This window comes from Canis aureus, chromosome 25 (genome assembly GCF_053574225.1).
Source record: "Canis aureus isolate CA01 chromosome 25, VMU_Caureus_v.1.0, whole genome shotgun sequence".
Classification (NCBI taxonomy): domain Eukaryota; kingdom Metazoa; phylum Chordata; class Mammalia; order Carnivora; family Canidae; genus Canis; species Canis aureus.
In genome coordinates, this window is record NC_135635.1 from 34,473,135 (window position 1) to 34,737,260 (window position 264,126).

The 264,126-nt window shown below is 40.4% G+C and overlaps 3 protein-coding genes and 1 long non-coding RNA gene across 16 annotated transcripts; 3 read left to right on the forward strand and 1 right to left on the reverse strand.

The window, feature by feature from the left end:
* Positions 1–3,030: 3,030 nt before the first annotated feature.
* DUSP16 (dual specificity phosphatase 16) lies at positions 3,031–108,213 on the forward strand. Of its 2 annotated transcripts, XM_077871020.1 has the most exons (10): positions 3,031–3,135; positions 5,995–6,110; positions 31,800–31,925; positions 64,645–65,239; positions 66,209–66,347; positions 67,091–67,249; positions 83,501–83,664; positions 96,593–96,752; positions 102,023–102,146; positions 104,437–108,213. In XM_077871020.1, exons 4-10 carry the CDS (start codon positions 65,012–65,014, stop codon positions 105,611–105,613), a joined length of 2,151 nt encoding a protein of 716 aa, XP_077727146.1. In that variant the 5' UTR covers positions 3,031–3,135; positions 5,995–6,110; positions 31,800–31,925; positions 64,645–65,011; the 3' UTR covers positions 105,614–108,213. The 2 variants fall into 2 exon arrangements, with proteins under 2 accessions (XP_077727146.1, XP_077727147.1); XM_077871021.1 differs by lacking the exon at positions 67,091–67,249 and having other exon boundaries at positions 104,437–106,546.
* A 6,357-nt stretch (positions 108,214–114,570) lies between these two features.
* Positions 114,571–224,400, reverse strand: BORCS5 (BLOC-1 related complex subunit 5). 8 transcript variants are annotated; one of them, XM_077871032.1, is made up of 6 exons: positions 224,325–224,400; positions 219,950–220,021; positions 206,397–206,540; positions 140,635–140,792; positions 122,147–122,242; positions 114,571–115,319 (listed from the first exon to the last, which is right to left on the reverse strand). In XM_077871032.1, exons 3-6 carry the CDS (start codon positions 206,506–206,508, stop codon positions 115,089–115,091), a joined length of 597 nt encoding a protein of 198 aa, XP_077727158.1. In that variant the 5' UTR covers positions 206,509–206,540; positions 219,950–220,021; positions 224,325–224,400; the 3' UTR covers positions 114,571–115,088. The 8 variants fall into 8 exon arrangements, 7 of the variants coding, with proteins under 7 accessions (XP_077727158.1, XP_077727157.1, XP_077727156.1 ...); XR_013364291.1 differs by lacking the exons at positions 219,950–220,021; positions 224,325–224,400 and adding exons at positions 118,646–118,929; positions 209,820–210,150 and having other exon boundaries at positions 115,183–115,319; XM_077871031.1 differs by lacking the exons at positions 219,950–220,021; positions 224,325–224,400 and adding an exon at positions 210,157–210,293.
* On the forward strand, positions 163,707–176,635 carry LOC144297214 (uncharacterized). Its single transcript, XR_013364292.1, has 2 exons — positions 163,707–164,340; positions 175,970–176,635. It is a non-coding gene; the product is annotated as an uncharacterized LOC144297214 (long non-coding RNA).
* MANSC1 (MANSC domain containing 1) lies at positions 218,845–237,100 on the forward strand. Of its 5 annotated transcripts, none has more exons than XM_077871026.1 (4): positions 218,845–218,964; positions 224,055–224,377; positions 228,449–228,589; positions 235,637–237,100. In XM_077871026.1, exons 2-4 carry the CDS (start codon positions 224,155–224,157, stop codon positions 236,641–236,643), a joined length of 1,371 nt encoding a protein of 456 aa, XP_077727152.1. In that variant the 5' UTR covers positions 218,845–218,964; positions 224,055–224,154; the 3' UTR covers positions 236,644–237,100. The 5 variants fall into 5 exon arrangements, with proteins under 5 accessions (XP_077727152.1, XP_077727154.1, XP_077727151.1 ...); XM_077871028.1 differs by lacking the exon at positions 218,845–218,964 and adding an exon at positions 219,340–219,484; XM_077871025.1 differs by lacking the exon at positions 218,845–218,964 and adding an exon at positions 219,363–219,521.
* Positions 237,101–264,126: the final 27,026 nt, after the last annotated feature.

Consider the following 264,126-nt stretch of genomic DNA (forward strand, 5'->3'; position numbering starts at 1 on the left):
GCCCAGAGTATTATCTTTGACTTTTTTTGTTGAATGTATGTTTTATTCAAAAGATTCCATTTGTAAGTAGTCATATTTATTGATCTTTTCTTTATGACTTCTGGATTTTTTGTCATACTTAGAAAAAGCCTTTTCCATGACAAGATTATTATAAAAATTCATTGTTTTATTTTAGTACTTTTATGGTTTCATTTTTATGTTTAAGTCTTTTGTGCACCTGTAATGTATTCTGGATGTTCAGAGGAAACTACAGCTCTACTTTTATTTTTTCTAAAAAACTAACCCCTTATCCCAACATAATTTATTGAATATTTTCCCCATTGATTTGGAATGCTCCTTTTATCATAAAAGTTATTTTGTTTGCACCTGGGTCCATTTCCAGACTGTTTACCTCTTTCCATTGATCTGCCTATTTCAGCAGTGTATCAATGGTTTTAGTAGCTGCTTTAGAATACATTTTAAAGCTTAATGGCTTTAAGGCAGTAAAATTACTCTATATCATGTTATACCGATTGATATGTGTCATTATACATTTGTCAAAACTCATAGATGGTACAACACCAAGAGTGAACCCTGAGGCAAAATATGGCAGTTAGGTGATTATGATGTGTCAAGTATGTTCATCCTCGGTGGAAAATGAATCGTTCTTGGGAATGATGAGAATGGGAGAGGCTACCCATGTGTGAGGGGTGGGGATATATGAGAAATCTCTGTACCTTCCCTCAATTTTGTTGTAAACCTAAAACTGCTCTAGAAAAAGAAAGTCTTTTTAAAAGTTTACATTAAAATTTAAAAATTCTAACAGAACTGATTTCCTTTCATCACTCTATTTTCATGTTTATATTTCCAGATGATCTATACTCAAGTGCCAATAAGAAATGTAGTTTTATGCTGTTTGTACTAACAATGGCTAGTAAGATAATCTAATGATTCTTAACAGCCTGTATGATTTTTATTGTTTTCATTTCTAATATAGCAGTGTAAACAACATTGATTCATATCTATTTTCCTGATTTGAGTATATATATTATAATTTTTTTTGTATAAATAAACCTTTGGCTGAAACTACTTGACGATGTCCAGGTGTTAACTGAGCGAGCCACTGTACTGAGCCCACTAAAATGCATGAAATCAGGTAGTACCTATTGAAAATTGGAAACACAAATAATTGGTCTGTGCTCGAATGTGGATAAAGAAAGTTCATGTTCATCATGCTTCACACCCCACAATCCCAGAACCAGCCTTTGTTCATTGTCTTCTCCTCCATACTAGGGTATCTCCCTTCTAAGTATTTGGTTAGAGATGCAACCTTTCAGTCTTGGAAGAAGGGAGATTTTACTAATGTGGAAACTTGGCAACTACAGTCACTGTGACTGAATTCTGTCCTTTATGTGGTTTGCCATAGGCTACATCCTCCCTCTTGAAGCCTGCAGACATTCTGAAGGTCTCTTGAAACATTGGCGAGTTACAGATAGGAGCTCTGAAATACAAAGTGAGAAAGTTCAGAAATTACAACCAGAGGGAAATGACAAATGGCATGTTGGGAAACTTTGTCTTTCCTCATCATCATTTCCACCACCGCTCTGCCCCCCCCCCCCCCCATGAGATCAGGAAATTGAAAGCTAGAGATCACCTCTACAGGACCTGCCAAGAGAATTTCTCAGTTAGGCTTCTAAATTCTAGCTCCCATTCATCCTGAAGCTTCAGGTGAGTACTATTTTAACTACCATCCACACAAGAGACAAAGAGGAACAGACGGACTCCCTCATGAAACAAAATAAGAAGTGATTTTGACTGACTTATGTAACCATGAGGACAGGCCAAAGCCAGTTGCCTTGTGAAGTCATGAGCTTTCCCTCTGATGACCTTGTGCCTGGATGCCTTAGATAGAATTCCTGAATTAGACTAGAAATTGGACTAAGTGATCTTTGAGTTGGGGTGTGTATGAACCATAGAAAGCTTCAAGGGGGATGGCAGCTGAGCCAAATCTAGAATGGGATTCAAATAGGCACAAAAGGAAGAGGAGGAGAAGACAGAATAGCATCCCAGATAGAGGGAAGAGCATAAACGAAGGCATGGATATGTGGTACCGTATAGCAGGAACTACAAAAAAATTCAGTACTTTGTTTTCAAAGCATTGAATGCCAGGTACGGAATGGCTGGAATGATGCTGGAGAAATAATGACTGGCCAGGTCCTGGGGTCAAAAACTTGGGTTTTATCTTACAAATGTTTGAAGGGTTTTTAAATAGATGAATTATATGTGGTAACTGGAATAACCTCCTAAATAAATACCATAATGATGACCTTACCAAGAAAATACAAGACAGTTTTGAAATTAGCCTAATTAATGAAAGCTGGTGGGATTCTTGTTATTTATATGTTAGAGGATCCTCATACCTATTCTAAGATTTTTTTAATTTATTCATTCATGAGAGACACACAGAGAGAAGCAGAGACATAGGCTCCCTTCAGGGAGCCTGATGCAGGACCCAATCCCAGGACCCCAGGATCACATCCTGAGCCAAAGGCAGATGCTCAACCACTGAACCACCCAGGTGCTCCCCTATTCTAAGACTTGAAAAAAAATGTCTCTACCTAGATTCTTAAACTGGGTTTTGACATAGCTGGACTTATATAGTGGATCACCCCAGTAGCCTTGCAGGAAATGTTTTAAGGATATTGAGACTGGAAGTAGGGAAATAATTTAAAGCATTACTGGAATTGTCTAGGTAAGCAATGACAGAAGCCTGAACTAGGGAAGTAGGTAGAGACATCTGTTGAAGACAAAATCAGCAGATTTGCTTGAAGAGATAGTATAACACAATAAGGCAGCAATGAAAATGTACCCTCAGGGGCACCTGGGTGGCTCAGTTAAGCGTCCAACTCTTGATTTCGGCTCAGGAGCTCAGGTTCATGAGATCTAGCCCTGCTTCAGACTCTGTGCTCAGTGGGGAGTCTGCTTGAGATTCTCCCTCTCCCTCTCCTCCTCTCTAAAATAATAATAAATATATAAATCTTTTTTAAAAAGGTACCTCTCAGAAAGAATCACAATTGACTGATACGGCCAGCTTTTGTGCTCTGAAGTCCATCACTGCTTTTTGCTGAGTCATGCTTCCAGCAGGCTGCTTTATTGGTGAGTATGGGAGGGATACCAAGACAGACCCATTTCTCAGAAATGTGGGACTTTTCTGTAAGCAATTTCAGCTCCAGATGCTTCATCAGCTTTGCTGAACTTTCTTAGAAATGAACTGTAGTCTATGATTCTTCCACTCAACCAGCCTTCCCACCTCCTTCCCTCCTTCTTTCCTTCTCTCCTTCCTTCCTCCATGATCCATGTGGGTCAAACCTACATTTTAGTTTGATGGCTCTCTCAGAGGACCTGGACTAAACTTATGGTGGGTAAACTTTGGGACTCTGGAATCACAGTAACCTGAGAATAAGTCTGACCCTGCCATTGCTAAATGTGTGAATTCAAGTGAGTAATTTAATCTCTTAAAAGTACCAGTCTGTTAAATCATGATAATTGTTATGAAGATTAAATTAGGCTTGTAAAGTACTTAGCATGGTATCAGGCACATGGCAAGTGCCTGATAAGTGTCAGCCATTCTTATTATTAAAGATGGGGGATGAAGGAGAGGAAGAAGTCAGGGGTAATTCTGAGGTTTCTGGCTGTTTACAGTATAAAGTGATGACAATATTTCACTCAAGTTAGTTCTCCTCTTGCATACAACAATTCTTTGGAGTACAAAAGAGGTTAGGAAATTCTTCCTTTCCTCCCTAAATTTCTTGCTTCCTCCAGCTTTCATGGCTAATGGAAGATAAATCATTAAATGATACATCAAAATGGACATAAAAAAGACTCCTCCACTCCGGAGTTGAGAGGGTGGCCTTTCACCACATTACCCCGGGCACACCAGTTCCCGATAAGATACAAACTGTGAGAATATTCTTCTGCCCTGTGGAGGAAAGTCCCATTCTAGAGCTCCTTCATGTAACAAGGGAGAAAAATTGTCCATCTTCCCTGAGGACCTACAAAATGAGGTGGGAGAATTAGAAAATTAAACGCTTTTTGTAGAGTTTTATTTAGAACAATTCAGCTATTAAATGTGAGATGGCAAGCATACTGCAAAGTGCACACTAGCAAAGGATCTTCCTCTTTCCCAAATGCCCTTAAGCAACTCAAGACAGGGCAGCCTGATGGCTCAGCGGTTTAGCGCTGCTTTCAGCCCGGGGTGTGATCCTAGAGACCCGGATCGAGTCCCATGTCGGGCTCCCTTCATGGGCCTGCTTCTCCCTCTGCCTGTGTCTGTGCTTCTCTCTCTCTCTGTATCTCTCATGAATAAATAAATAAAATCTTAAAAAAAAAAAAAAAAAAAAAACTCAAGACAGAACCAAAATTCAAACCATAGGCTGGAATATGGAGTTAAAACTTTAAAAAAAAAAAAAAGAAAGGAGTGGAAAGGGAAAATGTAAACCCCTGAACAAAATTTTAGGAAATGTACGATATAAACCTGGGGTGTGGAAAATCTAGCTGAGCAGCATTTATGTGCAAAACACTGTAGGTTTTATATTGACCACTAGCTCCTTAGAGTTGACAGTGCAGTTTGGGCTTTTAAAGAAATGAGTGTAATCCTAGGCTGCATAATAGAAGTACAATATCCTAAAACTGGAAAACCTCAGTTTCCTCAACTGCAAAATTAGGAGCTGGATTAGATGACTTCCAAGTCCCATACAGCTCTATTATTTTATGACTATATGACTATAACTTTCAAGTTCTAAATTTGAATTCTCACATTTGCAGAAAATGACCGTAGAAAAGATTTAGAGGCTTGGTGAAAATAGATAATCCATTTCTCTGGTTAACTTTATAGCTTGAATTATCTCTGGGGGTTGGGGAGGAACTTTTTGGGTGAAGTGACCCACAAAAAGCTCCCCAGATGAGTGTAGCAATGGAACAAACTTGCGTACATCCATTTCACATCATGTCAAACTTAACACAAAACTATTTTTCTTGAGGTGGCAAGCTTGAGCAACCAGTTTTTCCTGAAGTTTGCCTGATAAATCTGTTTATGATGAGCTGTGCTGTCATTCCTCTATCTTGCCATAGCCTTGGAGGGCCCCGCCCAAGCTGACCAGCTGCCTATTGATTTTGATAATCAAGGATTTCAGAGGCAGAGATCAGTCAATACAGGGCAATGGCAGAAAGGACTAGAGAGTTCTAGCACACACGGGTTCCCCTGGAGCTGTCTGATGGTTTTGTGGGTAACCAGTGAGTTTCTCTACTCCACTGCTCCTGCTACCATCTCTACTGGACCCCTAATCTAGCATTTTCAGGCATTTCAAACATCTTTTGAGAAAAAGGGCAGCAGAAGAGACCAATCATGGGGAAAGCAAAGCTTTAATAAAAATAGAATTCCAAGTATTTCAGCTGGGATCTCTTTGTCTAGCTAAAAGAGATTTAGAGAGTGGATCAGAAAGCCTGTGTCTCCTTCGTGTTCTGCAATTAACCAGGTGTATGCCTTTGGGCAAGCCACTCCATAACCTTGGGCCTTGTTTCCTTACTTGTAAACGGGGAGGAACCCTGTGTTGTTAGCTATGTCCAAGACTGTGGGTTCATGGATGACCCCTGAACCAGGACCAAGTTGTATCCTAAGCAGAAAAGCAATTGTGTGTAGGCTTGGAGGTGATGTCTGTGAAGCCAATTAAAAAGACCTAAAACTTTAAAAGAAAGTGTCCCAAAAGCAACATGCAAGAACTGACATCAGGGTACTCCTGGGTTCTTGTCTCATTTTAGTCCCTCCCAGGTATTGGCTGAGTTGCTCTATGTCTCACTTTCTTCATTCTGTCGGGCAGAAGAGGTCACAGAGGGTGGAGCTATGGCCAATGGATCATGCTCTCAATGTTCTGGCAAAAGGACAGAGGGAGCAGAAAGGCCAGAAGAGGAGTTTCCACTGAAAATTGGCCATAATTGACTATCTCATTCTTTTTCTAGATTGGAAGGGGCATGAGAACAGCATAGCTGTGACATCCTTGGCTTAAGTACCTTCATTCCCTCAGCAGCATAGTCACCAACCTGGGCAAGGAAATCACGATCTTGGATATAAAAGGGTAAGTCCCAGAGATGCTAAATTAAATGGGCTTTTGGAAATTTAGGGGGACCCATAATATTTATGCTTCCCTTTTTTATTGTGGTATAAGACATCTAACCTAAATTTTATTTTATTACTTTATTTCACTTTTTTTTAAGATTTATTTATTTATTCATGATAGAGAGAGAGAGAGAGAGGCAGAGACACAGGCAGAGGCTTCATGCCAGGAGCCTGAGCGGGACTTGATCCCAGGACTCCAGGATTGTGCCCTGGGCCAAAGGCAGGCACCAAACCGCTGAGCCACCCAGGGATCCCCCTCACTTTATTTTTTTTTAAGACTTTATTTACTTATTTTATTTTTATTTATTTATTTATTTATTTATTTATTTATTTATTTATTTATTTTTTATTTACTTATTTTAGAGACAGAGAGTGCACATGAGCGTGCAGCAGGGAGACAGAGGGAGAAAGTCTTTTTTTTTAAATTTATTTTGAGAGAGAGAGAACATAAGCCAGAAGAGAGGCAGGGGAAGAAGGAGACTCCCGGCTGAGCAGGGAGCCTGATGTGACACTTGATCCCAGGACCCCAGGATCATGATCTGAGCTGAAGGCAAACGCTCAACCAACTGAGCCACACAGGCGCCCCATAACCTAAGTTTTACTGTAATAATCGGTTTTAAGCATACATTCCAGTGAAGAGGACTTTTTGGATGACTTCAGTTCTCTCCTTATACTATTGTGGATCGTATACTCCTTGTTGCAAAATTCCTGGTTATTCTGCAGGGTCAGATTACAGGGTCTCCTCAATTATGCTGGGTTGGCTCCTGCCATAAGGAAACACTCCAAAATACCAGAAACAGGACAGGAAATTATTCAGTGGTCATTTCTCTTTGATATGAGTGAGATCCCGTTTGTTGTTCTGTCCCTTTAATTTTTTATCTCTTTGCCTTGGCCCTAACAACTTGTCCAGACCTGCGGCTTTTTCTTTTGTTATGCTGCATTTTTGTTCTCTGCTGACTCCTGGCTTATTGACACTATGAAAAACCTATTTTCCTTGGGATCTGACTCGTCTGCCCCCTCAGTGGTCCTGCATAGCTTATTTGTCAGATGTGACCGACAGCTTCTCTCTACCTGAGCTCCAATGCCACATCTCTGTCTACTGGTCATTTCCTCTGGAATGTGCCAGTCATTGTTCTGCCAACCAGATTGCACATGTTCAAAAAACAATCTTCATTTTTTGCCACAAACCAGCTACTTTTATAACCTCTCATTCCCTGTCAATAGTCCATTAAGTCATTTTGGCCAGAAGCAAAGTCCTCTTTGACTTAATCTCCTTTCATTGCCCTCAGCTGTTTAATTCCCTGAGAACGATTGGATTTGGCTTCCAATATTGATCATTGTTTCTGTCCTTCTCCCCCTCCTCCCACGCCCATTTTTAGGTCCTTACCACCTCTATTATCACCTAGTGATCAAATCCAGTCTTTTCCCAATTCAATTTCCTGTGCCAGGCCTAAACCTGTCTTTATCAAACAAGTCATGTCTGTTCAAAACCCTGATGTTATTAACTTGTTATATCACATAGGCTTCTTGCCCTTTTCAGGCTATTAAAATTTCTCCTAAATTGATCCCATTCTAGACAAACTTTCTGCCAGGCAGCTCTGTTGTAATGGAAAATTTAAAGGACTTGGAATTAGTGGGCCTGCTTTCAAATGCCAGTTCTGTACTCAGCAGAACCACCTTGGGCAATTCACTGACTCTTGGGAGCCTTGGATCCTCATTTGCAAAATGTGGATAGTGACGTTTATGCCACAGGGAACTTTATGGGGATTTAATGAGATAATATGTGTGGAAGCGAGTTAGTATTGTGCTTAGAACCCATATTTGAGGTGACTCCTTTTTTTTTTAAAGATTTATTTATTTATGATTGACAGAGAGAGAGAGAGAGAGAGAGAGAGAGAGAGAGGCAGAGACACAGGAAGAGGGAGAGGCAGGCTCCATGCCGGGAGCCCAATGTGGGACTCGATCCCGGGACTCCAGGATCACGCCCTGGGCCAAAGGCAGGCGCTAAACCGCTGAGCCACCCAGGGATCCCCTGAGGTGACTCCTTTGGTTTGAATTGAGGTGTTTCCACTCAATTACTATATGATATGGAGCAGGTTCCTTAACCTCTCTGGGTTTCATTTTTTTCATTTGTAAAATGGAGATATTAACAGTGTGTATGTCATAGGCCTGTAGTGATGGTTAATTGAGATAATATCCATAAAGGCACACGGTAAGCTCTAGTAGGTATAAGCTATTATTATTATGTGCAAGAGACCTAGTACAGTGCTGGATGCCTAATCAGCACTTAATAAATGTTTGCTAACTTTATTGATGAGTTCATCCTATCCATATGATCTTATTTCCCACAAATTCTTGCTAGGCTCATTCTTGCCACCCTTCCTCCGGACAGACTGACTGCCTTGGCTTTCCATGAATACATCTACTTTTCTTGCCTTTGGTTAGAGTATTCTCTTTTCTAGAATGTCATAGTTTCTCTTCCCTTTCTATCCACATTCTTCCCATTCTTTAAGGTTGATCCTAAACCCTGCCTCTATAAATCTTTCCCTTATTCTATATTTATCAGTTCCTCATATTTCTGAACCAGTTACCTTTGATTTAGTATAGAGTACGCTTAGATACTATTTCCCATATATCAGTTTTGTGTCTTCAGCTAGTTTGGCAAATATCCCTAAATCTAGTATTTTTTCAGGATACCCAGTAAATATAGTGAATATTTATTTATTTATTTATTTTAAATATTTTATTTATTTTTTTGACAGAGAGAGAGAGAGCACAAATAGAGTGGCAGGCAGAGGGATAGGGAGCAGCAGACTCCTCACTGAGCAGGGACCCTGACACAGGGCTTAATCCCAGGACCCCAGGATCATGGTCTGAACCAAAGGCAGATGCTTAACTGACTGAACCACCCAGGTGCCCCTATAGTGAATATTTAGTTTAATAGACTACGTATCAACTCAGACCATCTGTTGGGATAGCATTCCCTGATTGTATTTCGGGTAGAATTTGAGGGAAGGGACACACATTTAGTTGTCTGAGGGTGAGGAAGGATCCAGAATTTTGAACCAATTTTTTAGACCTAGAGTCTCTTATCAGTAGAGTACACATGAGGATGGGCATATTGGGTTTGTGGTTATGGAGATAAGAAGTTCTTATTCTCTGGGCCAAAGTGTAAAAGAAATCCCTGGGGTCTCCACAGGTAAGGGCCCAGATGCAGACTAAGAGGTGACTAAGACAGGAAAGTGTCCCCATTCAAATCTGGTTCTTGCTGTGACAGGCTTTGCCTTTAGTTTCTCAAGCTTCTTATACCTTACACAACATTTGCTCTATTGAGAAACTGGTTTTGCTTGAAACTTCCCATGGCTTGAAGCAAGTATCCATGACCGTGTTTGCATACCATTGGGGTTTTGCCCCTCCCAGATGTGCCAATAAAGATGAAGTGACATTCAGATGACATGGTATGAAAGACATCACTGCAGCCTCCCAAACTGAGACTGTTTGAACTATGTGAAAGGTTCATACTAGGATTTCACAATTACAGAGAAGGCCAAGGAAGACTGGTGCAGAATGCAAGGTAAAGAACGTTGTCTTTGCCCTAGTTCTCACGGAGCCTAACCTGAGGACTGCAGCCCGTGTTGACATTGACCTCCTGGTCTCTGGACTCCTGTAGTGCATATTGTCTAGACCACATGGTTTAGTCCTGCATTTTACCCCATCCTCTGAAAATTGCCTTATGAATTGTGTCCCACCTCCCACCCCCCCGCCTAGTTGTAAGTTTCTTGAGAATACAGACTATCTCTACACATCCTTGCTTTCCCCTATGGAACCCCTGAATACCATTTAACTCAGTGTTGGACACAGGAAGATTCTCAATAATGAGTGTTGATGGATTTGTTTTTGAAAATGTAAATTCAGGGGTGCCTAGGTGGCTCAGTAGTTGAGCATCTGCCTTTGGCTCAGGGCATTATCCTGGGGTCCTGGGATCAAGTCCTGCATCGGGCTCCCTGCAGGGAGCCTGCTTCTCTCTCTGCCTATGTCTCTGCCTCTCTCTCTATGTCTCTCGTGAATAAATAACATTTTAAAAATCTTAAAAAAGAAGAAGAAAATATACATTCATAAAAAGCAGCTCCACTAAGGAGAACTTGTTTCATTTTTTTAATGAGTATTTGACAGAGAGAGAGAGAGCACAGAGAGAGTGGTGGGCATTGGGAGTCCCCTCATCATTTGTGGCACAATCCCTAGCAGCGGCCTCCTTACAGAGGTCAAGGAGTTAAGACATACAGGAGGACCTGGAGTCCTACTTCTTTTCCACTTAAGAGAGAAAGACATTCTGCCTTGTGCCAGAGACAGCCCCCCCTCCTGATCTCCTATCCCCTTCCCAAGCATGGAGGCCACATGGTGAGAGTGTGAGGGACCTTGGGAGATTATCTGACTCTCTCACTTTGTAGATGAGGAAACTGGGACTCGGGAAAGCACAGTTGAGGGTGGTGGCAAGAGAATGAATGCGCGTTGAGTCAGGTAGAATTGGATGCTAATCCCAGTGCTGGCACTTTCTAGCCATATGATTATGGAAGAGTCTCTTCATATCTTGAAGCCTCAATTCCTTTCTCTTCGAAATGGGGGTGACAATGCCTACCTATTGGAGTTGTGAGAATTAACTGAGACAATATATTTAAATGTAGTGTTTGGCAATAAGAGATGTTTAATACTTGTTGGTTCGCTCTCCTTGCTTTCTCTTGAGTGTCCTGCCCAAAGCTAGTGTTAGCCTTTCCTGTTCTTCAAGCTAAATATTTTTCCAGTTCCATATCCCATACTAAGTCTAGCCTCCTCTCTAGACTGGAAAATTAGGATCAATGATTAAAAATTTTTTAAAAATTATCATCACTGAACATTTGGACCAACATATCTTGAGCACATTTATATGTGTTGGAGGTGAAAGCTTAATAGACAGGAATACTGAATTTCAGAGTGAAACTCAAAGGTATTGATGTTTTACCCGTTTTTTAGCTACAAGTGTTTGAGGTCCTGGTACTCTTAAAATAGTATTGATGGCCTTTTACCCCTTAAAAAAATTCCATTCTCTGATATATTTACATGCTTTGCCATGCAACCTGATATTTTTCACCTGTCTTTCTTAAAACATACTCTGCTGTCCATTAATCATCAATTGGAGCTAAAATGAAAACACGGCTGTTGAGGTTCTGGTAGAGAAATAAGAAGTCTAGGGGGTGCCTGGGTGGCTCAGTCGGTTGAGCATAAACTCTTGGTTTTGGCCTAGGTTGTGATCTCAGGATCCTGAGATCAAGCTTCATGCTGGGCTCCATGCTCAGTGAAGAGTCTGCTTGAAGAGTCTCTCCCTCTGCCCCTGCCCCCCTCAAATAAATAAATAAATCTTTAAAAAAAGAAATAAGAAATGTATTGGTAATGATCACAGTGGACTTGTGAGGTGGTTTAGTTTCAGAAATGGAATGGATATTTGTATGATTTATAAAATTTAATACTTGATGGTAAACCTTTCTTTCCCATGCTGGAGAAGGTTTATGAGGATCACTATTTTCTAAAAAACTTTTAGTTAATATTCACTGATTTGGGGGCAAATATATCTTTAAGCATTGAGCAGAATCATGATTAGACCAGAAGAAAAATCTTAGCATGAAATGCCTCCTAATTGTGACTATTACAATTATCAATTTGTGATTGATGTTTCATCATTTGGTGAATCAGGTCCTACAAGGCAGAGGGACAAAGCAGGGGAAACCTCCTTGAAGTTTTCTTTGTGGAAGGTGTGGTAAGCAGAATTATGATCCCTCAAAGTCCTTGTCCTAATCCTGAGAACCTGTGAATGTTAGGCTACATAGCAAAGGGAGGGGGAATTAAAGTCATAAAAGGAATTAAAGTTGCTAATTAGTGGACCTTAACGCAGGGAGATTATTCTGCGTTATCCAGGTGGGCCCAGTGTAATCACAAGGGTCCTTAAGAGGAGAAGAGGAGGGATAGAGGAGAACCAGAGAGAGGGTTGGTGATGTAAGAAGAACCCAACCCACCATTGCTGGCTTTGAGAATGGAAGAAGGGGCCATAAACCAAGGAATGCAGGCAGCCTGTAGAAGCTGGAAAGGACAAGGTTGTGGATCTTCCCCTAGAGCCTCCAGAGGGGAACACAGCCCTGCTTACACTTGACTTTAGCCAAGTGAACCCATCTTAGGTGTCTGAGTTCCAGAACTATAAGATGATGTGTTTGTGTTGTTTTCAGCTACTAAGGATGTGGTGATTCATTTAGAGCAGCAATAGAAAACTAATACAGTGGGTTTCTCCGGGGGTGGAGAGACTATCTTGCCCCAAATATGCTGCCTGAATTCAAGGACTTCACACAATCATAGGTAGCAAAGTTCCCAAAGGGACTGAGACACAGGGAGAGGCAGAAGACCACTGTTAAGGGGGGCAAAGTGATCAGCAGTTAGAAGAGAGGGCTTCTCATGTTTGATACCACAAGGGATGGATAAGAAATATAACTCATAACCTCTAGGAAAGACAGGATTCATAGCTATACTTGGCATTTATATGACATCTTTTTAAAAAAGATTTTATTTATTTATTCATGAGAGACATAGAGTGGCAGAGACATAGGCAGAGGGAGAAGAGGAAGAAGCAGGCTCTCTGCAGGGAGCCTGACGCAGGACTCGATCCCAGAATCCTAAGATCACGACCTGAGCCAAAGCAGATGCTCAACCACTGAGCTACCCAGGCGCCCCACATTTATATGGCATTTTATAAACCTTTTATAAAGGGCTACACTTGAAGAATCTCATTTAATCCTCTCATCGATCCTATGAGATAGAAATTGGTATTATTCCATTTTGTAAGTAAGAAAACTGAAGTTTGGAGTGCTAATTTTCTTGAAATCAGACAGTAGTAAGTGGAAGAGATGGGATGCAAACAGATCTGGCTCCAGAGCCTAGGCGCTTCACTACTTTGATATCTGTCTTGCCTGGGGAGCTGCTCAGCCAGGAAGTTAACCCATCTAGGGGCTCTGCATTTGTTAAGCTAATTCCTACTAATAAATGGAGGTTGTGGGGAGAGGTGCAGGTATTACTTTGCAGTGGGCATCCATCCTCCAGGTGCCTGCTTTTCATGAATCTTCCCAAAACGTACCTATGGTCAAAAACATCAGTAGCCAGTGGTGGCTTCTTGTAAATATTTTTAATTCACTGTCCACCATAAACCTAAATATGACATGTCTAAAATGTAGCTCAACCCACCTCCTCCACCCCAATCAGACCTCCAACCCTGACTTTGCTATTTCTTTTAAGAATGTCATCAGTAGGGCTCCTGGGTAGGTCAGTGGGTTAAGGCGTCCAACTCTTGATTTCGGCTCAGATCTTGATCTCAGGGTCATGAGTTCAAGCCCGATGTTGGGGACCATGCTGGGTGTGGAGTTTACTTTAAAAAAACAAAACAAAACAAGAATGTCATTATTAACCAAGTCATCTATACTCAACAGCTATATAAACAGTAATAGCTCACACTTCCTGAGAACACATTCAAGTTATTATTGTGCTAAGCATCTTAGACGTCATCCATTTAATCCTCTCAACAACCCTATGAGGAAGGTACAATTATTAACCTCATTTTATAGATGCGGAAATTGATGCGTATGTAAATTGCCAAAGGTGACACCTTAGCATCATCTATCATTATTCATCCCCACCCTCTGTAGCTCATGAATCACCCAGTCCTCTCAATTCTCTCTCTGTACTATTTCCTGCATTTGCTGCTTTCCTTTTGTGTCTGTTGCCTGTCACCAGTCTTAGCCCTTTTTGACTTATGTCTGACTTGTTTCCAATACCTAATATGATCTCTCTTGTTCCATGATTCCCTTCCTTAAATCTTTCTGATATGCTTTGGTCAGAATAAGCCATCTAAAAGCCCACTTTTACCCCATCCATTTCCAAGTTCAAACTTTTACACTCGAGGAGAGATATCCAAATACCCCCAGGGGCGATCCTTAGTGTGACGGTAGCAACCATTTTTGAAAAATCAAATAGCTTCATTAGATTACAAATAAAGCATAAAAATGTTACAGCTTTAGGTTGAAATTATAGGACAAGACACACCAGAAAGATAAGCAAACATGGTACCTGATAAATGTGTCGCTCAAACTTCATTTATTCTAGCACCTAGGGAGCTCTCATAGGTCATCTGACCATCCTAAATGTGCAATCCTGTGTTTTAGAGGCAAGCCTTTGCATAAAAAAGAAGTTTTGTAAATGTGCTTAGTGTTTTCCAATACATACATGTGCATTTATAAACATCATTAGTATGAAAATAACAAATGTACACAGTAAAAAAAAACTGAATCAAAATAACAGCAAAGGATATAACAATAAAAAAGTTTATCTCTCAAGATTGAATAAGGGGGTTTGTACTTTCTTTACCCATTTCTGTGGTTTACAGACCTTTAGCAATGCACAGATATTGCTTTATAATAGAAAATAAAGCTAATGAAGCATACTTTTAAAAAGGAACCACATTTTCAATCATTCTCTGCTACTTAAAAGCTAAATTCTTTGGCTGAGGCCCTATGTAATCTGGCCCCCAACTGCTTTCCAGGCTTATTATATACTATTCAATACAAATGTTCTGCTTCAGTTAAACTATTTTCAACACATTTTCCCTGCTGTGTCTCCTACTGTGTGTTTTCTCTTCCTGGAATGAGCTTCCCCATTCTCTTTTAATATCCCAATTCAATCTATTGTTCAAGATCTAAGTGAGTTCTATATACAGGCTTTCCTAAAGAGGAAGGAGTCAGTGTGTAGTTGGTATTCATCATGTGGGCTATGCACTATATTGGTGCTTTGCGTGTATTCATTGGAACCTCCCAACAGGTCTTGATGGTTGGCATTAATTACTTTCTCTTCATTATTTTTTTAAGATCTTATTTATTTATTCATGAGAGACACACAGAGAGAGGCAGAGACATAGGCAGAGGGAGAACCAGGTTCCCTGTGGGGAGCCTGATGTGGGACTCAATCCCAGGACCCTGGGACCATGCCCTGAGCTGAAGGCAGACACTCAACCACTGCCCACCCAGGTGCCCCAATTACCTTCTTTTTACAGATGAGGAAAGTAAGTTTCCTTCAAGTCACATAGCCAGTATGTGGCAGAGAAGGAATTTATAGCCGGCTGACTCTTCTCCAGCTCAGAGAGCTCTCATTTGTTCCAACGTTTGTAGCACTTATCTGTGTTAAGTTTGATCAATAATCCCAGAAGTGCATTCTAAGATAGTGGCATTGCTTATAGTATTATTTTGAGCTACTTATATTTGGCATTGTCATCCTCTCAACAAAATCTTCCATAAGAAAACTTGGGTGTGAATTCTAACTTGCCATTTCCTAGCTATATGTCTTTGAGTCAACTCCTTAACCTTTCTCAGCCTCAAGTCAGGTAATAATACTACGCAAGTATTAGGGTTGTCATGAGAGTTAAAAATCCCAGTATATATCTTGTACAAAAGAGCCAATTGTGCATTTGACTTAACGTGGTTATACTGATTTTCAAATTACATTTAATTTTCTAGTTTCTTTATAGTAGTGGTTTGAGATATTCCTAAGACAAGGTGTCCTCAAGAGGACTAGAAATTTTTCTTGAATACAAAAACTAGCTTCACACAAGTAAATTTTATTATTTATTTATTTATTTATTTATTTATTTATTTATTTATTTATTTAATTTGACAGAGAAAGCACAACCAGGGGGAGTAGAGAAGCTGAGGGAAAAGCAGATTCCCCATTGAGCAGAGAGCCCAACAGCAGGCTCAATCCCAAGACCCTGGGATCATGACCTGAGCTGATGGCAGACATTTTACCAACTGACCACACCAGCACCCCTATTTATTTATTTTGAGAGTGCACAAGCGAGCTGGGGAAGGGCAGAGGGAGAGAAAGAGAATCTCAAGCAGACTCCACACCCAGCTCGGGGAGCCCCAATGTGAGGCTTGATCTCATCACACTGAGATCGTGATATGAACTAAAATCAGGAGTCAGATGCTTAACTGACAACTACCCAGGTGCCCCTGCACAGATTTAAAAAGCATTTTCCAATTAAAATTGTATTTTGCTATTTGGTCAGAATATCCCGTTTTGCTGTTTAGTTTAGCTAATGTTGAACAAGAGGTTCAGTTACTAGTTAAAGATTATTCCTAAAGATAATGTTTACATTTATAAACATGAATGTTGTTATTGAATGTTGTCATTTTTAGTCTAGAAAGCCACTGTGAATTTTAAAACTGAGCACAGAGTCCTATATTTACTCAGAAAATGGGAAAAACTTCAGTTTTTCCAAACTTAAAAATTGCTGGGCTTCAAAAACTGACATCATTTTTAAAAAAATTATTCTATCAGAGAAAAAGGACATCACTATATTTATTCCAATTATTTCCCCTTAGGACTAGATGAAAAGAAGCAAAATTCACAACTACTTTCTAGCCTTTTATTTATTTATTTTTACTTATTCCCTACTACCACCATCATCTTTTCCTGGTTATAAAAGCATTATTCAGCCTTTTGAAAAGAAGTACATCTGATGTTAGAAATGATAATTCATTTAGTCTTAAAATCATATTTCACAGTTATTAAGAGACTTGTCATAACAACTCTGACAAGACCCCCAACAGTGTGTTCTACATTAATTGAAAGTAACATTTAGGGTGTAAATAGTAAAAATCCATCTGCAACTTTACCGAGCTTGCAACAAAAAAGTTCTCATTTCTCAGAGTCCTTCTCTAATACCTGTTTGTTATGAATTGTTTGACTAAACAAAACTCCAGTTATGAAATCATTAGGATCTTTTTAGGGTTTAAATATCTTACATCTGTCTGTAGTGAGGTATGATCCTTTTTTTCCTCAACAGTCAAGCTTTTTGAAAGTGTAGTTTCTATTCCACTGTTTCTATTTTCTTCCTTCTTATTCCCTTTTCAACTCACTGCAATCTCGGTTTTGCAAGACTGTCTTTAGTGAAACCACCCTGTCCACAGTCACTTTATTGCTAAATCAAGGAAAGGCTTTTTAGACTTACTGTCGGCGCTTCTCTGAGCACAAATTCATTGGAAGCACACTTTCTGTGCCTGAAAGTCTTTTCTTGACTTTCTTATAACAGCTATGTCCACTGCTTTTCTTTCTACTTTTTCTAGCTTTTCCTTCTCAGCCTCCCTAGGAGCTTCTTTTGGACTGCCTCTTCCTAAAACATCAGTAATTCCCTTGGTTCCCAACATCTTTTTTTTTCCTTTCACTCTCCCCACATGACCTCATCCATTGGCCACGACTAAACTAAAATATGGCTAATGAGGCCCAAATCTTTATCTCCTGCCCAGACATGGCCTCTGAGCTTCAGACTCATAAATGCAACAGTCTATTCCTCTTGAGGTTCCATAGGCATCTTGAACTCATGGGTTTAAGATTCAACTTACCTTTCCTTTGGTGATGTAAATAAGCACTATCATCCACCTGTTTGCTATACTCAGAAACCTCCAAGTCATTCTTGATACTGCCTTCCCCCTGAACAGTTCAGATCTAACTGTTGACTGGTTCTTCTGATTTTATAACATCTCTTGGCTGTCTGTGTCTTCTCTCCATTTATATTTAATTCTCTAACCTGTACAAGTGTCTCTCATCTTGCTTTATGCCTTCCCTACCAAACCATTCTTTACATAGCAAAATGCACACCCGATCCTGTCATTTCTCTTGTTTAAAATATTCCAGTGGCTTCCTCACCACTTGCCTAGAAGAAAATCTGAGCCCTTTGGCATAGCTTAAAAGGCCTCTATGATCTTGTTTCTGCTTAGATGTGTAGGACATGTTATTCAGATCGCAGCTCTTCCACTTACTGTGTGATTGAACAAGTTAACTGTGAAATGGAGGTGATATAATGGTGAGGATTAAATGAGATCATTTGCAGGAAATGTTAGCTATTATTTAAATTACAGTTAATATCCTTATTTGTAAGTCTTTGGAAAATAGTACTATCATTTCCTTAAAATAAATTTTTATTTTTTATTATTTTTTAAAGATTTTATTTATTTATTCATGAGAAAGAGAGAGAGAGAGAGAGAGAGAGAGAGAGAGAGAGAGAGACAGGCAGAGGGAGAAGCAGGCTCCATTCAGGGAGCCTGATGTGGGACTCGATCCTGGGTCTCCAGGACCATGTCCTGGGCTGCGGTGCTAAACCGCTGAGCCACCCAGGCTGCCATAAAATAAATTTTTAAAGTAGAATTGCTGGGTATGCATTTTTAGACTTTTGAAAGCATATTGCCAAATTGCCCTGTAGAATAGTTACAACAATTTATACTCTCACCAGTGACATTGAGAAGGCCTATTTTGTCATACTCTTGACCTCATCCTGGGATTACAAATTTAAAAAAATTTGCTGAATTGATAAGTGAAAAGTCATCTAGTTTTTATAACTTATTGTCTATTTAAATATTTGTTACAGAAAGATCAGATATATACTGATAACACGGTATTATTGCTGTTTGCTCTTTCTTGGTTGTATGTCTTAATTTGACATTGGGGTTTTTTTCTCTTTCAGAGCTGGGATTTTATGTTTTTTGAACTCCTTTACTTCCTTCTTTCCTTCCATTTCCTTAGTAAGGAATGCATATTTGCTTCGTTTAATTGAATGGAATTGATCACTTAATTCCTATTAGACTTTTAAGTCCTATATTTGGTTCAGTTTGTTTTGTTTGTTTTAGAGGAGGAGCAGAGTGCTGTACTGTTAGGAGACCTATTTCTTTTTTTTTTTTTTTTTTCCAAAGATTAGTTTATTTATTTATTCATGAGAGACACAGAGAGGCAGAGACATAGCCAGACGGAGACGTAGGTTCCCCGAGGGGAACCCAATACAGGACTGGATACGGGACTTGATATGGGACTCCATCCCAGGACCCCAGGATCACATCCTGAGTGGAAGGCAGATGCTCAACCACTAAGCCCATAGGAGACCTGTTTCTAATTCTAGTTTAGTCCTTGACTATCTGTGCATCCTCGGGCAAGCCATTTAACCTCTCTGGACCTTCACTTTCTTATATGTAAAGTGAGTGTGATGGTACCAGGTAATATCTTAGGTATCTTCTAGTTCTCACATCACATAAGTAAAACTTTTCTTTCATGAGGTTTCTTAGGAGGCAAACTCTTGGAATATTTCCTTCTACGCTACCACAAATCCTGCTCTCCTCCAATATGGTGTCATCTCTTTGAGGCAAAACTTGCTGCTTTACAGAATGGTGATTCACTTGAATAGTGCCATGAACCCCAGGACAATAGCAGCCACTACTATCCAAAAGTCACAGTCAAGACTTAAATGTAAATTAGGTCTTATTGGTTTTTTTGTTGTTTGTTTTTTGTGCTGGTCCTTTGAAAATATGTTGAAAGCTAGGGACCCATTCACAGAAAAACCCACATAAGGATATATGCACAACATTTTAGGAGTCTCCTAGATCCTCAGAAGCCCATCCATATATTCTCTAGGAATACATGAATCTTAGGGCAAGAGCATTTGATTTGGGGACATTAAAGGGATTCCCAGAGATTAACTAAATTATCAAAAATGCTTCCTTCCTATTGGAAAAGGGAACTGCCAGATTAAATATTTATAGAATATTATTCAAACTCTTTTCAAAACTAAACTATTATGCTTAGTTACAAATACCCCTTCATAAATCAGATCATGTACTAACCAGCTTAAAACTTTTAGGATAGAATCCTTCTGCTTCTACTGAAGTTTCAGAATGACCTCTTTCCTCTGCCCAGACCATGTTTCTAGTTGCCAACTCCCAAGGATGAGTTCAAATGTCCCCTCCTCGTGGAAGCCCTCCTCAATCACCTTTGCCCCTACCCCGATCATTTGCTATCACATCATCCAGCTTTCTCCCTACACAGTCCTATCACACTCCTTGTTTTTAGTTGCATGTTGTCTTCTCTCCCAACTAGAATGTCAGTTCCATGAGGGAAGAGGTCTTGCCTCTCATTTATAATCAAACTCTCAGAGCCAGGCACAGTGCCTGGCACATGCTGGTAGTAGGCACGCAATTACCAATAGTTGAATGAATGATTAAGCTCTAGCCAGGGGTGGATTAAAAACTTAAGAGGGTCTAAGCACTAAAGATTATGGCGCTTCTCCCCCATATTTAACTCTGACTGAAAACAAGATTGAACCACATGCTTACATGTACTGAAATGAAATTAGCTTCTTTCTAGATTGTCTGATTCTAAGACCATGGAGGCCCTGCTTTACTGGTGTCCTAAGTTGATGAGCTCTTTATCTGACTTTGGGGAATCTGGCACTCACTCATCCCTTTAAACGTGCCAGAAGAAATTTTAGGTTTAGCTTGTCTCTGCCTGTAAAAAATCTCCCTGGGGTTTTGATAGGTATTGTGTTAGATCTATAGATCAATTTGGGAAGAACTGACATTGATTATATTGGTTCTTCCAATCCATGAATATAATGAGTTGTTCTAATTAATTAGGCCTTCTTTAATTTCACCAGCATTTTATAATTTTCAGCATCCAGATCCCATACGTGGTTTGTTAGATTTACACCAAAAGATTTCATATTCTTTGGAGCAACTGTAAGTGGTAGTTTTTGTTTCCATGTCTGTTGTTAGCATATATAGGAGCTCTTTTAGTAAAACAAGGGGAAATGTTCTCTTTGGCAAAGTAAACCTGTTCAACACTAACCTGCCAGACTAATAAGCTACCTAACATTCAAGTACCTGATAATGTGCCTCTAAATCTCTTAACTTTAGCCCATTTTTTAAAAAAGATTTTATTTATTCATTCATGAGAGACACAGAGAGAGAGGCAGAGATATAGGCAGAGGGAGAAGCAGGCTCCCTGTGGGGAGCCTGATGTAGGACTCCATCCCAGGACCCCAGGATCATGCCCTGAGCCAAAAGCAGATGCTCAACCCCTGAGCCACCCACCCAGGTGCTCCGATGTAGCACAGTTCTTAATTTCCATACACTGATCTCTACTACTATTGGAGGGTCTTCTTGTCCCTCTTCCGAATACACCTTATTCATTCCACCTCCATGTCTTTGCTCACCCCATTTCTCCTGTAGAATAGTTCCACACCACCACCTTCCCCCCACCCCCCACCAGCCCCCTGCCCTTTTAACCCAAACTAGATTTTAGTTATCCTTTAAGGATGAGGTCAAAGCTCTTCAGAAGATGCCTTCCCTGACAACCCCAGCCTACGCTGCTCTTTTTTTTTTTTTTTTCCTGCTGGACTCTTTTAAGCAAGATTATGTGCCTCTCAATCACGAATTTACTTTCTAATTAGTTTTAATCTATGTCCTGTTTCCCTTATCAGATGTTAGATACTGGGAAGGCTCCCACACTAGCTATTATGATACCACATGCATGGAAGGCACATAAAGAAGGGGAGAAAAGTTTCAAGATGTGCAGTACCTAAAGGTCGCTGAGTCTTTCACCTAGGCAAGATCTGTGCTCTTCTTCACCTGTAGGACAAGGATTCTCTTTTCCTTCCTTCCCTCAAGTTCCAACTCCTCCAACTCAGCAGATTTGAGATGCAGATCATTTTAAACTACCCCTTCCAAGATGTTCTAAAAACAGCAGGTCTATAGTTAGTAGCCCATTTGGGGAGGGTTACTCCAAGAGCACAGGTAATCCCATTAAAGCTGCAGTAACATCTCCTGGCCGCCAGAGGACAGGGAGCAGCGGGAGAGATCGCTTCCTACCAGCAGAAGTCTTAGAGGTCAAAGGCAGAGGCAGAATGTGGGCTCTGCATCTGTGGCCTTCAGGCTTAATTCACTGCCCCAAGCGCTCAGCGGTCTCCCATCTCCAGATGAGCTCCCTTTCCTCCTCTGAAAGCTGAACTGGAGGTTCCCAGAGGCTTACCCCAAAACCAACCGTAAGTGATTAGCAGTAGGAACAAATGCACTTTAGTTGCAGGATTTAAAGGCAGAAAAGGAGTACAGAGCTGTTTTATCTTTCGAACCCACCCCACACCTCTCAGGGCTTTGGCCAGTTAAAAAAAAAAAAAAAAAAGTCCCTCAGGCAGCGTCCAAATGGACATTCCACAACAAAGATTCCTTTAGGGACCACTGTCCCAAATCCACTACATTGCAAGTGGAGTATTTTAGGAGCTAGTTTATTCCTACACAGAAATTCTGGCTTGTGGAGCAGTGCACTCGCAGTGTGCTTTTCCGTCGTTAATCACATCTTTGTTATGTGATATCCACGTGAGTACTTCTCAGTAGAAGCAGCTTCATGCTCAAATGCTCAAAGAACACTGGAATAAAGCTCCGATTGTCCTATTCACTGATTCCGAGTCCTGGTTTGTCACCACCTCAGGTCTCTAGTTTTCCAGAGAGTGTAATGCAATCTCGAAACAGAGCTATTTTGATGAATCCACATAAAAAAAAAAAAAAAAAAAAAAAACAAAACAAAAAAAACGCCACACAAAACGTGTAGCGTTAACAACAGGGGCTTGCACCTCTCAGGACGCAGTAAACCTCTGGTCTGACTTAAAAATGATTCTGTGCCGCCTGCCCGATGTCGAAAACATTCCTGAAGAGAACTTCACGCATCTCGGACTCGTTACACTGGTGAAGGTAGGGAAGTAAACATAAAGTAAAATAAGGGAAGTTGGGAACATTCCCGTGGGGCCTTCCCACGGCAAACACGTGCAGGTAGCTGCCTGCCTGACGACGAACACCGCAGTGATTTTTCTCCAAGTACCTGTAACGTGCGTTTTTCACAAGGACGCCAGTGCCCTGCATTTGGGATTCATCAGAGGTTTTTTTTGTTTGTGTGTGTGTGTGTTTTTTTTTTTTTTTTTTTTTTTTTTGTGAAGGAGGGACTGCGATTCTCTCAAATCGTTGTTTGCGTTTCTTCGCGCCGGCGAGGCAGCTGGAGAGGGCGCGACGGCGAGGTCAGGGCTCGGCGTCTCGGCCCGGGCAGGGGGGCCGGGGGCGCCCTTAACTACCCGCTGGGGCGCAGCCCAGGGCCCGGGCCCGGGTCGGGGTCGGGGTCGGGGTCGGGGCCGGCGGGCGCGCGGGCGCGGAAGGCGGAGGCCGCGGGGCCGCCTCCTCGGGCAGCGGCGGCTCCTCCCAGCGGCGCCTGCGGAACCTGCCTGTGAGTCGCCCAGCCCCGGAACGTGACCCGACCCCGCCCCGAGCGGCCGCCGCGAGGCGCGGAGCCGCGCTGCGGACCCGGGCGGCCGCGGCATGGAGGGGCGGGCGGGCGCGCGGCCCCGCCCGGCGCCCACCGCCCTGCCCTCGCCTGTCTCCTCCTTTCCCCGGGGCTCCGCTGAGTTCATTCACTGGGATTGGTTTCAAGTGACGCCATCTCTTTATTTTTAAACCAATGACCTCATCCGCGCTTGAAGTTTCCTGACCAGCGACTCTTTCTCTTTCCCCCCAACCCCCCGCCCCCCCACGCCTTTCCCCTCTGCCTGTGGGTCACTGTGTGGGGGGCTTTAACCAGGTTTTAAGCGCTTATTCTCACTTCCCCGCCCCCCGCGCTCCCCTCGCGGCCCCCACCGTCACCCCCCCAAGTTCTTCGCTCCTTTCGGCGTTGTTTTCTCGAGGCTGCCTGGACTGTGTGTGTGAGGCGGGGGGTGGAAGAGAAAGGGCGCAGGAAAGTTGCAAACGTCTCCTCTCCTCCTAAGCTTCCCGCCCCCACCCACCCCTCAGAGGAGAGGATAACATAGTGAAGAGAAGAGGCGGAGGAGAGCGCGACGGGACGGACGCGAGCGGGAGCGCAGCCGCCCTCCCGGCTCCGCGGCGGCGCCTCGCAAGCCGGGCAGGCGAGGGGGCCCCGAGGGGAGACGCCGTGACAAGCTTCATCCCCCCGGACGGAGTCGGGAGGTCGGCGGCCCCAAGAGTAAGTGGCCGCGGGCGGGCCGCGCGGAGCGTGCGGGCGGGCGCGGGGCGCGGGGCTCGGGGCTCGGGGCGCCCGCCCGCCCGCCCGCGCCGGCAGCATGGACGCTCCGCGGCGCGCCGGCTCTCGCCCCGCCGGCTCTGCCTTCCCGGGCGTCCGGGCCACCTTTCCGGGAGGCGGGGTGGGGGCGACGGCGGCCCGGAGCCGCACCAGCGGGTCGGCGCGGGGCGGGGGGGGGCGGTGTAGGCCTAGCGGGGGGCCGGGCCGAGCGGGAAGGGGGCGGGCGGGCGGGCGCGCGCGGGGTCTCGGTCAGCGCGTCCCCCCGGCCGCGCCGCGGCGAGCGACCCGGGCGGCGGGATCCCGGCGCGAGGAGCGGCCGCCGCGGGACGCGCGCTACCTTCGCGGGCGGAGCTGCTCACTTCCAGGCGCGACTGTTACACAACACGCCTGCCAAGTGGGGCCCCGGCCTGACTGTTCCCATTATCCCAAATTCGCCTTTGGTGTAAGCGGCGGGGCCACCTGGGTGGCGACGGTGCCGGCTTCTCTTAAACCTCACGGACCAACCGAAAACTCGGTTTTTCCTGCGGGGGCTCGAGTCGCGGAGTTGGGGGGGGGGGGGGCGGCCCGTGACTTCTTTATCTACCCGAGTGGTGGGTAGGTAGAACGTGAGAACTAAGAAAGCCCAGAGGGACAGCCGAGGATCTGCTTTTCATGAGTGGTTTCAGGTAATAAAACACCAGGGAGGAACATATTTATACAAGATTGAGGCTTTCAGATAATGGGTTAATTTCCCTAAAGCAAACAAACAAAAGTCCGGTGATTAACTGGGGCAAATACGAGTAGACCTGAAAAATGAATGGATACTGCAGAATCCTGAAGGAGTTTATGAAACGCCGGCTGCAAGGATCCTCAGGTCTGGCTGTTTCAGATTGTTTGGAGAAAGCACACCTCTCACCAGCCGGTGATGAATAAAGTGGAGAGGAAAAACCTGTTGCATAATCTCATTTGCTGTGGGGCTGGCTGTGCCGTCCCCTTGAACCAAGGGGAAGTGAGTTAAGATGCAGGGTTTTTAAAACTCTCTGAAGTTTTTATTTACCCAGTGCTCTGGCTGCCACTTCTGCTTTAAAAGATTATAAGTAAATACTCTGCTCTTACAAGTCAACCAAACCTATCAAACCTGTTTAGAAAATGACCAGGTATGTTTCTTTTCTTTCTTCCGGTGTGTGTGTGTGTTTGAGAAATGTACCATCCATGAAAGACTTTCTGACTATTTGGGGAATGTAGGCTGTCGGAAAAAGTGTCTCTTTATGCCCCTGATTTTGTGGAGCTGATTGAGAGTGCACCTAGGTGACAACTCTTTCCTCAAAGGTGGTGTACTCTTTCAAACTCCATGGAGAGATTTTTAAAGTTAAGGTCAATTTTTAAAGGAAGGAGAGGATTGTTGCCAGTTTACTTTTAATTATTTACTTTTCTTTGACAATCCTGTATATTGGTGGTCACACAGCTTGGGAGGCAATAATTAATTAAGACTTGTGGAGTTCTCTTATTTGGTGAAGGCAAAAAGCTGGAGAAGTGAATTGAAAAACTAGGAATTTGTAGCTTCATGTAGGTATTTTCATCAGAATGTGACTAGGCACCACGAAAGTTTTTTGGTTTTTGTTTTTTTAAATAAAGTCATAGAATCTAGTGTAGAAGGTTGCTGTTAAAAGAATTGTGGGGGGGGGCAAGGCGGGGGAGGTTAACATTGAATATCTTATATAAAAATTTGGGCTAAATTCACCAGCCCAAAAGTTAGTTTTTGGGTAAAATAATGCATACTTATCAAAGTTCCACATGGGGAATTAGAAATGGTTAATTCTGTTAATATGGTGAATAGTGTATGAAGGAAAGTGAATTCAAGCACTGTTGCCCTACGTTCAGACGTAAAATAACTGAATAGCTATAAAGTAAAGATAGTCACGTAGAGTTGAAGATTAGGGGTCTCTGTGGCCAAAAATTTAATGACAGTAACTGAAAAGGGGGCAAAAGAGAAGATCCTCTTGACCCAGTTCTTTCCCTTTTTCTTGCACATTTTAAAACTTATTTGTAGAAGGGAGGCTGAGATCAGGTCTGAGATAGGTGCAGGGTTTATAGGCTGGGACCAGAAGAAGGGCCAGGGTTGATGGTATATTCTGTAAATGCTTATATTGGGAATTTGATTCTGTAGAGGTTTTTAGTCTACAGGATTATATGCTGCTGAAGCTGATTTACATAGCTGTCCAGTATTAATGCTTTCCTATCTTCAGCCAGTCACAACATCCTACTAAATATAATTTGCTAGAATTACCAGTGTAATTTTCCCCAGAAACCTGACCTTTTCTGGATTATCTTTAAAAAAAAGTGGGATTTTCTATCCTGTGTTATTTGGACTAAAAATTTCACTGAATGTTTAATTGCTTTTTGAATGCTTTGCATTTTTAAGCAAATGCTATTTTAAAATGAAGAAGTAAATTAATATAGAGTAGGTCAATTTGGATCAGAATTCCAAGAAAAGGGAGGAAAGAAATCAGGGGAAACAGAAACCAGATTTTTATGACAGACTTCAACAGGTTGAGAAAACTAGTTAAAAGACTTCATAGGAAAAAACCACAGTTGGTGCTTGATTGGCTTTTTAAAAATTGCATCAAAATCTGAAACCAAGACAGATATCCACTATCATAAAAGAAAATATTACTAATGTTGGCTTAACCAAAAACATAATTAAGAAAGTAAGTCTTGCCCAAAGCCACATGATATATTCCAAAGCCAGATGTCAATTTTTAAAAAAATTTTCTTGTGTTGTGGATAATCTCATATTTTTCTATATTTCATTAGCCTAGATCATCAAGGGTTGGCTAGAGGTGAAGGGATGAAGTTCATAAAGCTTGGCTGGATTTAAAGAAGCAAGCTCTGGCTTTAAGTAGAGGCCATTCTCATACACTGAGGAAAGGAGTTTGAAATTTAATCAAATAAATGACTAGAGGAAACAGGAGTGGTTCAAAAGGAAGAATCCAAGGCAGATTACTAAGGACAGGTACAAAGAAGTAATAAAAGCTTGCCAAGGGTATGATCATTAAAGAAGGAAATGGGATACATCTTGGCATGAAAGAAAAAAGACATAAAGGGAAAAAATACTCTTCAATTCTTCAGCAACAAGAAGGGGGTATGAAACTTTACCTCCTCATTGATTGGGATTAGATACCTCATCATAGGTATCAAAAAGTCACAAGGTTTTTCATGACAAAAAATTTAATCTTGGAGGAAGAGATGGATAAAGTAAATTATGAACATAAGTTTTATGAGAATGTGTAACTTGAAATTGCCGAATGTAAATTTAAAGTAGAGACCCACTGCAATTCCAACTGAGTTATTAGGAAGGGAGGCGTAGGTTATAAAAAGTTGGAACTATTGACTACATTGATTTCTAGATTAATTGCAGATTTAAATCAATCAAGAAAAAACATTTATTAAAGATGTGTTATTTATATATAGTGAGGTGGATACCAAAAGCTGGAGACATGGATCCATGCCTTTAATAAAGGGAGGAGGATTATAAGAATTTTAAGGAAAGGGGATCCCTGGGTGGCGCAGCGGTTTGGCGCCTGCCTTTGGCCCAGGGCGCGATCCTGGAGACCCGGGATCGAATCCCACGTCAGGCTCCCGGTGCATGGAGCCTGCTTCTCCCTCTGCCTGTGTCTCTGCCTCTCTCTCTCTCTCTCTGTGACTATCATAAATAAATAAAAAAAAAATTAAAAAAAAAAAGAATTTTAAGGGAAGTATGCACATTTGTAAAGATAACTACCAGACAGCTGGGAAGTGCCAAATTCATGGTATAAGGTAGAAAAAGATTGGAGCATTGGAGGAGGTAATGGGGAGGTAATATTTGTGGAGATAACAGAATTTTACCTTGGCCTTAAAGGATGGTTAATGTGTATGGAGGAAAGAAAGTCCATCCGTCTGTTCATTCAGCAAATTTATGTGGAGCCTCTACTACGTATTAGACACTGTTCTAGGAACTGGGCATACAGTGGAAAATAAGATAAAATTTTTGTCCTGAAGGGCCTTATATTCTAGTGGGAGAAGACAGAGGAATAGTAAACACTGCATGGAAAATCTGATGACAAATTGTGGTGTCTAGTGAAGATAATAATGGGCAGAGTCCAGGAAATTATAGAGGGCTGATTATGGTTCCACTTACTTTATTTTGTGTATGGTGTCCTGATGAATGTTAATGGTCCAACTTTTTAGTATTTATTAGCAGTCCAAACCAATTTGAGTAGAGGTGTACACCTTAATTAACTTTGACCAGTTTTTTTTTTCTTTTTAGAAACCTACATAATATTTTTTAGGTTGAAGCATGCAAGCTTTGAGTTTTTTTTTTTTTTTTAAGATTTTATTTATTTATTCATGAGAGACAGAGAGAGAGGCAGAGACACAGGCAGAGAGAGAAGCAGGCCTCATGCAGGGAGCCCGATGCAGGACTTGATCCGGGGACTCCAGGATCATGCCCTGAACCAAAGGCAGACGCCTAACCACTGAGCCACCTGGGCGTCCCAAGCTTTGAGTTTTTAACTCCTCATTAAACTGTTTATCTTCAATTTTTTTTTGCTGCCATTTGCTAAGAATCTCGTGTTTTTACAGTGAGGTTAATAGCATTGTTGATAGTATACCTAGGGTTGTGATGTATATGTGGGGCTGTATACTTAGGTCCAATTCTCCATTAGAAACTAATCGTATAACAGTAGTGCTGTAAAATGAAGCTAAATTCCAAGGACAGTTTGTTTGATGGTGCCTTCCATGAGAACACACACAAACAAGAGGTGTACAGACAGTAGAAGTAAACTATTCATCTTAATAACCAGATAGGAGAAATAGGGTAAAGGATGATAGCTCTCTAGGTCTTACCCACATGGTACAGGAATCCAGTGGTAAATTTGGGCTGCGTTGTGTTCTGTGTGCCTTATTATGTCTTCTTAAAAATTGGTGGGGGAGTTAGTAGTTAGTGGTCTCACTGGAAATACTGCTTCAAGTTTAGGGTTTTTTTGTTTTTGTTTTTTAAGATTTTATTTATTTATTTGACAGATAGAGGGGATGTGCACAGTAGGCAGAGGGAGAGGGAGAAGCATGTTCTCCCTTGAGCAGGGAGCCTGATTCAGGGCTCCATCCCAGGACTCTGGGATCATGACCTGAGCCAAAGGCAGAGACGCTTAACTGACTGAGCCACCCAGGCTCCCACTTAGGCCTTTTTATCCTGTTTTTTTCTACAAATAGAACCTTGAAGCAAAATGTCAGTTCTGAAATGGGGAAGTCTGGACTCAGTGTAGTTATCTGACTACCAGATTTGTTATTTATGAGAAGATGTTCTGTATAGTGTCACCTAAAATTTTTTTTTTTTAATTTTCTTTTATTTATTTATGATAGTCACACAGAGAGAGAGAGAGGCAGAGACACAGGCAGAGGGAGAAGCAGGCTCCATGCACCAGGAGCCCGACGTGGGATTTGATCCCAGGTCTCCAGGATCGCGCCCTGGGCCAAAGGCAGGCGCCAAACCGCTGCGCCACCCAGGGATCCCACCTAAAATTTTTTTAGTGACTATTTCATGTTGTTGTTGTTCTTAAAGACTTTATTTATCCATTCATGAGAGACAGAGAGAGAGAGAGAGGCAGAGACACAGGCAGAGGGAAAAGCAGGCTCCGTGCAGGGAACCCGATGTGGGACTCAATCCTGGGACTCCAGGATCACACCCTGAGCCAAAGGCAAATGCCCAACCACTGAACTGCCCAGGCGGCCCTATTTCATGTTTTTAGACAGATTTATGAAGTACTTCTCAAGTATTCTTTAAGAAATATGTTCTGTCCTCTTCACACTTCGTGAAGTTTTAAATGTAACAGGATCTATAGGTGAAATTGAGGTAAAGGATTCTAAAACGGATTTATATTAAGTGTCTATTACATGTGCTTCTGTAGTATATTCTGACATCCTTGGGATGAGCCTATGGAAAAAAAAAAGTTTTCAGAGGAGGTGGGAAATCCTTTAGCATTCCCTTGGTTTCCTTCTAAACATTCAGAGAATTGTAGATATAAATGGTAGGGTCTGTAGTGTGTGTGAGAGGACAATAGAACTCACATTCGTTTTATTGACTGTATGAGGAGTGGGGCAGACTGCAGTTTACAGAAAAAAGATGCACTATAAATTGTAATGGTAAATGGCAAGGTCATTAATATTAAATAATTTTCATTCTTCCCCTTAAAAGTAACGGGGAAAGGCATGCATAGAGAGGTATATGCTGCTTATTGTTTGCATTGTATAAATTTTTTAAAAAAGTACAACTCCTATCCTAGATGGTACCTAGTAGAGTTGTCTTTGATAAATGTTTGCTGAATAAATTGAATAAATTTCACAACTGTTACTTTTGATCATGGTTCCATTATGTCTCTAGCTTAGAGCATTGTTTTTTTGAGCTTTGAGTTGAAACCTGTACAGGGTTGCCTTATAGCCTGGGCACCTGACTTGTTTGAGCAGTATGCTCACTCTAGAACCTGAACCCTGACCTCACCTCTGGCTTGCCTAATGCTGTGGCTGACCTGACCTCATCTTTTTGAAGTGGTGGGTGGTTGTCTCCTATCAACTTCTCTTCCTGAGTAGCTGAGCTGTGTCCTAAATGGTCATGCCTCAGGACACTGAAGTGTTGCCAGTCTGGCCTATTTTATAGTGGGTTTCTTTTATAATTTTTGTTGTTTGGTTGAGAGAGAAGCATATTCCTCAGGAAGATAGTTGTTGACTTTGATTTATAAACTGTACATGGTATATAAAGTATGGTATTATTTCCTTTTCCTTCTTAGCTTTAGCCAAAAATATTGTGTTCGCTTGAAAGTGAACTGGTGAATGACTTTTTGATGATTTGAACCAACTAAAAACTAACAGACATTTTTTTTTTAGTGGGGGGTGGACAAGGAGACAATCGGGAAATTACAACATGGAGTATGTATTAGATGATCTATAAGAATTATAAGCATTAAGTTTTTATTCATGTTAATGGTATTGTTATGTTAAAAATTTTCATCTGTTTTAAAGACACATAAATAAGTATAGGCAAGATGAAATGATGTCTAATATATATTTTTTAAAAACTTCAGGATAGGTACAGACATACACAAATGGGAAGTAAATAAAACAATATTGACAAATTCTTGATAATTTTTGAAGCTAGGTGATGGATTCATTGGGTTTTGTTATTTTCTGTATTTTTATGTATATTTGGAAATACCCGTAATAGTTAAAATATGCATTGCCAATTATAACTGTAGAGGAAAAAGTTTAGTAAAATTTTGTGGTTGGACATTTGAGGTACTTGACTAATCAAGTACCTTCACATTTTCTATAAGTTCTGCTTTTGGTAATGGGTTTTTAAAAATAAGAATTTTGGAGAAATTTGGTCATTAGAAGTGTTTAAAACTCTTTGAGACTTTGTAGTAATAACATGTGGTTTATAAATTGCTTTGACAGGGATCCCTGGGTGGCTCAGCAGTTTAGGGCCTGCCTTTGGCCCAGGGCGTGATCCTGGAGACCTGGGATTGAGTCCCACATCGGGCTCCCTGCATGGAGCCTGCTTCTCCCTCTGCCTGTGTCTCTGCCTCTCTTTCTCTCTGTGTCTCTCATGAATAAATAAGTAAAATCTTAAAAAAAAATAAAATAAAATAAATTGCTTTGACATATTTTTTTCTTTTATCCTCAGGACAAGATATGAGTTATCCATTTTATAGATGAGGAAACGAAGACTTAGACTAAATAATTTATCCAGATCAAAGCAAGTAAGAAGTGGTGCTAGACCTGGAGCTGAGATACCCTGATTCATTTTCAGGTGCGTATTTTCTTATGTACACATTCTTATAAGTGCTCTTTTTTGTGGCACTATAAACCAATGGTTTTTATTTATTTTTTAATTTTTATTTTATTTATTTATTTTTAAACCAGTGGTTTTTAAAACATTGTAGTGTTAGGACATCATGTACTCCTAAAAATTATCGAGGGCCCCAAAGACATTACATTTTGCCACTTTCTCTACTAAGTTAATAGAAAACAATTAGATTTTCATAACTGCTTTTATATTTCAATCTGTTGTGATTGTTTGGTTTGAATTATATGCAGAAAGCTCTCTATACAGAGATACATAGTTGACCAAGGGTGGACTATTTTAATAGCTTTTGTAATTGTGAATATTCTTTGTCACACCAGAACTCAACAAGCGGTAGATTCTTAAAAGGTAGTTGCAATGTTGAATCTGAAACTATACCAGTGAATTTTTATATTCGATAACATTGAAATTCTATTGGTCCATCTTGAACTTTGAATAGATCTTTGACCTGTATGTGATTTTGTAATATCATTCATCAGTCATTTGAAAAATAATGGTTTACAGAGTTATGCAGATCTTTCAAATGTTGACACATTTGATTACACAATATTTAACAAATTGCCTTTATTAATATGACCATTATTCTCATCAAAAAAGTTTTTGAGAGTTGGGAAGTGGTCAGGATTTTGCTCTTGGGGCAGCCTGGGTAGCTCAGTGGTTTAGTGCCGCCTTTGGCCCAGGGTGTGATGCTGGAGACCTGGGATCGAGTCCCATGTCGGGCTCCCTGCATGGAGCCTGCTTCTCCTTCTGCCTGTGTCTCTACCTCTCTGTCTCTCTGTTTCTCATGAATAAATAAATAAAATCTTAAAAAAAAAGATTTTGGTGTTGATTCAAGTTTTCCAAAATTATAAGTTTTTCTTAAAAGCTCAAGTTTTATCATTGGCAACAGATATTGTCAGTTTTTTCCTTGAAGTATCTCGCTCAACTTTTTTCATGTTAGAGAAAATGTCTGCCAGATACCTCAGTCTCAATAGCTATCTGTTGTCTGCCAGTTATTCTTTTAAGCAAAAATAGGATTCTGTGAAAAAAAATGTATAGTTTAGCTCACAACTCCCAACAATTGCATAAATGCTTTTCTTTAAGGCAGCCATTGTATTAAATATGCAGAAGTGTTTTTGTGTACTTCCCATTTCATCACACAGAATATTAAAAAGACCCAAGTTCTCAAGAGTGAGGTGCAATAAAATTAGTAACTCTTAATGTTTTATTAAGGACATTGTGAAGTGAAACTGGCTTTTTAAAAAAAGGAATGGCTTGTATAGTGAAGAATATAATTATTACTAGTACAGTTTTATATCTCTGCCTTGATTCATGCCAAAGGCCCAGCAGTTTTGCTTGCCTTTGCTTTTGTACCATCAGAGCAGATACCAGCATGGTTGTTTCAGGATAATTCATGAGACTCAAAAAGTTATTTAATACTTTGAGTAATTCAACAGCATTCTTATTTCTTTCAACCATTCACATAAAAAAAGACCTTTGATTAGTTGGCATGGATACTGGAATAGTGAAAACAAAACAGTAAGTCCACCCACGTCTAAGGATTTGTCCACTTATAAAGCATAAGTACAGTCTTTAAGGCGAGATATTAACTTGTAACTCATGTTTGCAACTAAATCTTTAATTTGATGAGACAATACATCATTTTTAAGTGGCACTGCTATGATTTCTTTTACTGATTTTTCATCTAGCAGACATTCAGTAGTGTTAACTGTACCAAGCTTCATTGGTTTTTCAGCTATTGAGTGCACTGTTCCAACCAGTGCATTGTGGTTATTTACCATGTATAATGCTTCTGTGGCTTTTTTATTTCTAATATGTGAAGTCTTTTGCTTTTATTTTTTTCTTTCTTTTTTTTTTTAAATATATTTATTTATTCATGAGAGATACAGAGAGGCAGAGACATAGGCAGAGGGAGAAGCAGGCTTGCTGTTGGGAGCCTAATGCAGGACTCAATCCCAGGACCCCGGGATCATGACCTGAGCCAAAGGCGTATGCTTAACCACTGAGCCATCCAGGTGTCCCAGTCTTTTCCTTTAAAGAGCTCATGTCTGGGGGCTGCCTGATGGCTCAGTTGGTTAAGCACCAGCTTTCGGCTCAGGTCATGATCTTGGGGTCCTGGGATCGAACCTTGCATCTGACTCCCTGCTCAGCGGGGAGTCTGCTTCTCCCTCTCCCACTCCCTCTGTGTGTGCTCGCTCATGCTCTCTCTCTAATAAATCTTAAAAAAAAAAAAAAAAAAGCTCATGTCCGTGTTTAAAACATTCAACCTTTTTTTTCTTTAAACACTAAATGAATTCACTGGATGATAATGAAGTTGCAGGGATTATAGCAGATACTACCAAAGATTGCTATTGCTAGGAGCATAGAAGTACTGATAATAGGGATCCCTGGGTGGCGCAGCGGTTTAGCGCCTGCCTTTGGCCCAGGACGCGATCCTGGAGACCCGGAATCGAATCCCATGTCGGGCTCCTGGTGCATGGAGCCTGCTTCTCCCTCTGCCTATGTCTCTGCCTCTCTCTCTCTCTCTCTGTGACTATCATAAATAAATAAAAATTAAAAAAAAAGAAGTACTGATAATACACTCAGCTAATTTCTGAAAACATCCGTATTTGTGCCTTAAATTTAATACCTTAGAGAATTCTAAAAACACAAGAATATATGAGCATATGTTTCACTAGTTGTCAGCATAACACATTATTATCACACACTATGTATCCTCTGATTTGCTATTGTACACTCATGGGAAATCCCCCAAAAGGGTCCATGGACCTTCCACGCGGGGTCTCTGGATCACACTTTTAAGATGCTGATGTAAACTAGCACCATGTCCTAACATTTTTAGAGAAGTCTGACATAGACATCTATGTAAATTCAGTAATGTTTCCATCTTACCTGATTAGCTTATCAGCAAGAAGGGAATATGCTAGTGTGTGGGATGAACCATGTGGGTGGAAGGTCATATAATATCAGAAAGTGGTTGGATAAAGGATAGAAGGGAGGAGTCAGTAAAAGCACTCTGCAACTTAACAAAAAATGAGCATTTGTTTTTTTTTTTAAACTAGAAAAGTACTGAGCCCATATATATGCACATACATAGATATCTGTTCATACTCATATCTGTACTCAAAATCGGGAGTACTAGTTCATTTTTTTCTTGAATGGCAACTGAGAAGAGATGGTTTCATAATTGAGAGGAGGACGAATGGCTCCTCATGGCTATTGTTTGTTCCTTCCAAGTAGGGAGGCTGTTGACCTTTTTTTACTGAGGAAGCCTAGGGATAGAAGATGACAAATGAGGTTAGAAAGAAATTATGAAAGAATAGTGAGTGGTGTAGACTTTGGTCATTATAGGAACTGCTAGTAGGCAGGACTGGGCTGTGGACAGTATGGAGAGAGCACTGGAGGGCAGAGAGGATTGGGGGCACTCAACCAGCTTCTCTTGTGTGCTGGGTGCAAGGAGACTGCGGCCTGGGCAAGTACAGAGCTGGGTGCAGCAGGAATCATGGAGATGAACATAGATTTGAAAGATGTTCATCGGGGCAGCCCGGGTGGCTCAGTGGTTTAGCGCTGCCTTCAGTCCAGGGCCTGATCCTGGAGACCCGGGATCAAGTCCCAAGTCGGGCTCCCTGCATGGAGCCTGCTTCTCCCTCTGCCTGTGTCTCTGCCCGCCCCTCCCCCCTCTGTCTTTCATGAATAAATAAAATCTTAAAAAAAAAAGATGTCCATCAAAATATGGTTAACTATTTAAATACTTGATAGTCTGACTTTTAATGTCTTAGCAATGTTTAAATTTTATTATAACCCATATATTCCATTATAGTAGGAGAAAATAGCAGTACCGTGAGTTTGGTGTAGTGCTGGTAAGCCTCTTTGGTTGTGAGCATTGATGTGTGAAAATATTGACTGGGCCAGGTTTGGGCCTGCAGATTCAAGAGTGAAATTTGAATACTTTATTTTTTTTTTTTTTACTAATGGGATACAGAAGAGTTTAGTTCCAATAGATTTCATTTATCGGTTTGTTACTATATGTGGTACTTATTTCCACAAAGGATTTGAGATGGCAGAAGGAAGGATTAAAGTCAGTAACAAACAAACATGATTCCAAATCATGCTTTTTTCCCCCTAATGTTTTCTTTATTGATGAAATTTAATAGAGTCCTACAGGTGAGGTACTGTAAAGTAACTAAATTAGTCTCAACTAACTATCCAGGAGAAATATAATCCTGACACCTCTTAGATGCATGTAGTGTAAGCAGAATATGTTGTAATGGGAATGAGATTGGGCAGAAAGTCATCGCTTGCTAGAGAAAATGTTTTTTAAAAATTCAGAATTGCTGGGCACCTGGGTGGCTCAGTGGCTGAGCATCTGCCTTTGGCTCAAGGCGTGATCCTGGGGTCCTGGGATCAAGTCCCACATCCTTCTGCCTCTCTCTGTGTCTTTCTCTTGAATAAGTAAATAAAATCTTAAAAAAAATAAAATAAAAATTTAGAACTGCTTTCAGTTGTAGTTAACAGAAATCCACTAGCAGAGGTTTAAATGAGAAGCTGTTATTACACAGTTCCTGAAGTTCAGAGGTAGGTGGTCTGCTGGTGTAGCTGCTCAGCAGTATCCTTGAGGCCCTGGTTTCTCAGTCTTTGACTCTGCTATGCCTTCATGTTCACTTACTGCTGCCAGGTCACAAAATGGCTGCCTCAGCTCTAGGCATCACATTCCTTTACAACGTGAGGAGGCGGAAGGAGACCAAGCAAGCAATCCCTCCCCTTGCGCTTGCCTAACAGAACAGAATCTTTTCCAGAGCATCCATCCCGTTTTCTCCTAAGTCTCATGTGCTTGAACTATATTACAAGACTGCTGCCAGCCACAGGAAAGACCAGGGAAATGTTTATGGCTGAGGGGAATGGGATTACCATGGTTGGCGTATCATTTCCTCGCCTGTGGCACACTGTGAGCAGCCCAGGAGAAACTGGGATTCTGTTAGCAAGCTAGAGGGAAAGCCATGTCTGTTGGATGCAGAAAGGAAAGCCCAAAGAGTATTAAGTAATTTGCTAAAACAACTTCCTTCTAGTCTAGAGGCTGTTTTAAGTATTCCTCCTCAAATGAGACCATGCCCATTTTTTTTTTCTGATTTTAATAGAAGGTTATACAGACCTTCTAATACAGACCAAATAATCCCAATTAGTTGTAGACTAATTTAAAGACTGGTTTCAGTTTTCTCAAGTGTGAAATGAGAATATTGTATTAAGATCATCTCGGGCAGGCCAGGTGGTTCAGCGGTTTAGCGCCGCCTTCTGTCCAGGGCGTGATCCCGGAGACCCGGGATTGGGTCCCATGTTGGGCTCCCAGCATGGAATCTGCTTTTCCCTCTGCCTGTGTCTCTGCCTCTATCTCTCTCTGTGTCTCTATGAATAAATAAATAAAAATCTTTTTTAAAAAATCATCTCAGATATAATCTCCAGTTCTAAGATTCTTGTCTTCTCTCCTTTTTTTTTTCTTGTCTTGACCACTTCACATTTATTACCCCTTTTTAAAAATTTTAAATAAAAAAAGTGGACAAGATTAGAAGATAGGAAAATGTGTGGTGTTTCCCAGTCACCTTGCTAGCTGGGTAATATCTTTAATAAAGGTCTTGCTGGTATAGAAGATTAATTCTAAAATGAGGTTTTGACTTTTGGGCAGTTACTTATATTCTGCCCCCAATTTTCACTGAAAATGGAAAACCAAATTTTTATTTATTTACTTAGGATATTTATTTATTCACTTATTTGACGGAGAAAACGAATATAAGCAGGGGAGCAGCAGGCTGAGGCAGAGGGAGAAGTAGGTTCTCTGCTGAGCAGGGAGCCCGACATGGAGCTCAATCGTAGGACCTGGGATCATGACCTGAGCTGAAGGCAGATGCTTAACAGACTGAGCCACCCAGGTGCCCCCTAAATTTTTATTTTAATGCAGGAACATGTGTGTATATGTGTGTAGTGTGTAATCAAAAACACCCTTGTACAGTGTTCAGAGAAGATGCAAGTTGTCCTACCAGGAGACATTTTAAACCCTATGGTTAAACACCTGATAGAACATCCCCTTTTACTCGTTGGGCATTTGTTCTTGTTTGTTAATACTTGTTGTCACGCATGTTTGCCTTAGATAAAATTAAAGGACAAGTAAAGGAAGGTAATTCCCTTCATGCAGAATGAGGCAGAACCTTTGAGGTTTCAAGTGCCCTTAAATGGGATTCTACTTGTGTTTCAGTGGGAGCAGTGATCTGCTTCCTCATATAAAATCCTGTCAAGATTATATGAATTTGGACATACAGTGAGTTGAAAATCGTATTCCCAACTCTAGCAAATTGCAGAGCAATTACTCTGCTTATAAAAGAGGCTGTTAAACTAAAAAGTTTTAATCTTCTATCCAACAAAAATCTAATAGAACAATCCCACCGCATTTTATTTGTGGTTTATCAGTATTGGGAGACCCTGGAGATTAACATTGTTAACTATGGCATTTAAGAGACCAGAAGGCACCTGCACTTTGGGCTATATTTTTAAGAATAAAATACATGTGTGTATACAAATTTAACAGCTGCTTTAAATGGCTTAGGGGCATCTAATTTCATTACCACAGAATATCCAAATATCAGGAACTTTATCTTAAATGAAACCCTCTCAAGTATGTAATTAAAGGAATTGTTTTCATTTTTCCTTATGTGAGTGACTAAAAGCCTTGTTAATGTAAATATTCAGGAAGCTTGATTTTATTACCAACAATAAAAATCACATACAGCGGAAAATCCCTTCTTCTTTTGTCTCTAGCTGAAAGACAAACTCAAGCATTTTCTTTCCTGGCAGATGAATGAGCCATGTTGAGGGATCTTAGATGCTGTCAGTGGCTATCTCATTATAGAATGTAATTAATGATGTTAGTTTAAAGAGATACATTATTTTTGGGGAGTGGGGGTAAGGGAATTTCCAAGTACAAATGTTAGGCAGTGTGGTATTCATTCACTTGCCAGGAAAAAGTAGTTTTATACAAGTTTTTACTAAAAGTTATTGTGAAATCATTGGAGATTTTTATTATGGAAATGACCCTTCATTCATTCATTAAAATAAGCACTTTGGCTTCTGAGTCTGGTAGGCTTTTTTTTCTGGACAAAAGATCCATTCTTTTTGCCAGTGGTCATCAATATGTCATTGTTATCAGCAAGAACAAGTATTTACTGAGTGACTTGTAAGGGTGAGGTATTAGAAGGGATGCAAGGAAATATTGCACATACTTGGTCATCAAGGAGTTTACACTTGGCATCATCTCTTTATTTTCTACTCTTCATGAGTAGAAACAAATCACCATAAAAGAGTCCTTATTCTCCTCCCTGGTGGTTCTTCAGCTGGGGGTCCAGCACACCAGTCTCCCCTTTCCTAGACTGGGGGATAAAGTCACAATTAGCACTTCTCCCTTCTTGCTTTGAGAGCAGGGTGCTAGCTGGCTGCTTCTGTAGGGTAGTGGGGGAGAAGAAAGACAGGGTCCTGTGGCAGTTCTGGGCTCCTTTAGAATATGAAAGATTGGGAGGGACACAAGCAAGAAAAATAAGAGATCTATTGTCATTCTTTTTCTTTTTTCTTATTGTGGTAAAAACAACATAAAATTTGCCAACTTAACTAGTAGTGTTAAGTATGTTTGCATTGTTGTAAAACATATCTTTAGAACTTTTTCATCTTGCAGATCTGAAACTCTTTACTGATTAAACAGCAAAGCTCCGTTTCTCCCTGCCCCCAACCCCTAGTAACCATTCTGCATTCTGTTTCTAGGATTTTGACTATTTCAGATACCTCATGTAAGTGGAATCATAGTATTTGTATTTTTGTGACTTACTTTACTTAGCATAATGTCTTCAAGGTTCATCTATGTTGTGGCATTTGACAGGATTTCCTTCCTTTTGAAAGCTGATAAATATCATGTTATCATTTTACATGTAACCACACTTTGATTAGTCACCTGTCAATGGACATTTCAGTTGCCTTTAGTCATCATGAATAATGCTGCTATGAACATAGGTGGACCAAGATCTCTTAGAGACCCTGCTTTCAACTCTATTAGATATAATCCAGAAGTTGAATAGCTGTATCATTTGGTAGTTTTATTTTTCAGCTTTTTGTGGAGCTACCATGCTGTTTTGCATAATGGTTGCACTGTTTTATCCCCCTAACAGTGCACAAGGTTCTGAGCATCTTTTATAGACTTATTGGCTGTGTATATATCCTTTCTGGAGAAATATTTAGGTCCTTTGCCCATTTTTTGATTGGGTTCCATTTTGTTTTTATTTATTTATCAAAAAAAAAACAAAACTTTTTTTTTTCATGAGAGACAACAGAGAAGGAGGCAGAGACATAGGCAGAGGGAGAAGCAGGCCCTTGGAGGTAGCCTGGACTAGATCCCCAGACCCAGGATCACGCCCTGAGCTGAAGGCAGATGCTCAACTGTTGAGCCACCCAGGTGCCCCTGCCATTTTGTTCTTAAATATAGATTGGCAACTTAGAACTACTCACAGATCAGGTGTGATAACACAGGGATACAAAAATGGAATGAGTGGAATATTGCAGAGTTGCCTCACCCATCTCTAGTTGTTACCAGAACAGCTTGCTTAGTTGAGGGTTTTCTATTCCAAAGAACATTTGAGGCCTCAGATTCATCTCCTACTCTTCCTCTTCTTCCTCATTACCTATAAAACCATGGGGATAGACAAGATGATAACTGAGTGTTAAAATTCTTAGTTTTGAGAGTATTGCCTTTTACCAGCTGACCTCCAGTGGCTAAGATTTCCTTCAATTCTCAGTAATACTGGCCCGTTAGAGTGAGAAGTCTTTGTTGACGGCTAATAAGAAGCACTCCAGGGACATCTGGGTGGCTCAATGGTTGAGCGTCTGTCTGCCTTTGGCTCAGGTCATGATCCCAGCGTCCTGGGATCAAGTCCCGCATCAGGCTCCCTATGAGGAGCCTGCTGCTCCCTCTACCTATGTCTCTGCCTCTCTTTCTGTGTCTCTCATGAATAAATAAATAAAATACGTAAACAAAAAAAAATAGGAGCTCTCCACAAAAGCTTTATCAGATCTTTGGTTTTTTAACTTTTACAAATTTTACTCACTTTGCTTTTCATACTGTAGTATGGCCCTCAAATCCTGAGCCTAAAGATTAGTTCTTTAATTACTACTCTGTACAGGTCCTTCAGTGGGTATGTTGTACTTTGCCCTGGAGGTACACGGCAGTTGTTTTTTAAAAACCTACTCACATGAGGAAATAGAAGCTAAAGTTCATTGGACAGTGTATTGTTTTAAACTCATAGAGCAAACAGAACAACCAGTCCAAATTCAATACATTTTTATTTCTGTAAAACTAGCTATATTTTTTGGTTAAGTGCTAGCTTTAAAGAAGTATTACCCAACAGATTTGTTTATTCTTTGTGGCTTTCATACTGATACTGTGGTAGTAATTAAAAAGGAGTAATGTGATTGTGGTAGTTGAGGTTGAAGGGTACTGTGGACTATGCTATAATATGCTTAGAATTACTTTTCGATTTTAACTACTTGACCCTTTTTAAAAAAAATATTTTATTTATTTAAAAGAGAGAGAGCACGAGCACTGGGAGGGGAAGGAGGAAGGGCAGAGGGAGAAGGATCATGAACTGAGCTGAAGGCAGATGCTTTATGGAGCCACCCAGGTGCCCCTTCCAAGTACTTGATATTTTTAATTTTTTGTATCTTATGGATACTGTTTGTCAGATGACCAGTCTTCAGGGAGCTCATCTTAGTTGTATGGAGTTATATGTTATCACTATCTGGTGCTATGACTTTAAAATGCTCTAATACTAACAGCACTCTACAAGGTAATAAAAAACAAGTAAAATCCAGTAAACCAAATATGAATGAGTGAGGAATGTGCATGGTGACCCAGAAAGAGGGAGGAGTTGGTAGATCTTGCAATAGAACTCAAGATATCCAGTCCAGTATTGCCTTTGTGCTTTGCTGTCTGTGCCATCTGCATTGCTTTCTGGTATGTTGTCAGATCTTGATGGAACATTACCAGTTTCTTCTTTGGCCAAAATATTGAATAGAACTGAGTATGTGAACAGGGGAGATCATGCAGAAGACTAAGGTAACCTCAGAGAGCTACAGTGTGGGAAGCTGCCAGAATGTTCAGAGCCACCGTAAGTCATTCTTAACCTAGATTATACAGAACTCAAGAATTGAAATGCATTTGATAACATGACAATTTCATTGCAAAAGATTATGTAGGCCCTGTGGGGCTTCTCATCACCACCTCTCTGGTTATGGTGGTCATTTAGTTGTAAAAAAACAAATAACCCATAGAGAACAGGTAAAGTGAAAAGATAAAAGTAACTTGTGGTTGGTAATTAGTAGGTCAGAATTCATTAATGTCATCATTATTAAGAGTGTGTTAAGATTTCCCTTCCAAATGATAGCATTTCATATATTTATAATATATACAACTATTAGATGTTTTCGTTATCTATTTATGTTGCATGGGAAATACAACATTTTTATACTATAATTTCATTTCTGGTTTCTAAAAGTATACAATGTTACTCTTATTAACAACATTAATATCATCTGTAACAGAATTTCTTTTCCCTTTTGGATGCTTCAGAATCCACATTTTAAACATTAAAGTGGTATGGCTCCAAGACTATGATTTGGTTGTAATTTCTCTGATTGTTTTGTACTTGGTGGGGAAAGACTTGCCAAGAAATGTGATGGAAGCGATCCTACAATTTTGGTTAGATAGTAGCTTTCAGAATAGCATTATCCATTTATGTTTTTATCAGAGTAACTTAAAATTCGATCATGATAATAAGCTTTGTGTGATAATAAGCTTTTTCTTTTTTTTTTTTAAAGATCTATTTTTATTTATTTATGATACACACACACAGAGAGAGAGAGAGAGAGAGAGAGAGGCAGAGACACAGGCAGAGGGAGAAGCAGGCTCCATGCCGGGAGCCCGATGCGGGACTCGATCCCAGGACTCCAGGATCACGCCCTGGGCCAAAGGCAGGCGCGAAACCGCTGAGCCACCCAGGGATCCCCTAATAAGCTTTTTCTAATTAAATAGTGAATATATATATATGTAAACATTTTATTTTTTATTTTTTTTATTTTTATTTATTTATTTTTTTTAAAAAGACGTATTTATTCATTCAGAGAGAGCGAGAGAGAGGCAGAGACACACAGGCAGAGGGAGAAGCAGGCTCCATGCAGCGGGAGCCTGACGTGGGATTTGATCCCGGGTCTCCAGGATCGCGCCCTGGGCCAAAGGCAGGCGCCAAACCGCTGCGCCACCCAGGGATCCCTAAACATTTTAATAGTATTCAAAAATCAAATTTAGGGATGCCTGGGTGGCTCAGTGGTTGAACATCTGCCTTTGACTTAGTTCGTGATTCTGGGCTCTGCATCAGGCTCCCCATAGGGAGCCTGCTTCTCCCTTTGCCTATGTTTCTGCCTCTCTGTGTGTCTCGTGAATACATAAATAAAATCTTAAAAAAAAAAAGACAAAAATTTACCACATTACTGTAAAAACAGAAAAATCATGTGACTATCACAATAGACTCATGAAGCATTTGTTAAAATCTATTATCTGTTCATGATGCAAAGCTCTTACCAAACAAAAATAGGGACTCCTAAATATACCAAATTCTGGTAAGGATGAAGAGCAAAGGGAATTTTCATGTGTCGCTGGTGGGAGTGCAAAATGGCATAACTGCTTTAGAAAACAGTTTGGCAGTGTCTTAGAAAGGTAAGTGTACACTTCTCATATAACTCATCAGCCCTACTCCTAGATGTTTACTTAAAAAAGAAAACTTGGGCAGCCCCGGTGGCACAGCGGATTAGTGCCGCCTGCAGCCCAGGGTGTGATCCTGGAGACCCAGGATTGAGTCCCGCGTCAGGCTCCCTGCATGGAGCCTGCTTCTCCCTCTGTCTTTCTGCCTCTCTCTCTCTCATGAATAAATAAATAAAATCTTAAAAAAAAAAAAAACTTACGTTCCCACAAAAACCTGTATTCAAATGGTCATGCAACTTTGTGAGTAATCACCCATAACGAGAAAGAACCCAAATGTCCTGCAACGGGAAATGAATATACAAAGTGTGGTATATCCCTACAAACTATCGATGTATGTCACAAAATAGATGAATCTTAAAGACGACATACTGTGTGAAAGAAGCCACTCTCAAGTTATGCACTGTGTTCAATTTAAGTCATATCCTAGAAAGACAGAACTGTAGGTATGGAGAACCAGGTGAGTGATTGCCAGGGATTGGAGGCGGTGATAGGTGTTTGCCAAGGAGTGACATGAGGGAATTTTTTCAACTTTTCTGTATCTTGGTTGTAGTGATGGTTACATTTGGTCAAGGCTCCCAGGACTGTACAATAGAAAATAGGAATTTTACTTTCTGTAAATTAAGAATAAAACTTTTTAAAAAGTAAGTTCATGGGGTGTCTGGGTGGCTCAGTCAATTAAGCATCTGTCTTTGGCTCAGGCCATGATCCCGGGTTCCTGGGATTGAGCCCCTCGTCAGGGAGCCTGCTTCTCTTTCTCCTTGCCCCTTGCTCATGCTCTTTCTCTCTCTCTTTCTCTCAAATAAATAAAATCTTAAAAAAAAATAAATTCAGTAATGTTCCTGGATACCAGGTCAGTATACAAAATGTGCATTTATGTATAACAGTAATAACCAGAAAGTGAAGTTTTGAGAAAGATGATATTTATAATATCATCAAGAAATTCAAATACCTAGGACTAAATAAATCTAATGGAAGATGTCTATAAAATCATTACACAAGCTGATTCTATATGGAAACACAAACAGCAAGAATAGCCAAGACAATAATATCAAAGAGAAGCAAAACTGTGGGATTTACACTATTGGATATGCAGTGTGGAATTAACAGATCAGTGGAATAGAGACTAGAAACAGACCCGTAAAAATATATATGTGTGTGTATGGAATAAATATATGTAAATATGTACATATATGTGTACATATATACATACATACACTTAATTTATAATTAATGTGTCATGTATAACAATGTGGAAAGAACAATCTTTTGAGTAAATTTTCTGGGTCAATTGCATATCCTATCTATATCAGAAAAAAACAATTTTGACCCCTACTTCATTCACATCATACATAAAAATAAATTTAGGTTAATTGTAGATCTAAATGTGAAAGTTTCCAGAGGTACTCAACATATTAGTCTTCAAAGAATGCTAAATAAAATCACGGTGAATTACCAATACATGCTGACCTGGATATCTAAAATTTAAGAGCAAATAAACATAACAGCAAAAAAAAAAAAACCCCAAAATATCAAATAGCAACAAAGATTTAAGAGCAACTAATACTCTCAAACATTGATGGTAGAATTGTAAATTGGTATAGCTACTCTGGAAATTTGATAGTATTATATTAAAGCTCTTCATCGCACCTCTGATCCAGTAAATCCACTCTTTAAGTGTATACATAGCAGAAATGTGTGGTTTTGTTCACCGAGAGTCATGTACAAGACTGTTCATAGTACAGTTCGTAACAACTCCAGATTGGAAACAACCTAGATGGCCTATCAGGAAAAGAATGGGTAGATACACTGTCGTATATTCAGCGAAATACTATATAGCAGTGAACAGGAAAATTGCAATTAAACATGGGCTCATATATAGTGTTGAACATGAGTTTAGACAAAATGGAATCTGTGGTGTCAGAATTCAGGATACTGGTGACTTTAGGGAGGGAGATTAATTGATAGAACAGTATATGAGGTATTCATATTTGTATGCTTTTTGGTATACATGTTGCATTTGAGTTCTAAAAAGTTCATTAAGAGATATTTTGAGTGAACTAGGAGAGAATGGCATCCAGATTGTATTAGTTTCTTTTTTTTTACTAGGAAAGTTTGTATTATCAGTGTTGTAGGAGAGAAAATTATTTCTGTCTACAAATAAATAACTAGCTTCATGAATACATATATAGAACAGTTTTAAATTCTTTGCTAATTAAATCACATGTCTGAGCTGCTTAGGTTTTAATTGCTTTTGTTGCTAGGGAGAAACTCATTCTTCCTATATCCCTGTTGCTTTGTTGTTTTTTTATTTCACAAAATAATATGTTTTTGAAATAAGTCACAGAGATGACTTAGTAAAGCATAGTGAATAATCAGTATTTTAATAACATATGGTAAAAGATGGTGGCTATGCTTATTGTGGTGACCACTGAGTAATATACAAAATTCTCAAATCATTATGTTGTACACCTGAAACTAATATAACATTGTATGTCATCTATACTTCATTAAAAAAAGAATATATTTGTAGAAATCGTTCTACATCAGTACATATAGACATCTTTCTTTTTAGACAGTCGTAGAGAATAATACTACACTGATATATTCAACCCATTTATTGTTCACTGACATTGAGGTTATTTCTGACTTTTTACAATTATAAACATGTTTTTCAGTGAACAGTATTTTACATATAATTGGTCAAATATTTATATGGGACAAATTATTGGAAGTAGAATAAGTAGAATTTTTGTATCTTAGAGTATGTATATTTTATTTTTTGTATATTGTCAACTTTTTGTTTGGAAATAATTTTAAATGTACAGAAAAGATCAACACTTATTGTTAATAGTTTGCTCCCTTTATCATCTGCTCTCTCTTCACATATATACATGATATATTTTTCCACTTGAGAGTAAGTTGGATGCACCATGGCCTTTTATCCTCAGCCATTTTAGTGGGTCTCCAAAGAACAAGGGTGGTCTCCTACCAACAGTGCTGTCAACTCCAGTGAACCTAACATTGATTTAATACCCCTATCCATTCGATTTTTGTTTGCCAGTCTTGTCAATTAATCCAATAAGATTCTTTGTAGCATTTTTTCCTTCTAGTACAGGATCTAGTTGAAGATCAGATACCGCATTTATTCATGTATCTTTTTAATTTCCTTTTATTTGATATAGTTCCTTGGCCTTTTTTTTTTTTTTTAAGATTTTATTAATTTATTTGACAGCACAAGCAGGGGGAGCTGGAGTCAGACGGAGGAGAAGCAGACTCCCTGCTGAGCAGGGAGCCCAACATGGGGCTCAATCTCAGGACCCTAAGATCATGACCTGAGTCAAAGGCAGATGCTTAACTGACTGAGCCACCCAGGTGCCCCTGTCGTTTTTTTGTTTTGTTTTTATTTTTTTAACAATGTTATATATGTTATATATATATATTTTTTTTTTAAAGATTTTATTTATTTATTCATGAGAGACAGAGAGAGGCAGAGACATAGGCAGAGGGAGAAGCAGGCTCCATGCAGGGAGCCCGACGTAGGACTCGATCCTGGGTCTCCAGGATCCCGCGCTGGGCTGAAGGCGGCGCTAAACGGCTAAGCCACCCAGGCTGCCCTTTGTTTTGTTTTTAAATAACAACTTTATTGGGATATCATTCACATACCATACAATTTACCCTTTAAAAAAATTGAGATCTAATTCATGACAATAAAATTTACCTTTTAAAGTAAAAAAAAAAAAAATCAGTGTTTTTTTAAAAAAATATTTTATTTATTTATTCATGAGAGACACACAAAGAGAGAGGCAGAGACATAGGCAAAGGGAGAAGCAGGCTCCATGCAGGGAGCCTGATGCGAGACTCGATCCCAGGACCCCAGGATCACGCCCCGAGCTGAAGGCAGATGCTCAACCACTGAGCCACTCAAGAGTCCCCCAAATCAGTGTTTTTATGTATACCCACAGAACTAGGTAAGCATCACAACTATCTAACTCCAGAACATTTTTATCACTCCCAAAACACTGTACACGTTAACAGTCATTCCCCATCACCTCCATCCCCCCCCACCCTGGGCAGCCTCTGACAACTATTGACTTGTTTCTGTAAATTTGCTTGTTCTGGGCATTTCATGTATACATATTTATATAATATGTAGCCTTTTGTGTCTGGCTTCATTCACTTAGGATAATATTTTAAAAATTATTCAAATCATAGCAGGGGTGAATCAATATTCGTTTGTTTTTATGGCTGAATGATATTCCATTGTGTGGATATAACCACGTTTTACATATCCATCAATCCCATAGCCATTCATCATATAAATGTTGCTATGAACATTGTGTAAAAGTTTTTGTGCATGTTCTCAATACTCTGTTATCTAAATTCTGATATAGGCTTCATATGTCATTATAGCAGTCAGCAGGATTTTCTTGATCATTGTTTCATTTAGGGTTTCTAATGCGTCATGAGTAATCAGAGACATAATTGTTAGGAAGACATAGACCAGGCAGTTTTGTCATTCTGAAGTGGTCTGTTCACTAAAAAGTTTGAGGACCATAAAGTCTAGGCAGCTAACTTCTATCTCCAGCTATTCTAGGTTGTCCAACTCCTGAGCATTTACATCTTTGGCCTCCCTCACTGGACTTTCCAATAAAACAGACTGATTTTACTAAGACTTCCTCTTTTATTTTTCCTGCTTACGCTTTGTAGAGATGCTGATGGGCAGAAATGTCAGTGTACTCCTCAGTCAGATAACTGTCAGGGTCATAAGACCATCCTTCCCTCTTTACACTTCTCTTTATATTTATGTTGCGGGAGGTGGTGTTTGTCCCTGGAATCTGAAGGAAGGGGAGCTGTCATCCATCTCCCCGCTTTCCCTCTTCTAAGTCAGTGCTGCAAACTGCCTCCTGCAGATGAATCTGAGGCAGGAAGCAGCCAGCCTTGGGGTCCAGCTGAAAAGAAGTTGCCTCCAGAGTTTGTAAAAGAGTTTGCTGGCTAGTAATGTCCCCACTCCCTCCGAATTTTTCTTGGCCAGGAGTTTTTTGTGATTACAAAGAGATTGTATAGCACCCTAAGGAGTTAGGTTAGCAGAGCATCCAGAGTAAATACAGGTTGGTGAGATTTATCATCTCCTTGTTGACTCTCAGATATCACCACTAGAAATTCTTTCTCTTCTCACTCTTGGAGCACTCCTATATAGAGCCTTACAGGTATCTGTGAATAAATTTTATTTCTGTGGTATTGTCTTAAATTCTGTCATCTAAAGATGCCTGGACTAAAAGATTTACACAAAACAGATGTTCAGAAACTGTTATATAAGTGAACGAGCCACAAGTTAGACCCAGTACTCAAGGGGAAGAGTCGAATGAGCGTATTCTAGTCGTGTTTCTTCTATTGTATGTTAATAAAGGTATATCATGAATAAAAACTTCTGACTCTGGCTGAATGCTAATTTCCTTTTTTTTTTTTTTAAAGTAACTACTGGCACAACCTTGAGAAGGTTGGGGGTGTCCTTTATTTAATGTAATATAGATTGTTTGGCTGGAGGCCCAAATCTTGGTTTCCGTCATCAACTTTATTAAATGAAGTTGTACAGGATTGGATCAGAGGGAGGGATTACAAAAGATTGTATGCTCTGTGATTTGCCCTTAGTAATGGGAAATTCCTGGGTGGAGATATTTATTTAACTTGAATTCATTCACAGGTGAACACTGAACTCTGTTTTATCTCCTCTCAACCTTTAAAAATCTTTTCTTGATACCTCTAAAAAACAGTGAAGAAAGATTGGAAACTAGATTGCTTCAACCATAAACTATTTTATGAAGCTAGAACAGGGTTCTGTGCCCCAGCATATCCTTGCGGACTTTTGTTGGGTCTCGTAAGTGAATTGTGGTCTTTCGTTATTTCTGGAATTAGAGAAATTGTGACATTGAGAACTTGGTCTGTTACCTGATGATATGTTCAGGACCCCAGACTTCGAGCAGATATATAACATATACACTTCAGAATGTAGGTGAGGTGGATTTTAGTATTATGTGTGTCGCCCAGTTTCTCCTTTTCTCCTGCTTAAATTCTGCCTTCCAGATGGTCTTCTGCGACCCTTCCTTGGGAGGCAGTAAAAAAAAAAAAAAAAAAAAATCCCCATCTATCTACTTGTGTAAGAAATACTGATGCCTGGGTTCCATTCTCCAGAGATTCTGATTTATTGATCCTGAGGTACATCAGGATATTTAAGAGGTGATTTTCATGTGCAGCCAAGGTTCAGAGCTACTGTGTTAGCCAGCATGCTCCTCCATTAATTCTGTATTGAGTTATTCCCTTTTTAGCAAGTGTTATGATTTATAAAGTACTAGTCTACATATTTACTGTGTTCCCATTTGAGCCAGTGAAGCAGACAAGCTTCTGCTTTCAGGATTCCTTGTTCTTCATGAATGTTGTGTGTGGGTTTATTATCTTATTTTGTTCTCTTCTTACATGTGTATTTCTTCTCTCTTTTTAAAAAAGATTTTATTTTTAAATAATCTCTATACCCAGTGTGGGGTTCGAACCCACAGCCTTGAGATCAAGAGTTGCAAGTGCCCCTCACATGGCTATTTCTCTGCAGCTTCATGGCAGGCTGGCATATTGGTGAGGCCATGTCTCCTCACAGCCACACTAATCAGGTGTTTTAAAAGAGTGTATTTTTTTCTCATCCTTTGAAATCTGTTGCTTTCTATGCCTTTCCAGAGCCTATTAACATTTGTCAAATGTTTGGTAAGACCTTTATAGGGTTGTGGAAAACACTACTCTATGGGAGCTCTAGTTTCTGTTCACTGCTAAGGAATTGTGTGACTGGGCAAGGCCTTACCATTTTATAAAAGGGATATTATTAATCCATCAGAATGCATGTACTAGGAATGGAATGGAATGCTTGCTTCAGCTATGAGATTTGGATTCTCTCAAGCTGACATCTCATTCTTCCCATTATTGGCAATTCCTATTGCCATTTTACGTTCAAATGCAACTTTTGTACCTTTTGTCCTTCAGGTAAGAGAGAGACTAAGAATCGGGAGGTTTTGACAACTGATTGAATGTGAACATTGAGAGAACAAAATGTGTTTTTAGGACCATTTTTTTCAAACTTGCCTGATCCAGAGAACCTCCTGGGACATTTATTAAATGTCACAGTCTCCAGTTAGGACCTCAAGTATCAGTCTCCAGGGACAGGGCCTGGGTGATCATTTTTGTATTTTAAGTAAAGTTTCTGAAGTGATCCTGTAGTTAGACAAAACTGAGAAGTTGCTCTACAGAAAATTGAATATAGTAGGTGGTCAATAAATGAACATGTGTCTTTTCCACTAACCCATTTAATTTTTCTTTTTAAAGCTTTTATTTGAGAGAGAGAGAGAGAGAGAGAACCCAAGCAGGGGAGGAGGGGTGGAGGGAGAGGGAGACCCACTGACCAGTGAGCCTGACATGGAGGCTCCATCCCAGGGCTCCGGGACCAGGACTCCAGATGAAGGCAGATGCTTAACTGACTGAGCCACCCAGGCACTCCCCACCCCCCATTTAATTTTTCTTTCTGGGCTTTTACATTTTAGCTTTAGTCCACAACCCCAGAATTCAGAAGAACAAACACTATTTGAAAGAGAAAAAACTGAACACTTAATGCATTTTGCTTAGAGGGCCTTTTAGTTTCTGATACTTGGTGTTCTGTGTTGCTTAACTATATTGATAGCAAATGGTGATAGGTTTCTTTTGCACCTATTTGAGAATTTGTGCAGTGAGATGAAATAGTGTAGCCTTGTAAGCATATTATTGTTGGAGTCTATGCCATGGACTACATTTTATATGAGAGAGTGAAGCTAGATATTTTGGTATTTAAGTCATTGAACTCTTAATAGACAATATTGTGGGCTGCTTTATACTAAATTTCACTTGTGGCAAACTTATTTGTAATGATTGTGCTTTCAATTTTAATTTTGAATATGTGGTCTTTGGTACTGCAGGTTACTTTTGGAAAAAGGACATTGCCCTGTACTAAACTGTATAATGCTTTGTATAGAATACATATGAATGCTTCACACCTTGAAGCAGTGTTGTCATAGAGTTATGTAATTAAATTTTTAAAAAATCTCTAATTTTTTTTCACACCACTGAGTCACTGTTGTGCATGAATCTCATGATTCTGTATTAAAACTTGTTTTGATTAATGACTCATACAAAATAATTTTTGCTTTTTTCCTCTGAATAGCACAAGCATGACATAAATTATGACTAATTACAATATATATGCTTTAGACTTTTTTGTTGTAGAAGATATATATTTTATACATGCATATATTTATGTTTGTGTATATACATGTGTACATATGTGTGTATAAAGTGGAAATGTTAGAAATTACTGAAAAACATATGGGAAGAAGTAACTTATAATGCCAACATTCAGTATCTGCCTCTGTTTGCTTTCTCATTCTGCTTTACTTATTTTGGCTTTTTCTTTTTTTTAGATGTATTTACTATTCATGAGAGAGAGAGAGAGGCAGACACATAGGCAGAGGAAGAAGCAGGCTCCCTGTGGGGAGCCAATGTGGGACTCATCGGCAAGTGAGTCCCAGGCAGGACCCCGGGATCATGACCTGAGCCAAAGGCAGATGCTCAACCACCGAGCCACCCAGGCGCCCCTTATTTTGGATTCTTAATATGACTAATTCTTCTGGTTTATGAATAGTGACCGACCTAACCAGTAAAACTTGAACCTATACATACTGTTATTTTGCTTGATGCGGGTTCATATGAGGCAGGGACAGAATAGGGTATTGAGATATTTCTGGATGTTTTTAATTGTAGAATAACTTAGTAATGTAGTCTAAATAGCCATTTTCATGGACACCTTCAGTCAGGAAGTCAATTATTTAATAAGGGTATATTTTGTGCCAGCCATACTGCCTTGGACTCTGACTGTCACCAGTTCCTTGGCTCTTTGCTTCCCTGTGAAATTTTAAAGTCACCGTTCTAGGCCAGGCCCATACTTAGACAACTTAAAACTGTATAGGTTATAACTGCTCAGTCCCTTTGCTTCCATTTTACCTTTTTTTTGTTTTTTAAGATTTTTTATTTACTAATTCATGAGAGACAGAGAGAGGCAGAGACACAGGCAGAGGGAGAAACAGGTTCTCTGTGGGGAGCCCAATGCAGGACTCGATCCTAGGACCCCAGGATTACGACCTGAGCCAAAGGCAGACACTCAACCACTGAGCCACCCAGTCATCCTGCTTACATTTTCTCCTTATTTCAATGCATGGAAAGTTACCAGTGAAATTCCTCCAGCGGTGTTCTCATGTTCTGTTCATAAAGCCCACAGTGGCTTAGGTGACTTTAGACTTGCAGGATGCCACACAGCTGGCTCCTTCCACTTCACCAACTAGGTTTGTTACTTGCTGTTACAATCCATGCTCTAGATGGGAATATGTGCACAGGATTTATCCCCCTGCTTTTGCTCATGTATTTTCTTTACCTGGAATTTTCTTTCTTCTCTTTTCTGCCTGGCAGTTCATGCCCCTGTTTTCCTTCAAAATCTCAAGACACCTTCTTCTTTGACTTGCTGTACACCTGCTGCTAACATGTTGTCCTTTTATATTTGTGTGAATGTCAGTTTTCTTTTTCTTTTTAAGATTTTATTTATTCATGAGAGACACAGAGAGAGAGAGGAAGAGGGAGAAGCAGGTTCCCCTTAGGGAGCCCGATGTGGGACTCGATCCATGAACTCCAGGATCATGCCCTGAGCCAAAAGCAGGGCGCAACCGCTGAGCCATCCAGGTGTCCCCATTTTTCAACGGATTAATATCAGGGCCTTCCGTCCATTCTGTTTTCTCCCCCCACGTCATCCCATACTGTTTTGGAAACCTAAATTAATTCAACTTAAGCCAATATAGGCACAGGTATTTTTCAGAGCAGGGAAGTTAAAGGTCCATAGGAAGGTGTGCTGCATATGGCATGCCTTAGCCAGGCTGATGTCACTCCAGAATGCAGTACATCCAAAAGGTGACAGAATAACTTAACTTCTTTAAAAAAACAACCAGATAGCAAATAGGAGCACCATCTCTTACACTTCCATTTTTGAGCAAGTGTTTTCAGGAAAAAAAATTTTTTTTTGACTCCTGGGTATTTATTTTATCCTGTGGATTATATTAGTATTTATTTTGCTATTCAAATTGGGAAATCCTTTTTAAAATATGAACCAGTAGAACTGGGAGCTAAGATAAGGGGCCTGTAGTTAAGTTTTCTGCTCTGCCTTTTCTTCTCTTTGAAGGTCCTTGGGATGGTCTTGTGCTGAAATGACAAGAGAACTAGTGGTTCCCCAGGGAGGATGGTACAGGAAGATGGGGAGAGCTGGGCAGGGACGCTGCAGGCACAGGTGTCTGTCAGAACCTGCCAGTCGGACTTTTGATGAAGACTGCTTCGTCCACATGTGCAGAGCTTCCTTCCTGCTTTAAAAATCTGAGCAATAGATTATAAAATAATTCAGATCTCGTTCATTTTCTAAGCAAACCTAATGTGGAAACATTGAGAATTTGTGTCTTCCTTTGAAGTTTAGAGATGGGTTTTACCTTTAGTACCTAGATCATCAAAACGCTTCTTAGCTCATGAGAATGGAAGATACTAATAAGTTCATCGATCTCTACTCAGTATAGCCATGTGTGAGACATTGACCTGGAGAAGATTTCTCTCTCTCTCCTCTGAAATAAAACTCTTGATTTTACAGTGAGGAAAGATTTCCAAGGTTGATAATGTACCTGACTCTATGGATGACTGTCTCAAAGCAGTCTGGAGCAGTCGTGGGCACTCTTTATCTTTATAATAACAACCCTTATCAGGGGCCGTGGCCCTACTCCTTTCCCCTCACCCCCACCCCACCTCCCACGGAACAGAAAGTGGATTCATGATAAGGGTTTAAGGAGACAAGAAGAGGCTTGGTTATCATCATGAAGGAAGAGATGAAAATTAAGCGGAGAGGGGGAGAAGAGTTAGGGGAACAGCAAAGCCTCTTAGAACAAATAAGAACAGCAAAACTATGGTTAGGTGATGGTATGGAGCCAAATTATGGGAAAAAGATGGACGGTGAAAAGGACAGAATAGAAAAAATAACTCTGGGATGAGGACAGGGAGGACTCTGATTCTTATCATGGCTGCTCGGTCTCCTTGCTGTCCTGTGGTGCTGTGATTCTTCCCCCGGGTCCTGGCCTTGTCACCCACTTTGCCCTATGGTACCGCTTCCTGATGATATTAGCTTCCCAGGCCCCAGAAGGGGAAGCGCGAGGACAGATGCAGTGACTTAAATTAGCACAGCCCAGGAGCCTGGAGTGAACAGTGCTGCCGCCGCCCAGTCTTCCTCTGCCCCTGGCCTCCCTCCCTTTATTTTGTACCTGGTGGAGTAACAAGCCCCAGAAGGGGCTCCTGCATACTATGGGACTGGCAGAGGGAGAGAAGTCACTGTCATGGAGCAAACCTTGGAAATCCCACACCACAAAAGGAATGATCTGGTGCAGTTGCCCTGCTGTTTGTAAGCCCGCTGCCCAGGAGTGACCCATTTTAATTTGTGTGTTGTAGAACACGAGCTGTAACTGCCTAACATGATTACTTCATGTCCTGTTAAACACCTCACTGACACCCAAGATGCACTGACCATGACATCATCATGTTCTTAGTGAAATGGTCTTTAAGATGTTAAGTGATCACAGGACTCCTCCTTTTACAGGTGAGGAAAAAACAGGCTTGGGGAAGGCAAGCGACTCTTGCTATGACATTTTAGTGTCTGTGGAGGAGCTGAAATTAGGAACAAGATCTGAATCCTCTCCTGAGTCCTCTGGTCCACGTTTGTGGTTGTTTTTAAAAAACAATACACCATAAAATCTTAGTTGTTTCTATATTCCCAGATTTGTTTTTGATGTCAAGCGGCAAAGAAAATCATCAGGCCTAGATGGAAGTGATGGGCAGAGAGAAAGAAGCCTGTCATGGAGGTTTTCTGTGATTGTAGAGTCCTGCAGCTCCTGCTTTTACCATGAGTGTTGCTGAGCAAGGGGCCTGCAGCACCCGAGGCCTGGCTGCTGTCCCAATCTTGAGGCCCCAGAGTTATTTTTAGCCTCAGGGCCTTGGAAGCAGGTGTGGTCCAGGCTTGAAGGCCATGCCTGGAATGTGTTCAAGTCTTGTTGTGCATGTCTATTTAGGAGCTCAGAATAGTGACGAGGCTTCTGTATATACTTGGTTAAAAGAATTTGTGCTTTTCCAGTGAGAGGGATGAAAGTCAAACTGGGTTTCATTTGTGATGCTTTAAGCAGGTTTATTTTTGAAACTATAAATTGAGATACGTTTTAAGAGTGTTAGGGAATATATTAATTTTAAAAAGAAAAGTAGCTATAAAATCTTGGTGTATAGAAGAAAGCTTTTGTATTAAGAGTCATACCCCAACTGAACTACTGAAAGTCCAGGTTTGTAGTCCTAAGTGTGTGATTTAAAATTTAATTTTTCTTGTCTCTCTCCTCCTACCAACATTATTGGTATTGAAAATAATTGTTTGTAAGTTCTTTTGTGAAGTAAAAATGCAGCTTTTACCTTGGGTAAACATCAATTTTCCTGAATTGTATTTTTATTTTTTTAAGATTTTATTTATTCATGAGAGACACACACAGAGGGGCAGAGGGAGAAGCAGGCTCCTTGCAGGGAGCCCGATGTGGGACTGGATCCCCTGACCAGGATCACGCCCTGAGTGTGAAGGCAGACGCTCAACCCCTGAGCTACGCAGGCATCCCCCTGTATTGTATTTGTTCATCTTTTTACCTTTCTTGAACTCACACTTTTCTTAATGGTCCTGATGAGGAGCAATGTAGGCAAAGCCACTGGAGCCACTTTAGTGGTCTGAGTGTGTGTCATGCCCTTTTTCTGAGACTTTTTTGTATTTCCCAAGATTGTGGAAAAGAATATAAATATTGCCTTAGTTAGCCAGCAAACTATTGTGACAGTTTGAATGTGTCCCATCACATGTGCATGTGCGTATGTAGGTGTTTTTGCGATTCTGTTTAATCTATTGTTTTGTAACTTGATTTTATTCTCTTCATTTATCAGGACCATCTTTCACTATCAAGAGGTGTGCTTTTATACCATCATTTAAGAATGTTGCATGACACTGTGTTTTGTAGGATTTATTATAATTCGTAAGGTTGTTCCCCTTCTGTTGAACATATAGGCTTTTCCCAGTATTTTTCGTATGTGTTTTAACTGAAAGGTGAAAGTGTTTCTTGTAAGTCACTTTGAAAATATCCTTGTAAGCCATTTTGAAATTATCTTCAGGAGAATATAATTTGACATTCTGTTTTACTTATTTTAGTATTGAGAGATTTAAATAGATAACATTCCCAAATATTGCTGTTACAAACTCGGGCTCAAGTGGGGGTGATGGCAGGTTTGGTATTGATGATTTCTAGTTGTTTTCCATTGCTTGTTCCTAGTACCTTCTGATCTTCTTTGGAAAAATTCAATTATAGCCTCTCTTCCACTAGATTGGGTTCCAAATTGTCCAGATGTCTACACTGATCATAATATCGTTGGTAATTTCACTCTTTGTCAGGAAAGCATACCTTATTTTTAATGTAGTGGAATTTTGTTGTATTGGGGGTGGAGTGGACATGGATAAAGGTTATAAGCTTACATTAGGGTTACCAATCCCTTGAGTAAGTAACCTAACTTACAGAGCCCTTGTGGGAAGTGTTTGATGTATCTTCTGACAGGGAGAACACATTTTTTAAAAATTTTAATTTAAAGATCCTTTAAGCTGCTTCCTTCTTGTCTAGATGTGTTCAGGCACACATCTTACTTAACATGTCTTTGATATTTTACTACATTTTGTGCTACATCTGCTACATGCTACATTCTGTGCTCTAAAACCAAGATTCCATTATTAGGTACAACACATTTGTGGAATTGGAAGAATTGTATTAAATTGATATTAATAGTAATCTTCCTTGTTACAGTCTTTTCATACAGAATTTTCTTTTTATTCATGTGCTAAGGAGTGCACTAATAGAGGAACCACAGCTTCTCCCTTTGTAATTTTAGGAAGAAACGATACTGAACTTGTGTGTGTGTGTGTGTGTGTGTGTGTGTGTGTGTGTGTGTGTGTATCTCATACTGAAGTTAAATGTGTGAGTGCCTGGAAATGCTTCATTTCCAATAGATAAAACCATCTTTCTGAAGAAAGAGGGAGCACCTGCCACATCCTCTCTGAGCACTTGCCCACTTCCATGTTACCTTGGCCAGCACTGTATTCATTGGCCTCGGGCCTTTGATGTAGAGAACCACAGTCTTCCTGGTGTCCACATAGCTCACTCTCACCTCCTCATGGTTTGTCCTTCACCAGCATAGTAAGATCTTCTCTGAATACTGTGTTTAAAATTGCTACTACCTATCTCAGCTCTCCTTCTTCCTTCCCTGCTTGGTTTTCTCTCCACAGCTCATGCATCATCTATCATACAGCATGTTGTATAGTTGCTATTTGTTACATTTCTCATAGCTGAATTACAAGCTGCAGAGAACAGGAGTTCTTACCTAGCTCATTTTTGCTGCATTTCTCCAGCAGTGCCTAGCCCTCACTAGGTGCCCAACAACTATTCATTAGTTGAGCAAGTAAGTGACAGTCCTGACAGATGCTCAAGGAACAACACCAAGATGTTCATGTTAGAGGTCAGATGAGGATCTGACCTCTGTTTGGTTTGTCCTGAATCTTTCCTCTCCTGCCTCCAGCCCACCTTAATTGCAAATACCTTTCCAAAACATTGTCTCCCTGACTCTCAGATTAAACCACTGATCACTTTTTCTCTTGCCCAGATACTTCATCCAAGGATCCTTCCATTCCCATTCCCTTAAGACCACCTCATATACAGGCCCTTCTAGGGGCGGAGTCCTTAGTTGGGTTGAGGTGCCTGGAGAAAGTATTACATGTTAGAGGGGGTAAGCCAGGGAACTATGGGTGCAAGAAGTATGTTTAGAATAGGCACATGGTATGGTGGAAAGAGGGGAGGAGGAAGGGAGGTCTGATGGGTCAGGGAAGGGGAAGCTAGTGAGACAGGTAAGCAGAAACAGGACAATGGAGACTCCAGCTGAGCCAATACCAAGAGTATGGTGCTCTTCTTGAGCAGAAACTTGAGGTTTCTGAAATCCGGACTATACCTGGGCTGGCTTGTAACTGAAGCAAAGGCAGTATATTTAGTCTTTGAAGCATGGCTGCTCTTCCAGCCTTTCTCTGTGGGTCCTTGAGTTATATATAATCAACCTACACCTCTGATTGATTGTAGGTTCTCTCAATGGTGCTGTAAGTCGGTGAGAGATGGCTGGATTTTATGATGCTAACAAGTGCTGTCTCTATGTCCAGTACTATCTAGACACTTGGGCTTCAAGCAGTCTATCCCATTATTGCTGCCACTTGTCAAAATGTATCCTCTATTTTGGGGTCAAGACATTAATAGGCAACTAAAAACACATTAAGTTTATATAGTCTTCTTGGTTTTGGTGAGGGTGTGTTTTGTTTGTTTTTCGTTTTTTTATTGAATATATTTTACCAAATATCAGACTTCAGAATTTCTGTTTAGGATTTACCCACAGCAAAAAAAAAAAAAAAAAAATTTACCCACAGCATTTGAGGCAAAGTTGCTTTAAATCAGTATAGATGGCCTAAGTCAAATATGTTCTTGCTTGTTTCCAGATGTCGTAGCCTGCTTTTTTCCCTTTTGATTTGTTCAGTTTTTCTGTTACTGAAAGTCTATGTTTAAGGCTCTGCCTTAAGGCTGTTTAGTGTATCTTGTTGCCTATTTCTTTAGTTTTATTGGAGGAAAAAAAATTTTAAGACTGGCATGTAGTTTAATAAAAGCAAACTTCTCACCTGACTATATCCTTTCCATAAATTCTCTGAGAACTTGAACTTGAGCCTAACCAAATAAAGCTCAGTCACTTTCCTTGCTAAACAGGTGCTTAAGCACCCCATAGTCAGAGGATCCTTTTCCTTCTGAGATTTCTTTGTGAAAGGAAGTATTCAAAATGGAAATTTGCCTCTCTCTGATGGGGAGCCCCTGCCTCCCCATAGGTCCCACCTTTCAGGCCAGAGGGCATATTCCTAGAGTCCTACCCCTTATCTGCTTGTTGAAGGCCTTGATGTGGGCCTGAGGCCTGCAGTGCCTGGTGACAGAGGAGCTGTTGCTGTTGGCAGAAAATAACCAATGGGTAGGTAGAAGGGGGAAATGGTGTGTGAGAAAGGTTCTCCCTTTTTTCCTGACGGGAAATACAAAGCTTCAGTACGACTGACCTGGAAGTCATGATCTTACCTGGGAAGTTGAAAAAAGTAACACCTTCTCTGAGAACAGGAGGGAGATGCTTCATGGAACCATGGAGTCATTTTAAAGCAAACTTAATCCTTAAAGAATTTTCTGTTGGGGGCACTAGCTTTAAGGCTGTGTTAGGAGTAGTGAAGAAAATCAAAAGAAACAAATTTTCCTTTTAGTTAATTACTTTAGAGGCAAATACTGTTTTTTGTATAGTCAGACTGTACATTGTACTTTTAATTAAAACCGACTCCACTTGTTCACCTTATCATTAAAATAGGCTTATGGATCCTCTGATATAACTAATTCAGTAGTACCCTTTATTTCATTGATACTCTTGCATGGTAGAGTGAATTTCAACAAATAAAACTCCACTAATTTCCATGATAAAATCAAAGATAAATTTCCATAGGTAACCAAATGAAATATAAAATATGAAACAAATTACACACAAACTTTAAAAATTGTATATTAAAGGGAGAAGGTTCATATGTTAATATTAAATATTAAAATATAAAGCAAATTGGTAAAATGTAAAATATACCAAAAATGGCATTTCTTAAGGGGATTTGGCCATTTTGTTCACTGACCTGTATAGTCATTCTGTTACACTAAAATGTTGCCTCAGCCAATCTCTTTCCCTTCATAAATAAAGTTTTTTAAAAACCTTCATTTCTGAAAATGGATTAATTTGCAAATATTTTTTTTTTTTAATTTGCAAATATTTGTTTAGTGGCTCTGGTTAAAGTTACTAGTCTTTGGCATGATAAATACTGGTTTCTTGACCTTTTTAAAATTTTTTTATTTTTTTAGAAATAGAAAACTTTATTATATGCATAGAAAAAGAGTTCTTTAGTTGTCTTCTAAAGGGCCTACCGCCACCCAGATTTCCTTGATTGTAGACTGGGGCATCACATCAATTTCCTCAGAAGAGTCTTGCCACTGCTCTGGCCACCTGCCTCATCTCCTGGGAGTTGGGGGTGGTCCCTCCACAGCCAAGAGGACAATGGGAAAAAAATCAAATTGTAGTATTTTAAGTGAAAGAAAAAAGCAGGGTGCACAAGTGTATATCCATATAACTCATTGAACAAAGGGGGGAAGGGGAAGACTATATATTTGTATCTTATTCTGTATTCATTTAAAAAAAAAAATCTTTGGAAGAAGTCAGAAGAAACTATTCACCCTGGTTTCCAGTAGAGGGCAGGGGGAGGACCTGGGCAGCAGAAGATTTTGAGTGTATTCATGTTTTTCACTTAATATATTTGTTGGAGTTTTGATATTGTGGCAATTTTTAATAGCTTTGTTGAAGTATAAGCATACAATAAACTGTACATATTCATAGTTTGTATACATTTTTAAACCAGTGAATGTTACCTATTGAAAATGGAAAGAAGAGGGGCGCCTGGCTAGCTTAGCAGTGTGTGTGACTCTTGATCTCAGGCTCATGAGTTTGAGACCCACATTGGATGTGGAGATTACTTAAAAAAAGAAAATCTTAAAAAGGAAGGAAAATACTTAAAAATTTAAAAATCGTTTAAGTAAACTGATAAATAATAAAGCTGGTCTGCCCTGGGGTTTTGTAAGATGCATTTGGGCCCTTACGGTCCAATCTAAGAATGTTTATTCCTCTTGACTTCTTGTAGAAATTTTGGGTAAGATGAACTTGGTGGATTTGCCAACAATAAAATGTTCTTTTGTCATCTTCTAAATCTTACTGATGCAAATGTTTTCAAAAACAAAACTATCACAGACATTTTCCTGATCTCAAGGTATTGACATTCTTCAGAATGACTAAGGGAATGCCCAGAAATTTCTAAGTTAGTTGCATCCTAGGATGAGGACTTAACCAGAATCCTCTAGCTATAAATAAAGTTTAAGGCTATTGTTTTCCTACCCTCCCTCACCCCCTTGGTAGGGCTCTGCCTCTCACATAACCTATTTGAGACTACAGAAAATCAGAGCTTGGGCATAAAGGTAGGCTGGCTTCAGTACATGAAAGGGTGTAACTTTATCCAGATTTCACATTCAGTGCTTTGTTTCAATTACATCCTCATATTAAGGTCACTTTGCCCAGACCTTTTCTTGGTCAAGGGAAGGGTTTTTAGTCTGGAAGTCCTGACTCTGGCTCCGTGGGTAAGCATGGCCATTTTCTGCCCAGTAGAACTGTTTGCTCTAGCTTATCTTTGGTTTCGGTGATTTGGGCTTAGGAGATTTGGCTAAAGGGAAGCAAAGATGAGAACTTTCTAATTCAACTTTTGCATGTTTGCTGTCTTCTCCCTCTCTTTGTCCCCTGATCTGCTAACCCAGATAACTGCTTTGTCCCATCCGGATTTTATCATCGAGAGGAGCCAATCAGACTCGGATACCAAGTGCCATTGTTGGAATCAACTTGCTCTTGTTCTCAAATTTCCACTTTCTGTGCCACCTGGGCACCCTCATGGACAAGTCGGCCCATTCTTTCTCAGTCCAGTTTCATTATGGGAACAGCTACTTAGGAAAAGCAGGGTAACCCAGTAGTGGGAGCCCTGGTTTGGGAATCAGATGATCTGGCTACAGGACCTTACACTGCTGTGAACTATGTCACTGAGCAGTCAGGACTCGATTTGATGCTGTATCTTTGGTAGACACCTTTCCAGAGTACATTCGTTGATTAACTAGGACAGATTCTCTGTTCTAGTTTCTTCCATTGAAGATAGAGATGATTTTTGTCCCTCGGTGCCAGTAAGCTGTACTAAAAATAAATATGTTAATATAATGAAGACAAGAACTAGACAAATAGTGTATTCTGTGGAGCTGATTTGTAAGGTGCGGGGCGGAAGAGACTATTTCTCAGGTGCCTTCTAACTCCGTGTATCTCTGGCTCTGAGAGAAAGGGCACAGCTCTCTTGAAGCTGGATTATATGGGAAGGTGGAATGACTGCTGTGTTTATCTGCTGAATGTCTTAGATTCCAGATGCAAGGCAGCTCTGTCCACCATTGGTATCTGTAGAGCGGTTTTCCTCCTTTCTCTATATGTTGAGTAGTTGCATTTTTACTTACTTTAGAGAACTTCGACAATTTTGTCCTCCAAACAGACTTTGTGAGGAGACAAGGCTTATGTTATGTCTACATTTTATAGAAGAGGAAATTGTGGGTCAGAGAAGTGATATGATTTTCTACCATTAAGTAACAAGTAAATGGCATGGCCACTCCTCTTGGTCTCCTTTCTCTACTTCTCCAGGCTTCAGTTTCTCGTCTATAAGTCTGAAATTAGGAATAGGACCCAATGCTGTCTGAAGGTTTTCCATCCTGATTGGAAATGAGTTAGGTATTTATTCAATATCTTAAGTAATTTGTGGAGGATTTTACATATAACAGTGTGAATTGAGTGTCTTTGTGCAAAGCACTATGGAGATAGGGAATAAAATTAAAACCTCTGCCATCACATAGTTTACCCTGTAGAAGGTGAATGCCAGTAGTGGACATCTGGTGCGACGTGGTAGAGGGTTTCCTGTGGCAGAGATGGGCCAGTGAGCTAGGAATATGAGAATATTGAAGGTCAGGGTGAGGTCCAAGCTATAGGCACAAAACCCCTAACTAGTGTCAATTAGGAAGTGGTCAGTTATAGGAGTTTGGCAAGAACAGGGAAGCACTGGGTCTGGTACAAAGGGTTCTGCATGTTTGCTGTATGGTTGTTGACCTAGAGACCCAGGTGAAGATAGGAGATTTTCTAAGGCTGGGAATCAGTGATTCTCTGAAGAATGAGGCACGAGAAGATGAGGGGTAAACCTATTAAGGGTCAAGGAACAGGGCTGGGGTGGAAGATGGACTGTCTTGGTTGGAGCTGGGTACATCACATGCCGCCAGCAGTTAGCTCAGCAGTTGGTCTCACAAGAATATCAGCCATTTTTCTTTTTCCTCTTCCTTAAAACAGAGCTGAAATGTATGAAAAGTTTACAGGGGCTAAGGACAATTTACAGGGGCTGCTATTGTGCCCTAGTGTGTGTGTGTGTGTGTGTGTGTGTGTGTGTGTATGTACACATATGCGTGTTTGCTTGCAGTTCTCAAGCAGAAAAGATTTTTTTGTCCTGATCTTGTGGGCTTGCTTACCTGGTTGTAGGCTGTTGTTCTTTGTGCTCTTTTCAAGAAATTAGCAAATAAAATGAAGGAAACCCATTTGGAAAAAAAAATATTACTTCAAGCAGCTTTTTATAGCTCTTTCAGTCTCATACTATAAGCATGTAGTTCGAGCCTCAGGTCATTATAATTCATGACTATGTCTTCTTTGAGTTTTTATATTTTGATATAAAAGTGAATTATCATCAGTAGGTTTCCTGAAGCCATGCCTGTTTGTCTTTTTTGTTTGTTCAAATGAAACAGTGCATCAAGTATGGAATTAGATTAATGGAGTAAATATTATGAATCATACGCTCTCTCTAATCTGATGCTTTCTTTTTTTTGACCCCGTGTTTTGTTTTCTGTTTGTCTTTCTCTCTTCATGTAGGATTTTTGAGTCCAGTGTAAAGCTGTTGGAGCGAGGAGCAAAGGTAAAGAATGATGTAATGCACTGGCTGCCCCAAAGCATCTTTTGTTGTGGAATGGTTATTCCAGTCATCTCTTTATGAATCAAATGTGAGGGACTGCTTTGTGGAAGGAGTCCTTTGCAAGAGCACATCAACGGGGAAAGAAAAAGGGACATTCACTTGGAGGGCTCTTGCTGAAAATGGGTTTAACTCTCCTTTTGCCAGTCACCACCAGCCTGACCTCATACATTTTTAGTACAATGGAGTGGCTGAGCCTTTGAGTACACCACCATTACATCATCGTGGCAAATTAAAGAAGGAGGTGGGAAAAGAAGACTTATTGTTGTCATGGCCCATGAGATGATTGGAACTCAAATTGTTACTGAGAGGTTGGTGGCTCTGTTGGAAAGTGGAACAGAGAAAGTGCTGCTAATTGATAGCCGGCCATTTGTGGAATACAATACATCCCACATTTTGGAAGCCATTAATATCAACTGCTCCAAGCTTATGAAGCGAAGGTTGCAACAAGACAAAGTGTTAATTACAGAGCTCATCCAGCATTCGGCAAAACATAAGGTAAACGCTTTCTTTTTTCCTTTTTAGAATCAATAGACATCGTAGATGAGGCATCATTTTAAAACAGTCTCACTTTTAAGGGGAAAAAGTAATTTGAGGAAGTTTTGATAGCTTTTTAAACTTTGGTACCTTAGGGATACCTCAAAGTAGTTTACTAACCACACTGTCACATTTAAGAATTTTTCTAAACTATACAGAAAGGTTAACTTGTTTTAATTTAGTCAAGTGCTATGTTTTCCTATTAATGGTTTGCTAAACTTTTTTTAAAAATTTAAACACCAGTAAAGGTTTATAGTTGATAACATATTAGTAACTTAATATATAGTAATTTATACACGTATCAACAATTACTAAATTAATACATTATTCTGTGTTATTTACAACTTACTGAAAGAAAATAATTCTTTTCAAGTGCCTTGGGAAGAAAGTGGAAACTAATTATATTAGAAGTGCTATTTGTTTGTGGGAAGGTACCATTGTTCAGGATTTAGGGATCTTACTTATCTTCGAGGAATGTTATTTCTGGAATTCCATAATGTTGTCTTTGTGGTAGGTAAGGCTATTTCTTTTCTTCAGGAATAAAAATGAGCTCATGTTTTAATTTTACCAAACAACTGATTTCTCTATTATGCAGAAACCCCTATAATAATGTTTACGTTCAAGGATTGCTATGTTTATTTTACATATTTTGTTTTATGAGTTTTAGCCTTTTATAGCATTGTGTTTTAAACCAAGGAGTTTTGAGCACATCTACACAGAAATAACATCAATTTTGCCTCTTGAAAGTTGATTTTTTATAAGCATTTAAACCATTTTGTATGCTAGGTTTACCCATCAGTTTTGCTGCATGTCATTTTTATTTGGATTATTAATTGAGAGAGGGAGGCAGTTATTTGCTTCAGTACCAGCGGCTTCTGGGATGATTTTTTTCCAGCTTCCTTACTTAACAGCCTCACATTTGCACTACAGGTTGATATCGATTGCAGTCAGAAGGTTGTAGTTTATGATCAAAGCTCCCAAGATGTTGCCTCTCTGTCTTCTGACTGTTTTCTCACTGTACTTCTGGGTAAACTGGAGAAGAGCTTCAACTCCGTTCACCTGCTTGCAGGTAAGGCTTGGGGCAGATCTCGTGGAGATCTACCAGTAAGCGGTATTTCACAGAGAGCTCAAAGTACACTAGATCATCACCCAACGATGAGTGTACTGGGTAAACTGATTTATTGATAGCTTCTGATCAACATAACTATTCTATTTCACTTAAGTACTACCATTCTTCCACAGTTGTCAATGTATTTTTTACTCAGCTCAGATGATTCTTCATTTGATATTTGTTAGTTAGAAACGTCATGTAGATCTGTGTGCTGCTTCTGGCCGGGGATTTTTCCATTCGTCTGGGATCTAAAAACACGAAATGCTCTAGCTCTTGACTCTGCTCTCAGTTCCCACCCCCTGTGACAAGAACCAGACCAGCGTCACAGTGTCACATTCATATTAACCAGTTAGAGTTAACAGCAGACTCCAGCAAATCAGCTCACTGTTCCTGGACATGATGAGCAGGGAGGGGGAGAATGTATATAGATTATTTCTTCTAACAATTAGGGAGAGAGTTTAAATACTCATTTAACTTGAATATTTTCGTTTTGTTTCTACAACTGAAAAAGGTCTCAGTTTGCAAATACTAAGAAAGTTATTTTAAATCATTTTATATTTATGGGAGGAACTAAATATTTTATGTCTGTCTGAAAAGGGGAGCAAGTGTGTGAGTTCCATTTCATCAAATTCCAAAGCAGAGTGTTCATCCTTTGCTTCCCCTGTTTTGCAGATGTTACTAAAGCCTTTTCACTCACACAGGCTCACAGAGTGGGGGATACAGTGTGACGATGCACGGTGATCTTCAACACAGATTCTGCCACAGGAAAAGGCAAGAGGGCTTTTACAAATGTGATCTAAGAAAACAGAACATGATAGATGCTATCATTTTCACACCTGCAGTCTTTTATTGCAAGGCAGGTACTGTGAACTCGATGTCATTGGCAGTTGGTTGCTAGGAGTATAAACATTGCATTTTTCAGAGTAGGATTAATCAGTTGTTGGTGTGTTAACACTTAAACTGGGAAGGTTTTGATGAGATTTCCGTACCTCCAGTTCTCGCTCATCGGCTTTTGCTTCCAGTCTCAAAAAGCAGGCAGAGTTTTCCTCTTTCAGATCATCTACTACCACACCTTTTGCTCATGCTGTGATGCCGCCAGATCTTTCTGTTAGTATCCTTTTTTTTTTTTTTTTAAGATTTTCTTTATTTATTCATGAGAGAGAGAGAGGCAGAGACACAGGCAGAGGGAGAAGCAGGCTCCATGCAAGGATCCCAATGTGGGACTCGATCCCAGGTCTCCAGGATCACACCCGGGCCGAAGGCAGTGCCAAACCGCTGAGCCACCTGAGCTGCCCCTCTATTAGTATCCTTAAGTGAAGCTGGCATGTCTTAGAAAGTAGTTTTTGGAGTTCTTTGAGAATGATAATAGTAGGCTCTGTCTCATTGATAGGCACATTCTTTTACTGTGAGTATAACTGTGGTGAATATGATAACTGTTATTGGCATTTACTGAACTAATCTGGTTTAGGAACTCCTTTCATGCTTCTTGTAGGCACTGTGAGGGCTTTACCGTGGTATGCTGTTAACAGGACCAAGATTTTTCTTAAAGAGGGTACACCAAGATGTGCTTCACGGCAAAGGGACTATCCCACCTCCCTCTTGTTGGAGACATTTTTGCTGTGGGGGCTCTGACTTGACAACATGGCCAGACGCTCCTATGTAGGAATGAGCTTGTGTTGGGTTTCTAGTACAGAAGTTTTATTTCCCGGAATATCTTTCCCCCCCCCTTTAACAAAGAGCTCTCCTTAGTTACGTGGGAAGGTTCTTATCAGTCATGTGTCATTGTGGGAGGAGCACTCCTTGGGCAAGGAAGAGAAAGGACTCTGATCAGCTAGATCAGCCTGAAAGTGGAATGACACACTGAATCAGAGCACCTTGACATTACCACGTCATACAGGACATGTTGCCTGGGTCCAAATGAGAATCCTTCCAGGCAGCACTAAGAACCACGCTGAATGTATTGACAGCACCATATCCCTATCCACACTCCAGAATCCTATATATCTTTTAGTTTAGGAGGTGGCTTTGGGGACTAGATTGCCTTGTCTGGGAGTTTCTGAACAGCCAGATCCCTTATGATACCCAAGAGAGGGTTCTGGATGGTTGAAAGCCTCCCTCCCAATCACCCAGAAATTTCTGACCAATTGGAAATTCCCTTGTCTACTCCTCGGAGTAGACAGAAAAATGGCATAAGTGGAAGAGAATGCCAGGGAAGTTATAGCCATTCATACTTGGTAGCCTGTTTTGTTGCCAACGCCCAGCTGCTCATAGGATATTCCACGGATGGGAGACAGAAGAACATAATGACAGGTGTTTCTTCAATATTTTGTTTGTGGGGGGAATAACTGTAGAAAAGCACACTAGCTTCTCACAGGTGTTACAGAAAATAACAAGATAACTGGAGACAGTTTTCACTACAAACTGCCCGCGTTACTTTCAGCAGTTGGAGATGGTTGTCCATCCTCAGGTGAATGTGGTAATAGAGAGATGCAGTGGTTTCTTAGAGTGATTCCTCCTTTGGGTTAGAGCTTTCAGCTACTCTGACATTATGCAGGATGAAAGTATCAGATGTGAGATAGTTTTTATGGTCATTAGATATGGAAGTAAAAAAATTGTGGCCTGAATTCCATTCACATTCTCGGGCTACCTTGCCTGGGGAAAAATGACTTTGGAGAAGGGGGACAGAAAGACATCACCAGGGAACTGATAGAAGAAATATTTTAATGAGCTATCTCCCTCCAACAAGAGGAGACCCATATCTACCTATAGGACATAGTTTTATGGACATAAAGAAATGCAGGGTTTTACTGAAGGAAGCAGGGACTGGGTTTGGGGGAACTATACTGGAATGGGCTTGATTCCTTAAAACAGTGCAGGTCCTTTTTGGGGATGGGGCTAGCCTATAACACTTGTTTCCACCAGGTGACCAGCTTTCCCAAACTCTTCTAAGCCCAGTCAGTATTCCCAACAAAATGATTAATTTAATAGCCATATATTATCTTTAATTATTATCTAAAAATCTTATTTAAATCTTACTATTTATCTTTTCATTTATTAGCTTAACTTCCTACCAGATTCTCTTTTTCAACTTTGTGTCCCCTGTAAGGCCCAGCACTTCTTAAGATCTCAGTAAATATTTGATATCTAAATTAGCTTACATTAGGTTTGTCCAATTTATATTTCATGTGATTCATTTTATTAGTGTAAAACATAAGTAATTAAACAGTGATGAAACTAACCTGAAAGTGTAGTGAAAACTTTGAGATTGTTTTGAACTAAGTGATCTACAAAGTATATTCATTCAGAGCAAACATATAGCTGTTAATAGGAAAAGTGTCTAATATAAAAATGTCTTAAGAGCTAATAAAAATACTGTGATGAAATAAGATGAATCTTTTTTTTAAAAAAAGATTTTATTTATTTATTCATGAGAGACACAGAGAGAGACAGAGGCGGAGGGAGAAGCAGGCTTCATGTAGGGAGCCCGATGTGGGACTTGATCCTGGGATTCCAGGATCACGCCCTGGGCTGAAGGCAGCACTAAACTGCTGAGCCACCCGGGCTGCCCCGAAATAGGATGAATCTTATGTGATCCTTAAATACTGAACTTTGATAAAAAAGCTAACAGCTCTAGAGATCTAGCTCTACTCATAGGAAGATACATGTCCATGAGTCCACATAAACTGAGAATGGTTGTGATAATTTATATATATATTCTTAAAGGTGAATATAAATTGATATTCTTTTTAGCCATTAGGAAGCCTCCCAATAACCAGGCTGAGCCAAACCATAGCATCGTTTCACCCCCAGGGGAGTAAAGGGTTTAATTACCAGTAGCAGCCTCATCTGAGGAAGAAAGAATGAATTTGGATCCCTTTGGGAAGATGTTCACCATCGTTGTTGGATAGGTGATGACAAAACCATCTTTTTCATTTTTTTTTTCAATTTTGAAATCGTTTTTAAATAAGTACAGACTAAAAAGCCATGTATCTTCCCACAGCCATCTGTAAAAACAGGACTTAAGAATTTGAATTAATGGAGTGATGGAATGGATGGCATAAACGTTTGTTTCACAAAAATGATCATAACAGAGTATCCTGGTTGTGAGCCTTGTTGGTTTAATTGATGCATGTGAAACCTCTGTATCAGCTGTCTTCTTTTAAAAGCTGTTATGTTATCCAGGGCGCCTGGGTGGCTCAGTTGGTTAAGTGTCTGCCTTTGGCTCAGTCATGATCCCAGAGTCCTGGGATCAAGCCTTGCATTGGGCTTCCCGCTCACAGAGGAGTCTCCTCCCTCTCCCTCTGACCCTCCCCCATCCTACTCTTGCTCTCTCTCTCTCTCTCTCTCTCTCTGCTCTCCCCCCTTCTCTCTCAAACAAATAAATAAAATCTTAAAAAAAATTTTAAAAGCTGTTTTCAATCTGAGTTAGAAAACAAATAGTTGCCACCATTGACTTACTGATCAACTTATTTGGTCTTGGTAATAGTTCAGAAAACTAGTTCTCTTTAAAAAATAATCTTGTTTCTTGGCCTTAACTTATTCATTGTGTACCACTTTATTCTACTTGCCTTTCTCTATTATATTTCTTAGGGTTCCAGATTGCACATAAATCTAAAAGAGAAAAGGAAAAATACCATAGTTGGACTTTTACTTCTTGCCAAAATAGAGAAAAGAGAATAGATGGGTCATTAGAAGAAATAAAGATCAACTTACAGATGAGAAATACTGTTCTGTTATTTCCCTCTCTTTCCTTACCTTTGTGTTCTGGGTAAAAGCAAAAAGGACCCATAGCAGTTTATTAAGTCTGCAGCACTCGTTTCTCTCCTGTGATGAGGCACAGGATAACTAGCCCTAGAGCAAAACACCACATATGACACACTTCAGCCCTTTCATTGGCAGATGAAGAAAATCACAGAGCCCTGAGCGACTCTCCCACGCTCTCACTCCTACCATGTACCCAAGGCCCTTATCCACAATAATTCCAGAGTCTTCTGGAATTTCATCAGGAGGTTGGACTGAAAGCTCTTCCTGTGGTAGCTCTTTCTCAGACTCTGTGGATTTCAAAGTCGTATTCACATTTTATGGAATGAAGCAATGTATGAAAATATACTATATGTAAAAAGTTTTAAAGCATTAAGTTATTTCAGCGGGAGGTGATCATCAAATAAAAATCTAATTCTTCTGTGCCGAAGGATAGTTCTGAATAATGATAGAAGATACCATTTATTAAGCATTTACTGTTAGGTGCAATGTTAGCAAAGTACTTTTATAAACATTTTGTCTCCGAACCATAGCTATGGTCTTGGTCTTGTATTAATGTTTGCTATGATTAAAAGCCAAATACATGTTTTTTTTTTTGTTTTGAATTAGATGTACTAGTCTATTTAGAACTAGGAGTGAGTAAAAATGTATCTGACTCTTTATACTTTTTCAAATTGACAGTTTCAAATTGACAGGTATCTAGATCCAGTCAGTAGATCTTTGTAATAAACAGAGCTTTGGTTTAGTGGAATCAATTACTGTCCTTCCTAATGGAAGTAGAGTGGGACCCCACTTTGCTGGTTACAGATTTTGCTGTGCACGCTGTTGCTACCATCACTTCTGTTACCTAGTTTGACATTTCTCCTGTCCTTTTGTCTAGAGAAGGGAATCTTCAGTCATTCTATTTCAAATCTTGCAGTAGTTGGTAAAGACGAAGGAAATTAATGGATTTCAGTCAGAGTACTGTGGTTACTCAGGAATTGGCCGTTGGCTTGAAAGAGCGGCCGTGACTGACGGCCTGTAAAAGACTACAAGCGGTTGCCCCTGAGCTTCGGCTTGCATGGGTCTTGCAGGCTGAATCCTCTTTCTCTGGTTGCTCCCTGCCAGTGTGGTAAGCCAGTTTACATGGCTCCTGGCTCCCAGTGCCTAAGACACGACTGTGGCCTATGTCTTTTTAAAAAATGGACTGTAGACCAGACTATAGTTTCTTGGTTCCTCATCCTGATCCCCTGCACAAGCCCATGGACAGCAGCCTTGATGACACCAATGGCCTCAGCCCTCCCTTGCCTGAGTCCTGTCACCTGTGCACTCTGGAGAAGTGCCAGGTCTAGGACTTTCCATCTTGGCTCCTTCTCAAGGTTTCGTGGACACTTTCGTGGTTGGGCCCTGGCTGAGCTACCAGAAAAGCAAAAAGCTTGGCTCAGCCCTGGAGAACCTAGTGATCAATTTGGGGAAACGTGCCTAAAGTGGACCAAAGAGAGGAGCATATGCTCATGCACTGTACTGTGTGATACAGTGCAGAGGGTGATGGGTTGTCATCTGCAGAGGTTGGGCAAGATTTTACGACAGCAGTGGGATTCTAACTGAACTTGGAAGATGAGTAAGATTTGGTGGGAGATGGGCCTTGGCATTCTGACTGTGGGGGAGAAACATGATTCAAAATGTCAGGACTAAACTTCGATTTTTGGGGGGCAATGGGGGGGACTAGAGTGGATTTCTTTTGCAAAGGGGAGAAGGGGGAACTGAGGAGAGATGAAATCAAAGTATGCAAGCCCTTTAAACTATGCCAGCCCTTTAAACTCGAAGGACAAATTTATGAGCCATTGGGGATCTGGCTGCAGTCCCCACCACTTCTCAGTCCCCAGGTCATCCTCTGAGCTCACAGGGTGTCTGCTCTCCTCTTCTGCCAGCAACCGAGTCAAACCAAGATCATCCCTGTCCCTCCGGGTGCTCCAGGAGCCTCTTAACTGGTCTTCTCTTATCCTCTGCCTTGACACCTACAATCCATTGCTCACACTGGAGCCAAAGTGGTATTTCTATTTTATATTTTAACATAATCCAGATTATATAATTCCCTGGTCTAATACACATCATTGTTTTTCAGATAAGTTCTCAGAGCCTTAACTGACTTACAAGGCCCTGTGGCTGGCACCTGCCTACCTCTCTGGCTTCATCACAGGCCGCTTAAGTCCTCAATTTCTTTCAGCTCAGTAGGCCCCATGCCGGTTGCTGCAGACCTGTGGCATCAGTGTCTCTGGGCCTTCACAGGCCCTCTGCTCATGTCCTCTACTTACTCATTCTCATGTCTCCTCCTGGGTTCAGTGTAGTCGTTAAGCCTTCCCTAACTACCGGGCAAAGTTGGTTTTCTCTGTTACATACACCCCTTTGGCCACCTACCTATAATTAGTTAATTATTTGTCTAATTATTTAGTCAACATTTGTCCCACTAAACTGTCTATTCCAGAGAGGGCCTCTATTTTGGTCACCAATGCCCCCATTACTAGTGCTGTGTCCTGCTCATAGTAGGTGTTCATTAAATGTCTCTTTGACCTTCTATGTGATGCCACTGGTTTCTAGTTGTTTGGGTGACTGAATAGGTAGCCCTTTCTTCCTCACTGCATTGTGAAGTCTCCAGGAAAGCACTGCAGTTGACCAGGGAGGACTGTTGATAGAGTGGAATATATAGAAGTGGCCTATGAAAGAGCCTACTACAAGGTAGATCAGAAAGCTTTGAGCTGCATGTAGAAAGTCCTGAGAGATGAGTTATATGGTGATTCACGGACAGTTTACAAGTTAGTCAAGTTTGATGTTTAAGAGTCATTCTCTAGAGACTAGACTCATACCCCTTTTCCTCTTGACTCATAGTTATCTCCTGATTAATAATCTCATTTCACCAAGCCCTTTGATGATCGCTGTAGACCTGTCCAACAGCCACTTCGTTCTCATCTGGGTCCTAATTGTAGTTGGTCTGATTAGTTTCCTAAGGGATGTGCCCTGATTACCTGAGCCCTGGGGGTATTATTGGACCTTCCAGGTCATGGAATTCTGAGCCCTGGGGGTGTTACCAGGTTCTCCAGATCACATGGTGTTCTGAGCCACTTAGGGACATCTGAAAAAATTTCTCTCTCCACATTTCATGTAAGGTCAGAAGCACGGTGAAGATTCAGTGTTGCTTTTCATTGACCAAAGTAGCATTCACCAATTCTACCTTTATTCCTTCAGTAGCAGAAAAATGTTTTTCTTGCCATGTGCTGCCTCTCACACCCTGAGAGTCTTCTAGGGCATTGTGGTCTAGGAATAGGAAGCAGATTCTGGGCCCCCACCCATGCCAACATAGCTTTAGGCTTTGAATGGAATCAGGAAATCCTTTTGAACACCAAAAATATACAAGACTTATGTCCATCAACAGCTATTCATTGTAACAAGGAAGGATTCAGTAAACATTTATTGAATTTCAGTTATGTGCCAAGCACTGTGCTAAATGCTGAGGGGATACAAAGGGGCATGAGACATAATTCTTATCCACAAGCAGTTCACAATGTATTATAACTAGAGAAATAGAGGTCACAACACACACACAAAGGTAATTTACAGTTACCAAATCAATGGCAATAGTTATTGCCAGATAGCTGCCATAAATTTTATGGAAGTTCTAAGTTGGCAAGATCATATATAGATACACTGGTCAGGACACTTTTTTAAAGATTTATTTATTTTGGAGAGAACCTATGTGAGCGGGGGAGGGGCAGAGTGAGAGAGAAGGGAATCCTCAAGCAGACTCTCCGCTGAGCACAGCCTGACAGGGGGCTTGATCCCAAGACTCTTAGATCATGACCTGAACCAAAATCAAGAGTTGGCCGCTTAACCGACTGAACTACCCAGGTGCCCCAGAAAGATTTTTTTTTTTTAATGTGAGAGAAATGTATTGAAACTATCAGAGAGCAACTCAGTAAGGGAAGATAGTATTGTGAAATTTGCTTCTGGGACTTAGCCCCCAGCACTGACTGGAGACCCCTGGCCAGTTCTCCAGATCTCTGAGTGTCTGTGGCTGCCACTGGTATCACCTGTGTATTTAGAAGTTTTTGTTTGTTTGTTTGCTTTTTAAAGATTTTATTTATTTATTCGTGAGAGACACACAGAGAGAGGCAGAGACATAGGTAGAGGGAGAAGCCGGCTCCCTGCAGGGAGCCTGATATGGGACTCGATCCCAGGATCCTGGGATCATGACCTGAGCCAAAGGCAGACACAACCACTGAGCCACCCAGGCGCCCCTCTTTAGAAGGTTTTTGATGTAAAATATATTTTATTGATTATGGTAAAAAAATCTTTGGAATATATTTCTGTAGAAGAGGTATGACTTGTGCTTGCGTGTGGCTTAGGAGGAAATACAAAATGGATTGGAAGAGAGATTAAATTACCAAAGGCTCAAGGTTGGAAAGCACAGGTTGTGTCAGGAAAACAGAAGACCGATATTCCCTTTCCATGTAGGGTGATGGCATGGAAAAGCAGGTAGGACAGTGGGTTGGGATTAGATTAGGAAGGATCTTGAATGCCTGGCTCAATTTTTTATTTTATGCTGTGGGTATTTGAGAGCAGAGACTACCTCAAAACTTTGTTTTAGGATGTTTAATCTGGCAGCAGAGAGGACATGAGTGGGGAAAAGAACAAGTGGATCAGAGAGCTGTTTTACTGAATTTATGTAAGAGTGAGGCATGAAGGTCCTGGAGTTAGGGAGGTAGCAGGAGAATGGAAAAGCAGGACATATAGAAGAGACATAAAGGAAAGTCAGTGGATGTTGCCCAGCTAACTGGGAGGATGGGACTACTGTGGATGGGGATGTGGAAGGAAAGAGGAGGCTTTGACTTTATTTTAAAAATGTCAATTTATTTTTAAATTTTTTATTTTTTGTTTTATTTAAAAATTATTTTATTTTAAAAAATTTTAAAAATGTCAGTACGTCTCTTGAGAAAATGACCTAAAGTAGTTGAAAGTGTTAGATTGGATTTTAGGGCATCAAACAGTACAAGCTTGGAGATCTTTGATTTTCAGGTGAAATGAGCAAGTGTGTTCTCTTTAGTAACCTTCCCTTCCATGCTGATGGCAGTAGGGGTCTCAAATTATTCTTTCTTGGGGAGTCCCCTGACACTGTTCCATTGCCCTCATCTTCACATCTTAATGGCACTGCAGGATCTGATGGGGCTGCCTCTGTGAATCTGGCTCCCATCTTACAGAACTTGATTTTATTTAGGAAGTGGTGGATTCTGGCCATATTCCTTTTGTTTGGTTATTCTGGTTGCACTCTTTAGAATTATCTTTGTTTGAGGACATTTATTAAGGGTTCTGGCTGTGTGTTGTGGGTGTTTCAAGAGGAGGAGTTTCTGGATGTAGCTCCATGTTCCAAATCGGAAAGATCAGTAAAATAGCTGTCACTCTACATCTTCTGAGGATTCTTTGCTAAACATTTCTGGATTTTGCTAATTGTCCAGGTAATATTATTTTGAGGAATAGTAAAACCGAGACATTCTGAAGCACAAGAAATTGATTATTGTAGTATGTGGTGGGGTTTTTTAAATGCTAGTACTTTGGAACTTTAAAATCTATTTTGTTGTCTAGGGGATAACTGTATTAATCCAAAAATGAGATGAGTTAGAATTTCTCCTTCCCTGACTGTGCCAGGTGATAGAGTTGTTTAAAACAGAGTAAGCTTTTTTGGAGGTGTCATTTATAGGAAAAGTTTATGAGGCATAGGCTACTTATCAGGCTCCCTGGATGGTCTCCACAGAAGTGCCTGTCTGTCCGCTTTCCTCTTGTTCTGTGCTTCAATAGATAAGGAGCGGATGGAATAGGAGCTTGAAGTTGGTGCTTTATGATATTGGGGATTTTTCTCATCAGTGCTGCTCAACGGAGATTGGCTGAAAAGGCAACGGTGGAATGCTGCTAAAGTTGTTGAGAAAAATATCCCATGCTCTCTACCCACCCAGAAATGATTTATCAAACGTGTGGGTTGGCTTACCTGGACCAGCCTATATACATTGGGTAGTACAGCTACTTATATATATTTGCTTTCTCTAGGGGCACGAATTATGGTGCCTTCATTTTTGTTTCATTTTGTTTCATTTTATTTTATTTGTATTTTTTTATTGGAGTTCGATTTGCCAACATATAGCATAACACCCAGCGCTCATCCCTTCAAGTCCCACCCCTCAGTGTCCGTCACCCAGTCATCCCAACTCCACGCCCACCTCCTTTTTCACCACCCCTTGTCCTAGAGTCACCACCACATTTCCCAGAGTTATGTGTCTCTCATGTTTTGTCATTTTCTTTAACTAGTTTCAACTCTCCCATGTATACAGTCCACTGACCTTGGAAGAATTGCAACCACACTTGAGTCTTTTTGTAAGCCTAGAGAACAAAGTTGCCTGAATCAGTCACTTCCCTGGGAAACGAAATGTACATCTGCTGTGAAATAACATTTCAACAATTGAAATATACAAGTTAGCAATTCAGTTTTTTTTTTTTAAGATTTTATTTATTTATTCATGAGAGAGAGAGAGAGAGAGGCAGAGACACAGGCAGAGGGAGAAGCAGGCTCCATACAGGGAGCCTGATGCGGGACTTGATCCCTGGACTCTAGGATCATGCCCTGGGCCAAAGGCAGGCACTAAACTGCTGAGCCACCCAGGGATCCCCAAGCAATTCAGTTTTTAATATTAGGGTTGTCTCCTTTGTGCAATAGCAAAGTAGCAGATTTTATTTTCAGGATGGAGAGAACTCTTCTCTACAGGTGAAGTGTATTTCTGAAATCCTCCACATGCACTCTGAAGAAGTAAGTGAATGGGTTGTATTATGTCGCAAAAAGGGAATCTTTAACGAAGGTTAAACTGCATGAAAACTATATTTAAAAACTATGAGATTGTATAAACCATGTAAAAATGATTTAATATGAAAAATTAATTTGCATTAACTCTTTAGAAACATGTCTTTCATAAAGTCGAGCTTAAATACTATTTCTGTATAGAGCTATGGAATCCATTCACAATGAGAGGGGGCAGCCTTTAATTCTCTCTCAGCTCTGTCTGGCTCTGTGGGACATCTATTTGAACTGAAGCATAAGTGGTGAAGTCCTGTGTTTCTCCCTGCGAGAACTATCTTTAACAGAATTGACATTTATCTTTAGTTTGAAAGGTTAGGGAAACCGTTTTTAGAATTTGAGACTTTCAACATTTATTTCACATCACTAAGCTGTAATAAAGTGCTACTTTTGTTTATTACAAATATTCCTTTTTAAGAAAAATCACTATGATTCATAGCTGGTTGCAAGAATCAGAGAAAAGAGTAACTAATTAGAATTGTTTAGTACAGTTGTTTTATGTATTTTATTTTACTTGGGAGGTTTTTTTTTCCCCTCGAAAATTAAATAGTGGTTCACATTGGCTTTTACAGAAAATGGTATTTGTGACTGGAATTGTAAAGGGGGTGCTCTGAAGGAGAATAAAATGATATATAAGTTATGAATGACTATGTACCAAACATTTTCCATGTTCAAAGTAATATATATTTTTTTGTTTATAAGCATACGTTCTGTTGGTTGGGTTTGTGGAAGACCAACAGAAATTGTAGTTTGTCTATCTGTCCAAATCTGTAGAGGCCAAAGGTGTCTGCAGGGTCTACCTACTGGTTCTCTCCTCTGTATTTCTCTGTGGGCCAGGCATGTCTGCATACATGTCTTCCTCTTGAAAACACTTCAGTAAGGAGAAGAGTGGATACCACCATTCCTAAATTCAGGTCTACCTTCGGGGAGCTTGTATGGGTTATATTACTTTGCATTTTCTACATTCCCAGATGACAAACAGCATAAAATCTAGGGATAGGAGAAACATGGTGAGATTGGATGGTGAGTTAAATCCTTGAACAACTTTAAAAGTATTTAAAGCATTTTCAACAAAGGATAATGAACTGATTTGTGTCTTCTTGTAATGGAATCTAACACAGAGTCTAGGGGACAGTGGAGGGTTATGACAGGGCAGATAAGATGACTGTTCTGTATCTGTCAGCCATTTGTAACAAAAGGTTTATGTAGATGAATTATGCTTCTTGTTAGATCTGTTTTGTAAGAGGAAGAAGGACGTTTTAGACATATTTCAAAACTGAGTTGCTGATGAAGCCACAGATAGTTTTTCAAGAGTTCGGGGAAATCAGGCAGTGTCTCATCTGTTGCTAATTAATGAAATGAAACTGGGGTCACTAGAGTACAACAATGAATGAAAGGTCAGTGAATGGAAAAAACTGTCAATGAAGGAGGGTGTTAGCAGAGTGGAACATTGTCCTAGATAAAGATCAGGGAAAATGTACTCTTTGGCTGAGGTAGTGTTTTCTGGAAGTGAGTAGGAGCCATAGTTTGGGACATTTCAGTCCAGAGTGAGCACTAAATGAATGTTCTCATTTCAACGAAATCTTAAATATTTTAAGGCAATTCAGGTTTGTGCCAGAGATTAGTTGAAAAGATAGGTAAGAAAGAAGTTTCTTTTTGTTTTATAATGTGTTCTGCAGTGTGTCATTGCTGTTTTGTTTGGCTTTTTGGTTTTGTTTTGAGGTTAAAAACTGGTTTCTTCCTCTCACTTATTTCTATTCTCTAGAATTTTCTAGAGCCACACTCACTTTTGAGATCCCCCTGAAGTGAAAGTGATGTGGGATCCGTAGTACAGATAAAACTGACCTCAAATATCGGAGGCTGCTGGCGCTGTTGATGATTGTTGCCAAATTGTATCCCCTCTGAGAGTTGCTTTGTGGAGGAGGCCTGAAAAGTGCTCAAGACAGCTTCAGCCTCACCACATCTTGCACACTGTGATCATGAACAAACCCGTGACTGTATCTATATTTTAACTAGTTCATCTATCAGTGCTGTTATTGGCTTCATGTGAAATGAGTACATTTAGAGTCTCTTGTGTCTCTCTCGTCATGTCCACCCTTCTTTCCTTTTTTCTCCCTCAGTGAAGCATTTGAACTCTATGGCTTTGGGGAAGCAAGGCTCTGCCATCAGTTTGGGAGAAGTATGTGGCCATTTTTAGTCTCGTATTGAGACCTAGCAGGTCGCTCGCAGCTAGTGAGGGCAAGACCCAGTAGAAATCAGCAAGGCTGCCCCTGCATCCTGAGAAGGAGTTAATCCTGTAGTATTTGGAGAAGTGATACAGCACAGTGATTGACAGTACAATCTCTAGGGGAGACTGCTGGCACGCATGTCCCAGTTCTGCCAATTACTACTCTGTCTTTTTGAACCTTTATTTTCCTATCTGTAAAATGGGAATAATAAGAATAGCACTCACCTCCTACTCATAAAGATGGAATAAATATTTATAAAGTGCTTAGAGCAATGTTTTTCACTTAGAAAATGTTAGGTAATTCTTTGGCTACTTATATTAGTCGTATATCTGACTACTTATAAACGTAAAATGGAATTCAAGTGGAGTTTCCTTGGATTGTTTCTCTTTTCTCTGCGAATGTTTACTGGAAGATTGTTCTGTTGGATTTAAATGAGAGGCTATTAGATGAACTTTTTTGGAGTCAAGATAGGGGAAAAAAACAAAAACAAAAAAAACAAAACCTGAGAACAGTTCTTTGTAGAAACACCAGAACCACCAAAGTTAGTAGAAGCTAACATTTAAACTCGTACAATTAAATTACAGTCACAATAGTGCCTGTAGATTATTCTGGTTGGGTAGGTATGAGATAGGCAAAGTATGGTGAGACCCTTTAACACTTAGTGTTAGAAGAAATACTTTGGGAAGGAATATAACTGTATTATGCAATTAGACTGAAAGGGAACAGAACACTAGTAGAACTAAAATAATAAATCCTGATCATCAGTGACACTCCTATACATATGCCATCATAGGCTGCCCCTTTCTAGGGATTGTTCTGCTCATGGGTGTAGGAATTCTGACAGACTCCATTTCAGGACTCACAATGGTCCTAGTATATAGCGTTTCCTTAAGTGTGAATTGTCCTAGCTATTAGTAGATTTTAAAGGGGAAAATAGTAGATTTTAGAGGGCAGTCCATGGTCAAATAAATTTGGGAAACTTATTTGAGTTAAATTAAACTTGTTTTCTTGGATATACTTTTTGGAGCCTTTAATATTATGAGGCTTTAATATTGTGAATATCCCAGGGAGAGGTGATACACAGTACTTCTCTTACTTTTTGAAACTGATACCTCGTATGTCAACTTCCTGCCAGACCCCAGTGCTTCAGAGCACACTTTGGGAAATGTAACCTTAGAAGCATTGCGTTTTTCATTTTGTGTCTGGTGAATCCTAACAAGATGTAGCTAAACAGGGATGCCTGGGTGGCTCAGTGGTTGAGCATCTGCCTTCAGCTCAGGACATGGTTCTGGGGTCCTGGGATCCAGATCCTGGGATCGAGTCCCACGTCAGGCTCCCCACAGGGAGCCTGCCTCTCCCTCTGCCTATGTCTCTGCCTCTCTCTCTGTGTCTCTCATGAATAAATAAAATCTTTAAAAAAAAAAGCTGTAGCTAAACAACTGCAGATCAAGGGTGGAGGAATCCTCACAGGTGAGGCTGGGTCCTAATGTATCTGAACTCAGCCTGTGCTCTTACTTTCTCTGCCCACACTAACCATCATAGGGCTTTTCTCTTTGTGGTTTGCTTGCTGTGTGCACATGCATGGGTAGTGGTGGTGGTATTCTTGGATGAGAGAATAGCATCAGAATATGAAATAACAGTCGGTTTTGTGTGCCTGGAGGTCAAGCTTGGAAATGGTGAGCAATGAAGCCATGAACCTGAACAAGGATGTGTCCTGAGGGCCACATCTGTCACATAAAGGAGTTCAGGGGTTCTATAATGGAACCACCTGCTCTTTCCATCAGGTTACCTTAAGAACTTTAGTATAAGCAAGCTGCTGACAAGTAAAAACAAACACTTAGGTAGGAGGCTAGGAATGCGCACTTCAGCATTTTGCAGGTGACATAGTTGTCACCGACTTCCTGTCACCCTAACTTGCTGCATTGTGGAACATAAAATGAGCATAGATGGTAGACACAGCAGTCCAGATTAAACTTGAGTTGGAAATACTATAGGGGATGATAAGGGATGACACTCTCCCCTTCCAGCTCCCTGCACATCTGCAGTTTTTGAGGGCATGTTTTGTGTGCTTCTAGAAGCAGACTAAAGGCTAATAGAATGCAACTCAAGGATCATCCAGACATAAATATTTAAAGAGATTTTAGTATCTTGTTTAAGGCTTGATTAAAGAGGTAGAAGTGGGGGCTGCCTTGTCTCCTAATAACATGTTAATTGTTTTTTAATTAAATAGTACTAAAAATATACAAGTATTTCCTGTGATCCAAATCTCTTTGCTTCCTGCTTTGAACTCAGCAAGTAGTGAGGGTTTGGCTAGGAGGAGATTTATCTGAAAATGTATCAGAATCTTTAGGGTTCTGGGTTTGGATTTGGATAGCAAGGAATATTTAGATGAGAAAACCGGGGGAAGACCTTACCCATTTTTTTCTTTTCCAGAGGAGGTGAGAGTGTGCCTCCTGTGGCAGGATAGGTTTCTGTTCATTATGAAATGGCAAGATTGTGACTTAATGAAGGTAATAGAACAGATCATTGTAAGGACTGGACTAGGAAAAGTGGGATTCTTGTGGGTCTAGGAATCTTGCCACAAGGCCCTGACATACCCTGAGCAGTTAGGGTCTGTCACCACTTCTTCATCGTGTTCAGCAAACTGAACAGCGGAGCCTAGGGATCCGTAGTAATTATGGGAACCTTGATGAACCTTGATGAACTGTCTCCTTGATGGAGAATATTTGCAAGAGTAGGGGTGTGTATATTTGTGATACCTTTGAAATAAAAACCTGCATAGTGGGAAGATTTAAAGTTAATGCTGGAAGGAATTTTTAACTTGATCAAGTTTATTTTGAAGAAATAACATCTGGCCTCAGTTCACGGGGTTTTTATATTCCCGTTTTGCTCCTGTGAATATTTGTTTTGGCTTGGTTATTTGCTACTTATTTTAAATCCTCTATAAGTTCCACAGAAAAGCATTCCTTTGGGGGATGGGGAGGAGGGAGGAAATGTAGGCTATGCGATGTCGGAGAGAGTGAGAATGAGAGGAGTCCTGAGATCGAGAGGGCTGGAGAAGGTGAAGCTTGGGGCCATGCTGGATGCTGTACTTAGCGCTTGGCAGCCTTGGACAGGAATTGCACATGAGTGGTGCCCGCTTGGCATCTGTGGGATTTGATTTTGCTTTTTAAACAGTTTTTTTTGAACAGTTCATGCAGGGCTGATTTTTATCTTTGTACATGGTGTAATTTTGTGATGTTTGTTCTCAGGTGGGTTTGCGGAGTTCTCCCGTTGTTTCCCTGGCCTCTGTGAAGGAAAATCTGCTCTAGTCCCTACCTGCATTTCTCAGCCTTGCCTACCTGTTGCCAACATTGGGCCAACCCGAATTCTTCCCAATCTTTATCTTGGCTGCCAGCGAGATGTCCTCAACAAGGTGGGTGCTTTGAAAACATCCTTCACTGCAGGGTTTCTTGTTAGCATCTGGAGAAACTGCGATTGCCTGTTTGCTATCATTTCCAGCACACTCTGCTTTCAGAAGAGGAAGTATATACCACTCTCCGTGTGGCTCCCTGGGAGCAGTTAGTTGGGTTATCTCCTGGAGAGCTGTTTTGTTTGATGTTATTAAGTAGTGCCACAGGAAACCTGATCTGTTGTGACATTTGCTTGTTGCTTGAAGGTCCAGGAGACCCGGACATGGAGGGTTAGGACTTTTCAAAAGATTAGCCTTATTTTGTTAGAGTCTTAATTGTTCTATAGTAGTAAGTGGACACACTCAGGAAGGCTAAGATTTCCTAGATTTTTTTTCACATTTAGAAATGTATTTACTGAGGTATACTAGAAAGGGACTCAGGTTGGGCTTGGGTTGCAGAAGGACCTCTGGCCAGAAGGAGGGGGTGGGAATAAGATGGTGAGGTCAAGGGCTAAGAGCAGGCATTGCAGGTTGCCCTGTCAGAGGCTTGCTGGAGCCGTTTTATTGAGAAAGAAGAGGGAAGAGCATGGATTCTTGCTGAAAAGGACGTGGGCCATATTGAGCATGGTGTGCCTCACCTATGAACCTGCCCTGACAGAGGCCATTGTATCTAATGGTTACAAGCATAACAGTAGTAGAACTGAACTTTGTCTCCCACCACAGCTCGTCTGCTCTTAACCAGGAGTGCTAGGAACCAGTGCTCTAACTGCCCAGAAAAGGGCTTTTTCTCTAAAAAACAAAACCCCAAAACAAAACGTCTTTTTTTTTTTTTTTTTTTAAGATTTTAAAAATTTATTTATTCATGAGAGACAGAGAGAGAGAGGCAGAGACATAGGTGAAGGGAGAAGCAGGCTCCACGCAGTGAGCCCGACATGTGGGACTCAATCTCGGGTCTCCAGGATCATGCCCTGGGCTGAAGGCAGCGCTAAACTGCTGAGCCACCTGGGACTGCCCAAAACAACCTCTTTTTTATGCCACTTGTAATTGAAAAAGCAGTCAAAGATGTTAATTCACCTATTGGTGATTTACAGGTGCTGCTTTCCTGTGTGGGGGATGATATCCCAACATTTTCTCCTTGGATAACTATAAGAATTGGGCTGACCATAAAGCTAGCATCTTCACTGGCTTGTGTTAGCATGTGAAAAGCAAAAATACCATATCATTGGGCAGTAGTGAGGCAGTCTTTCATTTTCTCTGTTTTGTTTTCAAGATTTTTTTAAAAACTTATTTATTTGAAAGAGAGAGTGCACAAGCAGGGGGGAATGGCAGGCAGAGAGAGAAGCAGGCTCCCTGCTGAGCAAGAAGCTGGATGATGGACTCTATCCCAGCACCCTGGGATCACGACCTGAGCCAAAGACAGACGCTTAACCAACTGAGCCACCCAGGGATCCCTCTTTTTTGTTTTCTTTTGTTTGTTTGTTTGTTTGTTTTCTTTTTTGTTTTCAAAACTCCTGCCTCTAAAATTTTACCTTGACATTGTTATTAGTATGTCTGCTTTTACTGTGAGATATTTGAAATTTGATAGTTTATACTTGTATTGAGCCTTTCTGGTGAGGTCACAGTCCCTATGAACATGTGATTATTATTAATTCTTTTAGAGATAAGCAAATTATATCACAGAAAGCAAAATTAATTTCTTAGAGTCATGTACATCCCTGGGGCAAAGCTGAAGATGCTTTAGTTAATCCTCAGTCAGAAAGTAAAATTACTAGTTAAGGATCCTGTTCAGAATTACTTGCAGTTTAAAAGAAAAAAAAAAAAAAAAGTAACCGGTCTGCAAGTGATTTTACAAATAATTGCATCATAGATCATTTTTGTTATTTTTGACATTTAACATTAAATGGCACATTAATTTTGCTATGTACTGTTTCCAGTTTTAACAAATGTCTCAGTTAATAATTCTGTGAGTGCCTGCTAGATGAGAGCAGTTGAACTGGACCACGGTGTGGAGAATGTGGGGAAAGGATGCTTTTTCTCCTTTAGTTGGCTTCTCAGTGTATACAGAAAAGGCTGTGTACATAGATGCACTGGGAGGAGGTGGTTGTTGTGGGAGGAGTGGATATATGGAAGTTCATGGGGAAAACAACCTGGGCAAGGAATTTCTATGGAAGACTGTCAGGAAACTTCTTTGAAACACACGTGTAGATGAGAGGATGGTGAGAAGTCAGCATGCTTTCAAAGTGGTGAGTAGAAATTCATATTGACCAACAACTGATTCATTGTTGAGAAGAATGGAAGTGCTGAACAGGATTTTAGTGATCATGTAGTCAGTCGTCTTTGATAAAGGAGGAAGCCGATATTCCAGAAATATTAGATGGATTCCACAACATCACCCAGCAGATGAGTTTTGGGACCAGATATGCCTCTATTTCACAGATAGCTTGGACTGATCACACTGTTCAGCTGTCTGATTTAAACTTTACAGGAAAAGTTATATGCTGCTTCTCTTCCCAAAGATGATCTTTTATAATTTTTCCTAATAGTACATTCTTTTTTATTAGAATTTAGAAGCTGAAGTTTTTATTTTTTTTATTTTTTAATTTTTTTTAAAGATTTTATTTATTTATTCATGAGAATACACAGAGAGGAGAGAGAGAAGCAGAGACACAGGCAGAGGGAGAGGCAGGCTCCATGCAGGTAGCCTGATGTGGGACTTGATCCCAGGTCTCCAGGATCACACCCTGGGCTGAAGGCGGCGCTAAACTGCTGAGCCACTGGGGCTGCCTGAAGCTGAAGTTTTTAAAAATAGCAACTAAAGACCATTAATTTTATTAGTTGTTTTTTAATGAAGTGCCACCAAAATATTTTGAAAGCCTATCACAGAAATTTTCTTAGGAGGATCGTACTATTTACTATTTAAAATGCTAGGGTCTTTATATTATTTCATTTAACCTTTATAATAGGATTAAGAAGTAGGCTGACCCTGAATTGTTGTAACTTACCCAAGATTTTGTGTTTGGGAAGTCATGGATTCAAAACTGGTCAGTAACAGAAATCGTTCTCAGACTCAAGCTACTGTTCTGGCTTTACGTCCTGTTTATATAACACCAGAAATACCCATCTTGCCCCTCCCTGTAACAAGCTGTTATGAAGGACTAACGTATCTTGACAGTTTATTGAATCACTGCAGAGACTTTTTTTTTTTAATTTCTTTTATTTCTTTTTATTTTTTTTAAGATTTATTTATTTGTTCATGATAAACATAGAGAGAGAGAGAGGCAGAGACACAGGCAGAGGGAGAAGCAGGCTCCATGCAGGGAGCCCGACGCAGGACTCTATCCTGGGACTCCAGGATCACGCCCTGGGCCAAAGGCAGGCGCTAAACCGCTGAGCCACCCAGGGATCCCTGACTTTATTTTAAAAGATTTTATTTATTTATTCATGAGAGACACAGAGACACAGGCCGAGGGAGAAGCAGGCTCCCTGCAAGGAGCCCGATGTAGGACTCAATCCTGTAACTCCCGGATCACACCCTGAGCCAAAGGCAAACACCCAATAGCTGAGCCACTCAGGCATCCCATTGCAGAGACTTTCTTTCCCTGGTTTTCCTACAGCACATTCTATACCAGCTCTGACCACTTGAAGTGTAATGTAAGCCACATACTTAACTAAAAATGTTCAGTAGCCTTATTAAAAAAGTAAAATAGAACAGGTGAAATTAATTTTTTTAAATATTTATTTGAATGAGAGACTGCACATGAGTGCAGAGGGGAGGGGCAGAGAAGAGGAGAGAAACTCAAGCTGACTCCATGCTGAGCATGGGGCCCAGTGTGGGACGCCATCTAACTACCCTGAGATCATGACCTGAGCAGAAACCAAGAGTGGGTGCTTAACTGACTGTGCCACCTAGGTGCCCCAGTGAAATTAATTTTTATAATATTTTATTTATCACAGTATATCTAGAATATTAGCATTTCAATGTGTAGTGTAGAAAAACTATATTGCTGTATATATATATATATATATATTTTTTTTTTTATTAAGTCTTTAAAGTCTGGTGTATGTTATAATGACTACACACTTGAGTGTGGACAAGACACATTTCAGGTGCTCAGTATCCTCATATGGCTTGTGGCTACCATAGTGGATGGTGTAGGTCACTGCTTTCAGTATGTATTAATTTTACTCTGGTCTTGAAGACGTGGCTCTTCTGTAAAAGATCGTAAGAAGTCATTGGTAACAAAAAGAATGCTTTCGGTTTCTTTTTTTCTTCACAACTACTTTTGCTTCTCACAATCTGTTCTTTTATTCTCTAGTCTTTGTACAAGAGCTAGAACAGGAATGTCTTATAGTACTAAAAGTAGTTTGCTGAGGCCCAATTCACATCTGAACTGAGCAGGATTTGAGTAAGAATCTCCAGTTTCTATGTGAAAGAGCAAAGTTCTTGATTGCTTTTCTGCTTGATCACTTAACATTTCCAGTAGAGACTTTTGTTTCACACAGAAATGCACGAAACAGGGATCCCTGGGTGGCGCAGTGGTTTGGCGCCTGCCTTTGGCCCAGGGCGCGATCTTGGAGACCCGGGATCGAATCCCACGTCAGGCTCCCAGTGCATGGAGCCTGCTTCTCCCTCTGCCTGTGTCTCTGCCTCTCTCTCTCTCTCTGCGTGACTATCATAAATAAATAAAAAATTAAAAAAAAAAAAAAAAGAAATGCACGAAACATCTGATGGAATTACCTTTGGCTCAGAGCTGTATCTGCAGTGATCGGCTTCAGCTTCTTCACTAAATTGGTTCTGCTGCCCCCTCCCTCCCCCACCCCATTTATACAGTGTGCTGTCAGCATTCTTTGTGTTGCTCATTTCACACTTCGAACATGCCAGATTGGTTTTCCTGTCTACCTGGTGGTTCTGCCTGCCCCTGGGATGACTATTTCTCTCTTGTTTTCTTACCAGAGTTAGCCTAGACACAGAATACTGCTTTCCCAGTTTCCCTATGTTCTAGGAAGACAAAAAGATAAAAAATTATGTAAAAATACACCACACAGTGTGCAAGCTGGTTAGACAACATCTGTTCATTCCACAATGATGCATAAGACAAGATGACTGACAGTAGAACTCAACACCAAGGCAGCATGGCATAATGGTGGGGAGCTGGCCTTGGAGGTAGGCATTTCTGAGTCCTAGGGCTCCACCTGGCCAGCCATACCACTTTAGCCAGGTCCCTGAGTCTTGGCTTCTTCACCTACAAATTGTTAATGACTCCTGCCTTCTAGTGTTCATGTGAGGTTCAAATGAAGTGACGTATGCCAAGCACCAAGGACAGTTCCTGGTTCATGGGGACCCTGGTTAATGTTATCAAGGGTGGAGTACGCAGGATGCTAGGGTGAGTGCTGGATACAGTGGGTGTGGTTGGTCGAGGAAGGCTGGATGGAGGAAGTAGAACTTAAGGTCGGTTTTGAAGGCAAAAGGAGTGGCAAATGCAAAATTATTTATTGAATTGATTTCAGAAAGAAAAATTACTATTCTATTATCTGGAATTGCAATGCCTGTGGTGATTAAATGTGGTATCTCTCCTCAGTCAAGTTGGACATGGGAACTTGACCAAATAGAACATTTTTATTAAGGCTGTATTAAGGCTTTATTAAGGCTGTGATATAATAAATCTTGATTTATTATATCACTCTGTGTTCCATATACTACTCCACAGTCTGCATCAACAGATTATAGAATCCATACTTAGAAATCAGTCCAACTACAGGGCAAAGTTTATTTCCTGGTTTAGGAGAGAGAAACTTAAAGGGAAAAAAATTGTGAATGGAAATCCTAAGTAATAATAAAATAATAAAAGATTAATTTTTGACTAGGAAATGTCATTTTTGAAAGTCTTCTTAATTGTATATTGAAGCCAGAATCCATTTTTAAAAATTCTTAGGGGACAATCTCTTTTCCTTTGCAGATGAACCCTTTTTATATCCAGCCTGCTATATTCAATGTAATTGCCCTACTTCAATCTAATTAGGAGAAAGGACAGTTTGAATTAGTGAAAAATGTACACAACATGGTATGAGGGGCAGCTTCTTGAGACAGAATTCATATGCTGTATGATATATAAGGTATTTTTTATTGAGATGTAATTTTACAACATATTACAAAGTTTTAAGTATACAGCGTGATTTGATATTTGTGTATATTATAAAATGACCACAGTAAGTCTAGTTAACATCTATCACCACACATAGTTACAATTTTTTTCTTGTGATGAGAACTTTTAAGATTACTCTCTTAGCAACTTTCAAATATACAATAGAGGAATATTAACTATAGCTGCCGTGCTATACATTACATTCCCATGACTTACTTTATTACTAGAATTTGTCCCTTATAACCACCTTCACCCATCTCCTCCATATATATCCTCTGTATCTATGAGTAGGTTAGATTCCTTTAGATTCCACATATGATATTTTATAGTAGTTGTCTTTCTTTGACTTACTTCACTTAGTATAATGTCCTAAAGGTTCATGCATGTTGTTGCACATGGCAAGATCTCATTATTTTTTTTTATGGCTGAGTAACACTGCATTGTATACATATACCACATCTTTATCCATTCATCAGTCAATGGCACACTTGGGTTGCTTCCATATCTTGGCTATTGTAAATAATGCTGCAGTGAACACGGGGGTACTATTGGTACTAGTACTATTGGTACTATCTGTACCAATTTATGTTGCCACAAGCTATTCTTAAGATAAAGTAAGGGAACTAAAATTTAATGAGACTCTTATATGCCAGTTATTTTATACTCACACAGCTTTACAAAATATACATCATTAGCCCTATCTTACAGATGAGGAAACTATAGCTGAGCGAGGTAAGGTAACCTATCCAAGATAATGCAGGTAATGAACGGTGACGTGCTAGGTTGTACTCTAGTTTCTCTGAGGCCAGTACCCATATACTTCTAATTGTTCCTGCCATACTGAGTTCATCTATGCAAAAGGAGGAAAGGTAGAGCATACGGGTACATGTGCTGCTAGAAAGGTAAATGAAGTTAGTGGAAATTTATAAAAATTTGCTTCTGATTGTTTCACATTTTTCAGTGTCATAGGAAAAGTTGATCCATTGCCTGAGTGGGAAGCTAAAGGGATACACAGAGCATTTGAAGAAAAAGGGAAATGGGTGAAGTGGCATCTGGGAGAGAGGGAAAGTGCAAGGGCTAGGGAAATAAAATGATTGCTGAGGACCATGAATTGGAGGTGAGATTGAGCAGCATTGTTGAGCGTTTTTCTCTGGCTGTATCCAGCTACATGGGTACAGATGCAGACCAGGTGGAGAACTAGATTTACACAGGGCTGCACTCTTGCCGAGTGAATGTGAAGAAGCTATAGTGGGACAAAGGAGTTGAGGGTGGAAGCAAGGGAGTGGTTTATAATGACTGACCACGGAATTTCACTAGAGCAAAGCAGGCAGATGGATATCATGAGGAAAAGTACAGAGAAAAGGACGTGGGATCAGCAGCATGTAGATCCTGGGGAATCGGAGGATCCCAAGAGTGGTGGTATAAGAGGCAGCAAAACCAGAAGGAGAGAAGGAAACATCCCAGAGTGGGGTGTGTGAGCTCGAGATTAGGGCAGGGTGGTGGTTGGTAATGACTGAGACCAGACCGGGCCTCATTAGTGAGTCGTCAAGGTGAGAAGTTCAAAGAACTGAGAGGCCAATGTGTCAGAAGGATATTTGAAGTCCAGGGAAGATTATTTTGTCAGTAGAAAGCACCTGTTAGCAAACTTAGCACAAAGTTGAGCTAAATATTAAACGGCATAACGAGTGCCCTCTGAAAGGTTACAGATTGTGATGTTTAATTATGGGATAGAGTAATACTCAATTGTGTATGTTTTGCACAACATACTAAAACAGAACTGAGCAGATTCCATAAATACCTCTTTATAACATAGTAAGAAGTCCTTGACAGTCATCTGTGAATAAAAGCTATCATTATTCTGTAGAACAGACCCATTCTTCACAATTACATAGTTCCATTCCAGTTCCACTGTCAGAAACATTGACATACGATATCCGCTCAGCCACTTATATGTACCTTTGTAAAAATAATCAGGATAGCAGGTTAATAATATGTATAACTTCATGAAACCTCACATCTCAGAGATTCACCAGCACCTCAACCCTGAGGCCCAGCAGGTGCCGCTGGCCTGTGGCTAGCAGGAGGCACTTCGCTAAGGCCTGTTTGTTTCTACCATTGGGACATGTGCTTACCAGCATGCTTACTATGTTTGTTCTAAAACCTGTTTAGGCTAGTTTACTTATTATAATCGTGCACATTGATTAAAATATTACATACACCCATGAATTATGAATGAGGGAAGGAAGAGAGTTGTTTTTCTATGACCTAAGGTAAATGCTTTGGAAGATTCAGGAAAAACAAATTGCTTTGCATTCTTTTTTTTTTTTTTTTTTTTTCTTTTTTCTTTTTTTCTGTTTAAACTAGGGCAGGCAGTAAGGCAACAAGGCAACTATAAAATACCTGGGGGACGATCATAATTCAGGATTCTTTACTGATGTTTTACAAGTTTTTGCTCTTCTTTAAAGAAATGGAAACTGAATAGTAAATGCGTTTAGCTGTGATTTCCTTAAGAACTCTAGCTAAAAAAAAAAAAGGTAAGTGTCAGCTAACCCCTACAAAAAAAAAAAAAAAAAAAAGCCATGGTCCTGCATTAGAAATTAGTGAATTGTTTTATTTATTTGTTTTCAATTAAAATAAGATATTTCAGGGGCACCTGGGTGACTCATTGGTTGAGGGTCTGCTTTTGGCTCTGGTGGTGATCCCAGGGTTCTGGGATCAAGTCCCATATTGGGCTCCCTGCAGGAAGCCTGCTTCTCCCTCTGCCTGTGTCTCTGCTTCTCTCTGTGTCTCTCATGAATAAATAAATAAAAATAAAATATTTCAAGTGTATATATATCATTTTTAATGATTTCCTCCTTTTAACTGACTTTTCCACTGATGTAGCAACTGCCAATCCACATTATGTATCATGTTTAATAGCAAAATTGTTTGTAAATTTTACATAACATTTTAGGACTCTGTTTGCCTTTTTGCTTTTAAAATTGGCCATGTTCTTAAAAAAAATTGGCCATATTTTATTTATCAGGTCCTATCTTATTACAAAAAGAATTTCAGGGATCCCTGGGTGGTGCAGCGGTTTGGCGCCTGCCTTTGGCCCAGGGCGCGATCCTGGAGACCCAGGATCGAATCCCACGTCGGGCTCCCGGTGCATGGAGCCTGCTTCTCCCTCTGCCTGTGTCTCTGCCTCTCTCTCTCTCTCTCTCTCTCTCTGTGACTGTCATAAATAAATAAAAATTTAAAAAAAAAAGAATTTCAGGGAATATGTAATAATTGACTTAATAAGTAGATTTTTTTGCAATAAAATTTTTATACATAAAGCTATATTTATGATCGAGATCATGTCCTTTTTTTCTCATTTCATTTTGTGTTTAAATTATTTTACCATTGGGCAGCCCGGGTGGCTTAGTGGTTTGGTGGCACCTTCGGCCCAGGGCCTGATCTTGGAGACTGGGGATCAAGTCCCACATCGGGCTCCCTGCACGGAGCCTGCTTCTCCCTCTGCCTCTCTCTCTCTCTCTCTCTCTCTCTCTCATGAATAAATAAATAAAATCTTTAAAATAAATAAATAAATTAATTAATTAATTAATTTACCATCACCCAATTTTAATACATTAATGTCTTTTTTCCCCTTCTCCTTTTGCCCATTGTTTAAAATAAACTACTGGGGCATCTGGTTGGCTCAGTTAGAAAAGGATGTGACTCTTGATCTGATCTCAGGGTCATGAGTTGGAGCCCCATGTTGGATGCAGAGATTACCCCTCCCCAATAAAAAAACCTTTAAAAAAAACAAAGCAACTACTTAAATGCATCTTCTATGGTACATTGTTTTATAAGTGAAAAATAGTTTTTTTGAGCTATTAACAGCATCGTAAGCTGGATTATTGAAGGGCTTCCTTTCATGTGTCGGATTTGTCCAGCATGATGGCATTGCTGCAGTTTGGTGTGTGGCAACAGTGAGCTCAACAGCAGGCACTGTGCATGTAGACAGCCAATCCTCAGCATGCAGCAGGAGACACCAGTGTCAACATGGCAGGGAGGCCAGCACTGTAAATGCTTGTGGCTGCAGCAGAGGTGATAGTAAGGGAAAACAGAGGATGACATAAATACCTTAAGTACATCTCCTCAAAGGTGTCCTGAGTCCCTCTGAGAGTCTGTCTCCTCAGAGAAGCTCAGGGCCAGGGTGGTGCCCCTTTCCTTCCTCATTTATTGGTGATCATTAAAAAGAGCATAAAGAATGAAGTTAAACTTTATATTCTAATACTTCATTTAGTTAAAGAGAATATGTGTATGTAGGCTAGTTACCTTGTTGCTCCATCTAACTTGGTTTAAATGGAACTTCAATTAGAGCATGGCGACTCAGGACAGATTCTGGAGACGAATGTACTTGGATTTGAATCTTGACTCTCTACCACTTTCTTGCTGTGTGACTTTGCAAACATTATGTAATCTCACCAAACGTCAGTTTTTTAAAAATGAGGATAATAATAGTATTCGTGTCAGAGGGTGGTTGTGAGGATTAAATGAGACCTTCTAGGTATTTATTGTTTTTAATTTTCATTCCAATGTAGTTAACATGCTACATTCTATTACTTTCAGATATACACTGTAGTGACTTAGCACTGGCATATATCACCCAGTGCTCATCACGACAAGTGCCTTCCTTCATCCCTATCACCTGTTTCCTCCATCCCTCTACCCACCTCCCCTTTGGTAACCATCAATTTATTCTCTAGAGCTAAATGTCTGTTTCTTGCTTTGTCTCTTTTTTCCCCCTTTTGCTTGTTTCTTAGATTCCACATAGAAGTTGAAATCTATGGTATTTTTCTTATTCTGACTTATGTTGCTTAACATTATATGCTAAGGGATCCCTGGGTGGCGCAGCGGTTTGGCGCCTGCCTTTGGCCCAGGGCGCGATCCTGGAGACCCGGGATCAAATCCCATGTCGGGCTCCCGGTGCATGGAGCCTGCTTCTCCCTCTGCCTGTGTCTCTGCCTCTCTCTCTCTCTCTCTGTGACTATCATAAATAAATAAAAATTTTAAAAAATTATATGCTAAGCTAGCTCCATCCATGTTGCAAATGGCAAGATTTCATTCTTTTTTATGCCCAAATAACATTCCATTGTACGTATATACCACATTTTCTTTTTCCTTTCATCTATCTATGGATACTTGGGCTGCTTCCATAATTTGGCCATTGTAAATAATGCTGCTATAAGCATAGGGGTGCATGTATGCCTTTGAATTATTATTCTTGTATGATTTGGGTAAATACCCAGTAGTGTGATTACTGGATCATAGGGTAGCTCTATTTTTAACTTTTTGAGGAACCTCTATACTGTTTCCCAGAGTGGTTGCCCCAGTTAGCATGTCTACCAACAGTGTAAGAGGGTTCCTTTTTCTCCACATCCTCAAGAGATTGTTTACTTATTTTTTAATGACTACGTATGTGTTTATTAATGAGAGACACAGAGAGGCAGAGACATAGGTAGAAGGAGAAGCAGGCTCCCTGGGGGGCCTGATGTGGGACTTGATCCCAGTACTCTGGGATCATGAACTAAGCCAAAGGCAGACGCTCAACCACTGAACCACCCAGGCATCCCAAGAGACCATATATTTAAATGTTCAGCACAATATTTAGAAATAGTAGGCATTCATTAACTGTTAGATATTATTCTTTTAGATATTATTTTATTAGTATGTACTATGTACCATAATATTATTAAGCCTCTAGCAAAGATACTCAACAAATATTTTTTGATTGAATTTAGGTCAGTGGCCATTTCTATAAATTGTAGGTTATGAGGCGACTTGTCAGAAGTATACATTGTTATATTCTTCCTGTGGGGAAATCAAATTTGACAGTCATTACAGACTTGTAACATGTTTTGTCCTTAGAACTGCCTGTTCTCTTCTGAAACTTCAAGGTCTTCATTACTGAATTGAATAGAAAGCAACGTTACTACTTGCCTTTACCTTTAATGCGATAAATCCCTGTAGTCCTGTTGGTGGATAGGAGAAAGACATGTAAAATGGTTCCTTTAAGGACCATTGGCAAGAAAGGCGTGAAAGCCTCAACTCCAGTGACCTGCTGCTGTGTTACATGGGCAGTACTGCGATTGATCAAATGGTAGTAATCTCAGCATGGAAAAACAAATGTGACCTTTGCTACATGCACAAAAGTTTAAAAGTCATAGTAAACACCATTAAGATCTTCACAGTCTGATTGTTAACCTAACAGAAGTACACGAGAGCATCAGGAGACCAGGGCTCTGGCCTGGCAGAAGGTCATAGTAAACTGCCATGGTTTTATTTTTTATATTTCCACTTTCTCAGTTAATGAAGATACAGAGTTGGTTATAATATTAATGATGTATGATCTTCAAGCATAGTCTTTTATTAAAGATTTATTTATTTGAGAGCGAGAAGGAGTGCATGTGCGTGCGTGCAAGAGTTGGAGAAGGGCAGGGGGAGATAATCGTCAGGCAGACCCCCTGCTGAGCGGGGAGCCTGCCATGGGGCTCAGTCTCATGGACCTGAGATCATGACTGCAGGCAAAACCAAGAGTTCAGTGCTCCACCTACTGAGCCACCCAGATGTCCTCAAGCATACTATTTTCAACAGCCCTTTTTTCCCCCTTAAAAACAATTCTGTTTTAAAGTCTCTAAATGTCACTGTGCTAGGTATTTGGATTTCAACGACCGAATTAACTCCAATTTCAAGGAAACTAGTAATTCTTACCATTAAACTTTACTTTTCCAAAATGATTGTGCTGATATGTTAGTCACTTTAATTGTTCTTTCCCTCCACAGGAGCTGATGCAACAGAATGGGATTGGTTATGTGTTAAATGCCAGCAATACCTGTCCTAAGCCCGATTTTATCCCCGAATCTCATTTCCTGCGAGTGCCTGTGAATGATAGCTTTTGTGAGAAAATTTTGCCGTGGTTGGACAAATCCGTAGATTTCATTGGTAAGTAGCTCCCTCTGGGTCATAGTCCCCAGGTGTACCCCTCCTCCCCTCCCATTTTTTCTCTTTAGAGAAAAGGAGCCTGTTTCAGAGATTTCAGAAGTCTGAGAGCAACACATGATGCTGCTTATCTCATTGAGTGGCCAAGGTGACGTGTGTGTGCCATGCTGTCCCCAAAGGACTGGCCTTGTGACATTCTAGCTCACTTAACACTACCAAGGTTAAACCTGATGGGATCTGTGATAATATATTTCCAAGTGTTTGAAAATCAGTTGAATTTCTGGGATTAAACTTTAGCCTTTTGTTTAGATCCTATAAAAAACTTTTGGAAACTTTGGTGGCATTCTTGAAACTGTTTTTTACCTTGCTGCTCTGTTCTCCCCAGAGAAAAGTTAAATCCTGTGAAAACAAATCCCATTACATTTGGAATCTTTATGTCACGAGATTTGTAAGCCTCAGTCCACGTGCCAGTAATTTCAAGTAGTATGGGATCTCATAAAATTCCAGCGCGTGCACACACACACACACACACACACTTCCTCAGGGTTGGATGGTTGTGACAGGCTCTGATCTGCCCCACGTGGTGCTCTGCCTGCTGGGCCTGTCAGTCCTAGAGTCTCCTGACTCCCAGCTTTGGGTGCTTTGTGCCACTCTGGTGCCTCAGGATCAGGTCTGCTGTGAGAAGTTGGTGATGTGTATTTGAAGCCTAGTTTCAGTGGAGAGTAGCTGGACAGGGGAGATTTGCTATTCACCCTTGAGCAGCAGGATGAGGTTCACTCTTGATGATCCATGTGAGAAGTTTTTGATGTTTTCTTCCTCTAATCACATAAGCTTGAGCATTAAATCCATAACTAAATACTGCAAATTTGTTACTGTGATTTAAAAAATAACTAGTTCCAGGCAGCCCGGGTGGCTCAGGGGTTTAGCACAGCCTTCAGCCCAGGGCCTGATCCTGGAGACCTGGGATCAAGTCCCATGTCGGGCTCCCTGCATGGAGCCTGCTTCTCCCTCTGCCTGTGTCTCTGCCTCTCTTTCTCTCTCTCTGTGTATCTCATAAATAGATAAAATCTTTAAAAAAATTAAAAATTAAAAATTAAAAAAAATAACTAGTTCCCTTTAAGTTGTGAAATTATGTACATTAAGCCCCTTTCATCTGTGAGAGAAATTTCTAGATGATACTTTTGGGACTTTGAGTAATTCCAAAACATTTTTGTTTTTCCTTCAAGATTCCAGATTTCCAGAAGTTTTCATCTTTAATTAGGATGTGTTCTTTGAAATGTCAGAATATAAATGGCTTACATAATTCACATCATAATACTCACAAACAAAATTCCCAGATTAGTCACCCCCACTGTTGTATTTCTAGGAAGCATTCAGTATCTCATTCAGTTTTTGCCTCTTTAAAAGATAACTTAAGGTTAATGTTCCTATTGCGTGTCAAGTCATTCCAAAGATATTTGGCTCTAATTTCAGCTAAAAGTGCAATTTCAGGATCTATTTAGAGGGGAGCTCATCACAATGTCTGTTAGGGGGCGTATAGAAAAGAGAAGATGAATAACTTTGCCCCAGTTCACTTTGTTCTTTCATGGGAGATATTGGGGTCATCCTGCCACTTAATTCAGACAGAAGGAATTTATTACCATGTTCCCCAATTCGGTTAAGCACATCCAAATACATACTATAATTTATTTGTAGTATCTGAAAATATTTATTATACTATTTAGTGTGAGCCAAGTATTTCACTTGCTCGGCCCTACTTAACTAGGGGCCACCGTCCTTCCCACCCCTCCAACCCCCAGGTAATTAAGGGCGAACCCTCCTGCTGCTACTTGGAGCCCAGTGCACACTCACTGCCCTGGTTGGTCACAGCCTAGTGCGCAGCGTGAACACTACCCTCGTGCCAGGGCTTAATAACTTACAGGCTTGTGGGGGTTGTTTCTTTTTACTATTTAGATAAATTTCAGTAAGTTTCTGGGTTTGTTGGAAGGACCACAGTTTTCATGGAGTTTTGTCTTTATTTTTCGTTGAGCTCAGGTTGCCTGCTTGCTGTGGGCCACTCTCAAGGGTCTGGTCCCAGCTGGCTGCTTCCGCGGGCACTCACCCTCCTCACCATACCCTGGGCTCCTGCCCCGCCTCTTGAGTTGTCATGTAAGCCCTACAGGGAGGTGATCAAGGGCATGTACTTTGGAGCCAGACTGTATTTGAGTCTTGCCTTCCCTTGGTTACTAGTTAAGTGATTTGGGGTAAGTTCCTCAGTTTCCTAAAGTGGAAACTGAAGATAATGTATCTACCTGGAAGGGATGTTGTGAGGATTAAAATAGATCGTGGATGTAGGCTACCCTGCAAAGTGCCTAACTCCTAACTGGCTCGTACTAAATAGTAGCAATTTTACATATTATCATCTGAGAAGTTCTTTGGGTTTCATTCTTAGAGCTGTACTCTGTAAGCTCAATTATTGCTGCTTCATTTTTTAGCCTTTATAACTTCTCATCCTCACTGCCCCCCCCTTACCCTTTTCATTTGTTATCCTCTGCCCTGCTTTGACCTATATTTCTATTCCTGAACTGCTGCAGTGGCAGCCTGCTTTTCTTCTTTCCAGTTGTCACCGTCGGTGCTTTTGCTGGCCCCTGTTCAGGAACCTGCAGCCCTTAGCCTGACATTCCCATACCCTCCAGTACCTGCTTCACCTTTGAAACCTTCTTTCTAGTAACCTCCCTGCCCCATGAAGCGTGTGCTGCAGCCATGGTGGACTGGGTATGAGGAACCTGTTCATCCCCACTGTGCGGCCACCTCCCTTCTCCCTGCCAGCTCTGCCTGTATGGAACTTCCTTTGCTTTAAGACAGTTCCACACTCATTTCTGCCAAGAAACATGTTCTGATGATCCCCAATCCATGTAATCACTTTTAAGTCAGATTTTTAAAAAATATTTATTTATTTGAGGGAGGGAGGGAGGGAAAGAGAGAGCAAGCACACATGTGAGCACCAGGGGATGGGAGGGTTGGGGGTGGTGGTGAGAATCCCAAGCAGAGGAGAGAATCCCCTCCAAGCTCTGAGCCTGATGTGGGGCTCCATCCCCTAACTCTGAGATTTGCCTAAGCTGAAATCAAGAGTTGGATGCTTAACTGACTGAGCCACCCAGGTACACCTCAGTCAGATTTCTAAAATATCCTCAAAAGTGTCATGATTATAAAAGCAATATAAGTACAATGCAGAATATTTGAAAAACAGAGAAAAGGAAACCTATAATCTCAATATTCTAACACAATCCGTTATTGTCATCGTTTTATCTCCTTCTAACCTTCCTTCTTTTCACGTTTTTTTTTTTTTTTAATAAAGATTGCTTTTTTAAGGTATGTATTAGCCAGACACTATTTACTGGGTGCATAATGTGTCCAGTGTGAAGCCCTCTGAGGTAATTAGAAGCGAGATTCTTCTAGGTCTCTGTAGTCTTGAGATAACTATTTGAAAGTTTGAGGGTGGTTCAGTCATTAAGTCATGGTCTCAGGCTCATGACATTGAGCCCCAAGGCAAGCTCTGTGCTGTGCGTCATACAACTTGGGTGTGCTTGAGATTCTCTCTCCCCTCTCCCAATGTCCCACCTCTCACACATCCTCTCCCTTAAGCCCCCCCCCCACTTGAGTGCACACACACTCTAAATAAATAAAAAAATAAAATAAAATAAAAAATTGAAACCCAGCCTGCTTCCAATAAGATTTTAAAGGAGCTTACAGTATGAGACTAGGATCAGAAGATAACACACAGTCACACACATACATGTTAAAACAGGATCAGAGGGCAAGAACCAAGTAATATGGGACTAGGAAAGGTACAGTAAAATCTGAACTAGTTACCTAGTTGGCATTGAGTGAAAGTCTCAGCTTTGAGCTTCATAGCAGCCTAGGCAAAAGAGGAAATAGTAAGATTAGTATAAGAATTTTAACATAAGATTTGGTAAACTTGATGGCATCAGCGAAAGTGAAAGCAAAAAGGGAATAGGTTAGCTCCATGGCAGCAGTTTGTGGCTAAGCACACACGTAATTGTTTAGAATTGAGGCTAAAATGTTAGTAGCTGCCATCGGATAATTTCATTTACTCCTACAACTGGGCTTTTAAAGCCCCTCAGCGGTGAGAGATGATAACACTGCTGGGTTGAATGTTCTTGATCCTAAGTGTCTGAAAGTCCTACCACGTTATGCGGAATATACATGATGCAGTCAGTAACTCCTGGATATCCAGGGAAGGTTCAAGTTCCCTTGATCCTCGTTAAAGTGAGCTGCTAAACCTGATTCACAGCAAATACGAGGTTTTCTTCTTAAAATCAGCAAATAAAGGTGAGCCAGTTTATGACATACAGATAGGACACTATAGGAAAATAGGTTTTAAAGGTAGTTTGACCTTGTATCTTTTTGCATTGCAAAGTGATATGGTGATGTCTTTCTCCCTCCTTACTCTCCTGCTTTTTAAATTAGTAATGTATGTCACAGGTGTTTGAAATGAGAAGATATTTTTTAAAACTTTAACACTTCATATGTAGCAAATCATTATACTGTATACCTGAAATACAATGTAATAGGTCAGTTTTATATCAAAACTGAAAATTATCTCTTAAAATTGCAAAGTTTAGTATCTTTTACATAACTAGAATAAAGCTGCAGTATCAGACAACATGGGCAAACAAAATATTAGCCAAATCTTAGGATTTGGGGTGTTATTTTCTTTATGCTTCTCTGTATTCCGAAATCTTCTAAGCTAAACAAGTATAATCACGGGTGCCTGGGTGGTTCAGTGGTTGAGCCTCTGCCTTTGGCTCAGATCGTGATCCCAGGGTCCTGGGATCAAGTCCCACATGGGGTTCCCCACAGGGAGCCTGCTTCTCAACTCTGCCTGTGTCCTGCCTCCCTCTCTCATGAATACATAAAATTAAAAAAAACAACAACACAAAAAAACAAGTAGAATCATGTCATCACAATGTAGGATTTATACTCAGGGGAAGTTGTTGAGAAAACAGTGTAAAAAAACCAGAAATGTCCTGAGTAAGAGATGATTTTGAGTTAGGGACTAATGGCCTACTTACACGTTTGGACCTTCATTGTCCTGTATGTAAATGGTGGGGAAGTGATCTTCCCTCACCTCCCTAAGAAACTGTCAAAAGGAACGATATGTGAGGAGATGAGATTTACTCAGTTATCAGATAAAAGAGGTATGTGGCAACAAGATCTCAAGATTGAACACAGTCGTCCTCAGTGACCCTTGTTGAATTTGACTCCTGCAGAGAAAGCCAAGGCTTCCAACGGCCGTGTGCTGGTGCACTGCTTAGCGGGCATCTCTCGCTCAGCCACCATCGCCATCGCCTACATCATGAAGAGGATGGACATGTCCTTAGATGAAGCTTACAGGTGAGAGCCGGAGCGTGTCTTGTGTGCGGGCTTTTCATCTGACCTGAAGCACGGAGGGAGATGAGGGTGGGTAACCAAATTCAAGCAGATCGGGCCTATTTTAGTTACATGCTTTACAGGTGGCTGGATTTTTAAATGGTTTTTCAAAGACTAGAGAAGAATGCACTTTTACAAGTGAGCATGAATTCCCTTCGAACATGTCAGATTCATCCTCAGCTACTTTTTAGCTTTCAGGAACAACAAATCTAAGCAGTTGTCCATCCTGTCAAGTGAGTTTATACCTTTTCCTAATACTTTCCCTATTAGGGAAAGTAATGAAGAAGCTGTAACAGAATACACATTGCAGATTTCATCCTTCTGCTTCAAACTCTGTGCCTCTGTCCCTCTGTCTGAGGGAGAGGCCGAGGTATAAGACCCAGTAGTTGTCAGAATCCGGTCACTGAGGAAAGTTGCCTCCATTCTAGAGTTGCCCGGATTCTGCGTTGTGACTGGATCGCCCTCCGCAGCCCAGGGCAGAGGGGAGGGCAGGCAGGTGACAGGAGCACACAGGACTTGAGTGTGCTTCGTGGGTGGACCAGAGGCCCCCACATGCGTGGTGCGTACAGGTGGTTAGTTTTCATGTGAAAGAAAGCCAGTAAATACAGGTGCAGGAAGCAGGCCTGTTTTAACAGTTGGACTGTTTTCTCAAATTGGAAAATCTGGAAGAGGGCAGCCCCAGTGGCACAGCGGTTTAGTGCCGCCTGCGGCCTGTGATCCTGGAGACCCAGGATCAAGTCCCACGTCGGGCTCCCTGCATGAAGCCTGCTTCTCCCTCTGCCTGTGTCTCTGCCTCTCTCTCTCTGTCTGTGTGTATCTCTATGAATAAATAAGTAAATAAAATCTTAAAAAAAAAAAGGAAAATCTGGAAGAAGAAATAAGCTACCTGAGCAGCTTCTCATCTGAGGAATGAGCCTGGAGGAGCAGGGTCCTGCCTTTGCTTCAGTTCCCTCGTCCTCCACTAAGGCTTTTCTTCCTCTGGGCTTCTGGCACCACATAGAAACCAGGAGAAGGGCAGCCCCGGTGGCGCAGTGGTTTAGCACCGCCTGCAGCACAGGGCGTGATCCTGGGGACCCCGGATCGAGTCCCACGTCGGGCTCTCTGCGTGGAGCCTGCTTCTCCCTCTGCCTGTGTCTCTGCTACTCTCTCTCTTTGCATCTCAATGAATGAATGAATGAATGAATGAATGAATAAATAAATAAATAAATAAATAAATAAATAAATAAATAAATAAATAAGAAACCAGGAGAAAAGGCACTCTTAGGTCACGTTACAAGGTCTTATGAGGACTCTGCGTTTATACTTGTTTCTGGCTTTGTTCACTTGCTTTAGGTGACTTGATTTCCAAGGAGTTTGTCATTTTTCTATTTCCATATTCAAATACGAATCTTCAGTGTAGTTTCACTCCTGCATCTTGTACGGAGTGAAGGTCAGAAGCCACTGAAGAATTTGTTTACTGTCTCTAAGAGTCTGTGTTTGCACAATTAAACATAAGAGCTGTTTAGTACTGGTTTTTACCGCTCAATGATTCTTTTTTAACACAGTGGTTACAAAAATGGACCTAGACATGAGGCTTGGCTTTCAGTGACTTCGGGCACATCACATAAGGACTTTGTGTCCTTGTGTGATGGGGTTAATACAGCAACTTGACATGGGGAGTTTTGGGGACTGAATGGGATAATACTGTGGCTAATGCATTAGCCCAGTGCTTAGCACACACAGGCCACTGAGAGCTGGTTGTTCTTTCCTGTTGAATACTAAGAGAAGGAGCTCAGGTGTGTGCTTGGTGCTCTGGCCATCTGCTATCCACTTTTCTGGTCGTTAATTAATACATGAAATGTGCTGAGGAAGTGACTGGGGGGAGTTAGAAGATGTGATACTGGGGAACTGAAGCTGGAGAGTGACCGTTCCCCTGGACTCCCAGCGGCGGCACCAGCATGGGGGTGCGGGGGCTAGGCCCCAGCAGTGAGGACAGAACCCTCGCTTGTCAGTTGCATTGGAAACTTTGGGTCCTTGAAAATAAGAAGGCTAAAACTAGAGCTTTTAGGGCCTGGGCCCTGTCTTTCTAGCATTCTCCAGGGACATGTTGTATGTCTCCCTAAACTTTCAAACCAGTCCTCTTCCATAGGTATTTGGGAGGCTCTAATAATTCTCTGTCATATTTGTTCACTTAATATATTTTATTTTCATACTGTTCTTAAGATAAATTGTAGTTGCAAAATTCAGGATTTCTGTTTCTTTCCTCTCTTCATAGATTTGTGAAAGAAAAAAGACCTACCATATCTCCAAACTTCAATTTTCTGGGCCAACTCCTAGACTATGAGAAGAAGATTAAGAACCAGACTGGCACATCAGGGCCAAAGAGCAAACTCAAGCTGCTGCACCTGGAGAAGCCAAATGACCCTGTCCCTGCGGTCTCCGAGGGTGGACAGAAGGGCGAGATGTGCCTCGGTCCACCCTGTGCCAACTCTGCTACCTCAGAGGCGGCAGGCCAAAGGCCCATGCATGCTGCCAGCACACCCAGCACACAGCCCCCGCTGTTGGAGGACAGCTCTCTGGTCCAGGCGCTCAGTGGGCTCCACCTGCCCTCAGGCAAGCTGGAAGACAGCAGTAAGCTCAAGCGCTCCTTCTCTCTGGACATCAAATCTGTTTCATACTCGGCCAGTGTGGCGGCGTCCTTGCATGGCTTCTCCTCATCAGAAGACGCTCTTGAATACTACAAACCTTCCACGACTCTGGAGGGGACCAACAAGCTCTGTCAGTTCTCTCCCGTTGAGGAAGTATCAGAGCAGACCCCAGAAACCAGCCCAGATAAGGAGGAGGCCAACGTCCCCAAGAAGCCTCAGCCTGTCAGGCCCTCTGATAGCCAGAGCAAGCGATTACATGCAGTGAGAACCAGCAGTGGCAGTGCCGGCCCACGGTCCCTCATCTCCCCGCTGCACCGGAGTGGGAGCGTAGAGGACAACTGCCATACCAACTTCCTTTTTGGCCTCTCCACCAGCCAGCAGCACCTCGCCAAGTCTGCCGCTGGGCTGGGCCTCAAGGGCTGGCATTCGGATATCTTGGCTCCGCAGACCTCCACCCCTTCCCTGACCAATAGCTGGTATTTTGCCACAGAGTCCTCTCACTTCTACTCTGCCTCGGCCGTCTACGGAGGCAGTGCCAGTTACTCTGCCTACAGCTGTAGCCAGCTGCCCACCTGTAGTGACCAGGTCTACTCTGTGCGCAGGCGGCAGAAGCCAAGTGACAGAGCTGACTCGCGGCGGAGCTGGCATGAAGAGAGCCCCTTTGAAAAGCAGTTTAAACGCCGAAGCTGCCAGATGGAATTTGGAGAGGGCATCATGTCGGAGAACAGGTCTCGGGAAGAACTGGGGAAGGTGGGCAGCCAGTCTAGCTTTTCAGGCAGCATGGAAATTATTGAGGTCTCCTGAGAAGAGACACACTTGTGACTTCTGTTGACAATGTTTTTCTTGTTCACAAAAAAAAAAAAAAAAAAAAAAAATTCCCTGTAAATCTGAAATATATATATATGTACATACATATATATTTTTGGAGAATGGAGCTATGGTGTAAAAGCAAAAGATGGATCAACACAGTTCTCTCAACATCTGTACTTGAGAGATCAGCTAATATTTCTCTCAACAAAAGTGGAAGGGCAGATTGCTAGATATCCTGCTAGACAGATGAAAAATTGTATGTGGTGAATTGCACATCCTCTTGTTCTTACCGAATCTGGTTTTATTTGGTGTTGGAGGACAAAATGCCCCACAGTTTCCATGTCGTGCTACAAGAGGTCTTGAGTGCTAGTCTGTCCAGCCCCTTCCGTGGTGCACCTTAGTGCTGAGACTGAGCCAGCTCGTGGGTTGGGCGGGGAGACCCCATTAGACACACAGCCTCGTGGTAAACGCAAGGGAAATGACCACACCCAAAACGGATTCACACATTCGAGCTCAGCTGGCCGCCGAGTGATGCGGGCCCTATTCTGCTGCGCGGACCGTCAGGGGCCTTGCCCAGGCCTACTTTAGAGCAAACCCAGTACCTCAGACCAAAAGTCGGGGCTTTTACCACTACCAAGTCTGGTAGCCTTTCTTCTAGGCGTCGTGAATAGGTAGGTAGCTAGTCACACTTTTCAGACCAGTTCACACCGTCTCTGCACAAATTCCCAGTTGGGCCTGGATGGAGGTAGTTAAGTTTTTCTTCTTCTCAGCTTGATGAAGAGGGCAAACCATCTAGGATTCAATTCAACAGCCAGTGATGTGTAGCATAGGTCGGGAGGCTAACCAAGTCTACCTCCCTCCGCGTAAATCAAAGAATTGTTCAAAATGGGGTGGTTAATCCTTTAAATAAAGATTTACTTGGTTTAAGCCAGATGTGAATTTTTTCGGGTTGGTAGCAGAACAGCAGCACCATCAAGTTCTCAGCCAAAGTCGATTTTTCCCATTTCAGTTTCTTTGCACAGATACATTTTGTAAAAACCTAACAGTTAGGTAGACTTTTATAGGAAACTACCAAGAGGGAGAAAAACTCTGGAAAGATTAAAGAAGTAAAATTGCTAAGGAGAAAAGGAAACTCCTTTTTCTCCATGGTTTTATTCCCCTGAGCATGTGATGAAGGGGGGGTGGGGGGGGGAGTTCTGTAATTTCCTTAGACTTTCCAATTTACTAACAGGGCTGAGAGGCTAGTTACATGAGGAGTGTTCAGAATGTTCAGAATAAAACAGTGGAGGAAGGTGAGGGGGGAAGGTGGTTAGGTTTTGTTTCGTTGTGAGCAGAGTGGGAAGCCACAACCAAGCTGTTCTCAGAAACACTCCTTGGCATTTTTTTTAGTAGAAGGGACACAGCAAAATGGGGCGGGACCAAGGTGGTCTCTCGTTTCTGACCTACAATCACTATATGGAATCAATCCTGGCAGCTGAAAATAGGAATTGATTGGAACAAGTACACAAGTGATTAGTACATATCTGCTTTGAAACTTCCTGGCTTGAGTCTTGTCAGCTACAGTAGGGTCCTCTTTTTAAAGCCTTAATTCACGTCAGCAGCTTTTTTTTTGAGGGGGGAGGGGCGGGTATTGTCATTGTTCTTTACTGTAAGTGTAGCTAGTTGCTGACTCATATCTCAGGTTTTTCTGTGTTCAACAAATGGATAGTCCTTCGGCAAGGATGCGACTTCATGTTTCCCGTGATGACTGCTGAAACCAGCACAGGATGAGTGACGTGATTCAGAATGGATTTGCTCATGCTGATTCCAAGCATCGCGTAACATAACTGGTTGTACACCAGTAACGTGCTGCGATCCGGGTGTGAGGTGAAGGCAGGAAGAAAGTACACGGCTTAGGGAGCTCGGTGTTACTCTATTGAAAAAGTGGTGTTAGAATGATCTGAGTTAGTTTTTCTACTTAAGTTTAAATTTGGGATGAACTCAGACTTTCGCCAAGTTTTCACAGTAATTTTTTGATGTGTTATGCAGACATCAGATGTGAAGAGCTCACGTCTTCCAGGGGCTGGTCACAACAATGTAATATTTTTAAGAAATGAAAGCAGTAGCTCCAGAGTTAAGTATGTCGCAGGAGGGTTGGGGGACATCCAGTATTCGGGATTTCTCCCGGCCATGGTTCCTTCCTTCCTGTGACTGTGAGGTAGTCCTGCATGACCACTTGGTCTCTGATTGCGAACGTCACATCATCAGTTCTTGGGATCGAGACGGCTGTGGCTGGGTGGCAAGTGCTGGCACTGCTGGGGTGGGGCGGCTGGCTCCCTTCAGTTCCGAGTCCTAGGGGAAGCCCTGGAGTCTACCAGAAGGATACAGAACGGTGATTTCTAAAGAGCAAGACTAGATTTCTATGTGAGAAATGCTGGACAACGATTTAGGACATTTGTAAAGTGAGGTGGACAGACTGTATAAATGTTTAATATGAATATAGCATTCTTTTGGAGTAAGATGCTATTGAATGGTTAAATCGTGCATTTCTCATTTTGATGTTCTTGTATGTTAATATGAAATAAAATCAAAACTGGTACCTGTTTATACATAAATATGAGAAAGGACCTCTCCTTGCAACTATAAACTTGGGAGAGCAGCATCCGAGTTGTAGGAGGTGGCGGTGGTGGAACGGGTCCTGCTGTCCTCACGTCACAGAGGACTTAGGCCAGAGTAAGGTGCTGAGGGCAGCAGATACAGTGTGTGCTCCATCAATCACACGAAACACCGGATCCTTAGCCAGCAGGTCAGTGCGGGCCTTCGTGCTTAAGTGCGTCTACCAAATGCACACTACAGTACAGAACCTGGGCACGTACGTGGGACTACTCGCTGACTGACCGAATGGAGAATAAGTGCAGGGTAGGAAGGAGGAAGACCAGAGGCACATTCATGGTGCATCATGATGGAATATGTAAATGGCTTCAGAATTCTTACAGGAAAAGTGGGGTGGGCAGTCCTTGTTCTCGTCCCTGCCACGTACATCTTGATGACCTCTCTGCTTATAAATGACACTGCACGGGACAACTTAGGAGACTAGTAGCTTAGTCTCATCAAAGAATTTTATGCATCAGGAATAAAGTTTTTACCTTCATAAATAAATATGCTTCATAATAAAGCATATTACCTTGGAATGACGAGAGAATCATTGAGGGTGTCATTTAAATCGGTTGGGACAGGTTTCTGAGTAGAAGTTAAATTTTAAAAATTTAAAGGCAAGGAGGATTGTACTGGGTGAGCAAAGACTGGAGGAGCTGCCTTGGCCAGGATTTTGCAAAGAATGGGAGGCGCGCAGGAGATGGAAGTTTAAAGGGGTGTCGAATCTTCCAGCTTCCGGAGATGGATGGGGTGGTGTGTGGGAGCAGGTGTGTCAGGGAGAGGCTTCAGATGAGAGGGTGCAGATCTTGGGAAGCCCCGAAGGTCATGCCAGTTACAATTGAAGTGCACAGGTTTGGGGGTCTCAGCAGTCGGAGCAGGCTAGTGTCAGAGGACTAGTTTGGGTCTGACAAGGAAAATTAGCACAGGGCTCAGGCTAAGGGGAGGTGAGGAAGGCAGGAGCGGCAGGGGGGCTGTGCTGCGATTAGGGGACTGGAACTTTTTGCCCTCAAAGCCTTCGCTGTCATTTTAAATACTGTCTGGTTATGCTTTCTGACGCCACGCAGAGATGTTTTAGATCTAGTAAAATTTGTCTAGGTGCTGTTCTCTGAACTTACTCCCCTGTATCTATAAATGGAAGAGGGAAGTGAGTTATTTCTAGCATTCCGTGGGGCCCATTCATCCTCGTACCGCATAATTATCCTCGGTTAGATCTTTAAGGTAATTGCAAAAGCAACTGGGAAATTACATCACTGTCTTGGCAGATGTTTACAAGTCAATCCTGTTGCTGCGGTGTCTGTGCCCCGGCGTCCAGTCAGGTTTATGTAAAACCCAGTTCCAACCCTTTAGCTCCAGCTGGGCCCCCAGGAACTGCAGACCGTGACCTCGCAGGAGCGTGTGGCGGGCACAGGGCCCGGCTGGCGGAGGGCGGAGGGCGGAGGGCGAGCCCCGCTATGCCCTGGGCGCTCTCTGCTCAAGGGAGTCGCGATGGTTTCAAAGGCTCAAGTTCAAGTGCTTGGTGCACCAACGCTTTGAGCGTGAATCCCGCTCACTGTGTAATAAAAACCAAGGCGAGTGGTAGGACTCTGCCTTGGCTGGTGAAGAAGTCGGAGTCTGAATCCCATCAGGTCTCACATGGACACGGATAACCCAGCACAACGCTCCTCAGAGTAGGGGACGCCCAGGGGCCCGCCACGGGGGGGCTGGTTGGACTAGTAAGCAACTAGGTCTAGTTGCCACAGATTTCGAGATTTGGTTTGAGGCGGGTGAGTGATGAAGTTACCTGGTCCCCCTCCCCTCTGTAGCGGGTCATTTGAAAGGGAGCCACTTGCCCGTGCGTGTGCAAGAAACTCGGTGCTCCTCACTATGAACGTGTGAACAGCGATGACCTCTCCGAGGGGCCACAGTAAGCTCCTAACGGAGGGCTGAGTGGGCAGGGGGGAGAGAAGCCAATTATTTCTCTTGGCGTTAAAAACGTTTTACACCCCAACATCCCCCAAGAAGAAAAACTGTCACTTCAAAATACCTTTCAGTCTTTAGTGTTGATACTTTAAAAGTTGTTTCCTACTGAGTACTGTGTATCTGCGCTTAGCTGGGGTATGAACGAGTAGGGAAGACATTTCGCTCACCCTAGAGTGCTCACACATGCTCACTCGCAGCTCACACATGCTCACTCGCAGCTCACACATGCTCACTCGCAGCTCACACATGCTCACTCGCAGCTCTCATTTCTGAAGATCGCGGTGTTGCCTCGGACTTGCTGAGGGAAATGCCCAAGCTAGGGAAGTTCTACAAATGCACGGGAGCCGGCGCGCACGACGTCCCCGAGGGCTGTTGCTTTATGGAGCCTTGGGAACAGCATGTTCGCGATACCCAGCGTGTACCTTTTCCATAGGTCAGTGGGAAAAGCACAGAAATGCCTAGAGGAGATTTTAACAAACCAAAAGCCCCAGCGTGTTCCTGGAGTGCACTCCTGTGTCTCAGGGTATCGAGTCCTCAACATTCCCAATACTGACTGTGCAGAGGACACAGATGACGTTCCTAAGAATGACGAACTTGAAGGGAAACAAAGACCTGGCATCTGTCAGATTATACAGGCTCTCGGAAATCTACGCTCTCAAGCCCAGTTCATCCCCTGTAAACTTCGCTGCGCACAGGCCGTGGGGTGACGGCAAGCTTCTACCAGCTTCCACGTCAACGGGTCCAACAGGTCACTGCAGTTTCCGGGCCGGTTGGACGCTGCTCCTCAATACAGGTGCGCAGACCGGCTTGGCAGAACAGGTTCTCAGACGAAGGGAGCCACCGGATACTTTCTAATTTCTAATCAACAAAAAGAAGGAAACAAGCTCTCTTGGTTGGGAGCTCAGAATTCAAAGTCACGTCCGAAACGCAGGGCCACTGCTCAGAGGATCAGGCCCCAGAAGGGGTATCCTAGAGCGGGAAGGGGCCTGGGCGCCCATCCCGACCAGCTCCGGCCACAGGGAGGGGGAACCGGGCTCGGAGCGAAGATCAAGGCGGAGACCTACGGCCAGGGCCCTGCAGCCAAGGCCTCGAGCCCCAGCAGCCTGGAGCGCCCGCAGGCCCGGCCTCCGGCGACAGCGGTCGGCAGAGGAGCTCTTCAAAGAGCAAATCACTCAGATTCCAGAATCCGTCAGAACGTGGAAGTCCCGAGGCGGGGAAAGGACTGGTAGCCCGTCCTTACCAGGCGGGGCTCCGTCAGGGAGGCAGCAGGGAGGAAGGTACCAAGTCAGGGAGGGGCCGGGAAGGCCCACCTGAAGCCCTTCATTCCGGGCGCGGGTCGGAGCCCGCCGGAGGCGCCCAGGTGGCCCGCGGCCCGGCAGGTGGCTGGGGGAGGTGGGAGTGCGGTTGGCCGGGCCTCGCCTCCTGCCGCGGACGCCCTAAAGGACAAGCGAGGTTCTCACCTGGCCGGTGGCTTGGAAGACCTGCGGGCAGAGCCCGGGGAGCGGGGAGCGGGGAGCGGGGAGCGGAGCACCTGCGCGCGCCCTCCAGGGTGCCCCAGGCCCGCAGACCTGCCACCTTCGCCGGGAAGCGCGGCTGCTGCTTTCCGTCCGTTCGCAAATCCGCCGCGAATGTCTCGTGACACCCTAACCAGAGGCGACAGGAAAGGGCGGCTGGCAAACAGCCCCGCCTGGCCCGGCTGACACCACTGCCAGACCACCCCGCGCCCCAACGCTCGCTGGAACTCGAGGACAAGCGGCGGGCGTGCCTGTGCCTGGGGTTCTCCGCTTCTGCTCAGCAGCGGGTCTAGCTACTGAGGCTCTAAACAGAAGTCATCATATTGTCCGACTTGGTTTTATTTTATTTAAGATTTATTTATTCACGAGAGAGAGAGAGAGAGAGAGAGACAGACAGACAGGAGGAGGGAGAAGCAGGCTCCCCTCGGCGTGAGCTCAAGAGCCGCTCGCTGCACCGACTGGGCCAGCCCCGCGCCCCACCGACTTCTTTAGGAGAAGACTTGGCTGCCGAGCTCTGGGGGTCGGGGGCGAGCGAGCTGAGAGTGTTTTCGTGCTGCGGAAGGTGAGCCCTTGGGGGCTCCCACCAGGAGCTGCTGGAACAGTGAGCGACCCCCTCTAGGCCCGGTCGCAGCTCATCTCCTTCGTTCTCTGCTCTTACTTGTACATTCTATTAAGTGCAGGGACGGTAACAGCACCTGACGCCCTCGTTCTCTGAAAGCTGCAAGCGCGGCCGTGTTCAGAGCTGGGACCTGCAAACTCCAGGAACTCAGAGACCACGATGGCGATGGCGACAGCTTAAAAAAGCCACTTCCTGTCAGTCTTGGCAACGGGAATAGAAATATTCTATTCTTCTTTCATAACACAATTTCTGCCGGTTTGAAATTTAAAAAAAAAAGGAAAAAACGAATGAGCACAGGTGGCACCTAGTCTACTACATCCAATATTAAAATGTATTATGAGGGGCGCCTGGGTGGCTCAGCAGCTGAGCGTCTGCCTTCCGCTCAGGGCATGATCCCAGGGTCCTGGGATCAAGTCCCACGTCAGCTCCCCACAGGGAGCCTGCTTCTCCCTCTGCCTGTGTCTTGGCCTCTCTCTTTTTCTGTCTCTCATGAATAAATAAGATCTTAAAAAAAATAAAATGTATTATGAAATTAAACCATTATGGAAAAATGAACTGCATGAAACGGCAGTGAAAAAGCTTAGTGGATGAGAATATATTTCAGAACTGGCTCCTCAATCATATGGAAACGATGTGGTGCTGCTTGTCAGCAGAGGGAAGGCACAGTACTCAATAAAGGCTGCCACCCTCCCCCCTGTGGCATTTCCTACAATCACCTTAGCTATCCATAGGTTTCTAAGAAACAAAACATTTTTTCTTGATTTGTACGTTCTAATAAATCGCTCTAGAAATGGTTTAAGACCCTGTAAAATCCTGACCATCAAAAGCCATTATAAACACAAACTTCTTTCACCAGTGTGGCCCAACCAAGGTTGACGGTATTGGTTTGGTCCCTCACTCCCCAGCTCATGGCTTCCGAGTCGGGCCACTTTATATCCTCAGGCTGGGCACCCCTGGCTCCGCTTCCTAATGGGGACAGAAAGGTGGAAACGAGATCTGAAGGTCACCCTCTGAAAGAGGTGGATGCCACCTTGGTCTCTTGCCTTGGCTCTGGTGCCATCTTGTCTTTCCAGCTCGGAGAGATGAACAATCCTGGTATTTTCTTGGTTGTTTTTTTAAAAAAAAAAAAAAATCTTGGAAGTTGTTTTTTTTCCCTGTCAGAATTTTTTTTTTTTCCATTTAGCTTAGAATTGTTTCTTCTATCATCCGGTTATTTTATGACCTTGGCAACGGGTTATTCTGGGTTCTATGAATCTTACAAAATAATATCTGATTAAAATCTGAGATTAGGATCAAATTTATTGGAGGTAGGCTAAAGTAAGCAGGATCAATTTTAATGTTATCAATATCCCAAAGGCTCTCTTCAACATCTAGAAAACACCTTCTGAAGTTTGCAGGATTTAATAAAGGGAGCGGGGTGAGTCCTGGCAGGATATCCTGGCCCCAGAGGCTTCCCCATGCCCCCAATCTGCCCATCTCCATCTCTTCCTACCTTTTCTTTCTTCGTGTCTTCAGCCTCTCCTTCTGTGAGGACAGTTAGGATGGCCAAGGCCTGCACTAAGTACTCTTGTGGTTTCTCAGGTGGCTTCCTTTCCTAAACTCCCACAGAAATTTAGCAGCTTGTACGTTTTTTACTCTTCAGAAAAGAAGGGCCTGTATTCGGGGCACAATGTCAGACACATTGAGTGGGCTCAGGAAATGCCCACTGCAGACATTTCCAAAGCTGACCATGTCACAGGTTCACCAGGCAAGTGAAACAAATGTGGATTAAAACCTTGTTAGGGGGGCAGCCCAGGGCGTGGTCCTGGAGACCCAGGATCGAGTCCCACGTCAGGCTCCCTGCATGGAGCCTGCTTCTCCCTCTGCCTGTGTCTCTGCCTATGTGTGTCTCTCATGAATAAATAAATAAAATCTTTTAAAAAAAAGTGAACCTTAAAAAAAAAACAAAAAAAAAACCTCTGTTAGGGGAATTGGGAGTCTTGCCAGTGCTGATGTAATAAAAAGAAACTTAACCACATCTGCATTAAAGGAACCAGTTAGCGGTGGGAGATGAGCCTGGTGAGGGTGTTCAAAGGAAGTCCTCAGTCTCCACTGATGACACACGAGGGACACCATAACCCAGCACACAACAAAAACACCAGTGTTCTGCCTCGGCAGGAACAGGGTGCCCCAGATAAAGACCTGGTGTGACGTCAACAGGGTAGGAACAGTAACAACACCGACACTTGGATTAAATTAGTTCTTTATGTTTACAATTCATACCCCGGAAAGCCTACTGAGTAGGATTTCACGAAGGCATTGAGGACACAGAGCTTCTTAAAATATTTCTCCCCTTCTCTCCATATTTTTACTCCGCAAGCTAGACTTGACAATTCATTCTCAGTTAAAAAAAAAAAAAAAAAAAAAAGTCTAAACAAAATAAAAATTCCTGACATGGAGTTCTGTAACAAATTGCTAACAATTCAAGTGCTCCAATTTCGGTTAGCACCGAGAATTAGTTTGGTTCTAGTTTGGTTCGTTTTGCAAAGGGAAGGATGCGTCAAGGAAAGGGGCAGGTAGGGCAGCATCAGATTTTCAGGCCAGCTGGACTGTTTCACCTCCCTTCAGGGAGCACCAAAGCCTCCCACCAGCTTCAAGATCCAGTCACTTCCCGTGACTTTGGTTCCCAACGTCCTCAGGGTACTGGTGGTGCGGGGCTCTGTCCCCACAGAACAGCCGCCTGGCCGGACAGGAGAGGCGGCGCTTACAGCTTGAGCTCTCGGTCTGGCTTCATGCTAAAGGGCTCCAGCCTCTCCCCCTCGGGCAGCATGCTGTTGAGCCGCTCCATCAGGGGCACCGTCTGGTCAATGCCCATCTGGATGCGGCGGAGGATGGCGGACATCTCGTTGACTTTCTGGATCTGCTCCGCATATTTGGCGTATCGTTTCTGGCGCTCTTGCATGAAGCTAAAGAGAGTTTCTACAGACAAATCCATCTGTAGAGGGAGAAGAGAAGGGAAACACATTAAACCTGGTTGAACCAAGTCCTCTCAAGAGGACAGGTGTGCAGCATGAGCCCCATAGGCCAAGTGGAAGCTGCCCGCTTACAGGAAGTGCTGGTGGATTCAAAAAAGACCCTCATGAGCACAGCGTTATCAACTGCTGCCCCACGATCATTGTTGGAGGGGGCCTGAGACATGGCTATTTCTGGCTCTGTTTTGGGCATGTGAGCCACTTATACCTTGCTGAGACCCTCAGATTGTTCTCTCCCTACATAAAGAATCCTGGGCTTGGAAATGTGACCAGGGTTTGAAATGTGGCTCTGCCACTTGAGTTGATAATACTTATCCTTTCTGTCTCAGGGTCCACGTGTGCAAAAACCACAAATCTGGGGGCTCAGTTGGTTAAGTGTCTGCCTTTGGCTCAGGTCACGATCTCGGGGTCCTGGGATCAAGTCCCACATTGGGCTCCCTGCTCAGCGGGGAGTCTGCTTCACCCTCTCCCTCTGGCTGCTGCTCCTCCCTGCTTGTGTGTACGCTCTCAAATAAATAATATAAAACCTTAAAAAGCAAACAAATAGGGAATGGATTCCCAAACTATAGGGCTGCTGTGAGGATGGAATGAGACAACACATCCAGTGCAGGAGCTGGCATGGCTCCGAGGTGCTCCACAACATGTGTCATCCTTTCCTCTCTTCCTTGAACGGCCGCGGGGTGGCAGCCACTGGGGGAGAACTGCAGGGGACAGGGTGGCTTTCTCTGACAACCAAGGCTCACATCCATATGGTGGACCATACTGCTGTGAGGCAAACTCTCACAGAGACGGTGCTATGGGGCACTCTCTCCCCCGGTTAAACAAACTTAGGCTCTGCACTCCCGTTTTGTCACTATTTCCTTCCCCTGGTGAAATTCTTTGGAAGCTGTCACCTGGATAAAAATAGGGGGAGGAAAAAAAAAATAGGGGGAGGGTACCTCCAGCCTGTCAGGTGCTTTTACCCCCACCCCCCTCCTTGTAGGGAAGCCACAAGCTGCTAAGACTCCCAATTTCTACCCTGAAACTTAGTTCAGATGCTACTTCAGCCCCTTGTTCTTGCCTACTCCAGGACACGTCCCTTGCCCACCCCCAGCCTCATGCAAAGGGCTGGCACCTGATGCACGTTACCAGAGCCTACAGAAATGGTGTGAGGAAAACCAAACCATGGGGTGCCTGGGTGGCTCAGTCAGTTAAGCATCCAGTCTTGGCTTTGGCTCAGATCATGATCGCAGGGTCGTGAGATTGAGCCCTGAGTTGGGCTCTGTGCTGGGTGTGGAGCCTGCTAGAGATTCTCTCTCCTCCTCTCGCTCTGCCCCTCCCCTTTCTCTAAAAAACAAAACAAAACAGAACCAAACCAAACCAACACGAGGAAGCCAAAGCCAGTCCCAAGAAAAAAATAACCAGTTCTATTTTTATACTGTGTTTGTTGGCGGGGGGAGGGGAGGGTGCCGTGGAGAGGTGAATGGTAAGGGAGGTGTTAGAAGAACTCAATGTGTTTTTTTTCTATGTTGGTTCTTTCCTCACTTGTTTTGAAATGCTCAGGGGACAAAAAAAAACAGCAAGCGGGAGATGTGGGAGGGAGGGAAACAACCACCTCCCAATACCGTGGAAACAATTTCTACCTTCAGATGGTTCTCTGCAGCCCTGTTCAGCACTTTGAAGGCAGTGGGCCAGTAGATTATAGCGTTCCTAAGAGTCAACCACTGGGCCTTTTCAGGATGGTAATTCAATCCAGCACCTAGAAACACTTCACCTTCCAAAAGACAGTGGATGACGTGGAGCTCCTCCTAAGAACCAGCAGAACTCATTGACTGCCTGCTCCAGCATTTGGAACCATCTTGAGTCACCACATCTCACTTGGTGGGGGCGTCCTCGTTCTCCCCACACCCAACTCTACTAGACTAGACAAACACCTGTGAAGTTTATCTGAAATGGCCTCCAAGACTCTAACTTATTATGTCTTAGGCCCTCGGCAATCAACCACTTCTGCCCACCCCACCCCACCCCCCCGATTTATAATAGATCAGACAGTGGCATTTGTTCAAATGACCTACACCTGCCCACAGATTTCCACATCCGACTGGGGCCCATGTTTGATGTATTCAGAGCTTTTGTCCAAAGCCATGTCATGTTTAGTGCCTAGGTGGCCACACATAATTCAAGCATGCTGTTCATACACGCTGACAGTTAAGTATGTCTCTCAAGAGTCAATTCCATGACAGTCCATGGAGGAAAAAAACCACAGAAGAGGAAACCTGAAGCAGAGTGACCTGCTAGGTCTCACAGTGACAGAACCAAAACCTGAACCCAGACCTCCTCAGTCAAGCATCTTCCTTTCATCAGTATTCCCTAAGCAAGAGAGTGTACCAATAGTTGGGCATGAGATATTACTTGATGCATGGCATGACATCAAAGAACATTGAATCATGTGATGGAAACATTAATGTCTTTCAAATCCTTCCTCCTCCTTTCTGACTGCTGCAAGGAAAGCGTCACATTGGTGCAAGTAAGACTTTAGCTGGGAGAGTGTAATAAAACTGGTGATGCCTCTTTCTCATGTCCCTGCCCTTTACTCCCCCCCCTACTTTTTTTTTTTTTTTTAAGATTTCATTTATTTTATTCATGAGACACACAGAGAGACAGGCAGAGACATAGGCAGAGGGAGAAGCAGAACTCGATCCCAGGACCCCGGGATCACAACCTGAGCCAAAGGCAGATGCTCAACCACTGAGCCACTCAGGTACCCCAGAGCCCTTCTTTCTTTCTTGAGGCAACACTGCTGCTGATCCCTAAAGCCTACCTTTGTGTGTACCCATATGCCTTTGTGTGAAGCCATGTGTGTAGACTTACTCCAGCACATCTGAACAGACTTTAAGGCAGTAAGTCAGTATCTAATGCAATTCTGAATCTACCATTTTGACAATCTGGAATATATCCTTATTCACCTTTACTGGTTCTATTTTTGGCACAAAGATTCTAATAAGGAAACATATAATATAGTCAACAGACAGATATTAAGTGCTACTATGTGCCATATCATATGCAAGGTCCTGAGGGCATAGATATTGAGAACCACACTATTTGAACTCCACACAGCTTATTGTGTATGTTGACATGACTTTTGTTTTCCACTGTCTTTACATAGCTTTGCAATTCCAGAAAACTCAGGCCCAGAAAGGGAAATGTTGCAAAGAGCTTTGTTTCAGGGACTTTCAGAGAACCATTTAAGTGAAAAAACTATTAGATTTTTTCCAATAGAAAATGACTGTTTATTTTCCACAACTCTTGCCTCAAAACCCACGCCTTGCTCTGACCACATGACTCGGTTCTAGTCAGTGGTACGCATATGTGGAAGTCTCTCATGGCAGCTTCTGGGTATCTTCCTGAAGACTCAGCTGGCACACACTCTCTGCTCCTTCTTCATCCCTTCCCTCTCTCTGATCCTGCTGGAATGCAGACACAGCCCTCTTAGACCACAGGAATAAGTAAGGTCACATCCTAGGGCTGGTAGAGAAGTGAGCTAGAAGTAGTCTAGGTCTTTGAGGACTTCTGTGGATGAGAGTAGTACCATGCCTGGGAGAGAAGAAGAAATTTCCATTCTGTATATGCCGCTGTAATTTTGGCATTACATTAGCTGAACACTGAGAGAAATGAATGACCCCAAATGTTACTCTACACAGGCATATACTGTCTCTGATGTTGGTACATCTCAAAGGACAAGCGAAAAAGAAGGTGAAATTATTTGTGGGTGTAACTGTAGGCTTTATTAAGATATTAGTTATCTATAGAATGTGCTCAAACTTGTTTGAAATACCTTAATTGGACAGTATAGCCTATTTGCCCATCTGGGCAGTCCACTGCCAAAAAACAGATCTAAAATATTAGCAAATCAAACCCAGTAATATATAAAAAGGAAAATACATCATAACCAAGTGAGGATGCAAGCTTTTTCAGCATCTGAAAAAAAATAATTTGCCATTTCAACAGAGTAAGTGTTAGAAGTTATGTAATCATCTCAGTAGATGCAGAAAAACATTTGACAAATTCAATTATGAAAAATTTTGAAAACTTGGAACAGAAGGAAACTTCCTCAACCTGATAAAGGGCACTTATGAAAAACCTACAGCTAACATCACAGTAGTAAAAGATACTTCTCTAATAAGGAACAAGGCAAGGTTTTCCACTCTCATCACTTCTACTCAACACTATCCTAGGGATCCCTGGGTGGCGCAGCGGTTTGGCGCCTGCCTTTGGCCCAGGGCGTGATCCTGGAGACCCAGGATCGAATCCCACATCGGGCTCCCGGTGCATGGAGCCTGCTTCTCCCTCTGCCTGTGTCTCTGCCTCTCTCTCTCTCTCTCTCTCTCTGTGACTATCATAAATAAATAAAAATAAGAATAAAATAAAAAAAAAACACTATCCTAGAAATCTTAGTGCAATAAATCAATAAAAGGCACAGGAACTAGAGAGGAATACATAAAAGGGTCTTCATCTGTAGATGACAGGACAGTGTACTTAGAAAAATCACCAAAAACTAATAAAACTAACAAATGAGTTTATCTGTAATGTTTCAAGATACATGGCTAATATACAAAAATCAATTGTATTTCTATATACTTGCAACAAACAACTGGACAATAAAATTTAAGAATACTACTTACAATTGCATCCAACAATTACTTAGGGAAAAATTCAACAAAATATCCATAAGACGTGTACACTGATAATACAAAACTCTTCTGTGAAAAATTAAAGGTAATCTCAAAAAATGGGTAAGTATACCATGTTCGTGGAATGCAAGATTCAATATTATTAAGATGTCATTCTTGCCAAATTGATCTTTAGAGTCAACTGCAACCTGAATCAAAATTCTAGAAGGAATTTTTTTTTAAATTTTTTATTTATTTATGATAGTCACAGAGAGAGAGAGAGGCAGAGACACAGGCAGAGGGAGAAGCAGGCTCCATGCACCAGGAGCCCGATGTGGGATTCGATCCCAGGTCTCCAGGATCGCGCCCTGGGCCAAAGGCAGGCGCCAAACCGCTGCGCCACCCAGGGATCCCTAGAAGGAATTTTTTCCAGGAATTTGATAAGCTGATCCCAAGTACACAAAATGACCAAAAGAATTTTGGGAAACAACACAAAATAAAACAAACAAAAAAACCCCAAAGTTTGAAGACTTGTAGTACTTGATTTCAAGACAGTATAAAGCATAGTAATCAGAACAGTGTGATATTAGCATAGAAACAGACCTATAGATCAATGAAACTGAACAGAGAGTACAGAAATAGATCTAAGCATAATATAGTTACTTGATTTTTTTTACAATATTTCCAAGGCAGTTCAGTGGGGAAAATAAAGTTTTTCAATAATTTGTGTTAGAAGAACTAGATATCCATATGGGGAAAAAAAATAAATCTGGACCCCTACGCTTTACCTCATATACAAAAATTAACATGAAATGGATCACAGACCTAAACATAATAGCTAAAACTATAAAACTTCTAAAAAGAAAACAGGAGAAAAACCTTTGCTATCTTGGGGTAGGCAAAGATTTCTTGGATAGGTCCAGAGAACATATAATCATAAAAGAAAAAAGGGGTTAAATTGATCTTCATCAAAATTTAAAAAAAATTTTTAGAAAGACATCACTAAGAAAAAACACAAGCCAGAGACTACAAGAAAATATTTATAATATATATATCTGATAATAGACATATCTAGAATATGTAAAGAACTCTTACAACCCAGTATTGAGGAAAAACTCCAGGGACACTTGGATGGCTCAGTCATTTGAGTGTCCGACTAGTGATTTTGGCTCAGGTAATGATCTCAGGGTCATGAGATCGAGCCCAGTGTTGAGCCCAGCATTGGGCTCTACATTCAGCAGGGAGTCTTTCTCCCTCTGCCCCTCCCCCTGCTCATGTACATACTCTCCCTCTCTCAAACAAAAAATAAATAAATCTTTGAAAAAAAAATCCAAATTTGGGATCCTTTGAAGAGTATTGCTCAGGGGCTTTTGTCTCACTAAAGCACTAACTGAATTTCTAAGTAAAAGAAATCAGCTTTTAAGATCTTTAAAAGGAGAATTAAGTCCAGGAAAGTAAGCCTCCAACTGATCAGTTGAACATCAACTGAGTTTATTAAAAAGAAAGGTAGGGGGAGAGGGAGCTGGTGAAGAACCCTCCAGGAGATCATCTGGAAATGGAATCTGACCCTCTTGGGACAAAGAATTCAAAGAGCGTACGAGTAAAACTTTTCTGAAGATTGCACCTATGGGCACTATTAAGTAAACTGGACTACAGATCAGGAGAAAAAAAAGGCACCTAGCTGACTCAGTTGGTCAAGCATGTGACTCTTAATCTCAGGGTTATGAGTTCAAGTCCCACACTGAGTCCAGAGATTACTTAAAATCTTAAGGAAAAAAAAAAAAGGAAAGAAAAAAAAGAGTAGCTAGGTGTTAAGTAAACAGTTGTCTCAATAGAACTCCCTTCCTGAAGCTCTGACATAGTGTGGTAGGAAAATAATTCTACAGTTCTCAAATCACTCTGGAGGCTTCTAGCTCATAACCATATTAACCTAAATCTTCATCCCTTGTCTTTAGATAGTTACTGCTGCCAAATGAGAAGTGGCTATTATGATGTTGCACACTGAACCTCGGGGAGACTTATTTCATGGAAACTCCCATCTTGAATGAGCTGGAATGGCAGAAAAGGACTCCATTACTTTGAGACCCATCAGCTTAAATTCTCAATAGTTCACTTCCCAAAGGTTTAGCCAGAGCTTTTACCTCAGGTGTGAACTGTTCAGACCCTCCAAATGATGTGTAGACATCTGAAGGCATTCCTAAGCTCAAAGTGAGAGTCACTCTGAGAGGAGCAGGCTTCTATGGAAGCAATACAACAAACAAAAAATTAACATGAGGCTGGGTAATCGTTCTAGATTTACAATCAGCTATATATACCTTGCAGAGGAAGGCAGTGGTGTCAGAACTGGGTTAAAATTTTGGTTCTGCATAGGACTGATTACCTTCCCTTTTTTTTTTTTTTTTTTAAAGTAACCTCCATGCTCAATGTGGGGCCTGAATTCATGACCCCGAGGAGCAAGGGTCACAGGCTCTACTAACTAAGCCAGTCAGCCACCCCTACCTTTGTGAATTTGAACCAGTCACTTACCCTCTTTCGAGCCTCAGCTTCTTCACCCTTAAATTAGGCATAATGACAGTACCAATTTCAGAAGGCTGATGTGAGGAGTAACGAGATAACATGTACAGAAGGCCTATAATAGCCCCTAGAAAAACAGAGCGCCATAAATTATAACATATATGTGAACTGAAATAGAAACTAGGTCTTAAAACTCCTTTGACATGACGAATGGAAAAACAAGGTAAGAAATTCAGTAAAGTGCAGGGGAAAAAATGACATTTTGAGGCATTCAAATTGACACAATGTATCTTTGTTGTAAAGGCGGGAGAGCTTATTGTTATGTCTCATCTCTATTAACTATCTCCAAGGCTTACACAATCACTCAGATGACAATTTACCATTGTGTTTTTTGCTGACATGTTTTTTGTTTTAAACTTCTGCTACTGAAAAATCTTACAACGGAGCCACATTACTCATCTCGTAGTTTCCTGACACAAACATTTCACACCACATAATAACTAAAATCATTATTCACCTACAAGTCTTTCCATGTGTTTTTGATTTATATGTTCAGCTATGAGAATGAGTAACTCCTACCAATGTCTGTGATAAAATAAAATGATAAAAATATATAGGTATATATGCATGCATATATATTTTTTCAAAAAATATTTTGAAAGCAAGCAGAAGAGCTTTAATAAATAGTATCTTCTCCAACAGGAGTCCATTCCTTCAAAAAAATTTTGTTACATAAGATAGGGGTGCTCTTGGCTGGCTCAGTTGGTAGACTGTGCAACTCTTGATCTTGGGTTGTAGGTTCAAGCCTCACAATGGGTATAGAGAATGCTTAAAAATGAAATCTTTAAAAAAATTTTTTCTGATAAAATAAGCTTTGATGCTGGGTTGGCACAAGGTGGGTCATCCTATGTAAGATATCTAAATGCTTGATGTAATTTCCTTTTCAAAGTAATGATAATCTTTTCAAAGTAGTGGCACATACTACAAAGGCCTATAGTTTTAAGTTTGATGTATAATACAGTAAGAGCTTCACAAAGATACGGTACATCTTCTAAATTCTAAAATCTTAATTGTAGATATGTACAAGATGGTCAAAAGTAGTTTACTTATTCACAGGTCAAAAGAAAAATGAATGGGGAAATTGTGTACCACAGTTAACAAAACTCAAGTTTATATGATCAATAGACTCTTGCTTTTCCTATCTCTTAGTGACTTAAGTTTTTTAAAAAATGTTAAAAGAGACTGCTTAAGAACTCAATTAAAACTATATTTAAAAAAAAAGTCACGCATCTTTCCCACCCTTTAAAAGTACTGTTTAGCTTTTAATGTGATAATGTCTCTCAGTTAACCTAAGTCTCAATGTCAATTTTTATTTGGTCTCAATAAATAGTTCGCTTTCTTTTAGAACTTATTCTACATTTAAGTTTCTGTTTCCCAAGGAGGTCAATTACAGAACATGGGGGTGGGAAGCAGAGGCCACACAGGGCTAAGGGCCGTCTTGGTCTCTTCCCACATTCCAAATCCAGCCCCAGCTTTGTTCTTCCTTTGGACAGACATCCGTCTTCGGAAATGCTTCAGTGTTTTACATAAAGCTTCACCCTCTTCCATATTCTAAAAGTCAGAACTACCAATTCCTCTCATTGGAGAGCATTCTCATAGCTGTATAAATTAGTACTGTCCCTAGGGCAAAATCTGCTGTTGCAAATTCGTTTCTCCAAAGAAGATATACAAATGGACAATAAGTACATGAAAAGATGTTCCCCATCATTAGTCATCAGGGAACTGGAAATCAAAACCATAAGGAGATACTATTTACACTTACTAGGATGGCTAAAATAAAATGGCAGACAGTAGTGAGGACGTGGAGAAACGAAAATCCTCGTGCACTGCTAGTGGTCACAGAAAATGGTATAGTGCTTCAAAAACAGTTTGGCAGTTTCCCAAAAAGTTAAATTTAGAAGTACCATTTATTTTTTTCTCTTTTTTAAGATTTTATTTATTTATTCATGAGAGACACACATAGAGAGAGGCAGAGACACAGGCAGAGGGAGAAGCAGGCTCCATGCAGGGAGCCTGATGTGGGATTTGATCCTGGGACTCCAGGATCACATCCTGGGCCGAAGGCAGGCTCCAAACCACTGAGCCACCTGGGGATCCCCTGGAAGTGCCATTTAATTCAGCAATTTTACTCCTAGGTATATGCCCAAGAGAACAAAAACATAGGTTCATGCAAAAACTTGCACACAAATGTTCATGGCAATATTACTCATGATAGATAAAAAGCACAAACACCCCAAATGTCCATTAATGGATGCATGGATAAACAAAATGTATATCCCTACAATGGAATATTATTGAGCCATAAAAAGGGCACACAATACTGATCTGAGCTACAAATGCAATGAGCCTTGAAAACATCATGCTAAGTAAAAGAAGCTACACACAAAAGGCCACATGTTATATGATTCCATGTAAATGAAATGCCTAGAACATGCAATCCAGAAAGACAGAAAGTAGATTAGCAGTTGCCAGGAAATAGAGGTTTGGGGGTGACTGCTAACTTATATGGGGTTTCTTTTTAGGGTGATGGGAATATTCTGAAATTACAGGGTGTTAGATGAACAACTTTGTGAGTATACTAAAAACCACTGAACGATATCACTATAAAAGGGTGAGAGGTACCTTTAAATCAAGTTCTCAGCAAACTCCCAGAACCTTCCTTGCTTGTCCTTAAACTGACCCCTTAATGGTCGCATTCTTAATCTTACTCCTGACTGGAGGCACCTTCTTCTTTTTAAACATTTAAATAAAATTTAAATTCAAGTTTTTATTTAAATAAGTTAACATACAGTGTTGTATTAGTTTCAGGTGTACAATATAGTGATCAGCACTTACATACAACACCTGGTGCTCATCTGGACAAGTGCACTCCTTAACTCCCATCATCCAATTAGTTCATCCTCCTCCCATGCCCCCTCTGGTAACCATCAGTTTGTTCTCTAGAGTTAAGAGTCTGTTTCTTGGTTTGCCTTTCTCTCCCCACCCCCAACTCATTTATTTATTTATTTTTTTTTAATTCCACATGTGAATGAAATCATATGGTATTAGTCTTTCTCTGACTTATTTCACTTAGCTTAATACTCTAGCTCCATCTAAATGTTGTCACAAGTGGCAAGATTTCTTTTTTATGGCTCAGTAATATTCCATTATATATACATATACACACACCACATATTCTTTACCCATTCATCAGGTGATGGACACTTGGGTTCTTTCCATAATTTAATGCCTATTATTGATAATGCTCCTATAAACATAGTGGTGCATGGATCCCTCTGAATTAGAATTTTTATATTCTTTGGTAAATAACCTAGTAGTGCAATTGCTATATCATAGCATAATTCTATTTTTAACTTCTTGAGGAACCTCCATACTGTTTTTCAGAGTGGCTGCACCAGCTTGCATTCCTTCAACAGCAGAGGCACCTTCTTCTTAAGATCTTTCATCTACTCTCAGAACCTGGTTCTTAGGGTTAGTTGCTCTAGCTTTCACACATCAGTTATCATCTGAATTTGTCTTTGCCTCACATGTTTAGTAGTCTCCACTTCAGAGAGTTGAGTGCCCCTTGCCACCAGTTTGGCACGTTCTGACCAAGCCTCTATCTTCTATATCCCTACCGCATCTTTACTGCTTGATCTCCACTGGGGATTCACAGATTATGAAAGTTAGTGTGTGCTAGGCTGCGACAAAAACTTTTCTGGGTCTACTCCGTATTTTCTTGAGTTTCTCACTCTCCTCCAGATCATCATTCCCACAGAGGATTTGAGACCTCCCTGAGGCAATCTTCTCTAGGATGCCTCTCTCTTGCACAATGGACACACAATGGAAAGATGTTTTCATTAATTATACCATGGGCTAAATGACACCAATTACCACAAATTGGACACTTTGAAGTAATCCTGTTTCCAAAGACAACAGTTTGCAACAGCTTATAAAAGTACACATTTGCCATTTATCTCATATCATACCTTTGGTCTGTAAATCAAACAAGAATGGAAGTTCCTCTCTGGCAAATCTCAATCTACATGATCTATCAAAACCAAAACCTGAAATCCATGCTAGTGGGACTTTCTGTAATATATGTGCATATTAGGATGATTAGGTAGGCCAAATATTCAGTTATTCCCAGTTGTTTTAATTAATGTAATAAAATAACGTTTTATTTGAAAAAATAAACTACTATTCCAACTATTATCCCTTGAGTATCTATTGAATGTTAGGCATTGTTCTATGTACCACACACACATCTTTGTTCTTCATAAAAGTCCTATAGGGAAAATGTTACTCTCTTACTAGAGATGTGGAACTGGAGACACAGAGATCACAAAATGTGCCTAGGGTCACAGAGCCAGTACTAGCAGTGAAGCCAGAATTCAAACCCATGCTTCTCCACCTAATCTTCCCCTGTCTTTTCCACAGAGCTAATTAATTTGAATATCAATTCATTTCAGTTAAATACATACCATGCTGAACAATGTCTTCAATATTTTTTTTGAAATCCTTAATGGATGAACTGAAATAGTAATCGTGGATAGTTTTCAAGTGGTGTGAAAGAACACACTTTTGTTTCTACTTTAACTACCAAGATTTATTTATTTTTTAATAACCAAAATAACAAATTGCCAGATATAGCCTGGATATCTACAAAACAAAAACTGAGAGGAGACCAGAGGGAATAAATTTGTCAGCAGATAAACTGAAATGACATTTTCACTGGCAAAGTCTGTTTGCACACTTTGGACAGTGACATGTCCCTTGTACAAGCATTTCATAATCCTTGACATCACCAAGGGGCTTTAACACAGAATGCTGGAGCTAGCTGAAAGGGTCCTTTACAGACAAAGACTACTCCAGAGAGCTCAAGCAGCTTTGCGCGAGCCCACTTGGCTGGTATGGCCAGGGCCAGGGCCAGGTTCCGCATCTCCCGGTCACTGCCAACCATCTCAGAAACGAAAGTTGGCCAGTGACATTTCTTTTTCCACAGTTAGTTCTACCTTGTCAAGGGAGTTAAACTGTGTAAAAACTATTACCTAAAGTTTTTCAAGTCACCATTTCTGTCCAAAAAAAAAATCTGTTGTTAATGGATGTCAAAGTCAAATCAAACATCTCTACTCCATTAGGAATAGGAACCTGCTCAGGTGGGCTTATGTCTGCAATTAGGAGGTTATCAGTCAAAATTGTGCACATTTTCTACTTCCTTCTGGAATTACGTAAACCTTCCCCGGGTCCTTATTAGTCTGCCATTTCCTGTTGCGAAAGGAACAAACAATGGGCAGACTGTCACCAATGTTTTCATTAATTACAACACAGGCTGAATGGCATTGATTACCACATAATGGACATTTTGAAGTGACCCTGTTTCCTTTTTTCAAACAATGTATCTAAACGTCTCCTAAAAGCAGCACATTTTATTTGGGTCTCCAAGAGAATTAAGACATACCAGGATCTCAGGAATTTGAATTGCATCACTTTGTTCCAATACTCATTTTATGACTTGCCCAACTTCCCTGACCACCTTCCTACCCTCTGTATTAGGTCTGGGAGGGAAGATAGGAGAAAACTCTCAAGACCTTTAAGCAGTTCCCAATGCTAAATAAATGAAAGTTGGGTCATGACTTCCTCCCTCCACATCCCTCAGAAAAGGGCTAGTGAGTCTCTGAAAGGGAGCAAAGAAAGAAAATGATCAGGGTAAAAAGAAAAGTTTGGGGCAGAAATCCCAGTTCTCCCTCCCCTTGGGAGAGTCTTCCCTGTACATTAAACAAGATAGTAGCTCAGAGCAGACACGATCTGCCTCGAGAAGTCTCTGTTCTGCTTCCTCTCTAGATAGAGCTGCTGCAGTCAGTCCTAGAGGGAGAGTGGGGGGAGCCTCAAACCCCTCAGCATAGGTCTCCTCTTTGGCTTCCCCACCTGCTCCTGTCCCTGTCCACTCTATTACCAGTCCCGCAAGATACTGGTAAAAGGCTCTCTTCTCAAAAAAGTGATCAGCGGAGAGTGTGGAAAGTTAGCGTCAATGAAGGCAGAGTTGGCATTTTAAATGTGTAAATGTGGGATCTTCAGGGTGATTTTTTTTTTAAGTGTGGCTGCATCCTGTCAGGATTGCTTTTGAAATACAAAGTATAGCATGAAATTATGAAGGGAATATTGTAAAGGAACGCTGTGTCAGGGAAAGCATGTGAGCACTGCACACAAACAAGAGGAGGTGGGAAGTAAAAGCATTGGGATAAAGAATGGAAGAGAAAGAAAGAACAGCAGAAAAAACATGGGTCTTAGATCTGGGAGTCCCAGCTCTATCATTTCACAACTGGGTAACCCTGAATGGTTTAACTTTCAGGTCTTTGAGTGTCAGTTTCTTTTTCTGTCCAATGTAGATGACAGTGCATGTAAAATACCTATTCCACACCTGGCACACGGTCAACATGTAAAAAGTGACAGCTTTATTATTATTACTATTACTACTATGTTGAGAGAGAATCTGGAGAAGCTGTGCTGGTAGATGGAGCAGGTGGATGGTGAAGAAAATCTGGGAGCCACGTCACTAAACTGGACTCCTCTTCCAGGACTAAAGGGAAATAAAAGTAAGTCTTGTATGGACCTAAATGACACATTGAATATTTAAAAGCTGAGCTACAGTGACTAAAACAATGTCAAACTGGGTCATGTGCCCTATACTTCCATTTATGTACCCCAACTGACAACACAATCCCTCTTCTGATTCAGAGTAGAAAACAGATCTTAGAGGTGGTATGGAGGTAAATATTTTACCATCAAAATTCTCTACTCTGCATGTGAAGAAAGAATGCAAGAATACTAAGATATAATAATTTGGTGTATCTCAGCTGATGCCAGTGTGCACGCTCCCAAGCACTATGCTGGATGACCTCGTGGGACCCATAGGAGGCCCCCAGCGTTACCCATGCAGAAGGCTGGGGTGACAACTCAGACCAATACACACATTCACCCAGCAAACACCTCCTGAGCATGGGGGAGAAGTGAGGCAGGGGATCTCTTCTCCCCAGGAAACCAGGAATGCTTCCTGCACAGGCTGTTGGCATAGACCGACAGGATTGCTGGATCCCCCAGGAGGGAAGATGGGAGGACACACAGAGTGGCAGTGGAGACCAGAGAGCAACGTGAACATGGTGGATGTGGGAGGATACGACTGGGACTACTACACGATGGAAAGGCAGATGAGGAAGTGCTCAGAGAGACTCTGGGTCTCAGCAAGGATGGAGAGAGCATGGCTGAGGGGCCTCAGGGGTGGGGTGAGGCCATTCTTAAAACTACGCTCTGTGCCACTAATACTCATACACAGCCACATCACTTCCTCCTGGTCCTGCTGCATCTGAGATAATTGTCTTTTACTCCCTAAAATAATCCTTTCATTTACACAGCTCCCTGTAGTCCTGCAGAGTACCTTCACATTCATTATCCCACTTGCTCTGGGCTGCAGGGGGGCTGTCCCCCTTAACTTTCTGTGTAAGCAGTTCCTAGTAATGGTTTGAAATGACTGTAGACAAGTAGAAAGCTCTCCACTCATGTGCAGAATGAACTGTGGGGTAATGCCAGGATGGTATCTAAAGGCTTACAATATTAAAATATAGTCTGTTGGGGTGCCTGGGTGGCTCAGTCGGTTAAGCATCCAATTCTTGATTTCAGCTCAGGTCATGATCTCAGGGTCAGGAGGAAGACTGAGCCTCATATGTTGGTTCTGTGCTCAGAAGGGAGTCTGCCTCTCTCTCTCTCCCTCTGCCCCTAACCCTGCTTGCGCTCGTGCTCCCTCTCTCAAAAATAAATAAATCTTTAAAATATAGTTTGTCAACACGGGCAGAAAAAAGTTAACTGCTGCCTCAAGCTCTAGGAACACATCCTAGAAAATCTTTTGGGAATCCTTGAGACCTGAACGACTTAGCAATATTTTAAAAATGTGGATCTCCAAGTGTCCTCCCAACTAACAACAGAGATAGTAAGTAAGTCTCCAGTTCAGAACATCCAGATAAGTATGACAATGAGCAGACTGTTAATAAGGACAAGAATCTTAGGCAGTGTATCTGTCATTGGTCAAAAAACTTGATAAATTTTAGGTATAGACAGAATTTTGAGGAACAGTCTCCTAGTTCACTCAGTACTAGCCAGATCTTTATTTTAAAAGTTCTTTTTTTAATATTTATTTATTTATTTATTTATTTATGATAGTCACAGAGAGAGAGAGAGAGAGAGGCAGAGACACAGGCAGAGGGAGAAGCAGGCTCCATGCACCGGGAGCCCGACGTGGGATTCGATCCCGGGTCTCCAGGATCGCCCCCTGGGCCAAAGGCAGGCGCCAAACCACTGCGCCACCCAGGGATCCCCTAAAAGTTCTTTTCTTGAAAGGTTTTCCTGGCCCACACAATCTACAATTTCAATCCCACTAACATTTCAAATCCCTTTTCTTGCTTTATATTTTCATTCTTAGTACTTATCTTACATGCTATAGGTTTTACTTTTTTACCTTTATTGTCTGTTTCCCCAGACATGAGGAAATAATTCTATTTTGTTCAGTGATACATCCTCAACACCTAAAACAGAGCCTGGCACAGAGCTAAATGAGTTCATAAGTGAAGTAGACATGTAAAGGCATATACAAACTTCTGAAAGGCAGGTTTTTTTTTTTTAAGATTTTATTTATTTATTCATGAGAGACAGAGAGAGAGAGGCAAGACACGAGGCAGAGAGAGAGAAGCAGGCTCCATGCAGGGAGCCGGATGTGGAACTTGATCCTGGGACTCCAGGATCATGCCCCGGGCTGAAGGCAGGCGCTCAACCGCTGAGCCACTCAGGCATCCCTGAAAGGCATGTTCTTATCTCAGTGAGTCAGAATTCTGCAGCCAGGGAGACAGAACCCTAATAAGACTCATATATTTTGAAGGGGAAAAAAAAGAACAGAGGTAGTCCACGTTGGGAAAAAAGTATGTATGTTCAAGATAGACATATGTCAGACGTTGAAAATAGAATGAAGCAGGCTAAAAACAAATACCACCAATCATCTCATCATTAAAGGGCAACCACAACTAATTGTCATGTTTCCCTTGAATCTTTTTCTTTAAATATATTTAACATAGTTGAAGTCATATTGACTGCATAATGCTGTATTCTGCTTTTTTCACTTAATGTGAAAACCTTAAGCGTTTTCATAGTATCACTTGGTATTCATTGACAGGACTTAGATCAAGTGAAATTTATCATGAAAATTTGCCCTTCTGCATCTCAAATTTGGGCTACAGATGCATCTAGGAATAACAGCTGAAAGAGGACACATGTGTTCAAGGTGTAGCTCAAGATGTAATACAGCCTTGGGTATGCATATAGACTATATTTCCCAGCCTCCTTTGGAGTTAACTGCAGCCAGGAGATTGAGTTCCAGCCAATGATGGGTGACACTTATGGGTTTGGTCCACAGAATCTCCCATCTGTGCTATTCCATTCCCTTTCCTCTTTTACCAAGTGGGTGCCATCAAGAAGTGGTCTTTGGTTGGGTATGGCAGAGCCACAAGATGGGAGGAGACTAAATCCCTGAACTCAAGGGGGGGAGACTCACCTACTAACATCCAGAAACATCCACCCTGAACATGAGCAAGAAATAAGCTTCTGTTGCATTTGAGCCATTACACATTTCTTCATCTATTTATAGCTGCAGTCTAGCTTACCCTACCTAAAACAACTCTCAAACCTTTATTTTCCTTAATAGAATAAAGAAGTTTCTCAGGCACCATGATACTGAAATAATTGAAGAATATATTAAGTTTTTTTATCTAGCAAACATTTATTACATGTCTACTATGTGCCAGGCATTGTTCCAAGCACTGGAGCAACATTCAAATTTGATAAAATTCCTGGTTTTTCTTCACTAAAAGAGATACAGGACAGGCAATAGCTTTTCCCAGCTCTATTTCCAGTTCTACACCCCACATGTCCTTAATGCTGCTTACTCTCTAGCTTACAGACTGCAATTACTCTGGCATTCCAGGGGTAGCACAAGGGGCCTCTACCATTGCCCACTCTGGCAGACTAGAAATGACCTACGGGAGGGAAAGGGACAGGGGCTCTAGTACCTGGCACATGTGGCTAGTACTAGAAAATCTGGCAGCTCCAGGTGTCTAGGGGCATTTCTAGGGCAAGCAAACTATGGGGGAAATAGGGCTGCTGTTCACACATGCTCATATGTCAGTATCCAGAATTAGAATGGAGTTAAATCTTCGAGCAGTCAAATAACTGGGTTTTGCTCCTGCCTCGCCAAAAAATACAAGCCCACATTTCCAAAGGCAAGTAATAAACTAGATTGGGCCCTCTTCCAGGATTTCAGCCTTTTGGCAGGACAGTGCTGGTGCAAAGGAAATGTGGGGCCAGGCCCAAGGAAGTACTGTACGGTATACCTTACAGCCAGACAAACCAGAATAAGCCCAATCCCCCATCTGCATTTCCTGCCACCCAAGGGACCAGTTGTATTTCTTACCAAAAAGAAAGGTTGCCCAAAGGACAAGAATGGGGGAGAACTATAAATATATTTTAAGGTCTCAACTTGAAATTTACAACAGAGAAACTTGCAAAACAGAAAGGAAACAAAAAAATTTCTTTTAAATACCCTTGGTATGTTAGCAAACAGAAGCCTAACATCACAATGATCTTGTCAAAATTTGTAATTTTAAGTAAACACTGCCAATCCATTTTATAATTTGACGTCAAAAAAACAGAAAACAGTGTGAGGGTAGGTTTAAAAAGCAGCAATAGGAATCTAACAAGACTGAAATTTAAAGGAGATTCAGTTCAAGGTTGTACAGAATAACAGCCTCACCTGGCCAATGGTCCACATGAACCAAGTTTTTAATTGAAGGAGCTCACAATAAATGCTAATGCCACTTCAGACACTGATTCTCTGTGCAACACTGTAAGCAATCCATTTAACCTTGACCAGTATCTTCCACAGCCCCCTGGGAGGAAGCATGGTCCAGGAAGTCAGGTCAAACACTTGGAAAATGGCTCCAATTAGGTCTTAAACATTCTAGTACTGTCAACGAAAGAAATCCCTGCCCAGCTCTGTGTGCCAGCCCATGCCTGGTAGCTCATTCCCTCAAACACCAGCTGAGTGTCTATTGCATGAAAAAGGAATAACTAAAATAAAAATGAAAGATTCTAAAGAAGTAGAACATAAGTAGTATGGTAAAGTCGGAAAGAGGGCTGGCGATCTTCTATCATATTTTAATAATTTCATTTTTTAAAAAAAGATTTTATTTATTTATTTGAGAGAGAGCAAGAGAGCACAAGCAGGGGAAGTGGCAGCGGGAGAAGGAGAAACAATACAAGGCTCAATCCCAGGACCCTGGGATCATGACCTGCGGCAAAGGCAGACATTTAACTCACTGAGCCACCCAGGCACCCCCATATCTTAATCATTTTAACTAGAATAAAAATTTGGGGTAAATCCCAAAGAAACTCAGGGACCTTGTTTTCTTTATTTGTGTCATGAAAGGGTTGAATCAGAAAAACTTTACCGTCTCTTTGTAATCCCACGGCTTTCACAGAACTAAAACTTTCTTACCTATTCATCTGAATCTCCACTGAATGCTTTATATTGGTTTGTGCTAAAACAGCATGCTATCAACACATCCAACAATGAAAAACACAGACCAGCAGAATCATAGTACGAATTTAATCTCAAGGACTTAGATCCAGCACACAATAACTAGAACAAAATAAATCTAGTGGTTTTATCTTACTTAAGAGGGTATTCCAGGGATACCTGGGCGGCGCAGTGGGTGAGCGTCTGCCTTTGGCTCAGGTCGTGATCCTGGGATCCGGGATCGAGTCCTACATCGGGCTCCCTGCATTGAGTCTGCTTCTCCCTCTGCCTGTGTCTCTGCCTCTCTCTCTCTCTCTCTGTGTGTGTCTCTCATGAATAAAAAAATCTTTTAAGAAAAAAAAAAAAAAAGAAAGAAAGTATTCCAATCTAGGAATACACTTACTCACTGACAGCAACTATAGTGAGGCAGAAACATGATCTAGGTCAGTGACAAGAGCTGCTCCAAATGTCTCAACTATGACTTCCTGGGACTGTGTATTTGCCACCTGCCCTCCCCTCCCAAAAACCCTGTCCCTGGGGAAGGCACCCTCATTAGGAAGATGAATGTTCCTTTCGATTTTCAGTTAATCCATATTTCCATGGCTGGATATGACCTAAAACTGAAAGTGTCTGCCTGCCAACTTGAACCTAGAAATGATGAGATATCACAGAAAAAACACTGAAATGACAAGAGCGATACATCCGCAGCCTAGAAGCCAAGGACTAATCATTCACTGCCATTCAGTTTCACATTTCTCATGATCCACGTTCCCAGGCACTGGTTTATTATTCACAAAGCAGAATAAACAATTAACTACAAAAAAATCACACATATCACATATCCGTGGCATGAAAGAAATGCAGGGCTTGAGAGATACCAGAGTGGGTAGAAAATTGTGTCTTGCCACTACTTAGTTCTTTATCATACTTGGGTTATTGAGAGTAGAGCTTAAAACAAGCCAATATTCAGGCTGCTGCTGGTATCAAGAAATTACATATAGGCCAATTCATGGCATTAGGGTTAGGCTTTTCTCCTTAGTCATTATTTATATTGAAAACAATGAAAAGAGCCAACACTATAATGTTTACCATATGGCAGACACGGTCCTAAATGCTTCATGGCAAGTAACTCATTCAACCCTCTCCAAAACTTTCTGAGGTGGATACTATTCTTACTTCATTTAACAGAAGAAACTGCAGCTCAGAAGAACTGAGTTACTTGTTCAAGGTCACACAGCTAGTTAGAGGCAGTGCCAGTATTTGAACCCAGGCAATGAGGCTCTGGAGTCTGCACGCAGAACCACTATGCAGAAGTGCCCACATAAAAAAAAAAAAAAAAAAAAAAAAAGAAGTGCCCACAATATAAGGTACACATTATTGTCCCTTTGCTGAGCCCTCCATGATTCCCAGTGCTCACAACTGTACTCCTACCCAGCGGTCACTCTCAACCAATGACCTCCCCTCTTCTTCAGAGGGAATACATGGGCTCCTTGGGTGTGGCTGATCCATGCCAATTATCCTCTTTTAATAAAATTGTCCAAATTCTCACCATTCTCTCAAAACAAATGCTCCAGGGCTCTAAATCCCACCCTCTCTTGCTGCCTCAGGAACCCTGCTCTAAGACCTCTTCTATCCTTCATCTTTGATCTCTTTTGTCTCTTCTCCATCAACCTGTGAACATGTTCAAGTATACTATCTACAAAATAAAACACCAAACCTTCCTATGATCTTCAACCACTTTTCATTCCATAATTTTGGCCACTACCTCACTCTGTGACCCTGGATAACTTGCTCACCCTCTCTACTAGGCTTCAATTTCTGCATCTAAATAATGAGGGCGCTGGACCAGGTCTCTATGGTACTCTGAACTCCCCAATGTTCCATGGCTCTTAATGCAGAGTTAGAGTTTTTTTTTTAACAAGTTTACTTTCTTCACTGTCCCCTGAAGCCTCAAAGTTAATTTTCTTCTAAGACTGCCAAGCTGTTCCTGTAGCAAGCAATGCTCCCTCCTCCTATTTTCCGTTCATTTCCTAAACTTTGATTTCCCTTTATAAGTTAGCTTGAACCTCACCTGCTCCTGATCTTTAACTCGTATAGCACCTCAGTTAGGGACCATGATTTAGCAGTCTCCATCAATAGTGCCCTATCTTTCCTACTAGTGTCCTGCATATCTTTGTTCCTGCACTTAGACTAAGCTCTCAGCAAGCAGGCACTTTGTCACCTTTTTCTGTAACCTCTAAGAAACCTCACACTGAGTAGGTCTGCAACAGTGGCTCAGCAATGCTTGTTGGCTGAGGGGTCACCCAGGAACCAATAAAGAAACTAGTGGTCAGTGTGCATTACAAGGCTCTCTGGGAAGGAAGGCTACCTCTATCTTCTACTCCTCTCTCAGACACACCAATTTGTAAGACAGACTTTTCACTCAAGAGCATCATCCAAATTTAGGAACAGGAAAGCTTAGCTAGCTCCTTGATTTTCTTTTATCTGAATCAGAACAGTTCTAGCCATGTTTCCCTTTGATCCAAACTTAAAGTGACTGCAGGTCTGTAACTTTATGAGTCTCTGGTTGATCCAGGTTCTACACTTCCACTAATACATATTCTCCAAGGTTATTAAGTTCCTTACTTTTCAACACATACAGCATTATGTTACTTCCTCACACTTGCAACCAAATTTCCAGGAAACATCTGGAATAATATTAGAGAGTTGGTGTTATATCAAAACTACATCCTCTGCTTTATTCATTTGGAAGTGACTAACTTCAACCTTGAGGTTGGAAGTGAGCACAGATGGATGTGTATGTTTGAAGCGTTTGCTAGCATTTACCAACAGAGATGCCAAGTCACCAATGAAAACCTTAAAACAGTGCTCATCTCCTTCACCTTAGGAAAACTACCAAGGTACCACGTACTATGAGTACTGTTCTCTGATCTGTAATAATCCCGGGTAACTACTGATCGCTCAAAGTGAATCCCAAAGTTCCTCAAACAATTTTAACTCTGTTAAATTTAAATCTGTTAAATGGCTCTCAGTCCTGGTTACATGTCATCTAGAGCACTTTCATAAATACCAAAGCCTAGCTTCCTCTCTTCCTATTCACCACTCTTCAAAGATTTTTATCTAACTGGTTTAGAGTGAGACCCATACATCAGTTACTTTTTAAAAGCACTTCGCTATGCTGATAAATTAAGGTATTGTTATTTCAGGTATGACAGCAGCATTACAGCTGTATTTGGGGAAAGCCTTTCTTGGTGGAAAAACTGATGAAATTCAAATAAGGTCTCCGCTTAGTTAATAGTGTGGTACTGTGTTAATTTCCTAATTTTGATCATCGTACTAAGGTTCTGTAAAATGCTCACTTTAGAGGAAAATGTGTGAGGGTACACAGAACTCTTTAGATTATTTTTGTGACTTTTCTCTAATTCACATTTTAAAAAGTTTTTAAAAAGAGTCCTTTATCTTTAAAGACACATACTTAGGGGCGCCTGGGGGGCTCAGCTGGTTAAGCTTCAGTATCAGACTCTTAATTTTGGCTCTTGTCATGATGTCAGGGTCATGAGATTGAGCTCCCCATGGAGCCTGCTTAAGATTCTCCCCCCCCCCCAAAAATGATTCTCTCTCCCTCTCCCTGCACCCCCATGGGGCTTGTGAGCTCTCTCTCTCTCTCTCTCAAAAAAAAAAAAAAAAGATATATACTTAAATATTTCTGAATGAAATTATATGCCTCAGATTTACTGCAAAATAGATCAGTTGGAGAGGTGGCAGGGAGTGAGTGTGGATATAAATGAAACAAGACCTTACACAAATCAATGCCTGTAGTGAGTAGCTGGGCAATGAGTACATGAAGGTTCACAATATTTGTCTACTTCATTGTGTGCATGTAAAAATTTTTGTCATATATACTGGAGGTAAAAATTCCCAGGTAATTCTAACACACATTTAGGGCTAAGAAATCCTGCTCGAGAATCTTGGAAATGAGGTATAATAAGATCTCTATCTGGTATAACAAGCTACTAAATACCTGCTCTTTGACGCTGAGCTAGTCATTTAATCTTTCTGTATTATACTTTCCTAAACTACAAAACAATAGAAATGGACTAAAGGATCTTTCAAAAAGAAAATGAGAAGCATTATGAAATAGATTTACTGTTCTAAAATCTTCTAAGAGTTAACATCACAGTTAATTTCTAGCACAATAATCAAAAATGATAAGGTCTTGTGTCTGCAAGAGCAATTCCCAAATAATGTTCTAAAAAACACTACTTTGGGGATCCCTGGGTGGCTCAGCAGTTTAGCGCCTGCCTTTGGCACAGGGCGCGATCCTGGAGCCCCAGGATTGAGTCCCACGTCGGGCTCCCGGCATGGAGCCTGCCTCTCCTTTGCCTGTGTCTCTGCCTCTCTTTTTCTCTATGTCTATCATAAATAAATAAAATCTTTAAAAAATAATAAAAAAATAAAGATACTACTTCTATAAGATATTCCCTACAATAAAGGTTCTTAGGTCAAATAAGTTTGGTACCAGTTTTCTTTATTGTAAGATTCCTAAGAACTTTAAATTTAATTACTTTATTTTAAAAATATTTTATTTATTTATTCATGAGAGAAACAGAGAGAGGCAGAGGGAGAAGCAGACTCCCCACTGAGCAGGGAGCCTGATACGGGGCTCAGTCTCAGGGTCCTGGGATCATGCCCTGAGCCAAAGGCAAGTACTCAACCACTGAGCCACCCAGGCACCCCAATCTAAGAACTTTTAAGATAATAAGCATTGTGGGATGCCTGGGTGGCTCAGCGGTTGAGCATCTGCCTTTGACTCAGGGCGTGATCCCAGAGTCCTGGGATCGAGTCCCACATCGGGCTTCCGGAATAGAGCCTGCTTCTCCCTCTGCCTCTCTCTCTCTGTCTCTCATGAATAAATAAATAAAATCTTAAAAAAAAAAAAAAGATAATATGCTCTGTGACTTTCCAAGGGTGGTGATGGAATATGCAAAAAGATTGACCTTCTTCACATGGGAGTAGTTTTATAGAATTTATTGTGGAAAACAGTGCTCTAGACCAGTGGTTCCCAAATCCCAGGTAATGGAGAATGGATTCAGTATCATTCGGTAAGCTTATTAAAATAATGATTGACAGACCACATCCTAGACCTAGTGGGAGAGGAAAACTCAGCATTAAAACAAACAAATAAAAAACTCAAGAGGTTTTGATACATAGTCACATTTGGGATTTAAATCTCTGTAGAACATAACATAGTAAAGTAAGTTTGTAATGTTTGAAAGGCCACAACAATGCCAACCAATATGAAATAATAATTTGGAATGCTCTCCTAAATAAAAGTATTTAAACCATGAGAGAATCATATATGTATACATTTCATGAAAGGTAAGTAGTAAAATATTTAAGGTGTTGGCAAACTTAAATGTATCAATATAACTAGCAGCAACTTTATAATCTCAAGGATTTACTACATCTGCTATTAACTGTTAATGAATCTGCAGTGATGCTCAATGCTTTACTTGTGTATTTCCTCATATTCACCTTCTCACGCTGACTCAATGACCAGGACTATTTTGTTAAACAACTCTAGGAGGTGCCATTAACATAAGTGATTTCTCCAAGACAGAACTCCTGACCTTTTCTTTATATGATACTACTTCAAAGCATCAGGAATCTCAATCCCTTCTTTATTGAAAACTTTGGAAAATGTATGTACTATACCCTAGTGCTTACAGAGCTGTGCCATGCAGCAGCCCAGTCAATGATATATTTCGGTGTGTGACAGAAGTACCTTTTTTTTTTTATTAATAATTACTAAACATTTGTACCATGCACTTTAGTTTTCTAAGTACTTTCACAGGAATTATCTTGCACCTTCCCTCAGAAAAACTTTGTGGGCTAAATAGGTATAATTGTTTCCATTCAACCAGTAAAAACCACTTAGCTTTTCATGTCCTCATACTGTGAAAAAATAATTGAAAAAGATAGCAAGGTTCCTGCTCTCAAACAACTGATACTCTATTGGGAAACAAAATATATATTACACATAGGAAACCGCTAAAGTCCATTCAAAGATACAATGTTAGCTAGAGCAGATTAGTATGGCAGGACTTTACATACTAACTAAAACGTATTAGTAACTTAATGTTCAATCAACCTTTGGGATAGGTTACTACTGTTTTTCAGATGAGCAAACTGAGACCAGGAGAAGTAACTTATCCAAGCAAATATGTGGTGAACCAGGATTCAAATTCCATGGAGCTGGACTACTCCTTTTCATCCTTAGATTTTACTGCTAGGAAAGACAATCTATCAAGGCAATGGGGACAGATGTCAAGACTAAACCAGAAAATGACTACTTCCTATAAAGCTTGGATCACTGGCTCTACTGCCCAGTAGAAAAGGACTTGGGAGTCAGAGGAAATCACAAAAATGAGCTGGTGATGTTATTTTCCCACACTACATTACCTCTTTGATTCGTTTAACCAAAGCATTCTGATCAAAGGCAACGGCCTCTGCACACTGATGAAGGTGATCCTGATATCGCAGGCAGAGCTGTAACACCTGCTGAGAATCCAATTTCTCCAATTTGGTATTTGTTGGGGAAGTCTGGCCACTCAATAGCCCTTCAAAACAGAAAAAAAATAAAATAAAATAAAATGGAAGTTACTGTGGAAAAAACTTGTTTTATAAGTAACTTAATCACTGAAGACAAGGTAGGAGACTAAAATTTAACCCTGTATCTTTTGTTATACGCTAATGAAAATTATAGCAACTATCATTTATGGAGCATCTATAATATACCAAACGCTCGGCAAAGTGTTTCATATGCAATAATTCGGTACTCATATTTGCCCTGGAAAGTAAGGTAGGATTAGTCCCGTTTCATAGATAAGAAACTCAAGACACAGAGAGATTAAGTAACTTTCCTAATGTCACACAGTGACTAGTAAATGGTTTCTCCAGAATACAGATCCTGACCTTATGACGCTATTTCAAGGTATTAGGAATATAAATCCCTTCTTGAATTAAAACTTTGGAAGATGTATTTACTTAATTTTTTTAAATAATTACATTGATTATCTGACTTTATTTTATTTTTAAAGATTTTATTTATTTGAGAGAGAGAGAGAGAGCCAGAGAGATCACAGAGGGAGAGGGAGAAGCCGACTCATTGCCAAGCAGGGAGTCTGATGCTGGGCTCGATCCCAGGACCCTGGGATTGTGACCTGAGCCGAAGGCAGATACTTAACCAATTGAGTACCCAGGCACCCCTGACTGTCTGACTTTAAAACAAAGACTATAGCCAGAGGCAAGGCAGGGCATTACATAATGACAAAGGGATCAATCTAAAAAGAGGCTATAACAATTATAAATACTGATGCACCCAACAACACTGGAGCACCTGGACACATGAAGCAAAAATTAACAAGCATAAGGAAGAAGCTGAAGAGTAGGGGACTTTAATATCATGCTTACATCAATGGATAAATTATTCAGACAAAAAAAAAAATCAATGGCTTGGGACAACACACTCCATCTAACTGATCCAACAACTACACAGAGAGCATTCCATACAAAGATGGCAGAACACACATTCTTTCCAAGTGTGTATGAAGCTTTCTCCAGGATGGAGCATATATTAGGCCATAAAATAAGTCTTAATAAATTTAAGAAGACTGAAATCTTATCAAACTTCTTCTCCAACCACAATGGTATGAAACTAGAAATCAATTATGTGAAAAGAACTGGAAAAAATACAAACATATGGAGGCTAAATAACATGCCACTGAACAGTCAATGAGTCAATGAATAAATAAAAGAGGAAATAAAAAAAATACATGGAGGCAAATGAAATGAAATGGTCCAAAATCTTTGGGACACAGCGAAAGCAGTTCTAAGAGAGAAGCTTACAGTGAAATAGGCCTACTTCAAAAATCAAGACAAATCTCAAACAATCTAACCTCACATCAAAAGGAATTAGAAAAAGAACAACAAGGCCCAAAGTTAGTAAAAGGAAGCAAAGAATAAAGATTAGAGTGAAAAGAAAAGATTAGAGTGGAAATAAATAGATTAAAAAACAAGAAAAAAGATCAATGAAACGGAGAGCTGATTCTTTGAAAAGATAAACAAATTGATAAACCTTTGGCCAGACTCATCAAGAAAAGGAGAGAAGACTCAAATAAAATCAGAAATGAAGGAGAAGAACTAGCAACTGACATCACAAAAATATAAAAAATTATAAGAGACTACAAGGAAAGCTTACATGCCAACAAATTTGGACAACCTAGGAGAAATGGATAAATTCCTAGACACATACAATCTTCCAAAACTGAATAAGGAAAAATAGAAAATTTGAACAAACCAATTACCTGGTATAAAACCGAATCAGTGGTAAAAACAACACAACAACAACAACAATAACTCCTTTCCAATCCAAGTCCAGGACCAGATGGCTTTACAGATGATTGTACCAAATATTTTAAAGAGAGTTAAAATCTATTCTTCTCAAACTATTGGGGAAAAAAAAAAAAAAAACAGAAGAGGAAGGAAAACTTCTAAATTCATTCTTCAAGGCCAGTATTACCATTACCAAAACCAAAGATCCTACAAAAAAAAAAGAGAAAACTACAGGCCAATATTGCTAATGAACACAGATATAAAAAATCCTCAACAAGATATTAACAAACCAAATTCAACAATACATTAAAAGATCATTCACCACAATCAAGTGAGGTTTATTTCACAGATACAAGAGTGGTTCAATATTCACAAATCAACCAATGTGATACATCATATTAATAAGAGAAATGATAGAAACCATAAGCTGCTTAGAACTAACTAATCAAAAAAAAAAAAAAAAAAAGAACTAACTAATCAATGAGGGGCACCTGGGTGGCTTGGTAGGTTAAGCATGTGCATTTGGCTCAGGTCATGATCCCAGGGTCCTGCGGATCAAGCCCCACCATCAGCCTCCCCTGCTCAGGGGGTAGTTTGCATCTCCTTCTCCCTCTGTCCCTCTTCCCTGCTTGTGCACTTTCTCTCTCAAATAAATAAATAAAATATATTTTTTTAAAAGAATAAATGACTCCAACAAAGCTGCAGGTTATAAAGTTAATATGCAGAAACCTGTTGTACTTCTATACACTTACAAGGAAGTATAAGAGAAATTTTTTAACGAATGAAATACCTAGGAATAAACTTAACCAAGGAGGTGAAAGACCTAAATTCTGAAAACTGTAAGACATTGACGAAATAAACTGAAGATGACTCAAATGGAAATATATACCACATGCAGAGATTGGAAAAATCAGTATTGTTAAAATGTTCATACTTTCCAAAGCAAATCCACAGATTCAGTGCAATCCCTATCAAAATACCAATAGCATTTTTCACGGAACTAGCACAAATAATCCTAAAATTTGTATGGAACCCCATAAGACCTGAAATAGCCAAAGGAATCTTCTAAAATAAGAACAAATCATAACTTCATACTTCAAGATATACTACAAAGCTATAGTGATCAAAATGATGTCATACTGACATAAAAACAAGCCAATGGGACAGGATAGAGAGCCCAGAAACACACCCACACTTATTTGATCAATTAATCTACAAAAGAAGAATCAAGAATATACAATGAGGAAAAGACCGTCTTTTCAATAAGTGGTGCTGGGAAAACTGGACAGCGACATGCAAAAGAATGAAGCTGGACCACTGTTTTATCACCACACACAAAAGTAATTTCAAAATGGATGAAAGACCTAAATGCGCAATCTGAAACCAAAAAAGAAAACATAGTTATCTCTTGGATATCAGCCTTACAACATATTTATGGATATTTCTCCTCAGGCAAGGGAAAGAAATAAACTATTGAGACTATATCAAAATAAAAGGCTTTTGCACAGCAAAAAACAAAGTCCATCAACAAAACAAAAAGGCAACCTAGTGAATGGAAGAAGATATCTGCAAATGATATATCTGAGAAGGGGCTAATATCCAAGAAAGATATTGGAACTTAGACAACACCAAAAAAACTCCACATCAATTTGATTTAAAAATGGGCAAAGGACCTGAATAGACATTTTCCCAAAGAATACAGATGGCTCATAGACACATGGAAAAGATGCTCAACATCGTTAATCATAAGAGAAATGCAAATGCAAATCAAAACCACAATGATGGGCAACCCCGGTGGCGCAGTGGTTTAGCGCCGCCTGCAGCCCGGGGTGTGATCCTGGAGACCCGGGATCGAGTCCCACCATCGGGCTTCCTGCATGGAGCCTGCTTCTCCCTCTGCCTGTGTCTCTGCCTCTCTCTCTCTCTGAATGAATAAATAAATCTTTAAACAAACAAACAAACAAAAAAAACAAAACCACAATGAGATTATCACCTTGCACAAGTCAGAATGACTAGTATTAAAAAGACAAGAAACATGAAGTGTTGGCGAGGATGTAGACAAAAGGGTAGTCTCATGGGTCATAGTAGGAATGTAAACAGGTACAACCACTGTGTAAAACACTTTGGAGGTTCCTAAAAATATTAAAAATAGAAATACCATATGATCCAGTAATTCCACTACTGAAAATTTTCCCAAAGTTAATGAAAACACTAATTTGAAAAGATATATGTACCCTTATGTTTACTGCAGCATCACTCATGATAGCCAAATTATGGAAGCGGCCCAAATGTCCATCAATAGTTGAATAAAGAGGATGTATACATCTAGAAGGCACATGCGTGCGCACACTTGTACACTCATGGGAATATTAGTCCTAAAAAAGAGAATGAAATCTTGCCATTTGTGACAACATGGATGGACCCACAGGGTATAATGCTAAGTGAAGTAATTCAGACAGAGGAAGACAAATAACATGGTTTCACTTACATGTGGAATCTAAAAAACAAGAGAGACACGTATATACAGAGAACTGGTGGTTGCCAGAGGAGACATGGGGGGGAATAAAATAGGTGAAGGCGATCAAGAGGCACACATTTCCAATTATAAAATAAATAAGTCATGGAGATCAAAAGTAGAGAGTAGGAAATATAGTCAATAATATGGTAATAATGTTGTATGGTGACAGATGGTGACTACACTTTTCATAGTGAGCTCTGAGTAATGTATAGAATTGTGGAATAACTATGTTGTACATCTGAAACTAATACAACATTGTATGTCAACCCTACTTCAATAACAATTTTTTTGAATGGTTGTTTGAAAAACTGAGAAACAGAAATAAAATGTAAAGGAGCATGTTAGGAGGATACACAAAAATGAAGAAAGCTGAAAAAGCAAATAGAATGTCAGCTAACGCACCAGAAACCCATTCTTTGTTTTCTTCCAACATCAGTTTTGTCACATAACCATTAAATTCCTTACATTTTATAGGATATTGTATTTTCAAAGCCTCTCATATAAACTTATTTTTCTTTAAGGTATGGTAGACCAAGATAATAAGTATTTATGTAACAAAAAAAAATCAATTAAAGAGGCTAAATGACTTGTTTATATAGTCACATAGTAAAGTGTTGACTAGACCTCAAACGTACCAACTTTTGGCTAAGTACTTTCTGCCAAGCCAAAGATTCACAAATTTTTTGGTATTAGAACTCCTTTACCCTTTCAAAAATTATTGAAGACCCTAAAAAATTTTTGTTTATGTGGTTTATACCAATATTCACCTATTTAAAATTAAACTAAGAAAATTCTTATTATTTTAAAATAACAATAATAACCTTATTACATGTTAACATAAGTAACATTTTAAAAGAAGCAACTATAGTATCCAAAACAAAAAAGTGGGAAGAGTGGCATGGTTTAAATTTTATAGTTTTCTCAATGTCTGGCTTAACAGAAAATAGTTGGATTCTCTTATCTGCTTTTGCATTTAACATGTTGATTTTACAACATGTAGCTTCCAGAAAACTCCATTGTACATTTGTAAGAGAATGAGAGTAATTAGCAAATGTGTAAGTATTATTGTGAAAATAGTTTTGTCCTCAGGAAATCCCTAGCAGGGTTCTAGGGATCTCAGGGGTCACTCTATCACACTTTGAGAACCACTATGCTAGGCCACACTGTTTCATACCAGAGCCAATGACACAGCATTAGGGACACCAAAATAAATATGACAATGAGGCACATGCTGGGCAATATCAGGATAAACCCACCCACAGCAAAGCTGGTCTTAGGAACTCCTTCCCATTCCTGTCCCTAACCACGAATGTCAAACCTTCACTGACTTCCAAGGTACTAGAACTTAAATCAGTCTTTTCCCAGTCCCCTCACCCACACTTCAACAGGCTGTATGGTGGGCTACCCAGCTGGGCTATCCCAGAGAATCTGGAAGGAAACAGCAGTCAGTGTTCTCAGCTCTTCATCTTGCCTGACAGCGCTGGGTTGAACTTGAGGCACTGCTCTGTTCCCCCACATTCCACCATCAGCACCTGGTCCCTGAGGGGTTCCACTGCTAATCCCAGCACAGTAGAGTACCAGTTCCTCTAGCTGAACTGGCCTCCACTAGTAGCTCTTGGTGAAGCTGCTACTTGCAGAAATGGGGATTTAGTTTTTTAATTGAGATTTTTATTGAGATCCTATATACAGGATCTTGTGTACCCTTTTACTCAATTTCCCCCAGAGGTAACATCTTGCAAACCTACAATACAATATCACAACTGGGATACTGACAGTAATACAATCAACTGATCTTATTCAGATGTCCCATTTTACTTGTACTCATATGTGTGTGTGTGTGTGTGTGTGTGTGTGTATGAGCATTCATGAGCATGCACACCTGTGTACAATAGTGGCCAATCACAGTCCAGAAGCAGATGATACTCCTGACATATTGCCAAAAGGTCAGTATAGCCCAACAGTATATAACAATGCCTACATCATTTGCCTCACTTCATCTCATCACGTAGGCATTTTAACATTTCATGTCCTCACAAAAAAGGGTGAGTATAGTACACTAAGGCATTTGGAGACAGCACACATTCATGTAGCTTTTATTACTGTATATTGTTATAATTGTTCTATTTTATTATTAGTTATTATTATTAATCCCTTACTGTGCCTAGTTTATAAGTTAGCTTTTATAATAGGTATGTACATATAGGAAAAAACCTAGTATATATAAGGTTCAGTACTATTCAATTTCAAGCATCCACTGAGGGTCTTGGAATGTATCCCCCACAGATAAAGATGTCTACTATACTTAGTACTATATATTTAGTCAGATCCTGAGCTGTGCCATCACCACAAAGATTTGTGTTGCTTTTCAGAACCACATCCACCTCTCTCTCATTCCCTTCCCCATCCTTAATCTCTGGCAACCACTAATCTGTTCACCATTTTTAAAATTTTGTCATTTCAAAAATGTTTTATAAATGGGATAATATGTAACCTTTGGGGATTGACTTTTTTCACCCAACATAATACATGAGAAATTCATTGAAATTGTTGCATGTATCAATAATTTGTTCCTTCTCATTTCTAAGTAGTATTCCATGGTATGTATGTACCAGAGTTTGTAGCTATCCATCTACTGAAGGGCATTTGGGTTGTTTCCAGGTTGGGGGCTGTTAAAAACAGAGCTGCTGTGAATAGTGCTGCCCAGGTTTTTGTATGAACAATTTTCATTTATCTGAGATAAATGCCCCAGGGCTACACTTGCTGGGCTGCATGGTAATCACATATTTAATTTTATAAGAAAATGCCAAAAAGTTTTCTGGAGTGCCTGAAATCAAGAAATGGGGGATTTTTTCAGGTCACTAAAATCTCCTAACAAAATTATAAGGACTACCCTAAAACTGACAAAGATACAGTCCCAGAAACAGACCTATGGAAGAAGGTACCAAAAGCTATTTGCTGTCAATCCAAGAAGGAGGAACAGAGTGAAGAGGCACCATGGAAAGAATGGATGATTTTGTGCTATCAAAACTGGGCTAGGATAATACAAAGGCCATATGGAAAATTCAGCAGTTTAAAACTCAAGGTTTCACATGGCAAAAACCCACCATAAGCTTAGGAAAAGAAAAAAAAAAAAAGGCCTTGGGAAAAATGTCTGCAACTCCTATCACAAAGAGCAAACTTCCTATCATATAAAGAGCTCCTAGAAATTGGTAAGTAACAAATCAGCAAAAGAAAGATGGACAAAGGGTATGAATAGGCATCTCACAGAAAAAGAAGTATCAATGCTTCAGCTATAAGAAAAGATGTACAACCTTATTCATCATAAGCAAAAAAGAAAGCATCACTGCAAGGCCATTTTCACTGATCACACTGGTAAAAATCAAAAGTATGATAAGAACTCCATCGATGGAACTATGAAGAAACAGGCATAGCTGATTAGTGTGTAAGTCAGGAACACTCTCACAGAGGGGAATTTGGCACAGATCTCAAAATTACAAATCCATAAAGCCTTTGATGCAGCAATTTTACTACTAGGAATTTACACATAAATGAGCACACATGGTAAATTTTGTATAAGGTATATATAAGATTATTTGTTGCAACAGTGACTGTCATGGTAAAATATGAGCAAACACTGCCAATAGGGAGCTTGTTAATTAAATCAAGGTATATCAATAAATATTATATGACCAGAGAAAACAATAAAGGAGCTCCGTATGCATTCACACAGAAAAGTCTCCAGAAGATTTTAGGTAATGACTCTTGCCTAGGCTGCCAGCATGCCATCTAAACTAAGGAAGACCTGGAAAGTTTGCGATCATGTGAGCCAATGCCATGGCCACATGGGCAAGCAGGGGAAGCACCCAGGAGGGTGGAGTAAGCAAACATCATTCAGGTTACTGTGGGAAAGTTGGCATGAGGTATTCCTAGCACCGAGGAAAGAGAGCTTCTGCGCAACTGTCAACCCTGATAAACCAAGGACCTTGGTCAGTGAACAGACATGGGTAAATGCTGCCAAAAACAAGCCTGGAGCTGCTCCTATCATTGATGTGGTGTGATCAGGCTACCACAAAATTCTGGGGAAGGAAAAGCTCTCAAAGCAGTCTGTCACTGTGAAGGTCAAAGTCTTCAGCATAAGAGCTGAGAAGATGAGGGGAGGGTACTCTGTCCTGGTAGCTTGAAACCACATGGAGGGAGGTTCATTAAATGCTAATAAGTGCTTTAAAATAAAGGTATTAAGGGCAGCCCAGGTTGCTCGGAGGTTTAGCGCCGCCTTCAGCCTAGGTCCTGATCCCTGGAGTGTTGGGCTCCCTGCGTGGAGCCTGCTTCTCCTTCTGCCTGTGTCTCTGCCTTTCTCCCTCTGTCTCTCATGAATAAATAAAATCTTTTTAAAAAAAGGTATTGAGTAATAAAAGAAGGTATATAGGATAGTGTATTGAGTAGGCTACCACTGTGTAAAAAATGGGGGTATACGAGTAAATAAAAATCTATTTTCACATTTGCTTACATTTGCATAAAAAGATTCTGGAATGACGAGAGTTAGAAAGATGGAGAGCAAGGGTAAAGAGTACACTTCTAACATTTTTTTTTTTAACCATATGAATGTATTTTCCTTCCAAAAACTTTTAAGTAAATCACTCATTCTAACAAAATGTGGCCCAGGTCTTTCTCATTCTGTAACAGCTTTTTGGGCAGTTCTCCTCTTCCTTTGTATCTCCAACTCCATAAGCCAAAACCAGTTCATCATCTTTCATTCTCGCCAAGGTTTACACAGCTGAATATACCTTAAAGCAGTATCTTCTCCAAGGCAATGAAAAGCCTCATAACAAACTGGGAGCTGGTAGGAGAGAGAGACCATATTTTACTTATCCACTTACCTCTTATGTCTACCATATAGCACCTGGTATATAAACAGTTCTCAAATTAGGTTAGGAGGATGCATTCTACTGTTGAAATTCCAAGCAAAGAGTGAGCTAAGGAAGATTTTAGGGAGAAAAAGCCTCCTCAGGGCCCCTACTCTGTGTACTCCACATATACTTAAGAGTGAGGCCTGGTCTCAGCCTGAATCCGCTCTTCTAAAGTGAATGAGGAAGACTCCCAGTGCCTGAGGAGACTACTGGGAGCAGTGCATATTAAAGAACAGAGAAAAGTTAAGGCTGGCTCAAGCTTCCAGAAGGGCTGAAAGGCCGAAGCCGAGGACCCATAACCCAGCTGTGGCTCACAAAACAAAACCTTTACTCTTCCTCTTTAAAAAATAAGAAAAATGGGAAAAGAGATTTTAAGAAAGCTGCCAAGTCTCAAAAGCACACTTATGTGGTTCAAATTAAGTTGCAGCCAATATCAAAATCAAAGAAATTATATTTTTTTTTATAAATTAATTTTTTATTGGTGTTTAATTTACCAACATACAGAATAACACCCAGTGCTCATCCCGTCAAGTGCCCCCCTCAGTGCCCGTCACCCATTCATCCCCACCCCCCGCCCTCCTCCCCTTCCACCACCCCTAGTTCGTTTCCCAGAGTTAGGAGTCTTTATGTTCTGTCTCCCTTTCTGATATTTCCCACACATTTCTTCTCCCTTCCTTTATATTCCCTTTCACTATTATTTATATTCCCCAAATGAATGAGAACATACACTGTTTGTCCTTCTCTGATTGACTTACTTCACTCAGCATAATACCCTCCAGTTCCATCCACGTTGAAGCAAATGGTGGGTATTTGTCGTTTCTAATGGCTGAGGAATATTCCATCGTATACATAAACCACATCTTCTTTATCCATTCATCTGTCGATGGACACCGAGGCTCCTTCCACAGTTTGGCTATCGTGGCCATTGCTGCTATAAACATCAGGGTGCAGGTGTCCCGGCGTTTCATTGCATCTGTATCTTTGGGGTAAATCCCCAGCAGTGCAATTGCTGGGTCGTAGGGCAGGTCTATTTTTAACTCTTTGAGGAACTTCCACACAGTTTTCCAGAGTGGTTGCACCATTTCACATTCCCACCAACAGTGTAAGAGGGTGGGAATCCTCTCCAACATTTGTTGTTTCCTGCCTTGTTAATTTTCCCCCTTCTCACTGGTGTGAGGTGGTATCTCACTGTGGTTTTGATTTGTATTTCCCTGATGGCAAGTGATGCAGAGCATTTTCTCATGTGCGTGTTGGCCATGTCTATGTCTTCCTCTGTGAGATTTCTCTTCATGTCTTTTGCCCATTTCATGATTGGATTGTTTGTTTCTTTGGTGTTGAGTTTAAGAAGTTCTTTATAGATCTTGGAAACTAGCCCTTTATCTGATACTCATTTGCAAATATCTTCTCCCATTCTGCAGGTTGTCTTTGAGTTTTGTTGACTGTATCCTTTGCTGTGCAAAACCTTCTTATCTTGATGAAGTCCCAATAGTTCATTTTTGCTCTTGTTTCTTTTGTCTTCGTGGATGTATCTTGAAAGAAGTTACTGTGGCCAAGTTCAAAAAGGGTGTTGCCTGTGTTCTCCTCTAGGATTTTGATGGAATCTTGTCTCACATTTAGATCTTTCATCCATTTTGAGTTTATCTTTGTGTATGGTGAAAGACAGTGGTCTAGTTTCAGAATTAATATTGTGAAAATGTCAATGTTACCCAGGGCAATTTACACGTTTAATGAAATCCCTATCAAAATACCATGGACTTTCTTCAGAGAGTTAGAACAAATTATTTTAAGATTTGTGTGGAATCAGAAAAGACCCCGAATAGCCAGGGGAATTTTAAAAAAGAAAACCATATCTGGGGGCATCACAATGCCAGATTTCAGGTTGTACTACAAAGCTGTGGTCATCAAGACAGTGTGGTACTGGCACAAAAACAGACACATACATCAATGGAACAGAATAGAGAACCCAGAAGTGGACCCTGAACTTTATGGTCAACTAATATTCGGTAAAGGAGGAAAGACTATCCATTGGAAGAAAGACAGTCTCTTCAATAAATGGTGCTGGGAAAATTGGACATCCACATGCAGAAGAAATACTTTAAATCACCCTTATAAATTATAATTGTACCCCCCCCCAATCATCCAAAGGCCAAGCTGAGAAAGATGAGGGTCTATTATCATAATGTGCTTTTTTTTGTTACACGAGTCTCCGAAAATCTACCATAAATCTTGCTGCAGATCCCAAAAGGAGAAAAGGGTCGGGGGGGAAAGGAGAAGACAACAACAACGATGATGAGGCGCTACTTTTTCTACTCCCGAAGCTATAAAGCTGTGGCAACAGGGGCCAGTTCTACAGGGGGTAAGTAAAGATTTCCCATCACTCTCAAGCGTCAGGAACCCATTTCCCCCCTCCCTTTTAAAAAAACATTTTATTTATTTATTCATGAGAGACACACAGAGAGAGGCAGAGACATAGAGGGAGAAGCAGGCTTCCCGAGGGGAGACCGATGAGGGACTCCATCCCAGAACCCTGGGATCACAGGGCTGAGCCAAAGACAGATGCTCAACTGCTGCCTGCTGAGCCACCAGGTTCCCCGCCCCCCACCCCCACATTTCCCTCATTTTGATAACAGAACCATTCCTACTATCTTCTGATAGAAGGAGGACAGAGAACAGAAAGCTGAGTACATTTAGAGATGGTCAATTTTATCATTTGTAGGAGGCCACAAACTGCCAGCCCTTCAAACTATTTTCATTTTGAATGCACATTAAAGTTTTTTAAAGACTGGGTGTTTTCAGTGAGCTGCATACTCCTGTGTTCTCTCAAACCCTATCATGTCCTACTGCCTTATGGCCAACCCACTGACCTCATTCACATTCGCTGCCTGGCCTCTGAGAACCTCTAGGGTTACACCTCTGTTTTAATTCTTACCTACCAACGCTAATAAGAACCTAAAACTCTTAGGTAATAGAGCATGAACCATATATTATCTTGAAGTTATTTTTTTGCTTTTTTTTTTTTTTAATTTTTATTTATTTATGATAGCCACACACACAGAGAGAGAGAGAGAGGCAGAGACACAGGCAGAGGGAGAAGCAGGCTCCATGCACCGGGAGCCCGATGTGGGATTCGATCCTGGGTCTCCAGGATCGCGCCCTGGGCCAAAGGCAGGCGCCAAACCACTGCGCCACCCAGGGATCCCTTTTTTTGCATTTTTTTAAAAGATTTTATTTATTTATTCACAAGACACACACAGAAAGAGACAGGCAGAGACACAGGCAGAAGGAGAAGCAGACTCCATGCAGGGAGCCCGGTGGGACTTGATCCCAGGACTCTGGGATCACGGGCACCCTTAACCGAAAGCAGACACTCCACCACTGAGTCACCCAGACATCCCTTTTTTGCACAGTTTTATAAATGTTCTTCATGGTTAAGATATTTTCTTTTCTTTTTTTACTTTTTATTATATAAACTTTCAGACCTATAGAAAATAATTATATATATACCCAAATATTTACCATCTAGATTCAACAACTAACGTTTTATTCTACTTCATCCTTCTCCATTTTTTCTTTTCCTGAGCCATTAAAAAATTATAGCTATCATGACACTTCAGTCCTAATAGTCTATTCTTCTACAAATTTATGATTAACTTTTCATGTTAAAATTTATAAATTATGTCTTCCTTACCATGCAAGACAACAGGCTCATTACCCTCAGTTTCCTAATTCTTCTTTAGCTTTAAAACCGTGATGCACATAAAGTAGATATATTTACTGAGTTAAAAACCTGATCTAATAGATTCCATATTTGCAAGCTGTAAATACTGGCGGCATATTTTAAGGCCCTATTAGACCCTTGTTGAAACTACTTGTTTATACAGGAATGGAGAGTGGCTCCAGGAAATGAATGAGGACCAAGACTGATCATTACACAGAGCCAGCAAACTGCTATCTGTACCTACACCTCTTTGTGTAAAGTGTTGAGTGGAAAAATCATCAGGATTAAAAATTTGGGAAACATTTTGCTGAAAAATCTTTTTCTTTCTGTAATACCAGGTAGGAAAAAAAGTTTTTCTAAAGTATAGTACAGAACCATATAGGTATTAACCTAGGCTATTATCAAACTGAATTCCTTAACTTGTAAAGGCTTAACTGCTTCCAAGACTAACAATGAGTATTATGAGTAGCAAGGCCTCTATTTGAGAAACAGTATCATAAGTTCCATTTCCTGCTACAGAATCCTGAAATCTATATAAGTCTGAATAACATTTGTAAAGGTATAATTAAGTAGCAAATTATAAAAAAAGAAATCCCTCTCCCCAAACCAATAGGGTTTTTTGCTCTATTGGTTATGGTCTATTTCAGAGACAGAAACACATAAGTCATCTGTATTAATATAAACTCTAGTTCTCAAAAATTCTCTTTTAAAGAAAAAAAGGGTCTGAAAATATCAGTTGAACTTGGACAGGATCTTATGATGTATATTGGTGATCAATTCCTTTGAGGTGTTTAGAAAAAGAGTGCCCTCGATGACTGGTTCCTTTGAAAATTTAACCTCCATTCAGTCACCTCAGAGGAGCACCAATCTCATCCAAGAGAAGAACCCATCCAGATAGGCTATCATCATGGTTTTGGTTAAATTATGAGGCATAAGAGATCACAAGTGCAAACAAGCCTGCAATGATAGGCCAACCCACCACAATATTCGGTGTGGATAAAAACAACCTCCTGACAGTTTCCAATAACTACCAGAGGGCCAATAAAGAACTTTCTCATTGACATAGTGCTATAGACTGAATGTTGTATTCCCCCCGCCCCCACGAATTCATATGTTGACTCTTAATCACTAATGTGAAAGTAAGAGACAGGGTCTTTAGGAGGTGATTGGGTCAAGAGGATGGAGCCCTCATGAATGGGATTAGTGCCCTTCTAAGAGACCCCAAAGGGCTCACTTGCCCTTTCCACCATGTGAGGACACAACAAAAACATGGCTATCCATGAACAAGAAAGCAGGCCCCCACCAGACACTGAATCTACCAGCATCTTGACTTTGCAATTCCCAGTCTCTAGAACTGTGACAATTAAATTTCTAAGACAGGAAGCTTAGTCCCTGAAAAAAGCCAAATTCAGCCCTATTATTACTGGCTGTGTGATTTGGATGATTCACTTTAGATCTCTGAGCCTTAGTTTTCTCATATATAAAGCTGGAATAATAGCCACTTCCCTTTTACAGTTTGCCCAGCATACAATAGGATCTTGATAAATATCTGTTCCTTTTACTCTTGCCTTACTTAAGACTCAAAGAGGTAGAGGGCCACTTCAGGGCACTTTGATTTATGGCACCAAAGAAACAAAAGTAGAGTCATTATAAGGTGATCAGTACCTACAGATAAGACATCTCAATGTCTTCAAGAAATCCTATCCATTTTAAGAACTTAATTTAAGCTTTTCACAATTTTCATTTTTTTCTCACAAAGAATGAAGTAAAACATTCAACTCATCATTGTCCTTCAACAATTTTCAGATTCAAAGGCTTGCTTTCTGGTTAAATTTAGGCTAGGGAAGAGAGAGGCAGCATGATTTAAAAAAAAAAAAAACAAAAAAACAAAAAAAAACTTTGGAGTCAGGTAGACCTGAGAATTTGAATCCAGAGATAGTTATTTTTTACTACCTATGTGATTTAAGAGTAGGAAATTAACTTCTTTGAACTTGAACAGATTATCTATAAATTTAATACTATCTACATTAAAGGAGCACTATGAGAATTATAGTTATGTGTATATAAGTTATGCATAGCATAGTATCTGACACAGAATAGGAACCCAATTCATGTTAATTTCTTCACTGTCCCCAACTTTCCAACTACCAGCTGTTGCCATAGTCAAATTAGCAGGTTACAAAATCTGGCCAAATGACCGGCCAACCCTACTATACTACAAGTATTTGCTAGGACCTCTTTCTATATGCCACCAGCACTGCAGGAAATCATAAAGAAGTCATCCCATTCCTCAAGCAGATTACCAGAAGCAGCAGGAGTCAAACACAATGCAGCTGTGAATAAAAGCTAAAATCAAAAAGAACAAAAAGTTCCAAAACCCAATTCATAAATGGGCAGAGGACATAGCAGACATTTCTCCAAAGATATACAAGTGTCACTTAGCACATCAAAGATGTTCAGCATCACTCATCATTAGGGAAATGTAAAAGAGAACCACAATGAGATACCACTTAACCATCAGGATGGCTATTATCCAAACAACAGAAAATAACAAGTATTGGTGAGGATATGGAGAAATTGGAACCCTTGTACACTGGTGAGAGAATATACAATAGTGTTGAAATGACAAGAAAGAAAACAAATATTACATCAACTTAGTTGATAGAGCAGTGGGAGGGTCTGAGAAGACTGATTTCAATTTTGAAAGTTTTACTGTGAGTAAAATACTATTATCAAACAGCCTACGTGCTACAAAGAAATTGTTTGTGAAAGGAAGAATTCGTCAATGCAGCAAAATATTGTTTTCTTATTTTAAGAAATGGCCACAGCTACCCCAATATTCAGCAACTACTCCCCTGATCAGTCAGCAGCCATCATCAACAAGGTAAGACCCTCCATCATCAAAAAGATTATGATTTGCTGAAAGCTCAATTAGCATTTCTTAGCAAAAAGATATTTTTAAATTAAGGTATGTACATGGGGTTTTTTTTTTAGACTTAATGCTATTGGACACTTAATAACTACAGTACAGTGTAAATAGAACTTTTATATGCATTGAGAAACCAAAAATTTCTTGCTTTACTGCAATATTCAGTTTACTGCAGTAGTCTGAAACTGAACCCACAATATCTCCAAGGTTTGCCTGTATGTGGCAAACTGTCCTTCAAAACTGTGAAAGAAATTAAGACATTCCCCAATAAAAGCTGAGGGAGTTCATTACCACTAGACTTGTTCCATAATAAATGCTAAAGACAGTCCTGTAGGTAGAAATGAAAGGACATTTGATAGTAACATTGAGCTGTATGAATAAAGATTTCAGTAAAGGTATAAATACAGGCAGCTATAAAAGCTGGCATTATTATAACAATTGTAACTCCACCTTTTGTTTTCTTTCTTTTTTTTTTTTTTTTAAAGATTTTTTTATTTATTCATGATATACATAGAGAGAGAGAGAGGGAGAGAGAGAGGCAGAGGGAGAAGCAGGCTCCATGCAGGAAGCCTGATGTGGGACTCGATCCCAGGTCTCCAGGATCACACCCTGGGCCAAAGGCAGGCGCTAAACCGCTGAGCCACCCAGGGATCCCCTCCACCTTTTGTTTTCTACATGATTTAAGAAATTAATACATTTTTAGAAATTATTAGTTTATGTTTTTGGACAATGTATAAAGATGTCATATTGTGATAGCAACATCTGAAAGGGGCGAACATGGAGCAGGAAAGGAACAGTTTCTTTAGTTACTGAATTGACATTAATTTGACATGAATTCAGGTTAGACTGTTATAACTTTGGTGTGTTAAATATAATCCCCATGGTAATTTCAAATAAAATAGTTACAGAATATATTAAAAAAATGAGAAAGGAATTTAAACATTTTGCTTCAAAAAAATAAATTCAACCCAAAAAAAGACAGACTGCAGTAAATGAAGGACCAAAAAGGCTATAAGGCATAAAGGAAACAAAAACAAAATCTGAGAAGTCCCTTTTCCTTAGTAATTACTTTAAATATAGATGGAATAAACTGTTTTATCAAAAGATATGGATTGGCACTAAGAATTTGTAAAAAGTGTGGTCTAACTATATGATAACTATAAAAGACTCAGTTTATATCCAAAGACACAAATAGGCTGAATGTGAAAGGATGGTAAAAGGTATTCCATCCATATAGCAACCAAAAGAAAGCAGGAATGGTTATACTATTTCAGAAAAAATAGACTTTAAATCAAAAAAGGTTATAAGAGATAAAGACATTATATATTAATAAAAAGCTCAATACAGCAAGAAGGCATAACAACTGTAAGACATTTACACACCTCATCACAGACCATCAAAATATATTAAGCAAAAATGGGCAGAACTGGAGAAATAGATGATTCTACAATAATAGTTGGAGATTTCAAGACCCATTCTCAATATAGAACCACCAGACAAAAGATAACAAGGAAACCGAGAACTTAAACAACATAGTAAACCAATTAGATCTATCAGACATATACAGAATGTTCTACCTAAAAACAATAGAACACATATTATTTGCAAGTGTACATGGGACATTTCTCAGGACAGATCATTTGTTAGGCCATAAATTTTCAATACATTTTAAAAGATAAATATAATACAAAATATCTTCTCTAACTACAAAAGAATGAAGTCAGAAATCAATAACAAAAGGAAAACTGAAAAATTCAGAAGCCTGTGGAAATTAAACATACTCTTAAGCAACCAATGGGTCAAAGAAAAAAATCACAAGGGAAATTTAAAAATACTTAGAGATGAATGAAACCTAAAATACAATAAACCAAAACTTAAAGGATGCAGCAAAGCAGCACTATGAGGAAAATTTATAGCTCTAAACACTTATATTCTTAAAAAAGGCTCTCAAATCAATAAGCTAACATTACAACTTACAGAATTATTAAAAGAATAAACCAAATGCAAAGCTAGCAGAAGGAAACAGTAATGACTATAACAAAGATAAACAAAATCTCTTAGAGAACAGAAAAAAAAGAGAAAATAGACAAAACCAAAAGTTGATTCCTTCAAAAGAATAACAAAGTGACAAAACTTTAGCTAGATGAAACTAAGAAAAATGAGAGAAGGCTCAAATTATTGAAATCAGAAACAAAAGTGGTGATATTACTACTGAATCTACAGAAATAGAAAAGTGTAAGAGAGTAGTATGAGCAATTGCACAACAAATTGGTAGCCTAGACGCAATGGACAAATTCCTAGAAATATGAAAGCTATCAAGACTATCATAAAGAAATTGAAAGTAGGAATACACCTCTAAATAGTAAGGAAATTGAATCAGTAATTTAAAAAAAAAATCTCTCAACAGCAGCAAAAATGTCTTAGACCTGATGGCTTCACTTAGCAAACAGAATCCAACAGCATATTAAAAAGATTATATATCATGACCAAGTGGGATTTATTCCTAGAATGCAAAGATAGTTCAACATCAGAAATTGATCGTTGTAATACACAACATTAACAGAACAAAGGAAAAGAGCTACATGATAATTTCAATTGATACAGAAAGAATATTTGACAAAATTCAACACTCTTTCATGATTAAAAAACACCCAACAAATAAGGATAGAAGGAAGCTAATAAAAGCCATATATAAAAAACCCACAGCAAAACATGTTCAATGTTGAACCAAAAGCTTCTCCTCTAAGATCAGGAACAAGGCAAGGATGCCCACTTTCACTATTTCTAGTCAACATAGTACTAGAACTTCTAGCAGAGCAAACAGACAAGAAAAAAGTAAAAAAACAACATCCAAATTGGAAAGGAAGAAGTAAAATTATCTCTTTGCAGATGATTTTATATGTAAAAAATCATACAAATTCCACAAAAATTTTTAGAATGAATTCAGCAAAGTAGCAAAATACAGTTAACATACAAAAGTCAGTTACAATGAAAACTCCAAAACGCTACTGAAAGAAACTGAAGATGACAAAAATAAATGGAAAGAGAACTCATGTTTCATGAACTGGAAGATTTAATACTGGAATTTTTAAATTTTATTTTTATATTCAAGTATAATTAACATACAGTATTATATTTGTTTCAGGTAAATTAAAAAATTCTATACATTTCTCAGTGCTCAAGAAAAGTGTTCTCTTAATCCCCTTTATCTATTTCACCCATTCCCTCACTTATCCCCCGTCTGGCAACCACCAGTTTGTTGTCTGTATTTAAGAGTCTGGCTTTTTGCCTATTTTTTGTTTCTTAAATTCCTTTAAGTTCCTTAAATTCCCTATGAGTGAAATCATATGATATTTGTCTTTCTCTATGTCTCTGAGCATTATAACCTCTAAGGTCCATCCATGTTGTTGTAGATGGTGAGATTTCATTATTTTTTATGACTAATATTCCTGTGTGTGTCTCTTCATCTATGAATGGACATTTCCATATCTATGCTACTATAAATAATGCTGCAATCAACACAGGGGGTACATATATCTTTTCAAATTAGTGTTTTCGTTTTCTTTGGATAAATACCCAGAGGTGGAATTACTAGATCACATGGTAACTCTTCATTTTTTGAGGAACCGCCATGCTGTTTTCCACACTGGCTATACTAATTTGTATCCCTACCACTGTGCACAAGGGTTCCCTTTCCCACACATCCTGGCAAACACTTGTTATTTCTTGTGTTTTTGATTTTAGCCATTTTGACAGGTATAAGAGATCTCACTGTGCTTTTTTTAAAAAATTCATTCATTCATTCACTCATTCAGAGGATGAAGTCCAGAGGCAGAGGGGGAGAGAGAGAGAGAGAAAGAGAGAAACTCAAGCAGATTCTACACTGAGCATGGAGCATGACTTGGAGCTAGATCTCATGACTGAGATCATGACTTGAACTAAAATCAAAGGTTAGATGCTTAACCAACTGAGCCACCCAAGCACCCCTCATTGCGCCTTTAATTCCCATTTCCCTGATGACTAGTGATGTCAAGCATCTTTTTGTATCTCTGTTGGCCGTGTGTCTGTCTTCATTGGAAAAATGTCTATTCAGTTCCTCTGCCCATTTTTAATTGGATTATTTGTTTTTTGGGGGGGGAGTTCACAATACCATCCAAAGTAATCTACAGATTCACTGCAACCTCTATAAAAATTCCAAGATTTTTTGCAGAAATAGAAAACCCATCCTAAAATTTACATGGACTCTCAAAGGACTTCTAATAGCCAAAACAATCATAAAAAAGAAAAACAAACCTAGAGGACTTATACTTCCTGATTTCAAAATGTACTACGAAGCTACAGTAATCAAAATAGTATGGTTCTGCCATAATGACAGAGCAGTAGAAGAGCCCAGAAATAAACCCTTGCAGACATGGTCAAACAATTTTGTATGAGGTGCCAAGACCATTCAATAAGCAAAAGACAGTCTTTTCAACAAATGGTGCTGAGAAAACTGGGTATCTGTATGCAAAATAAGTTGAACTCTTGCCTAACAACACATACAAAAATTAACTCAAACTGCATCAAAAACCTAAACCTATAAAACGCTTAGAAGAAAACATAGGGCAAAATGTTCATGACATCAGGTTTGGCAATGAGTTCTTTGAAAGGACACCAAAGATACAGGCAGCAAAAGAAAAAACAGACAAATTTTAAAATTTTGTGCACCAAAAGGCACTATCAATAGAGTAAAAAAACAAACCTACAAAATGGGAGAAAATATCTGCAAAGGGCATATATCTGATTCAGGATTAATACTCAGAATATATAGAGAACACCTAAAACTCGATGTGAAAAAACAGAAACAACCCAATTCAAAAATAGTCAAAAGACTTGAATACATATTTTTCCAAAGAGGATATACAAATGACCAACAAGCACATGAAACAATACCCCGCATCACTAATCACAAGGAAAATGCAAATCAAAACTATAATGAGGGATCCCTGGGTGGCGCAGCAGTTTGGCGCCTGCCTTTGGCCCAGGGCGCGATCCTGGAGACCCGGGATCGAATCCCACGTCGGGCTCCCGGTGCATGGAGCCTGCTTCTCCCTCTGCCTATGTCTCTGCCTCTCTCTCTCTCTCTCTGTGTGACTATCATAAATAAATAAAAATTAAAAAAAAAAACTATAATGAGATACCACCTCACACTCACTGGATGGCTACTATGGGTGGGGGGAGGGGTAAAAACCAAACAGCCCAGAAAATAACAAGTGTTGGTAAGGTTGTGGAAAAATTGGAGCGTCACTGATGAGAATGTAAAATGGTGCAATCACTGTGGAAAATAGCATGGCAGTTTCTCAAAAAATTAAACACAGAGAGTTACCATATGATTACCAGCAGTTCCACTTCTGGATACATACCCTAAAGAACTGAAAGCAGGCTCTCAGAGATATATTTGTACATTCATGTTCACAGCGGTTAAGATATGGAAGTTTAAGCATCTAGCAATGGATGAATAAATAACAAAATATAGTAAATACTTACAATTTATATTATTCAGTCTTAAAAAGGATGGAAATTCTGACATATGCTACAACATGGGTGGACTTGGAAAACAGTATGCTAAGTGAAATAAGGCAGACACAAAAGGGCAAATGTTGTATGACTCCACTTACATGAGTCCACAGAATAGTCAAGTTCATGGAGAAAAAAAAGTAGAATAATGGTTGCCAGGTGCTGAGGAGGCGGGGAGGAACAGGAAGTTACTGTTTAATGGATTTCTAAGTTTCAATTAGGAATGATGGCAAAGGATAGTGGTAATGTTGTACAACAATGTGAATATACTTAATGCCACCAAATCATAACTCTCGAAATGGTACCCTTCTAATAAAGCAGCCAAAAAAAAAAAAAAAAAAAAAAGTGGTCAGTAGGGAACAAAATCTAAAATAAACCAAGAGAAAAATAAATCTTATTTCCTTCTCTGAAAACTGAGTTGAACCACGTTTTCTTTCAGGTCTAAACTTTGAAATTTTCATGTTTCTATGAAGAGGAAGATAAAGTATTATTCTATACTGCTATACTAGGGTGTTTTTTTTTTTTTTTTATGACAGGACCAAGACTAATTTAAAATTATTTGCAGAAAGTATGTTTAAATTCAGAAAACCCTTACTCTGTGTATGAAAATAAAAGAAATGCAGTCTACTACAAACATTCCTAGTTCAGAAGTCACGACCTTTCAACACTGAGAGATGAATACAGAAAGCCATGCTGTCTCACTTGTCCAGAGGTACCAATGCCAGCCTGTTAAAACGGAGGACCTGAGTGAGTCCTCTCTGCGATTTGGAAGCTAGTCTTCACCACACCCTGGTGTTCTCCATTCACAGAATATTAACACCCTGAGACTGCAGCTTTCCAGACAAAATGAGGATGGTTGTTTGGAGGACCAAACAATCCTTCCCTTTCTAAAAGAGTTTGCTTGAGGAACTGAAAGTGTTCTTTCAGAAATTGGCATTTAATACATAACGCTACTTAGAGTGGTTTGAAGTATACACAACTTCTTAAAAACAGAGACTGCAAGGCACACCAAGGCTGACTATGAAAGAGGGGAGGCTATCTTTAGAGTCAAGAGAAAATCACATTGGGGACCTGAAAGTTTTCTTTCTGAAGTTTTCAGAAAGATGAATCACAGATTCACTTGAAATAAAAACAAATGATATAGTAAGCAAAGGACACAACCAAAAAGAAATCTGACATATCAATGCCACAACTTTGCTGCTCATAGGAATTGTCTTTCTGTAGGTTTACCCTGCACTCCAATGGAGAATGGGAAATACAGATAATGTATGGATAATGGATGTTTATACTGGAGAAAACAGCCTGATCAAATGGAAAGTTCTCACTTGTTAACAGCTTAAAATATCATGGCAATTCTGTTGATTGATAAGATAATTACTAAGAACAAGATGGATTTTAGAAAAAAAAAACAACAACCCTGATTTTCCACACATGAAGTGTACTAATAAAGAAAACAATCTCAATTTCTACTCCACTTACACACAATTAGCAGGAAATCTGGAATATTCCTTCTATATACAGAGCATTAAGACCCAAGGAGCTGTGATAAAGCAAGTGATACGTATGGGAGATTATTTGCCTGTTATATAGAGAAGCTGAAGAACCAAGGACTTTTTCCCCACCTGCCCTGCAGCTGGAATACAAGCACAGGACAGAAGTTACACCAATCTCTTCATCTACTCCCTACTCTAAATGGGGAGCAAGTGTTGCAAAACAGGGACCTTCTACAAAGTGCATTACCTGGTGACAGGAGTTTCCGGAAAAATCATTTGAGGCAGCAACAGAAGGAGAACCAATGACAAAGTTCAGTCTACAATGCCAGCCAGCACTGTTTGTAGTACAGGGTGTGTCAAGTGTTTGGCCATGACAACAATAGTGACGTCAATGGGTTAAGTTCTGTAGCATGATTTTGGCCATTATGCTTAGGTAGGTGGCTCAAAATCTGATTCTAGAGCTCTTCTAGAGATTCTGTCCGCTATTCATTGCAGTGAATTCTTTGTATGCTTAAATCAGCCATCAAATCTGACTGATACATTTAGCCTCCATTTCTCTATTAGTGAAAGAGGGGTAATACTATAAACCTTGAAGGTAGCGGAGAGAATTAAATAAGATACTATATGGTTGTCAACCTTTTAAAAGAAAAAAGGTAAGTGATTCAGCCAGCAAAATCGAGCTTATTAGGGAATTAACAGAGGAACTACAATTTGGGACAAGCAAACTATGGTGAACCATGGGCAAGTCTGGGCAACAAAGGAGGAGAGCATCTTTTTATGAAAAAGATGAAGAAAAAAGAGAAGTTGGGAGGACTTGTTTTGAACAAAAGTTCACTGGGGAAAAATGAGAGTCCAAAGTGGAGGTGGCTCCTTTGGCTGCAGGTGGTTGAAGAGGTAGTGATTTCTCACTGGCTGCAAGCAAAGGCAGCTTGCTCTTTTCAGAGAAAATCTTCCTTCTTCCTGCTGTACTATGAAAGTTATGATGAATGGTACGAGCGGTATAAGAGTCCACCCTCCGTGATTTCCTGACTCCAATTTTGAGTTAGGTTTCCTTGACACATTTTCACATGTTAAAGGCCTTGATAAACAATAAGCCACATATTGCTATAATCTACTAAAATACAACTTTGTATCAGGTACCGTATAAAGCATTTTATTTCATGAGTAAGAAAAACAATAGCTAACATTAGTGATGACATTCTCTTAGCCATAAGCCCTGTGTTCCATGTTACATATTTTATCTTATCTGTCAGGATGATTTTAAAAGGCAGATTTTATTATCCCCTACACACAGTAAGTAGAGTAATAGTAACAATAATCATGACAACAAATCATATGATGGAAATATGTACTGGAGTTAACAGAAAAAATGCTGTATATTAACGATTTTTGGTGACATAAGTATTACTATAATTTAAGAGAGATAATACAGTAGCCAAACCGTAAGAGCTAGAGTTGCCAACTCTTGAAATTCTAGTGTCCATAATTTGTCAACTTACCTGAATAATTAATTTAAAATGCCATTTTCCTCTTAACTTATGCTTAAGATAGTTTTGCTTACTTGAGATTTGATTATACTTTGGAATCAAAATGTTTTCAGCAGCAACATAGCTCATTTATAACTGAATCGTACTTTTTATGGGCTAGATCTCTGGAATATATTTAGTAGAAGGTTCATTTCTGGCACTTACCATAGCATCTTTTTGTGTATTATTATCAACATTCCTGTTTTGTCCACAGTTACCTGGTAAGGTCCTTGAGGGAAGAAGGAATCATGTACTTTTGTCTCTGAAAGACTCAAGGCACATAAGCACCTTGTTGCCATACACAAAGTAGTTCACCATAGTTGTTTGCTGTTTCGTATGTACTACTGAGGAATATTCAGATCTGGATGAGTTCAACAACACACAATAGGTGTCCCCCTGGGCCTTGGCTTAGGAACTGTAACTTCTGAAGGCTTAAGTGCTCAATTATTCCATTCCATTTTCTCTAAGCAAGGTCCTGATTTAAATTTATTTCTCGTCAGAGCAAGAGACATTCTGTTCATATCTCTCCAAAGAAATGAACTCATTCCTGTCTCTAAAGTAAACTTACGTCACCCATATCTGAAGATATGGGCTCTTCTTATGCAAGTAGTGAATGAGGCTTTATCTGTAAATCACTTGACTGCAGCCTTTTGAAAATTTGGCAAAGGCAGTTTTATATGAAACTACAAGATAAAAGTGATACCAAAGGTCAACAAAACCAAGGATTAAACTTTGTTCCCTTCCCCTAGCAACTACATAAAAATACACACACAATATATCCCGTCATCATCAAGTAAAACTTGATTGATCTAGGGTAATTAAATCATATATTCAGCAAGTCCACTCCTTGGTTCTCTGACCCTTGGTCTGAAGTTCACAGAGATAACATATCTGAATCCCAATGTGCCCATAACCACAAAGATCCCTATCACAGGCTGACTGCAGAACAGGTTTCCACATTCCAAGTCCATCAGGCATATGCCTTTGTTGTAGAAGATAGTCACGCAATAAAAATTCAAACTTTTCCCACTATCCCTAAAGCACACAGCTGTGAAAACATCCTCCTTTATGGAACATATCAGTTGATAATATTCTGAAAAAAAATTATGTGATCATTTGTTACTCTGTTCTCATTCTGTGCTTCAGTTTCCCCAGAAACAGGAAGGAGCCCTATAGGGCATAGGGAGAGATGGGCAATCAGGGGAAGAAAATTTTTGGGGTGTCCAAACCAAACCAAGAGGAACTGCATGAAAAGGAAGCAAGCAAAAGCAATACAACTCCAAAAGTGACATACATGCTATCAATGGGATACACTCACTGAGATACCCAAATACGTGAAAATCTTTTGAACAGAAATACATCTGATTTTATTCTGAAATTAATATAAGTTAGAGAGACAGATGGGCAAGCCGGTTAAATACAAAATTTTAGAATTAGACCTGAATTTAAATGCTGGCTCAAAAAAAAAAAAAAAAAAAGAAAAGAAAAGAAATGCTGGCTCTATCTTTAACAGCTGTGTGACAGGAAAAGTCTTTAAACCTCTCTGACCCTTATCTGCCAAAAGGAAAATGTATACCCTAAGAAGTTAGACAGAGAATAAGGGAGAAAATATATGTTGACACCTCTGTGCAAAAAAAAAAAAAAAGAAAAGAAAGAAAGAAAGGAAAGAAAGAGACACAGATGGGAAGAAAAAGATTGTTATTATTAGCAGAAAAGTGGGATTGTGTATACTAAAATCACTGCTTATATGCAACTCCTAATAAATAGTAATAAAATGAGAACTATATTCTACAGACACTCCAGAATTTTTCTGTCCACCACCTATACAAATATATGCAAAGCTTTCTATCTTGCCTGTGTTCATATATGAAATTTTTACTACAAAGGTTAAGTTGTACCTTGGAAGAAAGTAAAGACTAAAAGTAGGTCAAACATATGTTTGTTTTCATGTAATTAGGAGCTAATAGATGAACATGTAAAGATAAAATAGCCCCAGAATTATTTTTAGGAGGCCTTTCATTAAAAGAACATATTAAGGGGCACCTGGGTAGCTCAGTCAGTTAAGCGTTGTCTGCCTTTGTCTCAGGTCATGATCGCAGGGTCCTGGGATCCAGCCCGGAGTCCTACTCCCTGACTCAGAGGGGAGCCTGCTTATCCCTCTCCTCCTTCCCCTACTCATGCTTTCTCTCTCTCAAATGGATAAATAAAATCTTAAAAAAAAAAAAAAAAAAAGCAAATGAAAGTTACAGGAAATCTTTGGGTTTAAGTAAAAGAACCACACTCAACTAATCAAAACTGTCCAATAAAGGAGCAAATTGCCTTGTATGACAATGAACTGTGTGGGATTAGATATTAAAGAAGTCAAGGGTAGAAGTCTACTTTAATGAAATATTCCATAAAATACACTCAGCTCAGGGACTTAGCAACTAGAATGACAGAACATTAAACATTCCTTCCAGGGATACCTGGGTGGCTCAGTTAGTTAAGTGTCTGCCTTCATCTCAGGTCATGATCCCAGGACCCTGGGATTGAGCCCCACGACAGGCTCCCTGCTCAGCAGGGAGTCTGCTTCTCCTTCCTCTGCATACATGCTCCCTCTCTCTCCCTCAAATAAATAAAATCTTTAAAAAGCAAAAATAAAAATTCCTTCCAATTCTAAGATTCTATAAGTTTTGAACACTATAATGTACAACCAACTCTCTAGTGTTTATGGTAGGATAAAGTTCACCTCTAACATGGTCCCTAATAAGGGAAGGCTCCCCAAATTCAGGTAAGAAACAGATTTGCCACTCAATTCAAATAAGAGACGTTAAATGAATAAATCTGGTGCTCTCCCCCTGCCCCCAAAACATGTGCTGTTTTCCTCTTTTGACTGCTTTTTTTTTTTTTTTTCTTCTCTGGATGCCCTGCTTATAATCTAGTCAATCTAATTCCATAAATATTTACTGACTTCTAGAAATCTATCTCAAAGAAACAAGCTGTAACTCAGAAAATTTATATACCAAGAATGTTTAATACAGTATTTTAATATTAAAATGTCCTCCAAGGGGAGAATAAATTATAGCACATTTATACAAAGAAATGTTATGCAGCTATTAAATGGTGTTTTCAAATAATATTCAGTGACATGGGAAATACAATTTTAAGTGAGATTGTGATAAATGACAAATTCAGCATGATTGTAAATGCAGAGTGACTATGTATCATATGTTTACACCAGAAGGAAGTACCTAGCAAAATGTTAACAAAGCTATATCCAAGTGGTGGAATTTTTAGTTTTCTTTTTTGTAAATCTCTTCCAAATTATCCAAAATAATATTTTAATTTTATGATTGTAAAAAAGAGATACTATTTCAAAAAATAAATATTTTTAAAAATATTTACTAAAAATTTTTTTTAAAGCTATATTCTTGAATCTGTAACTCTGAAAGCAACAATTCCTTTAAAGGAGGAAGCCCAATATAAAAAAATAGGTTTGCATCTGACCTTGTTTGAGATGGTTGCTATGCACACTGCTGTCTTTAAATTAATCAGTAAACAAGGAACAGCTGGGACACTATCAGTTTTATTGAGGATGTGGAAAAACAGGAACTCTCATACACAGCTACTAAGGATATAAATCAGCATACTCACTTTGAAGAATAATTGGACAGTATCTAGTAAAGCTGAAAATATATGTCCTCTACTAAATAGCAATTTATTCCTAGTTACATACCCTAAAGAAAACTTTCATACATGTGCACAAGGAGACATGTACAAGCACGCCCACTAAAAAACTGTTTAATAGTGAAAAAATTTGAAATAACTCAAACATTAACAGGACAGTGAATAAATAAGCTATGAAACAGTCATTTAATGGAATACAATACAGCAGTGAAAACGAGGTATACATCAGCACAGGTAATAAAATCTCAAAAGTATAAACTGAAAAAAGAAAAAAGAAAAGTTATAGAAGTATATATAGAGAATCCATATAACAATGCAATTTATATAAAGTCAAAACACATAAAAAATTAGATTCTGCTTAGAGTTACATAAAGATGTAGTAGAAGGCAAAGCTATGAAAAAAATGCCTAAATTGCCAGGATGAACACCAGTCAGATCATTTATTCCCTCTGAAGCAGAAGAGAGGGAATATTAGGGAAGGCCACAAAAGGTAGTGAGGGAGCTTTAAGTTATTTGAAATGTTTTTCCTCTGGAGGCAAAAAAACCCCACAAAACTGATACAAATATGGCAAAATATTAAAATCTGACAAAGTTGGTAATCAAGACTCAAGTGATTGATATTTTTGGTATATGCTGAGATATTCCAAATGAAAAGAAAATTTAGGCAATCTCTATTGAGGACAATGTTATCCACAGCAGTAGTTCTTAAAGTCTTCTAGGTTTGAGAACCTTTGCGAGCCTGTTGGAAGCTATGGTTCCGCTTCCCACAGAGGGTTATGACACCACCACAATTCCATCCTCGGCCACCTTAGGGGCTATTCAGGAAAACATGTATTCTTTAGCCATATGGTACTGAAGTAATTTCTACTCATGCTAAGAGTTAGCAAAGCTAGACAATTCTAGGCAATTAGGGAAGGAGTGACACACTGGCTGGCTGCTCAGAAAGATAACCTGTGACAAAAACAAGACTTCCATCCAAGACAGACAAGCAGAGTGTTTGAAGACTAAAAACCTAGTGATATGCATGCAACTCAATGTCTTCAAAACTAATTTAAAAGGTTTGGGAAGCATTAAAAGCAATGTTCTTATATTCAATTAATTGAGCTTTGGTGCAAAACCAAAGTTTTAAGTTAAGCAGTGACTGATAATAAAGAGGAGTGAGATTTGAGTTCCTATTTCTCAAAACTCTTTTTTTTAAAGATTTTATTCATTTATTCATGGGAAACACACAGAGAGAGGCAGAGACACAGGCAGAGGGAGAAGCAGGCTCCCTGCAAGAAGCCTGACGTGGGACTCGATCCTGGATCTCCAGGATCACATCCTGGGCTGAAGGCGGTGCTAAACCGCTGAGCCACCCAGGCTGCCCTCTCAAGACTCTTCTGTTTGCACTTCTTGTTTAATAACATTTAATCTGGTTAATTTGTATGCTAATATTTTAGCATTTATGCTTAGCTTTTCCAATAAAGAGCTGTCTTATTTTTGGAAAGTCCAGATGAATGGAAAAATATGTCACTTTTGGTTAGTGACTCAGTGAACTAAAACTAAAGCTAAGGAAAATGGCTGTTGACACCATGAAACCTATAGCGAAAGCAACAGCTGACAGTACCTAAATTGCCAGCTAAGTACCTAGAAGGACACAGAGTCTTTTGAAGGTAAGGCTTAAAAACTCAAACCTATGAAGGGACAGTAAGTACTGTAATTCGACATGCATGTGGAAGTTGTTAACTGATTTAATTATCCCAGATGAGTTTTTCTCCCTGGAAATTCTAGATTTGTAATATGCAAAATTGTCCCAGAAATACCAATGTTGTGAGCTTAACAATGCCATGTGAAATCTCCAGTTTTCTTTGCTATCACCTTTCGTTATCTCCATGTCTTACATCTTTATATCACAATCCACATCTTTTCTTCACATGTGCCTCTTCCCCCATGTTCCTCTGTCCTGTTATCTGCCCCTACTTTATTTTTTTTCTCCCTCTACTTTATCTCCTATGCTTGTCTCTACTTTTGGGGACATATTTGCTGCCTCTCAGAGAAAGACGAACCACCCGTAGAAATAGGGATCTGGAGGAACAATAATGGGTTAAAGACGACATTGTCATCTCACTCTTTTCTCTCCTGGCAATGTCCTTCCCTGCCATCTATCTTTCTAATAATGTTTTTTAATGAAATCTATTCTGAATGAAGCCTATACTATATTATAAATGCACAACTTCTAAGACTTTCTAAGAACTTTATGCAAAACAAACAGTAAGAAGGAAAATTGTGCTGCTTAATAAAACAGTAAAGCACATATGGGGTCTTCGTTCTGCCCTGGGGTGAGGAAGGGATGTGGAAGATAAGGGCCTCTCTGGCTGTCAGAGATTGAGGGTACTACTGGTATTTAGCAGAAAGGGATGTTAATCATCCTCCAATAAACAGAGCAGTCCCACATAATGAAGACTGGTCCACCCAAAATGCCAGTAGTGGCAGCAACCCACTAGTCCACTCTTGTTATGAAACACTGGACCATATAGATAATCACTGGGAAGATAACTCCAGCTAATTTCACTAAATATTTTGCTAACTTTGACATTTTCTGGCTTTTAGAGAATATGTAAAATCGGCCATTAGGTTGTCCAAACTCCAAATACTGCAAAGAATTCTGGGAAGGGGGAGGTTGGTGGTGGCACATAATTCAGTGCTATTATTACCTTCTAAGTGTTTGGAAATCCTAATTAAAATAACTATGTTTTGGGTTTGATATCATGATGTTCTAGGGACTTCTTCACTTATACTTGATGCATCACTGTGATAGCCAAAACAGCTACAGAGGCCATTTTTCCCTGAAAGTGAGTCAAGGCAGTTACACAACCCTCCACAGGGATCAGCACACAACAGCCTCGGAGTGAGTGCAGGAGACCGGTAAACATCTCTCCCCTTCATCAGTTCACGTTCCAGCTCAGATTCCTCTTGATAAAACAAACATGGCTTTTATATCACAGTAATTCTTTTGTAGCAAGCAACTCATTCTCACATTCCTTCTCTCGCTTATTTTCCCCCATAATTCTTTACCCTTTGCCCGCAGTCCCTCCTCCCCACCATGTTGTACTATTTGTATAGAAAAAAAATTAAGAGTTGCTTCTTGCCAAGTGTGACATCAACTCATTCTTATTTAGTGATGTCCAGCGAGAACTCACTCTCCCAAAACGTTTGCTCATTTTGAAGCAATAAGATTACTAACTGCAGTTTGTTTTTCCTGTCACTCGTTTTTGATGCATTAGTGTATCTTCTGAAACGAGTAACATGGCACCTCATTTCTACCGCCCAAGGAACTATACATGTATACCAAGATCTTTTCAAATACCTTCAGGAAGACTATACTATGCATTGCCTCTGTTGCCAGAAAGGAAAAAGGTAACATAAGGAGAGAAATTAATAATTTTAACCTTCCTGAAAAAGATACCTCCACTTTCAGTGACAAGAAGGAGCTGAAGATGTGAGCCCCAAATTCTATTGCAGGGGAAGAATTTCTTACTTAGGAAAGAAGAAAAAAGAAGAAGAAAAATTAGTGACTATTAAAATAGTATGACAGATATATTATACTACTTCATGTTTAACATCACTTTGGTAAAGCACTACATGATAATTTTCAAAAGCCAACAATTTTACTCCACACATAAAATAAGCTAAAATTCAGATTTTCAGTTAGCTTATTGGAAAAACTGGTGCTGGTATTCTTAATATGCGTCCAACTATGATGGAACTCCTGAACTATGTCAGGTACTAATCCTCCCTTATGAAGTCTTCTCTGAAACGTTTTCTGTTTCAATCCTCTTAATTTAGAAGGCACAAATGGAAACAATATTATTCCCTATTCACCTTCTTTCAGGGAACATTAGCAGCAGACAGACCTTAGTTATCAGAATGCGGGAGTTAATTCCCAGTGTGGGCTGGTCCTAGGCATGAGTAACAATTCTAATTCCAGTATTTGCTAACCAAGATGGCACTGAGAAACCTGATCACATACAGAAGGCCTTGTGAGGAGTCTAACGTTTTCCTGGTTGTTCATCTAGGGTGTCGTGACACTTGGGAGTTTCCAGTGCTACCCTAGAGAAGTCAGTTTAGATCCAAAGCATCCAGACAAACTTTCAGAAGGGTCGCTCGGGGCTCAGAAGTCTTTAGGGAGCTCCTTTTCGGGGGGGGGGGGGGTTCCAAAGTCCTCAGAGACACAAAGTATCAAACTAGTTGAGGAAGAAGAAAGCATATACTTTCTTAGGGAACTACAACTATTTGACAAAAATAGTGCAAAAAATCTAGAGAGAAAAATAAGAAAATCATGTTTGTGCCTCTGGGGTATGTACACGTGCGTGCATGTGTGTGCATGTGTTAAGTCAGCCTGAAAAAGACAAAGGAAAAGGCCTTGAACATTGTAATTATAGAAAATTGCTCAGGTGACTTCATCCCACCCACATGCTTTTGATTTTCAGAAAGTATGACGAGCACTTTTTTAAGTTAGTGTTCCGGAAGGGCTGCAGCTGTTCAGCACAGATTTCACAGGCTCACTTGAGAACATTATTTTATCAATATAAAGGTTAATGGCTTCTAAATGAGGGTAGCAATTTCCAACAGGAGTACCATACATTCATATGAGCAATCACACTGTTTAAAAATACAGACCCAGAAGGATGAACTGGGCCTTGGCATGTTCGGTAACATAATACCATGGAGATCCATAATCTCTTCACCTCAACTCTCATCCCAGATTTTTATTTTATTTTTATTTTTTTAAATATTTTATTTATTTATTCATGAGAGAGACACACAGGGAGGCAGAGACACAGGCAGAGGGAGAAGCAGGCTTCACGCAGGGAGCCCAATGTGGGACTCGAGCCTGGAATTCCAGGATCACATCCTGTGCTGAAGGGATCCCTGGGTGGCGCAGCGGTTTGGCACCTGCCTTTGGCCCAGGGCGCGGTCCTGGAGACCCGGGATCGAATCCCACATCAGGCTCCCGGTGCATGGAGCCTGCTTCTCCCTCTGCCTATGTCTCTGCCTCCCTCTCTCTCTCTCTCTCTCTCTGTGACTATCATAAATAAAAAAAAAAAAATTAAAAACAAAAAAAACAAACATCCTGTGCTGAAGGCAGACGTTCAACTGTTGAGCCACCCAGGCATCCCCTCCCCCCTGATTTTTAGCTTGCCTTGTATAAAATATTACATCTGTGTTTGAGCACATCAGCATAGAGGCATTTGCCATGACTATGATACTGCACTCAATGGACCCACAGCAAATCAAGTCAGGAAAACAGCAAACTTTGAAGAACACCTACCCCCCTTCTACTTGGTACCACACTCCCTATGCCTCACTTCATCCCCAGCTCCACCTTCTTAAGAGTTCTTCTCCATGACAAGAGCAGCACATTATTACTGGTGCTAGGCCAGGGAATGTTCAGTGTACAGCTCTGAAATGACTCCACCTGCTAGCTATGGTTGTGCAGGGTCAATTTAAAAAAGTATTTTCCTGTGAAAATTAATAAATGGAAACTTAATTTAAAATGGAATCAGGGGTGCCTGGCTGGCTCAATTGTTAGAGCATGTACTCTTAAATCTTAGAGTCAGAGTTCAAGCCCCATATTGGGCACAGAGCTTACATTAAAAAATAATAATGGGGGCAGCCCTGGTGGTGCAGCGGTTTAGCGCCGCCTACAGCCCAGGGCATGATCCTGGAGCCCCTGGATCGAGTCCCACCTCGGGCTCTCTGCATGGAGCCGCTTCTCCCTCTGCCTGTGTCTCCTGCCTCTCTCTCTCTCTCTCTATGAATAAATAAATAAAATCTTAAAAAAAAATAATGGAATCAAGAGCCAGAAGGGAGATCTCTCACCCTACCATTAATTGCAGATCCCAATAGGAAGAGACATACTTTGTAACCCCAATGGGAAGAAAACTGTACTTTACTACCCTAGCAGGAGGAAGAAATATTTTCTCCTTGCCCACAAAAGCCCACCCAGTGAGAGACTGTCATTTGGCCAATGCAAAGCTGCTACACTTCAAACTCTCAGTTTCTGCCAATACTTTTTGTTTATAACAGCCCTCCCCACTCCGCCCCCCACTTCCCATTATAAAAGAGCTGTCCTCTCCTTTGTTTCCCTGGCCTGCCTAGAGTTTTGCCATAGTTGCTCATCCCAAATTGCAATTCTTTAATATTCTTGAATAAAACCATTTTCACTGGTAATAAAAATGACAGTTTTATTTTTAAATTTAACACTCCCTTCCCAATTCTGCCATTTTTCTGCTCCTCCCAGCAAGCAACTCTGTAGCTCTTTTCCCTTTCCTTTATTTCCTGCACTCAGTCTGTCAAGTCCTGTCATTTTTTCCTTGAAAATGTCAAATTTGTTCTTCCTTCCACTGTCATCACACCAATCCAGACTTTCATCAGCTCATCACCAGAAAATTCTAACAGCCTCCAAATTGGTGTGCCCATCTCTGACTACTGCCCTACTGATCATCAAAAGACGCCCCCCCCACACATCTTTCAGTGTGTCAATACTCTGTTCCCTATCACAACAAACAAAAAACTATAATCACTTCTTACAGCATCACCTCCAAATTCCTTTCCTTGGCTCTTAAGAGCATCTATGATGTGGCCACAATTTAGCTTTCTGAAATTCCTTCTTATTTTTTTTTTTTTAATTTTTTTATTTATTTATGATAGTCACAGAGAGAGAGAGAGAGAGAGGCAGAGACACAGGCAGAGGGAGAAGCAGGCTCCATGCACCGGGAGCCCGATGTGGGATTCGATCCCGGGTCTCCAGGATCGCGCCCTAGGCCAAAGGCAGGCGCCAAACCGCTGCGCCACCCAGGGATCCCTCTGAAATTCCTTCTTACTCTTCCTTGAGATGTACCCTTCTCTTTGGTCAAGCAGCTTTTCACTGTCTCCACCCCAGCTCCCCAACAGCAGCATACTCAGGTCCACTCTGGTCCTACTACCCCTCCTCCTGAGGAATTCCTGCTCCACCCCTCCTGACCCAAGTCAACACATCCCACCAAACTCCTGGCTGTTCTTTTAGGTCCAGCTCAATTAATAATTCCTCTACATGGTTGTTTTATAGGACTATGGCCCACCTCTTCCAGTGTGATGCAAAGAACTGAGTGTTTGGAATATGACCAATCTGACTTTAAATCTCTGTGGGAGCTGAACAAGTTGTCTAAGCTCTATCACTGTTATAGTGAAGCATTCTTATCTACAAAACGAGGATGATTTAATACCTCCTTCATAGGATTGTTGTGAAGATTAAAAAAAGAAACTACATGGACAGCAACTGGCATAGCACTTGGTACATGGTAAAGAGGCATTCAACAAACGCTATGCTTCTACAATCCTAGGCTTTACCTTAATCGTGTTTTGTCTTTTCTACTAGGTTGTAAACTCCTCAAGAGCAAAACTACTAGTGTCATATCCAACAGCATCTTGCTTATTTAATAATTTCAACTCCCTGGGCAGTCAAGAAACAGAAAAACTAACAGATGTCCTCCAGGTCACCCAAATGGTTATTATAAATTCCATGATTAATGCCTATGTATTTTAGTAACAAGAAGCCCTCAGACTGCCCCAAAGGCCTACTTATTTTTATTTTGGTTTCCAAGGTGACAGGAGCAAATTAGGAGGTGACTGCTATTTTCCATCAGAAAAGTAAATAAGAGAAAAAAAAAACAATAAAAAATATACACATTCCATCTTTACAGAATTGTACACAAAATAAAGTCCAGCAGCCAAAGCCTCTGTTCTAATTGGGGTATTAGCAAGTATTGTTATAAAGGTAAAGTAGCCCTGGCGTTAAAAAATACCAAAAGGAATGAGGTGCTTGGGTGGCTCGTCAGTTAGCACCTCTTGATTTCAGCTCAGGTCATGATCTCAGAATTGTGAGGTTGAGCTCCATGTCAGGCTCTACACTGGGTGTAGAGCCTGCTTAAGTGTCTCTCTCTCTCTCCCCCCCCCCCACTCTCCCTCTCCCCCTCCTTCAAAAACAAAAATACTGAGAGAAATATACAAAGTTAAGATGATGGTAGTCAAAGTCCAATGATTATAATTGCTAAAGCTAGAAGGAGTTTTTGCACAATTACAGCAATTATTTTTGAACCCTTGATATGTACAAGATACATGCTACACATAAGCCATGCTGCTCACATAAACTAATCCTCCCTGAAATAGATATCCATATCCTGATTTTATTGAGGAAGAAAACAGGGCTCAGAGAGGTTGACTTGCCCAAGATCATATGGCCAATGTGTGACATTTTCTATCCCTGAACTAACTCCAAAGTCTGTGCTGTTTTCCCATCATGCCACACTGTTCCTCCACACTCCTTTGAATTACAAGAATTGATTCTAAGTAACAAAAGAGGATCCTTCTGCTTAAACACATGTAGTAATGGAGAGTTCATTACTTTGCCAGGCAGCGCAGTGGTTATGAGCAGAAACTTTTGAGACCAGTCAGATCAAGGTTAAGAACAGCTGTTTGGTTAGGTACTAAAAAGTACCTCAATGAAAAGCCTGCTGCTAGGAGCACATATGAGATGCTACATGAAAAGTTCTTAGCTCATTGACTGATGTATTATAATTACTTAAAAAGTATCATCACTATATTGATTATAGACAGCTCTTTATTCTTCACATCAAACCAAAACTACCTCCCAATAACTTCTTCCCATTGGTCTCAGTTCTGATCACTGGGACTTCCCAAAACCAGTTCTTATTCTATAGTCATTCAGCAGGCATTTAATCTCAAGACAGATGTGTTCCTCTAGGTCATCTCTTCTCCAACCTTAAAATTCCTATCTGCTTCAAGTGCAGATGACATGACAGTTTCCTGACAAAAAATTTCTGGTCACTCTCTTTAGGGCATACCAAGTTAATAAATATCTTCATAAACATGACACCCAGAATACTCTTACAGGTATAGAGTGACCTCCCCACCTCCACTGAATTACTGTTGAGCTAGTTCTTATGCAATTGATTGTTTTTAATCTAAACACAGGACTTGACATTTGTTCCTTTTAAATGCCCTTGTGGTTTTAGCCCATCTTCAAGTCTGTTAATAATTCTGAAACGTTGCATCAGTCATTCATGCTAGATATTCTAACTTTTTATCTGCAAATTGAATTTATATGCCTCTACCTTTTTATTTAAGGTCAATAAACAAATTTTTAAATGAATATCAAGTATGTTCAGAATTCCTTGGTAGGAGCTAAGGCAATTGATACAATGTTGAATAAGACAGAGGTCACAGTCAGAACCCTGTAGCATCTTTCTTGTGATCCTTTCAAGGGTAAATCTTAAAAATTTTTGAGTTTGCAAAAGACAAGGTTGATGGAGACATAATAATAATCTATAAATATTTTAAAAGGGAGCGACCTTTCAAGTGCAAAGTTGGAACCAATGTATGGAATGTTACAGTGATGAATTTTATTATCGCCCCACCCCTTCCTTTTTAAAAAGATTTATTTATTTGAGAGACAGAGAGCACACATGAGTGAGAGAGGGAGAGAGAGAATCTCAAGTAGACTCCTTGCTGAGGCCACAGCCCAACTTGGGATCCCATGCCCCTGAGATCATGACTGGAGCTGAAACCAAGGGTCTGACACTTAACCACCTGCACCACACAGGCACCCCCTCCCTTTTAAAATGCAAATACAGTTGAATCTTGAACATGGGTTTGAATGATGTGAGTCCACTTATAAGTTAATTTTTTTCTATATAGTACACTATATATAATACACTATAAGTGTATTTTCATTATGATTGGAATAACATTTTCTTTTCTCTAGCTTACTTTATGTTAAGGATAAAATATATAATACGAATACAAAGTAGGTGTTAATTGGCTATGTTACTGGTAAGGCTTCTGGTCAATAACAGGTTATTAGTAGTTAAAAGTTATATGCAGATATTTGTGCAGGGTGCTAGCCTCCCGAGCCCCTGCATTGCTCGAGGGTCAACTGTACTTCTTTTTATGTCTAAGCTTCTGGCACCTCTTCTGTTTCCCACAATTCATTAAAGATGACAGTCTAGTAACTTCATCTACAGGTTCTTTCAGTTCTCTGGCTGGAGAGATGGGGACAGGGTGAAGGGACAGAGTGGAGAGATGAGATAAGTACCAGAAAACAATGCATTTTAATCAACCAGTTGCACTTACAACATCTTCCATCTAGAATTTTAGCTGCTCCTTTGTTCTATCACTTCCAGTTAATTATCTTTCTTCTTGACAGAAAATATGGAAACAGAAGAGGTGTTAAATAGTTCTGCTCTGTCATACATTACCATGACCTCATCTGGCACAAGCAGCTGACTACATTTACTTACTGCCATTACTCTGAACATAACTTTTTATTTTTCCTTACATTATTCATACAAGTCCATACTACCCTTTTATGCCCATCCTTGGTTATATTTGCTTCATTCTACACTTAGGATACATACTTTTAAAATAAGAGCATTTGTAATGTTCTCTGCCCAGCCACAGTGCAAACTTCAAACATCTTACTTTCTTCTTTCTCCTCATCATGATTGGCATAAGGATGTATCATGTTAATTTAGAGAAAGTAAAAAAAAAAAAAAAAAAAAAAAAAATGCAGGAGATGGGTTTACATCCCAGTGGAGTGAACTGTTAGAAAGTATGCTCTATAAGAGCAAAGATTTATTTTGCTAGAGGCTCACCTACTAGAACAATGCCTACAGTTCACAGTAGCCACTCAAATATTTGTTAAACAAATGAACACTGAAAATATCAAAGGATGGTAAGATTTTAGTAGGCCACAATGGAGGAGACACATTTCAGACAGAACAGCCTGGGTAAAGACTTGGAGGTAGGAGAGCTTTTGTTAAAGCAGTTCGTTTGTGGTTTAGAGCTCAAGATGCATGCAAGCAGTGGGAGAGGAGGATATAATGACTTCTTGAGATCCTCAGGTCAAACTGAGGAGCAAAACAGGCAGGCTGTATGGAATAACCAAACACTCCAAGCAGGAATCATGTAATTTGAAGTAGGCATAAAAAAAGATTCTGGCAGAGGTATGCAAAATTAATTTAAAAGAATTATAAAATGTTCACTAAAATGTATTTATTTGTATAGGCTTAAGAAAAACCTGGCTGGGAATAGTTCCTAACTTTGTACATGCTTTCTATTTGAACCCATATCCTCTGCCTTAACAACCTTGTCCTGTCCCGGTGTTGAAAGGAGTTAGGAATCACTGAGTATTACTAAAGCAAAAGTAGGAATAAAACAAAGCCAAAATAAAGAGGTCACAGCACACTAGCTTCTTGCCAGAATTTCCTGCAAGTTGGAGGAGAATTGGCTTCACCTTGCTAAAAGAATGGATTAGCTGTTTAACCAAAGGGAGTTATGCTCATAGCTGGGAACATTTTTTTCATTTCCATCTAACAAGTTTAATGTGTAGGGCCACCTTGATATTCTGTTTCAATCTCTTCCAGTATATTGGCAGGAAATGGAAAGAAAGCAGAAAGATAAAGCCTATCTGGCCACAATGTTAATATTAGCCTTCCTCTGGTACTGGTACCAGACTTCCAAATGACTCACCGTTTCTTATTTGTGCCCCTTATGAATCTGGTTTCCTTTCCATAATTTTTCATACTTTGTCCTATTTTCCTCACTGCATTACTACGGAACATTGCCTGATACAATGGTTTTACCAATTTGCCTATTTATTACTGCTCATAGTAAACAATGGATGCCACAATGAAACTTACTTTATCTTCTTTATTTACATATAGATTTCTTTTGCTTTTAGATATTAACTATTCCTGGCTAGCAGTTACTCTTTGGTGATTTCATGCAATCTACATTAGCAGCAGCAATGATACTGCTATCAATTTAGGTTTGAGACAGGTCTTAAAGAAGAATTTTTACTCTCTTCAGTGGTGTCATTGAAGCAACTCTCTAGTTGCTGCCACTATATGTTTTGGAATTGTGGTCCACAATGTGGTTCAAAGTCTCAGAAAAAAACACCTCAACATTTTAAATAGCACTAATAATAAATATACATAGTGGTAATACACACAATCCCACAATAGATACTACATTAATGATATACATGGTAAAATAGTGCTGATTAAAAGATACCTAAATAAGTGTCAATAAACTTTACAATATCGAACATTACCTGTCAGCAATTATATGTAGGATGGTAATCTCTTTATCTCTCAAAATACTAAATAAAAATTAGAAAATAAAAAAATGTTCCTAACACATGGTAACCAGTGATTATGATGTGGCATGAGCTCTCCTTTGGCTCTCTGATCTGCTAAACATTTTTCAATGACTCACTCAATTGTATGTTAATCATAAGGGTCCAAAAAAAGCCTCAACAAGCTAGAAACACAGACTACATCTGACACTGAACTACAGATAATTGTGAAGTCTTTCACTGGAGGTCTAAAAAAACTATCTGGAGAAATACAGGATGAGGGAGCTATGGCTTAACATTAATACATGTGAAAAAGACCTTAGGGTTTTCTTTCTTTAGATTTTATTTAAATTCAAGTTAGTTAACACATAGTGTAGTATTAGTTTCAGGGGTAAAATTTAGTGATTCATCAGTTGCATATAACAGCCAGTGCTCGTTACATCAAGTGCCCTCATTAATGCCCATCACCCAGTTACCTCATCCTCCCACCCATCTCCCCTCCAGCAACTCTCCATTTGTTCCCTATAGTTAAGAGTCTCTTATGGTTTGCCTCCCTCTCTGTTTTCATTTTATTATTCCTTCCCTTCCCCTAGAGCAGCAATGTCCACAATAGCCAAAATATGGAAAGAGCCCAGAAGTCTATCGACTGATGAATGGATAAAGAAGATGTGGTATATACATACATACATACATACATACAATGGAATATTACTTAGCCATTAAAAAGAATGAAATCTTGCCATTTGCAATGACATGGATGGAACTAGAGGGTGTTATGCTAAGCAGAATAAGTCAGAGAAAGACAAATACCGCATGATTTCATTCATATGTGGAATTTAAGAAACAAGACTTTAGGGTCTTAGATAATTCAATATGACTCAACTGCTTGTGGCTGCCAAGAAAAGCAACTTCAAACCTGAGCTGCATTCAAAGAAATAGAGAATGCCGAGCAAGGCTGAAAATCTAGTTCACACTTGGAATACTCTGTTCAGTGCTCAGGGCCACACTCTAAAAGAGCCAAAATAGAGTCCTTACAAGTTTTAGATCAGAGGGCTGGGAACACTAAATCATGTTACATAAGGAACTGTAACTCTACCCTAGAGACTGTTCCACAACTTTTAAATAAGTACATATTACTTTCATAATCAGCATAAAAGACATTTCCATGTTGAAGAAAATAAAATTTAAATAATGTCCAGTGTTGCAGCCCAGGTGGCTCAGTGGTTTAGCGCCGCCTTCAGCCCAGGGCGTGATCCTGGAGACCCAGGATCGAGTCCCATGTCAGGCTCCCTGCCTGGAGCCTGCTTCTCCCTCTGCCTGTGTCTCTGTCTCTCTCTCTCTGTGTCTCTCATGAATAAATAAATAAAATCTTAAAAAATAATAATAATGCCCAGTGTTAAAGTGGATATTATAAAATTGGTATGTTCAGACACTGCTGGTTTTACTACAAATTTGTTTATTAAACCTTCTGGAAAACAATCCTGCCATACATTGTTTCGGCCACAGAACTGTTGCTATAGTAGCTTGATAGGCAAACTATGGTAGATTCATAAGATAGAATACTGATCAACAATAAAAAGGAACAAACTACTGATAGCCTAATGCATTTGAGATACATCCATGTGGTTCTAAGTGAAAGAAGCCAGACTCAGAAGCCAGACTCAGACCTTATGATTCCATTTAAGCGATATTCTAGAAAAATCAAAACCATACAGACAGAAAATAGATCAATGATAGAGGTTGAGGGGAAGAGAGGAACTGACCTGTATAAAAAGAGACATAGGAAGTGTTTCTGGGAACAGTGGAACTATTTTATATCCTGACTGTTGAAGTTCTTATACCACCATACAGATACACCAACACTCACAGAACTATATGTTAAAATAGGTAAATTTTACTACATTTAAATTACATCTTTTTTAAAATAAATATTTTATTTATTCATGAGAGAGAGAGAAAGAGAGGCAGAGACACAAGCAGAGGGAGGAGAAGCAGGCTCCATGCAAGGAGCCCAGTGCAAGACTCGATCCCGGGAATCCGGGATCAGGTCCTGAGCCAAAGGCAGACGCTCACCCGCTGAGCCACCCAGGCGTCCCTAAATTACATCTTAATTTTTAAAAAAGATAAAGAGAAAAAAGAGAACATCTTGAAAGTAGCCAGAGAGGAAAAATATATACATAAAAGAATTATCTTTTAAAATTAAGGAGAAATAAAGGCTTTTTCGGACCAACAAAAACTGAAAGAATTCACCAACAGGTACAGACAACAAGAAATATTCAAGGAAACTCTTCAGGCAAAAGAAATATGATATCAAATAGAAACTTGGATCTATAAAAAGAAATGAAGATCTCAAGAAATGGGTGAAATAAAGGTAAATATGAAATATCCTTTTTTATTATTTTTAATAGTTCTAAATAATTGTCTAAAGCATGGGTCAACAAAATATGGCTCAAGGGCCAAAATCTCACCCACTTCCTGTTTTTGTAAGTAAAGTTACATTGGAACACAGTAACACCCATTCTTTTATGTATTGTCTATGGCTGCTTTCACACCACAACGACAGAGTTGAGTAGTTGAGACAAAGACCAGATGGCCTACAACACCTAAAATACTTGCTATCAGGCCCTTTACAGAAAAAGTTTGCCGCCCCTGTTCTAAAGCAAAAATAGAAATGTATTGTGGGTTTATAGCATATGTAAAAGAAAAACGTATAAAAACAATAGCATAAAATATGACAAGGAAATTGGAGTATAAAACCTTCCTGTGATAAAAACTATGCTAAATATGAAATGGTAATTAACTAAAGATGTGTATTAGAAATGCCAGGGCAACCACAAAAAAAATTTTTTTGAAGATTTCAATAATAAGCCAATAGTAAAGATAAAAATTAGCTCATAAACAGATTTTATCGATACTAAAGACAGAAAAAGTGGTGCTAAAGGAATAAAGAACAGATGGACCAAATAAAAAACAGTAAGATGGAAGAGTTTAATCCAACCACATCGAAATCGAAATTGCACTGAATGTAAGAAGACTAAAGATATCATTTAAAAAACAGATTTTCAACATGAATAAAAAAGCAAGACTCAATTATATGGTGGCTATAAAAAAAAACAGTTTAAATATAAACATATAGGTAGATTAAAAGCAAGTGGATGGGTCAGGTATGACTTCTTGCTATAGCTAAATAAGGCTATCAACAAATCCTCTCCACAAAAAGCAGCTATAATGCTAAACAAAATTCATAAAAACCATTTTGAGGTTTGAGAAATTAACCAAAGGGATACAATAATCTGAGAAGCATTTATGCCTAAAAACAGATAATCATGAATAAGAATTGTAGGAATCTGTGGCATGTGGACCTAGGGCTTCTCCCATCCCTCCTGCCTCAGTTGAAGCAGATGTTGTGCCAGAATGGGGCATGTTATGAGAATAAGCAGTTTTTCTATTGCAGTAGGAAGAGGTTCACTTGATGTGGAGTAGTAGGTAACACTCATGCCCAATAGTGAGGTCAGTAAAATAGACTATCTCAGAGATGGGCAAGTGAGCAGGGCCAAAAGCTCTACTAGCACAAGGTTGTGGTCATGGCTGGTACAGGTTTATTCCTGGCTGAGGCTGCTTGCATTTAAAGCAAAGACCCAAGAGGATTCAACCAGTTACACACTCCTAGCTGACACTGAGGCTATGTGGATGCCAAGAGGAGAGGTAAAAGGGTCCAGCAAAGTATAAAAAATAGAGAGACTTGAAAACAGCCTGAACTCTGAATGTGTTATGTACTCACACACAGATCCACTAACAGATGACACAAAACTTACTGGATCAAGGTGGTTAAGTATAACCTCTGTTTAATCACTGGCTGACTGATAAGCCATGTAGACATAGAGACAACGCCTAGGGACATGGACTTAAAAAAGTTTAAAAAATAAGCAAGACATCAATGGCCATAAATACCAGGAAAGAGACTCCACAGGTGTAGTAAACCTGTTACTAAACAAAAAAACAATGGGGGTGCCTGGGTGGCTCAGTTGGTTGGGTCCTTCAGCTCAGGTCATGATCCCAAGGTCCTGGGATTGAGCCCCACATCAGGCTTCCTGCTCCGTGGGGAGCCTGCTTCTCCCTCTCCCTGGGCCTGCCGCTCCCCTACTTATGCTCACTCTCTCCCTCTGGGTCAAATAATAAATAAAATCTTTAAAAATAAATAAATAAAAATTAAAAAGGAACAGGATATGTTAATTAGCTTGTGATTACTGAACAATGAATATGTATATCAAATTGTACATCTTAAATACATACGATTTTTAATTGTCAAGTATTATTTAAAAAATAAACAAAAACAACGAAATATCCTGGGGAGACCAGAACTCAGAGCTGATAGATTATGCTATCTAAAATGTCCATTTCTCAAAAGAGAAAATTACAAGATATACAAAGAAACAGGGAACTGTGACTCATAGTCAAGAAAAAAAGCAACTGAGAAACTGTCTCTGAGTACCCCAGGGATATTGGCTATATTTGAATAATATTTTAAAACATTCATTATATATAATAAGTTCACAGAACTAAAGAAAATCATAATGAAGGAATTAAAAGGTATGGCAATAATGAATCTACAAATAGGGATTCTTCATAAATAGAAATTCTGGAGTTGAAAAGTACAATAGGGATGTCTGAGTGGCTCAGTGGTTGAGCATCTGCCTTTGGCTCAGGTTGTGATCCCGGGGTCCTGGGATCAAGTCCTACATCGGGCTTCCTGCATGGAGCCTGCTTCTCCCTCTGTCTGTGTCTCTCATGAATAAATAAATAAATAAAATCTTTAAAAAAAAAAAAAAGAAAAGTACAATAAATAAAATGAAAAATTCACTGGAGCATTTCTACAGCAGTTTTGAGATGGCAGGAGAAAGAATCAGCGAACCTGAAAATATAAACTACCCAATCTTAGTAACATAGAAAGAAGATTGAAAAAAAATGAACAGAGCTTCAGAGATCTATGCAATAGCATCAAGAATACCAACATATACACACAGGAAATCCCAGAAAAGGGGAGAGAGAAGCATATCAAATTTGATAAAAAGATATTTAATACACATTCAAGAAACTCAATGAAGTGCAATTAGGAAAAATAAAAAGAGATTGACACCCCGATATGTAATAAGCTGTTATAAGCCAGAATCACAGAGAAAACCTTGAAAACAGCAAGAGAAAAGCGACTTATCTGAAACAATGGAGGCCAGAAGAGGGTTGAATCACATACATAAAATACTGGAAAAAAATTTTTGTCAACCAAAAATTCCATATCTAGCAAATTTATCCTTAAAAAATGAAGACAGGGGATCCCTGGGTGGCGCAGTGGTTTGGCGCCTGCCTTTGGCCCAGGGCGCGATCCTGGAGACCCGGGATCAAGTCCCACGTCGGGCTCCCGGTGCATGGAGCCTGCTTCTCCCTCTGCCTATGTCTCTGCCTCTCTTTCTCTCTGTGTGTGACTATAATAAATAAATAAAAATTAAAAAAAAAGAAGATAAAATATTCCCAGATAATAAAAAACTGAGAAAATTTACTGCCAATGGTTCTATACTACAAGAAATACTCAAGGAAGTCTCTTCACTCAAGGAAGTGAAAGCAAATGACACTAGATGGTGAATAGAAGCCACAAGAAAAAATGAGGATCACTAAAAATAGTAAATATGTGTTAATATAAAAGATTCTGTAAATATGTTTTTACTCATTTCTTCTCTTCCTTGAAAGAGAAACATTTTTTGCAGTTTTTAAAAAAGATTTTATTTATTTGAGACAGAGAGAGCAAGAGCTTGTGCATGCACAAGTCAGGGGGAGGGGCAAAGGGAGTAGACTCCCCGCTAAGCAGGAGTCTGATGTGGGGCTCAATGCCAGGACCCTGAGATCATGACCTGAGCTGAAGGCAGACATTTAACCCACTGGGCCACCCAAATGCCCTAAAGTAAACATTTCTAAAGCAATAACTATGACACTGTATTTTGGGTTTACAACGCAAACCCATTTTAATATATTTAAATAGACATTTAATAATACAACTATTACCATATGTAATAGTAACACAAGAAAGAATGGAGCAAAGCTCATATATTTTACCTGAATTAAGTTAGTATTAATTGAAGTAGATTCTGATAAATTAAAATGCACATTATAATCACTAGAGCAATTACTAAGAAAACAATTCCAAAAAATACATAGTTAGAAAAAAATCAGAAAAATTAAAACAGTGCATTAAAAATATTTACTTAATACAAAAGGTGGCAGTTAAGGAGGAAACAGGAACAAAGCAGACAAGCATAGAACGTTTGTAAAAGAAATAGCAAAAAGGCAAATGCTATGTCCAAAAGGCAGAGAGTATCAGACTGGATAAAACAGCAAGATCCAACTATATGCCTTCTTTAAGAGACATCTTAGATTCAAAGACACAATTAAAAGTAAAAGGATGAAAAAAGATGTATACTATACAGAGAATTAGAAAAATAGCTATATTGGGAACCCTGGGTGGCACAGCAGTTTAGCGCCTGCCTTTGGCCCAGGGCGCGATCCTGGAGACCCGGGATCGAATCCCACATCGGGCTCCCGGTGCATGGAGCCTGCTTCTCCCTCTGCCTGTGTCTCTGCCCCTCTCTCTCTCTCTCTCTGTGTGACTATCATAAATAAATAAAAATTAAAAAAAAAAGAAAAATAGCTATATTAATGTCAGATAAAATACACTTCAAGACAAAAATAGAGACAAAGGATATTTCATAATGATAAAGAGTGACTACATCAGGAAGATATAATAATTATCAATGTATACACACCAAACAATACAGCCTCAAAACAAAGAAAAAGCTGACAAATTTATTTTTTTTAAAGATTTTATTTATTTATGATAGACAGAGAGAGAGAGAGAGAGAGGCAGAGACACAGGCAGAGGGAGAGGCAGGCTCCATGCCGGGAGCCCGACAGGGGACTCGAACCCGGGGCTCCAGGATCATGCCCTGGGCCAAAGGCAGGTGCCAAACTGCTGAGCCACCCAGGGATCTCCAAAGCTGACAAATTTAAAGGAGCAATGGACAGTTTAACAATAAAATTAAAAATTTTATTTTATTTAACATTAAAAATTTTATTTAACAATAAAATTAAAAATTAAGTAAAAATTAACTCAAAACGGATCAAAGACCTAAATGTAAAACACAAAACTATAAAACCCCTAGACAATAACCAGTGAAATGACCCTAGGTGACCCTGGGTATGGTGATAACTTTTTTACATCAAAAGCACAATCCCAGAAAGAGAAATTGAAACTTCATCAAATAGTTAGATTTCATTAAAATTTAAAACTTGTTTTGTAAAAGATACTGCTAAGAGAATGAAAAAATAAGCCATAGAATACCTGTAGAACACATATGTGATAAAGAACTGGTATCCATGGGGCACCTGGGTGGCTCAGTCAGTTAGGCATTTGCTTTCTTTTGGCTCAGGTCATGATCTCCAGGTCCCAGGATTGAGCCCCATGTCGTCAGGCTTCCTGCTCAGTGGAGTCTGCTTCTCCCTATTTCTGTCTCTGCCCCCTGCTCATGCTCCCTCTTTCAAATAAATAAACAAAATCGTTTTTTAAAAAAGGAACTAACTATGAACACAGTAGAAATATCAGTGCAACCACTGGGTTCAGGGAGCAGGGAGAAAGGAATGAACAAGTGAAGCACAGGGGATCTTTAAGGCAATGTATCATACACTGAATGATATGATATGCTGTATGATAACGAATGATGGATACATTTGTTGAAACCTTCAGAATGTATAATACAGAGAATAAACTCTAACGTAAACTATGGACCTTAGTTAACAATAATGTATCAGGGACGCCTGGGTAGCTCAGCGGCTCAGCAGTTGAGTGAGTATCTGCCTTTGGCTCAGGGCACATCCTTTCTGTATGTCTCTCATGAATAAATAAATCCTTAAAAAAAACAAAAAACACAATGTATCAAATTTGACCCATCAGTTGTAATAAATGTGCCACACTAATAATTTTTTTAAAGAATTTATTATTCATGAGAGAGACAGAGAGAGAGGCAGAGACACAGGTAGAGGGAGAAGCAGGCTCCATGCAGGGAGCCCGACGTGGGACTCGATCCTAGGTCTCCAGGATCACACCCCAGGCTGCAGGCGGCGCTAAACCGCTGCGCCACTGGGGCTGCCTGAGAATTTTTTTTAAAGAATGTTAATAACAGGGAAAACTGGATGGGGAGTTGATAAAAGAGTTTATAAGAACTCTTGTACTTCCCAATTTTTCTGTAAACTTAAAACTATTCTAAAAAAAATAAAATCTATTGATTTTTTAAGAAGTGTGCATGGAACTTTTTCCAGGCTAGACCATATGCCAAGCCATAAATCAAGTCTCAATAAATAGGATTTTAATCACACAAAGTATATTTTCTGACCACAATGGATTTAAATTATAAATCAACAACAGAAAGAAATCTGGTAAATCCCAAAATATCCTCAACTTAAACAACATACCTCTAAATCACCCAGCTGGTCAAAGAAGAAATCAAAATGGAAACGAAAAAGTATTTTGAAGTACATAAAAAAAAATGCATATCAAAATTTATGAGATACAGCTAAAGCAGTGCTTAGAAGAAAATGTATTGCTTTCAAATACCTATTTCAGGAAAAAAGAAAAAGGTGTGAAGTCAATAAACTAAACTTACACCTCAAGAAACTAGAAGTGTAAATTAATCCAAACCGAGAAGAAAGGAAAATAAAGATTAGAGCAGAAAGCAATGAAATAGAAAAAAGGGACAATCAATGATGCCAGAAGTTGGTTCACTAAACAGATCAACAAAACTGACAAATCTGTAGCCAGATTTATTAAGAAAAAAGAAGATTCAAATGATCAATTTCTAATTCCATCAGGAATGGAAAAGGGATGTCACTATTGACCTCACAGAAATATACAAGACTAAGAGGGAATATTATGAAGAACGTCGTGCCAACAATAGATAACTTAAATAAACAAATTCCTAGAAAAACAAAACTTACCAAAACTGACTCAAGAAGAAATAGGAAATCTGAATGGACAAGACCTACATCAAGTAAAGAAAACCTCAGTTCCAATGGCTTCATTGTGAATTATATCAAATATTTAAATAAGAAAGATTACAAAAGTCTTACCAGGGCACCTGGATGCCTCAGTTAATTGTCTGCCTTTGGCTCAGGTCATGACCCCAGAATCCTGGGATCAAGCCCCACCATCAGGCTCCCTGCTCAGTGGGTTGCCTGCTTCTCCCTCTACCACATCCCCTGCTTGTTCTCTCTCTCCCTCAAACAAATAATTTTTTTAAAAAAAGATTGTCTCTCTGCCTCTCTCTCTGCTCCCCACTCTCTTTTCTCTCCCTCTCTTAAAAAAAAAAAAAAGTGTTACAGAAAAGAGAGGAAGAAATACTTCCCAACTGATTTTATGAATCCAGTATTACCCTCACACCAAAGGCATCTCAAAAACAAAAACTATAAACTAATCTGTTTGTGACTGGTCAAATAGGTTTGAATATCCTGATGTGAATAGGCAGACTTTTCTTTTAACCTAAACATTTAGAGTACAGGAGTATATATATCTTAAAAGTATGCTTTACTGAAGATTAAAAATATTTCCAAGATTATATGTATATGTATATACATTAGACCCTTGAACAAATCAGGGGTTAGAAATGTCAATCCACCCATCCACTTCAATCAAAAATCCACACATAACTTTTGACTCCCCAAATATTTAACTACTAGCCTACTGTTGACCAGAAGCCCTACAATAACATAAGCAATCAACACATATTCTGTATGTTAAGTATTCTATGCTGTATTCTTTTTTTTTTTTTTTTAAGATTTTATTTATTTATTCATGACAGACACAGAGAGAGAAAGGCAGAGACACAGGCAGAGGGAGAAACAGGCTCCCTCTGGGGAGCCAGATGCAGGACTCAATCCCAGGACCCCAGGATCACGACCCCAAGCCAAAGGCAGATGCTCAACCACTAAGCCACCCAGGTGCCCCTACATGCTGTATTCTTACAAGAAAGTAAACTAGAAGAAAATGTTCGTAGGAAAATCATAAGGAAAATACATTTACAGTACAGAATTTATTGAAAAATAAAATTTAGATGTAAGTAAACCCACACAGTTCAAACCGGTATGGTTCCAGGGTCAACTGTATAAAATTCATGCACCAATTTTAGAACCTAATTATACTCAACACCACTACATACATAAGAGGTGTTCTTCCATTGTTCCTTCTTGGCCCACAGGGTAATCTATGTAAAGGTGATGAAGTATATAAGGAAAGCCCATAGCCTGAATTGTAATAAAGTATTTTTTATTAAAATACAGGGTATGGGTTGATGGTAAAGCCCTGGGAAGCCCCATGAGGTTACTGTGAACATCCTGAGGAAGGGAGTGGGGTATTAAGTAACAGTCTGAAAAGCCAAAGTTCAAGCAGCCTTAAAGGCCAGGTCATTGTAATGTTACACTGTATGTCAACTACACTTTAATTAAAAAAAAAAAAAAAATGTAATTGTGTGTCAACTATACTTCAATTTTTTGGGGGGAAAAAGGCAAGGACACTGGGTAAATTTTTCTATTACCTAAAATATAGAGAGAAGTGTTAAAATCCAGGGTCCTCAGAAATTCTACTTCCCTGTTTTCAAGGGAACTCATTGTTGCCCTAAACTGTCCTAGTAGATGTCTATCCTAAAAGTTAAACGGTGTAGGAGATTCTAAAACTTTTCTAACATCTGAACCTCTCAGTAGAAAACTTATCCCAAATATGGAATTGCAATATTTTCTAAGATGACATTATATTTTTAAACTTTGTTTTAAAGACTATTTTTAAGTAATCTGTACCCTCAACATGGGTCTTGAACTCACAACCCAGGGATCAAGAGTCGCATGCCCTACTGACAGCCTTGCCAGCCGCCCCTAAACTTTTCAATCTTAAAATAATTTAAGAAAAGTTGCATAAAATCTAGAATTCCTATATGCCCTTCAGCAGCTTCCCCTAATATTAACATAGTACTTAACTTCAGTACAATTATCAAAACCAGGAAATTTACATTAGTACAGTACAATCAACTAAACTATACACCTTATCATAAGTTACCATGTTTTTCCACGAATGTCCCTTTCTATTCTAAGATCCAATTCAGGACTCCACATTGCATGTTTCCTTAATTTCCTCCAATCTATGACAATTCTTCAGTCATTCCTTATCTTCCATGATTTTAACTATTATAAAAAACAGGAGTCAGGTGTTTTGCAGAATGTCCACTATATTTTTTTTACTGATTTAATAATTTGATATCAAGAATCATTTATTGCAGGTTTACTAAGTGCCAGGCATTATGCTAAGCCCTCTATCTGTATAATTTATATTAAATATAAATATTTTGGGGATGCCTGGGTGGCTTAGCAGTTGAGTGTCTGCCTTCGGCTCAGAGCATGATCCTGGGGTCCGAGGATCGAGTCCCACTTTGGGCTCCCTGTTGAAGAGCCTGCTTTTCCCTCTGCCTAGGTCTCTGACTCTCTTTGTCTCTCTCATGAATAAATAAGTACAATCTTAAGAAAAAGAAAAATATTTTTAATAAACTTTAGAGCAGAAGCATTCTAAAATTAAAGAGTAATTTTAATTCACCCTTCAAGTGTTAGTGCTTTGTAAATTACAAAGCATTATAAAACACACTATTATTATTCACCCACCCCAATATCCTTTAATGTCCCTTGCCCCCTAAAAAATATTAAGTCCAAGTAGAAGCCTTAAATTCAGAGTCCTTAAACCCAGGACCTTTCTGAATCTCTACTGCCCACATTTTCCTATCTTTAAACTTTGGCTCATTACTTCCTTCACTTGTACAGGCCTTCCCTTTTCACCTCTAAGTAGGCTTTCACCTCTAATCATTGCCCCAAGAGCTACTGATCCTCTGAAATCCCACAGAATTTAATGCCTGTAGTACTCATTTGGCACATACACACTACCCTGAGCTCTAGGTCCATGTTTTTTGTAGATTCTTGTCTCTCAAACGAGATTTTTTGAGATAGAGGACTCACAGCTTATTTCCTTTATGACATATACTATATACTACCTTAATGCTTACTAACATTTACTGAATACCTATCAAGTGCCAAGCCTTGTGTGCTAGGCCCTGAGAAGTTAGAGATGATTAAAACATAATTCCAGCTCTTGAGAAATTTTTGGTGTAATAAATATTTGAGTACAGTGATAGACTAAAAATAGAGTTTCCTCTCCAAAAATATTAAGGCCACTAAAAGTTTCCTATAGCAATAATTTTTTTCCTTTGCTGTCTTGATGAACACCAAAATAACTAATTATAGATTACTCATGTGTCACAAAGTTTGACATAGTTTCCAACTAGCTTGTGTTTGAAGCAAGCTGTGACCTGGTTTTATAAGAAATCCAGATGCCACAGAGTAAATTTAATTAAGCAAAGGCCTTTGCAAATATTGCCACAGGTTGTAGCATTTTCAAGCAGCTTACTAACTGTTACAGTCTAGTGACATCTAGTGGCGAAAGTGTTGTTAAAAACAGACTACTTAAAAAAAAAAAAAAGACTACTTTGAATTCCATAGTATTAAAGGGAGGCCATCTCATGATAAAAATGGCAAAATATGAAAATGAACTATGATATTTATTAGCATTAAATATGTTTTAATGTCTCTCTGGACTATATAGCTGTTTACTCTCAGCAGGATCTTTCTTTTTTCTTCCCTTGAGGCTGGTAAACATTAATATTAGTATAAGATTTACTGAAATAAAAAATACTAATATTTTAACTCTAAGTTAGAGAAAAGTCCTTAGTTAAAAAGGAGAAATGAAGAACCAATGCCCAATTATGATATGCTGTTCCAAAAATCTTGCAACTCAAAACCCCATTTTTGTTTATATGTATTTGCTTACTGACACTTTCTGTGGGTAAACACACTTAGAAATGTGTTAGAATCTTCTGTTAATGATTTTCATTAGCTCATATGAGGCAAATAATTATCTATCCAAATTCATTCTTTAAAATAATACTTTGCATTTCATTGGCTTTCTGTGAAACTGAAATTTTCATGGGAAAAAAATATTTAAACATTACCAAAACCCAGTGACTTTTAAATTCTTCTACAAGTAATGAATTCTCAACAAGTCCAAAATTTAATGAACAGGCATTAAATGTGAATCGGTTTTAACACTGGAGCTCATCTAAAATTAATAAAATCCTAATGACATATTCCAAAATACTCTTGATAACATCTCTTAAAAAATATCTAAAATCATTTAGTTGAATGATCTAACACTTCTGTAATCTCAAGCAGTATTTAAATTCTAAAACAGGGGATCCCTGGGTGGCGCAGCGGTTTAGCGCCTGCCTTTGGCCCAGGGCCCAATCCTGGAGACCCCAGATTGAATCCCACGTCAGGCTCCCGGAGCCTGCTTCTCCCTCTGCCTGTGTCTCTGCCTCTCTCTCTCTCTCTCTCTCTCTCTCTCTGTGACTATCATAAATAAATAAGTAAATAAATAAATAAATAATAAATAAATAAATAAATAAATAAATTCTAAAACATCTAGCTCATAGCTTTGCCGCCTTTTGGCTAAGATCAAGTGCTAAGATCAGTGTTTTCCAAAGTGAATCACCTGGAATGCTACTTTAACATTTTCTAAGTTTGGGGCCTTAAAAATCAGTTTTTAAAAAGTTTCTTCATGTGGCTTTTTTATGCGTAATAGAGCTTTGGAAGTAATTACTATCAGGAACACAAATATAAATTCTTCTAAGTTGTTCTAGTCAAGCATTCCTGCCTCTCAGAATAAGTTATTCTACTCTTTGGATTCCCTAAAGCTTTATACTTTATAAGCACTTACCGTATCGAATCACAATTATCTGTTAAGGATATAGTTTCCCACACTAGACTGTCAGCTCTTCATAGGAAGAAATAATTTTTTTTTGTTTTTGTATCTCTAGCCTAAAAATATCTGATAAACAGCAACAGGGCAATGAATTTGGTTAAATGAATAAATAAATATAACATCTGGTTCTAAAAAGAGTATATGACTTTCACTTTTGCCCAGAACAGAAAAACGAATCTTTCCTATAATCAGTTAAAACTGGGGTGGGGGGGGGGGAATGGAATTTTTTTAAATTCTGGGAACACCTTTAAACCTTGGCATTCCATCAAATGCTAATGCTTAAACGTAAAAGAATTTTTATATGTGATTTTTGGAAAAGTAGAAAAATTGGGAGATGACTAACAGAGTTTTACATTATTCAACTTTGGAATGTTTCCAGGCTGTCACTTAGCAAAAACTACCGACAAACCAGAGCCTTAAAAAGAAATACATACATCTGGGGTGCCTGGGTGGCTTAGTCAGTTAAAGCGTCTGCCTCCGGCTCAGGTCATGATCCCGGATCTTGGGATTGAACATCAGGCGCCCTACTCAGTGGGGAGTCTGCTGCTCCCTCTCACTCTGGCCTCTGCTTGAGCTTTCTCTCACTCTCTATCTCAAATAAATAAATAAAATCTTAAAAAAAGAAATACACACATCTGTTTTTATTGTGATATTCCAGGAGTAATCAGCTAGCTTATCCAGGAAATGACATTGCTGAGAAAGATAAACCCTTGGGTACTAGCTAAAGTAAACCACGTATAGTATACCTTGTTTAAATTCATAATATAACACAAATTAAAAGTTAAAAAAAAAAAGAATAACAGTATATAAAGTAATAGGTAATTATTCCAGTAAGTTAATGTCTAATATGGCTTAAAATTAAAATTAGAATGTAACCTGCATATATATGGGTATCTGGAGTAATAAAAGAAAATCAAAGCAGCACATCCCAGATATAATTTTGGTCAAGAATTGTTTTGGCATCTTCTAATTATAACTTTTGGTTTATATGGAAGATCCTTTAAGCCATGAATCCACATCCCTCAAGCCCAACTCAAGTATTACTTCCTCTGTGAAACCTGCCCCAAATTCCCAGGGCAAGTTAATGATTCTCTTTTTCATGCAGGTCTAATCTTTTGGGCATGTGGCCACTATTACTCAGAGTATATTATTGTAAATTACTTATCTATCTAAATTACTCACAAAACTAAAACTCTAAGCTCCTAAAGGGCAGCAACTGTGTCTTACATTCTTCGATAGCTCTACTATCTGGAACACTGCCAAACACCTGGCAGGTGTTTATCACTACAGTCAACCCTTTGACAATACAAGTGTGAACTGTGCAGGTCTACTTTAGATTTGGATTTTTTTCCAATAAACACAGTGCTGTAAATATATTTTCTCTTCCCTATAAATTTCTTAATTACATTTTCTTTTCTCTAGCTTACTTTTTTTTTTATAAGAATATGGTATATAATATATATAACAAAAATACGTGTTAGTCGGCAATTTATGTTTTCGGTGAGGCTTCTGGTCAACAACATTATTAGGAGGAAAAAAAGCAGAACATTATTAGTAGTTACATTTTGGGGGTGGGGAAATCAAAAGTTATACATCGATTTTGCCTCTGACACTTACACTGTTCAAGAGTCAACTGTAGACTACGGAAACGAATGACCAATGTAGTAATCAAAAGCTGTTGGCATGAAGTGCTTAAGTAAAACAGAAGTGGTGATGGAGAAAAAATAAAGACTACAAAGCACTTTTTTTTTTTAGGATTTCTGCTTCTACTCATGAAGGATTAACTGCTATTGTGCCTTCTCATCATAAACATAACTGCTAAAAAAAAAAAAACTGCTATTATGCCTTCTCATCATAAACAACTAGAAACCAGACCAAATATATGATACATTCTTTTCAGATGGCTGTATCACAGGCAGTGTAGGGCTTTGATCCCTGAGAAGGAAAACAAGGGAGTCCTATCATTTCTCCAGACTATTACTCAAAAGCAGTCTCCAGGATGCAGACCAGGGTGGGATATCCATAAAGAGCCCACTGGACTCTGCATTCAAGAGAGAGAATGTGGAGTTTGGAGAGACTAAGGGATCAGAGTTTATGCAACAGAATCTAAGAAAGGAGAGAGCTCAATAAAAGAGTATTCAAGAACTGCAGAGGGTACCCTGATCTCTGGCTGCACTCTAAGCTGTGAATGTATGAGGTATAATTCCTTCAGCTGGAGAAAGAACTACAGGAAAGCAGGAGGCCAAACAACTTCTGAAATTCACATAAGGTAAAGAACATTTCATATTCCTATCTTCCAGGGTGAAGACTTCATAATATGTGGGCAACAGGTAAAGTACTCAGAAGGGTACTGCCTTAGTAGTGAGGCTCAGTTAAATGTGACTAAAGACTTCCCTGGATAAGCCCTGACAAAACATAAAGGCAAGTCAAAAAGAATTAAGCTGATTACAAGTAACTTTATGCAGAATAAAGTCCAAAATACTTTAAAGGAATAAAGCAAACTCTAGCACCCAGAAACACAAAATATCAAATACTTGGCATACAATAAAAAAATTTCCAAGCATGCAAAGAAGTAGGAAAATGTGACCTGAGATACAGAGAAACTTCATTCAATAAAAAACAGATCCAGAAATGATGGACTAGCAGTTAAAATATTATTATAAACACACTCTTCATGTTCAATAAGTAGAGGAAAGCATAAGGAAATGAAGACTTTTTTAAAAGGCGGGTAGGTACATCTAAAGTTGAAAAATACAATGATCTGTAATTTAAAATTCATTGGATGGAATTAAGAACAGTATAGACAAGACAGAAAAAAAAAATCACTAAACCTAGAAACACAGCAATAAAATTATCCAAAATAAGTACAGAAAGGAAAGAGACCAAAAAAAAAAAAAAGGAAAGAAAAAAAGAAAGAAAGGTTCACCAGTGATCAGACCTATGAAACATCAAGTGGTTTAACATATAAAATGCAGTCCCACAAAAAGAAGGAGTGGGGGGCAAAAAAATACTTGAAGAAATAATAGCCAAAGTATTTGATAAAGACTATAAACCTACAGATCATTAACTTGGAACACATTATTGTTAACTTAGCATTTTCAATATATATAAATACAAAAATACATGTAAGTGTGTATTATGTATATACACATACATATATTTCCTTGCTAAATCCACTGAGAATGCCTTAGACTGGTTTTAAATACTACTCTCCACTATAATAACCAGGTCTCCTGGAGAAATGCCTGATTCTAAGGCTGGGGCCAAGGAAGAGCAAGAAAAGTCTGAAACATTATTTGTGCCAGAAAATAAAAACATGCTCAAATAATAATGAGAATATGTCAAAAGGACACAGTGAGCTACACTAACAATGTTCCAACTGGATAAATTTGGAGCATTTTTTTAAGATTTTATATTTTTAAGTAATCTTTACACCCAACAGGGACTCGAACCCACAACCCCAGGACCAAGAGTTGCTCACACCATTGACTAAGCCAGCCAGGCACCCCTAAATTTGGAGCATTTTGAGATTAAAAATAGTGATTGTCACAGATTATAACTAATCGAATAAAACAAGAATTCGCCATTCCACATAGACTTAAATAAGTACATGAATAAATAAATGGAGAGACAATAAAGTTCTTCCTGATGGCAGAATGCAAACTACTAAATGTAGAAGGAATGATAAAGGTAGAAAAAAATCCCTTTTTGGCAACTGTCTCTGTATAATTAATCCAAATAAGAAACAGCATTATAACCAGTGAAGGAGAAAGTGTGTTGAGAAATGAGACTTCACAGAGTCCCACAGTATCTCCTCAAAAACTTACCCAAGAAAAGGGGGAAAAATTTTATAATCAAACTGGGCAAAAATTGAGCAGAAATTTATCTTTACATAAATAAAAATAAAATTTGTTTCCAGGTGATCTGCACTATAAGAAATACTACAAGAAGGTCTTTATTTTTTTTTTAATTTTTTTTCTATTTTTATTTATGATAGTCACAGAGAGAGAGAGAGAGAGAGGCAGAGACATAGGCAGAGGGAGAAGCAGGCTCCATGCACCGGGAGCCTGATGTGGGATTCGATCCCAGGTCTCCAGGATTGCACCCTGGGCCAAAGGCAGGCGCCAAACCGCTGCGCCACCCAGGGATCCCCAAGAAGGTCTTTAGACTAAAATAAGTGACATCAAAGAGAAACCTGAATCTACAGAAAGGGACTAAAAATTCTGGAAATGGAAAAAAAAAAAAAAAATTCTGGAAATGGTAAATATGGGGAGACATATCATTACATACATAGTTTTTAATTTCTTTAAAAGATATGTGATTTAAAAAAAAAGATATGTGATTAAAAAAAGATATGTGATTGTAAAAAAAAGGTATGTGTTTAAAATATATTATTGTCAAATATATACAATTATTTTACATACTACAATAACAAATTTTGTTTATATTTAATTTATATATAAATATAATTTACTAATTTATATATGGGATTCCTAGCATATGGAGATGCACTAATATGACAACTATAGCACAAAGAAGTGGGGTAAATGGAACCACATCACTGAAAGGGTCTTACACTTCATGCAAAGTGGCACAATATTAACTCTATGTGGACTATGGTGTTAAAGATGTGTATAATGGGGCACCTGACTGGCTCAGTTGATAGAGCATGTGACCCTTGATCTTGGTGTTGGGAGTTCAAGCCCCACACTGGATGGAGAGATCACTTAAAAATAAAATCTTAAAAAAAAAAAAAATGTGTATTACAATCGCTAGAGCAACCACTAAAAAAATAATGCAAAAAAATACAACTAAAGAAGCTAATAGAGGAATTAAAATGGAATACTAAAAAAATTCAGTTCATCCAAAAAGTCAGCAAAAGGGAGAAACCAAAAGCAGACCACACAAATAGAAAACAAAAACCAAATGGTAGACCTAAATCCAACTATATCAATTTATACCCCAATTAAAAGACAGACTGCCAGCATAGGTACAGAAGACTCAACCAAATGCTGTCTACAAGAGATGCACTTTAAAGACACAATAGATAAAAATATACATAAATAAAAGAATGGAAAAAGATACATACTATGCAAACAATAAGTATGAGAAAATATATTAACATAAGACAAAACAGACTTCAAGACAGGAGATAATGCCACAGATAGAAGGACAATTTCATAATAATAAAAGGGTCAATATAATAAACATCAGTGTGTGAATGCCTAATAAGCTCTCCAAAACACAAAAGGCATAGACAAACACAACACAGCTGGAGATTTTAACACCTTTAAGTGGTAGAACTAATTAAATACCATCAATCACACTTTGATGTAAAACATTATACCCGACAATAGGGGATCCCTGGGTGGCTCAGCGGTTTAGCGCCTGCCTTTGGCCCAGGGCGAGATCCTGGAATCCCGGGATCAAGTCCCACTTCAGGCTCCCGGCATGGAGCCTGCTTCTCCCTCTGCCTGTGTCTCTGCCTCTCTCGATCATGAATAAATAAATAAATCTTAAAAAAAAAAAAAAAACCCAACATTATACCTAACAACTGAACAACACATTCTTTTTAAGTGTACACGAATGTGTCTCATTCACCTAATAAAATAAGGTCCTATAAATGCTTGTTGAATAAATGAACCAATACATACATAGGTGGAAGATGGGGCATGCTGAATTAAAAATACAACACTTGCTTGTATTGACCAGTTGGAGAAATGGACAAGAAGTTTGCAGCTGAGGGGCGCCTGGGTGGCTCAGTTGGTTAAGTGTCTGGCTCTTGATTTTTGGCTCAGGTCAGAATCTCAGGGTCTTGGGATTGAGAGCCTCACATTGGACTGTGTGCTCAGCACAAAGTCTGCTTGTTCTCTCCCTCTGTTCCTCCCTCTGCTTGCTCTCAATCTCTCTAATAAATACATAAAATCTTTTATTTTTTTAATTACATAAAATCTTTTTTAAAAAAGCTGAAGCTGATGATGAAGGCTTAGAATCATCTAGATGTCTATATTCTAAAATAAAACTCTTAAGACCTCAATTCTTCAAAAAAGCATTAGGCCATGAGACCAAAAAAAATAAAACACAATGTGGGGGGTGGATCATAAAGCTGAAAGTTTAAGTGGGATGGAAATTTAAATATGGAAAAGAATGGGGACTGAGAAAAACTTTAGGCATGAAAAGAGACGACTTCAAAATAACCTTCCAAAACAAATGTTAATGAAGTATATGTGAGAGCCAGACCATAGAACCTCAAGAATGGAAGAGGTAGAAAGGATGTGGTGACAGCATGTAGTAGCCATGTAGTCAGTAAATCTGGCAGCAGAGATAAGAGAAAGCATGGTAGCAAGAGAGGAAATGGAGTCAAAAGAAGGTATTTTTGTCTCTTCCATTTAAAAGATGGGAAAAATATATGTGGAGCCTGGGTAGGTCAGTCCGTTGAGCATCCAACTCTTGATTTCAGCTCTGGCTATGATCTCAGGGTCCTGAGAGAGCTCTGCGTGGTGCTCCAGATTGGAGTCCACTTGAGATTATCTCTCTCCCTCTGCCTCTGCCCCCAGCCCCAGCTCACTCACGTGCTCACTTACTCTCTCAATAAATAAATTAAAAAAAAAAAAGATGGGAAGAACTGTAAATTGGCACAAGAGGAAAGAGGCTTACTAAGCTAGATGCTAAATTCAAAGAAAGTACAGAAGCAAAGTCTCAGCAAATGGAGAAAAAAATGAAATGAAAAGGCATTAAGTTTCGGAGAAAGGTACTGACATACTCGCTCTTAGATCTGATGGAAAGAAACAAGTATGGATACACGCACAGATGCATAGTGAAATGAGGAAAAAAGTCAGGCTGCTCTTGCAAAATGGCTCTGCCTTCTCAACTGATTTAAGGGATCACTCGCCTAGTACTTCAGCTCTTCTGGCTAACAGCCATGTTTAAAAGGTTAACTGAAGAGGTATTAGATAGACAAATCATCTAGAAGGTAATTGGGAACACATCATCAACTTTTCAAATATAGTATTTGGGGTAAAATAGACTCTCAGGATCAACCCTGGCCTTAGAGGTCACCTTTATGCCATTCAGAGAAGACCAAGCTCGAAAATCCATTCTCCCATCCTCTCCTTTGGCATCCTATTTCCAAAACAGAGATAAGGTCTGACAGCTGGCAGAGACAGGTGTCTGATGAACGCAAAGACTCTCCACCTTTATTTGTCTGGCTAAAAGATGAATGGGTGAGAAAGATGTGAATAAACTGGTCATTTGAAACGCAGCTCCCTCATGTTCTCCTCACCACCCTTTTCCATTGATTCATTCCTTCCCAGCTCCAGCCTCATGCATTAATTCTCAATGTTCCATATGATTTGGGAGACTTCACTGCTATTTCATGAGATTCTGTTCCACCAAGAAGGGCCCCAGGCTTTTCACTGTCAAAATCTACTACACATACATCATGTTCTCAACAACCAAACAAACTCCCAACAAAGCTGCTTAGTATCACTTAAGCATCTACACTGTTTATGTTTGACTTTCTTTGCTGGTAACAAGGACAGTGTCCTCCTTAGGCAGCAGGACAATCTTACCTTATATCCAGAGTCAGTAAAGAATCCTAAGTTGTAAAGAAGGTCATATGTGCGCATACATGCCTCTGTGTGTGTGTGGGTGTGTATGCATATATTCATCATCAGGATGATGAACTCCTGATAATTCTATAACTTTTACATATAAAATATCAATTTTTCATTTCTCTTATGAATATTTCATTTCTATAGACTGACATAAAATCATGCAATTCACTAAAAAATATAAGAGGCTGAATTTCAAGTAAGAGATTTATAGGGCTTGTTTAACCCCAGGAATCTAATTTGCATCAAATCTACATTTTGCTTTTGTGTTCTGTTGTGGCCATTTATTACTACTTATAATTTTTTAATTTTTCATTTTATAGCAAATACTTTACACTTCAAAATAATTACTAATTTAGATATTGCTATGAAAAATAGAAATTCTTTTGGTTTAAATAAAAAGAGGAACAGATATTTGGCACCAGTATACTAGAGCACAAATTATACTCTGGTATATTTATCCAAAAGGGTTAAGACCAAGGAAAGAATCTGCTTGCTTATTAAAAATGCAAACATTACCTCAGTCATACGAATAGCCCCAAACTCGCCCAGCTACTGGGATCTGCAGATCACCCACCAGCATTAGCACTACATCACATGACGTTATGGAACAATAGTGAACTCTGTAATACTTGAATATATTGTTTTGAAAGAATAAACTGTCATTAACTTGAATAAAAAGCTTTCTGAAATCAAACCTGGGGGGTACAGCCCTCACTGTGTGGCCTTTTTACTACTTTGAGAAATAGCCTCATCTTGAAAGCAGTAAAGGGTGAAAAAAAGAGATTAGAGTATAAAGGCAGCAGTGATGAGTGGCCCCTCCAGCAGCCCAGCAGGCAGACGGCAGGCCTTTAAATTACCAGGCAGAACAATGTCAAAGCAGGAGGCTCTGCAACAAATGCTGCACCTAAAAATCCAAACAACCTTACACTCATCACCCTATTTTCTTTTTCAGCCTAGTGATCTTTATAATTGGCTTTGCTAGACTTGGAAACAGTCTTATTCCACGTGCAAAACCAAACAGTTAAAAACTCCATGTCCTGATGCCATCTTTAGAGGGGCTATCACTTAGAGCCATGGGATTCGAGATAATGAATTCTGCTCTGTGGACCTTAATGTTTTAATCTATAAAACGGGAAGAATAACAATATCATGCCAAGGTACAGGAGGGAGAGGAGGGGTTAGATCCTACTATTATCATAATTATACTTATTATTTCCACCCAACTGTCCCCTCTGCCTTCTAATCACTAAGAGGTTTCCTCTTTCACCAGTGAAACACAAGCACTCACTTAAATGATTCCTGGCTTTTTTTTTTTGTTCCCTGCAGTCTGGCTCCTGCCACGTGTTGCCATTTCTATTTTCATGCCACCCTTATCAACTAATTTCTCCACCATTTTTAGCCAAATCCCAAATCACCTCTTAACTGCAACCTGCCCCTCAGCAGTCTTCCTCTCTCTCTCACATCTATTCTCAATGTTCTCAACAACCAAGGTCCAAAAGAGGTGAAAAACAAAGTCAGGGCTACATGACCAGTGGGTAGCCAAGTCCCAATTTAAATCCAGGTATCAATGCAACCAAGTCCAACTGCACTGTAGTCATTCACTTCTAGAGTTCCCAATGATGATTTTAAATCTGAGATTGGGGGCAACCCCAGGGGCTCAGTGGTTTAGCGCAGCCTTCTGCTGGGGGGGGTGGTTTCGTCCTGGAGACCCCGAGATCAAGTCCCATGTGGGGCTCCCTGCATGGAGCCTGCTTCTCCCTCTGCCTGTGTCTCTGCCTCTATCTCTCATGAGTAAATAAATAAAATCTTTAAAAATAAATAAAAATTTAAAAAATTAAAATCAATCAATCTGAGGTTAGTTTCCAAGCCTTCTCCTCGATACTTTCTCTACTAATCAATCCACTGCCATAAAATAAGAATTATTTCGAATGCTTAGAAAAGAAACATTCCAGGAAATGATTAAATATATCTCAAAATGCTGGGAGTTTTTGGTTTTTGTTCTTGCTTGTTTTTAGTCTGCCTAAAGTGAGGACAAATGCTGGTCACATCAGGCCTCACCCAGGACTAGAAGGACTATGGGAGGACATAGCTAACAGGAAGCAGAGGCGTGACACTACAAATCTGGGCAGTACTACATGCATGTCTGGGAGGGCTAGAGCACAAAACACAAGTGTCCACCTCTAAGTTTCTACAGATTCATTAAATCTGGCTGTCTTCTAATCTGATTGTACAGGGACATGTGGAGATGGAAATTTCATTAATGCTGGCTTTTTTGGAGAATCACGTTATCCCTCAAAATAATGAAAACTATTAAGACTTGCAACAAGATGTAATGTGTTTTTTCACATAAGAACCAAAGCGGTTTGCAAAGTCGAACACTGAGGCCTCTGGGAAAAGACTGAAATCTTTTATTTCCTCACCTGGAAAGCAGACGAAGTGTGGGGCAGAATGAGACGATATAGGACTCTGTTTTATTTTTGTTTTTTTAGGTACACTGTGGAATAGTGTAACTAGTATTTGACATCATTGAAGAAGGTTCAAGTTCAACCTCTCTACCTGTGAGGTGTCTGATCTGACACAAATCATTCAAACATATTTAACTATGTAAGGATTAAGGGGATGACATGTGTTTGTATGTGTGTGGAGGAGGGTACCTTCCAATACAAATAGCTGTATAAACGCAAGAAGTTTTATACTATGTTGTACCAGGTTAAGTAAACCAGGACCTTATGTTCATTTCTATTTCCTAATCTTCTGGAGGAAAAGAGACAAAAAGAGGGATTCTTATAATAGAAACCCCATTTAGTTAACACAAAGTCATTGCTACTACTTCTTTAATGTATATGACAACAACATAAGATAAATTTATTAACAAAAACATGTAACATAAAAATATGTAATGAAATTATCATTTACTGCTTTTGATAAAATTTGATAATTAAAAATTATCAAATGAATAATACAATTTATATTAAAAGGTAACTCTGGGGTGCCTGGGTGGCTCAGTCGGTTGAGCATCTGACTCTTGATTTTGGCTCAGGTCATGATCCAAGGGTCCTGGGATCAAGCCCCTTGTCTGGCTCCTCACTCCTCAGGGAATCTGCTTATCTCCCTCTTCCCCTGCCCCCTCCCCCTGCTTGCACATGCTCACATGTGTGTGCTCTCTCTATAATAAATCTTTAAAAAGTAAAAATAGAAAAAGGTAACTCTGATCTCAGTATACACTGATCAATATATGCTAATCCTCTCATATATACCCTCCACTCTCATACAAAATGGTTGTCAGGATTAATTCTAAGTTTATCTAGGATTATAGACATTTTATGGATCTGAACTAGTCAACCCATAGTTCAGACCACAAATAACAGTGAAAAATCTTTTCGTATAAATATACAGGTAAAGGCCAACTCCAACATCATTCATTCATGCAGTTTCTCAGTACCTACTTTATACTATGCTCTATTTCAGGTGCTATGATTGGACAGTGCACAAAACACAGAAAGTTCCTACCATCACAGAGCCCACATTCTAACAGAGAAACACAGACTGTAAACAAATAAGTAAACTATGCAGCAGATCAACGGTGATTAACTATTACAGGGAAAAATAGCAAAAAGGGTTGCAATTCTAAACAGGGCAGCCAAAGCCTTCACCAAGAAGATGCCATTTAAGCAAAGACCTAAAGGAGATGAGGAAGGCACATAGCTCTCTGGGAAGATTAGTGTGTCTACGCAAACATTTCTGGCAGGTTCAGATAAGACAAAAGCCAAGTTCTTACCTTTCAAAAGCGGCTGGAAAGTTGGAATCTCTTGCAACTTGATGACATCAGGATCGTTGCTAACGTTCCTTGAGGGCTGGGAGCCTGGAGCTACAACCACAATATCGTCCATCTTGGCTCTATGCTTCGCTGGAGAAGGGGTCACTGAAAATAAAGTTACACTGCTCAGGAGCTCCATGTTAGTTGCCCCCTCTGTCTCACCAAAGCTGTTTTGAGTACATTCATTAAAAAAATGTATTTTTAGGGGCATCCCAGGTGGCTCAGGGGTTTAGCGCCACGTTTGGCCTTCGGCCTGATCCAGGAGACCCAGGATCAAGTCCCATGTCGGGTTCCCTGTATGGAGCCTGCTTCTCCCTCCGCCTGTGTCTCTGCTTCTCTTTGTGTGTCTCCCATGAATAAATAAATAAAATCTTAAAAAAAAAAAAAAAAAGACACGTATTTTTACACAAAAAGAAATGCTAACTGCACTTATCCCGCAGTGCGGGCTGGAAGGTGGCAATGAATCATGGGAGACCTCTATTTTCGACTAAAAAACCTTCAAACATTACAGGACCCTATAACATGTATGAAATTCCTTTTGTAATTAAAAATATCTTACTGTTCAACACACAAAAATATAGGTAGATTGTTTTAAATTTTTACTTCTTTGGTTCTCCTGACATTGTCCCTATTTTTTTTTTTTCAAATTTGTATTTATTTATGATAGTCACACACAGAGAGAGAGAGAGAGGCAGAGACACAGGCAGAGGGAGAAGCAGGCTCCATGCACCAGGAGCCCGACGTGGGATTCGATCCGGGTCTCCAGGATCGCGCCCTGGGCCAAAGGCAGGCGCTAAACCGCTGCGCCACCCAGGGATCCCCATTGTCCTTATTTTTTTTTTTCATTGTCCCTATTTTACCAATGAGAAAATGAGAGTACAAAATTTGGCTGTTACCTGCCCAAGGTCAACAGTGCTAGAAAAGGAGATGTATAGGATATTGGTGTATGTGGTCCATCCCTGTGAAACTGAGGTTGCAAACTGTCTAGCCACCTTATCACAGCAAGCCAGGTACTTTTAATAGATCCTACTCATGGGGGGAAAAATACTGGTTCTCAACCCTATACGATGGGTCTATTCCGGAGGCACAGACCCCTCACCCTTACAGTTATAGGCATTAGTCGAAAAAGGGCAGAAATAAATAGTAGAGGTCCCTTTTAGGCTGAGGCCAAATTCAGAAATTTGTAGGACTGCTACCAGCTGGTCAATTCCAGGTTCCTTGAGAGAAAGTAAAGCATTGGTAGGAAGGATTCCAACTACCAACAACTTCCTAGACCAAAATATCCTCCTCTCCTCAAATATCTTCCTGGTTAGGGCAAGAATAAACCTTTAAAGTGGTTTACCGGGGATCCCTGGGTGGCGCAGCGGTTTGGCGCCTCCCTTTGGCCCAGGGCACGATCCTGGAGACCCGGGATGGAATCCCACGTCGGGCTCCCGGTGCATGGAGCCTGCTTCTCCCTCTGCCTGTGTCTCTGCCTCTCTCTCTGTGTGTGTGTGTGTGACTATCATAAATAAATAAAAATTTTAAAAAATAAAATAAAAAAATAAAGTGGTTTACCTTCTAGAAGTTAGTATTTGCAAGCTCATTGTAGTCATGTCTCAAAGGTTAATGGAGGGATGCCACAGAGTCCTCCTGGAGGCCAGAGTTTCCTGGGCTTGGCATTCACTCTTTTAGAATCTCTGCTTTTACTGCTCTTCAAGAAGTGCCTCTTAATCTCATTTGGTAATTTACCTAATATTTCACAAATCCCAAGCCAGAAATCTTTTCTGCTACAAATTAAGTGATTTCTTCTCCCCCAGACCCCAGGGGAAAACAGATTTCACTAGGTTCTAGCTAATCTCTATCACCTTACCTGTAAAATGGGGCTATAAGAATTAAATGTGGATGCACGTGAAACTACTTAGCACAGGGGACTCTGCAAATTCTAACCTATGCTATTGGTTAGCATGCTACAGTACTAATTCAAGTTCATGCTGTTGGGTCAGGAGGTGAGCAAGCATAGTAAAAAGATGCCACACTTCTTCCCCTCAAATACGCTTCTAGACTGACACATAGGCAAAGAAATAAAGGGTGACAACTATTACTGTATTTTCTGTAACAGATAAAATAATCTGGGTTTCCCAAGGAAATAGCACAATGTAGCAAAGCTAAGAGATGCCGCTCACCATTAGAAGCTGTGCCAATCTATCCTCCAAATGAGGGTCTGAACTAGTAGTAACCCTAGATCTGTCGGCTTCTACTTTTCTGAACTACAGATCCTACCAGGCAGAGAACGGTTCTGCGTATTGAAAGACAGTTGTGTGGGGATCCCTGGGTGCCTCAGCGGTTTAGCGTCTGCGTTGGGCCCAGGGCGTGATCCTGGAGACCCGGGATGGAGTCCCACGTCGGGCTCCCTGCAGGGAGCCTGCTTCTCCCTCTGCCTGTGTCTCTGCCCCGCCCCCTCTCTTTCTCTGTGTATCTCATGAATAAATAAAAATCTTAAAAAAAAAAAAAAAGAGTTGTGGATTTTAATTCTATCTAGCATCTCTCTTTCTCCTGTAAAACAGGGCCTAAAATTTCATAATATATACAAGTATCAAATCACTAGATCGTACACCTGAAGCTAATAGTTTATATCTAGGCTCCACATTTAATCCCGTTTGGATTAGCAACCCTAGTGTATCCAGAGCGGTGCCAGTTGTCCTAGGATTTGTGGCTTAAAAAAAAGGGTGGGGGGGCATATGATTCTCAAATAGACCTCAGCTGTTTCATTTACTGAATGCTTACTATATTCCCAGCGCAATAATCCTCCCATTCCTACCTCAAGCGCTGGGAGAAATCTTAAAACTACGTAAGCGCGAAGAATAAAGAAAAACACCAGAGCCTACGGTGCTGACCGGTTCCTCCGATATGAGAAAGGGAGTCGAGACACCTCGAGGGAAAACGCAGCTTCTGGAGACGTTCGCTCGCACCCAAGGGTCCGACGCGACTGCACACCTGCCCCACACCCCTGCAGAGGAGCGTCTAAGACCCGCTGTCAGAAGGAACGCGTTCGGAGAGGCCCTGTCCGCGACCCATCCGCTGCGTGAGCCGCATCACCCCAGGCCCGTCCCGAGTACCCTCGCCAAACGTTAACCAGGTCGTCTTTTAAAGAGGAGGCGGAGCTGGGAGAAGCAGCGGGCCCGAGCGCACGGCTGGTTTAGCTCGCGTCTCGGGCACTCGCTCCCATCGCGGGAGTGACGGCCAGGACAGGCGGTGGCCTTTTTCGCTCTTTTCGAGAAAACGAGCAGGGCGGGGGCTCTCTGGGCGTCGGCGTCCGCGGTCCCGGTGCCCACGAGGCGGGGAGGCAGCCCCCTCGGCAGGCAGACGGGGCCAGCTGGAGGAGGGCGAAGTTAGGACACCGACCTGAGGGGTTCAGATCGTTGGGTCGGCTCTCGACCTCGGAGCTCTGCTCACTGCCCATGGTGCCGGCAGCGGTGGCAGCGGAGGAACGGCGGGCCGACCGGGCAGGGGCTGGGGCCAGGGATGCTACCGCGAGGGTGGGCGCCGCCGCACGGCCGGCCACGGACACGCGCGGGCGGCGGCGGAGGGGAGGCCCTACTCGGGGAACAGCCGCGCCGGGAAGCGCAGCGCGGCCGCCAGAAGCTCGCCCGCTTTCTCCGGGGGACCCGAAAGGGAGGAGGCGGAGGACGCCCGGCTTCGGCCGCGCCAGCCGCCGGCGGGCGGCGCCGCTTTCACTCACTCGCTCGGGCGCCGCAAGCTCACTCCTTCCGGGACGCGGATTGGCGGCGCCGGCTGCGCGCAGCCGTCAGTTCCGGGTTGGGAGCCTGCCCCGCCCCCACGCCGGGCCCGGGGGAGGGCGGGTAGGCTGGCCGCGGCGTCACCGCCTTCCTTAAAGGGCCCGACCGCCGCACAGCCACGGCCGCCCGGAAGAGTAAGGCCTTCCCTCGTGTAATGAGGCGTCACCTTTAAGCATCCTCCCTCTCTCGGCGCTTTATTGGCTAAGTAGGATGGGCGGGGGGGGGGAGGGAGGGGGGATTGTTGGTTTGGTTGAGCTGTCATTGACACAGCATTTCATGAGCTTCAGGTGTACAGCCGGTGATTCGGTATTTGTATATATCGCAAATTTTTCGACCTCGTTTACAGATGGAGGAAGAGAGGTGCTAGACAGATCTTTAGGATTAGAATCCACAACTCCCTAAAAGCAAAGCTTCTGTTTCAGTTCCAGAAGCTAGGAGGTGGGCAGTGGACAGCCATACAAAAAATATGGACGGTGAAGGGAGGACCTGGCAATGAGAGAAAAAGGAAGAAATAGAAAATGCTGATTCAAAAAAAAACAAAAAACAAACAAACAAAAAAAAAAGAAAATGCTGATTCACATGTTAGGGTGTGTGTGCATCCTCAGAGGAAAGTGGGTACCCCTAAAGCACTTTCTGGGGACGTTGACAATTAGCCACAATCCATTCCCAAGCCAGCAAAGGTGAGGGTGGAGTACAAGTGATGCAACATGGAATCTGCCAGTTTGGGCAGATCAATGCCACCGAGGAGGTGGGATACTTTGGGGTTCCCAGAACTTTGCAACTCACTTTATATTATTTGCTTCGTGAAATTTCAAGCAAATATCCTAAGATTTTATATTTGTAGTCTCAGAAGCAATGCCAAATGAACTAAATCCCTTCTATTCTATAGCATCATAGACATTTCACTTATGTTACCTTATTTGATTTTCAAAGCAAACCTGAGGCCCACAAATGGGTAACTTCTTCGTGGTCCAAATGGCGGAACTAGGATTTAGGACTCTCTGATTTCAAACCCATGCTCTTTCCTCTACTCGCTATTGCAATACTACGAGGAAAGTGCAAATGAATGTAAATTCAGTATTTGGTGGGAATATGAAGAACTAAAAAATGCCTGAGAGATCAAGCAGGCTCCTAGGAGATGGTGTTTGACTGTAGTCTTGAGCCTTACATAAACCACCAGGCTGATGGGACCACTTCTTCCTGGAGAGCCCCTGGCTCCTCTCCCGGGTCTGCCATCTTTGAGGGCAGCCAAGAGACCAGGGAAAAGGGGAGAGTAGAACTCATGTTCTGGCTTTTCTTTCCCCTTTTCCACATCAAAATATATTTATCTTGTGTTCCATGCCCTAATCCACACTGATGTGATGGTGTTTTTTATGCTTCCCACTGGATGAACAGTTCATTCTAAACCGAACATTGTAAATGTTCTCAACTGAAGAATGAACATATATGTAGAATATAGCATCCTATTCTCTCCTGGCCTGCAAGGTCTCTGCTGAAAAATCTGTTCATCGCCTTATATGAGAGAAAATTTGTTTCTCTCTCTGCTTTAAAAATTCTCTTTGATTTTAGGTAGTTTTAATTATAACATGTCTTGGAGAAAATGGTTTAGATTGAAATTTTGGGTTGACCTATTGGGTTCATAATCTTGGATATCCGAATTTCTCCCCAGGTTTGGATTGTTCTCAGCCATTATTTCTTTACATACACTTTCTGCTTCTTTCTTCCTCTTTTCTCTTTCTGGGACTCCAGTGATATGTACACTATTTCTCTTCATGGGGCGCAGTAAGTCCCATAGGGACTTTCTTTATTCCTTTTCATTCTTTTTTTCTTCATGCTTCTCTGATTGGGTGACTTTAATTGATCTGTCTTCTAGTTTGTTGATTCCTTCTTCTGTTTGGTCAGCTAAGCTCTCAGCTCTGTATTAAATGTTTCCATTCAATCATTGTATTTTTCAGCTGCCCACAAGCAGCTGAAAGGCCCAGGCTGTCAGTGTGCTCTTCTGTGGTTGCACTCTCTCCCTTCAGGCATGGGCACTGCTGTGGAGCCTGGTTATGGGTATCAGGCAGGTGGTGTGCAAGTGTGCAGCTGGAGGGACTAGCTCTGAGTGCACACACACACAGTGCACATCAGCCACAGAGATCTAGCTGTTGCACTTGCACAGCTGCAGAGGCCTCGGCTGGATGCCCTTGTGGTTCCTGGCCTGGGCTGAGGGTAGGAGGGAGCAGCGAGAGACTGAGAGACTTGGGTGGCTGATGTCAGTGAATATGAATGCCTATGAGACAAAAGCTGGTGAGATCTGCAAGGGGTCCGTGGCAGTTGTGCTTGTCATTGGTGTCTTTAGGGGTAAAACCTGCTTGGTTTGACTACAGAGCAAGGCATTTTGAACCTTGATTGCTCCCATTGCATAGCACCAAGGAAGACCTTGTTTCTAGCAGTCTGTATATGTCTATATGTCTCAGCTTTACCAGTGCAGTGAGACTGAGGCAGGATCTTTGTGCACTCTTCTGAAAGTCTGGGGAAGCTGGTCACTCACTCTGCTCTTCCTTTCCTGGCAAGGAGAACTCTTTCTAGATGAGAGGTTTCCTCTTGGTGCTGAGCAGTGCTGTCTTGATGGGATGATGCAGTCAAAATGAAGCTATCTTCTTCCTCCTCCTTCCCATGTGTGATTATTCTTGTTTGTTGTACTATGTTGCTGACATTTCTTAAATGGGCTCCAGAACTCTCCCAGAGCTGTTTTTGTTTGTGGATGACTGTCTAATCGTTGATCTTTTTGTGGGGACACAGGCTGAGATCTCTTACATCACCATTTTTTTTCCACGGGGTAAATAAAATGTATATCCATATAATAGAATATTATTTGCCTCCCACCAACAAATGAAGTGCTAAAATGTACTGCAACAGGTATAAGCCTTAAGAAACATTATTCTGTTGGAAAAGATCCCACCACAAAAAGATCACATATTATAGATTTCATTTATATAAAATATCCAGAAAAGGCACTATAGACACAAAAATAGATTAGTGGTTGCCAAGCACCTGAGTGGCCCAATTGGTTAAGTGTCTGCCTTAGGGTTGGGTAGTGATCTCGGGGTCCTGGGATAGAGTCCCATGTCCAGATCCCTACTCAGCGGGGAGCCTGTTCCTCCCTCTTCCTCTGCTCCTCCCCTGGCTTATGCTCTTTCTTGCTCACTCTCTCTCTCAAATAAATAAATCTTAAAAAAAAAAAATAGAGGAGCACCTGGGTGGCTCAGTGGTTGAGCATCTGCCTTCTGCTCAGGTCATGATCCTGGGGTCCTGTGATCGAGTCCCACTTTGGGCTCCCCACAGGGAGCCTGCTTCTCCCTCTGCCCATGTCTCTGCCTCTCTCTGTGTGTCTCTCATGAAAAAATAAATAAAATCTTAAAAAAAAAAAAGATTAATGGTCGCCTAAAGCTGAGGAGGAGGGGTGTGGAAGGGAAAAGGGGGAGTAACTATTAATAAGTATAGGGGTTTCCTTCTGGGAGTGATAAAAATGGTCAAAATTTATTGTGGTAACAGTTGTATAACTGAATATATTAAAAACCAATGGATTTATAATTTATTTCTAAAAGATTTTATTTATTTGAGAGAGAGAGCATGAGCAGGGTGGAGGGGCAGAAAGAGAGGGGGGAAGCAGGCTCCCTGCTGAGCAGGATTCAATGTGGGGCTCAATCCCAGGACCCTGAGAACATGACCTGAGCTGAAGGCAGACACTTACCCTCCTGAGCCACTCAAGCACCTTTGAATTGTACAATTTAATTAGGTGAATTGTATGGTATATGAATTATATCTCGATAGCTGTTATCAGAGAAAGGATATAGAAATACAAAATGTCTTCATTCCTTGACTCAACTTTTATTGGTAGTCTATAATGTGCCAGGCATTTGCTAGAGGTTAGGAATAAGTGATCCAACAAGACCTAGTCCTTAGCCTTAGGAAGCTTACAATCTGGTGGCAAGAAAATTAATTGGGGATTTATACTTCAAGGATTCTCCTAGAGGGGCTAAACTATGGACTTTAGAGGTAGAACACATTTGGAACCAATGCCTTTTAGCACCTTTAAAATCATTTCCCCATGAACAGCAACCTGTGTGACTTATACACGCAGTAAGTAACAACTGAACAGTCATTTGGGTTTTTTAAGGCACTTTCATAATGAGAGGGAAACAAAGGTGAGAGAAATTGGAGCTTAAATGAAATCTCCTTGCAGCTTGCCTCCCAGTGACAGAGACCTGAAACATGCAGAGTATGACCTTCCATAAGGACCCCATGGCTGCTTTTATGCCTTTATGTTTATGTTTTATTTAAGACTAGAAGTAATCTTAACTGCAGCTGGCCCCTCAAGGTCCTAAAGGCCTTGCTTCCAAATTCCTTAGAGACTTACGCTATTCCCTAACCCCCGCTAATTAAAAAGTATGTAATCAGGGGCACCTGGGTGGCTCACTGGTTGAGTGTCTGCATTTGGCTCAGGTCCTGATCCTGGGGTGCTGGGATGGAGTACCACATCAGGCTCCCCACAGAGAGACTGCTTCTCTCTCTCCTTTTTTTTTTTTTTGTATATATTTTTTAATTGGAGTTCAATTTGCCAACATATAGTACAACACCCAGTGCTCATCCCACCAAGTGCCCCCCTCAGTGCCCATCACCCAGTCACCCCAAACCCTTGCCCACCTTCCTTTCCACTACCCCTTGTTCATTTCCCAGAGTTAGGTGTCTTTCATGTCCTGTCACCCTCTCTGATATTTTCACTCATTTTCTCTCCTTTCCCCTTTATTACCTTTCACTATTTTTTATATTCCCCGTATGAGTGAGACCATATAATGTTTGTCCTTCTCCGATTGACTTATTTCACTCAGCATAATACCCTCCAGTTCCATCCATGTCAAAGTAAGTGGTGGGTATTTGTCGTTTCTAATGGCTGCGTAATATTCCATTGTATACATAGACCACATCTTCTTTATCCATTCATCTGTTGATGGACACCGAGGCTCCTTCCACAGTTTGGCTATTGTGGACATTGCTGCTATAAACATGGGGGTGCAGGTGCTTCTCCTTCTGCCTATGCCTCTGTCTCTCATGAATAAATAAATAAGATTTTTAATAATAATAATAATAAATTTTTAAAGTATATTATCAGTCACTACTCACAATCCCGCTGCAGCTCCTTCTGCCCATGGGTCCTATCCCCATGCTATAATAAAATCACTTTTTTGCACAAAGAAGGTCTCAAGAATTCTTTCTTGGCCGTTCGTTCATGAACCCCAAAACTTCCAAATTTCATCAATAATATTGACCCTGTATGACCTGCCTATAAAGTAGATAACACCTTCTTCATTTTGCATAGAGGTTAAGGAGTTTATTCTTGATTGCAAAGTTAATAAGTAATAAAACCAGGATTCAAATTTTCTGAAACTCCTTATGCATCTATCCATTCCAGACTAGCTCCTCCTCCCATATCTCTATATTGCCTGACACTCCAAACAGCCAGTCTCCTACGCCATAAATCTGCTTATCTCTACCACCACCTCCAACTACTCACAAGTCTGGAGGGTCTCTCTCCTTAATTTCTTTTCTACCTCCATACCCTAGTCAGGGCCTCCTCACTTCTTCTATTTCTAGGAGAGCAGAAGGCCTCCGGCTTCACCTCCTTCAATCCATCCTACATATGGCTGGCAAACAGAATTTTTAGAATATTAATAAGGTCTCTGGACCTGCCACTGCCCTATAAAAACCTTCAATAACTCCCCATGGCTTCAGGACAAAGTTTCAAATTTGGCATGTGAGAACTTACTTGCTCTGACCCCAGCCTTTCTTTCTATTACATTTGCGTACAGAAAAAAAACTCATGCCAGTCAGAATAAAATTCTCTGAATACTCATGCCATTCTCTCTGTCTGGAATATTCAGCTCTTTTTCCTCTACCTTTGGCTAACTGAACTTCATCCTTCAAGGTTAACTTACAGTTGATAACTATGTCCACACAAATCCTACACATGGCTGTTCATAGCAGCTTTATTCATGATTACCAAACCATGGAAGCAACCAAAATATCTTTCAGTATGTGAATGTATAAACAAACTAGTATATCCAGACAATGAAATGTTATTCAATGCTAAAAAGAAATGAGCTATTAAGTCATGAAAAGACAGGAAATGTAAATGTATAATACTAAGTGAAAGAAGCCAATCTGAAAAGGCTACGTAGTACATTATTCCAACTCTATGACACCTGGAAAAGGCAAAACATGGCAATAAAAAGACCAAATGATTGCCAGTGACTTCCAGGGTTTGGGGGGGGGGGGGAGGAATGAATAGGCTGAGTACAGAGGATAGTTAGGGCAATAAAAATACTTTGTATAATCCCACAGTGGTGGATATACATTATTGCACATTTGTCCAAATCCATAGAGTGTAATACACTAGGAGTGAACTTAAGGTAAACTATGGACTTTGCGTAATTATGATGTGTCAGTATAGGTTGATCAGTTGTAGGAAAATGTACCTCTCAGGTGGAGGATGTTGTTAATGGGGAAGGCTGTGCATGTGTGGGGGCAAGGGGTATATGGGAACCTTCCGCTCAATTTTACTGTGAACCTAAAACTGTTCTAAAAAAATTAAAGTCTTGGGGTGCCTTTGGCTCAGGTCATGATCTCAGTGTCCTGGGATCCAGTCCTGCATCGGACTTCCTGCTCAGTGGGGAGCCTGCTTCTCCCTCTCCCTCTCTTTTTTCTCTCTCTCTCTCTCTCTCTCTCTCTCCCCTAAATAAATAAATAAATAAATAAATAAATAAATAAATAAATAAATAAATAAAATCTTTAAAAATAAAAAATAAAAATTAAGGTCCTTTAAAAAAAGATTAAATTTTTCATCTCCTCCCAGAAGTCCAGATGATGCATCCCTCTTCTGAGCTTCCTTAATGTCTTCTATCATAATATTTATTCTTTTTTTTTTTTTTAAAGATTTTATTTATTTATTCATGACAGACAGAGGCAAGGAGCCTGATGTGGGACTCGATCCCAGGTCTCCAGGATCAGGCCCTGGGCTGAAGGCGATGCTAAACCGCTGAGCCAACAGGGCTGCCCTATGTTTATTCTTTACACAATAATTGATTTGTCTGTCTTGCCCTTTGTAAGCATCTTGAAGGTAGGTCTAATGTCTTGGGGGTCTTTAATTTCCCCCTGCAAGTATTTAATACCTATCTTCTGAATAAAATACTTAAAAAAAATCTGCTTTCATATAAATGGGACTTCTAAGGCATCAAGAGAAGAGGATCAAGGATCTTTTCAGGGCAGCCCTGGTGGCACAGTGGTTTAGCGCCGCCTACAGCCCGGGGCCTGATCCTGGAGGCCCCGGATCCAGCCCCACATCGAGCCCCACATCGAGTCCCACATCGAGTCCCACATCAGGCTCCCTGCATGGGGCCTGCTTCTCTCTCTCTCTCTGAATAAATAAATTTAAGAAAAAGAATCTTTCCAGACAATGAGACAAAAAAAGAATTTTATTTCTACCTTAAACACCTAGTTCATATCAGCAGAAAAATTTCTTTAACTATTTTCATCAGCGTCCTCTGTTTGCTGTCATAACTGAAAAAATAACATGTCACCTCAATGATGGGTTCATTGTATAACATCCTAAATCTGAAGCTTCTAAGTGAAGGAAAGGTCTACTTAGTGACTAACGGTACTGTCCTGTGAAGGGACACAAGGAATGTGAACTTTCCTGACCTAGATCCTCAAGTATATCACCCGCAGAAATAAAACGTATTGTTTACATCAGTTTTTTGCTGCAACAGGAAAATTACTCCCATATGAAATCATTGTGGAGTTTCCTTTACTTTGGTAACTCTTAAAAACCAATTATTTGCAACATTATTGTAATTCGGGAGTAAATCATCCTCTGGATGCAACTGGCAAGAGTCAGTTTCACACAAAGGACTTTTGTTCACACCTATTCTCAGTCAACATATGCCTTTGATTAGCTATTGGTTAAAACCAGGACAGCTGTATCAGGCCTAAAATAATAAGCTACAATTGCTTAAGGCTTTAGGTTTGAAAGCTCTTCACACCAACCAGCTGGAGATGTCTAACGTTTGGACCTTTGGCAAGTTAATTATCAGTGGTTTGGTAAAGTTGCATCTGTTGGCAGGTATACAGAGGTGGGGGGTGAGAATGCATGGATCTGAAAACACACTTTTAGGGGCACCTGCGTGGCTCAGTGGTTGAACGTCTGCCTTTGTGATCCCAGTGGGAAGTCTGGAAGTGGGAAGTCTGCCTCTGCCTCTCTCTCATAAATAAATAAATAAAATCTTTTTTTGGAAAGTAAGGAAAGAAGGAAGAAAGGGAGGGAGGGAGGAAGAAGGAAGGGAGATAGAAAGGAAGAAAAAGAAAGAAAGAAGATAGTTCTGTAACCTATGCCCCAGTAGTTCCTTTCCATTCCTTCACTCGACAAATATATTTTAAATATTTACTGAGTACCTATTACATACTAGGTATTATGCTAAATCAGGGGATATGTTTTAATTACTGTGGCAGGCATGGTTATTTTCATTATTAGCCTTACTTATAAAGGGTCAATCCGGGTGGAGTCCGGTGCCTTGGCTAAGGCTTGCCCGGCCTCGTATTCACCTGGAGAACTGCCAACTCTAGTTAAGGACCCTCTGCGCGGCCCGGTGCACACAGGATTCCCAGGAGCAGCCTCGGGCTGAAAGCACCGTGAAATCCTGAGCGGAGAAACGGTGCTCAGGGTGGGAAGGGGAGGGGAGGGGAGGGGAGGGGAGGGGAGGGGAGGGGAGGGAAGCAGACCCGGGCCCAGCGGGGGGAGGCGGACTGTTCTGTCTGGCTCGATTTTCCTCCGGTGACCTCGCGTTCTGAGGCCTCCAGGAGCGGGCGCGGCTGCAGACCTGCGGTCGGTCAACCTGGGGGGGCGGGGGGGGGGGGCGCAGGGGCAGCTGCGGGGCGGGGGCGGGGCGCGGCGGGCGGCTCCTCCCGGGCTCAGCGCGACCGCGGGGCGCCTGGGGCCACCGCTGGGAGGGGCTCCGGGGACCGCGCTCCCAGCGGCGGAGAAGCAGCTCCGGGTTGCGGCAGGAACGTGCCCTTCCCCCCGGCCGACTTTCGGCCGCGGCAACGGAAGCAGGAACTGGCTCAGCGCGCAGGCCGGGGCGGGCGGGAGCCGCGGAGCATCCCTGTCGCCCTCGCCGAGAGCTGCGCGCGGACCGGCCGCTCCCTGCCCGCGAGCGCGGGGCTGTCCTCGCCCAGGTGGGACCCGCGGGGCCCCGGGGCCAGTCGCTGCCAGGTAAAGGCGTCGCCGCGCTCCCCTCCAGGCGGACCGCAGCCCCCCGCGTTTCCTGCGCCCCCCTCTGCCTCTCCCGGAGCGCCCGGGCCCGGGCGGGGGGGGGTGCGGCCGCGGAGCCCTGGGGGCATCTCCAGGCTCGCGCCGCAGCACCTGTCGCAAACGGCATTGGCTCCACGTCGTCATCGGGAGAGGCACGAGAATGCTCAGTAAGCGACATGCATCTCCTCAAAGGAAGGGAGAGAAAACGATTTCCATTATTTGACCCAGTTACGTACAAGTGCATTTTAGTGATGGTAGTAAGCGGGCGTTATGCCCGGGCGCCGCCTCTCTCTCCCACGTGGATCCTTTCCCCCCTCTCTTTCAATAGAATTCAACTTGACTGTGGACCTTTAAGGCCTAAGCCATAATGATTAGAAGAATACCTTTACCTAATAGTTGTTGAGCATCTTTAGCGAGATAAACTCTTCAGTCCCTCTTGCAGTCCAGGCTCTAAAAAGATGCTGCAAAATAAATAAATAAATAAATAAATAATAAAAAGATGCTGCATACAGAAAGCCCAGTTCCTACCCCATGCCCCCGCATAGTTCCGGTTTCTTTGCAAGAATTCAAGGAGACATTCTGTCAAAATCCATTCAAAGTATTGACCTGGTTTTCCTTTTTGGGTCCTGTTTGCTTTCCTTGAGGGCTAGAAAAGAGACTTGCAAAATGTGGCAGCATAAAAAGATAACCTGTGCCAGGGTTCTTAAACTGGAGAATCACAGGTAGTATTTAGAAAGTCTGAGAACTTCAGTGGGAAAATTTATTATTTTAGTAGCCTCAAACTGAAACACAGCATTTCCTCTAGGAGGCACACAGAAGCCACAGCAGAGTCAGAGGCAGCTGTAATTTGCCGCCAGTAAGAATCACGGGTGTTTTCATATCATATTACTTATTACACGGATTTCAAGTATCATGTACATTCAACAGTCCTTCAAAATTATGGCAGTTATTAGGGGAACCTGGGTGGGCCAGCCCATTGGGCCTCTGACTCTTGATTTTGGCTTAGGTCATGATCTCAGGGTTGTGGGATGGAGCCAGGTGGGACTCTCAGAGCATTGAGGAGTCTGCTTGTCCCTCTCCCTCTGCTCTTCCCCCCACATGGGCGCTTGCTCTCTCTCTCTCTCAAATAAATAAATAAAGTCTTCAAAATTATGGCAGTTGTTAGATGCACCACTTGTTCTTTAATAGGCTAATAAAGAATCCCAAAAACAAACAAGGGGTGGTAGAAAAAGGGAGGTGGGTGGGGGTGACTGGGTGGTGGGCACTGGGGGGGGGGCACTTGATGGGATGAGCATTGGGTGTTATGCTATATGTTGGCAAATTGAACACCAATAAAAAAATAAAAATTAAAAAAAAATAAAAAATCCCAAATACCCACAATTATTTCCATTTTTGCTGAAAATGGGTTTAAAATGGGATCTATCTCATAAGAATTGGGAATCTATTGCATTAAGATTCTTGTAAGGATTAAATGACATGACACATGTAAAGTGTTTAGCATAGAAACTGGCACGTGAGAAACATAAATATTATTTGACTTTAAAAAGTTGGACACCAGGACGCCTGAGTGGCTCAGTAGTTGAGCATCAGCCTTTGGCTCAGGGTGAAATCCTGGAGTTTCAGGATCGAGTCTGCATCAGGCTCCCCACGGGGAGTCTACTTCTCCCTCTGCCTATTTCTCTGCCTCTCTCTCTGTGTCTCTCATGAATAAATAAATAAAATCTTTAAAAAAAAGTTGGATACAGCAGCAACGAAGGTATTGGACTTGTTACTATATATAGGTAAATATATGCTTTTTTTTTTTTTTTTTTTTTGCTTTTTCACTCTTCTGTTGTTTTATTACTAACTAAATCTATTTACTTATATTAGGGATCATTCTTATTTTTAAAAAATATTTTAGGGCGGCCCAGGTGGCTCAGCGGTTTAGTGCTATCTTTGGCCCAGGGCATGATCCTGGAGACCTGGGATCGAGTCCCATGTCCAGCTCCCTGCATGAAGCCTGCTTCTCCCTCTGCCTGTCTCTTTCTCTCTGTGTGTGTCTCTCATGAATAAATAAAATCTTTTAAAAAAATTTTATTTTTAAGTTATCTCTACACACAACATGGGGCTCAAACGCACAACCCCGAGATCAAGGATTGCATGCTCCACCAACTGAGCCAGCCAAGCACCTTCTGTATTAGGGATCACTCTTTGTGTTGTACAGTTCTATGGGTTTTGACAAACAAAGACGTGTAACAACCATTACGGTATCATATAGAATAACCTCACTGCTCTAAAAACTTCCGTGTTCCACGTATTCATCCCTTCCTTCCTCTGCCTGATAACCACCAATATTTTTACTGTTGATATAGTTTTGCCTTTTCTAGAACATCATATAGTTGACAAGAAGTCATATATTTCAAACTGGCTTCTTTCACTTAGCAATATGCAATTATGTTTCCTCTGTGTCCTTTTGTGTCTTATTAGCTCATTTTTTATATAGAATAATATTCCATTTTATGAATATACCACATTTTGTTTATCCATTCACCTACTGGTTGTTTCCAGTTTTTGGAGGTGATGTATAAAGCTAAATGTGTATATAGATTTTTGTAGGATTTGGTATTGTCAGCTTTTTGGATTTTAGTCATTCTAACGGGTGTATAGTAGTATCTCATTTTAATTTGCAGCTCCCTAATGACTATAATGTTGAGCACCTTTTCACATGCTTATTTGTCATCTGTGCTATCTCCTTTGGTGATGTTGTGTGTTCAGATACTTTGCCCATTTTTAATTGGGTCATTTTCTGAGGTTTTTTTTTTTTAAGATTTTATTAATTTATTCATGAGAGACACACACAGAGGCAGAGACATAGGCAGAGAGAGAAGCAGGCCCCATGCAGAGCCTGATGTGGGACTCGATCCCGGGACTATAGGATCACGCCCTGGGACGAAGGCAGGCACTCAACCGCTGAGCCACTCAGGTGTCCCCGTTTTCTGAGTTTTAACAATTCTTTGTATATTTTAGCTACTAGTCCTTATCAGATATGTGTTTTGCAAATATTTCTCCCAGTCTGAGGCTAATCTTTTTCTTCTCTTAGTGTCTTGGGCAGAGCAGATGTTTTCATTTTAATGAAATCCAGCCTCAACATTTTTTTCTTTAATGGATTGTGCTTTAGGTATTATATCTAAAGATTTTTCCTATGTTATATTCTAGGAGGTGTTTTCTTTAAAGATTTTTTTCTAAGTAAACTCTGTACCTAACACGGGGCTCAAACTTACAACCCCAAAGATTTTGCTCTACCAATTAACCCGGTAAGAGTCACATGCTCTACCAATTAACCTGCTAAGAGTTTTATAGTTTTACATTTTATATTTAGGTCTTTGATCAATTTTGAATTAATTTTTGTAAACAATGGAAGATTTGTATCTAGATTTATCTTTCTTACAGTAAGATACCTATGGATATCTAGTCATTCTAGCACCATTTTTGAGAAGGCTGTCCTTTCTCCATTGAATTGCCTTTGCTCTTTTGTTAGAGCTCAGTTGATTCATCTATCGTCAACTGACCCAGTAGATCTATGGCTCTATTTCTTGACTTACGATTCTGTTCTATTCTGTTTTTCCTTTCTTTTGGTAGTACCCCATGGTCTTGATTACTATAACTTTATGGTAAGTATTGAAGTTAGGTGGTGTGAATTCTCCAACTCCGTTCTTCTTCAGGACTTTGTTGGCCATTCTGGCCTTTCTGCATTTCCATGTAAACTTTCAAATCAAAACTTTAAGGCATGCCTGGGTGGCTCAGTCAGTTAAGTATCACACACTTGGTTTGGTTCAGGTCACGATCTCAGGGTTGTGAGATTGAGTCCTGCATTGGGCTCTGTGCTCAGTGAGGGGTCTGCTTGAAATTAACTCTCTCCTTCTTCCTCTACCACCCCCCCACGTGTGTGCTCTCTCTCAAATAAATAAATCTTTAAAAAAATCAAAACTTTAAAATTCTTGAGATCCACAAAGTAACTTGCTAGGAACTTTATTGGTATTGCACTGAACCTATAGATCTTCCATCACAGACACTTGTCAGCTTTTAAGCATTGATGGGATAGTATACGTGTTTGTGCTTATTTGTTCTTTACCAAGTTTTTAAGATTGATTTATTTGATAGGGAGAGAGAGTGCACAAAGGGGGGTAGGGGCAGAGAGAGAGGGAATCTCAAGCAGACTCCCTGCTGAGGATGGAGCCCGATGCAAGGCTTGAGCCCATGATCCTGAGATCATGGCCTGAGAAGAAATCAAGAGTTGGATGCTCAACCAGCTGAGCCGCCCAGGTGCTCTTCTTTATTGTTTTTAATGAAAGATTGTCTTGATCTATTATAAAATATATTAAAAGTGAAACATAAACTTGTTTCTGTTTTAGAAATCATGAATTCTTTACATTGACTTGAAGGAAATGAAGTGTATCTTCACTAGATTTATTAAAGGAAACAAAAGTCATTGATGATTTTCTATTTTTGTTCTAGAGAGAAATTCTCTGATCTGTACAATCTTCTTGAAGCAAACTCAGACCAGAGGGAGGATTATCCTTGATGTTTGAAGACTAAGACCAAACTGAAATTTAAAATGTTCTTTAGGGAAGAATGGAGCTTGACTTATACTTTTGTAATAATTTGTTTCCTGACACTAAGGCTGTCCAGCAGTCAAAACTGCCCTACCAAGAGTCTAGAAGATGTTGTCATTGACATCCAGTCATCTCTTTCTAAGGGAATTAGAGGCAATGAACCCATACGTACGTTAACTCAGGAAGACTGCATTAATTCTTGCTGTTCAACAAAAAACATAACAGGTAAGTAATCATCCCTTGGCAACTCTTTATTCCAAGTCTTTTGTGACATCAGTAGCTGGTTGATGTGGTTACGTAATTTATACAAGTGATTCTTTATGGAATAGAAATGTGGGTGAAAAAATCACTGGCAAAATATTCCACAAGTGTATCCTTCCCTCCCCTAAGCTGGGTCAAAGTTACTGAGGAGTGTGTCTGTATATTACCCAGGTGTCTGATTAGAAAAAGGTTGAGAACCACTGGTGTTATGTTCTAATGGGTATCTAAGATGTTTTCAATATCTTAGAAACAAAAGTCCTTAAGGGATATGGGAAGTTGTTTGGTCTAACTCATTCATGTGACACAGAGGGAAACAGAGGCCCACAAGTTTGAACCATACCTTTGCATATTTCAAGTTTCAGACCTATGACTTGAAGAGAAACAGTGAAACAGTGATCATTTTTCAGTTATGATCCTAATTCCCTAAATGAGAAATAAATGAATAAACAACAACAACAACAAAAACCACACAAAATTTAATGAGCACCAAATGCCTTTCTGGATGCTGGAGACAAAAAAAAAAATGAATAAGATGAAAAAAATGAATAAGATGGACAAGGTCAGGCAGCCCGGGTGGCCCAGCAGTTTGGTGCCGCCTTTAGCCCGGGGTGTGATCCTGGAGACCCGGGATCGAGTCCCACGTTGGGCTCCCTGCATGGAGCCTGCTTCTCCCTCTGCCTCTCTCTCTCTCTGTCGTGAATAAATAAATAAAATTTAAAAATAGGTTAAAAAAAAAAAAAAGATGGACAAGGTCTTGCCACTGAGGAGCCTAGTGAACACTGGACTAATGGTTCTTACCTCACTTATTAGCCAACAAATCATATCTTTTCTCTTATATCTTTACTTTCTTTTCTTTCTATAATGGGTATAGTATAGTAAGAAATATATGTATATAATCTTTGTTCCTGATTCCTGGCACAGAGCTCCTAAAAGCTTTGCAACTTCCTAAGCATAGGAACTTTTTTTGTTATTCATTATAAGCCCCTTTCAACCACAGCTGGGTTTACACTAATGAGATGACTCCTGGTAGCTTCAGGATGGGTATTGGTCACTATAAAGACCAAGGCTTGATTAGAAGTTTGGAACCTTCAGCCCTACCCCCACCTCCAAGTAGAGGAGAGTGGCTGGAGATTGCATTCAGTCACCAATGCCAATGATTTAATCAATTATGCCCACATAATGAAATCTCCAAAAATTCCTGAAATGATAGTTTTAGGGAGCTTCCAATTGGCAAACACATCCATGTGTCCAGAAGGGTTATGCATTCCAGCTCCACTGGGACAGAAGCTCCTGCACTCAGGACCCTTCTAGACCTTGCCCTTTTACCCTTCATCTGGCTATTCGTTTGCATCTTTTATAATAAACTGTAAGGGTAAGTATAGCCTTTTCCTGAGTTCTGTAAGTAGTTCTAACAAATTATCAAACCTGAGGTAGGGGATTGTGGGAACCAGAATTTATAGCCAAACTGAGCAGAAGTAAGAGTAATCTAGGACCTGATACTTTTTTTTTTTTTTTTTAAGATTTTGTTTATTCATGAGAGACACAGAGAGAGAGGCAGAGACACAGGCAGAGGGAGAAGCAGGCTCCTCACAGGGAGACTGATGCAGAACTCGATCCCCGGACCAGGATCACACCCTGAGCCAAAGGCAGATACTCAACCACTGAGCCACGGAGGCATCCCAGGACCTGATACTTTTTATTATTATTATTATTTGAGAGAGAGAGAGAGAGAGAGAGAAGAGAGCAGGAGCCAGGGGAGGGCAGCAGGAGAGGGAGAAGAAGAAACAGACTCCCTGCTGAGTGGGGAGCCCACACAGGCCTCAATCCTAGGACTCAGAGATGATGACCTGAACCTAAGTCAGATGCTTAACCAGGACTCCAAGATCATGACCTGAGCAGAAGCCAGACTCTTAACCAACTGAGCCACCCAGGTGCTCCCACTTTCACCCCCCACCTCCAGGACCTGATACTTTTGACTAGCATCTAAATGAGGACAATCTTATGGGACTGAGCCCTTAAACCCATGGAGTCTGATACTAACTCTAATTTGTTTAGCGTAAGAATTGAGTTGAATTGAATTGAATTTTAAGACAATCAGGTGGAGAATTAGTGTGGAAATTATACCATGTATTTGATGTCAGGAAGAAAAAAAACCAAAAACCTCCAGTGGTCTTCTCAAACTTGGCAGTATGTTTTTGGACATTCTTAACGGTATGATTTATGGAAATTCCAGAGATTTAATTTAAATTTCGTTTTTCTTTAAATGTAATCAACATTTATATGAAATAGAAAATCATCGGCAAATGGGACTGAATGCTTTGTGAGTGCCTACTGGTAATACAGGAAACCTTGCATTTTTTTTCAGTTCCATAATGGGTGTTTAGTAAGAAATGAGGGTTTCCTGCCTTATTATACAAACAAAATTACTGTCACTGCTTTTCTGTAAGCAGAGGTAATTGTGGGTCTCATTTAATGGGTCTCAGACTTTTTCCTCATTTATTGAGCAGTGGTCTTTAATTGCTTAGGGCTCAAAAAAGCACTTTGATAATTTGCTTGTAGCCACAGATTCTAGAAAAATGCCTATAAGTACAAAGGACACAAGATTTTTACATACAACTTGCATGAGGGGAGGGCTTAAGGACCCTCCCTTTTACCTATGTGCCCCGCAAAAATGGTATTGTAGAATTATCCCATTTCTGGGAAGGGAAAAGCCTAAAGTGCCTTTTTTGTTGCCTGGGTGGTAGAGAGAGATATGATAAGACCTCTGCAGAAGTTCACCAAGTCTTATTTCCAAAAGTGGAAGTCAAGGTTGATCCTAACCATTGCCTGATTTAAAGACATGGTGCTGATGGCCAATTATGCAGGGTTTCTTTCCCCAGCTTTACTGAGATACATTTGGCATATAACATTGTGTAAACTTAAGATATGTGATGTGATGTGATGATTTGATGCATGTATGTGTTATGAAACAATTACCAAAACAAGGTTATTTAGTACATGATTAAGTGTGTGTGTGGTGAGAAAGAGCATGAATTTTTAATAATTAGCCTATATGCTTTTTAACCTTCATCCTGATCAGAGGTGTACTGATCCTTCAAGGGTCAGAGGCCAAGAAGTGTGACTGTACTAGATTGAGGCCAAAACCAACCGTAGGCCATGATGAATAGAAAGAATAATAATATTGGGCATAAGAGGAAGAGAAAAAGAAGCCAGAAATAAAAGTTAGAGTGAAAAGCCAGAAAGGAAGGAAAATAAAGAAGCAGAAATGATAAAGACGAGTAGCAATGTGAAGGAAAAAAAAATCAAAAGAAGAATGGTATTGATAAAAGTAAAAAATAGACTTTGTGTTCCATAAACTACTCAGATCCTTTGTGGAAGGAAGCATGATAGTTTGATGCTGAATTTAGTGATTCTCCCCAAGAAAGCCAGACTCATGTCTTCATAGGTGTCTGAGATAGGTGTCTGCCTTTGGGATAGGAGAAATTCATGAAATCATTAACTTAGATCCATTTAAGTCCCAATTCAGTTGTGGGTTGTGTAAAGATGGTAAAATCAGTATTTCTGTGTATGTTTTGATGGATATTTTAGCAAATGGAAGGCTTATATAAAGAATTAAGTGTACTATTTAAAGTAGGTTTTGCCAGGGGCTCCTGGGTGGCTCAGTGGTTGAGCATCTGCCTTTGGCTCAGGGCGTGATCCTGGGGTCCTGGGTTCGAGTCCCACATCGGGCTCCCCAAAGGGAGCCTGCTTCTCCCTCTGCCTATCTCTCTGCCCCTCTGGTTCTCTCAGGAATAAATAAATAAAATCTTTTAAAAAAATAAAATAGGTTTTGCCAGAATTACCTTAATTCAGATTTTTAAACCCAGTGTCTTTACAAATTGCTTTACGTGACTAAGGAAGAGGAAATGAATCAGCGGTCAGCAAGCAAGTGAATAATATGAACAAAGGTGTTTGTGTTGGACAGCAGAATAAATAATTGCCTACTCTTTAGAATATCCTATTTCAACATAATGCTTACAAAGCCTTTCATTGCAGGAGACAAAGCATGTAACTTGATGATCTTCGACACTCGAAAAACAGCTAGACAACCCAACTGCTACCTATTTTTCTGTCCCAGTGAGGAAGCCTGTCCGCTGAAACCAGCTAAAGGACTTATGACTTACAGGATACTTAGAGGTAATAAAAACTTTGTTCTTTTTCTTTGGCAATTGGAATTATTTAAGGACGTGGTTCCTGTGAAAGATTTTCTACCAAAGATCTAAGTAAAACTACCAAAAGTGGTCATAAATATAGAGGCACACCAGAAAACTCTCATGATTTAAGGTTCAGTTTAGTTTAAACTTTAGTTTAAACTTTAGTTCAAGTTTCCAATGAAAGATGTCTGAATGTTAGTATTTTGTGTTGTGTCGCTTTTGTTTTTACCTCCCTGAGATAAAAGGCACACAGACCTTTCATGACAACATTTTGAAACGCCTCTTTAGAACGATGTTAAACAACACTGGAATAAGATCTCCAGGGCCCAGGGAGATTGTTTTCAAAGACCTATGTGGGTGTATAAAATTCCAGTATATTTGTCTTTAGGTTCCAATTATTTTATAATAACATTATCTGAAATCAAACACTCTGGAGCTTATTACCCAGACTTGGAGGGAAGTTCATTCAAGAAGTATTTACTGTGCATCTACCATGTGCCAAATTCTGTGCCAGGCATTGGAAATATAGTCTTCCTACTAAGCATATTTGTTCAGAATACAGAAAATAAACAACTGAAGAATAATATAATTATTTGAAAGACACCTGGGTGGTTCAGTGTTTGAACGCCTGCCTTTGGCTCAGGTTGTGATCCCAGGCTCCTGGGATCAAGTCCCGCATCAGGCTCCCCAAAGGGAGCCTGCTTCTCCCTCTGCCTATGTCTCTGCCTCTCTCTCTGTGTCTCTCATGAATAAATAAAATCTTAAAAAAAAAAAAAATATATATATATATATATATATAATTATTTGAGTATGTCTTGGTGAGATTTTGGCTTGTTGGTTTTTCAGGAAGAAATGCTTTGGTATCAAATTTCCTTTTATTTAAACTGTAGAAAGTTTTTGTCATTACACCCTTGGCTATCAGTAGTTTTCTATTAGTTTATTTACTCAATAAACAACAGATGTTATTTAGCATCTCCTATTTGCCAGACATTTTTTTCTGCCCTAAGAACACAAAAATATAACAGTAAACGTGAAAAACAAGGTCCTTACCTCTGGAACTTATGTTTTAGGAGAGAGACAGTAACCGTCATAAATAAATAATCAAGGAAAAGTAGTCACTAGTGCTGTGCAGATGAGCAAAGACGATGTAATAGATGATCACGAGTGGACCCTCTTGATTAGGTGATCAGAGGAAGCATCTGTGATGAAGTAACCCCTCAACTGAGATTTGAACAATAAAAAGATCTGGGAAGACCTTCAGGCAGAGGAAATAGCCCATTCCAATATCCTAAGGCAGAATGGTTTTGGAGTGTTTGAAGAACAAACACCCCAGTCCCAGCTGGCTGACTCATAGTGAACCTCATAAAGAGTGAAATGCAACAGGTTTGAAAAGCACAGAGATCACATAAAGCTTTGCAAACCAGGGTAGGAAGTTCTTATTTGAGGTGTGTAAATGGGAAGCCCTTGGAAGTTTTTGAGCAGGCACTCAGGTAATGTGTTTTCAAGGTAATTTCTCAAAGCTCACTGCGACTGTTCTACTGGGGGTAGACAGCAATGCAGCAGCAAGAGAAGTGGATAGGAAGTGGGGGCAAGATCCAAGTGAATGACCATGGCATTATGGATTGGGGAGGTGGCAGAGGAGGTAGAGAGAAATCAATATACAGATGTTTCAGAGGTAGCATTCACAGGCCTTGCCAGTGGTGTGGAGGATGACAACAGGGAGGAGAGAAGCACTGAAGTTGAATCCTAGTTTTTGACTTGAGTGTCTACATGGATGTTGTTGGCATCATCTACTGAGCTGGGAAAGGTTTATGGAGACTGGTTTTAGGGTTGGGACAGGGAATGCAATCAAGGGTTCTATTGACTGTATTATGTGTGAGGTACTTTGGGGAATGATACTGCCCAGGCACCCTGGGCAGAGACTGCTTTGTCTCCTGGGTGAGCTTGTGTCTGAGTTTTGGTTAATGAACCAGATGCATCAAGCATTTCCTTAAGCAGAGGCATAAAGCACAAATTATTTGTGCACATTCTTCCTAAGTAGTGATATAAACCCAAGTATAAGAAAACTTGCACAAGGTACAAAGTTTCAGTTTTGCAAGATGAAGAAAGTTCTGGAGATGAATGAGGCTGATGGTTGCAGAGCAAAGTAATTATACTCACAAAGAGAGTGATAAATTGCAGGAACAATAATGTAAAATAACATACATGTACAATGTAAAATAATGATTTTTAAAAAACACTAAGCATAGAACAAATTAGGCTTCTTAAAACAATCAAGACCAGGGTGCCTCGGTGGCTCATCAGGCTAAGCATCTACCTTTGGTCTCTGGTCATGGTCACAAGGTCCTGGGATTGAGTCCCTGCATCAAGGTCCCTGCTCTGCAGGGAGAGCCTGCTTCTTCCTCTCCCTCTGTCTGCTGATCCCTCTGCTCGTGCTCTCTCTGTCTCTGTCAAATAAATAAATAAAAATCTTAAAAAAACACAACACTTAAGACCTTACTTTCTGTGAACGGTGTCTTTTCTTGACCTTTTGGGGCTTCAGTGGCTAGGATGGCTGCCCCCGATCTGTGTGGCTCCTTCACTTCATGCCCATATATATTTCATCTTGGCTAAAAACTTTGGAGGCTACAGTGTGGTGTTGATACTTCTTGCTGTTCCTCTTTGATCACCTGGAATATTGCATTAGACAGCCAAGAGTGGTATCTAGCAGGAAATGGATATTCCCACTCTTAGTTTCCAAAGTGGTCAGGGCTCAAGACATTGATTGGAATACTTGGTCTTCTCTTTCTGGAATTCCCATAATATGGAAGTTGGACCATCATGTTCTGCCTCTGTTATCCCTTCTCACTACCTCTTCATTCTGTCCCTTCTTCCATTATCAGTGTGCTTCCCTATGTGTGGCTCCTGTTTCATAATCAAAGCACAGTATTGTGAAAATTATAGGTAATTTACTCCAGTAATTCTACTTCCATAAAACCTAAAGACACAAAGCTAAAACAAGAAAAAGCTATTGGTTTGAAGCTGTTTATTGCATAATTAGTTTAAGGAGTGAAAAACTAGAAGCAGCATAAATGTCCAATTGCCAGAGAATGGTTGGGTGTATAATATGATGGATCCACTTGAAATAATAGGATGCAAATATTTAAAAATAAGGTTGAGTACATAAATAAGCAAAATTTAAGGTGAAAAACACCCAGTTGTTTTTCAATGACATGAAAAAATTTAACTTTAAGGTATATGTAAGGTATAAATGTGAATAGTTGTTGGGACACAATGATAAAAATTATAGTTGAATTTGTTTTATAATTTTCATAATACTCTGTAGTATTGTTGCTTTTATAATGCATGTGTCAAAAAGGGAGTGTGTGGTAAAGATTCTCTCCAATATAAATGGGAGATAAGGGAACTTGGCATGTATGTAAACCTTTCCAACAGGGGGGTGTGAAGGTAGTAAGGGGAATTAGAATCAAACAGTTCCTGTGGCAGCCACCAAGGGGCGCCATCAGTCCAGAGCCCAGATCAATATCTCAGAGCCCAGGGCACCAACCCTGGACCTAGTAGTGTGCAGCTGACTTTATATCTACAGGATGTTTACAATTTATGTTTGTAATTCTATTTATGATCTGCCCGTGTTGATAGATTAAGATTCCCCATGAAAATAAATTATCTGCTTCCTGTTTAGAGAGAATTTTGTTTTTTATTTTTATTTTTTTAGAGAGAGAGAGAGAGAGAAATTAAATAGATATTTCTTTGGTGGTTTGTTTTCAGATGAACTGCATTTCCTATATCTGGTTAATATTTACAGACCAAAAGTTTGAAAGATGACAGAGCACTGTGTTCATTCTATTAAACCATTGTAACTTGGCATTATCTTTTTTTTTTTTTTTTCCCCCAGCTTTGTGGTATGTCATTTCTACCAAGGACTAGAGTAGGGGACCTCAGGGAGAGAATCAATTGGGAGTCTGTTTGCTCAGTTGGTTTTCAAGTAATAGTTAGCCCTTAAGTTTTTTATTTCATGAAGTCACTTGAAAATGAACTCAAAAGAGATATTGAGGGAACCCGGCTGTTTCAGAGTCCCCTCTAGCTCATCTATGCATGAGAGAGGAAAGGTACCACACCCCAATGGCAAACATCAGTGGGTGAGGTGAATGGAGCAGGTGTAGAGGATCCCTGGGTGGTTCTAAGATCTTTGCCAATAGATGAATCTTATCAAGAAATGGGACTAGCCCTAGCCTTGTTTTCTTTATGAGCTTGTGTTCTTGAGAAAGAAAGCAGCTGTTTTGGTCATTCTTGTCAATGGCTTTAAATTCTGAGTTCGTATACATCACAGAGCATTTTCTTAACTGGTCTTTTTTTTTGAAACTTTATTATTTTTTTAAAGATTTTATTTGTTTATTCATGAGAGACACACACACACACACAGAGGCAGAAACATAGGCAGGCTCCATGCAGGGATCCTGATGTGGGACTCAACTCTGGGACTCCAGGATGAGGACCTGAGCTGAAGGCAGACGCAACCGCTGAGCCATCCAGGTGTCCCCCTTTTTTTTTTTAACTTTAAAATAAAATATGTTGAGTCCTGTTCTTTTTTTTTTTTCTTTTAAGATTTTATTTATTTATTTATTTATTCATGAGAGACAGAGGCAGAGACATAGGCAGAGGAAGAAGCAGGCTTCCTTTGGGGAACCCAATGCAGGACTCAATCTCTAGACCCCAGGACCACGACCCTAGCCAAAGGCAGATGCTCAACCACTGAGCCACCCAGGCATCCCAGTCTTGTTCTTTTTTACCAAATATCTGATACTATCTAAAAATATATGTGCTAAAAAAAAATATATATATATATATATATATATATATATATATATAGGTGCTGTTTATCTCATGGTGATGTTATATCTGTAAATGTGGTATAACCTGCAGCAGAAACTCTTTTCTTCAGCATTGTCAGGGGAGAGAGGAATTTCAATCATCCAAATTCTATTCTGGAGTAAAGCACTGTATCCTAGAGAAGATGTCTGCAAACTTTTTCTCTTGAGGGCAAAATGACAAGTATTTTAGACTTTCCAGACCAGTATTTTAGGCTTTGTGGGCCTTATGCAATCTGTTGTACCTACTCACCTCTGTCCTTATAGTATGTAGTACCCACAAACAATGTATAAAAAAATGGTTACATGCCAATAAAACTTTATTTGTGGACACTGAATTGTGAATTTTATGTAATTGTCATGTGTCACAAAATATTATCCTTTGATTTTTGTTGGCCATTTAAAAATGTAGATCCTAGCTCACAAGCCATACGAAGAGAAATAGCTAGCCAGGTTTGGCCCTTGGGTCATAATTTGCTCATCTCTGTCCTAGATGGATTAATAAGTTATAGTTTTTTTTTTTTAAGATTTTATTGATTTATTCATGAGAGACACACAAAGAGAGGCAGGGACATAGCCAGAGGGAGAAGCAGGCTCCCTCTGGGGAGCCTGATGTGGAACTCAATCCCAGGACCCCAGGATCATGCCCTGACCCGAAGGCAGACACTCAACCACTGAGCCACCCAAGTGCCCTTTATTTATTTTAGAGCACACATTTGCAGGCATGCAGGGGTAAGGGCAGATGCAGAGGGAAAGAGAGAATCTCAAGCAGACTCTGTCCTGAGCCCTACACGGGACTCCATCTCATGACCCTGAGATCATAACCTGAGCCAAAGTCAAAGGTCAGCTGCTTAACAGACTGAGCCACCCAGGCACCCTGGTAAGTGACAGTTAAGGGACCTCTTTGTAGTGTGGAGCTTAGAGTAGTCAAACATATTACAAATCTGAGGCTGCCTCTGGATCTGTTCGTTAGCAGAGATGCGAGGAGAGTCTAGTTCAGAAACCGGCATTGAGAGGAGTTCAAGAAGAGAAGAGGAAAGAGAACAGGAAAGAATGAACCCATAAACACTATGGAATTCCTTTTCTTCCTTCCTTGTGTTTTCTGCAGTTTAAATCTAAGTGAGGTGATTAGCCAAGTAGCGACAGCGTGATACAGAGCCATTTGACTGATCATTCCCTGCCCCTAATGGCTCCATAAAGCCTTTCCAGTTTGGGTGGTGATGAACGGTGTGTGAGATGAAGGGCACGATTCTGAGCTTGCTCTTCCCCCTTGAGGAGGATCTGAGGCTGGTTCCCCCGCAGCAGCACTCAGAACTGTGTGATTTTCTGCTCTTTCTTGTCAGCACTGTGGCCATCCTAATTTCAAATATTGGTTCCATTGTCCTCAGACTCTAATAAGACATTGGCTCTGAAATTTTAATCTTTGAGGGTCAGAATGAAATCTCTCAAATTGCCTTCCTCCCCAGAGTGTGGTGCTGAAACCTGTTTTTTGGTTGGAAAATGTCATCAGCCTTCTGCCGCGGCCTTGGGCTCTGTGCCCCAGGAGGCCAGACCTCCCTTCCTGGCATCCTCCTCCTCCTCCTCCTCTTCCTCCTTCTCCTCCACTGTTGCAGGCAAATGTCTGGGATTCTGTGTCCTCCCTTGTTGCCTAAGGCCCCTACTACTACTGTTCTTGCCTGTGGGCCACCCTTGCTGTGATATCTCTCCTTGGTGATTGTCAGTTTCTGGGCTGTCATGACAGTCTCAGGGAGCCCCCTCTCTGCCAGTCCTCCTCCTGCTGTGTCACCCTGGCACAGCTCTCTTCCCTGGCCTTAGCCCCTTACACCTAACCTCCTGCTGCTGGGTCCTGAGCTCCTCTTCGCTCCCTTGCTCTGCTCCTCCCACCTCTTCCTGAACTCGCCTGGTCCTCCTCCACACATTTCTCCTCTGTCCCATCCCTCTAGAAATAAACCACAGCATCTGGTAGAGAGGCAGTGTCATCAGATTCTGATTTAGCAATTTGTATTTTTCCATTTTGCGCAAGTTTCTATGAAATGTCAAGTTTCAACAGTTTGGGGGATTTACTGAACTAGCTGTTTGTCCTTTTTTTTTTTTTTTTTTTTTTTAACCTGCCTTGGCATGAAATATTTAAGTCTCCTTTTAATTTTCTTTACATCTTTCAGAGTTTCCAACTGTGGCCAGAACTAACTCGCCAAGCCCAGAGTTAACCCGAGAAGATTCTCTCATCCATGGCCAGTCTTCAAGGAGAATCCCTCCCACAACCCCTGCTGTGACAGGTTATTCAAAGCCCGCTGATAGCTTCTGGAGAGATGCATTTTCTCAGAAGTTGGGATCCTCAGATCATTTGGAGAAACTAGTGAAGATCGGTCAAGCGAGTACATTGTTCCCTGTTTATAAAGAAAAAGGCCATCCTCAGAGTTCACAGTCTGCCTCCAAACAAAAAATAGCTCATCCACTGCCTAAGCATGTGACAACACTCCCCACAACAGTGCCCATTGCCTCTCTGCCTACCACCTCTGCCCCTCCAAAGCCTGCATTTGCCTCTCTGCCTACCACCTCTGCCCCTCCAAAGCCCCCAACCACCAACGCTCCCATGATACCTTCCATGACTTCTGAACCAGAAGTGGCCACCTCAGCTCCATCCCTAGCCCTGGGCAAGTCTCAGCCCCCCACAATCCTCTTGTCTACAATTTTGACAAGTGCTGTGGTCACACCCAAAGCTAGACAAGCTACAGCAGCAGTTTCAAACACTGTCTCTGAGGCACCCATGGACTGGAAGAGCCCCCCAGAAACTGTGACCTTTCGAGAAATTTCCATTCTAACTTCAGACACAGAGGCTGCCTCTAACCCTCCTACACTTTCTTTGTCAGCTGTGGATTTTTCTGCTACTACACTGCCTACATCAAATGTGGATTCTTCTGCTACAAATAAAGCTGCTTCCCAGAAGGATGAGAAGGCCAAACCAGGGGGTTCCTCCCTGAACAGTGTTCCAGAAAGTCAACACGGCCTTCCATTTGAAAAATGGCTCCTCGTTGGAACCCTACTCTTTGGTGTTCTGTTCCTAGCCATAGGCCTTGTCCTCTTGGGGAGAATGTTCTCAGAATCCCTCCGCAGGAGACGTTATTCGAGACTTGATTATTTGATCAATGGGATTTATGTTGACATCTAAGGAGGGAACTAGATATCTTTTCATTCGTGTAGTTACTAGTAGCCCAAATGCAGGACTCTGTTGACTCGCCCATTTTAGCAGGATTTCTGAAGTGTTTTGAAGACAAATGCCCCCTACCATTTTTATTTTTTGCTTGGTTTTTGAAGACAAAGGGAGAAAGGAAACAAATTAGGTAATTTGAGTGATCTATCTCTAAAATATTCACTGAAAACAAAGCTCTACCTAAAGTAATAAAGCATAATTGGCATATAAATTCAAAAATGACTGGCTTTTTGCAAGGAAAAGTGGTTATGACTTTTAGGCTCCAGTTCATTAACATTTCTGGTTCCAGATAAAGTCAACTGTTTATGATATTAATTCTAACGGGTTTACTTTCCTTTTTATATGAATTCCAATAAAACTTATTCCAGATGTATTTCCTTCCAATTAAATATTTGAATAAATCTTTTGTTACTCAGTAATGTTCTTATAAGTGACACATCCAGCTGGATAACTTTCAATTTATTCCCACCAGCAAAATGATTAAATGATGAAAATATGCGTTCTAAGTTAAAATTAACCCCCCTCCCCTTTTCCCTCAGTGAGTAAAGAGGTTCCTTTGGGACAATTCTAGCAGAAGATTAGCCTACATGGAGACAGTGATAAATAGCCAAATCTACTTCGAGTCCATTCTAATTAACTACCTCCCCCCCACACACACACATAAAAGTAGTATAGGAATTTTCAAAACTTCATCAAGTTTAGAACATAACAATGATATTTATAAATCCTTAACCTAAATTTCACCGACAGTCAATTTTGGCTTCATTTAGAACAACATTGGAAATAACAGGTAACACTTGACATTGCTGTTAAATGATTACCATGCTGTAATTTTTATGTGCACTAAAATTTTTTATTTATTTTTAATCCCAGTAGAGTTATACAGTTTCAGGTGTACAATAAGTATGCTGTAATTTTTATTGATTATTGATATGTCTGAGAAATGGCTTTTAATAAAAAGAGTTTGCCCAATGAGCTACAGTGAGGTATCTAAGGATCCAGGAAACTGCCTGGGTCAGTTTGACACTTCAGTCTCTGGGCTTCAGTTTGCTCCTCTGCAAAACAGGAAGTTGTCCCTTTCTAGAGTCCAGGGTTTTTAGATAGAAATAGAACTCAGGGATGTACTTCACACAGTGAGCACTAGAGGGCGGTAGCTGGTTAATAAGTATAGCAATGAGGACAAACGTAGGAAATGACTGAAACAGGCTTTTCTCCTGTTTCCTCCTTACCTCCTCCTTCTGCTCCCCTCTCCTGGACACACACACACACACACACACACACACACACGCACGCTCACCAGTTTACACTAAGCTCATAAAGCTCATTAAGAGGTAAGCTGGTCTAGTGAAAATACTACTTTTCATATATTTTCCATCTTAACAGCTTGACACAAATCTCCAAGGGGTTTACATAAGCTTTAAGTAGGTTGAATAAATAAAACCTTGAATCAATTTAATTTAACAAGTATTTATTGAATATCCACATGTAGGGCAGAATCAGATTAGTAACTAAGTACCTTGGAATTTTGAAATTTCTCTTCTCTTGGTTAACAGAATTGGGTAGTGGGAATAAGGCTTTCTTGTGGGTGTTTGTAATAAGAGTTTTCTTCTGGTTCTTTCGTAGCTCTCTGTCCACCTGACTGCATTGCATTCTTCCTGGTGAGGGAGAAACTTGAGCAGGAGCCTAGATGAGGGATGCTCTGGGCCCAAACTCTGGCAGTGAGAGTGGGGAGTGGACTCCAGGGGCACAGCTGGGTTTAAGACCTACTTCTCAGGAGGGGAGAGTAGCTCTTCTCACTTAGCTCTCCCTGCTTATTACCCCTGTTCGAGTGCCGGGGACCTGCTGCAAATGTCAGTGAAGGAGAAGGAAGCCTGCCTATGTTTTCTTGTAAGTAACTTGAACAGTGACTAGCCTGGCCAGCCTTTTAGACAAGGTAAATGGAATTATGAGCCCCCTCCTTTGGTTTGTGTGAAGGGAAGGTGAGCCTCGAAGAAGCAAGAATATTAGGAAGGACCCCCTGCTCAACAATATCCTTTTTCCATATTTTACTATCAGGACACTTACCTGGGTTAAAAAGCCATTCTTAAAAAAGCTGATGACCTCTAGAAGGGTGAAGCCTATGGCTGACTCACTCTGAATAAATACTTCTACATTCTTGTTTCTCAATTACCCCTGGCCTGAGTGAGGCATCCTTGAAACTCTTTGGTTCCCAGACTTTGGTAGGCACTACAGGTTATCCATGCAACAGCCAGCCTCAATTCCACTTTGGCCTCATTTGTTGTAGGTTAGAAGTGTCAGATTCTTACCCAGCCTCTTTGAAGTTAGGGGTGGGCCTGTGGCCCAGTTCTAGCTGAAAGGGAACCTCCTGGAGGTTTCTAGGAAAGATTCTCCTACTTGATAAGTAAGGGCTGCACAAAGAAAGTCCCTTTTCCTTCCAACCCCTTCTTCCCTGCTTGGAATGCTGATCATGTACGGTTTGATACTTGGAACTACTGCAGCCTTTCTGCCACCACGAGGGGAGAAATCACTAACAAGCTGAGCATGGCAAAGTGGGATATGGGAAGAATCTGGTCTTTGATCACTTGGTTATCAAGCAACAGCACCAGCTCTGGAACTGCCCACTTCAAATCTTGTTCTGTGAAAAGCCTCTAACATTTGTACCGTTTTTAGTTGAGTATTTTATTACTTATTAATGGTGATAGCAAATACTTATAAGGTACTTGACGATGTGCCAGGCACCCTTTTACATTTACGGACTCATTTCATTCCTACAACAGGCTCGTGAAAAACTTCTTATTTTGCAAGCCAGGAAACTGAAACATAGGGAGGTTTAAGTGCCTTGCCTAAGGTCACTTGTCCAGGTAATCTGGCTCCAGCATTCCCACTTTACCTTCTTTTAACTGGAAATAATGTGCAGTATAACCAAAAGAGAGGTTTGCAATAAATGAGACATATTCTAGATAACAGCTTTTAAGTGGTATTGAACTGAACTGTTCAGAACTATTTAAAGAGATTTTTTTAAAGATTTGATTTATTTATTTAGAGAGGGGTACACACAAGTGGGGGAAGGGACAGAGGAAGAGAATCCTCAAGCAGACTCCCCACTGAGTGAGGAGCTGACTCGGAGCTTGATCCCATCACCCATGAGATCATGACGTGAGCTGAAACCAAGAATTGGACACTTAACAGACTGAACCACCCAGTTAGCCCCTTAAAGAGCTTTTATTTTATTTTTTTATTATGACAGACATAGAGGGGCGGGGTGGGAGGCAGAGACACAGGCAGAGGGAGAAGCAGGCTCCACACAGGGAGCTGGATGTGGGACTCGATCCTGGGTCTCCAGGATCACACCCCGGGCCGAAGGCAGGCGCTAAACCACAAAGCCACCTGGGCTGCCCCTTAAAGAGCTTTTAAATGGTGCTTTACCTTGAGCCCAAAGCATGGCAGTTAGGATTAGTGGTCTCATTCTGGGGTAGGCTTTGTCCATTTTTTCAGCTGCTGACATCCTGTCTTCTTGTTTGGTCACTGACCACCTATGCCCATGTCAATGTCCACTCGTTCCTCAGGAGTGCACTGGACTAGAGAACTCAGCCTGTTCTGTGTTCTTCCATCTCAAGTGACAACCACCAGCCACCCAGTCTCCCTTGTATTGAGCAACTCCAAAATCACACTCTATTTCTGCCTCTCCCTCAGGCTCCACATCCAGTGTGGTTTTTTAAAAGATTTTATTTATTTATTCATGAGAGATATATAGAGAGAGGCAGAGACATAGGAAGAGGGAGAAGCAGGCTCCCCACAAGGAGCCGGATGTGGGACTCGATCCTGCATCCCGGGATCATGCCCTGAGCCACCCAGGGGCCCCTCCACATCCGGTGTTTACCACATATTCTCTCTTCTCTTTCAGAAATGCTTCTCAAAGTCAGCCTTTCCCACTGCCACCTCCTATTTGGTCTCCTAATCTGTTTTTCCTAACTTCCAAGTTACTCCCTCCACACCACCTCCTGTTACCTTAAAACCACAATACGCATGGACACACGCGCACATACACACACATACACACACACGGAGCACCTGGCTGGCTCAGTCGGTGGAGCATGTGACTCTTGATCCCAAGCCCCACGTTGGGTGTAGAGATTACTTAAAAATAAAATCTTGGGATGCCTGGGTGGCTCAGCTGGTTAAGTATCCGACTCTTGATTTCAGCCTGGGTCATGTTCTCAGGGACATGGGATTGAGCCCTGCGTTGGGCTCCATACTGGGCATGGAACCTGCTTAAGATTCTCTCTCTTCTCCCTCTGCCCCTCCCCACCACCTGCTCATGCCTGTGTACCGTCTCTAAATCAATCAATCAATCACTCACTCAATCGATCAAATCTTTTTTAAAAAAGATAAAAGCACAACACACAATTCATCACGCACTACACCTCTGTGCGCTCCCCTCTCCTCTGTGCGCTCCTCCCAGGGAGGGGAGTATAACAAGGCTCCTTGTGTTCTGGCCCTAAACCATCTCCGTCCATCTACCTTTCCTCCCACAAAATCTGGGCTGCAGCTACACATCTCTCTTTACTATTTCTCGAATGTGCCAGGCACTCTCATCAAGCATGCTATTCCCTCTGCTCATAAATACCCTTCTCTTTCTTCACCTGGCAAGTTTCCACTTATCTCTCAAGACTCAGCTCAAACATCACCTCCACTACAGTCTTCCCAGAGTTTCCCAGGAGAGGATTATTCCTCCCAGATTTTTGGCATGGCTGTTGATTTATACCATTAGCAAGACATTGCATATAACGTATCAGTTTATATATTCCACCACTGGACTGATGTGCTAGAGAGAAATGTTATTCTGATTCCCCCATACTTAACACTGGGCCCGACACATAGTAGATACACGATAAATGATCATGTGTGAACTTTAAAGCCTGCTTGTTACAGTTCATTCCTTTCAGCACAGGACAGTAATGTGATCGGCTGTACATGCAACAGCTTCTATATCATGAAGAGAAAACCCAGTCAATACCCCACTTACATGCCTTTTTTAGGAGAATGGGATCCAATCCAGGTATACAACATTGAAGTATACATGCTTTTGTTTTAACTAAGACCATGTGTTTGGATAAGCATTCTGATTTTGTTTATTTCTCTCCTTAAAGTTGAGGTAGTGCACTCCGCCTGGAGAGAGGGTGAGATAATAGAATTTGTCTTTGTGTTCTTATAATTCTGGCTAATTTTAAAGCTAACTTTTAGAGTACTTCTACAATCCACAATCAGACTCAGAATCTAAGTTATCTGTCCCCAAATTATGATGTTGATTAGCAAAAGAGTCAAAACTGAAATCAAGAGCTCCAGCCTTCAGATTCAATATTTTCTCCACCACACTGAACTACTGCCAGCAGGATATGTCCCTATAGAAATTATGCATCTAATATCACACTCACCCAGATGTTAAGGAGGGGGAGGTCCAATTAAAAAAAAAAAAAAGATTTTATTTTTAAGTAAACCCTGCACCCAACATAGGACTCAAACTCACGACCCCAAGATCAAGAGTTACACATTCTACCGACTAAGCCAGCGAGGCACCCCAAGGGAGCAGTGTCCCATTTTGAGTTTGAATCTCATTGTATATAATGCAATTTATAATTTCTTTTTAAAAATATTTTATTTATTTATTCATGAGAGACACAGAGAGAGGTAGAGACATAGGCAGAGGGAGAAGCAGGCTTTCCACGGGGAGCCTGATGTGGGACTCGATCCCAGGACCCCGGGATCACAACCTGAGCCAAAGGCAGACACTCAACTTATAATTTCTTTAGTAATATTTGTTTTTCATCTTTTCTCAATGGAAAATATCCTTTTACATTTAAATAATAGAAAATAAGGACACATAAGACTTGCTAAAGACTAAACTCTGTCTCAATGATTATATTAAAATACTGTCTTTATTAAGGGCCAACAAAATTACCTATGCAACCTTTTGTTTTCATCTTTTTGTATGGACAATTTGTCTTCCCAGCAATACTGAAAAGTGCCTAGAAGATTAGCACTTCATCTTGCATTTCTTTTTATCTGTTAGTGTCATTTATTTTTTGCCACCTGTGGCTAGAGCTCATGCCTATTTTTTTTTTCTCACCAAGTCCTAATTACAGTGCATTAAAGGATAAGAAAAATACAGTTCAGAGAATTGAAGGGCTTGCCCAACCTTGTCCTGCACCTCTCCATCCTTGTTTTTTTTACTGTGACAACTCCTGCTGGGCTGTTCATTGAAGAGGTGATCAGTAAGCATCTGTTACTTGTAATGTCTTGTAGACTTCTAAATCCTAAGGTTTTCAGCCTTTCTTTTTCTGAGATGAAAGGAACCCCAGAGGCAGTTAGACAAAAATGATAAAAATTAGGAATGGTGGTGGGCTCTTCCATAGTTCTGGCCTGTGCTACCACCATCCGTCTTGCACTTCTCTCCTCTCCTCCCAGCACCACCTCAACTCCTCAGGCCCTGAGACGCACGTTCCGCCCCAGCATCCCCTCTGCCGTCTGTGGCGTGGCTCCCGTAGGAAATGGGAGGCTGGTGGAATTGGCAGAGACTTGACCTGTTCTCGCAGGCACCGAAAGCCACTCACTTGCACCACGGGAGGAAAACCTTTCCAGCTACCACCACCATACACATTGATGGGACTCTTAAGGCAGGGGTATGCATGATAAGCTTTTAAAAAACAGAAGTGAAGACAACTGAAAGGAAAACGTGGAAGGAAGAGAATTTGGAGCTAGTGTATATGTTTATTAAGTGAGGGAGAGAGGGAAGAAGGAGAGGATTCCAAGGGACAGGGCAGATGTTCCATTAGCCAGCAAATCGATGTCATAGGTTAACATTTAATGAAAGTGTACATGGTGCGAAATTGATCAGCCTTGGCCGGTGACCCCTAAGAAATCACGAAGGTGCTCACGCTGGGCTGGCCACGTCCAGTGGCACACGGGCCCAGAGCTGCCACCACACCTTGCCTTTTTGAGTGCCCCAGGGTAGAGAGGAACGAGGGGCACTGTATTTTTTTGCAGAGAGCTAGGAGCTTCCAAAGATATCCTTTTCCACCTGCCCCTGCCTTCCAGGCAGGCCTTCTCATACTCCAGTCAGGTTCTACATCCTAATCTTCTTCACATCACCTTCAATCAACATCAGCAACAATCAATCTTTCTTTCTTTCTTTCTTTCTTTCTTTCTTTCTTTCTTTCTTTCTTTCTTCTCTTTTTTTTCTTTCTTTCTTTCTTTCTTTCTTTCTTTCTTTCTTTCTTTCTTTCTTTCTTTCTTTCTTTTTTAAAGATTTTATTTACTTATTTGACAGAGGGAGAGAGCATGAGTAGGGGGAGGGGCGGAGGGAAAGGGAGAAGCAGACTCCTCACTGAGCAGGGAGCCAGATAAGATGTGTGCTTGATCCCAGGACCCCAGGATCATGACCTTGATCCCAGGACCTTGGGATCATGACCCAAGCCAAAGCCAGCCGCTTAACTTACTGAGTCACTCAGGCGCCCCAATATCATCAGCAATTTTAAGACTCGGTAGTGGTGGTTGGGGGTGGCGGGAGGGGTGGGCAGCAACAAAAAATTTCTTATCTTAAAAAAAAAAAAAAGGAAAGCCCTTGTGTTAGGAGGACTTTGTCCAGCACAGGCCCAGCTACCCTCATCCTGCCCCACCCCTCAGGCAGTGGCAATAACAGAACGTACCCCTGGCTGGATTTATGACCTCTAGTCCACCCCACTGCGGGCGAGAGGAAAGGGCACGACTTTGAGAAAAACAAAGTATCAAGGGTTGATGGTGTGTTGCTGAACTTTAAAATGTTAAATTATGGTGAAAAATATTTTGGAAGAGAAACTATCTTCGAAATTGTGCTACATAGTAAAGTTAATGGAGCCCATATGTCGTCTACTAAAACTTAGAAAAACAAACTAAAAACAATACTTTAGCGTCTGCCAGGCTGAAATGTGATCTACTTCTTAATATTCACTCAGCCCAGAGTAAAATGCTTTAAAATGGTAATGATTCCAAAGTGCAGTCTGAGCTCAGTGGATGAACAACAGACCTCAAACATAGGGGGGGTTTCTGTTTCTGAGCCCAGCTCTCGGGCAAATCACTTAATCTCCTGGTTCTTTCTCAATTTTCTCAGCTCTAGAATGGGGTTTCACAAGGTGTTTACAAGGCATACTAAAATGACTGAAAAGCACTTTACAGATGTTCAATAACCAATGTTTTTTTTCATAACTTGGCTTTGTAACATCCCTCACTCTTCAGGCAGTGATGTGGAAATAAATAAAAACATGCCAAATGAGCACAAAGGCTATGTATTCAGAGCTTGCCATAGGAAGGGAGTCAGCCACCATCACTTCAATTTGGCAGAGACTTGAGCCAGGCAGGGGACCAGCTGAGCCCTACAGTGGGAAGAGGGGAAGGCTTTCACTGATTGGAGCTTGTTGGCATGGGTGGAAGGTGGAGGTGGGCTATCTAGAAGCAGGGCATCTTATGCGATTGGCTTGGGGAGCATATTTGGCTTTCTCAGGTTGCTCCTGGTTAGAAAGGGGGTGGGGATCTTTTGTTGGAAGCCAAGTTGCTTGGCTTCTACAGCTGATTACAGCAGAGGTTGTGGGGAACAGTTCTACTGTCATATAGGTCATATATTGGGCCATCGCCTCTTTGTATATTCAGTCTCTCAGTGGAAAATGAAAGGGATGAAGGGTCCAAATACTATACACAGATACAACTAGGCACCTGCCTAGTAGTCTAAGAGGTAGCTTGTATTTTTTATACCTTTCAATCACTTTTAGATGCAGTGAATTTCGAAGATACACTCCTGAGCTAATAGTATCCACTCTCCAGAATCAATGGGCATACCACTAGACTAGTAATTAGGACAACTGGGTTCTAGATGTCATGATACTTTTGTGTCCATCCCTCTACCTCAGCCTGAGACCAGTCACATAACCTACAAGTTTCCTCACAAATAGGCTGAGAATTCCTATCTGTGTATCTCATCATTTGATCATTTGGTTTTTAAAAATAAGTGGCTCAGGGCACCTGGCTGGCCCAGTCAGCAGAGCATGTGACTCTTGATCTTGGGATTGTGGGTGCGAGCCCCATGTTGGGGATCGAGATCACTTAAAAATAAAGTCTTAAAAAATACATGGCTTACTGTTTGTACAAGGATCCTATGAAGCAGGTATTTTGAATTCTACAAAGCAGGTATTTTAGGAAGCATTCTAGAAGTGTGAGAAGGAAGATTATGCCTTTGAAGTTTCACCTAGTAGACTAGAACCTTAAACATTTTCTATGTGTCCTGCAAGGAAACTGACTGATACTCCCTCAGACTCGCCATCTTTCCTTCTCTTCCTCTACCCCTACCTCCATTAAGAGCTCCCACACTTCTGCTTCTCTATTTCCCATCACGGTGACAGGACCAGTAGAAACATGGGAATTTCTTTCAGCCCCTAGAGGAAAGCTGCATTCTTGATTTCTACCACTCACTAATTCATCCTTATATCCAAAAACAATGTATTTCTTATTGCTATTTTAAGTGAAATTTTAAGTATTTTTTTTTAATTTTTATTTTTATTTATGATAGTCACACAGAGAGAGAGAGAGAGAGAGAGAGAGAGAGAGAGGCAGAGACACAGGCAGAGGGAGAAACAGGCTCCACGCACCGGGAGCCCAACGTGGGATTCGATCCCGGGTCTCCAGGATCGCGCCCTGGGCCAAAGGCAGGTGCCAAACCGCTGCGCCACCCAGGGATCCCGAAATTTTAAGTATTTTAATTAAATATTGTTGAAATTTCTCATCTTTGACTTCTAACATAGTAAATATTGATAGCTATACCCAATATAAATAAAATCTCTTTAGGTCTTCAATAATAGTTAAGAGTGTAAACGGGTCCTGAGACTAAAAAATTTGTTAGTCACTGCTTTAGGTATTGCCTTGTGTCCCAGTAATCTAGAACATAGCATTACACGTAAAAATTCCTGCATATGTGTACTGCAGCACATTTATCAATACAGTCAACACAAAGATTAGTTACATAACTCATACTATACTTAGAAGGTAGAATATTATACAGTTACTGAACATATTTTCAAGGAATTGTAATGAATACAGACAATTTTATTTATTTTTATTTTTTATTTTTAAAGATTTTGTTTATTTGAGAGAGTGAGCAAGTAAGAGAGAGAACATGAGTGGGGGAGAGGGGCAGAGGGAGAGAGAGAGAGAAGTAGAAGAGAGAGAAGTAGACCAAGGCTGAGCTCAATCCCTGGACCCTGGGGTCATGACCTCAGCCAAAGGCAGATGCTTAACTGATTGAGCCACCCAGGTGCTCTCAGACAACCAATTTTAAACAATTTTAAACAAAGAATACTCCGATGGGGAAAACATAGTCTTCAATGTTGGGAAGATGCTGTACCTATATGCTAAAAATGAAATTGGATGATTATCTGACACCATACACAAAAAATCAACTCAAAATAGATTAAAGACATAAATCTAAGACCCCCAAACCATAAAATTTCTAGAAGAAAACATAGGGGAAAATTCCTTGACATTGATCTTGGCGATGAGTTTTTGGACATGACACCCAAAGCACAGGCAACAAAAGCAAAAATAAACAAATAGGACTGCATCAAACTAAAAAGGTTCTGCACAGCAAAGGAAACCATCAACAAAATGGAAAGGTAGCCTATGGAATGGAAAAGGTTTGTAAATCACATATATGATAAGGGGTTAATATAAAAAATATATGAGAACTCTTACAACTCAATAAAAAATAAAAACAAAACAAGACCAAACCCAAATCACCAGATTAAGTAATGGGACAAGGATCTGAATAGACATTTTTCCAAAGAAGGCATACAAATGGCTAAAGGATACATGAAAAGTTGCTCATCATCACTAATCATTAGAGAAATTCGTATCAAAACCACAATGAAATATCACCTTATCTAGTCAGGATGACTAGTATCCAAAAGACAAGAAGTAACAAATGAAGGCAAAGACGAGAAAAGGCAATGTCTATACACTGCTGGTGGGAATGCAAACTGGTACAGCCACTTTGGAAACCAGTTTGGAGTTTCCCCCCAAAATTAAAAAATAGAACTACCATTTGATCCAGCAATCCCACTTCTGGGTATATTCCTTTTTTTTTTCTTTAATTTTATTTATTTATTCATGAGAGAGAGAGAGAGAGGCAGAGACACAGGCAGAGGGAGAAGCAGGCTCCACACAGGGAGCTCGACGTGGGACTCGATCCTGGACTCCAGGATCACACCCCGGGCCGAAGGCAGGCGCTAAACTGCTGAGCCACCCAGAGATCCCATCTGGGTATATTTCCAAGGAAAATGAAATCACTATCTTGAAGAGATACATGCACCTCATTTTCATTGCAGCATTATTCACAGTAGCTAAGATATGGAAATAACCTAAGTGTCCATTGACAGACCAATGGAAAAGAAAAGGTGGTATATATCTACATATACAATGAATATTATTCAGCCTTTAAAAGAAGGAAATTAAAAAAAAATTTAAAAAATTAAAAAAAAATAAAAGAAGGAAATTCCGCAATTTGCAAAAACCTGGATGAACATAGAGGGCATTATGCTAAGTGGAATAAACCCCAAAGAGAAAGACAAATACTCCATAACATCACATATATGTACAATCTAAATGAATGGCAGGAAAAAGAGAGAGGAAAAGAAAAGGAAGGGAAAGAGAAGGAAAAGAAAGAAAAGAAAAAGTCAAACTTGTAGAAACAGAGTAGAACAGTGGTTGCCAGGAGCTGGGGGAGGAGAAAGTGGGGAGATGTTGGTCAAAGCGTACAAACTTTCAAGTGCAAAATGAATAAGTTCTGAAAATCAATGCATAGAACAGTGACAATAGTTAATAATATTGTATACTTGAAATTTGCTGAGACAGTAGATCTTAAGCATTCTTACATACAAAAAAAGATAACTATGAGGTGATAGATGTGTTAATTTTATTTGATTTCAAATTGTATGTATAACAAATTATCATGTATATTTTTAAATATATTATAACTTTGACAATTATACTCCAATAAAGCTGGGAAAGAAAGAATTTTAATGATACAGGGAAATGCTAGCAGGATAATATTAAATGAAATATGAGACCACATTAGCTATAATCCCCATTTTGTATATATGTGTGTTTTTGCATGTGTAAAGGCATAAAGAAAATTTGCCAAATACACCAAAACACTCACAGTGATTATCCATTTTTGGGTTATTAGACTTTTGGTGATTTTGGTTTTTTGTATTTATCTGTATTTCACATGTTAACTATAAAAAAAGAAAATATCATTTTTATAATTAGAAAAACACAAAAGTTATCTTTATTTTTTAAAATTTTTTAAGTTATCTTTAAAAACACTTATAATACCATACATACATATATATATATATATATTTTTTTCTTTTTAAGTAGGCTCCACACCCAGCGTGGAGCCCAATGTGGGGCTTGAATTCACAACCATGAGATCAAGACCTGAGGCAAGATCTAGAGTCAGATGCTTAACTGACTGAGCCACCCAGGCACCCCCCCCATACACTTATATTTTTAATGCAGAAGCTTTCAGCCCCCCCAAAAGACAAGGATCCACAATTTACATTTTTTTGGAGAAGGAACATTTGGCACAGCACTTATATATATGAACATTTATATAGCCTGCTTCAATATCCAATCATGTGCCTGGAGTCTGAAAAGCCACCTCTTTTATAAAACATGTCTTTTATAAACTGTGTCCAGGACATACCAGAAATCAGGCATACCAGTGGGAATGGGCAGAGGCCACTGGTCTGGACACGAGTGCATGGCAAAGCACATAAGCCTTGAAGAAAATACCAAGACCAAAAGATATGACTGATGGGAAAAGACAGATGGACTTTGACTTCTATAAACCATAGTAGAATAGTAGAATCTGAAGGTCAGCCCAAACTGGGGTGGGGCAGGCAGCAGCAGGTGATTGGAAGAAGGCCAATGAGGCCACTGGCAATAGGGAGATTCAGCAATGGGATGATGCAGCAGCAGCTCCAGGTACTGGAACTTGTGAGTGATCTGAGGCAAATAAGGAACCAGAGCACATAGTTCCTCAATTCAAGAGGCCATGGATGATAAATGGGAAAACTGTGGTTTCAGAGACATAACCTGAAAGACCTAGTTCAGACATATTCAGTTCAGCCAAGGGAACTTGTGCTGATTTCTACCTCACAGGGTTATGGTGGAGATAAAATAAAACATGGCAGATGAAACACTGAACACAGAGCCTGCATAGTAGAAATAAATTGAAGTCACTACTATTATCATTGTTAGTGCTTTTTCAGTGCTCATCTAATGGGGACTTGGATGTATGTAGTTAAGAATCAATGTTCCTTGGGGGGCCTGGGTGGCTCAGTTGGTTAAGCATTGATTGATTGCTTGATTTTGGCTCAGGTCAAGATCTCAGTGTTGTGAGATCCAGCTTTGCATTCAGTGGGAGTCTACCTGTCCTTCTCCCTCTGCTCCTCCCCTCCCCCACCACTCCTGCACACCTGTGCTTTCTCTCTCTTTCTCAAACAAAATCTTAAAAAAAAAAAAAAGAAAAAAAAGAATCCGTGTTCCTCAGAATCATTTTACCTAATGGACTAAGTCTAGAAATTCTTCAGTAAAGTCTACCTGGGACACATGTCCCTCTAGATCTGTAGGAGCCTAGGTCAAGGGTAACTCATAGTGACATGCAAATTACTTTATCTTTGGGCAAGGCTTTTTCACCTGGAGCAGCAGCATTTCCTCTGCACCACACCTGTAGGTGCAGCCTGTAAAAATGAGGCTTTACTGCTTTATTGGTCTCTGTTGGAATAAGCAGGATTCAAAGCAGAGTTCACTTTCTTAAGCCTTAAATCATAAGGTTCACAAATGTTATACATTTTATGATTAAGAAACAGAATCAGAGCAGCCCCGGTGGCGCAGCGGTTTAGCGCCGCCTTCAGCCGAGGGCGTGATCCTGGAGACCGGGGATCGAGTCCCACATCGGGCTCCCTTCATGGAGCCTGCTTCTCCCTTTGCCTGTTGTCTCTGCCTCTCTCTCTCTCTCATGAATAAATAAATAAAATCTTAAAAAAATAAACAGAATCACACATATAGATATGAATTGTATCTTAATCCAATTGGCTATGTATAACATACATATATGTATATATAACACATTGAATCTATTTGGGGGGAGAGATTCTAAATGTTTACCCTCAAATTTCCAACATTATATCAACCATAATAGGAAAGAGAAAGGGAATTTCCCTCCTGATTTTTATGCCTTTCACTCAAAGCTATGAAAATATGCCCATATCTTTTGCTGCTACCTGTGCTGGATCCTGTGTTCTTAGCCTTGCTTACCTATAGGTTCCAGCTCAACTCTGCCCAGATATTGAACTAAAATAAGAAATAGGCACACCTAGTAATTGCTAATCAGTCCCAGTGTATGAACTTTAAGTGCTAGGCATAATTAGACCAACTATAGTAATTATTTTTCATTTTTTTCCCCTGCCCAGCACCCCTCTTGCTTCTTTTTTTTAAAAGATCTTATTTATTTATTCATGAGAGACACACACAGAGAGAGACAGAGACACAGGCAGAGGGAGAAGCAGGCTCCACGCAGGGAGCCCAATGTGGGACTCATTCCTGGGGCTCCAGGATCACACCCTGGGCGGAAGACAGGTACTAAACCGCTGAGCTATCCAGGGATCCCCATCCCTCCTGCTTCTTTTGGTAACACTATCTTATCTTTTTGGGTGCCAGAGATAGGAAGGGGCAAAGTGGGGGAACCATTCCTCTCTGGCTCCATAAAGTCATGGTGGAACTTTCACAGCACTTTGCTTCCCTCACATGGAAGACTCCAGATATGTGATTGGATGTTTAAGCACTGGTTATACCAACCATCCCCCGCAATTCGGATCCAACTGGGGCCAGGCCTCAGTAGTTTAGTAGTCCTAGTGTGCAGACAGTGTTGAGATCCACAGGATTCAGGTAAGCAAGCCATGACAGTAGACCCAGAGAGCTCCTGTCTCTCACTAACTCAAGGGACTCTCTTTCCCTGTGCCCTTTCTTCATCTTTCTCCCTCTTGAATTTCCATCTGGCTTATCATATTATAAAGTGGATATTTGTGCAGTGAAGTTTATATAGAATTAAGGTTTTTAGAGTTTAAAAAACCCAGGGGGTGCCTGGGTGGCTCAGTCGGTTGAGTGTTTGACTCTTGGTTTCAGCTTGGGTTGTGATCTCATGGGTCATGGGATGGAGTGCTGCATCAAGCTCCACGCTCAGCAAGGAGTCAGCTTGGGGATTCTCTCCCTCTGCCCCTCTCTCCATTTTTGAGAGGTTGTGTGCACTCTTGCTCTCTCTTAAATAAGTAACGAGGTGCCTGGATGGCACAGTCAGTTAGGTGGCCAGCTCTTGGGTTTTGGCTCGGGTCATGATCTCATGGTCCTAGAATCGAGCCCTGTATCAGGCTCCATGCTCAGTGGGAAGTCTGCTTCAGGATTCTCTCTCTCCTTCACCTTCTGCCCATCCCCTGCTTGCTCTCTCTCTCTCACATAAATATATAAATCTTTAGAAATAAATAAATAAACCTTTTAAAAAATAATGAAAATAAAAATCCCACCAGAGGATGGTAGATCATTTGTGATATACTTATTACTCTCAGATCCAACTACAGGTTTGTGTTCTCTTTAACAGACTCTACAGTTCCCAACATGGCATATTTGTGTTAACAGAAAGATTATTCAGCTAGTCTTGTGAGGAGAGTAGTAATGAGAAGAAGAAAGGAAGTTTGGAGGCTGTTTCTAGAGTATAGTGGACATATTCTGATATCCTAAAGTGAAGGGAGACATGAGGCCCAACAAGATTAAATGGAGCCTTGTAATTCTGTAAAAAGACATTATACTTGGGACACCTGGGTGGTTCAGTGGTTGAATGTCTGCCTTTGGCTCAGAGCATGATCTCAGAATCCTGGGTTCGAGTCCCACACCGGGCTCCCTGCATGGAGCCTGCTTCTCCCTCTGTCTATGTCTCAGCCTCTCTCTCGCTCTGTGTTTCTCATGAATAAATAAATAAAATCTTTGAAAAAAAAAAAGACATCATACTCTTCTCATTTTTATGCTATCTGGACACCAGAATTTTGATGTAGATACTTACATAGGCTTCATGTGGTTCTGGAGCTAGATATATCTATATATACAAAACATATATTTTTATTTCCTTAAATTAAGACTTTATAAAGTTAACATGCAAATGGGTTTGTTTGAAGAGACTGAGCCCATGCTTCCTATGTACATCATGCACAGTTTACCCTCACAGACGTTCCTGTGTAACAAACTAGAACACCATACTTTGTGTGGAACATCATTCAATATCTCCCTGGAAGCAGCAGCTGGAAATTACTGCTTAAACACTTCATGCTCACTGATCCATGGGCTACCAAGGCACAGTGCCGAAAGTATTTAATTCCCTGTCTGAGGTTAGTTAGCTGACCACCTGCTTTCTGGTTCAGTGAGGTCTCTCCTGTTATAAATGCAGTCTGAGTTAATAAAAGCCAATGATCTCTGGCCAATCTACAATTTTTATTAGTGAGATTTGAAGGCAGTACTGTGACAATTTTCCTCATCCAAATAACCTGCAGTGACTGAGTAACTTCTCTGTGTCAGGCATTGTGTTAGGAACTGGTGATTCAAAGACTATCCACAATTATAAGAAGTTGTGCCACGAACGACCCTAGAAGTATGAACAGAGCAGCATAGAAAACCAAATTTTCTTAAGATATTTAGACTTTTATTTTTTTTAAGATAAGGGACGTCATGTTCAAGTTTGGTCTTGAAGAGTAGACACGTGGGAGTTTCCCTAACAGCAGGTAGACAGTGATATTCCAGGCAGAAAGAATAGTATGTACAAATGCATGTGAGGAAAAAAAGCATGGCAACTTTGAGAGTAGTGAGAAATTCAGAGTCACTAGTGCAATTGGTATCGGGAATAGGGTTATGCATGAGACTAGCAAGGTAGTTTTTTGGAAAGGTTTTTGTAAGCCTGCTTGAGAGTTTAGGTTTTACCCTATGAGCACACAGAGTAAAGTGATTATTTCCAAAAATGGTATGTTTTTGTTACAGAAGTAAATCTACCAGCTGTATGAGGAAAAGGCTAGAGATAAGAGGCAGAAAAGGCAGCCTCAAGGCTCTTTCTAGAATAACAGTTCTCAACCAGGGGAGATTTTTGCTTCCAGGGGATGTTTGGCAATGTCTAGAGACATTTTTAATTTCATGAGGTGAGTAGAGGGCATGGGGTGGTGGTGGAGGTATACAGTGAGTAGAAGCCAGAGATGCTACTAACATAATGTACAGGACAGTACACCCCTCACCCCCAAAAAGAATTAACCAATCCAAAATGACAACAGTTCGAAAGTGGAGAAACTCTGTTCTAGGCTGTAAGTGGACACCTTTTGCTTTGGGTTGCTGGATATCTATCCCTTCTTCTTTGGAAAAGCACCTTGATTTTTTTCTTTTTTTCTTTTTTTCTTTTTTTCTTTTTTTCTTTTTTTCGTGAGACCCTGAGCACACACACACACAAGTGGGAAGGGAGAGGGACAAGGGGAGAGAGAGACAGAGACAGAGAGACAGAGAGAGAGAATATCCCGGGTAGGCTCCATGCCCAGCACAGAATCCCATGCTGGGCTTGATCCCACCATCCAGAGATCAGGACCCAAGCCGAAATCGAGAGTCACACTTAACTAACTGAGCCACCCAGGCAGCCCAGCGCCTTGATCTTTTCCATTCAGATGTTCACCCACCTTTTACTATAAAACCATGTGCTTCAGGGGATGCTGATCCCCCAACCCCCATGCTGGATGATGTGGGGCTGAATTGATGAAGCCAATCAGCTCATCCCCCTCCCCTAATGTATTCATTTGGGTAGAGGCCAAGCTATGGTAACAAAGATACCCCAAAATAGTGCTTTAAATAAGATGGAAATTCACTTCAACTCTTAGGAAGTCAGTGGTCAGAGATCTGGGGCTAACTAGGTAATTCTGTGCCCACAGTAAGACGAAAGTAACACAGATTCCTTTCGTCTTACTATGCCTGCTCTCCTAAGGTGCCATTCTCCTTGGTGATTGAGACTGATCAGCTCCACACCATCGTTCCAGTCTGTAGAAAGAGCCAAGAGAGAGTCCACTGCAAGCAGTTTTTTGGTCTTTAAGGGGATGATCTAGAGGTTGCACACATCAATATCCCTTACATCCCATTGACTTGAACTTAGACACACGATAATGTCCCCCCAAAAGAGAAACTGGGTACTGGCCACATTCTCCGCTAAGAGTGGAGAGTGTTGATTCTTCTGCTAAAAGGAGAAAGGGCAGTGTGAAAACTGAGTGGTAAGTCATCTCTCTCTTACACCTAGATTGAGTCAGGGTTCGAGCTGGAATCATGACTTAATATAAGCCCATGAGATATGAAAACATGTGAAAAACACATTTTCTGACAGCTTCTGGGAAAGAAGCTAGTGAAATTCAAATTGACCTAAAATAACTTAAAATGCCCTGATATTTTTTTTTCTTAACTTTTTTAGATCTCTTCCTCCAAGCTGCATTTTTATTCTTCCAGTTTCCACACTGTCCTACTTCCACCAGTGGAAATCACCATCACATTCGCCCTATCATAATGAAGTGATACTTGACATTCTCTTTGTAGCCTCTATAACTAGTACCTCATAAAGTCAAAGCTCGATTTTCTAATGACCTTTTTAAAACTTTTTTAAAAAAGATTTTATCTATTTTTATTTGACAGAGAGAGAGGGAGCACATGCAGGGAGTGTGGTAGACCGAGGGAGGGGTAGAAGCAGGCTCTCTTCTGAGAGAGGAGCCTGACATGGGGCTCAATCCCAGAACCCTGAGATCATGACCTGAGGCGAAGGCAGCACTCAACTGACTGAGCTACCGAGGTGCCCCTTTAACAACTTTTTACATCATTCACATACCACACAGTTCTCTCATTTACAATTACAATTATACCCAATTACAGTGTACAATTCTATGGTTTTTAGTATATTCACAGATATGTACAACCATCACTATAGTCAGATTTATTTATTTATTTGTTTGTTATAGTCAGTTTTTTAAAAATTTTTAAAATTTATTTATGATAGTCACAGAGAGAGAGAGAGAGAGAGGCGGAGACATAGGCAGAGGGAGAAGCAGGCTCCATGCACCGGGAGCCTGATGTGGGATTCGATCCCAGGTCTCCAGGATAGCGCCCTGGGCCAAAGGCAGGCGCTAAACCGCTGCGCCATCCAGGGATCCCATTATAGTCAGTTTTAAAACATCAAAAGTGAAAGCCCACACCGCTTGGCCTTCACCTCTATATATACCCATCACCCTGGACCTTAAGCAACCATTAATTTATGTTCTAACTCTATAGATCTCCCTGTTCTGGACATTTCATAAGAATGGAATCATATAATATGTGACATTTTGATTGATTTCTCTCACTTAGCATATTGTTTTCAAGGTTCATTTATGTCATAGCACGTATCAATACTTCATTCTTTTTTATGGCCAAGTAATATTTCAATTAGGGACACACTACATTTTGTTTATCTATTTGCCAGTTGAATAACACTTGGTTTGTTTCTACCTTTTGTCTATTGTGAGTAATGCTACCCTAACCATTTGTATACATGTTTTTAAGTGGACATATATTTTCATTTCTCTTGGGTATATACCTAAGAGCAGAATTGCTGGGTCATATGGTAACTCTACACATAAATATTTTAGGACTGCCAGACTGCTTTCCAAAGTAGGTGCAACATTTTATATTCTGACCAGCAGTGTTAAGTAAGGGTTCTGATGTCGTCATATCCTTGCCAATACTAATTATGTAGCTTTTTAAAAAAACTTATTTATTTATGAGAGAGAGAGAGAGAGGCAGAGACACAGGCAGAGGGAGAAGCAGGCTCCATGCACCGGGAGCCCGATATGGGATTCGATCCCTGGTCTCCAGGATCGCGCCCTGGGCCAAAGGCAGGTGCCAAACCGCTGCGCCACCCAGGGATCCTAATTATGTAGCTTTTTGAGTCTAGCCATCCTCTCTCCTTTTCCAAGAGGCATCATCTAGTCTAAGCATTCAACTGGTCCATTGGTCCCTGATTTCAAAACTTTTCTAGCACTACCTCTGTATACATGCCTGACCCCAATCCCCCAGTTACTCATAATGAGTAACTGCCTTTCTTGGGTCTACCTGGCCTTGCATTCTTGCACCAATGAGAGAGATCCATCAAGCAATGTGCAGGTGATTATCTGCTCCAGAACTGCCCAGTCCTCCCTACACACTGAATTGGAAAACATTAAAATACCATGACTACAACATTGTTGGTAAAAAATGTAATATGGTATAGGAATTATGGAAAACAGAGTAGTGGTTCCTCAAAAATTTTAAAATAGAGTTACCATATGATTTAATAATTCCACTTCTGAGTATCTACTTGTGATGGTCCACCTTTGGGTATACACCTGTGATGTGTCAACTTGACTGGGTCACAGGCTGCCCAGATGTCCAGTTCAATATTATTTCTGGGTGCCTGTAGGGTGTTTCTAGAAGAGATTAGCATTTGAAGAGGTGGGCTGAATAATGCAGATGACCCTTCCCAATGTGAATGGTGTCTAACCAATTTGTTGAGGACCTGAAATAGAACAAAATGTGGAGGAAGAAAAATTCTGTCTCTCTGCCTGATGGTTGAGTGGAGATGAGTGGAGATACCAGACTTTTGCTCTCCGAATGGGACCTACATCATCACTGCTCTTGATTCTCAGGCTGTCAGACTTGGATTAGAAGTACACTATGAGTTTCCCTGGTCCCTAGCTTGCAGATGGCACATCATGGGACTTCTCAGTTTCCACAATCACATGAGCAAATTCCTCATAATATATATGAGGAATATATAATATATAATATATATAATTCCCATTATATATATAATTTCCATTATATACACATATATGTAATTCCCATATATATGTAATTACATATATATGTCTGTCTATCTATCTATCTATCTATCTATCTATCTATCTATCTATCATCTATCTCTCCGTTGTTTCTCTGGAGGACTGTAATACAATCCACAAATGAATTGAAAGCAGGAGCTTAAACAGATATTCATAAACCTATGTTCATAGCAACATTATTCACAATAACCAAAAAGGGAATAAAACCCAAGCGCCCACCAACAGCTGAATGGGTTAACAAAATGTGGTGTATACATTTAGAATGGAATATTATTCAGCCTTAAAAAGGGAGGAAATTCTGGGCCACCTGGGTGGCTCAGTCAGTTAAGCGTCTGACTCTTGATCTGAGCTCAGGTCTTGATGTCAGGGTTGTGAGTTCAAGCCCTGCCTTGGGGTCCATGCTGGGCGTGAAGCCTACTTAAAATAAATTTTTAAAAATTTTTTGACAAAGGGAGGAAAAAGGGAGGAAATTCTGACACATGTTGCCACATGAATGAGCCTTGGGGACATTACAGTAAGTGAAAGAAAGTCAGTTACAAAAAAGACAGATACTGTGTGATCCCACTATATGAGGAGCTTAGAGCAGTCAAATTCACAGAAATAAGAAGTAGAATGGGAGTTACTGGGAACGGGGGTGGGGGAGGGAGGAAATGAGAATTATCTTTCAGTCTGAGAAGAAGAAAACGTTTTGGGATGCACGGTGATGTCAGCTGCATAACAATGTAAATGTACTTAATGCCACTGAATCGTTCACTTAATAGCTAAGATGGCAAATTTTATGTCCTGCATATTTTACTACCACTAAAAGTTATAAAAATCATGACAGCAAAATATGTATAAATGAGATATGATTGAGCGGGAAGAGAAATGAAGTGCTGATGTATGCTACAACATTGGTGAACCTGAAAACATCATTCTACATGAAAAAAGCCAAATGGAAAAGCTTATATTGTATAATTCTATTTCTATGAAATGACTAGAATAGGTAAATCTACAGAGACAATGTGTGGATTGGTGGTTGCTAGGGCCTGGGGGAGGAAGCCATGGGGAGAAACTTCTTAATGGGTACAGCGTGATAGAAATATTTTGCAACTAGATAGAGATTGTGGTTGCACAACCTTGTGAATGTACTAAATGCCACCGAATTATTCCCTTAAAATGGCTACACATGCATTATGAATGCATTGTGAATGAATGCGTTGTGAATTTCACCTCACTACATTAAAATTTAATATATATTTATATATAATTGTAATATACTTATATATCATATTAATATATTAATATATTATAATATAATAATACTTATATAATTGTAATATATATGTGTGTGTGAAGTGCTTCATGAGGCACTTTGGCTGCTCTATGAGGGGGCAGCTCCAATTACATTCTCCTGAGGGGATGTTGGCCACTCAACTGACCCTTGGCTTCTCCCCTTTCTTAAATACTCCCCCCCCTTTTTATTTTTCTCTTCATTCCTCATCTCTTCTTACCATCTTCATTATGAAGGCCTATTGGACTTGTCTCCAGCCTGATGCTCTGAGCTCTTTCCTATCACCCTCCCCTTTGCTTACAGTCCTCCACAGTTACTAGCCTCATGTTGGAACAGGTCAGACATGCTGTCCCCTCAGACTTGAACCTGCTGCTCCACAGCCTGCAGGAGCGGTGCCCCGGCACTCGCTTGTTTTTCTCTCCTTGCATTTGGGTACCCACTCTAACGTCACCTACCCACAAGGGCCTTCTGTAACCATTCTATCTACGTTGCAAATATTATCCACCATACTATCTCCTTCTTCTGCCTTTTCTTTTCCTTCTGAACAGTTATCACTAGACTGATCCTATTAGCTTCAGATCTTTCTAACAAGCAGAATATAGGCGAAGTTCTCTTTTCCATCTTCCCCAGTGTCACTCGTTTTTCCTCCTTTACCAGAAAAAACTGCTACCATAATTCTGTCTCTCCGACTTCACATACTCTTCTACTCATGTTGTTATACTTCCACTCCATATGTGTGGGTATAAGCAGCAGACAATTGCCTTTTGTTTTAAATATTTGTTGTTTGTTTTAAAATATTTTTATACAGATTACTGTGTGATCTGTCAAGCTGCCTGTATCTCTACAGCATACAGACACACACACACACTTATATCTACCCAGTTCACTCATTTTAATGGTTGCACTATATTCTAACAAACGAATATACTTGAAATATTATCTAGCTCTTTACCGATGAACATTTCCCCGCAATTTGTGGCTACAATGATCAATGCTACAAGACGATATTTTTGCATGTCCTTTCACACACGTGGAGTTTCTATAGAGTGTGAACCTGGAAATAGAATTGTGGCACGGGGGATGTTTTCCATTTGCCCCTCAGATCCATGCTCTCCTCCACTCTGCTCTGCGCCATAGGAAGCTGACCTTTATGGACTACATCAATGAATACCCTTTCCCTCTACCTTCTTGTTGGATTTGGCAGTGGGAGGTGCCAGTAGGAAAGCAGGGGAGTGGGTGAGTCAGAGGGAGGGAGGTTGAGATCAGGGCATTTATTCGCCTGATCCCCGTCCTACTAGGTCTCTGTTGGTTGGGTGCATTCCTCTTCCTAAGGCTCCCTAAGGTTCCCTGAGACTGTTGACCCTTGAGTTCTGGGAATCTGGTGACAATTTTCTCTCTTTGCTCCTTCAGACCTTGGGATAGCAAGAAAGTTCCCCAAGCTTCCTTGATATTGCTACCTTCTTTTTCAAGTTTCCATTACCTTCCTGTGTTTTTGTAAATAGTCCTTTTATTGGGCACCTGAGTGGCTCAGTTGGTCAAGTGTCTGCCTTCGGCTCAAGTCATAATCTCAGGGTCCTGGAATCAAGCCCCACGTTGGACTCCCCATTCAGTGGGAAATCTGCTTCTTCCTCTCCTTCTGTCCCTGGTCATGCTCTCTAGCACATGTGCTCTCTCTCAAGTAAATAAATAAAATCTTTTATAAAATAGTCCTTTTATTAAATTTCCTCAATAACCCAGGGCCAGAGAACATTCTGTCTTACAAGATGCTGACGAGTACATATGATGATATGTACATTTTCAACTTTAGTAGATGCTGATCAATTAAACTGAATTAAACCAGTTCCAGTCTCTATTTCTTCCAGGGGACTCATTGATGATATCTTAGATATTTTCTAATGCTACGAAAATATGACTTCCTTGGCTTCCACCACCTGAAATCTCTGCTCCAGTCAGATTGGCCTAGTTACTGGCCTCTGAACATATGTGTGCTCTTAGGCTTTCCTTGAATAGAATATTCCTCTCCATTCTATTTTCCCCTTTTCTCATACTGTGATTATCTGAGCCCATCTACTTCTCCTCCCCCTATCCAAGCCTCTTGTGAGGGAATCTCACTTTGCTTCATGAAACTAAGCTACTGAGGGAGTTAATGACTATAAGCTCCTATACTTATTGTCCTTACCATGCAGTAGGTTCTCTGCCTCTCAAAAATCTCTTGTGTGCTTATTTTCTGCTATTAATTAGTTTCTCCTATGTATATGTCTAATGTCTTCAACTGTAATTACACTTCCTTTGAATGTAACCGACTTTGAGCTCTGTTTTTTTTTTTTTAATTCATTTAGGTGCCATGTATGAGAGGTACTCAGTTAATATTTTTAATGAATCAATAAATGAATCTACTGCCCTAATATCACTAATCAACATGCAATCTGATGACATGAAATCCTCTCTGCACTTATAAATAGATGCAATTTTCCTTTTTCATGCCAGTTTAATTTGTTCTTAGATCAAATGCGTCCTATTAAATAGCCTGTGTGTCTGAGTTCTGAGAAATATATGTTTTGGTGTTAAATGAACTAATGCCTGTGAATTTATTATAAATCTAAAACTACCATTAAAATTAAAATACTTGTGGGATACCCGGGTGGCTCAGAGATTGAGGGTCTGCCTTTGGCTCAGGTTGTGATCCTGGGGTCCTGGGATCAAGTCCTGCACTGGGCTCTCTGCAGGGAGACTGCTTCTCCCTCTGCTTATGTCTCTGCCTCTCTGTGTCTCTAATGAATAAATAAATAAAAATCTTCAAAAAAATTAAAATATTTGTGTCTCGGGGGTCCTGGCTGGCTCAGCTGAAAGAACATGGAACTCTTGATTTTGGGGTCATGAATTGGAGCCCCACATTGGGAGTAGGGATTACTAAAACAATAAATAAATAAATCTTAAAAAGAATTTGTATTCTTATTATGACAAAATTTCTTAGCAGTGAAAACAAGGATGAAGATACCCAACCAAGTTAGTTAACAGGGATCAAGGGCCTTCTATTCTCCACCCCCTCCAATGTGAAAATCTGAGGTTTCTTTATTGACTTTGAAGTATCTGTTAACATCTGCAGACATCCTAAGGGAAATTGGCACACAATAAATAGATCTATGCTATTTTTAACTCCACCAGGGGAAAAAAAAACAAGGAGAAATTAGGTTTCTCTAGGTGAAAACAGGAAGAGAAATGTTTTTTAGGAGTCTATCTAAATAAAAAGAAAAAAAGTCAGTCCCAACCTCTTTCACAGTCACCCTAAATACAGCTACCTATCTCTCTCTAACATATACTCAGCGGTCATAAAGTTACAAATAATCTTTAAGAACAGTCAAGTGGGCGGAGTGGAAGAAAGATTACAGGGCATTAACAGAAGGCATGAATGGTGAAGAAATGAAATTGGTCAATATAAACAATTGTAAGAGTTTTCAAGAAAAGGAGAGATATAAAGTGATATTAAGGAACAGCCCTATCAAGGGAGGGTGTTTATGTCATCGTAAATCTTGGACCTTGGGTGACCGTGCTTACCTCATTGACATCACAGTCAGGATTATCTGTTGAGGACACATGTGGGGTGAGTGCTAGGGTGGTAGTCCTCAAAATCTTGTCCCCAGACCAACAACACCAACTGGGAACTTGTCAGAGATGCAAATCTTCAGGCCACACCTCAGACCAACTGAGTCAGAATCTCTGGGGGATGGGGCTCAGTAGCCTGCATGTTAACAAGCCTGGCAGTTGATTCTGATGTATGCTCAAGTTGGAAAACTAGAACTACCGTGCCAGGGAATTGTTTATACAATACCTATCTGTATATGTGCCTCTGCAGTTAAACTCTTTGAGGTTTTTTCTGTCAGGAAATGTTTCCCACTTTGCTCTTCATCGCTCATTGCAGCCAAGTGCACCTGTGGGCTCAGGTAGACTCACACGCTGAGGCGCTTCTGGTCCTGAGGAAGGGGTATAGAGCTACAGGCAGACTAGGAAGTCCTTGGTGTAGCACGTTTGTTTCTATTCTGGCGAGGCTGGCTACCTGTATTTCTTTCTTTCCTGCCCAGGCTCTTCTTGAGCTCACAGACAAAGATCTGTTAATGAAAGTTCAAAATATGTAAGTCTATACTCCTTAGCATGGGAGGCCAAGCCTTCTCTACCCTCATGTCTGCATACCTCTTGAGCCTTCTCCCCACCTTGATATCCTAAGGGGGAGACCTCTTTTATTTAGCAAGAAGCCTGTGGAAGGAAATTAAGAAAAATTCTTACAGAGTTCTAGCACCATTGGATTAGCTCACAGACCTTTATTATCTGCCTACTATATGCCAAGAAGGGTCCTAAGGACTGGGATGAAAAAGATACTTTACAACGGAGTATAACATTTTCTGCAAGAGACATTCAAAAACAAAACAAACCAAATATTGATTGATTTTTAAAGATTTTATTTATTTATTTATTCATGAAAGACACACACACAGAGGCAGAGACACAGGCAGAGGGAGATGCAGCTCCCTGCAGGGAGCCTGATGCGGGACTTGATCCCAGGACCCCAGGATCATGCCCTGAGCTGAAGACAGATGCTCAACTACTGAGCCACCCAGATGCCCCCAAACCAAAGATTTAAATAGAGTGAAGTTCAATGCTATGACAAAGGTCTGTATGTGGTGATGTGGAAGCACGAGGAAAGGATATTTAGATCAGGGGAAGTCTCCTGGAGAAATTAGTATCTGCTCTTCAGAACACAGTCTTGAAGAAAAAATATGAAGTAGCTGAGAGAAAAAGAGGGAGCTATATGTTTCTGGTGAAAGGAACAGCATAAGCAAAGATGGGGGTTTCTAACAGGACAGCGAATACTGGGACTAGAGATTCTCAGAGGACAGCATTGGAGAGACGCACATTAGGAGCTGGAGAGGGAATTATAGGGTGACCATTTGTCTGGCTTTACCCAGAGTGATCCCAGTTTTAGTGCTGAAAGTCCCCTGTCCCTCAATTCTAGACAAACCAGGATGCTTGGTCACACTCAGATGCAAGCCAGGGTGCAGAAGGTCAAATGTACTTTGAAAAGAAGTACATGCTTGATCCATCAGGATGTCACTGAGGTGCCAG

Excerpts from the sequence above, each read along its gene's own strand:
- DUSP16 (XM_077871020.1), top strand. The coding sequence starts at position 65,012 with ATGGCCCATGAGATGATTGGAACTCAAATTGTTACTGAGAGGTTGGTG. Across the intron at positions 65,240-66,208 it reads AGCATTCGGCAAAACATAAG|GTTGATATCGATTGCAGTCA; the intron begins GTAAACGCTTTC and ends TTTGCACTACAG. Across the intron at positions 102,147-104,436 it reads TCCTTAGATGAAGCTTACAG|ATTTGTGAAAGAAAAAAGAC; the intron begins GTGAGAGCCGGA and ends CTCTCTTCATAG.
- BORCS5 (XM_077871030.1), bottom strand. The coding sequence starts at position 209,877 with ATGGGCAGTGAGCAGAGCTCCGAGGTCGAGAGCCGACCCAACGATCTG. Across the intron at positions 206,541-209,819 it reads CAACGATCTGAACCCCTCAG|TGACCCCTTCTCCAGCGAAG; the intron begins GTCGGTGTCCTA and ends CTTTATTTTCAG. Across the intron at positions 115,320-122,146 it reads CTGAACAGTTCACACCTGAG|ATGGATTTGTCTGTAGAAAC; the intron begins GTAAAAGCTCTG and ends CTCCCTCTACAG.
- MANSC1 (XM_077871026.1), top strand. The coding sequence starts at position 224,155 with ATGTTCTTTAGGGAAGAATGGAGCTTGACTTATACTTTTGTAATAATT. Across the intron at positions 224,378-228,448 it reads TTCAACAAAAAACATAACAG|GAGACAAAGCATGTAACTTG; the intron begins GTAAGTAATCAT and ends CTTTCATTGCAG. Across the intron at positions 228,590-235,636 it reads GACTTACAGGATACTTAGAG|AGTTTCCAACTGTGGCCAGA; the intron begins GTAATAAAAACT and ends TACATCTTTCAG.